The sequence below is a fragment of the Neovison vison genome, chromosome 12 (assembly GCF_020171115.1).
Source record: "Neovison vison isolate M4711 chromosome 12, ASM_NN_V1, whole genome shotgun sequence".
NCBI classification, from domain to species: domain Eukaryota; kingdom Metazoa; phylum Chordata; class Mammalia; order Carnivora; family Mustelidae; genus Neogale; species Neogale vison.
In genome coordinates this window covers 122,298,825-122,587,182 of record NC_058102.1, presented here as the reverse complement: position 1 = coordinate 122,587,182, position 288,358 = coordinate 122,298,825, and the positions used below count along the sequence as shown (strand labels likewise).

The 288,358-nt window shown below is 39.6% G+C and overlaps 4 protein-coding genes, 1 long non-coding RNA gene and 3 pseudogenes across 7 annotated transcripts in view; 6 read left to right on the top strand and 2 right to left on the bottom strand.

Moving 5' to 3' along the window:
* Positions 1-709, top strand: part of LOC122892025 (ankyrin repeat domain-containing protein 26-like) — a 16,765-nt gene extending 16,056 nt beyond the window's left edge. Inside the window, exon 4 of the mRNA XM_044228131.1 lies at positions 532-709. Within this exon, the coding sequence (XP_044084066.1) occupies positions 532-536 (5 nt within the window). The 3' untranslated portion in view covers positions 537-709. The remainder of the gene's footprint in view (positions 1-531) is intronic.
* A 62,359-nt stretch (positions 710-63,068) lies between these two features.
* LOC122892040 lies at positions 63,069-65,596 on the bottom strand (annotated as a pseudogene).
* Positions 65,597-68,400: 2,804 nt separating this feature from the next.
* On the bottom strand, positions 68,401-86,852 carry LOC122891035 (H/ACA ribonucleoprotein complex subunit 3-like). The gene is made up of 2 exons (XM_044226421.1): positions 86,737-86,852; positions 68,401-68,602 (listed from the first exon to the last, which is right to left on the bottom strand). Exons 1-2 carry the CDS (start codon positions 86,850-86,852, stop codon positions 68,401-68,403), a joined length of 318 nt encoding a protein of 105 aa, XP_044082356.1.
* Positions 86,853-112,143: 25,291 nt separating this feature from the next.
* On the top strand, positions 112,144-122,561 carry LOC122891739. The gene is made up of 3 exons (XR_006381318.1): positions 112,144-112,159; positions 112,720-112,851; positions 122,550-122,561. It is a non-coding gene; the product is annotated as an uncharacterized LOC122891739 (long non-coding RNA).
* On the top strand, positions 114,528-121,415 carry LOC122891738 (annotated as a pseudogene).
* An 8,452-nt stretch (positions 122,562-131,013) lies between the features above and the next one.
* On the top strand, positions 131,014-140,376 carry LOC122891034 (putative ankyrin repeat domain-containing protein 20A5). The gene is made up of 5 exons (XM_044226420.1): positions 131,014-131,290; positions 135,475-135,589; positions 135,741-135,914; positions 138,470-138,576; positions 140,235-140,376. Exons 1-5 carry the CDS (start codon positions 131,046-131,048, stop codon positions 140,374-140,376), a joined length of 783 nt encoding a protein of 260 aa, XP_044082355.1. The 5' UTR covers positions 131,014-131,045.
* An 11,084-nt stretch (positions 140,377-151,460) lies between these two features.
* Positions 151,461-278,679, top strand: LOC122891088 (ankyrin repeat domain-containing protein 26-like). Of its 3 annotated transcripts, XM_044226479.1 has the most exons (29): positions 151,461-151,482; positions 162,992-163,028; positions 167,959-168,034; positions 170,300-170,357; positions 170,464-170,663; positions 174,908-175,028; positions 175,329-175,387; positions 179,265-179,358; positions 185,105-185,133; positions 185,225-185,297; positions 191,213-191,241; positions 191,333-191,405; positions 196,907-196,935; positions 197,027-197,099; positions 202,326-202,354; positions 202,446-202,518; positions 208,105-208,187; positions 210,750-210,898; positions 226,712-226,745; positions 227,103-227,244; positions 239,957-240,170; positions 243,201-243,384; positions 244,877-244,987; positions 246,331-246,483; positions 260,692-260,862; positions 261,806-262,020; positions 263,644-263,872; positions 277,119-277,164; positions 278,459-278,679. In XM_044226479.1, the coding sequence occupies exons 3-29, from the start codon at positions 168,029-168,031 to the stop codon at positions 278,596-278,598; spliced, it is 2,817 nt and encodes a 938-aa protein (XP_044082414.1). In that variant the 5' UTR covers positions 151,461-151,482; positions 162,992-163,028; positions 167,959-168,028; the 3' UTR covers positions 278,599-278,679. The 3 variants fall into 3 exon arrangements, with proteins under 3 accessions (XP_044082414.1, XP_044082415.1, XP_044082416.1); XM_044226480.1 differs by lacking the exon at positions 277,119-277,164 and having other exon boundaries at positions 278,459-278,574; XM_044226481.1 differs by lacking the exon at positions 263,644-263,872 and having other exon boundaries at positions 278,459-278,520.
* On the top strand, positions 163,068-164,554 carry LOC122891089 (annotated as a pseudogene).
* Positions 278,680-288,358: the final 9,679 nt, after the last annotated feature.

The following is a 288,358-nucleotide window of genomic DNA, read 5'->3' as shown; positions in this document are numbered from 1 at the left end:
AAGAGATTACTGCCTATGTACTCCTCTAGGATTTTGATGGATTCCTCTCTCACATTGAGGTCTTTTATCCACGTAGAAGAGAAAAACTCGACCATTCTCTTACACCGTACACAAAGTTAAACTCAAAATGGATAAAAGGCCTCAATGTGAGACAGGAACTTCTCTTTTTAAATAGTAACTAAATTATCTTCTCTAATGGAGGAGTAATTATGAGTATGTGGGCAAAACAATAATTTTCCAATCTTTCTTGAATAGTTTCAAATTTCCTTTCCCTACAGTATCTCCCAGAGATGTCTCCCAGAGATACTAGTACTAAGCAGCACAATGCTTTTTCATTGCTTCTTTTCAATTATATACACCTTTTGGAAGAGATTGAAGTGAGAAATTAGAAACATGAGCCCTAGAAAGGAAAAAAGATGAGAACATACAAATTTCATTTGGATACTAAACCAGCATATGTGGCACCAGATCATAACATGAGCTTTTTATTGTTTATAAAACAACTTTTAAAATAAGCACATTTATTTGCAGATTAACTTTAAAACAAGAAAAACAAAAAAGAAGAAACGCTGAAATGTTATATGAAAAGATTCAGGAGCAACTAACAAAAAGAGAAGAGCAGTATAAGAAAGAAGTTGAAATAAAACAAGAACTTGATTTTAAGCTTAGAGCACTAGATGCAGAATTGAGGACTGTAAGAAATAATTTCAATCAGGTAAGTCTGATAAATATTGCATATTTCTATCACTATTATTTATAATATCCCTTTGATTTAATGTATATTACTTAGGTATAAAATAGATAAAAAATTTAGTTTTATACTAATAGGAACTATGATATTTATAGCTAAAATCATTAATTTATTGGAATTCTTGGCTTCTCATATAAACCCTATGTATATTTTCTGAATGAAGGGATGGAGGGTAAATTGACATAAATATGTATGTTGGCTATTTTTTTTCCAATTTATTTATTTTCAGAAAAAAAGTATTCATTATTTTTTCACCACACCCAGTGCTCCATGCAAGCCGTGCCCTCTATAATATCCACCACCTGGTACCCCAACCTCCCACCCCCCCGCCACTTCAGACCCCTCAGACTGTTTTTCAGAGTCCATAGTCTCTCATGGTTCACCTTCCCTTCCAATTTACCCAAATTCCCTACTCCTCTCTAACGCCCCTTGTCCTCCATGCTATTGGTTATGCTCCACAAATAAGTGAAACCTATGATAATTGACTCTCTCTGCTTGACTGATTTCACTCAGCATAATCTCTTCCAGTCCCGTCCATGTTGCTACAAAAGTTGGATATTCATCCTTTCTGATGGAGGCATAATATTCCATAGTGTATATGGACCACATCTTCCTTATCCATTCATCCGTTGAAGGGCATCTTGGTTCTTTCCATAGTTTGGCGACTGTGGCCATTGCTGCTATAAACATTGGGGTACAGATGGCCCTTCTTTTCACGACATCTGTATCTTTGGGGTAAATACCCAGGAGTACAATTGCAGGGTCGTAGGGAAGCTCTATTTTTAATTTCTTGAGGAATCTCCACACTGTTCTCCAAAGAGGCTGCACCAACTTGCATTCCCACCAACAGTGTAAGAGGGTTCCCCTTTCTCCACATCCTCTCCAACACATGTTGTTTCCTGTTTTGTTAAATTTGGCCATTCTAACTGGTGTAAGGTGATATCTCAATGTGGTTTTAATTTGGATCTCCCTGAGGGCTAATGATGATGAGCATTTTTTTCATGTGTCTGATAGCCATTTGTATGTCTTGATTGGAGAAGTGTCTGTTCATATCTTCTGCCCATTTTTTGATGTGTTTGTCTGTTTCGTGTGGGTTGAGTTTGAGGAGTTCATTATAGATCCTGGATATCAACCTTTTGTCTATACTGTCATTTGCAAATATCTTCTCCCATACCGTGGGTTGCCTCTTTTTTTTTTTTTTTGACTGTTTCCTTTGCTGTGCAGAAGCTTTTGATTTTGATGAAGTCCCAGAAGTTTATTTTCGCTTTTGTTTCCTTTGCCTTTGGAGACGTATCTTGAAAGAAGTTGCTGTGGCTGATATCAAAGAGATTACTGCCTATGTTCTCCTCTAAGATTCTGATAGATTCCTGTCTCACGTTGAGGTCTTTTATCCATTTTGAGTTGATCTTTGTGTACGGTGTAAGAGAATGGTCGAGTTTCATTCTTCTACATATAGCTGTCCAGTTTTCCCAGCACCATTTATTGAAGAGACTGTCTTTTTTCCACTGTATATTTTTTCCTGTTTTGTCGAAGATTAATTGACCATAGAGTTGAGGGTCCATATCAGGGCTCTCTATTCTGTTCCACTGGTCTATGTGTCTGTTTTTATGCCAGTACCATGCTGTCTTGGTGATCACAGCTTTGTAATAAAGCTTGAAATCAGGTAAGGTGATGCCGCCAGCTTCATTTTTGTTTTTCAACATTTCCTTAGCGATTCGGGGTCTCTTCTGATTCCATACAAATTTTAGGATTATTTGCTCCAGCTCTTTGAAGAATGCCGGTGGAATTTTGATCGGAATGGCATTAAAAGTATAGATTGCTCTAGGCAGTATAGACATTTTAACAATGTTTATTCTTCCGATCCAAGAGCATGGAATTAAAACGCTTCAAAGTATAGGGGTAGAGGGAACATTCCTGAACCTCATCAAATCTATCTATGAAAGACCTACACCAAATATCATCCTCAATGGGAAAAAGCTTGCAGCCTTCCCATTGAGATCAGGAACAAGACAAGGATGCCCACTTTCACCACTCTTGTTCAACATAGTATTAGAAGTCCTAGCAACAGCAATCAGACAACAGAGAGAAATAAAAGGTATCCAAATTGGTAATGAAGAAGTCAAACTCTCTCTCTTCGCAGATGATATGATTCTTTATATGGAAAACCCAAAAGACTCCACCCCCAAACTACTAGAACTCATACAGCAATTCAGCAACGTGGCAGGATACAAAGTCAATGTGCAGAAATCAGTGGCTTTCTTATACACTAACAATGAAAATACAGAAAGGGAAATTAGAGAATCGATTCCATTTACTATAGCACCAAGAACCATAAGATACTTGGGAATAAACCTAACTAAAGAGGTGAAGGATCTATACTTGAGGAACTATAGAACACTCATGAAAGAAATTGAAGAAGACACAAAAAGATGGAAGACCATTCCATGCTGTTGGCTATTTTTTTTTTAAATATTTATTTTTAGAGAGAGAGAGCATGAGTAGGGGAATGTGTAGAGGGGGAGTGAAAAGGAGGGATAAGAATCTCAAGCAGACTCTGAGTGCAGAGCCTGAGTCAGGGTTGGATCTTAAATCCTTGAGATCATGACCTGAGCTGAAACCAAGAGTAAGACACTTAAGCAACTGAGCTACCCAGGCACCCCGGTTTTGGATCTTTTATATTAAAATATAGGCTAAATCACCTTGAGACTCTGATGGAATTAGTTAAATGTTTTGTAAAGAAATTTTATTTCACATACTATATCTACCTGTATATCTATGACAAATTTAGCTGTCATTTAAATTAAAATTTGAATTATTCATGTAGGATAAAAATCTTTGTATTTAAAAAGGTTACTTCTTTTGAACAGTTTCTTAAGTTCTCTTAAGCTTTTGATTTTTTTCCAATTTATTTATTTTTAGAAAAACAGTATTCATTATTTTTTCACCACACCCAGGGCTCCATGCAACACGTGCCCTCTATAATACCCACCACCTGGTACCCCAACCTCCCACCCCCTTGCTACTTCAAACCCCTCAGATTGTTTTTCAGAGTCCATAGTCTCTCATGGTTCACCTCCCTATCCAATTTACCCCAACTCCCTTCTCCTAACACCCCTTGTCCTCCATGCTATTTGTTATGCTCCACAAATAAGTGAAACCATATGATAATTGGCTCTCTCTGCTTGACTTATTTCACTCAGCATAATCTCTTCCAGTCCCGTCCATGTTGCTACAAAAGTTGGGTATTCATCCTTTCTGATGGAGGCATAATACTCCACAGTGTATATGGACCACATCTTCCTTATCCATTCATCCGTTGAAGGGCATCTTTCTTCTTTCCATAGTTTGGCGACCGTGACCATTGCTGCTATAAACATTGGGGTACAGCTGGCCCTTCTTTTCACGACATCTGTATCTTTGGGACAAATACCCAGGAGTGCAATTGCAGGGTCATAGGGAAGCTCTATTTTTAATTTCTTGAGGAATCTCCACACTGTTCTCCAAAGTGGCTGCACCAACTTGCATTCCCACCAACAGTGTAAGAGGGTTCCCCTTTCTCCACATCCTCTCCAACACTAGATTCAAATTAAAACCACATTGAGATATCACCTTACACCAGTTAGAATGGCCAAAATTAACAAAACAGGAAACAGTATGTGTTTATTTTTTTTTTTATCGGTGTCATCCAAAATCCTAATGAAAATATGTCTTTAGGTTGTGGAAGAACAGTATTATACTGAAAAACAACTTTGTCGAGAACAGGATGCCAGAATATTACAAGATGGAATTCTAACGAATCACCTTTGCAAACAAGAGGAGATAGAAGTGGGTAACAAAAGGAGTTCTGGGGTATTTTCTTTTTTCTTTTTTATTTTTTTTATTTTTTTTAAAGATTTTATTTATTTATTTGAGAGAGAGAGACAGTGAGAGAGAGCACGAGCGAGGAGAAGGTCAGAGAGCGAAGCAGACTCCCCATGGAGCTGGGAGCCCGATGCGGGACTCGATCCCGGGACTCCAGGATCACGCCCTGAGCCGAAGGCAGTCGTCCAACCAACTGAGCCACCCAGGCGTCCCTGGGGTATTTTCTTTAGTTATTTTGAAGTAAACTTGTGTATGTATTTGTATGCAAATATATTTTATTTTCTGAAATTATTGTTTAATCTACATGTGTGTACATATATGTGTGTGTGTGTGTGTATATATATATATACACTTCATGTCTGTGTATATATATATGTATACATATATATTTGTATATATATATTTTCTCCATGTATGTATGTACATATATTTTAAAAGCCAACACTGCAAGTATAGAGGATTTTTAAAGCACGCATATTTTGAAATTGAGATTCAATTAAGTGGATTAACTTGACAGTTAGCTCCAGATTTCCCAAGTGAACTGAATAAAAAGTACAGTATCTCAGTACTTTTTATACATATATATAAGTATATATTTATAAGTATAAATATATATATTTATATACATATATACTTTTATATATTTATACATTTATGCAAACCATACATAGTAGCTTTATATACATTTTAGGTTGGCATAATTTTATTCTTATTTATATTAATTTGAATTTTTAGTCTGAAATCATGTATCCTTATGACCTTTTAATCTTTTGCAGGCCCTTCCTTTTCATTAAATCATAATTTGGGACAATTGTGATGAGCTTTAGCAAAACTATATTTGATTTAATCTTCCCACTGCTATTTATAATTTTTTAAGAAATTTTACAAATAATTTGCTCATTTCAAATCTCAGTTACTATCATTTGGGCCTAAGTTTATCCAACACAAAGAGAACTGTATCTCTGTTATTTATTAATTGGACATTGGATCTCCATTTTCAGATTAATGAGGGGTGGCAGGATTCTTGTGTAGCAGGAATGGAGGTCATGGAGAGAGGTGAAAGCCAGGTCATCTAGGGTCTTGAAGGCCATTAGAATGACTTCACTTACGTTCTGAGATAGTTATCTATTAAAAGGATTTGAGCAGGGGATTGAACATGTGAGGAACTCTGACATTAATTGAAGCCTCTAATAAAAAAGAGGGAAAACATTTCATACTGTAGACTTGACCAGTGCTAGTCCCACCTATATACCCATTTCTTTTTGAGACTTCAGTCGATTGGGAAGCTTTGGGAAAATTCACCCACTAGGAAAGGATAGTGGGGCTGAATTAATTATCTAAGTAACATAATACTGACTAGGCAGATAACATCTTTTTGTGTCTTTAGCCAAATTCATTAAACAGCCATAATGTATACATGTTAGGAAAAGAAGATGAATTGATGTTTGTAGTGAAATTTTCCAAGTACATAGGTCAAAGTTATATATTGTTAACATAATTTAATAGTAAGATGATTTATAAAACCAGTAACAGAAATGTCTTATTAGGTTGCTGTGAGACAACTTCAAGAAGAACTGGCCAATACCCTAAAAAAACTATCTATGTCAGAGGCTTCACTGGAGGTGACATCACGTTGTCCTATGAATTTAGAAGATGAGGTAAAAGACTTAAAGGAAAAACTGGCTCAGAGTAGGAATCAGGTATGTATGAAATGTCACGTGTCAAGTTAATCTGTAGTTGGTTAAATAATATGAAGTGTTTTAAGATGCTTATTTCCATGGACCACTTCCTTCTATTTTTCATTATAATTAATTTAGTATAATTTTAGTATCTTCACAATGTACTTATCTTAAACTTTGACTTTCATTCTGTTATTTGTTTTATACATTTTTTCTTATAGTAGTTACCCTTAGGAAAGTTGAAACTTATACATCATTCTTCACAGAAATTGGGACTTTTTTCCTACTAAATAATTTTTTAAAAAGACTTATTTATTTATTTGTGGTGGAGGCAGTTGGAGAGGCAGAGGGAGATGGAAAGAATTTCAAGCAGACCCCTTCCCAGCAGAGAGCCCCATGCTGGCTTGATTCCATGACCCATAAGATCATGACCTGAGCTAAAATCCTGAGTTGGATGCTTAACCAACTGAGCCACCCAGGTGTGCTAAATAATGTTTTTTAATGATCTCTCTGTTACCATCATGAGCTAAGCTATGTAAAAGCAGAAGATAATGTTTAATAGAATGTTTAAGAAAATTGTCTTATTTCTCATCTTCACTTTTTTGAATGGATACAGAATCTGTACTGATTTCAGGATAACTTGTACAGAGAAGTGATTTCACAAACCAGTTGAACTTCGGCATTTCCTTCATTTTCTTTTCCTTTTCAATATATAATAAATGCACAGAAATATTTAGTTCATGTATACTATATACACCCAAAAGAGAGAATTAAGAAAATTATCTAGGTCTTGCCATTGGATTTTTTTAAAGCTGTATTGAGATGGAATGCACATTCCATACAATTCACCCATTTAATATTTGTAGTTCAATGTTTGGGTATATGGATGGAATTGTGCAACCATTACTGCCATCAAGTAGGACGTTTTTTTTTTCCAATTTATTTATTTTCAGAAAAACAGTATTCATTATTTTTTCACCACACCCAGTGCTCCATGCAAGCCGTGCCCTCTATAATACCCACCACCTGGTACCCCAACCTCCCACCCCCCCGCCACTTCAAACCACTCAGATTGTTTCTCAGAGTCCATAGTCTCTCATGGTTCACCTCCCCTTCCAATTTACCCAAACGCACATACCTTCCCCAATGTCCATAACCCTACCCTCCTTCTCCCAACCCCCCTCCCCCCAGCAACCCACAGTTTGTTTCGTGAGATTAAGAGTCACTTATGGTTTGTCTCCCTCCCTATCCCATCTTGTTTCATGGATTCTTCTCCTACCCACTTAAGCCCCCATGTTGCATCACCACTTCCTCATATCAGGGAGATCATATGATAGTTGTCTTTCTCTGCTTGACTTATTTCGCTAAGCGTGATACGCTCTAGTTCCATTCATGTTGTCGCAAATGGCAAGATTTCGTTTCTTTTGATGGCTGCATACCCTGAAAAGAAACCCTTAATCCTTGCCCCCAGGCTCACGCAACCACCAGTCTACTTTCTGCCTCAATAGAGTTTCCCATCCTGAATATTTCATATATGGGGAATCACACAATGTGTGGTCCTTTGTGACTAGCTTCCCTCGCTTAATGTTTTTGGGGTTTATCTGTGTCATAGCATATATCAGTGTTTCATTCCTTATTATCAAACAGTACTCTATTGTGGGCTAAAACCCTTGTTCATTCATCATTTGATGCACCTTTGGATCGTTTCCTCTTTTTAGCCATTAATAATGCTGCTGTGAACGTTCATTTAGTTATTGTCTGGACATCTATTTTTATTTTCCTGCCATCACATTTTATCCTCTCAGTTAATTGGGTTGATTTCACCATCTCTCAGTCTTTTTATTTTTAATGAACATATAATGTATTATTTGTTTCAGGGGTAAAGGTCTGTGATTCATCAGTCTTACACAATTCACAACATTCAGCTTAGCATATGCCCTCCCCAATGTTCATCACCTGGCCATCCCATTCCTTGCACCTCCCTCTTCTCCAGCAACCCTCAGTTTGTTTCCTGAGATTAAGAGTTTGTCTCCCTCCCCAGTCCCATCTTGTTTCATTTTTTCCTTTCCTATTCCCCAAACCCCCCACGTTGCTTCTCAAATTCCTCCATATCAGAGAGCTCATATCATAATTGTCTTTCTCTGATAGACTTATTTCACTCAGCATAATACCCTCCCTCTAGTTCCATCCACGTCATTGCAAATGGCAAGATTTTATTTCTTTTGATGGCTGCCTAGTAGTCCATTGTGTGTATATACCACATCTTCTTTATCCATTCATCTGTTGATGGACATCTAGGTTCTTTCCATTGTTTGGCTATTATGGACATTGCTGCTATAAACATTTGGATGCACGTGTCCCTTCGGATACCTACATTTGTATCTTTAGGGTAAATACTCTGTAGTGTGGTTGCTGGGTCATAGGGTAGCTCTATTTTCAATTTCTTGAGGAACCTCCATGCTGTTTTCCAGAGTGGGTGCACCAGCTTACATTTCCACCAACAGTGTAGGAGGGTTCCCCTTTCTTTGCCTCCTTGCCAACACCTGATGTTTCCTGACTTGTTAATTTTAACCATTCTGACTAGTATAAGATGGTATCTCAGTGTAGTTTTGATTTGTATTTCCTTGATGCCAAGTGATGTTGAGCACTTTTTCATCTGTCTGTTGGCCATTTGGGTGTCTTCTTTGCAGAAGTGTCTGTTCATGTCCTCTGCCCATTTCCTGATTGGATTATTTGTTCTTTGGGTGTTGCGTATGATGAGATCTTTATAGATTTTGGATACTAGCCCTTTATCTGATATGTCATTTGCAATTATCTTCTCCCATTCTGTCAGTTGTCTTTTGGTTGTGTTGACTATTTCCTTTGCTGTGCAAAAGCTTTTGCTCTTGATGAAGTCCCAATAGTTCATTTTTGCCCTTTCTCCCTTGCTTTTGGGGATGTTTCTAGGAAGAACTTGCTGCGGCTGAGGTCAAAGAGGTTGCCGTCTGTGTTCTCCTCAAAGATTATGATGGATTCCTGTCTCATATTGAGGTCTTTCATCCATCTGGAGTCTAGTTTTGCGTGTGGTATAGGAAGATGGTCCAGTTTCATTCTTCTGCTTGTGGCTGTTCAATTTTCCCAACACCATTTGTTGAAGAGACTGTCTTTTTTCCATTGGGCATTCTTTCCTGCTTTGTTGAAGATTAGTTGACCATAGACCTGAGGGTCCATTTCTGGGCTCTCTATTCTGTTTCATTGATCTATGTGTCTGTTTTTGTGCCAGTACTACACTGTCTTGATGATGACAGCTTTGATAGAGCTTGCAGTCTGGAGTTGTGATGCCTCTGGCATTAAGCCCTGCATTAGGCTCCCTGCTCAGCAGAGGGCCTGCTTTTCCCTCTCCCTCTGCAGCTCCCCCTGCTTGTGTTTTCTGTCTGTCAAATAATTAAGATGTTAAAAAAAACACAGAAACTTATTTATGTTGAGCATCTCATCTTTTTATCTGTGTTATTATCCATTTCTATATCTTCCTTATAGACTGAATCAATTATTTTCCCATTTCTTTATTGGGTTGTCTTTTCATTATTGTAAGAGTTATTTGCATATCTTTTTTTTAACTTTTTTTTTAACTTTTTTCCCCCAATTTATTTATTTTCAGAAAAACAGTATTCATTATTTTTTCACCACACCCAGTGCTCCATGCAAGCTGTGCCCTCTATAATACCCACCACCTGGTACCCCAACCTCCCACCCCCCCGCCACTTCAAACCCCTCAGACTGTTTTTCAGAGTCCATAGTCTCTCATGGTTCACCTCCCCTTCCAATTTACCCAAATTCCCTACTCCTCTCTAACGCCTCTTGTCCTCCATGCTATTTGTTATTTATTTGCATATCTTAAATACAGATCCCTTATCAGATATAAGATTTTCAAATCCTTTCTCTTATTCAGTAGCTTGACTTTTCATTTTATTGATGGTGACGTTTGAAGCAAAGACGTTTTTAATTTTGATGAAATATACTTAATCATTTTTTGTCTTTTGGTGTCATATCTAAGAAACTGTTGCCAAATCCAGTCACAAATGATACACCTATTTTTTTTCTATGAGTTTTATAGATTTAGCTCTTATGTTTTTTTTTAAAGATTTTATTTATTTATTTGACAGAGAGGGATCACAAGTAGGCAGAGAGGCAGGTAGAGAGAGAGAGAGGAAGCAGGCTCCCTGCTGAGCAGAGAGCCCAATGCGGGACTCGATCCCAGGACCCCGAGATCATGACCCGAGCTGAAGGCAGCGGCTCAACCTACTGAGCCACCCAGGCGCCCCTAAAAAGACTATTCTTATTCCATTTGTTTTATACCCTCGTTGTACATCAGTTCACCATAATGTAGCATTTTCTTTTTAGATGGTCAATTCTAATACAATGATCTATATGTCTATCCTTATGTCGCTCTCCAATCAAATTTTATGAGACATCTTCCCTTGTCCTCTTGCAAATTACCGCTCACTTATGTAATAATAAAAAGTTACTGTAGTAGAACTTAACCTTACTCCTGTAGACATTTTTTGCTTCTTAAAAAGGAGAGTTTTACCAACTTATGCCTTGCTGACTCCATGATCTGATGAGAAGTTAGGCTCAAAAAGCTAGAGTCTTGTTTCTTTTCTCCATTCATATCTTCAGTCTCTCACTCAGTGCTTCCCATATCCATTTTCATGAAATCTTGGTTGTAGGATCTGCTGTCTACTATTTACTTCATTATGTTTTATGAACTTGTTATAAAGTATAGCCTCGTCCATAAATTTCACCATCTAGGAAGGAAAAGATGAACTCTGGGCGTTTAACTTTCCTGTTTTGAAATCTTGCTAATCCAAAATTGCAACTCACAATTAGATACTCTTTTGACCTGGTTCTTGTGTATAACACTGGTGTTGATCCTGTTCTTGGCACAGATCCTACATTGTCAGAAAACACAGTTGTCTTTATCCATCTTCTTTTAGTTTAAATAGAAAGATATGTACTTTAATGGCTCAATACGTAGTTAATGGAATAAACATTTATTACATTATTTCAAGAACACAGCTGTAAATTATCAGGTTTTATTTAATGGAGTTCTCAGAGACAAATAGTAGATAATCAGTTTGAATTCCAAACTGATTTCCCATATCAGTTTGTATGATATGGGAAAGCTTTGTGGCACAACATAAAGACGAGATGGTCTTACTTACCTCCCCACATAAATAAGCTTGGAGTAAGATAAAGGAGAAGTTATACTCGATTTAAATAATGCCAAAGGACAGTACCTTTGGTTTTCTACTGAAAAGATTAAAAATGGTTCCATAATGTTCTCTTTATTTCCTCACTGATGAAAGCAGAATAAAGATTGAGTATTAGATTGATTAAAAAATACTCAAAGCTGTCTATTTCTTTTAGAATTTCAGTTAATGGAAATCAGGTAAAAGGTCAAATTTTGGTTATTGAACCATTTCTAGTTTTTTAGCTATTATACGTCAAATCATATTGTCTCTCTGCTTGTGAGTTTTTCTTTTCCCCTAACTTGAGGGGAAAATCTGAAAATGCGTTCCTGCAAGTTGTAATAATTTGTAATTGAAGGGAAACTTAGAAAGATATCTCAAGAGAAAAGAAGATGGTGGCAGAGTAAGAGGAGCCTAGGTTTACCTAATCCCTGAAGACTAACAGAACAAAGTCCACTATTTGAGAGAAGAGGCCACACCAAAGAAGGTAGGAAGTACAGAGATGTGGTTTAGGAGAGAAACAGATCCTGGCTGCTGCAGAGGAGAGGGAGTCATGGTCATGGAGAAGGGCAGGAGCGAGACACAGGACTGTGCAAAAAGAACATTTCCCTGTAGCCACTGTCTACACTGGAAAGTGAGAGCTTAATTTCATGAGTTCTTACAACTAGGGGGGCTTAAAACCTGGAATTCTAAAGGTGATTGGGCTTGGCTGGGATAGAGCTTGTAGTGCACTGTGCTGCTCTTGGAGAAGAGGCAGGCAAACAACCCGGGAGCATACAGCATGGAAACAGTGATCTGGACAGTGTCTGGGCATACAGTAGGGAAATTACTCACTCTTTTTAGAGCATTTCCCTGAGAGGCAGTGTTCACAGAGACCACCCTCTAGGAACAAAGGCACCAGCTGGTACCATTTCCCTCCAGTGCCCCTCAGCACAAGCACAGAGCCATCTGTGGGAAGCAGTGCAGCTCTGACACTGGCTGCCTAAACTGCTTACACCGAGCACCATCCCCTCGTACTCCAGTGGAACTGCCCTGCTCAATCATTCTTGCCTCAGTTCCACCACAGCAGGCCTTTCCCCCAGAAAATCAGCACAAGCCCCTGCCCACACCTCATTGGACCAGATTCAGGAAGGCCTCAGTTCCAGTGGAGTTGGTGACAGGTCTCATTTCACAAGCACACCAGGGCACACCTAGTTAAAAGTTGCTACATTCAGGCCAGGTACCAAACACTGCCCACAGCAGTGAGGGAGTGCCTCTGCAGATATCTGGCCTGAAGGATAGAGCAGCCAGAACACAACAGCAGAGTGCATGCTGCACACACTAGACATACTCCCCTAAGCACGAGACCCTGGGTGCTACATGACGTCTTTTTGCATAAGTCCATTACTTTTGGGAGCAGATGACATAACTGGCTTTTATAACACAGAGAAGCTGGCAGAGACTTAGATAAAATGAGAAAACAGAGGAATTTATCTCAAATGAAAGAACAGGATAAAGCCACGGGTCCAGAGATTGAAGTGAGACAGATGTAAATATCATGGCTGATGGAGGATTTAAAGCAGTGATCATAGGGACACTCACTGGACTTGAGAAAAGAATGACAACATCAGTGAGACCCTTACAACAGAGATAAAAGAGTTAAAAAAGAGTCAGAGTTGAAGAGTGGAATAAATGAGTTAAGAAACACACGTAATGCAATGAACAGCAGGCTGGAAAAAACAGAGGAACAAATTAACAACTAAGAAGTCAAAGTAATGGAAAGCAATGAAGCCAAAGAAGGGGGAGAAAGAAGAATTATGCAAAATGAGACCAGACCTAGGGAACTCAGTGACTCCATCAAATGTAATAACATTCATGTTACAGGAGTCCCAGTAGAAGAAGAGAGAAAAAAGGTGTAAGGAAACTTGTTTCTAGAAATATAGCTGAAAATGTCCCTAATCTAGGGAAGGCAACAGACATCAAGATCCAGGAGACACAGAAAACTATCCAAATCAACAATAGTAGGCTAACACCAAGACCTATTGTAACTGAATTGCAAAATATACTGATAAAGGAAACATCTTAAAATCAGGAGAACAAGTCAGTAACTTTCAGGGGAAACCCCTTAAGGCTAGCAGGAACTTTTTCAGCAGAAACTGTGCAAGCCAGAAGGGAGTGGTATTATCTATTCAACGTGGTGAATGAGAAAAATCTGTAGCCAAGAATACTCTATCCAGAAAGCCTATTACTCAGAATAGGAGAGATAGAGTTTCCCAGATAAAAACTAAAGGAGTTTGTGACTACTAAATTAGCCCCACAAGAAATATTAAAGGGGACTCTTTGAGTGGAAAGAAGAGACAAAATGTGACAGTATAAAGGCAGGAAACACAAAAGTAGCAAAAATGAACATTTATATAAAAAATAAGGAACTCAGGAAAAAAGGATATAAAATATAATACTTTACCTAAAGCATGGGGAGAAGAAGAGAAAAGAATGGGCTCAAACTTAAAGACCAGCAGCTTAATATAGACTGCTATATGAAGAAGAGGTTATATACAAATTATATATCAAACCCCCCTAATAGTGGTGTCTGTGTGGCTTAGTTGGTTAAGCATCTGACTTGATTTCAGCTCAGGTCATAATCTCAGGGTTGTGAGATTGAGCCCTGCACTGCACTCTATTCCGGCCATGGAGTCTGCTTAAGATTCTCTTTCCCTCTCCCCACTCCACTCATGCCCTCTCTAAAAAGAAAACAAAAGCACTGATAAACACTCAAAGAGGAGAAAGAAATCCAAATATATCACTAAAGAAAACCAGTAAAACATCAAAGACACAAAAAATGATCAGAGAAAATCTCTAGAAACAGCCACAAAGCAAGTAGTAAAATGACAAATACATATCTATCAATAATTACTTTGGATATAAATGGGGTAAGTGCTCCAATCAAAATACATAGGATGTCAGAGTGGATAAAAAAGAAGAAGAAGAATAAGAAAAAATCAAGACCCATGTATAAGCCACTTGCAAGAGTTTTATTTTTGTCCTAAGGACACCTGCAGATTGGAAGTCAGGGGATGGAAAAAACATGTATCCTGCAAATGGATATAAAAAGAAAGCCAGAATAGTAATACTTACATTGGACAAAACAGAGTCTAAAAGAACGACTTCAGTAAGAGACAAGAGCACTATATCATAATGAAGAGGACAATCTGACAGGAAAAAGAACTATCTATTGTAAATATTTATGCACCCAACATGGGATCACCCAAGTATATAAAACAATTAATGACTAACATAAAAGAACTAATTGATAATAATACAGTAATACTAGGGTCCTTTAATTTTATTATATATGTTTTAAATGAAATTCATTTCTTTTATTCCCAATTGCAAAAGTATCCATGAAGACAATGTACAATTCAGATATTTTAGGAAGGAATAGAAATAATCAATAGTTGGGTACTTTAACTCACCACTTACATCAATAGACAGGTCAGAAAGTCAACAAAGAGACAGTGGCTTTATATGATGCACTGGACTAGATGGACTAAGGAGATATATTCAAAATATTCCATTCTTAAACAACAGAATACACATTCTGGAACATTCTGTAGAATAGATCACATATTAGGCAACAAAACAAGTCTTTCTTTAAAATTTAATTTTTTTCAGTGTTCCCAAATTCATTGTTTATGCACCACACCCAGTGCTCCATGCAATACGTGCCCTCCATAATACCCACAAAACCGGTCTTAATAAATACAAGAAGATTGAAGTCATACCATGCACCTTTTCTGATCACAATACTATTAAATTAGAAGTCAGCTACAGGAAACAATCTGAAAGACCACAAATACATGTTGGCTAAGTAACATTCTACTAAACAATGAATGGACCAATGAGGAAATAAGAGAATAAATTTTTAAAAATACATGGAAGCAAATGAAAATGAAAACACAATTGACCAAACTTTTGAGATACAGTAAATATGGTTCTAAGAGGGAAGTATATAGCAATGCAGGCCTATCTCAAGAAATAAGAAAAATCTACAACAACCTAACCATCACCTAAAGAAGCTAGAAAAAGAACAACAAATGAAGCCGAAAGGCAGCAGAAGGAAGGAGATAATAAAAATTAGAGCAGTAGTAGTAGTAGGTAGCTCAGTTGGTTAAGCAGCAGACTCTTGATTTCAGCTCAGGTCATGATCTCAGAGTCCTGGGATTGAGCCCTGCTTCTGGCTCTGTGCTCAGCAGGGAGTCTACTTGAGGATTCTCTACTCCCTCTCCATTTGACCCTCTCCCCACTTTCTCTCTCTCTCTCAAATATTTTTTTTAAAGTTAGAGCAGAAGTAAACACTATAGAAAATTTAAAAAGACAAAAATAGGAGAGATCAATGAAACCAGGAGCTGGTTCTTTGAAAAAATTAATAAAACCGATAAGGTTTTAGCCAGAGTTATCAGAAGAGAAAAAGCACCCCAATAAAATCACAGATGAGAGGGGAGAAATAACAATCAACACCACAGTTATAAAAGAATATTATGAATGACTATATGCCAACAATATGGACGATGTAGAAGAAATGGATAAATTCCTAGAAACTTATAAATTACCAGAACTGAAACAAGAATAGAAAATTTGAAGAGACTGAAAACCAGCAAAGAAATGGAATCATTAATCCAAAAACCATGAACAAACACAAGTCCAGGACCAGAGGCAAATTCTACCGAGCATTTTAAAGGAAGAGTTAGTACCTATTCTCAAACTATTCCAAAAAACAGAAAAGGAAGGAAAAACTCCAAATTCACTCTATGAGGCCAGTATTACCCTGATAGCAAAACGAGACAGAGACACCACAAAAAGAACTCTAAGCCAGTATCTTTGGTGAACATGGTTGCAAAAATCCTCAACAAAATACTCCAAACTGAATCCAATAATACATTAAAAAAATCATCACCATGATCAAATGGGATTTATTCCTAGGTTATGGGGGTGTTTTAATATCTGCAAATCAATCATTGGGATACACCAAATTAATAAAAGGAGAAGAATCATCTGATTATTTCAAAAGATGTAGAAAAAGCATTTGAGGGGCACCTGGGTGGCTCAGTGGGTTAAATCCTCTGCCTTAGGCTCAGGTCATGATTCTGGCATCCTGGGATCTAGCCCCGTATCAAGCTCCCTGCTAGGTGGGGAGCCTGCTTCCCACCCTCTCTCTCTGCCTGCCTCTCTGTCTACTTGTGATCTCTGTCTGTCAAATAAATAAATAAAATCTTTTATAAAAAGCATTTGACAAAGTGCAACATCCATTCATGATAAGAGAGTAAAAAATCCATTCATGATAAAAAGCTTCAAAAAGTAGGTTTAGAAGGAATATACTTCAACTTAATAAAGGTCATATATAAAAATTGCTCAGGTAATGACACTCTAAATGGGGGAAAACAGAAAGAAAAACTTCTTAGGTCTTGCTTCTAGTTATGGGCTTCTTCTCATTAGCACTGTTTGTCATTATTAAATTAATCTTAGGGGCACCTGGGTGACTCAGATGGTTAAGTGTCTGCCTTCGGCTCAGGTCATGATCTCCAGGTCCTGTCGAGTCCCATGTCAGGCTCCCAGCTCATCAGGGAGTCTGCTTCTCCCTCTCCTCTGCCTCTCCCCTTGCTTGTTCTCTGACTCTCTGTACCTCTCCCAAATGAATAAATATTTCAAAATTAAAAAAAAAATAATCTTAACCTTTTTTACTTCCCACTTTAATGGAGACCAATTTCTAATATATAGATTATGTATCTTATTAACTCTTTTTGTCATCCATTTTTCTATCTGTTTTTTCTTAACAAACTCCCCAAAGTTTAGTGGCTTAAATAAATAACATTTATTTTGTTCACAAATCTACTGTTAGGAAAAGTCTGGCTAGGGCAGCTTGTTCTCTTCGCCTAGCTTCAGGTGGGGCAGATGAAAGGCTTGGGGATGGAAATGTTTGAAGATTTGTTCACTCACATCTGGTGGTGTTGATGCTGGCTATTGTCTAGGACTATAGTTGGGGCAGGCAGCCGAAACACTTACACTGGCACACCTAGACTCTTTGTGGCCTGAATTTTCTTACAAGATGAGGGGCTAAATTCCAATCCAAAAAAAGCTGCCTGATCTGCAGAGCAAGGCAGGAGCTCTATTGTCTTTTTTTAAAATTTTTTATTTATTTTCAGCATAACAGTATTCATTGTTTTTGCACCACACCCAGTGCTCCATGCAATCCGTGCCCTCCCCAGTACCCACCACCTGGTTCCCCCAATCTCCCACCCCCCTGCCCCCTTAAAACCCTCAGATTGTTTTTCAGAGTCCATAGTCTTTCATGGTTCACCTCTCCTTCCGATTTCCCCCAATTCCCTTCTCCTCTCCATCTCCCCATGTCCTCCATGTTATTTGTTATGCTCCACAAATAAGTGAAAACATATGATAATTGACTCTCTCTGCTTGACTTATTTCACTCAGCATAATCTCTTCCAGTCCCGTCCATGTTGCTACAAAAGATGGGTATTCATCCTTTCTGATGGAGGCATAATACTCCATAGTGTATATGGACCACATCTTCCTTATCCATTCGTCCATTGAAGGGCATCTTGGTTCTTTCCACAGTTTGGTGACTGTGGCCATTGCAAGCAGACTCTGCCTTAAGCAGGGACCCCCATGTGGAGTTTGATCCCAAAGCCCTGAGATCAGGACCCAGGCCTCCAACACTTAACTAACTGAGCCACCCAGGTGCCCACCACTTAGAGTACTTTAAAATTTAAAACAAATGAACAGGTGCCACCTGGGTGGCTCAGTTGGTTAAGCAACTGCCTTTTGCTCAGGTTGTGATCCCAGAGTTCAGGGATCAAGTCCCACGTGGGGCTCCTAGCTCCATGGGGAGTCTTCTCCCTCTCACCTTCTCCCCTCTCATTCTCTTTCTCACTCTCTCAGTCTCTCTCTCAAATAAATAAATAAAATCTTTAAAAACATTTTTAAAAAATAAAACAAATGAACAGAGAAATGGATATTAGAATTATTACACAAAAATTGGTTGTTGCTTTTATAGCCAAAAGTGATTACATTAACAGTGATGAATTTGAACAGCATATCTCTACCCTAAGAGGATAAAATAATCCTAATTAATTGAAGTCAGTTTTTAAAATTCATCATATTAAATTGTAGTTTGCTTTGTGGGATCTGATACAACACAAGAGTAAATGTAGGTGAAAATTGTATCTGTCTTTTGTAAGGTGGAAAGAATGGCAAACCTTTCATTCCCTGGAACCCTGTTGAACAGCTATGTAGATGTGCCTGGGCTAGCCTACTGGTTGATGCGAATCCCATAGACCTATTGTGTCAGCCAATACCCAGCCCAAACATCAGAAACAGCTACCCAGTTCATTGGCATCTGATTACAGACCCATGAGAGAACTCAATTCAAATTGTTGAACCACAAAATTGTAAGCTAAACAAATGGTTGCCACTAAATTTTGGAATGATTCATTATACAGCAAAAGTTATTTCATTTGGAATGATTTTGTCTGGGATTCTGGCTACAAAATTCTTTTCCCCAACCCTGGTGTTCATCTTCTTAAATAAGTTCCTTTTTTGCTTAAATCAAGTAGAAATGGTTTCTGTTGTTTATACCTAAGAACTCTGACCTATACATTAGGAATAGTTTGGGATTTTGATATTATAATACATTTTTTTCATCTCCAGTAATTTACATAATCCCATGACCCTTTCTTTTATTCCAAATATCCAATATATTATACCCTAACTTATTTGGAGAACAAATAAAATATATGGCAGTGAACCAAAAAGGCAGGTCTTAATATAAAAAAAGAAATTTAGAATAAGTAAGAAAAGCTTATCATTTTCCCTGTCTTCTCTACCACCTCTGGCACCCCTACCAAGCTCAGAGAGGGAAGTTGAGAAAAATTTAGAGAAAGAGAAAAAAATTAGAAGTAGAGCAAAGTGAATTTATTTATTGGTAAATCTTAATAAAGAGGCTGAGGTCTGACCCTTCACCCCTAGACTGACATTCATGAGGTTGTAGATTAATAAAAACTCAACATGGTTTAGTGATCTGGGAGCAGAAGGTACCTGCAAAGCTCAGAGTGGTATTAAAATTTCAGCATTCTGGGGCACCTGCGTGGCTCAGTGGGTTAAGCTTCTGCCTTCGGCTCAGGCCATGATCCCAGGATCCTGGGATTGAGTCCCGCATTGGGCTCTCTGCTCAGCGGGGAGCTTGCTCCCCTTCTCTCTCTGCCTGCCTCTCTGCCTACTTGTGATCTCCTTCTGTCAAATAAATAAAAAATTCTTTAAAAAAATTTCAGCATTCTAATTGTCAGCCCAGGAGCATGAAAAGCCTGCATGAGATGAGTCTAAAGTCACCCAGCAACCACCAGTCTGTCATGTCACCCAGGCACATGGGTAACCTTGTATACCAGGGAGGGCACAAGATTGTAGTTTCTTAGTCTATGAATCACAGGAGAAGTCCATGGTTTTCACTTGTCCGGGAGAGCTCAGAGGTCCCATATTGTTATACAAAAGCAATCTCAGCCATGACCAGTATGGCTTCTCCAACCAAGAGTAAAGTGAAAGGTCTAACTCTGTGGGGGGGCTGAGTAATGTAGTTTTTTATTTTCCCAATTTATTTATTTTCAGAAAAACAGTATTCATTATTTTTTCACCACACCCAGTGCTCCATGCAAGCTGTGCCCTCTATAATACCCACCACCTGGTACCCCAACCTCCCACCCCCCCGCCACTTCAAACCCCTCAGACTGTTTTTCAGAGTCCATAGTCTCTCATGGTTCACCTCCCCTTCCAATTTACCCAAATTCCCTACTCCTCTCTTACGCCCCTTGTCCTCCATGCTATTGGTTATGCTCCACAAATAATGAAACCATATGATAATTGACTCTCTCTGCTTGACTTATTTCACTCAGCATAATCTCTTCCAGTCCCGTCCATGTTGCTACAAAAGTTGGATATTCATCCTTTCTGATGGAGGCATAATACTCCATAGTGTATATGGACCACATCTTCCTTATCCATTCATCCGTTGAAGGGCATCTTGGTTCTTTCCATAGTTTGGCGACTGTGGCCATTGCTGCTATAAACATTGGGGTACAGATGGCCCTTCTTTTCACGACATCTGTATCTTTGGGGTAAATACCCAGGAGTGCAATTGCAGGGTCGTAGGGAAGCTCTATTTTTAATTTCTTGAGGAATCTCCACACTGTTCTCCAAAGAGGCTGCACCAACTTGCATTCCCACCAACAGTGTAAGAGTGTTCCCCTTTCTCCACATCCTCTCCAACACATGTTGTTTCCTGTTTTGTTAATTTTGGCCATTCTAACTGGTGTAAGGTGATATCTCAATGTGGTTTTAATTTGAATCTCCCTGAGGGCTAATGATGATGAGCATTTTTTCATGTGTCTGATAGCCATTTGTGTTTCTTGATTGGAGAAGTGTCTGTTCATATCTTCTGCCCATTTTTTGATGTGTTTGTCTGTTTCGTGTGGGTTGAGTTTGAGGAGTTCATTATAGTTCCTGGATATCAACCTTTTGTCCGTACTGTCATTTGCAAATATCTTCTCCCATACCATGGGTTGCCTCTTTTTTTTTGACTGTTTCCTTTGCTGTGCAGAAGCTTTTGATTTTGATGAAGTCCCAGAAGTTTATTTTCGCTTTTGTTTCCTTTGCCTTTGGAGACGTATCTTGAAAGAAGTTGCTGTGGCTGATATCGAAGAGATTACTGCCTATGTTCTCCTCTAAGATTCTGATAGATTCCTGTCTCACGTTGAGGTCTTTTATCCATTTTGAGTTGATCTTTGTGTACGGTGTAAGAGAATGGTCGAGTTTCATTCTTCTACATATAGCTGTCCAGTTTTCCCAGCACCATTTATTGAAGAGACTTTTTTCCACTGTATATTTTTTCCTGTTTTGTCGAAGATTAATTGACCATAGAGTTGAGGGTCCATATCAGGGCTCTCTATTCTGTTCCACTGGTCTATGTGTCTGTTTTTATGCCAGTACCATGCTGTCTTGGTGATCACAGCTTTGTAATAAAGCTTGAAATCAGGTAAGGTGATGCCGCCAGCTTTATTTTTGTTTTTCAACATTTCCTTAGCGATTCGGGGTATCTTCTGATTCCATACAAATTTTAGGATTATTTGCTCCAGCTCTTTGAAGAATGCCGGTGGAATTTTGATCGGAATGTCATTAAAAGTATAGATTGCTCTAGGCAGTATAGACATTTTAACGATGTTTATTCTTCCGATCCAAGAGCATGGAATGTTCTTCCATCTTTTTGTGTCTTCTTCAATTTCTTTCATGAGTGGTCTATAGTTCCTCAAGTATAGATCCTTTACCTCTTTAGTTAGGTTTATTCCCAGGTATCTTATGGTTCTTGGTGCTATAGTAAATGGAATCGATTCTCTAATTTCCCTTTCTGTATTTTCATTGTTAGTGTATAAGAAAGCCACTGATTTCTGCACATTGACTTTGTATCCTGCCACGCTGCTGAATTGCTGTATGAGTTCTAGTAGTTTGGGGGTGGAGTCTTTTGGGTTTTCCATATAAAGAATCATATCATCTGCAAAGAGAGAGAGTTTGACTTCTTCATTACCAATTTGGAACATTTTATTTCTCTCTGTTGTCTGATTGCTGTTGCTAGGACTTCTAATACTATGTTGAACAAGAGTGGTGAAAGTGGGCATCCTTGTCTTGTTCCTGATCTCAATGGGAAGGCTGCAAGCTTTTTCCCATTGAGGATGATATTTGCTGTGGGTCTTTCATAGATAGATTTGATGAGGTTCAGGAATGTTCCCTCTATCCCTATACTTTGAAGCGTTTTAATCAGGAATGGATGTTGGATTTTTGTCAAATGCTTTTTCTGCATCAATTGAGAGGACCATGTGGTTCTTCTCTCTTCTCATATTAATTTGTTGTATCACATTGATTGATTTACGAATGTTGAACCATCCTTGTAGCCCAGGGATGAATCCCACCTGATCATGGTGGATAATCTTTTAATGTGTTGTTGGATCCTGTTGGCTAGGATCTTGTTGAGAATCTTAGCATCCATATTCATCAGTGATATTGGTCTGAAATTCTCCTTTTTGGTAGGGTCCTTGCCTGGTTTGGGGATCAGGGTAATGCTGGCTTCATAGAAAGAGTCTGGAAGTTTTCCTTCTGCTTCAATTTTTTGAAACAGCTTCAGGAGAATAGGTGTTATTTCTTCTTTGAAAGTTTGGTAGAATTCCCCAGGGAATCCGTCAGGTCCTGGGCTCTTGTTTTTTGGGAGATTTTTGATCACTGCTTCAATCTCGTTATTATATATCGGTCTATTCAGGTTGTCGATTTCTTCCTGGTTCAATTTTGGTAGTTTATATTTTTCCAGGAATGCATCCATTTCATCTAGGTTGCTAAGCTTATTGGCATATAACTGTTCATAATAACTTCTGATGATTGTTTCTACTTCCTTGGTGTTAGTTGTGATCTCTCCCTTTTCCTTCATAATTTTATGAATTTGGGATTTCTCTCTTTTCTTTTGGATTAGTGTAGCCAGTGGCTTATCGATCTTATTGATTCTTTCAAAAAACCATCTTCTAGTTTCATTGATACGTTCTACTGTATCTCTGGTTTCTCCCTCATTGATCTCAGCTCTAATCTTGATGATTTCCCTTCTTATGTGTGGAGTTGGTTTGATTTGTTGTTGATCCTCCAGTTCTTTAAAGTGTAGAGACAGCTGGTGTGTTCTGGATTTTTCAATTTTTTTGAGCAAGGCTTGGATGGCTATATATTTTCCCCTTAGGACCGCCTTTGCTGTATCCCATAGGTTTTGGACCGAAGTGTCTTCATTCTCATTGGTTTCCATGAATTGTTTCAGTTCTTCTTTGATCTCCTGGTTGATCCAAGCATTCTTAAGCAAGGTGGTCTTTAGCTTCCAGGTGTTTGAGTTCCTTCGGAACTTTTCCTTGTGATTGAGCTCCAGTTTCAAAGCATTGTGATCTGAGAATATGCAGGGAATAATCTCAGTCTTTTGGTATCGGCTGAGTCCTGATTTGTGACCCAGTATGTGGTCTATTCTGGAGAAGGTTCCGTGTGCACTTGAGAAGAATGAGTATTCTGCTGTTTTAGGGTGGAATGTTCTGTATATATCTATGAGGTCCATCTGGTCCAATGTGTCGTTCAATGCTCTTGTTTCTTTATTGATTTTCTGCTTCGATGATCTGTCTAATTCTGAAAGAGGCGTGTTAAGATCACCTACGATTAGTGTATTCATATCAATATGACTCTTTATCTTGATTAACAGTTTTCTTAAGTAATTGGCTGCTCCCATATTGGGAGCATAGATATTTACAATTGTTAGATCATCTTGGTGGATAGTCCCTTTAAGGATTATGTAGTGTCCTTCTGTATCTCTGACTACAGTCTTTAGTTTGAAGTCTAATTTATCTGATATGAGAATCGCTACCCCAGCCTTCTTTTGAGTCCCATTGGCATGAAAGATGCTTCTCCACCCCTTCACTTTCAGTCTGCGTGTATCTTTAGGTTCAAAATGGGTCTCTTGTAGACAGCATATGGATGGGTCCTGTCGTTTTATCCAATCTGCAACCCTGTGCCATTTTATGGGTGCATTTAGGCCATTCACATTGAGAGTGATTATTGATAGATACGTTTTTATTGACATCGAGTTACATTTGAAGTCTTTCTTTCTGTAGACTGTCTCTATATTTCTGTTCAATGCTATTCTTGGGATTTTTCCTCTTTTATAGAACCCCCCTTAATATTTCCTGCAGTATCGGCTTGGTGGTTGCATAGTCTTTTAAGTCTTGCTGGTCTTGGAAACTCTTTATCTCTCCATCCATTTTGAATGTCAGTCTTGCTGGATAAAGTATTCTTGGCTGCATGTTCTTCTCATTTAGTGCCCTGAATATATCTTGCCAGCCTCTTCTGGCTTGCCAGGTCTCTGTGGACAGGTCTGACGTTATTCTGATGGGCTTCCCTCTGTAAGTAAGGAGCCTCTTTGCCCTGGCAGCTTTCAAGAGATTATACCTACAATTATAATTTCTCAATTTGACTATCAGGTGTCGTGATGTTTTTTTTGGAGTGTATAATCTTGGGTGGAGACCGTTCAGCCTCTAGTACATGAACGCTGGTTTCATTCGCGAGATTCGGAAAGTTTTCATGAAGGACTTGTTCCACGACATCTTCTAGACTTCTTTCTTTCTCCTCCCCTTCAGGAATTCCAATAATTCTGACGTTGGAACGCTTCATGGCATCACTTATTTCCCTAATTCTGCTTTCGTGGGATCTAAGCTGTTTGTTCCAGGCTTCCTCCTGATCCTTTCTCTCTATCTGTTTGTCTTCCAGATCACTAATTCTATCTTCTGTCTCAGTTACCCTAGCTTTGAGAGAGTTTAGATTGGATTGGAACTCATTGAGAGCATTGTGGACCTCCTCCCTGGTAGCTTTAAGCTCCGCCCTAACATTGTGAACATCCTGTCTGGTCGCTTTCAGTTCGGCTCTAATCAATTCTGTTTGGTCATCCATGGCTTTCTCCAACCTAGCTATTGCCTGGATAATTGTTAGCCTGAATTCTCTTTCCGACATATTGTCTATGTTGATAGCCGTTAGCTCTATTGCGGAAGGTCCATCCTCTGTATTTTTCTTCTGTTGGGCATTCCTCCTCCTAGTCATTTTGGTGGGAGAAGACTGCACAGATGTAGCTGGATGTATCAACTCTGGTGCAGTCAAGGTGCACCCTGGAACACTTCCTGATCTCCGTCTCAGAGAGAAGCCTCAGTCTGGGTGCAGAAGCTGAATAAATTCCCCCTTGGACACTGGCAGTGCAGGTTCCAAGTTAAAGACCCTGGGGGCGCAGGATCTTTTGCTCGTCCCCAAAGCCAAGGCAGTGGCGGCTGTCTGGGAGCTCCTGACCGCCAGAGAGGTTCCAAGCAGCGATCGCACACTGAGATTTTGCCGCCGGCCGGGGCTGGGAGTGCCCGGCTTGCGTGCACCTCTTTTCAGAGGCGGCTGTGGGTCGGGCTCGCGTCTGGGGCACTGAGAACGGGGCGCTGGTCGGTAAGCCGCAGGCTGGGCTTTTGCGCGCCTCTGTCCAGGGAAGAGTTTCGCGCGCGCGCGGCTTAGACTTTGAAACAATGGCCCGGGTCAAGAAGCGCCCCCGGGCTTTAGAAACCCAGGAGAGCTGGAGCGACGTGCGCGCATCACAAGCTTTGTGGTAGGGCTAGTGCGCGTTCTGCAGACCGGCACGGCTCCCATCCCCTCACAGGAGCTGGAACCCCCGCGCTCTGGGGCACGCTGGCGGCTTAGGGACCAGGAGCCGGTTTCTCCACCGCACTTTCTCTGCCTCCGCGCCGGGGAGGCCATCTGGGACCGGGGACTTAAGCCCCTGTCCCTAGCCGCCCCGATTCCCACAATTTCTCCCCGCGATCCTTTGCTCTTTTGGAGTGCTTTCAACCAGTCTCCGAGTTAATGCTGGTCCCCAAACGCAGGGCACTCTCTCTCGTATCGGGGTATTACTTTTGCACCGGTCGCCTCTGGTGGCTCCCTCCCCCTTTTGTTTATCTTCCGATATCAGTCTGCTTTTCCCATTCCGCTTTACCTGCTCACTGGCGTCTTCTGCCCCTGTAGAGATCCAGACGTGTATAATTCTGATCTCAGGCTGATTTCATGGGTGATCAGAGTTCTTTGGTAGGTAATCAGCTCACTTTGGGGTACCAGCTGAAAAGACGCCTCTTCCTAGTACCCCGCCATCTTGTCCCCCCCTTACATAGTATTTATTAATGCTTTATAAAATTGCTTCAGTAAAAGTTTCTCCCATCAAGTGGTATTGAGTTATTAATTTTACAAGGCTGTCTAGTAATGTTGTCATATTACTAATTTTATAAGGCCTGAATATAATGTTATTGTCCAAAAGAGGTATGATTCCTCAAAAAATTAAAAATAGAAATGCAGTACCATTCAGCAATTCCACTACTGGGTATTTACCCAAAGAAAATGAAAACACTAATTTGAAAAGTTATGTGCACCCCTATGTTTTTTGAAACATTATTTACAATAACCAAAGTATGGAAGCAACCTCAGTGTCCATCAATAGATGAACAGATAAAGAAGATGTGTGATACATATACAATGAAATATTTATTCAGCTATAAAAAAGAATGGGATCTTGCCATTTGTGCCAACATTGGTAGACCTAGTATTTTGCTAAGTGAAATAATGCAGAGAAAGGCATATACCATATGATTTCACTTCTGCATGGTATCTAAAAAACCAAACTACTAATAGCCTACTAGTGACTGGAAGCCTTACTGATAACATAAATAGTTCATTAACACAGTTTTTTTTACATTACATGTATTATATACTATATTCTCATAATAAAGCTATAGAAAAAATGTTATTGAGAAAAACACAAGAGAAACTACACTAAAATACTGTATCAAAAAAAGTCCATGTGTAAGTAGAGTAGACCTGCACCCTTCAAACCCATGTTGGTCAACGGTCAGCTGTATATTACAAGCATTCCCATCTAGAATTTTCTTACTTAGACCTTTCTTATAAAAGGTACCCTCTCATTGAATGCCCCAAATGGGGTCTAATGTAGGGTACTGAGGGGTGCCTGGGTGGCTTAGTTGGTTAAGTGACTGCCTTCAGCTTAGCTCATGATTCCTTGGTCCTGGGATAGAGCCCCACTGCAGGTTGTCTGCTAAGTGGGGAGTCTGCTGTTTCCTCCCCCTCTGCCTCTTCCCCCACTCGTGCTCTCTATCTCTCATTCTGTCTCAAATAAATAAATCAATAAAATTGCTGATATAAACATTGGGGTGCAGATGCCTCTTTGGATCAATATATTTATATCTTTGGGGTAAATCCATAGTAGTGCAATTGCTGGGTCATTGGGTAACTCTATTTTCAGCTCTTTGAGGAACCACCATATTTCCCAGAGTGCCTGAACCAGTTTACATTCCCACCAATAGTGTAAGAGGCTTCTGCTTTCTCTGCATGCCTGACAACATCTGTTGTTTCCGGACTTGTTCATTTTAGCCATTCTGACAGGTGTGAGGTGATATCTCATTGTGCTTTTGATTTATATTTATTTCCCTGATGCCAAGTGATGCTGAGCATTTTTTCAAATCTGTTGCCCATTTGTGTGTCTTCTTTGAGAAATGTCTGTTCATTTCTTCTACCCATTTCTTGACTGGATTGTTCTTTGGGTGTTGAGTTTGATAAGTCTTTATAGATTTTGGATACTAGCCCCTTCTCTGATATGTCAATTACAAATACCATTTTCCATTCTGTAGGTCATCTTTTAGTGTTGTCAGTTGTTTCCTTTGGTATGCAAAACCTTTTTATCTTGATGAAGTCTTTGTTTCCTTGCCTTTGGAGACTTGTCTAGCAAGAAGTTGCTTTGGCCAAAGCCAGAGAGAATACAACCTGGGTTCTCTTCTAGGATTTTGATGGGTTCCTGTCTCACATTTAGGTCTTACATCCATTTTGAATCTTATTTTTATGCCCCAAATGGGGTCTAATGTAGGGTGACAAGATGGTCCAGTTTCATTCTTCTGCTTGTGGCTGTCCAGATTTCCCAACACCATTTGTTGGAATGACTTTCTTTTGTTCCATTGGACATTCTTTTCTGCTTTGTCACAGATTAGTTGACCATAAAGTTGAGGGTCCATTTCTGGGCTCTTTAATCTATGCATGTGTTTTTGTGGCAATACCATACTGTCTTGATGATGACAGCTTGGTCATAGAGCTTGAAGTCTGGAATTGTGATGCCACCAGCTTTGGTTATCTTTTTCAACATTCCTTTGGCCATTTGGGATCTTTTCTGGTTCCATACAAATTTTAGGAATATTTGTACCAGCTCTGAAAAAATGTTGATGGTATTTTGATAGGGATTGCGTTGAATGTATAGATTGCTCTGGGAAGCATAGACATTTTAACAGTATTTTTTCTTCCAATCTATGATCATGAAAGGTTTTTGCAATTTCTTTGGGTCTTCCTCAGTTTCTCTCATGAGTGTTCTATGGTTTTCAGAGTACCAATCCCTTGCCTCTTTGTTTGGGTTTATTCCTAGGTATCTTAATGTTTTTCGGTGCAATTGTAAGTGGGTTTGACTCCTTAATTTCTCTTTCTTCTATCTCATTGTTGGTGTATAGAAATGCAACTGATTTCTGTGCATTGATTTTATATCCTGCCACGTTGCTGAATTCCTGTAGGACTTCTAACAATTTTTGGAGGGAGTCTTTTGAGTTTTCCACGTAGTGTGTCACATCATCTGCGAGAAGTGAGAGTTTGACTTCTTGCTGATTCAGATGCCTTTATTTCATTTGTTGTCTGATTGCTGAGGCTAGGACTTCCAGTACTAGTTGAACGACAGTGGTGAGAGTGGTCATCCCTGCCGTGTTCCTGACTTTAGGGGTAAAGCTCTCAGTTTTTCCCCATTGAAAATGATACTCACTGTGGACTCTTTGTAGATGGCTTTTATGATATTGAAGTATGTTCCCTCTATCCCTGCACCATGAAGAGTTTCAATCAAGAAGGGATGCTGTACTTTGTCAGGTGGTTTTTCTGCATCTATTGAGAGTATCATATGGTTCTTGTCCTTTCTTTTATTAATGTATTGTGTCACACTGATTGATTTGCAGATGTTGAACCACCCTTGCAGACCAGGAATAAATCCTACTTGGTCACGGTGAATAATCCTTTCAATGTACTGTTGGATCCTGTTGGCTAGTATCTTGGTGAGAATTTTTGCATCCGTGTTCATCAGCAATATTGGTCTGTAATTCTCCTTTTTGTTGGGGTCTTTGTCTGGTTTTGGGATCAAGGTAATGCTGGCCTCATACAAAGAGTTTGGAAGTTTTCCGTCGTTTTTATTTTTTGAGATAGCTTCAGAAGAATAGGTATTAATGCCTCTTTAAATGTTTGGTTGAACTGTCCAGGGAAGCCATCGGGTCCTGGAGTTTTGTTTTTTGGGAGATTTTTGATGACTGTTTCCGTTTCCTTGCTGATTATGGGTCTGTTCAGGTTTTTCTCTTACCATTTCTTCCAGATTGCCTAATTTGTTGGCAAATAGTTGTTTATTATACGTTCTTAAAATTGTTTGTGTTTCCTTGGTGTTGGTTGTGATCTCTCTTCTTTCATTCATGATTTTATTAATTTCGGTCCTTTTTCTTTTCTTTTTGCAAAGTCTGGTCAGGGTTTTATCGATCTTATTACTTCTTTCAAAGAGGTAGCTCCTAGGTTTGTTGCTATATTCTACTGTACTTTCAGTTTCTATTTCTTTTATTTCTGCTCTGGTCATTATTAATTCTCTTCTCCTGCTGGATTTTGGCTTTCTTTGCTGTTGTTTCTCCAGCTCCTGTAGGTGGAAGGTTAGGTTGTGTATTTAGGACCTTTCTTGTTTCTTGAGAAAGGCTTGTATCGCTCTATACTTCCCTCTTCAGGACTGCCTTGGCTGCATCCCAAAGATTTTGAGCAGTTGTGTATTCATTTTCCTTTGTTTCCATGAATTCTTTTACTTGTTTGTTAATTTCTTGGTTGACCCATGCATTCTTTAATAGGATGCTCTTTAGAGTCCATGTTTTTTAGTTTTTCCCAAATTTCCTCTTGTGATTGAGTTCAAGTTTCAAGGGACTGTGGTCTGGAAATATGCAGGGAATGATCACAGACTTTTGGTACCGGTTGAAACCTGATTTGTGACCCAGTATGTGATCTCTTTTGGAGAAAGCTCCATGTGCACTGGAGAAGAATGTGTATTCTGTGGCTTTAAGATGGAATGCTCTGAATATATCTGTGAAGTCCATCTGGTCCAGTGTGTCATTCAAAGCCCTTGTATCCTTGTTGATCTGCTTAGATGACTGGTCCATTGCAGTGAGTGAGGTGTAAAAGTCCCCTACTATTTATTGTATCATGTTCGATGTGTTTCTTTAATTTTGTTATTAGTTGGCTTATGTAATTGACTGCTCCCATGTTAGGGCATAAATCTTGACAATTGTTAGATCTTCTTTTTGGAGAGACCCTTTAATTATGATAGCGTCCTTCCACATCTCTTATGATGGCCTTTGGCTTAAAATCTAATTTGATACAGACACTTCTCCAATCAAGACATACAAATGGCTATCAGACACATGAAAAAATGTTCATCATCATTAGCCCTCAGGGAGATTCAAATTAAAACCACATTGAGATATCACCTTACACCAGTTAGAATGGCCAAAATTAACAAAACAGGAAACAACATGTGTTGGAGAGGATGTGGAGAAAGGGGAACCCTCTTCCACTGTTGGTGGGAATGCAAGTTGGTGCAGCCTCTTTGGAGAACAGTGTGGAGATTCCTCAAGAAATTAAAAATAGAGCTTCCCTATGACCCTGCCATTGCACTCCTGGGTATTTACCCCAAAGATACAGATGTCGTGAAAAGAAGGGCCATCTGTACCCCAATGTTTATAGCAGCAATGGCCACAGTCGCCAAACTATGGAAAGAACCAAGATGCCCTTCAACGGAAGAATGGATAAGGAAGATGTGGTCCATATACACTATGGAATATTATGCCTCCATCAGAAAGGATGAATACCCAACTTTTGTAGCCACATGGATGGGACTGGAAGAGATTATGCTGAGTGAAATAAGTCAAGCAGAGAGAGTCAATTATCATATGGTTTCACTTATTTGTGGAGCATAACAAATAGCATGGAGGACAAGGGGCGTAAGAGAGGAGTAGGGAATTTGGGTAAATTGGAAGGGGAGGTGAAGCATGAGAGACTATGGACTGTGAAAAAACAATCTGAGGGGTTTGAAGTGGCGGGGGGGTGGGAGGTTGGGGTACCAGGTGGTGGGTACTATAGAGGGCACGGCTTGCATGGAGCACTGGGTGTGGTGAAAAAATAATGAATAATGTTTTTCTGAAAATAAATAAATTGAAAAAAAAATCTAATTTGATAAAAGGATTGCCAGCCCAGCTTTCTTTTGATGTCCATTAGCACAGTAAATGGTTTTCCATCCCCTCACTTTCAATCTGGAGATGTTATTGGGTCTAAAATGAGTCTCTTGCAGACAGCATATTGATGGGTCTTGCTTTTTTATCCAATCTGATACCTTGTGTCTTTGGATTGGGGAATGTGGCCCATTTACTTTCAGGCTAACTATCGAAAGATATGAATTGAGTGCCATTGTATTACCTGTAATATCATTGTTTCTGTACATTGTCTCTATTCCTTTCTGGTCTATGACACTTTGTGGCTCTCTCTTTGCTTGCAGGATTCCCTTTAGTATTTCTTGCAGGGCTGGTGTGGAGGTCACAAATTTTTTAATTTCTTTCTGTCCTGGGAACTCTTTATCTCTCCTTCTATTTTGAATGACAGCCTTGCTGGTAACATATTCTTGGCTGCATATTTTTCTGGTTTAGCACCCTGACTATACCATGCCAGTCCTTCTGGCATGTCCTGAGCTGCTTTCTGGATTTTCTCTTTGTCTCTGAAATTTGCAAGCTTCACTACTATATATCAAGTTGTTGGCCTATTCTTATTGAAATTGAAGGAGTTTCTCTGTGCCTCCTGGATTTGAATGACTTTTTTCTTCCACGGATTATAGATGTTCTCTGCTGTAATTTCTCAGATATACCTTCTTCCACACACCCTTTCCTCCTCTTCTGGGATCCCAGTTATTCTAATATTGTTTTGCTTTATGGTATCACTTATCTCTTGAATTCTCCCCTCCCCTTGAATTACTGATCCAGTAATTGTTTATCTCTCTTTTTTTCTCAACTTCTTTATTCTCCATCATTTTGTCTTCTTTGTCACTACTTCTCCTTTCTGTGTCATTTATCCTAGCAGTTAGAGCCTCCAATTTTTAAAATTTGAAATAGTTAATATTTATTAGTTAATTATAGCTCAGTAAGTGTGTAAAAGATAAGTAGGGTTTTATTTCTCCATTACCCATTATGTACGTGATGAATTTTTTAAAATTTCTATTCAATTAGCTGATATATGATATATCAGTTTCAGATATAGTGTTTAGTTAACCATCAGTTGTATGTAATACCCAGTGCTCTACACATCACATGCCCTCCTTCATGCCCATCACCCAATTACCCCTACCCCCATCCCACCTCCCCTTCAGCAAATGTCTGTTTCCAATAGTTAAGAGTCTCTCATCATGATTTGTCTCCCTCTTTGATTTCTTCCATTTAGTTTCCCTACCTTCCCCTATGATTCTATGCACTTTTTCTTATATTCCCCATATGTATGAAACAATATGATAATTGCCTTTCTGTGATTGACTTATTTCTCTCAGTATAGTACGCTCCGTTTCCATCCACATCAATGTAAATTGTTAAGAGTTCATCCTTTTTGATGGCTTTGTAATATTTCATTTGTAATACACCACATCTTTTTAAAATTTTTTTTGATTTATTTATTTTCAGAAAAACATTATTCATTATTTTTTCACCACACCCAGTGCTCCATGCAAGCTGTGCCCTCTATAATACCCACCACCTGGTACCCCAACCTCCCACCCTCCCCGCCACTTCAAACCCCTCAGATTGTTTTTCAGAGTCCATAGTCTCTCATGGTTCACCTCCCCTTCCAATTTACCCCAATTCCCTACTCCTCTCTAATGCCTCTTGTCCTCCATGCTATTTGTTATGCTCCACAAATAAGTGAAACCATATGATAATTGACTCTCTCTGCTTGACTTATTTCATTCAGCATAATCTCTTCCAGTCCCGTCCATGTTGCTACAAAAGTTGGGTATTCATCCTTTCTGATGGAGACATCTTCTTTTTTTAATTAAATTTTTAAATTTTTTATAAACATATATTTTTATCCCCAGGGGTACAGGTCTGTGAATCGCCAGGTTTACACACTTCACAGCACTCACCAAAGCACATACCCTCCCCAATGTCCATAACCCCACCCTCCCTTCTCCCAACCCCCCTGCCCCAAGCAACCCTCAGTTTGTTTTGTGAGATTAAGAGTCACTTATGGTTTTTCTCCCTCCCTATCCCATCTTGTTTCATTTATTCTTCTCCTACCCACTTAAGCCCCCACGTTGCATCACCACTTCCTCATATCAGGGAGATCATATGATAGTTGTCTTTCTCTGCTTGACTTATTTCACTGAGCATGATACGCTCTAGTTCCATCCATGTTGTCGCAAATGGCAAGATTTCATTTCTTTTGATGGCTGCATAGTATTCCATTGTGTATATATACCACTTCTTCTTCTTCTTTTTTTTTAAAGATTTTATGTATTTATTTGACAGAGAGAAATCACAAGTAGATGGAGAGGCGGGCAGAGAGAGAGAGAGGGAAGCAGGCTCCCTGCTGAGCAGAGAGCCTGATGCGGGACTCGATCCCAGGACCCTGAGACCATGACCTGAGCCGAAGGCAGCGGCTTAACCCACTGAGCCACCCAGGCACCCCATACCACATCTTCTTTATCCATTCATCTGTTGATGCACATCTAGGTTCTTTCCAAAGTTTGGCTATTGTGGACATTGCTGCTATAAACATTCGGGTGCACGTGCCCCTTTGGATCACTACGTTTGTATTTTTAGGGTAAATACCCAGTAGTGCAATTGGTGGGTCTTAGGGCAGTTCTATTTTCAACATTTTGAGGAACCTCCATGCTGTTTTCCAGAGTGGTTGCACCAGCTTGCATTCCCACCAACAGTGTAGGAGGGTTCCCCTTTCTCCGCATTCTCGCCAGCATCTGTCGTTTCCTGACTTGTTGATTTTAGCCATTCTGACTGGTGTGAGGTGATATCTCATTGTGGTTTTGATTTGTATTTCCCTGATGCCGAGTGATATGGAGCACTTTTTCATGTGTCTGTTGGCCATATGGATGTCTTCTTTGCAGAAATGTCTGTTCATGTCATCTGCCCATTTCTTGATTGGATTATTTGTTCTTTGGGTGTTGAGTTTGCTAAGCTCTTTATAGATTTTGGACACTAGTCCTTTATCTGATATGTCGTTTGCAAATATCTTCTCCCATTTTGTCAGTTGTCTTTTGATTTTGTTAACTCTTTCCTTTGCTGTGCAAAAGCTTTTTATTTTGATGAAATCGCAATAGTTCATTTTGCCCTTGCTTCCCTTGCCTTTGGCGATGTTCCTAGGAAGATGTTGCTGCGGCTGAGGTCGAAGAGGTTGCTGCCTGTGTTCTCCTCAAGGATTTTGATAGATTCCTTTCTCACATTGAGGTCCTTCATCCATTTTGAATCTATTTTCATGTGTGGTGTAAGGAAATGGTCCAATTTCATTTTTCTGCACCTGGCTGTCCAATTTTCCCAGCACCATTTATTGAAGAGGCTGTCTTTTTTCCATTGGACATTCTTTCCTGCTTTGTCAAAGATTAGTTGACCATAGAGTTGAGGGTCTATTTCTGGGCTCTCTATTCTTTTCCATTGATCTACGTGTCTGTTTTTGGGCCAATACCATGCTGTCTTGATGATGACAGCTTTGTAATAGAGCTTGAAGTCCGGAATTGTGATGCCACCAACTTTGGCTTTCTTTTTCAATATTCCTTTGGCTATTCGAGGTCTTTCCTGGTTCCATATAAATATTAGGGTTATTTGTTCCATTTCTTTGAAAAAGATGGATGGTACTTTGATAGGAATTGCATTAAATGTGTAGATTGCTTTAGGTAGCATAGACATTTTCACAATATTTATTCTTCCAATCCAGGAGCATGGAACATTTTTCCATTTCTTTGTGTCATCCTCAATTTCTTTCATGAGTACTTTATAGTTTTCTGAGTATAGATTCTTAGCCTCTTTGGTTAGGTTTATTCCTAGGTATCTTATGGTTTGGGGTGCAATTGTAAATGGGATTGACTCCTTAATTTCTCTTTCTTCTATCTTGTTGTTGGTGTAGAGAAATGCAACTGATTTCTGTGCATTGATTTTATATCCTGACAATTTACTGAATTCCTGTACAAGTTCTAGCAGTTTTGGAGTGGAGTCTTTTGGGTTTTCCACATATAGTATCATATCATCTGTGAAGAGTGATAGTTTGACTTCTTCTTTACCGATTTGGATGACTTTAATTTCCTTTTGTTGTCTGATTGCTGAGGCTAGGGCTTCTAGTACTGTGTTGAATAGCAGTGGTGATAATGGACATCCCTTCCATGTTCCTGACCTTAGCGGAAAAGCTTTCAGTTTTTCTCCATTGAGAATGATATTTGCAGTGGGTTTTTCATAGATGGCTTTGATGATATTGAGGTGTGTGCTCTCTATCCCTACACTTTGAAGAGTTTTGATCAGGAAGGGATGCTGTACTTTGTCAAATGCTTTTTCAGCATCTATTGAGAGTATCATATGGTTCTTGTTCTTTCTTTTCTTGATGTGTTGTATCACATTGACTGATTTGCAGATGTTGAACCAACCTTACAGCCCTGGAATAAATCCCACTGGGTCGTGGTGAATAATCCTTTTAATGTACTGTTGAATCCTATTGGCTAGTATTTTGGTGAGAATTTTCGCATCTGTGTTCATCAAGGATATTGGTCTATAGCTCTCTTTTTTGATGGGATCCTTGTCTGGTTTTGGCATCAAGGTGATGTTGGCCTCATAAAATGAGTTTGGAAGTTTTCCTTCCATTTCTATTTTTTGGAACCGTTTCAGGAGAATAGGAATTAATTCTTCTTTAAATGTTTGGTAGAATTCCCCCGGGAAGCTGTCTGGCCCTGGGCTTTTGTTTGGAGATTTTTAATGACTGTTTCAATCTCTTTACTGGTTATGGGTCTGTTCAGGCTTTCTATTTCTTCCTGGTTCAGTTGTGGTAGTTTATATGTTTCTAGGAATGCATCCATTTCTTCCAAATTGTCAAATTTGTTGGCATAGAGTGCTCATAGTATGTTCTTATAATCGTTTGTGTTTCTTTGGTGTTAGTTGTGATCTCTACTCTTTCATTCATGATTTTATTTATTTGGGTCCTTTCTCTCTTCTTTTTGATAAGTCTGGCCAGGGGTTTATCAATCTTATTAATTCTTTCAAAGAACCAGCTCCTAGTTTCATTGATTTGTTCTATTGTTTTTTAGTTTCTATTTCATTGATTTCTGCCCTGATCTTTATGATTTCTCTTCTCCTGCGGGGTTTAGGCTTTCTTTGTTGTTCTTTCTCCAGCTCCTTTAGGTGTAAGGTTAGGTTGTATATTTGTGAACTTTCTTGTTTCTTGAGAAAGGCTTGTATTGCTATACATTTTCCTCTTAGGACTGCCTTTGCTGTGTCCCACAGGTTATAAACCATTGTGTTTTCATTATCATTTGTTTCCATGAATTTTATCAATTCTACTTCAGTTTCCTGTTAGACTCATTCATTCTTTAGAAGGATGCTGTTTAGTCTCCATGTATTTGGGTTCTTTCCAAATTTCCTCTTGTGATTGAGTTCTAGCTTCAGGGCATTGTGGTCTGAAAATATGCAGGGAATGATCCCAATCTTTTGATACTGGTTGAGTCCTGATTTAGGACCGAGGATGTGATCTGTTCTGGAGAATGTTCCATGTGCACTAGAGAAGAATGTATATTCTGTTGCTTTGGGGTGAAATGTTCTGGATATATTTGTGATGTCCATCTGGTCCAGTGTGTCATTTAAGGCCTTTATTTCCTTGTTGATCTTTTGCTTGGATGATCTGTCCATTTCAGTGAGGGGAGTGTTAAGGTCCCCTACTATTATTATATTATTCTTGATGTGTTTCTTTGATTTTGTTATTAATTGGTTTATATAGTTGGCTGCTCCCATGTTGGGGGCATAGATATTTAAAATTGTAGATCTTCTCTTTGGACAGACCCTTTGAGTATGATATAGTGTCTTTCCTCATCTCTTACTATAGTCTTTGGCTTAAAATCTAATTGATCTGATATAAGGATTGCCACTCCTGCTTTCTTCTGATGTCCATTAGCATGGTAAATTCTTTTCCATCCCCTCACTTTAAATCTGGAGGTGTCTTAGGGCTTAAAATGAGTTTCTTGGAGGCACGTATAGATGGGTTTTGTTTTTTTATCCATTCTAATACCCTGTGTCTTTTGATTGGGGCATTTAGCCCATTAACATTCAGGGTAACTATTGAGAGATTTGAATTTAGTGCCATTGTATTGCCATTGTATGTTACAGACTTCTTTTCCCGGGCTGCTTTCAGGATTTTCTCTTTGTCACTAAGAGTTGTAAATTTTACTATCAGGTGACGTGGTGTGGGCCTCTTCTTATTAATTTTGAGGGGCATTCTCTGAACCTCCTGAATTTTGATGCTCGTTCCCTTTGCCAATAATTGTCTCCAGTATACCTTCTGCTCCCCTCTCTCTTTCTTTTTCTGGAATCCCAATTATTCTAATGTTGTTTCATCTTCTGGTGTCACTTATCTCTCGAATCTCCCCTCGTGGTCCAGTAGCTGTTTGTCCCTCTTTTGCTCAGCTTCTTTATTCTCTGTCATTTGGTCTTCTATTTCGCTAATTCTTTCTTCTGCCTCATTTATCCTAGCAGTGAGAGCCTCCATTTTTTATTGAACCTCATTAATAGCTTTTTTGATTTCAACTTGGTTAGATTTTAGTTCTTTTATTTCTCCAGAAAGGGCTTTTATATCTCCCGAGAGGGTTTCTCTGATATCTTCCATGTCTTGTTTGAGCCCGGCTAGAACCTTGAGAATTGTCATTCTGAATTCTAGATCTGACATATTACCAATGTCTGTATTGATTAGGTCCCTAGCCTTTGGTACTGCCTCTTGTTCTTTTTTTTGTGGTAAATTTTTCTGCCTTGTCATTTTGTTCAGATAAGAGTATATGAAGGAGCAAGTAAAATACTAAAAGGGTGGCAACAACCCCAGGAAAATATGCTTTAACCAAATCAGAAGAGATCCCAAATCGTGAGTGGGGAGAAGGGATAAAAAGAGGTTCAAAAAAAAGAAAGGAAAAATAAAAAGGAATTAAAAAAAGAAAACGAATAAAGAAAAGTATGAAAAAGAAAAAAAATATATATTAGATAAACTAGTTAAAAAACGAAAAGGGCCAAAGTTAAGAAAAATTAAGAAAAGAAGAGAAAAAAATGAAAAAGAAAAAAATTACTTTAACTGCAAGACTAATAAATCACAGGGAGAAAGCCATGAGTTCCGTGCTTTGCTTTCTCCTCCTCTGGAATTCTGCTGCTCTCCTTGGTATTGAAACTGCACTCCTTGTTAGGTGAGCTTGGTCTTGGCTGGATTTCTTGTTGATCTTCTGGGGGAGGGGCCTGGTGTAGTGATTCTCAAGTGTCTTTGCCCCAGGCGGAATTACACCGCCCTTACCAGGGGCCGGACTGAGTAATCCGTTCGGGTTTGCTTTCAGGAGCTTTTGTTCCCTGAGCACTTTCTGTAGAGTTCCGGAAGACGGGAATACAAATGGCGGCCTCCTGGTCTCTGGCCTGGAGGAGCGGAGAGCCCGGGGCCTCACTCCTCAGTGCGCCCTCAGAGAACAGCACCCAGTAACTCCCGTCTGCCTGACCTCTGTCTGCACTCCGAGCTCACCGAGCCTGCGACCGGTTCAAGGTAACCCCAAACTGTGAGCTTACTGTTGGCTCTGTCTCTGTAGCCGGCTTTCCCGCTCCAATACCCGCAAGCTCTGTGACACTCGGACACCCACGATCCTTCTGTGACCCTGTGAGACCTGAGGTCATGCTAAACCCGCGTGGGCTTCGCCCCGGTTTAGCCTCTGGAGCGATGTCCCTCAGCGGAACAGACTTTTAAATGTCCCGATTTTGTGCTCCGTCACTCCGCCGCTTGCCGGGAGCCGGCCCCTCCCCCCAGGGTCTATCTTCCCGTCGCTTTGGATTCACTTCTCTGCCAGTCCTACCTTTCAGAAAGTGGTGGTTTTTCTCTTTCTAGAATTGCTGTTCTTCTTCTCTTCGATCTGCCAATGGATTTGCAGGTGTTTGCACTCTTTAGGTAAGCTCTCTAGCTGATCTCCTGCTAGCTGAAGTAGTCTGAGCCTGCTACTTCTCCGCCATCTTGACTCCTCCCAGACCACATCTTCTTTATCCATGCATCTGTTGATGGACATTCGGGCTGTTTCCACAGTTAGTCTATTTTGGAGATTGCTTCTATAAACATTGGTGTCCAGGTGCCCCTTCAGATCAGTATGTTTGCATCTTTGGGGAAAATACCTTGCAGTACAATTACTAGATCATATATTTAACTCTTGGAGAACCTCCATACTGTTTCCAGAAGTAAAGCCTCCATTTTTTTTTTTTATTGCATCCCCTTAATAACCTTTTGATTTCAACTTGGTAATATTTTTGTTCTTTTATTTCTCCAGAAAGGGATTCTCCAGTGTCTTTTGTGCTTCGTTCAAGCCCAGCTAGTATTTTCATACTTGTTATCCTAAACTCTAATTCTGCCATTTAGTTATATCCATACTGATTAGGTAACTGACAGTCGTACCTCCTGTTCTCTTATTTCAGGTGAGTTTTTCCATCTAGTCATTCTGTCTAGAGAAGAATAGAAAATGAGAGGGACGCCTGGGTGGCGCAGTTGGTTAAACGACTGCCTCTGGCTCAGGGCGTGATCCTGGAGTCCCGGGATCGAGTCCCACATCGGGCTCCCAGCTCCATGGGGAGTCTGCTTCTCCCTCTGACCTTCTCCTCGCTCATGCTCTCTCTCACTGTCTCTCTCTCTCAAATAAATAAAATAAAATCTTAAAAAAAAAAAAAAAATTAAAAAAAAATAAAAAAAAAAAAAAAAAAAAAAAAAGAATAGAAAATGAGAGAACAAAATACTAAAATAACAACAACAACCCCAGAGAAATATAATCTCTATAAACCAAATCTCTATAATCTCTATAAACCAAAATAAATAAATAAATAAATAAATAAATAAAATAAAAATTTAAAAAGCGAGAATATAATCAGACAGGTGATGAGAACAGAGCAATACACTAGATTCTGGGTATATTCTGGTCTGTTTCTTAGAGGAAACTACATCCCAAAATTGTAAAGAAAGAAAAAAATATATATATGCAAAAATAAATTTAAGCACTATGAAAGGATAGGATGTAACTATAAAAATTAAAAGTAAAAATGTTTAAAAAACCTGAGTTGATAAAATGAGAAATTGGTTGTAATGGAAAAAGAAAAAGAAAATTAAACTTGAAAGTTTAAGGAGCCACGGATTCTATATAGTATTTTCCCCCAGCACTAGCGTTTTGCAGTTGTCTGTGATTCCTTAAACTTGACCCTAGCAGGAAGTTCTTGCTGATTTTCTGGGGGAGGGGCCTGTTGCGCTAATTCTCAGAGGTCTTTGCCCTGATGGTATTGCACTGCCCTTGCCAGGGGTCCAGGCTAATTTAGGGCCTCCAGATTCCTCTCTGTGGCTTTCGTTCCCTGCTGGTTTTTGCACTGCTTGAGAGGATTAGAATAAAAATGTGAGCCTCCCAGTGTCCAGCCCTAGAGCTGAAAGCAGGCACCCTCCACTCTTCAGTGTGCCCTCACAGAAGAGCTGTCAAACACTCTCGTCTCCCTGGTTTCTGTATGCACTCTGTGTACACCCAGTCTTTGAGCATTTTTATCTCAGCCATGCAACCCCCTTTGGAGTTTCTAAACTTTGCAGTGTTCTGTGGCTGCATTCATGCCAGTCCTCTAGGGGGAGGGAGGAGGTCTTGTCCTGGTTCTTCTGCATGTTTGGCCCTGCTCTGAGAGTGGTTACCCAATGGTCTGGGGTTTGTGGTTAATGGCAACACTGAGCTGAAAGCCCCCTCCTCTGCTTTTTGATTGCAGCTGGTTTCCCTGCTGAATCTCCTGGGAACTCTCCCATACTCAGGCACCCCATTTTGTGTGACCCCGGGGATCCTGAGATCAGGCAGTTCTACCTAGGATTCTACCCCACTTCTCCACCTGAGTGCTTTTCAAGCAGGGATGTCCCTCACCAGATTATACGTATAAAAGTTCCTGTTTGTGCTCTTGGCTCAGGTTATGGTCTGGGATCAAGCCCCACCACTGGGCTCCCTGCTCGGTGGAGAGTCAGCTTCTCCCTTTGTGCCCGTGGTCTCTCTCTCTCTCTCAAATAAATAAAATCTCTTAACAAAAAAACAAAAACAAAAAAGTTCCTGTTTGCACACCACTACTATATCACTTTCTGATAAGCAGTCTATGCATCCCCCCAACAATTTATCTTCCCATGTATCACCTTGGATTCATTTCTCCACTCCACACCTCCTACCTTGCAGAATGTGGTCACTTTTCTATTTGTAGAATTATCACAGTTCTTTTCTTAGATCTCAGATTGAGTTCACAGGTGTTCAGAATGATTTGAAAGCTATCTAGCTGAATTCCAGGGACTGGACAAAACTATGGCCCCCTATGCCTCTGCCATATTCCTCTTCTCCCAGAAATTATGTATATTTAATAGACCAATATTAATTGTACTTTTTATCAGATTTATCTAAATAGTGTTATATCTCTTTCTTCTGTTACTTAAGATTAAAATAAGTAGGGATTTATTTTATTTATGTGATTATCTTTCTATTTAAGCAATCCCTAACTTAGTTTTAATCTCTAATAGTGTTATTTTAAGTTCACATTTCATAAGCTATATATAATTCCTACAATTATGTGTCTTGTTTAACTTGAACATTATAAATATTTGACTTATTTCAGAAGCAGCAAGAGTTGGAAAAAAATATAACTAGAGAACTAGAAGAAGGTATGTTGCCAAATTTCTGAATTAAGATGGTCATTGATTTCTGAAATAAACTATGAATGGTAAATCCATTGCTTTCTATTGTTTGGATAATAGGTACTATGTTAATTTTTTTAATATATATATCTAATAAAAATGTAAAACATAAACATAATGAGGAACATACTTATTCCTCATTTAGTCATCATTTTTCAGACTTAAAAAAAATCTCCAAATGTCTATTTGTATGTTATTTCAAGCTGTAATCTTCCTTCACTTCTGCCATCCCTCTGGAACTGTCAGCCTGAATATGAGGACTTTTTTTTTTTTTTTTAAGATTTTGTTTATTTGACAGAGAGATCACAAGTAGGCAGAGGCAGGCAGAGAGAGAGGGGGAAGCAGGCTCCCCACTAAGCAGAGAGCCCAACGTGGGGCTCTATCCCAGGACCCTGGGATCATGACCCGAGCCCAAGGCAGAGGCTTTAACCCACTGAGCCACCCAGGTGCCCCTATGAGGACTTTCTTAAATCCTTATTTCTGCTAATGATATAAAACCAAATTTAAAAAAAAAAAGAAAAAAAGCAGTCTTGTCTTAGGTGATACTTACTTAAGCAATTATAGTTCAAATAGCCGTCACTTGACAGGTGACATTTAAACCTCCAGTCGTTGATTTTGTCATTGATTTACCTTTTGCCATTGGATAAAATTCCAAGCTCCATACATGGAATAAAAACACCCAAATCAGTTTGGTTCTTGTCAGATTTTTCAGCCTTCTCTATCACTAACATTTACCCTACTCTGCTGCTTTGCTCTTGCACCTCTTCAGCATTGACTACTTGCAATTCCACAAGTGTTCTTCCTCACTCTCTGTGTATGTTCTTTGTATATGCGTCTTCCCTCCACCTGGCATGCTTCTTCCCTGTCCTTCAGATATCAGCTTACATATCCCCTCCACCAAAAAGCAGACAATATTCATAGAAAACTAGGGTTTTCCTTCTGTATGTTCTTATGTTCAACTCTGAAAATTGCCTGTTTGATTTTTTCAGTCTGTCGTACATGATTGTTCACGGGTGGGCTCTGTTATCATCTTGTAATGAGAAAAACAGAAGCTCTGATATTAATCCACAAAGGCAATTACCTCAGTGGGCAACTGTGAGCAAAATAGATTTAAAAGTAATCTTGTATTTTATATTGTAGTTGTATTAGATGTTTTTCATTCTTCATAACACTCATAAAGCTTCAACTTTGTTTTTTTAATAACTTTTAGTTAAGAATGAAGTATTTTAGATAAAGACTGTAATTCTTTTTCTTTTCAGGTGCTGCTGAATTTGAATCAGGCTCATGTGGTGGGACCACCTTTTTAGAATCTACTTTTGAAAGTCCTATAAATTGTGATGACGAACTGAAATCACACAGAGAATACTCAGAGTTTCTGAAGAAAAAGTATAGCATCTGAAACATAAATAGTAGAAATTTATTTACTGGATGTTTATACAACATTTTAATAGTTTCCTATTAAATGTAAGATATGCAAAAATCTTTCTTAAAGGAAAATATTTTTGGATCATGTGTGTAATGAAAGTTTATATAATATTTTAGCTATGTTTCTTGGTAGCTAATTAACTTTTAAGCAGATTTTTTTTAATGTGGAAATCAGCATTATTGGGTTTTACATGCTTCAGGCTGCCCAAATACCAGCTTTCTAAATAGCACCCAACCAACCAAGTTTTCATGAATACTTCAGTCATGTTAATTGAGAACTTTTTGGTATTTTCCAATTTTTATTACTACATATGGACCTAGAGATTTAGACAGACATTAATTTTAAGACAAAGAGTCTTAAAATTAGAAGAAGAAAAAAAGAACTTTTACCCCAAAACCATTTGCAAGACAATTGTTAAATTATGCCTGATTCCCATAGCATTTATATCCTACAAGTCAGTACATTCCACATAACTACTGTACAACCTTGACAATCAGACAATTCTAATACAGTTGACCCTTGAATAATTGCAGGGGTTAAGGGCACTGACCATTTGCAGTCAGAAATATGTGAATAACTTTTGACTCCCCAGGCACTTGAGTACTAATCTGCTATTGACCAGAAAACTAACTTTTACAAAAACAGTTAATTAGCCTGAGTTTTGTTTGTTATATGTATCCCATATTATATTTTTATAATAAGCTAGAAAAGAAAGTGTTATTAAAATCATAAGGAAGGGGGTACAAGATGGCGGGGAAGTAGGAAGAGGCGTCTTTTCAGCCTATACCCCAAAGTGAGCTGATTACCTACCAAAGAACTCTGATCACCCATGAAATCAGCCTGAGATTACACGTCTGGATCTCTACAGGGGCAGAAGATGCCAGTGGGCAGGTAAAGCTGAGTGGGAACGGTAGACTGATATCAGAAGATAAACAAAAGGGGGAGGGAGCCACCAGAGGTGACTGGTTGGAAAGTAATACCCCAATCAAGCGAGAGTGCCCTGCGTCTGGGGACCAGCATTAACTTAGAGACTGGTTGAAAGCACTCCAAAAGAGCAAAGGATTGCAGGGGGAAATTGTGGGAATCAGGGTGGCTAGGGATAGGGGCTTAAGTCCCCAGTCCCAGGACAGCCTCCCCTGGTGCTGAGGCAGAGAGAGTGCGGTGGAGAAACCAGCTCTTGGTCCCTAAGCCGCCAGCACACCCGAGAATGCGAGGGGTCCATTTCCTGTGAGGGGATGGGAGCCACGCTGGGCGACAGAACATGTGAGCCCTGCTATAGAGTCTGAGATACTCCCCTGAGAGAGATACAAAGGCCCAGCCGGTGCCCTTTGATACGCGCCATTGTTTCAGACCAAACTCTCCCCCCAGAGAGGTTCGCGGAGGGCCTAGCCTGGTGCTTTAGGACCTGCACCCCATTCTCAGAGCCTGAGACCCGCGCGCAACCCACAGTCTCCCCTGAAATTGGTGCGCACAAGCCGGGCGTTCTTAGACCCAGAAAGACCAGGCACTCCCAGCCCTGGCCAGCGGGAAAATCTCAGTGTGCTATTGCTGCTTGGAACCTCTCTGGTGGTCTGGAGCTGCCCAGACAGCTGCCACGGCCTTGGCTTAAGGTATAAGCAAAAGATCCTACATCCCCAGGGACCGCGACTCGGAACCTGCTCTGCCAGCAGCCAAGGGGAAACTTATTTAGGCTCTGCACCCAGACTGAGGCTTCTCTCTGAGAGGGAGATCAGGGTGTGGTTTGCTTTCCTCTAAAACTACAAAAACCATCAAAAGCAGTCAAAGTGCGAGAGAGAGAAAAAAAAGTGAACAAACATAAAAACCGCCAAAGAACAAAAGCCTGAAAAAAAAAAAGTTTCCTCAGAGCCCACCCCCTTGAGGTGGGTGGGAGGACTTAACACAGGGAACATCATTGACTGAAAACCCACGTGGCAGACCCTTCCCCCAGAAAACATACCAAGAAAGAAAAAACAGAGGGGGCAAAAAAAAGGACTACAAGAGAACAACCACTAACTCATAGGAAAACTTTTATTTTTCACTCGTTGCCACTATTCTGGTTCATTTTTTTTTAATACATAGGTAATTTTTTTAACCTATTTACCATCATAGCGAGCTGTACAGTACATCAAATTTCATAATCGCCTTCTAAGCTGAACTTTTTGATACATACACCTGTTTTCCTTTTGCATTTCTATTTTTTGAATTCTTTTTTTAATTTTAGTTTAGCTTAGCCTAGTTTATTCCTTTTTATTTTTATCTTCTAATATTCATACAGAGTTAAACTCCAAAGTAAGTTTGAATCAATACTACCTTTCCCCAATCAATACTACCCCTATAGGTAAACCAATTTTTAATCCCCCTTTATCTTAGGAAAGTTGAATCCTTTAACAAAGATATCAAGATACATCCAGGAAGAATCAAAACAACCTTCCTCATGCACACTGAGAATTTATAACCACTCTCCCATCTTTTTCTTCCACCAGTGTTTCTGTGTTTTTGTGTTTGTCCTGATAGCATATAAATCTTACACTTGGGGTTCCTTTTGATGAGGTTCTTCCTTTATTTGCATATATTTTTTTCTCTTGTCATATACTTGTATCAGTCTTTTTGTTTGTCTGTTTTTGTTTGTCTACTTCATAAATCTTACCTTGGGGACCATTTTTGTTGAACCTTCTCTTTCATCTTCCCTTTCTTCTCTCTCTCTCTCTCTCTCTCTCTTTCTTTTCTTTTGTCTCTAGTTTGGGTGGGGAATCCTGATTGCTCAGAAGTGTTCCAGGGTGCACCTTGACTGCACCAGAGTTGATACATCCAGCTACATCTGTTCAGTCTTCTCCCACCAAAATGACTAGGAGGAGGAATGCCCAACAGAAGAAAAATACAGAGGATGGACCTTCTGCAACAGAGCTAACGGCTATCAACATAGACAATATGTCAAAAAGAGAATTTAGGCTAACAATTATCCAGGCAATAGCTAGGTTGGAGAAATCTATGGATGACCAAACGGAATTGATTAGGGCTGAGCTGAAAGCGATGAGAGATGATGTTCACAATGTTAGGGCAGAGCTTAAAGCTACCAGGGAGGAGGTTCACAATGCTCTCAATGAGTTCCAATCTAAACTCTCTCAAAGCTAGGGTAACTGAGACAGAAGATAAAATAGGTGATCTGGAGGACAAACATATAGAAAGGATCAGAAGGAAGCCTGGAACAAACAGCTTAGAAACCACGAAAACAGAATCAGGGAAATAAATGATGCCATGAAGCATTCCAACATCAGAATTATATGTTCCACTAGAAGATATAGTGGAACAAGTCCTTCGTGAAAATTTTCCCAATCTCACGAATGGAACCAGCGTTCATGTACTAGAGGCTGAACGGTCTCCACCCAAGGTTATACATTCCAAAAAAGCATCACGACACCTGATAGTCAAATTGAGGCATTATAATTGTAGGTATAATCTCTGGAAAGCCACTAGGGCAAAGAGGCTCCCTTACTTACAGAGTGAAACCCATCAGAATAACGTCAGACCTGTCCACAGAGACCTGGCAAGCCAGAAAAGGCTGGCAAGATATATTGAGGGCACTAAATGAGAAGAACATGCAGCCAAGAATACTTTATCCAGCAAGACTGACATTCAAAATGGATGGAAAGATAAAGAGTTTCCAAGACCGGCAATGCTTAAAAGACTATGCAACCACCAAGCTGACACTGCAGGAAATATTAAGGGGGGTTCTATAAAAGAGGAAAGATACTAAGAATAGCATTGAACAGAAATATAGAGACAGTCTACAGAAAGAAAGACTTCAAAGGTAACACAATGTCGATAAAAACATATCTATCAATAATCACTCTCAATGTGAATGGCCTAAATGCACCCATAAAATGGCACAGGGTTGCAGATTGGATAAAATGACAGGATCCATCCATATGTTGTCTACAAGAGACCCATTTTGAACTTAAAGTTACACCCAGACTGAAAGTGAAAGGATGGAGAAGCAGTTTTCATGCCAATGGGCCTCAAAAGAAGGCTGGGGTAGCGATTCTCACATCAGAGAAATTAGACTTTAAACTAAAGACTGTAATCAGAGATAAAGAAGGACACCACATAATGCTTAAAGGGACTATCCACCAAGATGATCTAACAATTGTAAATATCTATGCTCCCAATATGGGAGCAGCCAATTACTTAAGAAAACTGTTAATCAAGATAAAGAGTCCTATTGATATGAATACACTAATCGTAGGAGATCTTATCACACCTCTCTCAGAAATAGATCATCAAAGCAGAAAATCAATAAAGAAACAAGAGCATTGAATGACACATTGGACCAGATGGACCTCAAAGATATATGCAGAACATTCCACCCTAAAACAACAGAATACTCATTATTCTCAAGTGCACATGAAACCTCCTCCAGAATAGACCACATACTGGGTCACAAATCAGGACTCAACTGATACCAAAAGATTGAGATGATTCCCTGCATATTCTCAGATTACAATGCTTTGAAACTGAAGCTCAATCACAAGGAAAAGTTCAGAAGGAACTCAAACAACTGGAAGCTAAAGGCCGGCCACCTTGCTTAAGAATGCTTGGATCAATCAGGAGATCAAAGAAGAACTGAAACAATTCATGGAAACCAATGAGAATGAAGACACTTCAGTCCAAAACCTATGGGATACAGCAAAGGCAGTCCTAAGGGTGAAATACATAGCCACCCAAGCCTCCCTCAAAAAAATTGAAAAAATCCAGAATAACCAGCTGTCTCTATACCTAAAAGAATTGGAGAATCAACAACAAATCAAACCAACTCCACACATGAGAGGGGAAATCATCAAGATTAGAGCTGAGATCGATGAGGTAGAAACCAGAGATACAGTAGAATGAATCAATGAAACTAGAAGCTGGTTTTTTGAAAGAATCAATAAGATCGATAAAACATTGGCCACACTAATCCAAAAGAAAAGAGAGAAAGCCCAATTCATAAAATTATGAATGAAAAGGGGGGAGGTGAACCATGAGAGACTATGGACTCTGAAAAACAATCTGAGGGGTTTGAAGTGGCGGGGGGGGGTGGGAGGTTGGGGTACCAGGTGGTGGGTATTATAGAGGGCACAGCTTGCATGGAGCACTCAAACACCTGGAAGCTGGGTGTGGTGAAAAAATAATGAATAATGTTTTTCTTGAAAATAAATAAATTGAAAAAAAAAACAACCACTTAACCTCTTTTAAGTAAAGTGCCCAAGGCACAGTTTCATTGATGTATATCATTTTATCTATTTTGAGAAAAATTATGTTCTAAGGGTAATGAGCTTGTTGATTTCATATAGGAAGATAACTCAATGAATAAAGTTTAAAAACCAAAAAAAAAAAAAGGAAAAGGGAGAGATCACTACTAACCAAGGAAGTAGAAACAACCATCAGAAGTTATTATCAACAGTTATATGCCAATAAGCTTAGCAACCTTGATGAAATGGATGCATCCTGGAAAACTATAAACTAACAAAATTGAACCAGGAAGAAATCGATAACCTGAATAGACCAATATCTAGTAACGAGTTTGAAGCAGTGATCAAAAACCTCCCCAAAAAACAAGAGCCCAGGACCTGACGGATTCCCTGGGGAATTCTACCAAACTTTCAAAGAAGAAATAACACCTATTCTCCTAAAGCTGTTTCAAAAAAATGAAGCAGAAGGAAAACTTCCAGACTCTTTCTATTAATCCAGCATTACCTTGATCCCCAAACCAGGCAAAGACCCTACCAAAAAGGAGAATTTCAGACCAATATCACTGATGAATATGGATGCTACAATTCTCAACAAGATCCTACCAAACAGGATCCAACAACACATTAAAAAGATTATCCACCATGACCAGGTGGGATTCATCCCTGGGCTACAAGGATGGTTCAACATTCGCAAATCAATCAATGTGATACAACAAATTAATATGAGAAGAGAGAAGAACCACATGGTCCTCTCAATTGATGCAGAAAAAGCATTTGACAAAATCCAGCATCCGTTCCTGATTAAAACGCTTCAAAGTACAGGGATAGGGGGAACATTCCTGAACCTCATTGAATCTATCTATGAAAGACCCACAGAAAATATCATCCTCAATGGGAAAAAGCTTGCAGCCTTCCCATTGAGATCAGGAACAAGACAAGGATGCCCACTTTCACCACTCTTGTTCAACATAGTATTAGAAGTCCTAGCAACAGCAATCAGACAACAAAGAGAAATAAAAGGTATCCAAATTTGTAATGAAGAAGTCAAACTCTCTCTCTTTGCAGATGACATGATTCTTTATATGGAAAACCCAAAAGACTCCACCCCCAAACTACTAGAACTCATACAGCAATTCAGCAACGTGGCAGGATACAAAGTCAGTGTACAGAAATCAGTGGCTTTCTTATACACTAACAATGAAAATACAGAAAGAGAAATTAGAGAATCGATTCCATTTACTATAGCACCAAGAACCATAAGATACCTGTGAATAAACCTAACCAAAGAGGTAAAGGATCTGTACTTGAAGAACTACAGAACACTCATGAAGGAAATTGAAGAAGACACAAAAATATGGAAGACCATTCCATGCTCTTGGTTCGGAAGAATAAACATTGTTAAAATGTCTATAGTGCCTAGAGCAATCTATACTTTTAATGCCATTCAGATCAAAATTCCACCGGTATTCTTCAAAGAGCTGGAGCAAATAATCCTAAAAATTTGTATGGAATCAGAAGAGACCCGAATCGCTAAGAAAATGTTGAAAAACAAAAATGAAGCTGGGGGCATCATGGTACCTGATTTCAAGCTTTACCACAAAGCTGTGATCACCAATACAGCATGGTACTGGCATAAAAACAGACACATAGACCAGTGGAACAGAGTAGAGAGCCCAGCTATGGACTCTCAACTCTGTGGTCATTTAATCTTTTACAAAGCAGGAAAAAATATACCATGGAAAAAAGACAGTCTCTTCAATAAATGGTGCTGGGGAAATGGGACAGCTATATGTAGAAAAATGAAACTCAACCATTCTCTTACACCGTACACAAAGATAAACTCAAAATGGATAAAAGACCTCAGTGTGAGACAGGAATCCATCAGAATCCTAGAGGAGAGCATAGGCAGTAATCTTTTCGATATCAGCCACAGCAACTTCTTTCAAGATATGTCTCCGAAGGCAAAGAAAACAAAAGCGAAAATAAACTTTTGGGACTTCATCAAAATCAAAACCTTCTGCACAGCAAAGGAAACAGTCAAAAAAACAAAGAGGCGACCCACGGAATGGGAGAAGATATTTGCAAATGACAGTACAGACAAAAGGTTGATATCCAGGATCTATAATGAACTCCTCAAACTCAACACACACGAAACAGGCAAACATATCAAAAAATGGGCAGAAGATATGAGCAGACACTTCTCCAATCAAGACCTACAAATGGCTATCAGACACATGAAAAAATGTTCATCATCACCAGCCCTCAGGGAGATCCAAATTAAAACCATATTGAGATTTCACCTTATACCAGTTAGAATGGCCAAAATTAGCAAGACAGGAAACAACATATGTTGGAGAGGATGTGGAGAAAAGGGAACCCTCTTCCACAGTTGGTGGGAATGCAAGTTGGTGCAGCCTCTTTGGAGAACAGTGTGGAGATTCCTCAAGAAATTAAAAATAGAACTTCCCTATGACCCTGCAATTGCACTCCTGGGTATTTACCCCAAAGATCAGATGTCGTGAAAAGAAGGGCCATCTGTGCCCCAATGTTTATAGCAGCAATGGCCACAGTCGCCAAACTATGGAAAGAACCAAGATGCCCTTCAACGGACGAATGGATAAGGAAGATGTAGTCCATATACACTATGGAGTATTATGCCTCCATCAGAAAGGATGAATACCCAACTTTTGTAGCAACATGGACGGGACTGGAAGAGATTACGCTGAGTGAAATAAGTCAAGCAGAGAGAGTCAATTATCATATGGTTTCACTTATTTGTGGAGCATAACAAATAGCATGGAGGACAAGGTGTGTTAGAGAGAAGGTAGTTGGGATAAATTGGAAGGGGAGGTGAATCATGAGAGACTATGGACTCTGAAAAGCAATCTGAGGTCTTTGAAGTGGCAGGGGCGAGGGTGGGAGGTTGGGGTACCAGGTGGTGGGTATTATAGAGGGCACGGATTGCATGGAGCACTGGGTGTGGTGAAAAAATAGTGAATACTGTTTTTCTTAAAGTAAATAAATTAAATTAATAAAAGAAAGAAAAAATTCTTAAGGAAGGGAAAATACACTGACAGTACTGTCATGTATTTATTGAAAAAATACGCATATAGCTGCACCCATTCAAACTGTATTAACTATACATTTTTTTAAGATTTTATTTATTTATTTGACAGAGAGAAAGAGCACAAGTAGGCAGAGTGGCAGGCAAAGGGAGATGGAGAAGCGAGCTCCCTGCTGAAAACAGAGACTGATATAGAACACCATCCCAGGACCCTGGGATCATGACGTGAGCCCAAGGAAGTTGCTTAACCGACTGATCCACCTAAGCACTCTATACATTCTATCATTTAATTATTTAATTCTCATGCTCTTTTAAGTTTTGTCACTTGTCTGTAATATCCTTTACAGCAAGGAAGGTCCTGTTCAGAGCCATGTATTTAATTCCCATGTTGTGTCTCTTAGTCTCTTTGAGTTTTGAACAGTTCCATAGTCAGTCTTTCCCGGATTTTCATGACGTTTAATTTTTTGAAGAGTTAATTCCAGTAATGTAGAATGTCTTTCAGTGCAGGTTTTTCTTATGTTTCCTTCTGATAAAATTGAGATCAGGGATGCCTGGGTGGTTCAGGTCATGATCCCAGGGTTCTGAGATTGAGTCTTGCATCGAGCTCCGAGCTCACTGGGGAGCCTGCTTCTCCCTCTGCCTGCTGCTCTCCCTGCTTGAGTTTTCTCTCTAATAATACTGAGTTTTCCAAATACTATTTTAATTGATTAACTCTCAATGTTTAAAAAATTTCCTACAAGGATCTTGCAGATATTTTTTAGTTTTATTCCCAGGTATTTGATACTTTTGATCCTATTATAAATATTATTTTAAAAAGTCAATTTCGTTTCCTGTTGCTAGGTTATAGAAATAAAATTATTTTGCATATTGAGCTTAGATTCACCTATCTTGCTAAACTATCTTATTATATTGTTTCTTACAGTTCTGGAGGCTGGGAATTCCTAATTCAAGGCAGTAGCAGATTCAGTGTCCAGTGAGGGCCTGTTTCCTGGTTCATGGATGGTGGTCTTCCTCCTGTTTCTTCGTACTGCACAGGGCCAAGGGAGCTCTCTCAGGACTCCTTTATGAGGGCACTAATCCCATTCATGAGGGTTCCACCTTCACGAGTAATCATTTCCCAAAGTCTCTACCTCTAAATACAATTACATTGAACACTAAGATTTAACACACTAATTTGGGAGCTGGGAGGACAGAAATATTCAGTCTGTAGCAAGGCTGTTCCTTGTTTGTTGCCAGGTAGACCTCTCCAATATGGCTTTTTACTTCGTGAGGCCAGTAAGGAGAATTTCCCTGCAAAGAGGGCTCAGTGGTCTTTTAAGGATTTCACCTGCTTCAATCAGGCTTATGTAGAATAACCCTTTTTGATTAACTCGAAATTAACAATTAATTATATCTGCAAGATTTCTTTACAGTTGCCATGTTCTGATGGCTAGAGTCAAGTCACAGATCTTGGCTACACTTCAGGGAAAAGGATTATAAAAGGTGAGAACACCAAAGAGCATTTATTATGGGGTCACCGAGGGTCTTTATTTTACAATTATATTAACAGATCCATTATACTACTAGTTTTCTAAGTTTTATCATGGATGAATGTTGAATGAATGTTTCTTTTGCATATATTGAGAATTTTTTTTAATTTGTCAGTGTGTTGAATTACATTATGTGTTCATGTTAAACCAACCTTGCATTTCTTAGGGAAACTGAATTTCATTCATTTCGTTGTGATTTCATTCATTTGTTTCATATATTGCTACTATTGATATGCTAATATCCTAGTGAGGAATTTCTCCTGTCCATGGATAATGTTAATACAAGGAATTTTGAATACATTTAACTCAATTTACTTGGCTTCAAACTTATGTGTATTGTTGCTTTGTGTTTTCTGTCTTGTATCTTTAAAAAATAATCGACCATTTTTATAACTTTTATATGATACTCTCAATGTTCATTTAAATTGAACTATGTATTTAAGTTTTTTTTCTTTTTTCTTACATCTCAGAATTTCTATTTGGGATTATATACATACTTTATGTACATACTTTAGGTACATACATCATATACATACTTTAAAATTTTCATAAGTGAGAACTGCCAGGTAATGAACCTCTATTTAAAAATGTCTTTATTGGGCACCTGGATGGCTCAGTTGATTAAATGTCTGGCTTTGGCTCAAGTCATGATCCCAGTGTCCTGGGATCGAGCCCCACTTCAGGCTCACTGCTCAGCCTGGAGTCTTCTTCCTCTCTGTCTACCCCTCCCCACCACTTGTGCTCCCTCTTTCTCTTTTCTTCTCTCACTCTCTTCCAAATGAATAACAAAATTTTTAAAAATAAGTAAATGTCTTTATTTCCTCTTACCTTCGATATACATTTTCACTGCATAGAAAATCCTAGGTGAATAGTTATTTTCTTTAATCATACAGAAAAGGTCATTCCACTGCTCTTTGTCTTTCATAATTGCTCTTTAGAAATCAGGTGTCTACCTGTTTTTCCTTTGAACATAATCTATTCCCTACTCTGTTCCCTTTTCCCACAATTTTTGGTTACTTTAAAGATTTTACTTACGGGGAAAATTTTTGTTTGTTTGTTTACTGCAGGTATGCTCTTATGTATCTAGATTTGGATGTCTTATTATTTATCTTAATAATGTTCCATAATTAGAATTGCATTTACAACAGCTCCAAAAACCACGATATACCTAGGAATGAGCCTAACCAAAGAGGCAAATGATCTATACTCTAGAAACTACAGAGCATTTTTGAAGGGAATTGAGGAGATGAAATCACATCCTACACTCATGGATTGGAAGAACAAACATCCTTAAAATGTTTATGCTGCCCAGAGCACAATTTATACTTTCAATGCAATCCCTATCAAAATATCATACACATTTTTCATAGAGCTAAAGAAAATAATTCTAAAATCTGTGTGGAACCAGAAAAAAACCCAAATAGTCAAAGGAATGTTGAAAAAGGAAACCAAAACTGACGCATCACAATGCCTGACTTCAAGCTATATTACAAAGCCATTGTCATCAAGACAGTATGGTATTTGCACAACATCAGACACACAGATCAAAAGAACAGAATAGAGAGCCCAGAAATGGACTCTATGATCAACTAATCTTCGACAAAGCAAGAAAGAACATCCAATGGAAAAAAGATATTTTTTTCAATAAATGGTGCTGGGAAAACTCTACAACCACGTGCAGAAGAATGAAACTAGACCATTCTCTTACACCATACACAAGGATAAAATGGATGAAAGACCTCAACATGAGACAGGAATCCACCAAAATTCTAGAGGAGAACATAGGCAGTAACCTCTTTGACACTGGCCACAACTTCTTTCAAGATGCCTCTCTAAAGGTAGGGGAAACAGAAGCAAAATGAACTTTTGGGACTTACACCAAGATAAGTTTTTGCACAGCAAAGGAAACAGTCAACAAAACTAAGAGGCAGAAGCTTTTGATTTTGATGAAGTCCCAGAAGTTTATTTTCGCTTTTGTTTCCTTTGCCTTTGGAGACGTATCTTGAAAGAAGTTGCTGTGGCTGATATCAAAGAGATTACTGCCTATGTTCTCCTCTAAGATTCTGATAGATTCCTGTCTCACGTTGAGGTCTTTTATCCATTTTGAGTTGATCTTTGTGTACGGTGTAAGAGAATGGTCGAGTTTCATTCTTCTACATATAGCTGTCCAGTTTTCCCAGCACCATTTATTGAAGAGACCGTCTTTTTTCCACTGTATATTTTTTCCTGTTTTGTCGAAGATTAATTGAACATAGAATTGAGGGTCCATATCAGGGCTCTCTACTCTGTTCCACTGGTCTATGTGTCTGTTTTTATGCCAGTACCATGCTGTCTTGGTGATCACAGCTTTGTAATAAAGCTTGAAATCAGGTAAGGAGATGCCGCCAGCTTTATTTTTGTTTTTCAACATTTCCTTAGCGATTCGGGTCTCTTCTGATTCCATACAAATTTTAGGATTATTTCCTCCATCAAAATCAAAAGCTTCTGGGGCGCCTGGGTGGCTCAGTGGTTTAAGCCTCTGCCTTTGGCTCAGGTCATGATCTCAGGGTCCTGGGATCGAGCCCCACATCGGGCTCTCTGCTCAGCGGGGACCCTGCTTCTCCCCCTCTCTCTCTGCCTGCCTTCTGCCTACTTGTGATCTCTGTCTATCAAATAAATAAATAAAAATTTTTAAAAAAAAATCAAAAGCTTCTGCACAGCAAAGGAAACAGTCAAAAAAACAAAGAGGCAACCCACGGAATGGGAGAAGATATTTGCAAATGACAGTACAGACAAAAGGTTGATATCCAGGATCTATAATGAACTCCTCAAACTCAACCCACACGAAACAGACAAACACATCAAAAAATGGGCAGAAGATAGGAACAGACACTTCTCCAATCAAGACCTACAAATGGCTATCAGACACATGAAAAAATGCTCATCATCATTAGCCTTCAGGGAGAGTCAAATTAAAACCACATTGAGATATCACCTTACACCAGTTAGAATGGCCAAAATTAACAAAACAGGAAACAACATGTGTTGGAGAGGATGTGGAGAAAGGGGAACCCTCTTCCACTGTTGGTGGGAATGCAAGTTGGTGCAGCCTCTTTGGAGAACAGTGTGGAGATTCCTCAAGAAATTAAAAATAGAGCTTCCCTACGACCCTGCAATTGCACTCCTGGGTATTTACCCCAAAGATACAGATGTCGTGAAAAGAAGGGCCATCTGTACCCCAATGTTTATAGCAGCAATGGCCACAGTCGCCAAACTATGGAAAGAACCAAGATGCCCTTCAACGGATGAATGGATAAGGAAGATATGGTCCATATACACTATGGAGTATTATGCCTCCATCAGAAAGGACGAATATCCAACTTTTGTAGCAACATGGACGGGACTGGGAGAGATTATGCTGAGTGAAGTAAGTCAAGCAGAGAGAGTCAATTATCATATGGTTTCACTCATTTGTGGAGCATAACCAATAGCATGGAGGACAAGGGGCGTTCGAGAGGAGTAGGGAATTTGGGTAAATTGGAAGGGGAGGTGAACCATGAGAGACTATGGACTCTGAAAAACAGTCTGAGGGGTTTGAAGTGGCGGGGGGGTGGGAGGTTGGGGGTTGGGGTACCAGGTGGTGGGTATTATAGAGGGCACAGCTTGCATGGAGCACTGGGTGTGGTGAAAAAATAATGAATACTGTTTTTCTGAAAATAAATAAATTGGGAAAAAAAAACTAAGAGGCAATCCACAGAATGGGAGTAGATCTCTGCAAATGATATTTTGGATTAAGGGCTGATATCCTAGATCTATAAAGAACTTCTCAAATTCAACACCCAAAAACCAAACAATCCAGTCAAGAAATGAGCAGAAGACATGAACAGACACTTCTGCAAAGAAGACATCCAAATGGCTAACAGACACATGAAAAAATATTCAACTTCACTAGGCATCAGGGAAATTCAAATCAAAACCACAATGAGATGCCACCTTACACCGGTTAGAATGACCAGAATTTACAAGATAGGAAACAAGTGTTGGTGAGTTTATGGAGAAAGGGGAGTCCTCTTGTGCTGTTGGTGGAAATGCAAGCTGGTACAGCTACTCTGGAAAACAGTGTGGATGTTTCTCAAGATGTTCAAAGTAGAGCTACCCTGTGACCCACCAATTGTACCACCAGGTCTTTACCCCAAAGATAAGGATGTAGTAAAAAGAAGGGGCACAGCACCCCAATGTTCATAACTGCAATGTCCATAAGAGCCAAACAGTGGAAAGAACCATGATGCCCTTCAACAGATGAATGGATAAAGATGTGGTTTATATATACAATGGAATATTACTCAGCCATCAGAAAAGATGAATACCCACTATTGCATTGACATGGAACTGGAGGGGATTGTGCTAAGTGAAATCAGTCATTCAGAGAAAGACAATTACCATATGCTTTCACTCATATGTGGAAGATAAAGAATAGAGTTGAGGACCACAGGGAAGGGAGGGAAAATGGAATGGGATGAAATCAGAGAGGGAGACAAACCATGAGAGACTCTGGACTCTGGGAAACAAACGAGGGAGTAACTGGGTGATGGGTATTAAAGCGGGCATGTGTTGGGATGAGCACTGGCTGTTATGTGCAACTAATAAATCATTGAACAGTACAACAAAAACTTATGATGTACTATATCCTGTCTAACAATATAATAAATTTCATTTGGCTTTTTGAATCTATGATTTGGTGTCTCAAAAGATATTTAGACTTAATCTAAACTTCATATCTCTTAACCTCTTTTTCATGTTTCCATGGTTGTTTTTTGGTCTTTCTCCTTATATTCTCAATTATTTCTTCTATTTTCCTAGTTGTCACCTCTGATGTATCCAGGCTACTGTCTGACCTATCCATAGGAATTTAAATTGGGGTAATTGTATTTTTAAATACATTTTCTTTGGGTCTTTAAATAAATCTATTAAAATAATTAGTTTTTCATTATTTGAGAATATGTTTTTTTTAATTCATTAGCTGAGGGTTTTTTTTAAGATTTTATATATTTATTTGACAGAGACACAGTGAGAGAGGGAACACAAGCAGGGGGATTGGGAGAAGGAGAAGTGGGCTTCCCGCAGAGTGCAGAGCCTGTTGTGGGACTTGATCCCAGGATCCTGGGATCATGACCTGAGCTGAAGGCAGATGCTCAAGACTGAGCCACCCAGGTGCCTGAAGATCTGCTTTTAAAAAGAAATAAAGGTTAAGGGTAGGGACCACTAAACAGACAATAGGGATGACTACATTTTTCTCTTTTTTAAAAATTTTTTAGCTTTAAAATGTACAATGTGAAAGCCAAACACCCCACTAAAAAGGAGAACTACAGGCCAGTGTCTCTGATGAACATGACTAGCAAATCAAATTGAATAATACATTAAAAGAAGTGTTCACCATAATCAAGTGGGTTTATTCCTGTGTTGCAGGAATGGTTCAATATTCACAAATCAATATAATACACCACATTAATAAAAGGATAAGAACCACATGATTCTCTAAATGGAGGCAGAAAAAAAAAACACTTGACAAAATACAGCATCTGTTCTTGATAAAAGCCCTCAATGAAGTAGAGATAGATGGATCATACCACAATATCATAAAAGTCATATAAGAAGGACCCTCAGCTAATATCATCCTGAACTGGGAAAAACTGAGAGCTTTCCCCCTATGGTCAGGAACAAGATGGATATCCACTCTCACCATTACTATTTAACATAGTACTGGCAGTCTTAGCCTCAGCAATAAGACAACAAAAAGAAATAAAATGCATCCAAATTGTCAAGGAAGAAATAAGGCTTTCACTATTTGCAGATGACATGATACCCTATGTAGAAAACCTGAAAGAGGGGTGCCTGGGTGGCTCAGTGGGTTAAAGCCTCTGCCTTTGGCTCATGTCACGATCCCAGAGTCCTGGGATCGAGCCCCACATCAGGCTCTCTGCTCAGCAGGGTGCTTGCTTCCTCCTCTCTCTCTGCCTGCTTCTCTGTCTACTTGTGATCTCTGTCTGTCAAATAAATACATAAAATCTTTAAAAAAAAGAAAACTTGAAAGACTCCACCAAAAAAAATTGCCATAACTAATACATGAATTCAGCAAAGTCACAGGACATAAAATCAATATACAGAAATCTGTTGTATTTCTATACACCAATAAAGCAGCAGAAAAAGAAATTAAGGAATTGATACCATTTGCAATTGCATAAAAAATAGATACTTAGAAATAAACCTAAACAAAGAGGTAAAAGGTCTGTATTCAGAAAACTACAGACTGTATACAGAAAACTAGAGACTGTACACAGAAAACTACAGAACACTTATGAATGAAATTGAAGAAGAAAAAAATAATTGGAAAAACATTCCATGCTCATGGATTGGAACCAATGTTGTTAAAATGTCTATGCTGCCAAAAGAAATCTACACATTTAACACAGTCCCTATCAAAATACCACATGTGTTTTTCATAGAACTAGAACAAATAATCCTAAAATTCATATGAAACCACAAAAGACCTTGAGTAGCCAAAGCACTCCTGAACAAGGAAAAGCAAAGCTGAAGGCATCGTGATTCTAGATATCAAGCTATATTACAGAGCTGTAGTCATCAAGACCATATACTACTGGCACAAAACCAGATATGTAGATCAATAGAACAGAAGAGATAACCTGGAAATGGATCCACAACTACATGGTGAACTAATCTTAAATAATGCCAGAAAGAATATCCAATGGATATTCAACAAATGGTTTGGAAAAACTGGATAACAACATGCAGAAGAATGAAACTGGAGCACTTTCTTACACCATACATAAAAGTTAATTCAAAATGGTTGAAGGACTGAAATGTGAAATAGGAAACCATCAAACTCCTGGAGGAGAACATAGGCAGGAACCTCTTTGACCTTGGCACCAGAGGCAAGGTAAACAAAACCAAAAATGAACTATTGGGACTTCATCAAGATAAAAAGCTTGTGCACAGTGAAGGAAACAATGAAACTAAAAGGCAGCCTATGGAATGGGAGAAGATATTTGCAAATGGCATATCTGATACAAGGGTAATATCTAAAATCAATAAGGAACTTAACAAACTCAACACCCAGAAAACAAATAATCCAGCTAAGAAATGGGAGGAAGATATGAATAGACACCTTTACAAAGAAGACATCTGGATGACTAACAGACACATGAAAAGATATTCAAGATCATTCTCCATCAGGGAATTGTGAATCAAAACCATACTGAGATACCACCTCATGCCTTCCAGAATGGCTAAAACTAACAATGGACAATATAACAGGTGTTGGCAAGGATGTGGAGAATGGGGAAACCCCTTGCACTTTTGGTGGGAATGAAAACGGGTGCAGCTACTCTGGAAAACAGTATGGAGTTTCTTCAGTAAGTTAAAAATAGAGCTACCCTATGATCTAGCAATTGTACTACTTGTTATTTACCCAAGGATACAAAACTAAAGATTCAAAGAGGTATAGTTCTCCTGATGTTTAAAGAAGCTTTATCAACAATAGTCAAACTATGGAAAGAACCCAAATGTCCATTGCCTAATGAATGGTTAGAGAAGATGTAGTATATATGTATAATGGAATATTACTCAGCCATCAAATAGAATAAAATCTTACCATTTGCACAGATGTGGTTGGAACTAGAGTGTATTATGCTAAGCAAAATAAGTCAGTCAGAAAAAGACATACCATATGATTTCACTCATATGTGGAATTTAGGAAACAAAACAGATGAACATATGGGAGGGGAAAGAAGAGAGGGAACCAAACCATAAGAGACTCTATTTTTTTTAAAGATTTTATTTATTTCTTTGAGAGAGAGAGACAGAGCATGAGCAAGGGGGGAGGAGGCAAGGGGACAAGGAGAAGCAGGCTCCCCACTGGGCAGGGAGCCCAATGTGGGGCTCCATCCCGGGACCCTGAGATCATGACTGGAGCTAAAGGCAGGTGCTTAACCAACTGAGCCACCCAGGTGTGCCTCAAAACATAAGAGACTCTTAACTATAGAAAGCAAACACAGTGGTGATGGAGGGAGTTGCATAGAGGATGAGCTAGATGGATGGTGGGTGTTAAAGAGAGCACTTGTTGTGATGAGGACTGGGTGTTTTATGTAAGTGATAAATCACTGTATTCTACTCCTGAAATCAATATTGCACTGCATGTTAACTAACTAGAATTCAAACAAAACTCTAAAAAAATAAAATGTGCAGTGTGACAGGTTGATATATGTATACATTTTGAAAGGATTCTCACAATCTAATTAATGCATTCTGCCCCCCCCACATATTTACTTATTTATTTAGTGAGAGCAGTTGTTTTAGTTTCTTAGCAAATTTCAATTATACAACACAGAATTATCAACTATAGTCACCATGTTACACATTAGATCTTCAAAACGCATTCATGTTATAACTAAAAGCTTATGTCCTTCTCTCAAACCTCTACACATTTTCCCCACTCTCCAGCCCCTTCAACCACCATTCTGCTCTTTTTATATGAGCTCAATTAAAAAAAAAAACTTTTGTAGGTTCCATATATACATGGTATCACGCAGTATTTGTCTTTCTCTCACTTGCTTTATTTAGCATAATGACTTCGAGTCTATTCATGTTCTTGCAAATGGTAGGATTTTCTTACTTCATATATATATGGAATATTAGCCTTTGAAGTAAGGAAATGCATATATATATATTTATTTTATCCATTCATCTATTAATGAAAACAGGCTTTTTCCTGTACCTTGGCTGTTGTGAATACTGCTGTTGTGAATACTGCTGTGAACATAGGAGAATAGATATCTTTTGAGATAATTGAATTTTCTTTGGGTACATATACCAGAAGTGGGACTCACGGATCCTATGGTAGTTCTGTTTTTATTTTCTTGAGAAGCCTCCGTACGGTTTTCAGTGGTAACTGTAACAGTTTACATTCCCACCAACAATGAATTAGGGTTCCTTTCCTCCACATTCTCAGCAGCATTTGGTATCTCTTGGGGGTTGTTTTTTGGTTTTGTTTTTTGGTTTTGTTTTGGTACTAGACATTCTAGCAAGTATAAAGTTATTTCTCACTATAGTTTTGATTTCATTGCCCTGGTGATTAGTGGTGTTGAACACGTTTTCATGTATGTGTTTTTATCTTGGAAAAATGTTCAGGTCTTTTGACCAGATTTCAGTTAGGTTATCTAGTTATCTATTGAATTGCATGAGTTCCTTGTATATTTTAGATATTAACAACTTACTGATTATGGTTTGGAAATATTTTCTCCCCATTTCATAGGTTGCCTTTTTTTTTGTATTCACAATGCTTGTATGTTTATTGGAAGATGGAAAAAAAATCCATGGTTCTGTACAATAAGCTTATTATTAACACAGTTTGTTCATTTTCCTTTAATATTTTTTGGCTTTCATGAATACTCAGAGCATTGAACATTTTGCAAGTAAGAATTATAACAGTACCTCTGTCACCTTGCTGAATTCATCACCACAAGAAAAACACAAATAATTAGTTTAATGCTTTTGCAATAAACTGATTAGTTAGTATTTCCAAAGTTATATTAAACTGAAGCGTTCATTATGATCGATTGCTTGAATCAGTTTAGAGCGTAGAGTTTCTTTATCTTTGTACTTTGGAAGATCCAGAAGATTAAAACAGGTATCAGAAACTGGGAGATATTCCTCGCCACCTCCTGTTGACTGGATGACTAGTTTTAGACTCTTCATACCAAGAAAAGGAATGCGATCATTACCTGTCAAAAATAACAGAAATTGTTTTTTCTTTTCCAGTGGTAATTCATGAAATACTTCCCAAAAAATTTTTTCATTGGATGTTCTGCCCTTTGTATTCTGTATTCTTTTCCAGTTCCTTCCAATCATAATTTGTATTTCCAATAACCATTGCTTGTAGTTCATTTGGCTGGAAGAGTTGAAGAACTTTTCCTCCACAGACCTTATGAAAGCCCGCATGAAAAGCATCAAACAAGGAAGCCACTGATTTATTGAATATGTAATCCACATAAGCATCAACAAACTCCTGCCGATTTTGTTTGTTAACAGCTGTGTCTGCACCATTTAGAACCAGCTCTTTCACTTCTGTTGCACCAAAGTTTTCAACTGTGATCGTAAAATTAAGACAAAATGTTTCCTCAACATAACATCTTCTGGGTAATCCAGTAACTGCTGCATGCTTCTTCCAACATCAGGTACTAGTTCCTTCAAATCATCCAAGGATGGCTTCTTTTTTAGCAGTTTCTTATACAAAGCCAAAGGAAAATGGAGGTCCACAATAGTAAAATTATAAATTGCTAATCCACAGATAACACCAATCAAGTGGAACAAATCACTGTCTTCAAATGTCTTATCAGAAAACCAAATGAGCCTGGAATCTTTGTAATACCTAAACATGACATACTTAGGATCCAACAATTTTCTCATGATGAGCAAGAAAAATTCTTTGCATACTCCTCCTGCATCAACAGCATCTTCTCCAACAAATATAACCTTGAGTGGCTTTTTGTAGTCTATATTCTTTGTTTTCCCAAGGACTTCCATCCTACAATATTTTCTCTATGCATGACCAGAATTAAGCAGGGATTCACAGATTCAATCACTGGGAGAAAAAGAGAGGAGACATTCTGTCTGTGGGCCTGGTCAATAGCCATCTGCATCTGTAACACTGCATCTGTTTGTAACAGAGTAGTTTTTGCTTGGGCATCAAATACAAATGGGTATGTGCAGATTGTAACAGGGATATCTACCAACATTCCATAGGCCTGCTGTTGGACCCAGTTGATATAATCATCCCTTATGTCTATTAATTCTTGTACTTCATGTATGTAAAATTTATCATACTGTATAATCTGTCCCAATTTCTCATTTACCCTATGCAATATTTCTAAAACCTTTAATGCAGTATGAAGAAAACTGTTGAAAATTCTTCTTTCAGAAGGGAGGATGCCGATCTTGTAGAGTTTCAAAAGATGTACCACGACTTCCTTAAAAAGTTCTATGATCTTGAGGAATAGCGGAGGTTCAAGTACTGACCACCAGTTTTCAAGTACTTTCAGTGGTGCCTTTTCTAGGTTCACAAGAGCTATACCAAAGGGAATTGCTATTGTTGTGAAATTGTTGGAATCACTCATCAGGGGCATTCTGGTAGAGTAAGATAAAACCTCAATGCTTCAACATCAGGTAAGGAGCTAGTCAGTTTAGGAATAAGATTCTTCTCCAAACTAGCTGCCACCTGCTGAGATATCTGAGGATGATCAGGTTGTATAAGTTTGTGGAATAAAAGCCTAGCAGCATTCATATCAACCCCTGAAAATTTGGTACCTGTTCTATAGTGATCATCATTGCTATAAAAGAGAAACAAAAAAAAAAAAAAAGGGAGAGAAAAAAATAATACACCCTAACAGCTAGAAAACTTCCATTTAGACAACCAGAGGAAGAAAATGTTATCAATTTCATTGGCTATCTCCACAGGCAACCTTCCAGAGGGGTAGCTCAGCCATTTTTGAATAAGAGCTTCATTCACAGTCCAGATCTGTTTTGAAGGATCAGGACATCTAAAGTCATCTGGTGGCCCACAGTTCTGGCGATTAGAGTAATGTGAAAAGCTTTGATCGCCCCCTGAGAAAATTCTTTTTACACAGAAATATTCTTCAGAATCAGTATCTGGTGGACACTGCACATTATAAGGGAACCAATTTCCTTTCACAGTGAAAGGACTTTTCCTGTTGCTTGTTGAACCAGTTCCTAGCTGCCCACTACCACCAAGTCCAAAAGAATAAATTCGTCCTGATGAAGGAACAAAAGCAGAAGTGTGCTGCCTTCCACAAGCAATCTGAGTGACAATGCTTCCCATAAGTTCAAAAACTTTCCTTGGGTTTATTTCATGACTGGTAGAGTTATGACCCAATTGACCATACCCTCCAGCTCCAAAAGTAAACACTCCACCTTCCTTGGTTAGTGCAGCAGTATGATCTTCTCCACAACAAACATAAACTATTTTCTGAGTTCTTAGTGACTTTAGTAAATTAGGAACATACCTATCATTTTCATCATTAAGACCTAGTTGACCAAATTTGCTGCATCCCCATTCAAAAATAGCTCCAGAAAGGGTGAGTACAAAACTATGGGCTCCTCCTGCTGCAACTTGCATGAAAGGGATTCCAAGCAAAGACTTAATCAGCTGTGGCAAAGCTTGCTTTTTACAGTCAATGCCTAAACCCAACTGGCCATATTTATTTTATCCCCAACTGAAGACTTCACTTGCTTTAGAAAGTGCAAGTGAATGATAGTAACCGCTAGCAACCTGTACTACCTGGATATCTGATAAACTTTTAATATTTCTGGGTACTCTGATACATTCCTCTGATCCTAGCAGGCCAAGCTGTCCATCAGAATCGAAAACCCACGCAAACACCTGGCCCTTGTCATTTAGTGCTAATGTATCAGCTTCTCCACATGAAACAGCTACGATATTTTGGGCATCCAGGGCAACAACTTGCTCTGGTTTCTTTCTGGATTTTTCATGACCTAGCTGTCCTAGATCATTACATCCACATGTATACACTGTTCCATCGTCCAGAACAAATACAGTATGTCTGAGTCCACATCCCACATCTCGGACCTTTTTATTTATAAAAAAGTCACTTTTTGGGGGCTCTAGCACAATTTCTTCATCAATTCCATCAATTCATCCAATTCCATCCAATCCATCAATTTCATTGCATTTGTAAATGGGATTTTTAAAATATTTCTCTTTCTGTTGCTTCTTTTTTGGTATATAGAGATACAACAGATTATTGTGCATTAATTTTGTATCCTGCAACTTTACTGAATTTGTTTATCAGTGCTAGCAGCTTTGTGGGGAGTCTTTTTGGTTTTCTACATACAGTATCATGTCATCTCCCAAATAGTGAATGTTTTACTTTTCCCTTACCAATTTGGATACCTTTTATATGTTTTTTGTTGTCTGATTGCTGTGGGTAGAACTTCCAGGAATATGAAGACTAAAGGTGGTGACTGGACATCCTTGTCTTGTTTCATCGCTTGCCTTTTGCTTTTGTTGTGGTTTTCTCTGCTGCAGAGAGCTTTTTCTTTTTTAATTTTTAAGAAAAGATTTTTTAAAGTAATCTCTATACCCAAAATGGGGCTCAAACCTACAACCCCAAGATCAAGAGTTGCATGCTCTACTGACCAAGACAGCAAGGCACCCTTACACAGAGTTTTTTAGTGTGATGCCGTCCCATACATGTATTTTTCATTCATTGCCTTTGTTTTTGGAATCAAAAAAAAAAAGTCATTGCCAAGACATTAAAGAGCTTACTTCTTATATTTTCTTCCACAAATTTTGTTGTTTAAGGTCTTACCTTCAAGTCCTCAATATATTTTGAATTGATTTTTGTGTATGATGAAAGGAGTCTAGTTTCATTCTTTTGCATATGGATATGTAGTTTCCCCAGTATCATTTTTTGAAGAGACCATTTTTCCCTATTTTATATTCTTGATGTTTTGTCAAAAGTTAGTTGACTTTAACTGTATGGGTTTATTTCTAGGATCTCTTTTCTGTTCATTTAAATGCCTGTTTTTATGAACAATACTACACTGTGTGATTACTATAGCTTTATTACTACATATAGTTTAAAATCAGAAAGTATGATGTCTCCAGCTTTGTTCTTTCTCAGGATTGCTTTGGCTATTCACAATCTTTTCACCTCCTTAGTTAAATATATTTCTAAGAATTTTATTGTGTTTGATTTTATTGTTAATGGATTTTTCAGGTAATTTGTTGTTATTGTATAGAAACACTACTGATATCAGTATGTTGATATTGTATCCTGCAATTTTCCTGAATTTGTTAATTACATCTAACAGTTTTTTGGTGGAATGTTTAGGATTTTCCATATATAAAATCATGTCATCTGCAAATAGACAGAACTTACTTTTTCCTTTCTGATTTAGAAAACTTTTAGTTTTTTTTTTTCCTTACCTGATTGCACTGAGTCGGTGTGGTAAGATTGGGCATCCTTGTCTTGTTCCTGATATTAGAGGAAAAGCTGTTAAGCTTTTGTCATTCAGTATGAAATATGGGTGCTTATCCATTATGGCTTTTATTATTATGTTGAGGTATGTTTCTTTATCTAGTTTGTTGAGGGTGTTTATCGTGAATGGATGTTGAAATCTGTCAATTGCTTTTCATGAATCTACTGAGATTATCATATGATTTTTATCTTTTATTCTATTAAGGATGTTATTATTATGATGATGAAGATGATGTTCTTCTTCTTATGATTGTTCTTCTTATTATTATGTTTTTTATTGATTTGTATATACTGAACCATCCCTGTATCACAAGGATGAATCCTGCCTGATCATAGTGTATGGTACTTTTATTGTGATTTGAATTTTGTTTGCTAATATTTATTGTGAATTTTTCATCTATGTTCAGAGAAGATATTGGTCTGTGGTTTTTTTTTTTGTTTGTTTGTTTTGTTTTGTTTTTCCTTGTAGTGTCTTTATCCTGCTTTGGTATCAGGACAATACTGGCCATGTAAAATGAATTTGGGAGTGTTCCTTCCTCTTCAGTTTTTTGGAAGAGTTTGATAAGGATTGATGTTAATGCTTCTTTAATTTTTTTTTAGCTTTTTCAAATCATTTTAATAACCTAGCAGTGATTCAAAATAGGGAAAGAAAATTCAAACTTGTTCCCTTAAGAGGGAGGCTACCATGACTGCTCTGCACAAGCACGATCAAGGGAAACGATGAAACCGGATTCCAAACAGCAAGGGTGGTAAGAAGGCTTACAGGCTCACAGTTTGAAGAGCTTGGTTTCGGAAAGTCTCTGAGGGGTAGCAGAAGAAACGTGAAGCTTAAGGGACCCTCAGAGGACAGGGCATGGTTGCTGGGTCATGAGCACCTTGAAGCATTTCTTGAGAGTGATTCGATGTCCAGAGTATTTGTCATCCGGGGAGAACCGAGCAGGATGCGCGGAGCAGGTCTGTTGTCCCATAGGGTCAAGCTTCTTCAGAGTATAGACTTGGTCTCCCTGCTCATTGAGACAATACTGGAGAAACACGACAATGCTGAAAGGAGATGTTCCCAATGCTTCTTTAATATTTGGTAGAATTCAACCAATATAATTATCTGGTGCTGGTCTTCTTGTCATTGAGAGGTTTTTGATTAATGATTCAGTGTCTTTACTCATTCTTGGTCTGTTCATATTTTCTATTTTTTCATGATTCAGTCTTTATAGGTTATATGTTTCTACGAATTTATATATTTCTTTTTGGTTTCCAATTATTGCCATATAATGGTTCACAGTAATCTTTTATGATATTTGTATAGTTGTGGTGTCAGTTATGTCTCCTTTTACATTTCTGATTTTATTTAATTGTTTTTTTTTCCTGTTTGAGTAGAGTTAACACAATGTTCCATTAGTTTCAGGTGTACAACATTGTCATTCAATTTCTCTATATATTATGCTATGCTCACCACAAATGTCGCTACCCTGTTTTTTTTTAAACCACTTAAAAAAGAAAAGATTATTTATTTATTTGAGAGAGAGAGAGAGGGCACAAGCCAAGAGGGAGGGGCAGAGGGAGAGGGAGGGAGACTCCCTGCTGGGAAGGGACCCAATGCAGGTCTCAGTCCCAGGACCCTGAGATCATGATCTGAGGCGAAGACAGATGCTTAACTGATCAAGTCACTTTGGTGCCCCTGTAGTTTTCATGTTTAACTATACAATGCATAAAATTCCATTTTCCCTATGCTGTGGCTTTTATTACCATGACTTATTTGTTCCATAGCTAGAAGTCTATATCTTCCACTCCCCTTCATACGTTTTCGCCCATCCCTTCACTCCTACTCCCCTGGCAGCCATCAGGTTATTCTCTGTATTTATAGGTCTAATTCTGCATTTTTTCTGTTTATTCATTTGAGTTTTTTAGATCCCATATTTGTCTTTCTCAGTATGACTTAATTCACTGGGCATATTACCATCCAGGTCCATCCATTTTGTTGTATATGGCAGGATCTCATCCTTTTTAAGGCTGCATAGAATTCCATTTTCTTTCTTTCTTCCTCCCTCCCTTCCTTCCTCTCTTCTTTCCTCCCTCCCTCCCTCTCTTTCTTTCTTCCTTCCCTCCTTTCTCCCTTTCTTTCTTTTATGTTGTGTTAGTCACCATACAGTACATCATTAGTTTTTGATGTAGTGTTCCATGATTCACTATTTGTGTATAACACCCATTGTCCTCCTTAATACCCATCACCATCCCCTCACCCTCCTCTCCTCTAAAGCCCTCAGTTTGTTCCATTTTCTTTTTTTCTCCAATTTATTTATTTTAAGAAAAACAGTACTCATTATTTTTTCACCACACCCAGTGCTCCATGCAAGCCGTGGCCTCTATAATACCCACCACCTGGTACCCCAACCTCCCACCCCCCGCCACTTCAAACCCCTCAGACTGTTTTTTTCAGTTTGTTCCATTTTCTATTTCTTCCTTATCCGTTTGTCTACTGATAGAAATGTAGGTTGCTTTCATATCTTGGCTATTGTCAATAGTGCTGCAATAAATACAGGGATGTATATGTCTGTTCAAAATTATCATTTTCATTTTCTTGGGTGAATAGTCGTGAAATTACTGAGTCATGTGGTATTTCTATTTTTAATTTTTTGTGGAACCTCCATATTGTTTTCCACAGTGTCTGTAGCAGTGTGCACTCTCACCAATACCGCACAAGAATTCCTTTTTCTTTTTTTTCACATCCTTGCCAACACTTGGTATTTCTTGTGGTTTTGATTGTATTGTAGCAATTCTGACAAGTATAAGATGGTATGTCATTGTTATTTTGATTTGCATTTCCCTGATGATGAGTGATGTTGAGCATCTTTTCATGATCTTTGGTCATCTGTATGTCTTCTTTGAAAAACTTCTTTTCAAGTCTTTTGCCCATTTTGAAACTGGAATTTTTTTAAGTGTTGAGTTATAGAAGTTCAATATGTATTTTAGATATTAACCCTTTATTGGATATGTCTCTTGGAAATATCTTCTCTTATTCTGAGGGTTGTCCTTTTGTTTTGTTTATGGTTTACTTTGCTGTGCAAAAGCTCTTTATTTTGATGTAGTCCCAATAGTTCATTTTTGCTTTTGTTTCCCTTGCCCTAGGGAACATATCTAAAACATATCTAAAAAATGTTGATATGGCTGATATCAGAGAAGTTACTGCCTGTGTTCTTTTCTAGGATTTTTATGGTTTCAGATCTCATATCTAGGTCTTTAAGCCATTCTGAGTTTATTTTTGTGTATGGCTTTGGAAGGTGGTCCATTTTATTCTTTTATATAGCTGTCCTGTTTCCCTATACCATTTATTAAAGAGACTATCTTTACCCCATTTTGTAGTCTTGCCTCCTTTGTCATAGATTAATTGAGCTAATGAGTATAGGTCTATTTCTGAGCTCTCTTCTGTTCCACTGATCTTTTTGTGACAGTACCATAATGTTTTGATTATGGAAATCTGGAATGGTGATATCTCCAGCTTTGTTTTTCTTTCTCAAGATTGCTATGTCTATTTGAGATATTTTGTGACCAAGAAAAAAAGAGAAAGGACCCAAATAAACAAAAACAGAAATGGATTTTTTTTACTATAAAATAATCAATCATTTAAACTTGCTTTAATTAAGAAAGTTTGCAGCCTTTCTTCCAATAATATTGGCATAGCAAATTAAGAAATTAAAGAACAGGGGTGCCTGGGTGGGTCAGTGGGTTAATAGCCTTTGCCTTCAACTTAGGTTATGATCCCAGGGTCCTGGGATGGAGCCCCACATTCAGGATGCCTGCTCAGCAGGGAGCCTGCTTTCTCCTCTCTCTCCTGCCTCTCTGCCTACTTGTGATCTCTGTCAAATAAATAAACAAAATCTCAAAAAAAAAAAACAGAAATGGAAGAGGAGAAGTAACAACTGATACCACAGAAATACAAAGTATTATAAGAGAATACTGTGAAAAATAACATGCCAACAAACTGGACAACCTAGAAGAAATGGATAAAATCCTAGGAACATATAATCTTCCAAAACTGGATCAGGAAGGAATAGAAGATCATTTCTGATTTTATTTATTTGAGTCTTCTCTTTTCTTCTTAGTGTAGCCGAAGTTTTGTTTAGATTTTTTTGTTCTTGTTTTTGTTTTTTTTTAAAGATTTTATTTATTTTACAGAGAGAGAGTACAAGTAGACAGAGAGGCAGGCAGAGAGAGAGAGGGAAGCAGGCTCCCTGCTGAGCAGAGAGCCTGATGCGGGACTCGATGCCAGGACCCTGAGATCATGACCTGAGCCGAAGGCAGTGGCCCAACCCACTGAGCCACCCAGGCACCCTGGTTTTTTTGTTTTTGTTTTTTTGTTTTTTGACAGAGAAAGATCACAAGCAGGCAGAGAGGCAGGCAGAGAGCAGGGGTGGGGGCAGTGGGGACAGGAGCAGGCTCCCTGCTGAGCAGAGGGCTGGATGCAGGGCTTGATCCCAGGACCTTAGGATCATGACCTGAGTGGAAGGCAGACGCTTTACCCACTGAGCCACTGAGGTGCCCCTTGTTTAGTTTTGTTAAGCTTCTTTATTATATTTCTTGTCTCTGTTTTATTTATTTCTGCTCTGGTATTTATTATTGCCCATTTTACCCCAACATTTATTCATTTGTTGGTTTTCTGTCTGGATGGTTTATCTACTATTGAAAATAGGGTATTAAAGTCTTCCACTCTTATGGTATTGTCTGTTTCTCTCTTCAGACTTTTAAAAAAATATTTACTTATTTTATTTTATTTTTTTAAGATTTTATTTACTTATTTATTTCACAGACAGAGAGTACAAGTAGGCAGAGAGGCAGGCAGAGAGAGGAGGAAGCAGGCTCCCTGCTGAGCAGACAGCCTGATGCGGGGCTCTATCCCAGGACCTGAGATCATGACCTGAGCTGAAGGCAGAGGCTTTAACCCACGGAGCCACCCAGGTACCCCAAGATTTATTTATTTTAGAGAGAGAGCATGGGGTAGGGGCAAAGGCAGAGGGGACGGGGGTCTTAAGCAGGCTCTGCATTGAGTACAGAACCTGATGCGGGGCTCCATCTCATGACCCTGATCATGACCTAAGCCAAAACCCAAATCTGGATGCTCTACCAACTGTGCCAGCCAGGCGCCCCTCTCTTCAGATCTAGTAGTATTTGCTTAATATATTTCGGTGCTCTCGTGTTGGATGCATATATGTATTTATGATTGTTGTATCTTCTTGATCAGTAGATTCTTGCATCATTCTATGATGGCCTTCTTTGTCTTTTGTTACTATTTTTGGCTTAAAGTCTCTTTTGTCTAATGTAAGTAAAGCTACTCCTGCTCTCTTTTGGTTTCCACTTGCATGGAATATCTTTTTCCATCCACTCACCTTTAGCCTATATGTATTAAAGCTGAGGGGAGTCTTTTGTAGGAAGCATATATGTGGGTCTTATATATTTTATCTGTTCAGCCACTCTGTGTTTTTTTCCTGGAAGAATTCAGTGCATTTTCATTTACAGTAATTATTGATAGGTGAAGACTTACGTATGCCATCTCATTGTTTCCTAGCTGTTTTATAGTTTCCTTATACCTTTCTTTCTCTTTGACTTCCTTCCTTTCTGAATTGATAATTTTCTATAGTGGAATGCTTTGATTCTCTTTTTTGTATCATTTGTGAATGTATCATAGGTTTCTGCTTTTTGGTTACCATGAGGCTTACAAGAAACTTCTATATGTATAGCAGTCTATTTCATACTGATAACAATTAAACTTCAATCACATGTGAAAACTCTACACTTTTACTCCCCTTTTGTATTTTTAATGTCACACTTTACTTCTTTTTATATTGTGTATCCATTAATAAATCATTGAAGCTGTAGTTTTTAATTTCATTTTATTTTTTTTCAGTGTTCCAAAATTCATGGTTTATGCACCATACCCAGTGCTCCAGGCAATACGTAGCTGTAGTTATTTTTAAAAACTTTTGTCCTTTAACTGTTAAACCAGAGTTAAATGGTTAACATACCAGTGTTGCGTATTTATGTGCTTTCATGTTACTAATTATCATACATTCACTTCAGTTTCAAGTGCTCCTTTCAGCATTTCTTCTAAGGCAGTTCTAGTGGTAGTGAGCTCCATCAGCTTTCGTTTTTTAGGCTACGTCTTCATTTTGCCTTCCTTTCTGAAGGGAACTTTGCCAGGTTAAGTATTCTTGGCTGGAAGTTTCTTTCTCACAGGATTTTGAATATATCATCCCATTCTCTCCTGGCCTGCAAGGTCCCTGCTCAGAAACCTGCTGTAGCCTCATGCGACTTACCTTGTAAGATAGAGTTTTTTTCTCTTGTTGCTTTTGAAATTTCTTTCTTTGTCTTTGATTTAGTGAGTTACATTATAATGCATCTTGTAGATCATTTTGGGTTGAAATTTTGTGGTGACTTATTATTACCTTCATTAACTTGGATCTCCAAATCTCTCCCCCAGGTTTGGGAAGTTCTCAGCCATTATTTCTTTAACTAAGCTCTTTACCACATTTTTCTCTCCTCCTTCTGGGACTCCAGTGATCTTTATGTTGTTTTTTGTTTTGTTTTGTTTTGTTTTGATGGTGCCCCATAATTTTCATAGGTTTTCTTTATTCTTTTTCATTCTTTTTCCTTTTTGCTCCCCTATTTGGATAATTTCAGTTAATCTCTCTTTTATGTCACTGATTCCTTATGCTGCTTTGTCAAGTCTGATATTGTAGCTCTCTATTGAACTATTCAGTTACTGTATTCTTCAGGTCCAAAACTTCTGTTTGGTGTTTTTAAAAAATGTTTTCTCTTTTCTGAGCTTTCCTTTTTTTTCTTGTATTGTCTTCCAAATTTTGTTGTTTATATGTGTTTTTTTAATAGTTTCCTGAACATCTTTAGAATGACTGTTTTGAATTATTTGTTGTGCAATTCTTGGATCTCCATTTCTTTGGGACCAGTTACAGGAGATTTACTCTATTCCTTTGGTGGAGTCATGTTTTCCTTTTTTTTTTTTTTTTTTGTGATTCCAATAGCCTTTTGAAGTAGTCACCTGAACTTTATGGCCTGACTTGGGTAATATAAGACTTTTACCTCAGAGGGGGGCATGCTGATGCAGGGCACCAAGTGTGGGGTGTGGGTGGCATGGTTTTCTTTGGCTAAGGCCACTAGGGTCCACAGCATTGACAACACTGTTGTCCTTGGTAAGCACTGAAGGGATCCATAGTGGTTTCAAGGGCAGCTGGGGTCCTCAGGGACACTTCCTGGTACAATGGTTAGGGACTAGGCATGTAGTGGTGGTGGCCAGACCTTGTGATGGCATACTTGGCTGCAGAGTCCAACTGCAGGTGCCTGTGTCATGTCATGTGTCAGTTGGGCACGTCATGCAGTGGTGAGGTCATGGAAGGCAGCAAAGGACAGGCCCAGCTACAGGCTCACTGGCTTGCATTACTATGGCTGTTGGATATTTCCATGGGTGTACAGCAATGTAGACTCTTAACAGGATTCAAACCTGGGATGTGTGGGTGCACAGCTGGTGGGGCTAGTGACAGAAGAGAGGGCCTAGTCCAGGCCCACAAGCAATTACAGAATCCCTGGCTGTTGGTGTGCTCCCCTATGCCTCCACAGTCTTACTCCAAGGCCTGAAAACTTCAGCAGAGGCCAGTGACAATTATCAGGATTGTCAGGGTTGCAGTGTGCAAGTGCACAGATAGATGGGCTGGCCCTAAGTGCACACATGTTGGTGGGGTCAGTGTCGGGGCTCTAGACTGGCATCTTACACTTGTGCAACAACAGAGGCCTGGGCTGCCTGCTGGTGCAGTTTCCAGGCTCTTTTCACAGCCAGAGAGGGGAATTAATGGGAAGAGACTTTACTTCCATGGAAGCTAAGCTGGCAATTGATTTTTTTACTGGCTAAACCTGCCTGGCTTCACTGCAGTGGGTCCTGCTATGTGGCTGCTATTAGTAGCTACTGTGTTTCTTCTTGTTCCTAGTCATCTCTGTATATCTTACTTTTGTTGGTCTCTGGGTGGGGTAAAACTGAATTGGGACCTTTGTGTAGTACCCTGAAAGCCTGGAGAAGCTGGTCATTCACTCTGCTTTTCCTTTTTTGGTAAGTGGAACTTTCTCTGACTGGGGCCCTTGGCACTGAGCAGTTCCAACTTGAGGGGTGAGATGATGCAGGCAAAATGAAACATTCTTTTTTTCTTGTGTAATTATTCTCAAGTGTTTTTGCTTTACTGTGTTGCTAAAATTTCTTAAGAGGACTCCTGAGCTCTCTCAGAGCCATTTTTATTCACGGATAGCTTTCTGATTAATGATCTTTGTGAAGGGATGGAGGTCTCCCACATTGATATTTTGGTGATGTCGCTCACAACTTTCCCAGATTTTTAAATTCACTCCAAAATTTGTGAATCATTGTGCTATATAGTAACAGAGGGAGAAGTCAAGAACCATGTTTTATTGATCCTGAGTTAGCACAGTTCCTTATATTGACAGTCATTAAAAATTTACATTATTTACTTATTATCACTGTTACCCTTATAATTAATTTTGGAAATAAAAGTAATAAAATAATGTTTTTATTACTTCCTTTATCAAGCTCTAGAAGGTCATACCACAGTCTGGGGAGTCATCAGTGACATTGCTGTCCATCAAAGTCAGCTATCTTATCACCAGACCATCTCAGAAGAGCAGGAGAGGCCCCTGCAGAGCATCTATTTGACTCATGTTGACCCATTAAGAGTACAGTACAAGAGTCATAGCATGGGATGTCTGCTGGAGATCCCACTAAAGTGGAGACCTTGGCAAACACCATTGGAAGAAATAAGTGTCAGGGGACTCCTGTTCTGAAGGTTGGTCAGTGAAAGGCAGCAGTGGCCACACCGAATCTGCATTGGGAATAGTGGGCCTCATTAAGCTGCACTATGTAAAGATCCTTCCATATTTGTACTATTTAGACAGTGCAAGCAGCATAAACACTAAGAGTTTGAATCCGTCCATTCCAGCAAGACTGGAGGCTTGCAAGGAGTCCCAAGAATTTATCAGGGGAGCTAGGGTTAACAATTTAAGATTTGAGGGGAACCAATGTTCGTGTTGTCATTAGATGGTTGAAGCAGTAATCTTAGGAGGCTAAATGAAACATTTCTACAGTCTATAGGTTCAAGGAAGTCCCTATAGCTCCCAATGGAAGACATGGCCAAAGAATTTGGATATATCCTTAATTGGCCATACTTTTATGAAGGTTTGAAAACAACTCCCATAGGTTATCTAAAGTATTGGTTTGGTCAAAAGAATCTCAAGACTTATTTAAAAATTCTTCAGTTGTAGCACAAAAGTAAAAGGGGAAAGTGCAAAGATCTGAGGCAACAAAGAAATATATTAAAAAATCAAATATATGGATATATAGTAGAAAATGAAATTGTAAACTAGATCATACAGGGTGCTTTGTAGACTATCTTTAAAAATTTGTGTTTTAAGTATGATAGGACATCACTCAAAGATTTTTTTAAGATTTTATTTATTTATTTGAGAGAGAGAGAGAGATAGTGAGAGCACAAGCAGAGAGGAGAGGGAGAAGCAGGAAGCCAGATGTGTGGCTCCATCCCAGGACCCTGGATCATGACTTGAGCTGAAGTTACACACTTAATTGACTAAGCCACCCAGTCACCTGTCATTGAAAGATTTTAAGCAATAGAGTGACATTATCTGAATTTATGTTTTCAAACTTTGCCTTTTGGAACATAAGGAAGCCAGAAAGTAAATTGAAAGATCTTTTAGAAGACAATTGGAATTTTCCAGGTAAGGTATGTTGATAGCTTGGACTAGGGTAGAGATAAGATATCTTTTCAGGTCTGAGTCAACTAGACAGTGCTAGATTGGACTGGGAGGTCCAGGAAAGGGGGAATCAAAGATGACTCCTAGGTTTTGGCTTGAATAGCTGAATATGTAATGGTATCATTTGCTGAGGTGGTGATGAATAGAAAGGAACATATTGAAATGGGAAAGGGAAAGAGAAAGGGAGTGTTCCATTAGGGACATAGGAAATTTGAAATGCTTGATAGACAGCCAGTTGGGGGTGTTGAGTAGTTTGGTCCATGAGACTGGAACTTGGATCAAAGTCTGACCCAGAAATATAAGTCAGTGTCTGTATATGGTCTTCCAAGCTATGCAACTAGATGAAGTCACTTGCAGAGAATTTGTATAGGGAAGAGGACCAGAACTGAGCCCTGAATCCCTGAAGCCCTGAAACATTCATTGTTTCAGCAGTAGGGAAGCCAGCCAAGGAGCCAGGAAGAAATTGTCCAAAAGGGAGGAGGAAACCAGGACTATGTGGTGGCAGAAAGACAGTGGGGTCAACATTGAATACAGTTGAGGGCAAGAAAGTCCCCATTGAATCCGGTAACCAGGAGGGCAAAAGCAGTTTCAGTGGCTTGTTGGGGAAAGCTAAGGAGGGACAAGGGAGATGAAGAAGAGACAGTGGGGTTGGAGGAAGGCCCGTGCCACTCTCCTCTCCTTCAGGACTCTTGCAGAAGAGGGAGGGCTGGTTTACCCATCAGTGGAGGGAAGGGAATTTCAAATTATTACTTCAACTGTTTTTCTTACTAGGTGATGGGGAGATGACTCAATTTTTTAAAATCCATATTGATAAACATTGAATGGGGCTGTGTATGCGCATATATGGCATGTTGTTCATCATGCTGAGTTCGATTTAGTTTGATCAAATATCCTTTTAACTTTAAAATGTATCTTTATAGACTTCACCGTGACAGTAAACATCTATTTAGTGCCTGCTGAGATTTCTTCTAGTTCAGCTAATGCTCTAAATTGAAATTGATCATAGCCCCATCTTGTGAACTTGTTTAGCGAGTGAAGGTACAACTGTGTCCTGTTCTCTATTCTCTACGACTCTCTCTGGAAGACAGTCAAGGCTTTAGTGAGCTTACTGGCTATCTGGTAAATGAAGTCAAATCCAAACATTTGGCCACTTTGCTTTATTTTTGTTTGGCTTATAATTTCAGAGATTCTATGTTAAACCCCATAACTTCATGGGAGATATAGAGGCTCCTGAGCTAGCGGTGATACAGTGTGGAATCCAGACTCATTCCAATGTCAGGAGGCTGTAGCAGTTTCTAGGAAGTGTCAGAATCCTAATCATCCCTGGGCTTCTGAAGGTAGAAGCAGGAGGTGTGGCCCTTCCATGACACAGAGTCAATTAGGGAATTTTCTGATTGTGTAAGTGATTGAAACTTTTATAGAAAAATTTTAGAGATTAAAATTAGAAAATAGAAATCATTCACCATCCAATCACTTGAAGACAGTTATTATCATTTTTATATATTCTATTTTGGAGCATAGGATTTTGGTGCTTATTTTTAAAGCCATTGAGATCATTATATAGAGCTATGTGTTTGATTAAGGTTTGAGGGCTTTGAGGTTATGTAGGAAGTTACAGATAGATAATCTATCCATTTCTGTTTGTGAATCAGGAACACAATGATATTCAGACTGGTTTCTCTACAGCCAGGCCATGAGGATTCATATCCTTAGGAGTTTGCAGTGGCCTATTTTGTGCAGTGAGATTATAATAATTTTATGCTTTCTAACTTCTCATGGCCCCTGGCAAACACTTCAAGTCTTAGGCAACCTGAGATTTTGACTTTGATGAGTCACTGTAATTTATGGCCACTCTGACCACAGGGAAGTGGTTGTTTTAGATGTTGGTCTTGAACTAACTGGTGGGTGGTCATGGTGCCTAGCAGGGGCTGGCTTTAGAATTTGAATTACAACAGCTTTATTTTGAATTTAATAGCTTTACATGGTCTCACTGCCTGCAGACAGGGGGCCATCAGAACCTTAGTAACAAGTGCATCTGAGGCAAGGATTCACTCGAAAGGACAAGGGCATCTTGACTGGGGGTAATTATTTGCTGCTTTTACAATCTGATCTTCAACCAGGACCACAGGCCAAGAATTTAATGCAGCTAAATCACGTGTATGAGCTTGATAACTAGCACGCAAGCAAAGGGCTTATGCAGGTGTGGGTTGGCTGCTCTCCTTTTGTGCTTTTTTTCCCCTTTAGATTGTATTTGCTAAGATTTTATTTATTTGACAGAGGGAGAGCACAAGCAGGTGGAGCTGCAGGCAGAGGGGAAGGGAGGGGGAGAAGCTGGCCCTCAGCTGAGCAGGGACTCAATTTCAGGACCCTGGGATCCCGACCTGAGCCAAAGGCAAATGCATAACCAACTGAGCCACCCAGGTGCCCCAGTTAATAGTATTTGAACTGAATTCAGAGCCAAGGGAGGAATCTATGGAGGGACTAAGCCATGGATATGCATGGTTTATAAAAGCCTTTAAGATCATTCCCCACTTTGACATCCAGAGCCTGTAACATCTCAATTCCTAGGATGCGTGGTCTCCAGTAGAAATGACATGGGGATTTGTCCCACAAGGCCTCTAGAGGCGCACTTCACCAAAAGCCCCTTTATTTCAGGAACTTGCTGAAAGTGGTTCTCCTGCTGAAATAGTTCTGGGGATGAACATTCCCTGGGAAGCTGGGTTCACAGACCTAAGATGTTCCATACCAAGGGGCAGTCTCCTTTGTGGCTTGGGACCAAAAACACCTGTTCCTGGGAGAGAGTTTAGACCCTGTCACCATGTGGGAGCCCACTCTGATGCAGAAAGATGGCCGTCAAGGGGAAGTAGAAACTGAACGGGAAAAACTGCTTCTCAGGGTCTGATGCCAACTGCTTCCCTTGCCAGTTTAAAGGAAAAAGAGAGAGAGAGAGGATTATCTCAAATGACAATCCCTGAGAAAAGAAATGAGTGACTCCCAGCCCCTACCACATCCTTGTCCCACAAAAGTGGTAAATCTCATAGTATCAAATTTAACCTCTTTTGAGATATTCTCCCAAGGGTTTTAAAAATTGAGATATAAAAGGACTTGTTTACAAAAACCAGGCTCTGAACTGTAGAGAGCAATTAGATGGTTACCAGAGGGGGGATGGGTGGGGGGATGGATGAAATAGATGAAGGGGATTATGAGTACATTTATAAAATTAAAACAAAAAAAGAAAAGAAAGAGTGCACTTATGATGAGCACTGAGTAATGTATAGAAGTGTTGAATCATTATCTTATACACCTGAAACTAATTTAACACTATGTTAATTACACTGGAATTAAAATTAAAAAAACAAAATGATTGAAATTAAAAATGACTGAGCCACCCAGGCACCCCAATTAAAAATGAATGAATGAATGAATAAATAAATATAAAGAAAATTCCTGGTTTAAAAATGTACATATGCTCCACTTATTTGTGGAGCATAACAAATAGCATGGAGGACAAGGGGCGTTAGAGAGGAGTAGGGAATTTGGGTAAATTAGAAGGGGAGGTGAACCATGAGAGACTATGGACTCTGAAAAACAATCTGAGGGGTTTGAAGTGGCGGGGGGGTGGGAGGTTGGGGTACCAGGTGGTGGGTATTCTAGAGGGCTCGGCTTGCATGGAGCACTGGGTGTGGTGAAAAAATAATGAATACTGTTTTTCTGAAAATAAATAAATTGAAAAAAATGTACATATCAGTAATTTTTAGTATATTAACTATCACTATTGCCAGTTTACCATTAACTAAAACCAGTAACAAATTCCAGAATATTTCCATCACACCAAAAAGAAACCCCACATCTATTAGCAGTCAGTCACATTTCTCTCTACCTCCACCACCTGGTAATCACTAATCTACTTTTTATCTCTACAGATTTGCCAATTCTGGATAGTTCATATAAATGGAATCATACAGTGTGTAGCCTTTGTGACTGACTTCTTTCACTTCAGCATAATGTTTTCAAAGTTCATCCATATTGTCACATGTAGCAACTCCCATTATTTTTTAGCAGAATAATTTTTCATTGCATAGATGAGCCACATTTGTTCATCCATTCATCAGTTGATAGCATTGGAATGTTTACATTTATTTTTAGACATTTATTTATTTATTTATTTGAGAAAGAGAGAGACTGCAGTGGGGAGGGACAGAGGGCGAAGGGGAAGGAGAGAAGCAGACTCCCTGCTGAGCACTTAGCCTAGCTGAGCTCAGTGTAGTGACCCTGAGACCACGACCTTAGCTGAAAGCAAGAGTTGAGTACTCAACTGAGGACCCAGGCACCCCTGGATTGTTTGCATTTTTTTTTGCTGTTATGCATAATGTTATGAACATTCTTTTTTTTTCAAAGATTTCATTTATTTATTTGAGAGAGAGAGATACAGAATGAATGAAAGAGAGAGAGAGAGCATGAGAGGAAAGAGGTCAGCAGGAGAAGCAGACTCCCCACCAAGCTGTGAGCCCAATGTGGGACTCAATTCTGGTGTTCCAGGATCATGACCTGAACCGAATGCAGTCGCCCAACAAACTGAGCTACCCAGGGGCCCTGCTATGGACATTCTTGTGCAATCCTAATTGGTTTTTAGGGTCATAATCATGGGCCTCAGACAAGCAACATAGGTTGACTAGTAAAGTTGAAAGAAATATTTTCCAGCTAATTTTGAGTTTCTATTATGACTTTCGATGACACTAAGTGCTGAGATTTGGAGCATAATTATGTTTGGGTTAACTATCCTAAGATTTGGGGATTGTTTTATTTTTGTTAATGTGTAGGTATGAAAAACAATTGCTGTGTAATTTTATATGCTTTAGATCCTTCATAGTGAGGCTGCTGAGCTGTGTGGCAAGCAAACAGACACAAAATCTGAGTTCCTGAAGTGCAGCCAGTCTAGAGAAGGACAGTCCAGGCTGCGGCTGCCTAAAGAAGGAAGACATGGAAAATTCATCTAACTGAAATTGAGCAAATGAGCAGTTGAAGAGAATGATTACTTAGACTTTAAACTGAAATTGGGGACTTTAATTTCTTGGATTCGTAATGCACACAGACAGCAGAATTTTTTCACACTTTACCCCTTTGGGTCTTCAACTAAAAGATTTTGGATTTTAATTTTTTAAGATTTATATCTTTAAATGATATCACTGGGAAATTAACAATGGGAGGTTTTTTAAAAATTGAATTTAGGAGTATCACCATGGTATGTTGATATATGATTTTTGGAATATTTTAATTTAATTTGGAATATTTGATTTCATTTTAATGTTTTAGTGCTGTTATCTGACCTCATTGCAGAAACTCTGAGAAGCTACATTGGACCATATAGCTGGGCAAAATTTGGAATAGGAAATAGAAAAGAAGTGAACATTCATCTTTAAATTCAGAACAGCCACTGAGATCATTCAATTAATACACAATTCTGTCCCATTTCAGAGCCTAGAGAAAAATCCAATTCTATTAGCAGTAAGAAAGGTCCTAGAAAGTCCCAGAGAGATCCACAAATGAGTATGGAAGGGGAGTTATTTTCTTATAACAAATATTTTCTTCACTATGGTAAATGCGTATTAGTTCTATGCTAATAATGCCTCATTGACTAATTTTTAGAAGAAATCTAAAAAAAAATCAGAGACCTACATTTAGAATACAATTTTTAAAAAACACAGCAAAGTTAACTCTTCTATTCAAAGGTAAAGGAAAAATACAAGGAATGATGATTGTATTATCACTTACTCTTCCATCTGGGAGATGGAAAATTTCTTTTGCTGTAGTTTTTTAAGAAGTTAGATTACAGAGACATTCAAATGTGAAAAAAATAGTTCTGGATTTTCCTCTCCTACTGAATCACTGCTACTTCCACTGCCAGGAGTATAAAAATGGTGATTGGACTTTGGCCCTTCAGTTTTTTCTCCTTGGGCCAAAGTGGAAGGTAAATTTGGCCATTCTTACAAGCATAGGCCTTGAGCCCTTTCCGGCCAGCATGGGAAAGAGGATGGAAACCAGCTATGCTCTTTCTGCCCCTGAGCTGTTAGCACTGTGGGTTTTCCAGAATTTTCCCATTTACTGCTACTTTGCATACTCTTCTCTGGAAAGGAAGTCAGTTTTCCATTCCAGACATTATATCTTAATTTGGTGCAAGGTTGTGGTATAAGATTGGACCTTTTGTTTGTTTGTTTGTTTCATCATAAAAGACCTGTTCTTTACTGTTTTTATTTCTTAAGTTCATGTCATTCACTTTTGAGAGTGATTTCGAAAGGGATTTCAAGAAGGGCGCCTGGGTGGCTCAGCTGGTTAAGCATCTGACTCTTGATTTCGGCTCAGGTGGTCATCACATGGGTCGTGATCTCATGGGTTGTGGAATGGGACCCCATGTCAGGCTCCACACTCAGTGGGAAGTCTTCTTGAGATCCTCTCTCTTCTTCCCTCTCCTTCTGCCCCCCTCTTGCATGCCTGCTTGCTCTCTCTCTCTATTTATTATTAAATAAATAAATTTTAAAGAAAGAGAGAGATTTCAAAAATTTGTGCATATATGGCCATTTTATCCTGACTTTAGGACACTTAAAAATGTTTCAAATCTCCTTTAAAAAAAAGTCTGGAATATTTGTTTAGTTAATGTATGGACACCATGCAAGGTTATGAAGCAGAATGTCATATACATTAAAAGCCATCTCTGGAATTTTGAAGTTAGAGAAAAATTCTGCGAAATATCCCACCTAGCTGTCTAATTCTAGTAGTGTTAGGAAGCTCACCTACTTTTTTTTTTCTTTTTCAAAGATGATTAAATATTACACAGTCAGAATTTCACATTCTACCTGGCATATGGTGAATGTTCAACAAATGTTGGCTTTTATTGTTACTACTCTTTCATTTGCTCAGACACATGTGATCATCACACAACAATTTTACCCTATGCTTATGTAATACTTTTTTGCTTTCCTTCTCTCTCCCCGACCTGGCATTCTTCACTTTTTTTCTATTCTTCTTGCTCTGGTCAGTTCCACAATTATCCTCTAAATCTGCTACTATTTCTATTCTCATTGTTCCTGTCAATAACTCCCATCAGGCAAAGAGTGCAGATTTGTGTGTTTACTTAAAAAAAAGATTCTATTTATTTATTTGAGAGAGAGAAAGAGAGCACATGAGTGGTGGGGGTTGGGCCAAGGGAGAGGGAGAAGTAGGCTCCTGGTTGAGCAGGGAGCCCAACATGGGGCTAGATCCTAGGACCCTGAGATCATGACCTGAGCTAAAGGCAGATGCTTAACTAACTGAGCCATGCAGGCTCTCCTGTATATTTACTTTCTAGTCCTATAAAGTACAAATGTGTTTCTTCTTTCCTTTTTTTTTTAAAGATTTTATTTATTTATTTATTTGACTGAGAGAGACAGCAAGAGCAGGAACACAAGCAGGCAAAGTGGGAGAGGGAGAAGCAGGCGTCCCAAAGAGCAGGGAGCCCAAAGAGGGACTCCATCCCAGGACCCTGGATTCATGACCCGAGCCAAAGGCAGATGCTTAATGACTGAGCCACCCAGGCACCCACGAACATGTTGCTTATTGAGGTATATTATTAAATTTAAACATGAACTATTTAAATTACTGTATCAACTTATACTAGGAGGTCCTATAAGTTTAAATGCAGACCACCCAAATATTATTGCTTATGGGGATATCCCTTTAGTCTTCATGGACAGATGTGAAGTACCAGAATGCCTTTACAATGCAGAAGGTCTGCTTCTGCTTTCCATGGCACATTTTGTATTCAAAGTAAGGATGCTTGTTAGTTAGCTCATGGCATTTTCCTTTAGTCTGTAAGATGGGCAGCATTTGGGAGGACGTCTTAGCTCATGCTCATCTTGTTTTTTGGTCAACCCAGACATTTCTGGGAAGAAGGATTTTAACACTTTTTATAGCATTACGTTTTCTGGAAGTTAACCTATACTTTCATGGACTCTTAAAAAATCCAGTCATGTGTTGTTTCCAGTGCTTGGAATCATCTCTCAAAGACATTTGCTGATTACCATGTTAATGCCTAAAAAATGTCTTAGAGCTCTTTTCCATGAATGCATTACCTTAGCATTCAGAATTAAGATCTGTCTCTGTTTCAAAAGTCAAAGTATAATGGAAACTATTTCTTTCAGGAAATTAGATTTTCCTGGCTGAGATAGCAATGAGTGTGGTTGAGAAGGAAAACTCTCCACATGAACAATATTCTAAAGGAGGAATAAGAAGTTTTATCTGGGAATTTCAGAACACTGAGAGAAATGATTGTTTAAGGTGGGCCTGATTTTGGCAGTGATTCTTTAATATATTGAAAAAGTGAGATAAAATTTTTATTTTTACTTCTTTGTAACCACAAGATGGCACCAGTTTCCTATTTTTAAACGTTTGGCATTGCTATTTTTCTTTTTTTTTTTTTACGTTTTTTTAAAGATTACAAGCTGTTTAGGGACATTTGGTTATAACTTTCCCTCAAATACGGGCTCATAGACTATAAGGCTAGAGTTACGGTATTAAATAAGAATTTGTAGGTGGAATAAGGTTTATAATATGCATCGCATATGCATGGGATTAATTGGTTGAAATGGTTGAAATCTCAGCCCAAGGGAAAGGAGTTTCTCTGGGGGTTTTGTAAGTGAAAGGGCATTGGGCAACTTAAACTGGGTTACCACGAGAAGTCAGATGTAAAGTGGTCTTGGCCAGGAGTTTCCTGTCTGGTCCAAGGGTATGAGCTGGTAGAGAATATAGGCAGGAGGAGAAGGAGGGTAAGAAGGTCAGCTGTGCTGTGAGTTGAACTCTCCTAGAAATGATATTTTGAAGTGAGGGGAGTACTGAGGTTGTGTTTGAGGGAGGAGAAGGAAGAGATCAGTGTGCCTAAGCGTGCCTAAAGCAGAAGCAAAAAATAGAAGGCAATTCCACCCACTTCTCAGCTCTGGCCTAACTCTGTTACCATATTCTGGTTTAGCAATCTTTCTTTGGCCTACAAAAGACAAATGAAGGGAACCAATGGGGAACCAGCTACCTTCCTGTCATAAATGCTGTTGTAAGGCTGTTGTCTAGCTATAGTTCTAAGACCTTCCTGTCCTCACCATCCCTTCATTCCCTGTTCTCCTTCTTTTCATCAGTCCAATTCCTTTTGGTTATAAGTAGTAGAAATGCAGTGCAAAGTACCTTAAACACAAGGGAATTTATCCACACATGAGACTTAAAAGTTCAGGGTTTGAATAACTTCAAACAGCTGCATATAGATGTTCCACTGTTGGTTCTGTTGTTGCTGTTGTTGTTTTTCCCCGGTTGTCTTCATTCTTCCTCACATCTGTCCAGGTTGCAGGATAGACTGCCCCAGCTGCACTAGACGTTCACGATTTTCATAGCCATCGATCTCAGAAGCCATTAGTTTCTCTCCCAGTATTCCTACAAAGACCCTCATTGATGGGTCTGGGTTGTGTGTCAACTTGGCACAAGAATTATATGGACCACACAAGGTGCAATACTCAAAAGAAGAGGTTTATGGGCAGATTTTAAATGTAACCCATGTGCATTATATCTTCCTAAGAAAGTATCTGGATAGTAACATGGCCCCAGGCCAATGTTCCCAATGTAGTGAGAACTAATCTACTAAATGCAGGGAAAATGCACAGCTTATAATTATGGATAAGGACTAGATCTAAGTTTGGAGATCTTCAACCTAGGAGGAAAGTCTCTTAGAGAGAATTAAAGGTTTGATCTGTTGTTATCCTCTAGTATTTCCTGTTCTTTTTAGTCATTTACTTCTATGGTAAGCATAATGGTGGGCAGGTGGACTCGAGAAGAATTTCTGGTCTCAGAGTCTCCTGAACTAAAATCAGTGTTTTTCCCTCTCCCTCCTTCTATCCCTCCCTCTGTACCTTCCCACCCCATCATCAAATGTGACTAGATTTCCTTTGACCCATTGTATGTAGGACTCATTCGGAATCCTGGAATGAGACATCCAACAGAAATCTTGGGACTAAAATTTTTGTGTTCAAAGCAGGGAATTGGAGATGTTTCCTTATACTGATGTGTGGCCATGTAATTGTGCCAATAATGAAAGCTCTAGGTGTAGTTACTTTCATTAATTTCCATCTCACAAAGGTAATAAGTGTTCTGTAGTGAGTGTCTGGGAAGATGGCTCTTGCCAAATCTGGAGAATATAAGAAAAGAAGTGTTCTTCTGGGTAAACATTCTTAGTGCCGGTATTAGAAGCTTTTGTAGAGCTCAACAGAATACTGAGAAGTTTAATTATATACTCATATATTTTAGGTTAAGTTTATTTTATAATGGGTTGACCCATTATATTAACATGATGACTGTGTTTTCTTGTGGAAAACTTGGAAACAGACTTATAATAAAATGTCCCCCTGCCTCCCCCTCACTATGAAAACTAGATTGCTTAGTTTGAAAGAATTGATCATAGTCTTACAATGATAGTTTCTACACTATTTTACACAAAATTCTCAGAGTATTTAACATTTACTCTGACAGCAAAGCTGTGGAAAGAAAGGTTCTATCTGAGTGGTATGAACCAAAAACCAGGTAAGAAGCCTGACTTTAAGGAATAATTTCTACCCTGTTAATTGTCCTATTGGCCTTAAGGAAATGAGATAGACAATCATCCATTCTTAGTGGACTAAGAAGGCACAATGTCTGAAAAGTTGGCATGTATATTAGAAATTCCTTCATTAGGAATGATGTCCAACATCTTTTCAAGTACCTGTTGGCCATCTGTATGTCTTCTTTGGAAAAATGTCTATTCAGAGCCTCTACTCATTGCAAAATCAGACTGTGTTTTGTTTTGTTTGGCTATTGAATTGTATGAGATCTTCATGTATTTTTGATATCCGCTCTACTCCAAGTCCTATTTCTATGTTCCCTTTTCATTGACTGGCACCACCATTCATTTGGACAGGCTAGTTTTCCACTCATCCGATCGACCACTTCATTCTGTAATTTTTACTTTCGAAACATCTTTTGAATTCTTCTGTCAGTTTCTACCATAGTCTGAATGATATTTTTTTTTAATGTGGAATACTGCATTATTAGCCTAAAAAATGTCTTTCTTGGATGCAATCTGACCTTCATCCTGGCAGAGTAACCCTTTCAAATATGAATCTGTTGATACCACCGCTTAGAATTTCCCCTTCACATTGAAGATAAAGACTCAGTTTCTAAACGTAAGTCACCAGTGCCTATATGATCTGGCCCCTCCCTTACACTCTGGGTTTCTCCGGCACCACCTCCCTCACTCCTCTATGCTCCGACCTCTCTGGCCATGCTCTCTCTTGCCACAGAGTCTTCTCACATGAGGCTCTTTCTGTCTGGATCACTCTTCTACCTCTCCACTACTTACCGGGTGGACTCCTATCTTTCCGCGATATAAGCTCAAGCTTTAGCTCCTCAAGTCTGCCTTTGTGGACCTGCCTTGCAGCTCTTTCTTGGTGCTTATCACTGGTAATTTTACATTTGCTTCTATTATTATTGTTGGCCAATAATGCCTGTCTTCCCTACTCAATTCAGGCTCTACAAGGTCATGACTTATGTCTGCCAATCATTAATTCCATAGTCCCAGGCAAGAGAATGTAATAGGAGCTCAAAAAATAGGAGTTAGATGAAAGATTTCTTATATTGCTTTACAACTTACTTTTCTATCTAAAAGAAAGCAGTGTGTGATGACTGTTAGGTTTGGGCTGTCTTGAGCATTGTTGTGAAATGGCCAGCAGAACCTTCAATGGCATACATGAAAGGGATGTAGCGGGCTACTGTGTATGTTCTTCCAGAGGAGGTTGTGGATAGAGTAGCCCAATTTCTCAGAAGAAATAGATGTTGCTCCCACCTTGTTTCCTCTCTAGCCACGTAAAAAGCAGACTAAATGGAGCAAGTTAATTTAGCACAGTTTCAGATGAAGTCTCATACTATTCCTGGGATGGGATAGCATTATAGGATAGTCAAGGTGGTCTGAGATTGGATGTGGACAGTTGCAATTAGTGTTCTTCCATACACGTTAGGAAGCATGTCGAAGTTTCCAGAAGTGTTACCTAAAATACAAATCTTGTTTGCCTACTTAAAAGCTGTTCCCGCCTTTTCTGGGGATGTAGAGCCTTTATTGCATTCCACTGTGTAACCCTAACTCATGTGCCTTGAGAAAGATACAGTATCCAGACCCCAGCAAGAAATTCTAATGGATCTAAGCCAGTCACTGTGACCCGGTTTCCTTGTCATTTATTGAATCTGATGCGGGCATGCCACTGCCTGTGAGAGGCCTTCGTGTTCTTGGAGAAAAGGCTCTTCTCTTGTTATCAGAGGCACCTGGATAAGCAGTCCCCCTCCTTCTGCTCAATGCTGTTGTGTCTGAATGGGGTCCTGAGAAGGCTACAGCCAGCTTGTGACGTGGGAACTAGTCTGCAGATGAGAGACATGCTGAGCATGGCAGAGAGGCAAGGTAGAAAGCTCTGAGCTGCAGCCTAGTTCTCCAGAATCCAGCCTCCAGACTGCCACCAACCCACCATCTGTCTAAAGTGTTTTAATGTAATAATTGTATTCCCCTGCTTTCTTTTTATTTTTTATAAACATAATATATTTTTATCCCCAGGGGTACAGGTCTGTGAATCGCCAGGTTTACACACTTCACAGCACTCACCATAGCACATACCTCCCCCATATTCATAACCCCACTCCCCTTCTCCCAACTCCCCTCCCCCCAGCAACCCTTAGTTTGTTTTGTGAGATTATGAGTCACTTATGGTTGATCTCCCTCCCAATCCCATCTTGTTTCATTTATTCTTCTCCTAGCCCCTTCCCTGCTTTCTTGTCAGTTTCCTGCTGTAGTATCAATTTGGCCTCTGCCAACCATTTTTCTGTTCTCATCTTTAAATATGGCACCCCCTCTGATCCTCTGCTCTGCTTGTCTCTTGGCATTTAAAGTCCTGTCATACAAGATCGCTTGCCATTCCTGACTGCTTAGGCCTGTTATTTCATGGCTCTGTCACAGTGTTTATGCTTTGTGTTCTCTGTGGTTTAGAAATCCTATTCTCTGTGATGCCTCTCTTGACTTCTTTTTTTTTTCCAATTTATTTATTTTCAGAAAAACAGTATTCATTATTTTTTCACCACACCCAGTGCTCCATGCAAGCTGTGCCCTCTATAATACCCACCACCTGGTACTCTAACCTCCCACCCCCCCGCCACTTCAAACCCCTCAGATTGTTTCTCAGAGTCCATAGTCTCTCATGGTTCACCTCCCCTTCCAATTTACCCAAAAGCACATACCCTCCCCAATGTCCATAACCCTACCCCCCTTCTCCCAACCCGCCTCCCCCCAGCAACCCACAGTTTGTTTTGTGAGATTAAGAGTCACTTATGGTTTGTCTCCCTCCCTATCCCGTCTTGTTTCATGGATTCTTCTCCTACCCACTTAAGCCCCCATGTTGCAACACCACTTCCTCATATCAGGGAGATCATATGATAGTTGTCTTTCTCCGCTTGACTTATTTCGCTAAGCATGATACGCTCTAGTTCCATCCATGTTGTCGCAAATGGCAAGATTTCGTTTCTTTTGATGGCTGCATAGTATTCCATTGTGTATATATACCACATCTTCTTGATCCATTCATCTGTTGATGGACATCTAGATTCTTTCCATAGTTTGGCTATTGTGGACATTGCTGCTATAAACATTCGGGTGCACGTGCCCCTTTGGATCACTACGTTTGTATCCTTAGGGTAAATTCCCAGTAGTGCAATTGCTGGGTCATAGGGCAGTTCTATTTTCAACATTTTGAGGAACCTCCATGCTGTTTTCCAGAGTGGTTGCACCAGCTTGCATTCCCACCAACAGTGTAGGAGGGTTCCCCTTTCTCCGCATCCTCGCCAGCATCTGTCGTTTCCTGACTTGTTGATTTTAGCCATTCTGACTGGTGTGAGGTGATATCTCATTGTGGTTTTGATTTGTATTTCCCTGATGCCGAGTGATATGGAGCACTTTTTCATGTGTCTGTTGGCCATCTGGATGTCTTCTTTGGAGAAACGTCTGTTCATGTCCTCTGCCCATTTCTTGATTGGATTATTTGTTCTTTGGGTGTTGAGTTTGTTAAGTTCTTTATAGATTTTGGACACTAGTCCTTTATCTGATATGTCGTTTGCAAATATCTTCTCCCATTCTGTCAGTTGTCTTTTGGTTTTGTTAACTGTTTCCTTTGCTGTGCAAAAGCTTTTGATCTTGATGAAATCCCAAAAGTTCATTTTTGCCTTTGCTTCCCTTGCCTTTGGCGATGTTCCTAGGAAGATGTTGCTGCGGCTGAGGTCGAAGAGGTTGCTGCCTGTGTTCTCCTCAAGGATTTTGATGGATTCCTTTCTCACATTGAGGTCCTTAATCCATTTTGAGTCTATTTTCGTGTGTGGTGTAAGGAAATGGTCCAGTTTCATTTTTCTGCACTGGCTGTCCAATTTTCCCAATACCATTTATTAAAGAGGCTGTCTTTTTTCCATTGGACATTCTTTCCTGCTTTGTCAAAGATTAGTTGACCATAGAGTTGAGGGTCTATTTCTGGGCTCTCTATTCTGTTCCATTGGTCTATGTGTCTGTTTTTGTGCCAGTACCATGCTGTCTTGATGACGACAGCTTTGTAATAAAGCTTGAAGTCCGGAATTGTGATGCCACCTACTTTGGCTTTCTTTTTCAATATCCCTTTGGAAAGTACAGCATCCCTTCCTGATCAAAACCCTTCAAAGTGTAGGGATCGAGGGCACATACCTCAATATCATCAAAGCCATCTATGAAAAACCCACTGCAAATATCATTCTCAATGGAGAAAAACTGAAAGCTTTTCCACTAAGGTCAGGAACACGGCAGGGATGTCCATTATCACCACTGCTATTCAACATAGTACTAGAAGTCCTAGCCTCAGCAATCAGACAACAAAAGGAAATTAAAGGCATCCAAATCGGCAAAGAAGAAGTCAAATTATCACTCTTCGCAGATGATATGATACTCTATGTGGAAAACCCAAAAGACTCCACGCCAAAACTGCTAGAACTTGTACAGTTCAGAATTCATTAAAGTGTCAGGATATAAGATCAATGCACAGAAATCAGTTGCATTTCTCTACACCAACAACAAGACAGAAGAAAGAGAAATTAAGGAGTCAATCCCATTTACAATTGTACCCCAAACCATTAATCTCACGGAAACAAACTGTGGGTTGCTGGGGGGAGGGGGGTTGGGAGAAGGGGGGTAGGGTTATGGACATTGGGGAGGGTATGTGCTTTTGGGTAAATTGGAAGGGGAGATGAACCATGAGAGACTATGGACTCTGAGAAACAATCTGAGGGGTTTGAAGTGGCGGGGGGGTGGGAGGTTGGGGTACCAGGTGGTGGGTATTATAGAGGGCACAGCTTGCATGGAGCACTGGGTGTGGTGAAAAAATAATGAATAATGTTTTTCTGAAAATAAATAAATTGGGAAAAAAAAACAATTGTACCCCAAACCATAAGATACCTAGGAATAAACCTAACCAAAGAGGCTAAGAATCTATACTCAGAAAACTATAAAGTACTCATGAAAGAAATTGAGGATGACACAAAGAAATGGAAAAATGTTCCATGCTCCTGGATTGGAAGAATAAATATTGTGAAAATGTCTATGCTACCTAAAGCAATCTACACATTTAATGCAATTCCTATCAAAGTACCATCCATCTCTCTTGACTTCTGAGGTAGCATTTATTTCACCACCAGACCTAGAACCTCTTTTTTTTTTCTTTTTAAGATCTTCTTTACTTGAAAGAGGGAATGCATGCAATCATACGAGGAGTAAAGTGGGGGAGGGAAAGAGAGGGGAAAGAATCTTCAGCAGACTCCTTGCTGAGAGCTCAGAGCCTAATGTTGGGCTTGACCCCATGACTCTGGGATGATGACCTGACCTAAAACCAAAAGTCGAATACTTAACTGACTGAGCCACCCAGGTGCTCCCAGACCTTGAATTTCTTTTCTTTCTTTTTTTTTTTAGACCTAGTATTTCTAACATAATATCAAAATGATTTCAAAAAATTAGTTATTTGTTTATCTCTCCCCAGTAGACTGAAAACATTCTGATAATTGGTTATTTATCTTTACATTTTCACAACCTATACAAGTCCAAGTTTGTAAAAGGTACTCAATAAACATTTAATAAATTAATGAGGTTTTTCCTCTAGTAGAGATAAAGGCGTGTGAACATTAAACCATTGGAACCCTGAGTCCACAGGTGACCTATTGTTTTCAATATTGTGTTCTTACAGAGTTTCTTTCTTAATCGACTGATGGAAGGGTAAGTTCCAGGGTTAGTTTCCTTGATGTTGATTAAGTAATTTATTTTTAAGTCTTAGTGTAATTCTTCTGATGGTCAACAAAAACTAGAAATTCTAGAATTTTTGAAAGGATTTTTCTTGTAAGTGATCATTATATTATTGGGTTATTTATATAGTAAGTCAGTACTGATGCCTTGTTTGTGTATTTAGGGATTCCTGTTGTTGGACAGGGGATCAGATGTTGAGAGTTTGGACAAACTCATGACAACCAAAAATATACCTGAAGCTCACCAAGATGCACTTAAAACTGGTTTTGCAGAAACCAGTCTGAAAGCTCAAGCCCTAACACAAAAAACCAATGGTAAGTTGATTAGACACTATCCATATTTGGGAAGCATACCTAAAAGGAAGTCAGAGTCCTACCTTTAAGTGATTACACATACTTTTCTAACACATATGCACCTTTTCATTGGTTATATTCCATTATATTTGTCACTTAAGCTGTGTCAAAGTGGAAATACCTGTTGACACTCTCCCTTTTCTCAAATGAGAACCAGAGTCAAGGACAGAAGCATGACTTCCTTCATGAGGTTTTTGATAACAGGGTGCTGAAAGGAAATCATGGCAACTATACAAAAGAATGTCAGGTTCCAAAATTGCATATGATGGAATATGATTACCATCAATAACCTAATTCTTGCTTTTCATCAAGGTGTCATTTGTCATTGTTGTTATTTGACTTAAGGATTGTTTTTTTCTTTTCCTCTTCCATATTCTCTGAGACAAACTTGTCTGATTCTCTTCGTTCTGCTGCTGTTTGGCATTTATGGACTCTTAAAAAATCCATTTTTATCTGGTAAAGGTTCTTTTTATTTATCTGACTTTTATTTTTAATCTTTTAAATACTCGACTTTTTTTTTCATAGTCTACCTTAGACAGGAGAAAAGAAGTATTTCCTGTTTTGTTTTTGTTTTTTAAAGATTTTATTTATTTATTTGACAGAGAGAGAGAAAGATCACAAGTAGGCAGAGGGGCAGGCAGAGAGAGCGGGGAAAGCAGTCTCCTTGCTAAGCGGAGAGCCTGATGGCCTTGATCTCAGGGCCCTGATACCATGACTTGAACCTGATGTGGGGCTTGACCCCAGGACCCTGAGAGCATGACTTGAGCTGAAGGCAAAGGCTTAATCCACTGAGCCACCCGGGCACCCCAGCATTTACTGTTCTGGTGTCTAGGCCTTTCTTTCCTAAGTCAACAGTTCACAGATTGGGTCAATTTGAGGTGTTTTTTTTTTTTTTTTTTGCATTGAAGTAGAAAAGTTTTAATCAGTTATGGTTACATGCCAACTGCATTATCAGGGCTCATTATATTTACATTGCTTTGTGGGTTACAAGAAAAGTTCCTTCAGACACTGTATGAATTTCAAGTTTTATTTTGAGAAAATAATTAATATTTTGTTAATGTTCCAAGGATTATGTTAGAGCAAAAATGTTAGCTTAGCTTCTGTTAGTGGTTGGTTTCCCAGACTTCTAGAAAGTTACACCTGTCCAATTATAAAACTTAAAAACATGTAGAATAATTGTATAATAAGAATACAAAGACATACTAATAAATTTATGAAAAATTTATATATAATACAAAAGTATATAAAAATTTGGGGCTCCTCGGTGGCTCTGTTGGTTAAGCATCTGCCTTCAGTCCAGGTCATGATCTCAGGGTCCTTGGATCGAAACGTCTGCACCTTCCCCCACTTGTGTGCTTTCTCTCTCCCCATCTCAAATAAAATCTTAAAAAAAATATATGAGCACTGGGTGTGGTGAAAAAATAATGAATAATGTTTTTCTGAAAATAAATAAATTGAAAAAAATATATGTATCTATACACACACACATATATAAATTTAGTATATAATTAAGAATTGCCTCAAGTGATTCTCATAGTTCTCAGTTGACCAGTCTAAAATGAAGTAATAATGCCCATCCTAAGTAGTTCCTGTTGCTTTCTCAGCCATTCAGTTTTTGTTTTTTTTTTTTTTACAAAAGAATAGATCTTTACTCTGCTAAACACAGCTTTCACAGAAAGCTGTTAAAGCTTCTTCTTTTTTTTTTCCAATTTACTTAATTTCAGAAAAACATTATTCATTATTTTTTCACCACACCCAGTGCTCCATTCAAGCCGTGCCCTCTATAATACCCACCACCTGGTACCCCTACCTCCCACCCCACCCCGGCCACTTCAAACCCCTCAGACTGTTTTTCAGAGTCCATAGTCTCTCATGGTTCACCTCCCCTTCCAATTTACCCAAATTCCCTACTCCTCTCTAACGCCCCTTGTCCTCCATGCTATTGGTTATGCTCCACAAATAAGTGAAACCATATGATAATTGACTCTCTCTGCTTGACTTATTTCACTCAGCATAATCTCTTCCAGTCCCGTCCATGTTGCTACAAAAGTTGGGTATTCATCCTTTCTGATGGAGGCATAATACTCCATAGTGTATATGGACCACATCTTCCTTATCCATTCCTCCATTGAAGGGCATCTTGGTTCTTTCCATAGTTTGGCGACTGTGGCCATTGCTGCTATAAACATTGGGGTACAGATGGCCCTTCTTTTCATGACATCTGTATCTTTGGGGTAAATACCCAGGAGTGCAATTGCAGGGTCATAGGGAAGCTCTATTTTTAATTTCTTGAGGAATCTCCACACTGTTCTCCAAAGAGGCTGCACCAACTTGCATGCCCACCAACAGTGTAAGAGGGTTCCCCTTTCTCCACATCCTCTCCAACACATGTTGTTTCCTGTTTTGTTAATTTTGGCCATTCTAACTGGTGTAAGGTGATATCTCAATGTGGTTTTAATTTGAATCTCCCTGAGGGCTAATGATGATGAGCATTTTTTCATGTGTCTGATAGCCATTTGTATGTCTTGATTGGAGAAGTGTCTGTTCATATCTTCTGCCCATTTTTTGATGTGTTTGTCTGTTTCGTGTGGGTTGAGTTTGAGGAGTTCATTATAGATCCTGGATATCAACCTTTTGTCTGTACTGTCATTTGCAAATATCTTCTCCCATTCCGTGGGTTGCCACTTTGTTTTTTGACTGTTTCCTTTGCTGTGCAGAAGCTTTTGATTTTGATGAAGTCCCAGAAGTTTATTTTCGCTTTTGTTTCCTTTGCCTTTGGAGACGTATCTTGAAAGACGTTGCTGTGGCTGATATCAAAGAGATGACTGCCTATGTTCTCCTCTGAGATTCTGATAGATTCCTGTCTCACGTTGAGGTCTTTTCTCCATTTTGAGTTGATCTTTGTGTACGGTGTAAGAGAATGGTCGAGTTTCATTCTTCTACATATAGCTGTCCAGTTTTCCCAGCACCATTTATTGAAGAGACTGTCTTTTTTCCACTGTATATTTTTTCCTGTTTTGTCGAAGATTAATTGACCATAGAGCCAATAAGCTTAGCAACCTTGATGAAATGGATGCATTCCTGGAAAAATATAAACTCCCAAAATTGAACCAGGAAGAAATCGACAACCTGAATAAACCGATATCTAATAACGAGATTGAAGCAGTGATCAAAAATCTCCCAAAAAACAAGAGCCCAGGACCTGACGGATTCCCTGGGGAATTCTACCAACCCTTCCAAGAAGAAATAACACCTATTCTCCTGAAGCTGTTTCAAAAAATTGAAGCAGAAGGAAAACTTCCAGACTCTTTCTATGAAGCCAGCATTACCCTGATCCCCAAACCAGGCAAGGACCCTACCAAAAAGGAGAATTTCAGACCAATATCACTGATGAATATGGATGCTAAGATTCTCAACAAGATCCTAGCAAACAGGATCCAACAGCACATTAAAAAGATTATCCACCATGATCAGGTGGGATTCATCCCTGGGCTACAAGGATGGCTCAACATTCGCAAATCAATCAATGTGATACAACAAATTAATATGAGAAGAGAGAAGAATCACATGGTCCTCTCAATTGATGCAGAAAAAGCATTTGACAAAATCCAATATCCGTTCCTGATTAAAACGCTTCAAAGTATAGGGATAGAGGGAACATTCCTGAACCTCATCAAATCTATCTATGAAAGACCCACAGCAAATATCATCCTCAATGGGAAAAAGCTTGCAGCCTTCCCATTGAGATCAGGAACAAGACAAGGATGCCCACTTTCACCACTCTTGTTCAACATAGTATTAGAAGTCCTAGCAACAGCAGTCAGACAACAGAGAGAAATAAAAGGTATCCAAATTGGTAATGAAGAAGTCAAACTCTCTCTCTTTGCAGATGACATGATTCTTTATATGGAAAACCCAAAAGACTCCACCCCCAAACTACTAGAACTCATACAGCAATTCAGCAACGTGGCAGGATACAAAGTCAATGTGCAGAAATCAGTGGCTTTCTTATACACTAACAATGAAAATACAGAAAGGTTAATTAGAGAATCGATTCCATTTACTATAGCACCAAGAACCATAAGATACCTGGGAATAAACCTAACCAAAGAGGTAAAGGATCTGTACTCGAGGAACTACAGAACACTCATGAAATAAATTGAATAAGACACAAATAGATGGAAGACCATTCCATGCTCTTGGATCGGAAGAATAAACATTGTTAAAATGTCTATACTGCCTAGAGCAATCTATACTTTTAATGCCATTCCGATCAAAATTCCACCGGCATTCTTCAAAGAGCTTGAGCAAATAATCCTAAAATTTGTATGGAATCAGAAGAGACCCCGAATCGCTAAGGAGATGTTGAAAAACAAAAATAATGCTGGCGGCATCACGTTACCTGATTTCAAGCTTTATTACAAAGCTGTGATCACCAAGACAGCATGGTACTGGCATAAAAACAGACACATAGACCAGTGGAACAGAGTAGAGAGCTATTCAGTTTTTACCTCGTGTTTTCTATGTTCTTTATGATTGGTTACCTTGAGAGAAAAAACTAATAACAATTAAAGAATAACAGTTGGTCTGGATCAGGACTTCATGCCAGAACTTGCATGTTACCCCAGATATTTTAAGTTTTTTGTGGCATCAAATCTTAGATGAGATTTTAACATCCAGGAATATTCTTTTTTTTTTTCTTGAGATTCTATTTATTTGACAGAGAGTGAGTGCAAACTTGGGGAGCACCAGGCACAGGGATAAGCAGGATCCCCGTTGAGCAGGGAGTCGGATGTGGGGCTCAGTTTCAGGATCCTGAGGTCATGCTTAACCAACTGAGTCATCCAGGCACCCCCAGGATATTCTTTTTATAGCTAGTCACCTTCTTTTGTCTCCTTATTTTCAAAACACAACTAGTGTAGGGACACCATATGATCGATATTGGAGGGGTGGGATTAGTTCTGGCTATTGTTTTATGTTTCTTAATTTCTTATATGAAACCAAAATATATATCAAAATATGAAGTGCATTGCCTTATAATTTCTTATAAGGTTCACGTGGTTTGGCTATAAATTTAATTTGCATAACTTATAAAGTCTCACTGTGTAGATCCTTAAATAAACAATGTAGTGGGCTAAAACTGTTAGTGTCCAGTGTACATTTGCTCTGCCAACTTGTGTATTCTTGGTATGTTAAGTGTTTTCAGCAAAACTCTAGTTTTGCTTACTGATCTTTTTTTTGCATCTAAATTTCTGTCTTAAAGACAATATTTTTGTCTTTTTCTGAGGAAATTAGAAATTGCTCTATTTACTCACTTACATCTGTTCAGTAGGGAAGTTTAACCAAAGGGGAGAGGTTTTAAGAAAGTTTTGTAATAGTCCCCTGTAGTTGATCTGAAGTGTTTTACTGTCTTTCCAAGTTTTCAATGTCATTCTTAATGATGTCATTACTGATATAGATCATCTGAGGGCAAGTAATAACAGTCGCTAGAGGAGGAGGCTGCATGAAAAGTGAAATAATCCCTTTTAAGCTATACACTTTAAAAAAAATGCTAGTGCCAGCTTTTATATTGGGTTTAAGGCAGTGTATCTCGTGGTGTGCATCCCTGACCAGTTGTATCAGGATAATTTAGGGTGATGGTTAAAAATGCAAACTGTCCTGGGCCTTTTTCTAGAACTACAAACCAGAATTCTGGGCCATGGCCTGGGAACTTGCATTTACACATTTCTCAAGTGATTTTTATGCAGAGTTGAGTTTGAGAATGATTGGTTTAAATTTCTCTTGTTAGATATGATAAGGGAAGAGGGAAATAATTTTTAATTTTAAAATATTTATTTATTTGACAGAGAGAGAGAGAGAGAGATCACAAGTAGGCAGAGAGGCAGGCAGAGGGGGAGGGGGAAGAAGACTCCCTTTCTGAGCAGAGAGCCTGATGCAGGGCTGGATCCCAGGACCCTGAGATCATGACCTGAGCAAAAGGCAGAGGCTTAACCCACTGAGCCACACAGGTGCCCCCATTATTTATTTATTTTTATTTATTTTTTATTTTTTTATTTTTTTTAAAGATTTTACTTATTTATTTGACAGAGAGAGATCACAAGTAGGCAGAGAGGCAGGCAGAGAGAGAGAGGAGAAAGCAGGCTCCCCGCCGAGCAGAGAGCCCGACATGGGACTAGACCCCAGGACCCTGAGATCATGACCTGAGCCGAAGGCAGCGGCCCAACCCACTGAGCCACCCAGTCGCCCCCAATTTTTTATTTTAATTGGAAGGTGTAAATATGTTATTGAAGGGGCCCCTGGGTGGCTCAGTTGTTAAGTGTCTGCCTTCAGCTCAGGTCATGATCCCAGAGTCCTGGGATGGAGCCCGCATCAGATGCCCTGCTTGGCGGAAGCCTGTTCCTCCTCTCCCACTCCCCCTACTTGTGTTCTCTCTCTCGCTGTGTCTCTCTCTGTCAAATAAATAAAATCTTAAAAAAAAAGATGTCACTTTAATGTGAGTCATTTATTCCTTGAACATGGTCTAGAAATCTGGAAGATGTAGTTTCTTTACTTCACTATGAATTAATGTATGTAAACTTAGATATAATTTTCTGTGCTTTCTTACATCTGAATAATAGGGTGGTTGAAATTTTAGGAAACTAACAAATATATAAACAATTATTTTTGTTCTCTTTAGTCTGCTTCCGGACAACAGGGCTTGACTCTGCAGTAGATCCCGTCCAGATGAAAAATGTCACCTTTGAACATATTAAAGGAGTAAGTTAAAAAGTTTACCCTGCACTCTTCAAATATTATCTAATTATATAAGACCAATATTTGATTTTAAAAGTATAAAATATATATATATATATTGGTCTCTACCTCCAGTTCGAGGCACTAAAACTCTTGTAATTCCCTAAATGACAAGAGTACTAAGTGCATCTTTGCTTCTGCAGTTTGGTCTTTGATGCTGATGTCTGACACAGGGCTTCTAAATCCCTTGGAATTTCCTGGGCGATGGCACTGTCATTTGTATGAAGCCATTCTGGTGGGCTCCTGGGTGGGGCTGGACCCTAGGAAAAATGAAGCCGTGATTAGAACCTTGGAAGTTTTAGCTTCACTGCATATTCTCCAGCCCTCTTTTAGGTATTGGGACAGAAGAAATAAATCTCTGCTGTCATTTCTAGCAGAAACTAAACCATGATATTGCATATGAGGAAATAATAGAGTATGCTCAAATGTGATGAAGCATTATAGGAAAAATATGGAGCGGCATGAAGAAGACTGGGAGTTTTGAGTGAAAGATCACAATTTTATCTTTATTTATTTATTTTTAAATATTTTATTTATTTATTTGACAGACAAGATCACAAGTAGGCAGAGAGGCAGGCAGAGAAAGAGGAGGAAGCAGGCTCCCTGATGAGCAAAGAGTCTGATGCGGGGCTCAATCCCAGGACCCTGAGATCATGACCTGAGCCAAAGGCAGATGCTTAACCCACTGAGCCACAGAGGTGCCCCTAACGATCACAATTTTAAATGGGGATATTCAGTGTCTGATTGAGAATGTGACGCTGAGTGATGATTTGAAGATGATGGAGTAAACCATGCATGTTTTTTTTAAGTGATCTCTACACCCAACACAGGGCTCAACTTGAAACCCTCTACGCCCAACCCGGGGCTCAGATGTGCAACCCTGAGATCAAGAATCACATGCTCTATTGACTGAGACAGTCAGGTGTGCCTAAACCATGTATGTATTTGAGCAAAGGACACTTCTAGCCAGAGGAAGAGAGAGAGCAAAGATCTTGATAATTAATGCGCCTGACTTGTTTGATCAGTCAAAAAGGCTACTTTAATATGGAGTAGAATGAGAGCACCTACTCTTTCCACACTCTGTTCCCTATCTATGCATAAATATTTTTCATAGCCTCGACTATTAGGGAATAAATTATCTGGAGTCACTATGATAATTTTATACCAAGTAGTCCTTCCCTTCCCTTGGCAATTTTTTAAAAAGATACTATTTATTTATTTGACAGAGAGAGAGATCACAGTAGGCAGAGAGGCAGGCAGAGAGAGAGGGGAAGCAGGCTCCGTGCTGAGCAGAGAGCCGGATGCGGGGCTCAATCCCAGGACCCAGGGATCATGACCTGCGCCAAAGGCAGAGGCTTTAACCCACTGAGCCACCCAGGCTCCCCTCCCTTGGCAATTTAAACAGCTGTGAACCCTGTCGGAATGTGATAAGAGAATAATTGAGGAAGAGGTTGGTGCGGTGAGTATTTGAAAACTGATGAGTGCAAAGGGTCCTGCCCATGTTAAGATGCGCCTTGAACCTGTGCTGAGATTATGGTCAGCGAGGCGTTCTTCCTTTCTCCCTGCAGTGTATACACTTCAGTACTCAATAGACTACACTTCTTTTGGAATGTGTCCAATTCTGATTATGAAGCTAAAGAAGACGTATAGATAATCTTAGAAAGGGCTCATCCCAAAGTTTGTAGATTATCACAAAATTTTCTGTGCTAATCTAAACTGATATTATAATTAATGTTATAATTTTATATTGCCACCATCGCTATCGAATCTAAATTTATATAGACCAATGTAATTTATAGCATTTACCAAAATAGGTGGGTCAGTAGGTGGTACCTGTGATCAGTTTTACTGACCCTTAAAGAGCTAGTATAGGAATTTCATTTCCTTACCTAGAATTTCTGGTTATGTAGGAATAATTTTACATATAGTTGCCATAAAAATACTAATAAGGGCTTTTATAACTTCATTCATTGTCTTGATCCCTAAACTCCATTCTAAAAAGATTTTATATACCTCAGTTGGGAATTTTCTTGACAGAAAGTTTGGGCAGAGAAAATGTAGCTTTAGTAGTAGATGACATCTAATCTGTTTCCCTTTTCCTACAGTTTAAAGTTATTGATTACCTTGACCAAATGTCTTTTGGCCTTCATTCAGTATATGGATATCTTTGAATATTTTAAAAATGTATTTTAATGGATAAAGGGCTAGATTTCTTTTTATATACATTTTTTTTATTTTGGGGGGATGCTATTTTTTTAATTTTTTAAATTAAATTTATTTATTTTCAGCATAACAGTATTCATTATTTTTTCACCACACCCAGTGCTCCATGCAATCTGTGCCCTTTAAGATTTTATTTATTTATTCAAGAGAGAGCCTGTGCCAAAGAGCACAAGCAGAGGGAGTGGCAGAGGGAGAGGGAGGAGCAGGCTCCCTGCTGAGAGCCTGAAGTAGGGCTTGATCCCAGGATCCTGAGATCATGACTGAACCCCCCAGATTTCTTTATAAACATAAATTTTGAAGCTTAGCATTCACACAAAACTGTACAAATCACAAGTCTGTACCTCAGTAAGTTTTCACACAGTGAACTCAGTATATTATTGGCGCCCAGCTCAAGAAGTGAAATGTTACCAGAAACTTCCTAGTGTCCCTTTCTTCCCACCACAAGCGTATCGTTGTTCTGACTCATAACATACATTAATTGGCCTGCATTTGAACTTTACATAAACATAATACATGTAGTGTATATGGCTTCTTTCATTCAACGTGATGTTTATGAGATCCATCCATGTTTTTACATGAAGTTTTACTTCATTCATCCCCATTGCACAGCATTCTGTGAATCACAATATTGTGTATTCTCCCTTAGGTAGACATTGGGTTGTTTCTAGTTTTGGCCTAAAGAGTGGTCTTGTGAATATTTCTTATGTTTCTTGGTGAACATATGTATGCATTTCTCCTTAGGGATGGACCGAGCTTTAAATACAACTGTTAACTTTGCAAACATTTTATTAAGTTTTAATAATTTAATCAGTAACTTTCAAAGACCATTCTAAGCATAATAAAAAACATTCGTTTACTCTGTAACGATTGTATTCTTCCTAGAGAAAGTCCTAGAAAATGATCTAGGAATCTAAGAGAGTCATGAGTTTAATTCTAGATTTTCATAATGCCCTTCAGCCCAGAGATATTTTATGTTTTGCTATATTTCGTATCAGGTAGTTTCTTTTTAACCCTGACCAGTGTACTTGAGTTCTTTTTTTCCCCACTGAGAACTCTTTAAAGTTGTCTAATACAGGGTTGCAAATTGGCTGCAAATATATTATTAAACCAGAGTAATTTAAAATAAATACATAAAAGTACACACATAAATGTGCTTTTAATTTCAATCGATAGCTAACATTCTTAATGATGTCTGTTGAATTCTTGACAAACCCACAAAAATTTACTGTAGTTGGAGGTAAACTTCCATGGGTAAGGTACCTTCCCTTTACCATGACTTGACATTAAAAAAATACAATAATCCATTGCTGATTTAATTTTTACTGATTTAAATGCTTAAGGTTTAGTTCTTAATGGCTATTTTACAAATAAGTCTTCATTCTGAACATACCATTTATAACCTTTTTTTGAGAGGAAGGGGATTTTGAATTTTATTACAATTTCAGATTTTAAATTGTGAGCATAGTGCAGAGAACTTTCTGTACTCTTAACTAAACTAGTAGATTTTTAGCACTTTGTCATTTGCTCACTTGCTTTACATAAATGTATTTTTAAACTGTTTTTTGCCCAATTTATTTATTTTCAGAAAAACAGTATTCATTATTTTTTCACCACACCCAGTGCTCCATGCAAGCTGTGCCCTCTATAATACCCACCACCTGGTACCCCAACCTCCCACACCCCCGCCACTTCAAACCCCTCAGACTGTTTTTCAGAGTCCATAGTCTCTCATGGTTCACCTCCCCTTCCAATTTAACCAAATTCCCTACTCCTCTCTAACGCCCCTTGTCCTCCATGCTATTGGTTATGCTCCACAAATGAGTGAAACCATATGATAATTGACTCTCTCTGCTTGACTGATTTCACTCAGCATAATCTCTTCCAGTCCTGTCCATGTTGCTACAAAAGTTGGATATTTGTCCTTTCTGATGGAGGCATAATACTCCATAGTGTATATGGACCACATCTTCCTTATCCATTCATCCGTTGAAGGGCATCTTAGTTCTTTCTATAGTTTGGCGACTGTGGCCATTGCTGCTATAAACATTGGGGTACAGATGGCCTTTCACGACATCTGTATCTTTGGGGTAAATACCCAGGAGTGCAATTGCAGGGTTGTAGGGAAGCTCTATTTTTAATTTCTTGAGGAATCTCCACACTGTTCTCCAAAGAGGCTGCACCAACTTGCATTCCCACCAACAGTGTAAGAGGGTACCCCTTTCTCCACATCCTCTCCAACACATGTTGTTTCCTGTTTTATTAATTTTGGCCATTCTAACTGGTGTAAGGTGATATCTCAATGTGGTTTTAATTTGAATCTCCCTGAGGGCTAATGATGATGAGCATTTTTTCATGTGTCTGATAGCCATTTGTATGTCTTGATTGGAGAAGTGTCTGTTCATATCTTCTGCCCATTTTTTGATGTGTTTGTCTGTTTCGTGTGGGTTGAGTTTGAGGAGTTCATTATAGATCCTGGATATCAACCTTTTGTCTGTACTGTCATTTGCAAATATCTTCTCCCATTCCGTGGGTTGCCTCTTTGTTTTTTTGACTGTTTCCTTTGCTGTGCAGAAGCTTTTGATTTTGATGAAGTCCCAGAAGTTTATTTTCGCTTTTGTTTCCTTTGCCTTTGGAGACGTATCTTGAAAGACGTTGCTGTGGCTGATATCAAAGAGATGACTGCCTATGTTCTCCTCTAAGATTCTGATAGATTCCTGTCTCACGTTGAGGTCTTTTCTCCATTTTGAGTTGATCTTTGTGTACGGTGTAAGAGAATGGTCGAGTTTCATTCTTCTACATATAGCTGTCCAGTTTTCCCAGCACCATTTATTGAAGAGACTGTCTTTTTTCCACTGTATATTTTTTCCTGTTTTGTCAAAGATTAATTGACCATAGAGTTGAGGGTCCATAGCTGGGCTCTCTACTCTGTTCCACTGGTCTATGTGTCTGTTTTTATGCCAGTACCGTGCTGTCTTGGTGATCACAGCTTTGTAATAAAGCTTGAAATCAGGTAAGGTAAGCTTTATTTTTGTTTTTCAACATTTCCTTAGCGATCCGGGGTCTCTTCTGATTCCATACAAATTTTAGGATTATTTGCTCCAGCTCTTTGAAGAATGCCGGTGGAATTTTGATCGGAATGGCATTAAAAGTATAGATTGCTCTAGGCAGTATAGACATTGTAACAATGTTTATTCTTCCGATCCAAGAGCATGGAATGGTCTTCCATCTTTTTGTGTCATCTTCAATTTCTTTCATGAGTGTTCTATAGTTCCTCAAGTACAGATCCTTTACCTCTTTAGTTAGGTTTATTCCCAGGTATCTTATGGTTCTTGGTGCTATAGTAAATGGAATCGATTCTCTAATTTCCCTTTCTGTATTTTCATTGTTAGTGTATTAGAAAGCCACTGATTTCTGCACATTGACTTTGTATCCTGCCACGCTGCTGAATTGCTGTATGAGTTCTAGTAGTTTGGGGGTGGAGTCTTTTGGGTTTTCCATATAAAGAATCATGTCATCTGCGAAGAGAGAGAGTTTGACTTCTTCATTACCAATTTGGATACCTTTTATTTCTCTCTTTTGTCTGATTGCTGTTGCTAGGACTTCTAATACTATGTTGAACAAGAGTGGTGAAAGTGGGCATCCTTGTCTTGTTCCTGATCTCAATGGGAAGGCTGCAAGCTTTTTCCCATTGAGGATGATATTTGCTGTGGGTCTTTCATAGATAGATTTGATGAGGTTCAGGAATGTTCCCTCTATCCCTATACTTTGAAGCGTTTTAATCAGGAACGGATATTGGATTTTGTCAAATGCTTTTTCTGCATCAATTGAGAGGACCATGTGTTTCTTCTCTCTTCTCATATTAACATCACGACACCTGATAGTCAGATTGAGAAATTATAATTGTAGGTATAATCTCTTGAAAGCTGCCAGGGCAAAGAGGCTCCTTACTTACAGAGGAAAGCCCATCAGAATAACGTCAGACCTGTCCACAGAGACCTGGCAAGCCAGAAGAGGCTGGCAAGATATATTCAGGGCACTAAATGAGAAGAACATGCAGCCAAGAATACTTTATCCAGCAAGACTGACATTCAAAATGGATGGAGAGATAAAGAGTTTCCAAGACCGGCAAGGCTTAAAAGACTATGCAACCACCAAGCCGACACTGCAGGAAATATTAAGGGGGGTTCTATAAAAGAGGAAAAATCCCAAGAATAGCATTGAACAGAAATATAGAGACATTCTCCAGAAAGAAAGACTTCAAAGGTAACTCGATGTCAATAAAAACGTATCTATCAATAATCACTCTCAATGTGAATGGCCTAAATGCACCCATAAAATGGCACAGGGTTGCAGATTGGATAAAACGACAGGATCCATCCATATGCTGTCTACAAGAGACCCATTTTGAACCTAAAGATACACGCAGACTGAAAGTGAAGGGGTGGAGAAGCATCTTTCATGCCAATGGGACTCAAAAGAAGGCTGGGGTAGCGATTCTCATATCAGATAAATTGGACTTCAAACTAAAGACTGTAGTCAGAGATACAGAAGGACACTACATAATCCTTAAAGGGACTATCCACCAAGATGATCTAACAATTGTAAATATCTATGCTCCCAATATGGGAGCAGCCAATTACTTAAGAAAACTGTTAATCAAGATAAAGAGTCATATTGATATGAATACACTAATCGTAGGAGATCTTAACACGCCTCTTTCAGAATTAGACAGATCATCGAAGCAGAAAATCAATAAAGAAACAAGAGCATTGAATGACACATTGGACCAGATGGACCTCATAGTTATATACAGAACATTCCACCCTAAAACAAGAGAATACTCATTCTTCTCAAGTGCACACGGAACCTTCTCCAGAATAGACCACATCCTGGGTCACAAATCAGGACTCAGCCGATACCAAAAGCCTGAGATGATTCCCTGCATATTCTCAGATCACAATGCTTTGAAACTGGAGCTCAATCAGAAGGAAAAGTTCCGAAGGAACTCAAACACCTGGAAGCTAAAGACCACCTTGCTTAAGAATGCTTGGATCAACCAGGAGATCAAAGAAGAACTGAAACAACTCATGGAAACCAATGAGAATGAAGACACTTCGGTCCAAAACCTATGGGATACAGCAAAGGCGGTCCTAAGGGGAAAATATATAGCCATCCAAGCCTTGCTCAAAAAAATTGAAAAATCTAGAATATACCAGCTGTCTCTATACCTTAAAGAACTGGAGGATCAACAACAAATCAAACCAACTCCACACATAAGAAGGGAATACATCAAGATTAGAGCTGAGATCAATGAGGGAGAAACCAGAGATACAGTAGAACGTATCAATGAAACTAGAAGCTGGTTTTTTGAAAGAATCAATAAGATCGATAAGCCACTGGCTACACTAATCCGAAAGAAAAGAGAGAAATCCCAAATTCATAAAATTATGAATGAAAAGGGAGAGATCACAACTAACGCCAAGGAAGTAGAAACAATCATCAGAAGTTATTACGAACAGTTATATGCCAATAAGCTTAGCAACCTAGATGAAATGGATGCATTCCTGGAAAAATATAAACTACCAAAATTGAACCAGGAAGAAATCGACAACCTGAATAGACCGATATATAATAACGAGATTGAAGCAGTGATCAAAAATCTCCCAAAAAACAAGAGCCCAGGACCTGACGGATTCCCTGGGGAATTCTACCAAACCTTCCAAGAAGAAATAACACCTGTTCTCCTGAAGCTGTTTCAAAAAATTGAAGCAGAAGGAAAACTTCCAGACTCTTTCTATGAAGCCAGCATTACCCTGATCCCCAAACCAGGCAAGGACCCTACCAAAAAGGAGAATTTCAGACCAATATCACTGATGAATATGGATGCTAAGATTCTCAACAAGATCCTAGCCAACAGGATCCAACAGCACATTAAAAAGATTATCCACCATGATCAGGTGGGATTCATCCCTGGGCTACAAGGATGGTTCAACATTCGTAAATTTTAAACTGTTTAAGCATAACTCACAGATATCCTGCTCCTTTAACCCAAATACATTGTTATGTATATCCTAAAGTATAAGAATATTCTATTACATAACTCCAGTATAGTCATTAAAGTCAGGAAATTTCACACGGTTCCAGAATTAATGATGAAATTTAATTATATTCAAATTTCTGCATTTCTCTTGTTAATACCTTTTGTAGTGAGGTCTTCCCATCCCCCACCCCAAATCCATGTTTAAGACTCAATCCAGGTTTACACATTTAGTTTTTCTTTAATCTTTTTTTAAAAACTATTTTAGAGAGAGAGAGAGAGAGAGAGCAGGCAGTGGGGAGGGGCAGAGGGAGAGAGAGAATGAGAATCTTCAATCAGACGGATCATGACCTGAATCAGAATCGAGAGTTGCTGCCTAACTACCTAAGCCACCCAGGCACCCCTTGATTTTTCTTCAATCTGAAAAAGTTGTTTAGCCTATTTATTTATTTGAGAGAGAGTGAGTGAGCACACATGCAAGTGCAGGAGCCGGTGAGGGGGAGGGCAGAGAGAGAGAATCTGAAGCAAACTGTGCACTGAGTGTAGAGCCCCATGCTGGGATCAGTCTCACGACCCTATCATGAGGTGAGCCGAAGTCTAATGTTTAAGTGATTCAGTCACCCAGTCTCCTCTCCCCTCTCTATTATTATGGGAGTGGGTGTGGATCTTTCATGACCTTAAAATTTGTGCAATATACATACTAATTTGTGGAATAGTCCTGTTTGTTTTTGATGTTTTCTCTTTTAATTACTGTTGTGATTTATAATTAGAAATACATATTTAGGGGTGCCTGGGTGGCTCAGTGGGTTAAAGCCTCTGCCTTCAGCTCAGTTCATGATCCCAGGGTCCCAGGATCAAGTCCCGCATCGGGCTCTCTGCTCAGCGGGGAGCCTGCTTCCCTTCCTCTCTCTCTCTGCCTGCCTCTCTGCCTACTTGTGATCTCTGTCTGTCAAATAAATAAATAAATAAATAAATAAAATATATATGTGGTCTTAGTCCCATTTCTTGTAGTTTTATAGTGATGATAGGAATAGATTTGTCTTCTGTTAATGAGTCGACTCTTACAGCACACCTAACGTTAGCATCTGGTTGCCAGGACAATCAACCATGTGATAAGAGGGCTGGAACTTTCCACAAGTTAGTATGTATTCTGCAGTCTTTTGGGATGAAGTCCTTAACTTACGGTATTTGATGCTATCTCCAGGTAGGTAGCATCAGAATTGATTGGAAAGTTAGGGTGCCCAACTGGTGTTGGAGAATTGTTTCTTGGTGTGAGGGAAAACCATATGCTAGAATTGGGTCCAAGATTGTAATGACTTTGTGGTGTCCCTGGACCAAATGATCATGCTATGCTGTAATCACTTACATTAAGCCTTTGTGGTTTCCAGTGTTTTGTGGTTAAAATTAGCAGTGTGAGGGCTGGGCAAAATGTATGAAGAAGAATGAGAGAAACATGCTTTCAGTTGTCAAATGAGTGAGTCAGAGGAGTAAAAGGCATAGGAAATACCGTCAGTGATACTGTAATAGTGTTGTATGGTGACAGAGGGTAGCTACACTTGTGAGCACAGCATAATGTTTAAACTTGTCAAATCACTATGTTGTACACCTGAAACTAATGTAACTGTGTGTCAACTCTACTCAGACATTTTTAATTAAAACGATAAAATCAGCACTGTGATGATCATCTTATTATCTCAAGGTTTTGCCTACATCCTTAATTATCTCTTCAGAATAAAGTCTAGATTTGCTCATTTATTTATTCATTATTCTGGATTCTAATTCTAGAAACAGAATTGGTAAGTTAAAGGCGGCACTCATATTTAAGGTTTGTTTCTATACCACCCACTATCTCTACTGACAGTGTTCAGCAGTGTATAAAAGTGTTGGTATGAATCTCTGCAAATTTAGAATTCATTTATTAGAATCAGTACTATAACATCAGAAAGTTTAAAGTTTAAAGTCATAGAATAGTTAAACACTTTTCTTTCTAATCACAAGAGATCTTTTACAAAATTATGGGAAAATTCTCAGTTACAAAAATACATTCTACCACTTAAACCAGTTAAGAATGACGATAACATGGCAATGCAAGGGGTAGTCTTAGGGGTATTTTTCAACAACTTTCCTTTAAAGATAGTTTTTATGTTAAAATATAGCATTAACTAATAAAGGGTTTTTTACCTTTTTAAATGAAACATGAAAAGTTGTGGAAAACAGAGAAATCTGTTATTCCAACTTATGAAAAAGTACTGCTGTTATAAAAATTTTCAAACATAGGAAAAGTTACAAAGCTACAGGAGTGAACTACTTTACTTCTACATACTTTGTTATGTGTCACCTAAGACTAAGGACATTATCCTGAAGAGAATAATTTATCCTACCAAATAAAATTGAATATTATTTCCTTAATATCTTGTACTCCGGAATTTTTTCAAAATTTCCTCAGATGTCCACATCAAATTTTCATCAGAGTTTCTGAAATATGTGTTTTATGGAAGAACATCAAGTCAAGGGTTCATGTGTCACATTTGGTTGCTTAATCTCTTAATCTGTGTTTATGTGAATTTTATCTTACTTGTTTAATGACAGATAAATTTATTATGTTCCATTCTCTCAAGACTTAAATGGTGGAGGGAAATTAGTTTTTAAAGAAGTTCCTGAAGAGAATCATTACTAGAGACATATGTTTTGCTTTGTTTCAAAATAATAGTCATGTGCTTTCAACCTCAAAACTATGTATGCATTAATTAATAACTGTTTGTTTCATAGGTTCACATCAGGTTTTATTTTTATTTTTTAAGTTGAATCAGTGTATTTGTTTTCTCTTTCAGGAATACTTTTAGTTGGACCACCAGGGACAGGAAAGATGCTTCTTGCTCGAGCTGTAGCTGGAGAAGCTGATGTTCCTTTTTATTATTCTTCTGGATCAGAATTTGATGAAATGTTTGTGAGTGTGGGAGCCAGCCATATCAGAAATCTATTTAGTATGTTTTAATGTACCTTTCATACAATACGAAATTTTGTTAATTTTAGGGGAAGAGGGATTCTTACCTATTTGTTATTCGATTATGATTGATAGCTGACCTCGCCATTGTGGGGTTTTGGTTTTAGGTAATTTAATGTGTGACCTAAAACAGAACTGTACTTTCCCAAATAGAGGAGCTAGAGGTGTTATGTGAGCTTGGGGCCTGTTGAAAAGCTGGGTTTTCTGTTGTTGTTGTCCTTTTTATCTTATTCATTAATTCAGTAGTATGTAATTAAGGAATAGTTAGCCTCAAATCTGACTGTGGCTTGTACAGTCAGAAGAATGAATACTCGGCTGTTTTTATTATATATCATTTTGTATGGTACAGTTTTTTTCCCCGAGGCTACCATTCTTAAATCACTTTTAAAAGAAAGAAAGAGATCTCATCTTTATGGACTTTCTCCTTAATGAATGTCTTTTGTTGCCTTTGACAGTTTTACAGGTTTTTAATACTTACATGATTTTGTTCAAAAAACATTGACTTCATTAAGCTTATTTGTATCTCTTCTCTTTTCCTAGGGGAAGCAAAAGCAAATGCTCCCTGTGTTATATTTATTGAAGAATTAGATCTGTTGGTGGGAAGCGAATTGAGTCTCCAATGCATCCATATTCAAGGCAGACTGTAAATCAGCTTCTTGCTGAAATGGATGGGTAATTGAATCTTCATCTGTCTTTGGGATATGGTAATATATTTGGGAACATTGGAGAAATAGCGGGGCATCTGGCTAAGTCAGTGGAGCATGCAGCTCTTCCTCTCGGAGTTGTACATTTGAGCCCCACGTGGGGTATAGAAATTACTTTAAAATAAAATCTTAAAAAAAAAAATAGAAAGAAAGAGGAAAAAATGTAGGCAACAGAGTAGTCCCTGTGCATGAAGTCAAGACAAGCTGGATTCTCTGCATTGTGTTCTTTCCATTACTCGTGGGGTGACTGAAGTATCAACCTTTTTTTTTTTAAATTTATATTTATTTATTTTCAGCATAACAGTATTCATTATTTTTGCTCCACACCCAGTGTTCCATGCAATCCGTGCCCCCTATAATACCTACCACCTGGTACCCCGACCTCCCATCCCCCGCCCCTTCAAAACCCTCAGATTTTTTTCAGAGTCCATAGTCTCTCATGGTTCACCTCCCCTTCCAATTTCCCCCAACTCCCTTCTCCTCTCTAATTCCCCATATCCTCCATGCTATTTGTTATGCTCCACAAATAAGTGAACCTTTCTTAATTGGTGACTCTCTACCTTTTCTCATTGATTGTATCATGACAGGAAAGTGATGATTCCCATTGAGAATTCTAGTCTGTTTGGAGACTTAAAGAGTGTTTGCTGGTTCCTACAAAATTCGTGACTCGCTTTTAGTGTTGTGGTAGATTAAAAGTTTGCATCAGTTTTTATAATATAAAGAGCAAGAAGGAGGGTTGCTTTGGAAGAAGGAAAGACATCTTTTTTATTTTTTTAAAGATTTTATTTATTTGACAGAGAGAGATCACAAGTAGAGAGGCAGGCAGAGAGAGGGAGGAAGCAGGCTCCCTGCTGAGCAGAGAGAACCAATGTGGGGCTCAATCCCAGGACCCTGAGACCATGACCTGAGCCAAAGGCAGAGGCTTTAACCCACTGAGCCACCCAGGTATCCCAGAAGGAAAGGCTTCTTAAAACCATGTATGACCTTTTGGAACCAAACAGGAAGTCTAGGAGCAAAGGATTTGAATTCGTAAGCTTGAGGATAATTTTTCACAAATTAAGTTCCCTAGCTTCTGTCAGGTCATGTCTTCCTAAGTAGAACAAATACCAAATACCGTGAAGCCATGTAATCATAGATGACTTTGTGATTTATTGCTAGCAGTTTTATTGAGTACTGGCCTAGTAACATTTGTTCTTTTAAAAAAATAATAGGGGCCGGGACCCCCGCACCCCCCACCGCTCCTTCTCCCGTGCCCTTCCCCCCAGCCTCCCGGGGATCCCTCCCCCCCAGCCTCCCCGGGATCCTTCCCCCTCCCCCGCCCTTGCTCGGCCCCCTCAGGCCGGGCGGCGCGGCAGGGGGCGCTGCGCGGGCCGAGGCGCGGCTGCGGGCAGCGGCCGGAGGCGGAGGCCGGAGGAGGCGGGGGCGGCGGCAGGCGGGGGGCGGGGAGCCGAGTGCTAGAGGGAGGCGACCGGCCAGACGCAGGCTCCGAGGCTCCAGCGAGGGAGCCAGCGACGAGCGAGCCCGGGAGGGAGGGAGCGAGCGAGCGAGCAGCCGCGCCGCGGCCTCGCAATCCGCCGCCATCCCGCCGCCTCCGCGCCCGACCGCCGCCCCACCGCCATCCGCCGGCCCCGTCGCGCCCGCGGAACCAGACCAGGCAGATCGGGAGTGGTGCCGAGAAAATTTCCTTCCTAGATGACATTTCATCGCAATGTCCGATCGTTTGGGGCAAATAACCAAGGGCAAGGATGGGAAAAGCAAGTATTGGACTCTCAGCCTGTTTGATAATTATAAAGGAAAATCAGTAGACGCGGTCAGATCCTCAGTTATTCCTAGACGTGGCTTACAGAGTCTCGGGAAAGTGGCCACAGCCCGACGCATGCCCCCACCTGCAAACCTGCCGAGCTTGAAGTCTGAAAACAGAGGAAAGGACCCCAACATCGTGATAGTTCCCAAGGACGGGACGGGATGGGCAAACAAGCAGGATCAGCAAGACCCAAAGAGTTCCAGTGCGACGGGCTCTCCGCAGCCGGAGTCGCTGCCGCAGCCGGGTTTGCAGAGGCCTGTCTCCAGCTTACAGAAGCCGACACAGTCGAGCAGCCAGGAGAACACAAATTCCGTGCCAGGTGGACCAAAGTCATGGGCACAGCTGAATGGAAAGCCAGCAGGACACGAAGGTGGTTTAAGGGGCTCAAGCCGACTGTTATCCTTCTCTCCGGAGGAGTTTCGGACGCTGAAAGCAGCTGGAGGGCAGGACAAGGCTGGCAAGGAAAGGGGCGTCTTCGATCTGTCGTATGGGCCAGGACCAAGCCTCCGCCCTCAGAATGTGACAAGCTGGAGGGAGGGCGGTGGGCGAAACATAATTTCTGCCACGTCTCTGAGTGCCTCCCCAACTGAGCTGGGCAGCAGGAACTCGAGTGCAGGAGACGGAGCCCCCTCCTCGGCATGCACCAGCGATTCTAAGGACCCCTGTCTCCGCCCGGCTCAGCCTGTCCGCAAAGGGGCTTCACAGTTCGTGGGAAATGTATACCACCCACCTACATACCATGACATGCTTCCTGCTTTTATGTGTTCACCGCAGTCATCAGAGAACCAGGGTACAGTGGAACGAGGATCTTTTCCCTTCCCCAGCTCCGTCTTGAGCCCCGTGTTCCTTTTAGACAGTTCCAGATGAATGACCAAGATGGGAAGGAAAGCAGGCTGGGCACGACTCGCCCCATCCGCCCGCTGAGGCAGCTGGTGGGCCGGGCCCCACGGCCCACCATCATCAACCCCGAAAACCTGAAGGGCCTGGATGACCTGGACGCCGACGCCGATGACGGCTGGGCAGGCCTGCACGAGGAAGTGGACTACTCCGAGAAGCTGAAGTTCAGTGATGACGAAGAGGAGGAGGACGTTGGGAAGGACGGCAGGCCCAAGTGGAGCAGTTGGGACCCCAGACGGCAGCGGCAGTTGTCCATGAGCTCCGCGGACAGTGCTGATGCCAAGCGTCCCCAGGAGGAAGGAAAAGACTGGGGCGAAGCAGTGACCCCTGTTGTCCGGAAAGTGCCAGAACCTCAGCCAACTTCTAGGAAACTTCACAGCTGGGCATCCGGCCCTGACTACCAGAAGTCCTCGCTGGGCAGCATGTTCGGATAACAGTCTCTTGAGGACAAAGAGGACAAGCCAGCCCCACGGCAGAAGTTTGTGCAGTCAGAGATGTCCGAGGCTGTGGAGCGAGCCCGAAAGCGCCGGGAGGAAGAGGAGCGCCGAGCCCGGGAAGAGAGGCTGGCTGCCTGTGCCGCCAAGCTTAAGCAGCTGGATCAGAAGTGCAAGCAGGCTCAGAAGGCGGGCGAGGCCCAGAAGCAGGCAGAGAAGGAGGTGCCCTGATCTCCAGGCACTGAGAAGCCGCCCCCACAGGAGAATGGCCCTGCTGTGCGCAAAGGCTCTCCTGACTTCTCTGCCCAGGGAGCCCCCAGCACGTTTTCAGAAGAAGCCCCCAGGGCTCCTCCAGCCGTGGCCCAGAGCGGCGGCAGTGAGGAGGGGGCCAGGGAGGCCGGGTCCCCCGCGCAGGAGTTCAGCAAGTACCAGAAGTCACTTCCTCCCAGATTCCAGCGCCAGCAGCAGCAGGAGCAGCTGTACAAAATGCAGCACTGGCAGCCTGTGTACCCGCCGCCATCGCACCCACAGCGCACCTTCTACCCCCACCATCCCCAGATGCTGGGCTTCGATCCCAGGTGGATGATGATGCCTTCCTACGTGGACCCACGAATCCCGCCCACTCGCGCCCCCATGGATTTCTACCCGTCTGCCCTCCACCCCTCGGGACTGATGAAGCCCATGATGCCCCAGGATGCCTTGGGGGGACTGGCTGTCACTCTGAGGACCAGAGCTGCGTGCCCCCACTGCAAGAAAGGAAAGTGGCCACCCTCGACCCAGCCCCCGTGTGGAGCCCCGAGGGTTACATGGCTTTGCAGAGCAAGGGCTACTCGCTTCCCCAGGCAAAATCCAACGACACTTTGGCCATGGACATGCACGTCAGGAATGAAAGCTCTTACTCTGCCTCACCCGGAAGGTCAGGGGGCTAGGCGCCCAGCGCGATCTCCTTGAGGAGAGAGGGGAGGAGTTCTTGAGTGCTTTTGACAAGAAGGCCCAAGCAGACTTTGACAGCTGTGTCTCTTCTCAAAGAATAGGCCAGGAGCTTTTGTTTCCACCCCAAGACCATGTTCAGGAAGCAGGTGCACCTGGGGGTCACACCCCAGACCTCAGGTGTTCCCCGCTGGAGCCCCACTTTGCCCCAGCCGAGAAAAAGCCAGAGTATAACAGTTGGGACGTTAGCCACCCACCAGAGGCCACCGACACAGCCAACAGCATCGAGAAGGGGGCGCCCCGGGAGGAGCCATCATTTAATGTCTCCTCCTGGGAGAAGGAAGGGAGCCCCAACAATCAGCCGCCCCTGCAGCCTGAGTGGACGCCTGAGCCCCGGGGCCCCAGCAGCCAGCACCCAGAGCAGACCGGCAGGACGCGGAGGTCCGGGCCCATCAAGAAGCCCGTGCTGAAAGCCCTCAAGGTAGAGGACAAGGAGAAGGAACTCGAGAAGGTGAAGCAGGAGCTGGGGGAGGAGGGTGCCCGCATGGCCAAGGAGAAGGGGCCGGTTCGCACCACGGACAAGGATGAGGATGAAGAGAACAACCCTGCGCTGGCCAATTCCTCCCCCTCCCCGTTGGAGGACCAGGGCTCCGCCCGCGCTGGCTTGGGCCGTGAGGCCGGCAGGTGCGAAGAGGACGAGAAGCCCGACCGGGCCTGGGAGAGCAGACCGCCCCAGGAGTCCAGCGACACTCCCCCGACAAAGAGGAACAACTGGATCTTTATTTTTTTTAAAAATTTTTTTTAAGAATTTATTTATTTATTTGACAGAGAGAGATCACAAGTAGACAGAAAGGCAGGCAGAGAGTGAGAGAGAGGGGAGCAGTCTCCCCGCTGAGCAGAGAGCCCGACGCGGGACTCGATTCCAGGACCCCGAGATCATGACCTGAGCCGAAGGCAGCGGCTTAACCCACTGAGCCACCCAGGCGCCCCAACAACTGGATCTTTATTGACGAGGAGCAAGCCTCTGGGGACCCAGGGCAGGCCCGGGGCCGCGGCCGCGGCTTCCGAGAGTTCACATTCCGAGGGCGGCCTGTGGGCGGCGGTCCTGGCCTCTGCAGTGGGGGGTACTCGGGGCGCCGGGCATCTATGGCGGCGGCCCGAGGAGCGGCCGTGGCTGGAGGCTGCGGGACCTCGGCCAGCCGGAAGACTTCCCCAGGGCCAAGCCGCGGCGGCGAATCGCCAGCGAGACCCACAGTGAGGGCTCTGAGTAGGAAGAGCTTCCCAAGCGGCGGCGGCAGCGAGGCCCAGAGAACGGGAACGAAGCCTCCCTCCTGGAGCGGGAGAGCAGTTCCCTGAGGAAGGGGGACTCAGGGACTCCTGGCGCTCTAGCAAGGTGTGCTCCGAGGACCACAGAAGCCTGGAGGCTAAGAGCCGAGGCCCTCGTGCCTTTGGCCGGGCGCTCCCTCCCTGGCTGAGCAGCTGCGGCTAGGCACGGAGAACCTTCGTGTCCAAAGAGGCCGCCCACTGGCAGAGCAAGAGCCTGGGCGCCTCCTGGCAGGAGTACAGCTCCCCAGATGCGTGCGGGTCCCGGCGACCCGCAGACAGGGACTGTGTCCCCAATGCCTACAGACATTCTGACTCTTTTGGTGCCAGGGCCTTCGAGGACAGCCGCCTGGAGGACAAGAGGCCCTTCTTCCCTGACGACCACATGGCCGACTCAGAAGGCGCAGAGAACCGGCCGTTCCGGAGAAGGCGCCCCCCTCGCCAGGACAAGCCACCACGCTTTCGGCACCTGCGGCAGGAGCGAGAGTCCCTGGGCCTCTGGGGGCCCGAGGAGGAGCCCCACCTGCCGGCAGGGCCATGGCCAGGCCGGCCCAAGCTCTGCCCCGGGGATAAGAGTGGGTCCCCCGAGCTCTCATACCAGAACTCATCTGATCACGCCAATGAGGAGTGGGAGACGGCCTCCGAGAGCAGCGGCTTCATCGAGAGGGGGGAGCGGCGCGAGGGCCCAGGGGCTGAACCCGACCCCCAGGCGGACGGCAGCCTGCCCGGGGCTGCTGTGGGAGAGAAGAAGGAGCTGGCCAAGAGGAGCTTCTCCAGCCAGAGGCCCCTGGCTGACAGGCAGAGCGGAAAGCTGGAGCCGGGGGTTTTGGGGAGAAGTCGGTTAGGCCAGGTGGTGGAGACGCTTCTCCCCGTTATGAGAGCCAACAGAGTGGGACGCCTTTGAAAGCCAAAAGGTCCCCAGACGAGGCCTTGCCTGGAGGTCTTGGTGGAGGCGGTGGTGGGAGCGACCACTACGCGCTGGAGCGACCAGCCCATGCCACTTCTGACGCCCCTGATGTCCCCTGTGAGAAGGCAGAGAAGGAGGCCAAGCTGGCTGTTCAGAGGGCGGGTGAACAGGGAGAGACCATGAAACAGTTTGACCTGAGCTACGGAAATTCCATCATTGAAAACTGCGGGTCCAGCCCTGGGGAGGAGAGTGAAGTGGGCCCCATGGCGGGTGAAGGCTGCATCGAGGTCCTTACCAAGAAGCAGCGCCGCCTGCTGGAAGAAGAGAGGAGGAGGAAGGAGCAGGCCGTGCAGATGCCTGTCAAGGGGCAAGGTCTTCCTCCCGTATTCCTCCCCGGTTTGCTAAAAAGCAAAACTGCTTGTGCCTGGAGCAGAGTGACATGACCGTGCCCGGCAGTAGCCTGGGCACCGAGATTTGGGAGAGCAGCAGCCAGGCCCTCCCCGTTCAGGCCCCGACCAACGACTCCTGGACAAAAGCCGCCACTGCCTTCAGCAGCGCCGAGCCCGGCTCCGCCGAGGGTTTTAAGAGCAGCCAGGGGGACAGCGGCGTTGACCTGAGCGCTGAGTCTCGGGAGTCGTCTGCGACCTCCTCCCAGCGCAGCTCCCCGTAGGGCACCCTGAAACCGGAGGACATGAGCGGACCTGGCCTGGAGCCCAAGGCTGACGGCCACAAGGAGCAGGCTCAGAAGCAGTCCCAGCCGAAGGATGCAGAACAAGGGTCAGGACAGAGCAAGGAGCACAGACCAGGACCCACCGGCAATGAGCGGTCTCTGAAGAACAGAAAGGGCTCGGAGGGGGCCGACCGGCTGCAGGGGGCCGTCGTCCCGCCTGTTTCACGTGGATTCCGTGTTGCCGGTGCCGCCCATTGAATTTGGAGTCAATCCAGAAGACTCTGATTTCAGCTTGCCGCCTGGCTCGGCCTCTGGTCCTGCGGGGAATCCGGTCGTCAAACTTCAGGATGCCTTGGCCAGTAACGCGGGCTTGGCCCCGAGTATTCCCATCCTCCGGCGCGACCATCACATCCAGAGGGCCATCGGCCTCTCCCAGATGTCCTTCCCCACCGCGGACCTCACCCTGAAGATGGAGTCTGCACGCAAGGCTTGGGAAAACTCCCCCAGTGTGCCGGTGCAGAGCTCTCCGAGTGGGACGGGCTCAGGCATCCAACCCCCATCGTCTGTGGGAGCCTCCAATGGGGTCAGCTACAGCTCCTTCCGTGGGGTGTCCATGCCGCCCATGCCTGTGGCCTCTGTCGCGCCTTCAGCTTCTCTTCCAGGCAGTCACCTGCCGCCTCTCTACCTGGAAGGCCACATGTTCGCAAGTCAGCCCCGGCTGGTTCCCCAGACCATACCTCAGCAGCAGAGTTACCAGCAGGCTGCCGCTGCCGGGCAGATCCCGCTTTCCCTTCACACGTCTCTGCAGGCTCCAGCCCAGCTGGGACTGAGGGGCGGGCTGCCTGCCTCCCAGGCTCAGGAGATCTTCAGCTCCTTGCAGCCCTTCAGATCTCAGGTGTACATGCATCCCAGCCTGTCACCGCCCAGCACCATGATTCTCTCTGGAGGCACAGCCTTGAAGCCTCCGTACTCGGCGTTCCCAGGCATGCAGCCCTTAGAGATGGTGAAGCCCCAGTCCGGCTCCCCCTACCAGCCCATGAGTGGAAACCAAGCTCTGGTGTACGAGGGCCAGCTGGGTCAGGCTGCTGGCCTGGGCGCCTCCCAGTTGTTGGACTCCCAGCTCCCACAGCTGACGATGCCGCTGCCGGGCTCCCAGCTCCCCCTGCCACGGCACGGCTCTGGGCAGCAGCCCCTGATTCTGCCGCAGTCCATCCAGCTGCCCCAGGGGCAGAGCCTCTCTGTCGGGACCCCCGAAGAATCCTTCCACCTGGCTCCCAGCCTTCGGTCCTTGACACCAGCACAGAGTCCTCTCAGATGGAGATGAAGGGCTTCCACTTTGCCGACAGTAAACAGAATGTTCCTTCCGGAGGCTCCGTGGCGTCACCGCAGACTTACAGGCCAAACAAGGAGTGGACGAAAAACCCAGCCTGGGAAGCGTGAAACTGCAGGAGGCCCCCTCAGCCACCTCCCAGATGAAGCGAACCGGAGCAATCAAGCCTGGGCCGGTCAAAGTGGAGGAGAGCAAGGCCTGAAGGTGCTTGGCCACGCCTCGCCCCCACCTCGAGGACAGGGCGGCCGCTCGGCCTGGACACAGCCAGACTCGCAGACATCTCGGACACCTCGCCAGATCCACCGTCCAACCACCCGGCCCAGACAGAGAGACCTCCCTTCCCTTCTCCACTCCCGAAAGCTCTGTGTCCAGCCAGCTTGCCCCTGTGGATGTGTGGCATTGACCTGCTCGCTTTACTATGAAGCAAACAAGCAAGCAAACGACCCCGTCCCCATGTCGTCCCCGCCTCCTGTCCACAGTGACCGTGGAGTGACTCGAGCCTTTGTGCAGTGCAGATGACCCCATCCCTCTCCCTCCCTCCCTGCCCCCCGCCCCCCGCACCCCCAGCCCCAGGCGTAGTGGTTTGGAAGCAGGGCCATTTTAGTTCGAGGCTTTTTGTTTTAAAAAGCAGCTAAGTTTTTACGAAGGAGAAAGGAAAAGAAACCAGAAACCGAAGCTATGTGTGCATAGCTGAACTTTTATACGCTCGCCATCCTTTCCCCTCCTCCGGCCCAGTACCGCACTCCCCCTCTCCCCGGGGCTGCCGCGGGGCTGTGCCTGGGATTCCTTAACACAGGACTTTCGGGCAGACGTGCCCCCGCCCCCCCGCACTCCCTCAGCGGGTTAACCGGTACCGGTGCTCGCAGCAACCGTGGGGGGCACACCGGCGGGCAGCTCCGTGTTCGGGGCAGCGAGGGAGAGGGGCGGGTTAGGCTGGTGTTTTGTGGCGGGGGGTGTCCGGCCCCTGGCCCGATGGTCGGTCACTGGAGCTTCGGGGCAGCCCAGTGAAGCCGGTCGCATTTTTGGTGTAATCGTGACACGCGGTTTCTGTCCCGGACTCTTCTAAAGCCAGTGGACATGTGAGCACGGGGCAGCTGAGGTAAATCCCGGAGATGCAGAGTCACTGGTGTTTCCCGGGGCGGTCATCGGACCGCACGCCCTTCCTGGAAGCCTTCCATAACACGCCCTCCTCCTTTCCTCCTGAAAAAAAAAAAAAAAAGAAAAAGGGATGTCTTATCACTTTGGGTATAAAAAGGATCAGTCCCTTTTCTTTACTGTTACTAAATTTAATTATAGTTTTGTGCAGAGCAGTTCTATATGTATATTGTTTTAATTTTCAGTGAAATGTTACTTTCCTTCTTTTTTTACTAGCTTTAAACCCAGTGAAGGAGTTATAATAGGAGCCACAAGCTTCCCAGAAGCATTCGATAAGTACATATTAAAAGGCCATTTTTATAAGTACTGATACATACTGAAACGTGGATGAACTTTAAAAGAGAAGGAAGCCCATCACCAAACATCACATATGATTCTGTTTATGTGAAATGTCCAGAATCAGCCAATCGGTGGCAACAGAGAGTAGGTAAGTGGCTTCCAGAAGGAGGAAAGAATGAAGAGTGACTGTTGGTGGCTACGGGATTTCTTTTGGAGTAAAAATATTCTTAAGTTAGATTGTTGGTAATTGCACAAATCTGACTATATTAAAAACCACTGGATTATCTACTTTGAATTCTGTGATGTGTGAATTAAATTTCAGTCAAGTTGTTAAAAGAATCTTCTGACAACTTTATATCACAAAAGTCTGGGGGTGGTGGAGAGCATTTTTAAAATAAAATTTATTGCAGTTTTAAATTTTTTATTTTATCAAAGAAGTTATTCATATTTTAATTTGATCTAATAGTTTTTTGTAATCTTTGCCTAAGTCTGTGGTTTAACATTCTGTACTTACAGCAGTTGTGATAGGAAGCGATCACAGTGTAGCTCTCATAATAGACTGCTGTAGAATTATTGTTCCTAGAGCGACTAGCTTGCATGCTTTTGTTTATGAGGGTTGCCTGTTATCTATCTCTATCAACCCTTGTTCTGCCTTCTGGTTATTGAAACTGTTACTTGAGCCATGTTTTACAAGGAGTTCTCTGAATATTTATATTCAGAATGCCCGTCTAGGCTGGAATAGGTGATGGGGATGAAGGAGCGCACTTGTGATGAGCAGTGGGTGACGTGTGGAATTGTCGAATCGCTGTACTGTGCACCTGAAACCAACATAGCACTGTATGTTGGCTGTCCTGGAATTGAAATAAGAAACAAAACTTCTTCCAAGATAATAGTCCTTCACAAATCTTTAATGTTAATGGATATGAGAGGCATTAACTTACAAGACTGAATCATATTTACTCTTCCAAACATGAAAATATCTATCAAATGATACTAGAATTTTAATTTTTTTATTTTTTTAAAGATTTTTTATTTTTTAAATTACCTTTCAGTGTACTAGAGTTCATTGTGTATGCACCCTACCCAGTGCTCTATGCAATACGTGCCCTACAAGATACCCACCACCAGTCTGGCCCAACTTCCCACCCCCCCGCCCCTTCAAAACCCTCAGAATGTTTGTGTGTGCCGTTGACTGAGAAACCACGGATGATGGCCTAAGGTGGGGAAGTGTGTAGATTATAAGCTGAGTTTTATACATATTGAATTTGAAGTGTTTTCTTTTTTTAAGGTTTTACTTGTTTATTTGAGAGACAGCGAGAGAGCCTGAGCATAAAGTGGGGTGGGTGAGGGGCAGAGGGAGAAGCAGATATCCCTGTTGAGCAGGGAGCCTGATGTGGGGCATGATCCCTGGACTCTGGGATCATGACCTGAGCTGAAGGCAGACACATAACCAGCTCAGCCCCTGAATTTGAGGTGTCTTAGTGAAGATTTCACGTGGGGAGGGATACGCGGGTCTGGTGCTTAGTGCAGAGGTTGGATATGTGCATTCCATTTGGTTGTACATGAAGGCAGGTCTTAGAATGGAAACGACTGAGCTAAATGGCAGAAAGTCTAGTGAACGAGAACTGGAATTAGGGTTGTAGATGGCCGAATGAAGGATGTTGAAGTCAGATGGTGTAAACTTCAAAGGAATCATGCTTTATGGAAGAGGATGGTAAAATAATCGTCTGTCAGTGGTGAGGGGAGCAATGGTCTCACCTCTTTACTCTGAAAGATCTGGGATAGGAGGGAATCAGTAGCTGTCAGTCGAGGGATTCGGAGTGTCCCCAGGAGGGCCAGGTTTTGATTAACTCAAGGAGGTAAAAGCTTTAAAGTCATTAAGTTTATGAAAAGTTTATATGATGGAAAGGTTTAGAAGGTGTTTCAGAAGAGGAATTCTCTCTCCCTTGCCTGAATCTTCATTCTTTTTTTTTTTTTACTATTTATGTTATCTTGAGTAAATTATCTCTTCTAGTATTAGAGCATTGGAAATACTCTTTCTTTGCTCTTAATCCTTTTCTGAAATGTTAAGTTTGCGAGGGCGGTAGGTACTCATTCCACTAGATGGCACACTTACATTGTTATTAAGGAAAATGATGCTTAGCTAGTATACATTTTTGGTTCAAATGTATATGAAACTTAAAGATATAAAAACCTGAGCATAGTCTTACATGCTACAGTGTACGGGTTTCATTCCAGTGGAGTTTTTAAAGTTAATACTAATTCATCCTAGGTTATTAGTTTCAATATTCCATGACATATTTATAATACTTTATATGTTCTCTTTAATTTGATATTTCGCTTGACCATAACAGTTTTGTTCAGAATGTCTAAGGATGTTTATTTTTAATACTTGTGTTATTTTTATATGACGTATGCTTCTTGCTGTTGGTAAACTCATTTTGCAGTGGTATAGTGGTCACTGACTGACAGGTAAGTTGTTACCAAATAAGAATAGAAAAGTAGATCTTTTCTCACCCTTTAAAGTGAATAAATTGGTGAAATCCCACAAGGCAAATGGAGCAAACCTGCCTTTCCTTTTAACATGTATATTGAATAGAGAAATCGATTTCTTTGTTTGCAGACCTTATCTAAAAAGCAGATAAGTTTAGTATATGTTTATGTATCTTTAAGTATAGCTGCCTAAGTAGTCCTCACTTATCCCTGTGATACATTTTGAGGTTAAAATAGAACGTTTGCAAGTATGAAACTAATATTTGAGAACCAAGGTTGCCTTATCTATCAATCAGTTAATCAAGTAGGCTTCATGCTGGGTGTTTAAAAGCTCCATGCCTTAAGAGACTCAATCTCACAAAACAAACTGAGGGTTGCTAGGGGGAGGTGGGGAGAGGGATGGGGTGGCTGGGTTCTGGACAATGGGGAGGGTATATGCTATGGTGAGTGCTGTGAAATGTGTAAGCCTGATGATTCACAAACCTGTACCCCTGGGGCAAATAATACATTCTATATTAATTTTAAAAAAGAGATTCATGCTTTTATCTTTTATAAATAGAAATGAATAGAGTTCACATTTTTAAGGGATATACTTTTTTTTCTCATTTATGATTTTATCTTCTACTAAGTTTTCTGCCTCTTAGATACCTCCTTTTTTTCATTTCAGGACTCATAAGAACGAGCGAAATGTCTCTTGAAGACTCATGCAAAAGAGCGTAAGAATCTAGCAGAAGCTTTACTAACCTATGAGACTTTGGATGCCAAAGAGATTCAAATTGTTCTTGAGGGAAAGAAATTGGAAGTGAGATGAGAACTCTTACCATGGATGCATTGCCGGTTTTGCTGCAGGAATTTATAAGTAGCATTTCCGTAGTCTCCTTTTGCGATGCTTTTCTCCCATTCTTGCCTTGGTATCACTCAAGAGTGTGAAACACTTTGTCTCTCTTTTGTCACATTTAATCTAATTCTGGTTATTCTCATGATGACACCTATGGCAAATTATCAACCTAGCAAATATGTTAAGAAAAATAACTATTAGGCCTGGAAGAAGCTTATTTGAGAAATGTTAATCAGTTATTCAGTTGAAAATAAGTAATGATTTTATGGTTGGTTCCTCTACTAGATGTAAATAAAAATTGTGCCTTTAGCTCTTGGGAAGTACTTTTACTTGGCAACGTAAAACTATCGAAGGATTATCTTTGTTTTTAGATAGTACCATTTATCTTTGATGAAGAAATGCTGCCGTTTGGCTCAAGTGAAGCATATTTCTATACAGGTCAGTGGAAACTTCATTAAAATGCACTTAATTATTGTGCTCCCAATTGTCCACATATAAAATAGTTCTGTTTTTGTCTATCTAATAGAGAATTGTAAATGTACAGATTTAATCAGAATTTTTAAAATGATGACAACCTTTTAGAAATGCAGCTTCATTTTCATGGTCTTTTTTTTTTTTTTTTTGCTTTGCTTTAAACATCATCATTCTTACTAATGACATTTATTTCAGAGCAGCAAATATTTTGTTAAATAAAAAGTGAGTCACTTCAAAATCTGAATAACTATATAATTATGCTTGGTATTAAAAGAAAGATTAACCCCAAATCTCAGTCCTTTCAAGGTGAACTTTGAATTACCCTCCTGGTTATGGAAAGTCATATTTGCTTTTCATTCAGATTTTGTGAATATGAACATGTTGTTACAGGATTTACAGATGGCTTTATTTAACTGAATAGAGAATTATTTTAGAGCTCATTGTATTGGCTTTACAACCAGATTATATTCTTGAAGTGATTCTATTAAAATTACCTACAGTTTTCTAATAACTTTTCAGCTGTATATGGTCTTCATTGAAGAAGTTGATAGAGCGAGTTTGCTCTACAGTATCTTGCCTCTTTTTTTTTTTTTTTTGTAGCTTTAAATCTTGATCTAATTTCAAACTTGATCTAAATTCCAAACTTTGGTCCAGATTCATTATCCCATTTTCTGATTGGCCGCTTCCCTTTCCCCTTTCTCTCCTCTTTCATCCTTTCCTGTCCCTCTCTCCTTCCTTCCTTCTCCCCATGTGTATACATGTCTTCGTGTGGATGCATGTTTTTATTTTTCCTAGATAGACTTCTGGGGTAGAAATTGCTGGGTCATGTAGTAAGTTTCTGTTTACCTTTTTATGGACCTGATGAAATGCATCATTCTCCGTATCTTCTACAGCATATTCTTAGAGTCTTTTTGATAAAAAAAAAAGTCATTCTTAGAGTCATTCTGGTGTGAATGAAATAATATCTCATGGATTAACATACGGTTATCTACACTAGTGATATCCTCTCCTGTTTTATTGGCCATGTGTATATTTTCTTTGGAGAAACATCCATTCAGAGCACCCTCACTGTCCCTTTTGGGTTGTCTTATTATGTGGTGTGAGAGATCATATATTCTGAACACAAGTTCTTTATCAATCTTGCTTTTTAAAAATCCAATTGACAATCTCTGTTCAGAGTGGAGTGTTTAGTTAATTGAGATTTAGTTTTGATATATTTGTTTCTACACTTCCCATTTTGCTTTTTCTTTCCTATTTTTCTCATATCTCAAGAGATCCTTCTGTTCCTCCTTTTTTGAGTTACATCTTAGTGATTGATCTAGGTATGACTGTGTGCATCTTGTCAGTCTACTCTAATTCTGGTCAAATGTAGGAACTTTGTTTCAGTAGATCTCATTTTCTTCTCTGTGCTCCTAGTGTCATATGTTATATCTGTGCATGTTACAGCAGCTCAACAATACAGTGACGTAACTAGTGCTTTATAGAATCTTATTTCCACATTCTTTCTCTGGGAATGTCATTTATTTTTGCCTTTGTTTTTTTAAGAATAGTTTTACTGGATATAGAATACATGGTTGCCTTTTTGAAAATCTTTAATCATTTAGATTATGTTATCCCATAGACTCCTAGCTCCCCTTATTTTTTTGTAAGAAGTCAGCTGTTAATCATAATTTTGGTCTCCTTTTGTGATAGGTTGGTTTTTTTCTCTTGCAGATTTCAAGGTTTGGTTTTTTTTGCTTATCCTTGATTTTAGCAGTTTGACCCCATGATGACATGTTTAGGTGTGGATGTGCTTGTCTATTTCCTAGTTAGGATTTCCTGGGCTTCAAGGATCTGCAGATTAGATTTTCATCAAATTTAAGCAATTTTTGGTGATTACTTCTTCAAATATATTTATTGATCCTTTTCTGTCTTCCTTCTGGGGGTCTCCTTACATATGTGTTGGTACACTTATCGTTGATCTGGTCTCAGGCTTTGTTCATTTTCTTCATTGTTTTTTTTCTCCCTCTCTGCTTAAGATTAATTTCTGATTCTTCGAGTTCACTGATTCTTCTGTCATCTCGAATCAGTTGAATTTTCCATTGCAGGTGCTGTATTTTTCAGCTATAAGTTCCCATTCAATTCTTTAATTTACTTTGTATCTTTTTATTTTTATTTTTTAAAGATTTTTTTATTTGACAGAGAGATCATAAGTAGGCATATAGACAGGCAGAGAGAGAGGGGGAAGCAGGCTCCCTGCGGAGCAGAGGGCCCAACGTGGGCCTAGATCCCAGGATCCTGAGATCATGACCTGAGCTGAAGGCAGAGGCTTAACCCACTGAGCCACCCAGGCACCCCTGTCTATCTTTTTATTGAGACTCTTCATGTGTTGTGTCATTTTCATCATGGTTTTCAACACTATTTCCATTAGTCTTTGACCATGTCCATGTAGCTGCTTTTAAATCTTTGCTGAATCTACCATCTGGAAATACTTAGATGGTTTCTCCTTAATGCTTTTTGTAGTAAGGGTCACCTTTCTTGTCTCTGTTTTATAATCTTGTTTAATTTCAGGTAATGTAGCAATTAGGGGTTCTGATTTCTACCCCAGGGGGTTGTCTTGTTTTGCTTAATAACTTGCCTCCAGTAAATTTATGAAGTCTGTCTCTCCTGCAGTGTGCAGCCATTGATGTCTCTGTTCATTTCTTAAATTTTTAAGTCTTGCTTCCTACATGTTGCTGCTGTGCCTGCATTCTTTAACATTTAGCCAAAGATTGGGCAGATGTTGTGTGCAGACCCCATTATTCATGCTTTCTCCTCTACTGATGGATCTGTGTGGGCTTCCAAGTCCATTCAACATTTGGGTCATTTTCAAGGCTGCCTGGTTTTTGCTTGCTAACAAGCTTTTTGCTTCTTTGCGTGTATGCGCATGGCTTGGCAACCACAGGTATGTGGGTGGCTTGAACCAGCTTCAGTTTGGACTGCATGCCCCGGGTAAACCTGGAGCTTCTGTGGAGTGCTTATCACATTCAGATGGCTCCCTGACCTCTCAGAGCCTACAGGTAAGTACCTTGCTACTCTTACCTTGTTTCCCCCAAACAGCATTGCAACCTCAGGCTAGAGAACCCGGTCTGCTTAGCATGGAGGCCACCTCTTTGACTTACTCTGCTTCACGTCAGGCAAGTCTCTTGTCTAAGTGACAGGTTTCTGGCACGGGAAGTAAGAACACAGCACAGACTCACACAACTCTAATCTAACTTGAGTAATTTTCATGAATAAACACTTCTTAGTTTGTTGTAGGTCTTCAGAGTCTTTAAAATATTATTATCCAGATCTCCCCTCGGAGCGGCGAGCCGAGTATAGGCCCTGCCGTCCCGCCAAGCGGAGCGGAGGCCCCGCCGCCCTGAGCCCTGAGCTGAGTGGAGGCCCTGCCGCCCGGAGCCTCGAGCGGAGTGGAGGCCCCGCGGCCCCCAGCCGCGAGCCGAGTGGAGGCCCCGACGCCCCGAGCCGCCCGGAGCCGAGCGGAGACCCCGCCGCCCCGAGCCGCGAGCCGAGTGGAGGCCCCGCCTCCCCCAGCCGCGAGCGGAGCGGAGGCCCCGCCGCCCCGAGCCGCCCCCAGCCGTGTGCCGAGAGGAGGCCCCGCCGCCCCAAGCCGAGCGGAGGCCGGGCCACCCCCAGCCGCCCCGAGCCGCGTGCTGAGCGGAGGCCCCGCCGCCCCAAGCCGCGAGCCGAGTGGAGGCCCCGCCGCCCCGAGCCGCGCGCTGAGCGGAGGCCCCGCCGCCCGGAGCGGCGAGCCGAGTGGAGGCCCCGCCGCCCCGAGCTAGCGAGCTGAGCGGAGGCCCCGCCGTCCCGAGCCGCCCCGAGCCGAGCGGAGGACCCGCCGCCCAGAGCCGCGAGCTGAGCGGAGGCCCCGCCGCCCCGAGCCGCCCCAAGCAGCGTGCCGAGCGGAGGCCCCGCACCCCAAGCCGCGAGCCGAGTGGAGGCCCCGCCACCCCGAGCCGCGAGCCGAGCGGAGGCCCCGCCGCCCCGAGCCGAGAGCCGAGTGGAGGCCGAGAGCCGAGTGGAGGCGCCGCCGCCCCCAGCCGCGAGCTGAGCGGAGGCCCCACCGCCCCAAGCCGCCCCGAGCCGCGTGCCGCGCGGAGGCCCCGCCGCTCGGAGCGGCGAGCCGAGTGGAGTCCCCGCCGCCCGGAGCGGCGAGCCGAGTGGAGGCCCCGCCGCCCCAAGCCAGCGAGCCGAGCGGAGGCCCCGCCGTCCCGAGCCGCCCCGAGCCGAGCGGAGGCCCCGCCGCCCGGAGCCGCGTGCCGAGCAGAGGCCCCGCCGCCCCGAGCCGCCCCGAGCTGAACGGAGGCCCCGCCGCCCCGAGCCGCCCCGAGGCGCGAGCCGAGCGGAGGCCCTGCCACACTGAGCTCTTGGGCCTCGCACATGCGCTTTGGGCACCTTTAGTCGCTGCCCGTTATGCGCAGGCGCAGCCACGCGGGATTCAGAGGTGCGCAAGCGCATTTGTGCTTGGCATCATGGTTACGGTTGTTAGGTGCTCCAAGATTCCTAACTGTTGCTCATTACGTTTGGCTTATCTCTAGCACTGGTGCTACTGTCTAGAAGCGGCGAAGAGCCGAGCGGAAAGTGGAGTGTTGGTTAAGCCAGGCTTTACAATGAAGAAGTTTTTTGGTTTCAGGACTGCGAAGGTGCAGTCATCCTCGACCTTTGACATCGAGCTGATGAATGACTTGAGGGCTTCCGTTCACAAGGAGGAAGTCACGGAGACCCAGCCCCGGTATAACATCCGTGTGAAAGAGCTCAAAAAGATCCACAAAGTTGCTGTCATGGACAACATAGTCAAAATGCAGCGGTTGCTACTGCGTGGGCAAGACCTGAATAAAAGAGACAAGAGGAAACGGTAATAGGCATTAAGGGCCTGCTTAGCCAGAGGGAGTCATTTTGTGTTTATGCAGTGAACTTAGATTGACCCCGCCCCTCCCAGAGGAAAACTTGCAAAGGCTAGATACAAGGGCAGGTCAGGCCAGGTGAAGACATCCAATCAGTAGGGTGGGCATATATCTACTAGGGTAAATTGAAATTCAGTTGGCCATCCGTATATTTACTAGGGTAAATTGAAATTCAATTGGCCACACATAGAAAGCACATATCTACTAGGGTAAATTGAAATTCAGTTGGCCATCCGTATGTTTACTAGGGTAAATTGAAATTCAGTTGGCCACACATAGAAAGCCCAGGCAGTTTTCTCTGTGTTTTGCAGACCTAGCATGATTGTGCAGTTTTCTCTGTGTATCGCAATCTCATTGGCCACCTTTGTATAGCCCGGCTAAACGACCTCTAGAAAAGTCTGTGAGGCTGGGAGGGGGTCATCTCTTTGCAAGAGATGGCCCTGAGCAGTCAGTTTGATTCTCGATGCTTGGCGCGAAATAAAGCTTTGCTTGACCTTCGCTTTGTATCAGTCTCGTTCCTTTGATTACGGGATTGTCCGGGAACAAACGACGAACACTGAGCCAGCATCAGAATTTCTGGGAAAAGCCTCTGGAGGTAAGATCACGGGATCCTGTCTGTCTGGGTGTGGAGCTCCAGGGTATGGCCCACCGGGGAGAAGCTGGAGCAGCCATGCTCCCCAGGGCTAGAGTGGATGCGGGGACGCCCCTTCCCTCCACTGGTAGGTCACCAGGGGGTTTGAGTCCCCATAGGCAGCCAGGGGGTTTGAGTCCCCCTAGGTGTCCAGGGGGTTCAAGTCCCCCTAGAAAATCCCCACCTGTGGCAGGACCACAGGCCTGCAGTTGTCTTTGTCTTGTTTTTTTTTTTTTTTTTTTTTTTTTTGTTGTTGTTGTCTGTTGTGTTGTTTGCTGTGTTTGAAGAAATGGGGCAAGCAGAAAGTAAGGGGACTCTGACTTTTAATGGCTATAAGTGGAGCCAACTGTGGCTAATCTAACGCGAGACAGAGACGTTAAGGAATATTCCCAAGCAGCTGCTGAAACTCTCTTTGTTTTGGGGCAGTTCCTGTCTTCTGTGGCCCGATGTGGACTGCCTAGCCCCTCCCCCTTGCTGGCAGGAGAGCATGGCATTTGAAGTGGAGTGGGCCCAGGTGGAACATGAAATCTGTTAGCAAAGTGGTGACTAAACTGATGGTTAATTGTCTGTCTCAGGGTCTTAATGGGTAAATGTTAAGGAGCTCTCAAAGTCTTTGGTAACCTGAAACTGGGAAAGTTTGAAGGTTTGCTTGAATGACAAATGGAATTAAATTTGTTGTACATCTAGGTCTTAACCAAATGGGATAAAATGCTAGAGCCTTTGTTGCTGGAACTGTGTTTGTGCTTTTGAAATCTGCTGGTGAACATGTTTTGTACTTAACTGATTCATAAATTTGCCTTCTAAGAATTCTCTTGTAAAATGACTTCCGCCTTAAAGGAAATTCATATGGGAAGACTTTCAGAACAAATACAGGTCTTTGATATGTTAAAATCCTGGAACTAAAATGGGTAAGAATTGCCAGAAGTAAAAGCTGCATTCAGACTAAACCAGAATTAGTAACATGGGACTAGATGAGCTGAAAGATTGTCATGTTGTATCTCTTGATGTTTTGTCTTATTTTAAACATTACTGGTTCTGTAGTGTTAGCTCTTCCAGGCTCGTTAAACTTTATCTTAAGTTATCTATAACTTATAGAGATGTAAAAGTAGTCATTTGTAAACAAATCAAGGTATTCGACTCTTTCTATCTGAACCCTCTGAAACCGAAAGGTCTCAGCAAGTATTCTTTCTTCCATGGCAATCGGTCATTTGCATAAGTTCCATAAGAATCTGTTCTCCTTGTAACAAGACACCATTGGAAACACTGGTTAGTTTACCAAGGCTTTGACTGGAATGTCATATTTGAAAAGACTCAGCTATGACTAGACAGCTTAAAGGAACTAAGGTTGACTTTATAAAACCTGGAGCCTGAAAGCCCTTTGGTACTGTTGGCCTGATACCTTGCTTACAGAGTTCCCAGCAGCCTCACCAGGCGAGTAAAGGATATCACTTCCTGGCAGCTGCAGGAACCTCAGGATACTTTGTGGACCTCAGGAAGAGGAATTCGCCCAAATCGAGAGGTATTGCAGGCATGTCTGATGGCAAGTACGTGGCTTGGCTTCTGGCCTGGAGAGGCTACTATAAGTTCAACCTAGAGATTCCATATGAGAAGTTCCAGCAAAGGAGACGCTAAAGGATTGATATGATCACTCACTGTTCTTGCGGAGCTTATGTAAATAATTAGGCCAAGTATGTTAAAACTGGACTTGTTTTTCAAATAAATTAGTCCTGATTTGGGTATCTCTGGAAATGAGGGTTATTTTAGAGAGAAAATTATGTTTTAATAACACACCTTTATGGATGTTAAATTCTCCATTTGATTGTTTTTAAATGCTTGTTTACCTAAGCTAGACAACTTGAGGTAAACTTCAGGGAAGTTGCATGATAGCGCGTTTAGATGATCTTGCTTTTGCCAGTCAGTTAGCCCCTGATATAGGGAGGAAACTTCAGAAAATTGAAGAATTTGAAGGGAAGAATCTGACTGAGTGAGTGGGAATAGCAGAAAAGGTGTTTAACAACAGGGATGCACAGGAGGAATTTTTTGGCATTACAATGAGGCAGGTAGGGGATGGTAAATGGAAGGAAATGCCTAAGCACAGAGAAGGCAGGCAGGAAGATGTAGATTCAGATCAGTGCACTTACCATAAGGAAAAAGGGCATTGGGCCAGGGAGTGCCCCAAAAGGAAGATGGCCATGCTGGCCTCCAGAGACTGAAGGGGCTGTGGTTCGGAGCCCCTCCGTGAACCTCAGGTAAAAACTGAAGTGGAGGGAAAAGCAGTTGAAACCTATGGAAAACTATCTGGAGAAGAAGTCTTGGTACTAATATTGATAATTGGTAATTCTTGATTTTCATATGATCTATAAATCTAAATATCTAATAAAATGAAAAAAATAATTTCATTTATTATTTAATATAATGTATATGAAAATATATCATATATAAATATATATTTATGTATAAGATATATAAAATATACATTATTTCATATATAAAATATATATAAAATACATAGTATACAAAAATAAAACTGTTCCTGTTTATTTGAATCCTGAGCTTCCTTTGGCTTGAAAATCAGAGTGTAGACTTACTTAAAAAGAATTCTTTGTTATTTTAGTCCTCTTTTCCCATAGTGCTTTCAAGAACTAAAATTTATTTAAATGCCAACCATGTGACTAGAACTGCAGTAGAGCTGTTGTATGTATATACCATTATTTCATTTAACGTAAGGCACATTGATTGTGTGATGCCCCACCATTTTGTATACCAAGAAGAAATCTTTAAAAATTCTGCCAATTATAGTTGTAAGACATTTTGAATTATAAATCACATTCCAATGTCAGAGATACTAAAAGGTGACAAAATGAGCCTCCTAGAATCATTGATATATAGTATTCTTGTGAATATTTAAAACATATCTGAGAAGTAGGCATAATTGTATCACTTTGCCTAATGGGAGTGTTGTCTTTGTTCAATAGTGGCAATAGTAATAGTCATAATAATAATATGAAACAAACTTTGCATAGATCCTCATTTAAGCATGGTGACGAGGTCTTGGGAGATAACTATTCTTTATTTTTATTAGTTTTTAGTAATCTCTGTAGTCAACATGAGGCTTGAATTCATGACCCTTGAGATCAAGAGTCACATGACCTTCAAACTGAGCAAGGCAGGGAACATGAGATAACTGTTTTTATCTCCATTATTTTGATGAGGAAATTGAAGATAAGGCTGAACCATAACTATTAAGTTTAAATCCTATTAAGTAGGATTTAAACCCAGGTTGAGCTGAATCCTGAGGTCACGCTCTACCTAGTCAGATAGCCTGCTCTTTTATTAGTATGGTGAATGATCACTAATAAATATTGTACTTTCTTCGAAAGTAAATGAAATCTTTGTTTTTGAGTCAAAGGAATAAGATGCTATTTAAAGTTTACAGTTATATGAATTAATTGCATGTTTTGAAAGTGCACTATAATTTCCTAAAACGTTCTTTCACTTTTATAGGACGCCTCTCCATCTGGCCTGTACCATCGGCCATGCCGACATGGTAGATTTTCTTGTAGGGAGGAAATGCAAGCTTGACCTCTATGATGGAGACTGTAGGACTCCTCTAATGAAGGTGTGTGGTGGCAGCTGTGTCTGCCTGAGATGGATTTGATTTAATTACTTAGAATGAAAATCTATTGCAATTAAATGTAACTAATTGGTTGTAGCATGCTTGCTTTAAATTCCCAGAATTTACACTCTGTTTCTTGGGATACTACTGACAGGCTGTACAATACCAGGAAGAGGCATGTGTAACTACTCTTTTAGAACATGGTGCTAATCCACATCTTACGGATAAGTTTGGCAATACTGCCCTCCACTATGCTGTTGCTGGTGAGAGCATGTCAATAGTAGAGAAGCTGATTTTATATCATGCAAATATTGAAGCAAGAAACAAGGTACGTCAACATTATGTATAAAGTATTTGACATTTTAAAACATATATATATATATAAATTTTTTTAGCTACAAAACATTTATTTACATATTTATTCATATATGTAATAAATAATAAATACTGAATTCTATACATCAAGTCCTGTACCATGGAAACAACTCCAAAGCCACGGCAGGGAGGATTAGAGAACGATGAAGCGCACGGAAAGGGCAGAGTTCTGTTTCCCAGCCTCCCTTCCACCCCAGAAGGAGAATCTTTCCATTAGTGCTTGGGAGTGGATGGTGGGCTCAGAGCCCACAAAGGCTTGAAGGCCTGAGGGGAGTGAGGTGATGATGGAGGCTGGGTGCTGTGCAGGGGCTTAGGAAACGGGTGCTTCTGGGAAGGGGTGGGAGACCTTGACCCAGTGGGGTAACTTGGGTGAGTGCGAGTGGGAGGAGAAAGCAGCAGGTTGCAGTCTTCGGGCACTCCAGGCCCCAAGGTTCTGAAGATGAGAGCAAGGGGATCGGGTCATGGCATCCTCCAGGGGCATCTACTTGTGCTCATAGCCACTCTGCCTGCCATGTCCCGCATTGGGATCTCCCATTTCACAGAGCAGTTCCTGCTCAGCATTGTGTAGGTCCTCAGGGGGTAGTAGCTGTGCATGGGGATTCATGGGGGAACGCACTCACTCTTCCATTTGTTATTTCTTTGGCATGCCTTACCTCCTACCACTGCCCTTAAGGAAGCACTGTTGGTTCACATAGATAGGGTCAATTTTTCATATATAGAAGCTCGAGCATTCCCTGAATGAAAATATTTTGAAATAACTTCATTGCCTAAGATTTCACTTTATTTTTATTTTTAATTTTTTTTCTTGAGCGTACTTTTAGGAAATACATTTTTGTAGGGGCTGTAAAGAAAGAAAGCAGGAAGAAAGCACATATACAGACTTATAAGAAGAAAAGCATGTTCTTCACATAGCAAGAATTTTATGCCTTGACTTCTAACCCAAGTAGTAATTTTGAGTAATTTTACATGGAATATGCCTTATTCTGCTCTAAGACCATGATCTAATTATAGGGATAGAGAAGTGATCTATGTCTCTATGATTCAGTTGATATTAATACTAGTCTTTGATACATTTTCATTCTTAAATGCAGCAATTATCTACAATTGATTATAGTTATTAAGTTTTCGTGGACCCAAGTGTTGGTTTTCTTCAAGTTTTGAAAGAGGCCGGCTTTGGCTAACAGTGCTGTAAACTGTCAAGTCAGTTATTTGAAGTTTTAAGATTTCACTTTAATGAACTTTTTTTTAAAGAAAGATTTTATGTATTTGAGAGAGAACGTGAGAGTGAACACACATGAGTAGGGAGGAAGGGCATAGGGAGAGGGAAAAGTAGGGGAGCCTGATGCAGGGCTGGATCCCAGGACCCCAAGAACATGACCTGAGCCAAAGGCACACGCTTAACTGACTGATCCACCCAGATGCCCCAGAGCTGCTCTTTTAATTCAGAGTCTATCTCCTTAGTGACCCATTTGGAGCAAGAGTGCTTTATGTTGACATCTGGGATCCTGATACCATTGATAGAAGAGAATCAAGCATGTTGATATAGCCTGGAGAAAAGCTTCACCTTTACTGGAAAGCTCTCGACACTGTATCCCTGAAACTAATTTCTGAAATGTTAATGTTTGCCATGAAAGTATTGTCAAATGGGGATAAGCAAATTTAAACCGATTTCTTTTGCGCTAGAGATAATGTTCAGTTCTGTAATATTTCTCAAACATAGAGGATCATTGAATCTTTATATTGAGGCACAATCCTCCCCTTCCAGCAAAGTATATGTTCTTTGGAATATAATTTATGAAATACTACTCCAGAGATAATCATTTAGGCTGTTAACTCAGTAAAAATACTTTAGGCTTTTACAGCTATGTTTTAGAGTTTGGAGATATAGAGATAAAATATAGTCCCTTCCCTCAAGAAGCTCTTGGTTTCAATGGGTGCAATCAAATAAGTGGAGTATACAGTGGTAAATGCTGTGATAGAAGCCGAGATTCTTGGGACTGGTCAATGTTTGAAGTAAGATTTGGAGAATGAGTACAGTTAATCTGTTGAAGAGGTGGAGGAGGGCTATTTAACTTAATTTAATTTATTTTTTTCAAAAATATTTATTTATTTGAGAGAGTGAGAGTGGGAGAGAGACGTGAGCAGAGGGCTGGGGCAGAGGGAGAAGGAGAAGCTGACTCCCCACTGAGTAGGGAGCCTGACGTGAGGCTGGATCCCAGAACGCTGGGCTCATGACCTGAGCTGAAGGCAGAAGCTCAGACTGAGCCTTCCAGGTTCCCTGAGGAGGGCTGTTGCCAAGAGAAGGAGCAATTGCGAAAGAGCGGGGTGAGGGGGTCAGGGGGAGGGTAAGGGTGGTGGGAGGTGGTGGGGAGGATGGAGGGCTGGGGAAGGTGGGGTGTTGAGAGTACTTATGTATGTGTTTAAGGTTAGGGGATCCTTTATCGGTTTTAAAATTCAGTATGGAAATATGTAATTTTGTAAATTATAAATGTTTTTACACTTTTACAGTTTGAATTCACACCGTTTTTACTTGCTGTAAATGAAAACAATCACGAAATGGTGGAATTGTTAATTAGAAAAAAAGCAGATGTACATGTGGTTGATAAGTTTAAAAGGTACAGTAGTTGTTTTTTTAAACCGTATATTGTTCTAGTGTGGTAATAATTAAGTCAGAAAGAGTAACTTAATAAGAAGAGGATTAATTTATAATTATATAGTGAAAAATGTCGACATGTCATCAGTTAGAAAGCAATTATTCTGATGGGGCAACATGAAGAACAGTATACACAGAATTTATATTCCTTCCTATTATTGACTGATGTGATCTGCATTCTTTTTTTTTCTGCCATATGATTTTATGTTAGCTAAAAGGGTTTCATATTAGTTTTATTATAAAGTGTGGACTCCTTTTATTTTATGACACAATATTAAACTTCTTAACCCTTTAATAGTATTTTTTAGAAACTTCTACTTCATATACATTTTCCTTAAAAGATGCATATTAAACATAAATAGGAGTTGTTTTATCTTTTGGATGACTCCTTGCTTTAAATTTTTTATAAAAGAATACTGATATTAGATGATCCCTAAGTGATTATTAATTACTATTCCAGATAGGGTGGGCTTATCATCCTTTTTCATGTGTTATATATACATATATATTTTTTCATTGGTAAGGGTAGAAGGATGAAAGATAACTTTAATCGAATAGATTTTCCTTTTTGTGAGGACAAATCATAGGTTGATGATAAAGAGAAAAGAGATGGACTTTAAATAGACACAAGACTAGGTTTAATTCCTTTCCTACTTGCTGGGTATGTGACTCTGGAAACATTACTTATCATCATCAGATATGTTCTCTGATATGAAAAGAAGGATAATATATCCTTCAAGGGTTGTTGTGTGTAAATAATATCTTATAGTATTTAATTTAGGGCCTAACCATGCTTATTTTAGTACCATTAACTGCAACTATAGTCTTTTATTACTGTTAGTATGAATGCTGTTATTTTAAGCCTGCAAGTAGATTTTTTAATTTTTTTTTATTTTTAAAGATTTAGTTTTTTGAAAGAGAGAGAGAGAATGAGCAGGGGAAGGGGTTAGAGCAGGGAGCCAGATGTGGGGCTCACTTCTAGAACCCCAAGTTCATGACTGAGCTGAAGGCAGACATTTAAAAGACTGAACCACCCAAGCACCCCTGCAAATAACTTTTTTAAAAAAAAGATTTTATTTATTTATTTGACAGGCAGAGATCACAAGTAGCCAGAGAGGCAGGCAGAGAAGGAGGGAAAGCAGGCTCCACACTGAGCAGAGAGGCCAATGTGGGGCTCGATCCCAGGACCCTAAGATCATGACCTGAGCTGAAGGCAGAGGCTTAACCCACTGAGCCACCCAGGCACTCCTGCAAATAACTTTTTATACAGACCTGTCCTCTAGAAGACTTGGAAATACACTGAATCAGCTTAAGGAAAAAAAAAATGGGAATTCTTTTTTAAAATCTTCACTCGTTCAGTTAAGTGACCTCAGCATAGTTTCTTGTTCATCAAATGACTTTAAACTAGCAACTTCTATTATCATACCCAGGTGGGACAAGAGGCTTCTTTTTTGTCTTTTAATTTTAGCCATGGAGGTAATTTACAAAGATAAACACTTGAAGTTGTTAATGGTCAATTCTGTACCGACAGGCAAGATATTAACCTGGTAAAGTGTATGAAATTTGCTGTTTAGATAACCCTAAGTTCCTAAGGGTGAAGTTATGTCTCTGTTATTTTAGAACAGCCCTCATGCTTGCTGCACCTTCTAAATCTCCAGATATAGTCAGGCTTCTCCTTCAGCAAGGTGTTAATACCTCTTCTCGGGATGAACGTGGATGGACGGCAGGAGACTATGCTCTTTTTAGTGGATTTGATGGGTAAGTGTTTACATTAAAATGTTAGTTATTACTAAAGTGAAGTTTAAAATAATTGAACTCTTAGTTCTTACGTAACAGATGAGTGTTCGTAGTTTGATTCTGGCAATTTGGGGACCAAAGTGAGTTAGCCCATGTCACTTGCCAGAAACCAAGACAAAGGCTAGACTAGTCAGCATTAGAAATGAGTGCAGGATTTTTTTGATCTCAGGACTATTGAGACCTTTATCTTTAGGGATCCTAACTGTATCTGTTTCATTCCAAGGATAACTGTTATGCATGGGGTACAAAGAATGTTATATTTGTGAGTTTATTCCTTCCTGACTCCCTCCCTCCCTCTCCTCATTTCCTTTCTTTGTAGATTTCATTTATAATTATTTCAGAGAGGGGCAGAGTAGGGACAGAGGAAGAAGCAGATTCTCTGCTGAGCAGGGAGCCTGATGTGGGTCTCAATCCCAGGACCCCAAGACTGTGACCCAAGCTGAATTCAGATGCTTAACCAAGTGCCAAGTGAGCCACCTAGGTGCCCCAACATCACCTCCCCCGCCTCCAACTAGTTACTTGGGTCCTGAGATGCTCAGTTTAGTAGAAAACCCTATCCTTTCCCTTGAGGGTTCTCTCCTATTCTTTCCCCTTTGAATTTTCCAAGAACCTAAAGAGTTCCCAAAGACCAAAGAGACCATCCTCTTTCTCAAGTCATTTGGAAGGAAAAAATGACATTCTTATAATTCCCTTGTTTCCTTTGATTCTATTGCTGCAGTATTGCTGTGTGGTGCCTTGGTGACTCAGTTGGTTAAGCGACTGTCTTTGGCTCAGGTCATGATCCTGAAGTCCCAGGATTGAGTCCCCCCAGGTGGGCTCCCTGCTCAGAGGGGAGTCTGCTTCTCCTTCTGACCCTCCCCTCTCTCATGTTCTCTCTCTCCCTCTCTCATTTTCTCTCTCAAATAAATAAATAAATATCTTAAGAAAAGAAAGAAAAATAAAGAATTAATTTTTGAGAGAGAGAGCAAGAGCATGAGCAGGGGGAGGGGTTGAGTAGGGAGCCAGAGTGGGGCTCAATTCCAGAGTAGGAATTGAGTCGGGCTCAATTCCAGGACCCCAAGATCATGACTGAGCTGAAGGCAGACACTTAAATGACTGAGCCGCTCAGGCATCCCTGCAAATAACTTTTTATACAGACCTGTCCTCTAGAAGGCAAGTAGTCTGTTTATGATTGACCTTTGCTCCCAGGAAGCCCTTGCCGATCTGCATTCCCCAGTCTTCATGGTGACCCACAATGAGACTTCAAAGTTACAACATTTTTTAGTTTACGACATATGCTTATATGCTCAGCTGCTATTCCGAGGCACCAGCACCCTGTTCTGGCTGCTGGCCCCCCTGGCTTTAGCCACACACACCCTTCCCTTCACACTCACAAGTCTTACGTGAAGCCCATATGTTCGTGCAGACCTTCATAATGAAGTACCACTTGAGGATTTTCCTTGTCTATCTTGCTAGCAGATGATAGTTGGGACCTTCTAAGCTCTTAAAGAGGTTCAAATAATGCTTCAGGAAGAGCCTGGACTTTCCTTTCTCCTTTGTTATTAGGCCTGTATCTCAAGCCTGATTTAAGTCCTGCAGAGTGCCTTTTCTTATGAGGTGATGAAAGGTCTCCTACTGACCTTCCCAGAGTGGTGGGCATCACCTTTCCTGAGAGGCCATGTTTTGGATAAAATATTTCATTAAATCCTCTTAACAACCTTGTGAAATAAAGCAGTAAATGCCTGTTTTATAGAGGAAGACTTGGAGACAGAGAGAAGTGGCTCCTCCAAGAGCAAATAGCTGTGATAATAGAGTTAGGACCACTGAATTCAAAACACGTTCCATTATGGCAAGCGAACACTACTAATTGCTAAATTACTACTTCATGACTAGTTCACCTTACTTTGAAGTATATGGGGTAATTTAAGTTTTGATATTAGCTCTGATATTATTTCAAATACACTTATGAGTTTGATATATTTGGTAAATGTTTTTCATATCAGTATTAAAATAGTAACATTGTTTATCACCCTTTTTATATGTAGCAATCACCAAATAATTGACAAACATACAGAAGAAAGACTTAAAAATTTTTCGCAAAATAACAATCCAGGTAAGACTTTTCAGAGTGAAGTACTTTTGGTGGTCACATAGATGAGGTCAGAGTAAAAAAGTTTTGATAATGAAAGAACAGTGGGGAAAAAAAACTGAATGTGTAAATTGTGTAAGTTCACTGTCTTGTTTTCTTTCTCTTTCTCTCCCCCACCTCTCGATTTTACTTATTTGACAGAGAGAGAGAAAGTGAGAGAGCACAGGCAGAGGGACAGGGAGAAGCAGGTTTCCCACTGAGCAGGGAGCCCAATGTGGGACTCAATCCCAGGGTCCAGGGATCTTGACCTGAGCTGAAGGCAGATGCTTACCCAACTGAGCCACCCAGGGGCCCCTAATATCTTTCTATTATTTTTAAAATTTCTTTTCAGTGTAACAGAATTCATTGTGTATGCGCCCTACCCAGTGCTCCATGCAATATGTGCCTTCCATAATACCCACCACCTGGATCTCCCAACCTCCCACCTCCCGCCCCTTCAAAACCCTCAGCTTGTTTTTCAGAGTCCATAGTCTCTCATGGTTCATCTCCCCCTCCAATTTCCCTCAACTCCCTTCTCCTCTTCATCTCCCCATGTCTTCCATGTTATTTGTTATGCTCCAGAAATAAGTGAAAGCATATGATAATTGACTCTCTCTGCTTGACTTATTTCACTTAGCATAATCTCTTCTAGTCCCGTCCATGTTGCTACAAAAGGTGGGTGTTCATCCTTTCTGTTGGAGGCATAATACTCCATAGTGAATATGGACCACTTCTTCTTTATCCATTCATCCATTGAAGGGCATCTTGGTTCTTTCCATAGTTTGGCGACCGTGGCCATTTCTGCTATGAACATTGGGGTACAGATGGCCCTTCTTTTCACGACATCTGTGTCTTTTGGGTAAATACCCAGGAGTGCAATGGCAGGGTCATAGGGAAGCTCTATTTTTAATTTCTTGAGGAATCTCCACACTGTTCTCCAAAGAGGCTGCACCAACTTGCATTCCCACCAACAGTGTAAGAAGGTTCCCCTTCCTCCACATGCTCTCCAACACATGTTGTTTCTTGTCTTGCTAATTTTGGCCATTCTAACTGGTGTCAGGTGGTATCTCAATGTGGTTTTAATTTAAATCTCCCTGATGGCTAGTGATGATGAACATTTTTTCATGTGCCTGATAGCCATCTGTATGTCTTCATTGGAGAAGTGTCTGTTCATGTCTTCTGCCCATTTTTTGACATGGTTATCTGTTTTGTGTGTGCTAAGTTTGAGAAGTTCTTTCTAGATCTTGGATACTGTCATTTGCAAATATCTTCCCCATTCCGTGGGTTGCGTCTCTGTTTTGTTGACTGTTTTCTTTGTTGTGCAGAAGCTTTTGATCTTCATGACGTCCCAGTTCATTTTCACTTTTGTTTCCTTTGCCTTTGGAGACATAGCTTGAAAGAAGTTGTTGTGGCCAATGTCGAATAGGTTACTGCCTATGTTCTCCTCTAGGATTCTGATGGATTCCTGTCTCATGTTGAGGTCTTTGATCCACTTCGAGTTTACCTTTGTGTACGATGTAAGAGAATGGTTGAGTTTCATTCTTCATATATAGCTGTCCAGTTTTCCAAACACCATTTATTGAAGAGACTGTCTTTAAGCCGGCATTAACCTGATCCCCAAAGCCGGCAAAGACCCCACCAAAAAGGAGAATTTCAGACCGATATCACTGATGATTATGGATGCTAAGATTCTCAACAAGATCCTAGCAAATGGGATCCAACAGCACATTAAATAGATCATCCACCATGATCAGGTGGGATTCATCCCTGGGTTGCAAGGATGGTTTAACATTTGCAAATCAATCAATGTGATAGAGCAAATCAATAATAGAAGAGAGAAGAACCACATGGTCCTCGCAATTGATGCAGGAAAAAGCATTTGACAAAATCCAGCATCCATTCCTGATTCAGATGCTTCAAAGTACAGGGAGAGAGGGAACATTCCTCAAATTCATAAAATCTATCTATGGAAAACCCACAGAGAATATCATCCTCAATGGGAAAAAGCTCGCAGCCATCCCGTTGTGATCAGGAACACGACAAGGAGGCCCACTCTCACCACTCGTGTTCAACATAGTATTAGAAGTCCTAGCAATAGCAATCAGACAACAAAGAGAAATAAAAGGTATCCACATTGGCAATGAAGAAGTCAAACTCTCTCTCTTTGCAGATGACATGATACTTTATGTGGAAAACCCAAAAGACCCCATCCCCAAACTACTAGAACTCATACGGCAATTCAGTAACGTGGCAGGATACAAAGTCAATGTGCAGAAATCAGTGGCTTTCTTATACACTAACAATGAAAGCACAGAAAGGGAAATTAGAGAATCGATTCCATTTACTATAGCACCAAGAAACCTAAGCTACCTGGGAATAAACCTAACCAACGAGGTAAAGGATCTGTACTAAAGGGACTACAGAACACTCATGAAAGAACTCGAAGAAGACAGTAAAAGATGGAAGATCATTGCATGCTCTTGGATCAGAAGAACAAACATTGTTAAAATGTCTATACTGCCTAGAGCAATCTATACTTTTAATGCCATTCCAATTAAAATTCCACCAGTATTTTTCAAAGAGCTGAAGCAAATAATTTTAAAAATTTGTATGGAATCAGAAGAGACTCGAAATTGCTGAGGAAATGTTGAAAAGCAAAAGTAAAACTGGCTGCATCACATTACCTGATTTCAAGCTTTACTACAAAGCTGTGGTCATCAAGACAGCATGGTACTGGCATAAAAACAGACACATAGACCAGTGGAACAGAGTAGAGAGCCCAGATATGGACCCTCAACTCTATGGGCAAATAATCTTCGACAAAGCAGGAAAAAATACAGTGTGGAAAAAAGACAGTCTCTTAATATCTTTCTTAATAGTCCCATATTCAGAATTATTTAAGAATTTAAATACTGTCATGAACAATAGGAACAAATTTATTAGAGAGACCAGACTCCATGAAATAAACTGAAGGTTATGGAAGGGAGGGGGTTGGGGTATGGGGGAACTGGGTGATGAGTATTAGGAGGGCACATGTTGTGATGAGCACACGGTGTTATACGCAGCTAATTAATCATTGAACACTACATCCAGAACTTATGATGTAGTATATGCTGGCTACTGAACATAATTTTAAAAAAAGTACCTCAGTGTGATAACAACAAAAAGGAAGTTAATGGTAGGCAATTTAAAATATAAGACATTATTGTCTGAAAAGAAATTCATTATTATAGTCATGACCCCCCAAAATCCCTTATATCTTTGTGTAAATAAGAGAAAGATTTTTTAAAAATGTATATAATTAATTAATTAATTTATTTATTTTTAATTTTTTTTTATTTTTTATAAACATATATTTTTATCCCCAGTGGTACAGGTCTGTGAATCGCCAGGTTTACACACTTCACAGCACTCACCAAAGCACATACCCTCCCCAATGTCCATAACCTCACCCTCCTTCTCCCAACCCCCGTCCCCCCAGCAACCCTCAGTTTGTTTTGTGAGATTAAGAGTCACTTATGGTTTGTCTCCCTCCCAATCCCATCTGGTTTCATTTATTCTTCTCCTACCCACTTAATCCCCCATGTTGCATCACCACTTCCTCATATCAGGGAGATCATATGATAGTTGTCTTTCTCCACTTATTTTGCTGAGCATGATACGCTCTAGTTCCATCCATGTTGTCGCAAATGACAAGATTTCATTTCTTTTGATGGCTGCATAGTATTCCATTGTGTATATATACCACATCTTCTTTATGCATTCATCTGTTGATGGACATCTAGGTTCTTTCCATAGTTTGGCTATTGTGGACATTGCTGCTATAAACATTCGGGTGCACGTGCCCCTTTGGATCACTACGTTTGTATCTTTAGGGTAAATACCCAGTAGTGCACTTGCTGGGTCATAGGGCAGTTCTATTTTCAACATTTTGAGGAACCTCCATGCTGTTTTCCAGAGTGGTTGCACCAGCTTGCATTCCCACCAACAGTGTAGGAGGGTTCCTCTTTCTCCGCATTCTCGCCAGCATCTGTCATTTCCTGACCTGTTGATTTTAGCCATTCTGACTGGTGTGAGGTGGTATCTCATTGTGGTTTTGATTTGTATTTCCCTGATGCCGATTGATATGGAGCACTTTTTCATGTGTCTGTTGGCCATCTGGATGTCTTCTTTGCAGAAATGTCTGTTCGTGTCCTCTGCCCATTTCTTGATTGGATTATTTGTTCTTTGGGTGTTGAGTTTGCTAAGTTCTTTATAGATTTTGGACACTAGTCCTTTATCTGATATGTCGTTTGCAAATATCTTCTCCCATTCTGTCAGTTGTCTTTTGGTTTTGTTAACTGTTTCCTTTGCTGTGCAAAAGCTTTTGATCTTGATGAAATCCCAATAGTTCATTTTTGCCCTTGCTTCCCTTGCCTTTGGCGATGTTCCTAGGAAGATGCTGCTGCGGCTGAGGTCGAAGAGGTTGCTGCCTGTGTTCTCCTCAAGGACTTGGATGGATTCCTTTCTCACATTGAGGTCCTTCATCCCTTTTGAGTCTATTTTCGTGTGTGGTGTAAGGAAATGGTCCAATTACATTTTTCTGCATGTGGCTGTCCAATTTTCCCAACACCATTTATTGAAGAGGCTGTCTTTTTTCCATTGGACATTCTTTCCTACTTTGTCGAAGATTAGTTGACCATAGAGTTGAGGGTCTATTTCTGGGCTCTCTATTCTGTTCCATTGATCGATGTGTCTGTTTTTGTGCCAGTACCATGCTGTCTTGATGATGACAGCTTTGTAATAGAGCTTGAAGTCCGGAATTGTGATGCCACCAACTTTGGCTTTCTTTTTCAATATTCCTTTGGCTATTCGAGGTCTTTTCTGGTTCCATATAAATTTTTGGATTATTTGTTCCATTTCTTTGAAAAAGATGGATGTTGCTTTGATAGGAATTGCATTAAATGTGTAGATTGCTTTAGGTAGCATAGACATTTTCACAATATTTATTCTTCCAATCCAGGAGCATGGAACATTTTTCCATTTCTTTGTGTCTTCCTTAATTTCTTTCATGAGTACTTTATAGTTTTCTGAGTATAGATTCTTAGCCTCTTTGGTTAGGTTTATTCCTAGGTATCTTATGGTTTGGGGTGCAATTGTAAATGGGATTGACTCCTTAATTTCTCTTTCTTCTGTCTTGTTGTTGATGTAGAGAAATGCAACTGATTTCTGTGCATTGATTTTATATCCTGACACTTTACTGAATTCCTGTACAAGTTCTAGCAGTTTTGGAGTGGAGTCTTTTGGGTTTTCCACATATAGTATCATATCATCTGCGAAGAGTGATAGTTTGAATTCTTCTTTGCCGATTTGGATGCCTTTAATTTCCTTTTGTTGTCTGATTGCTGAGGCTAGGACTTCTAGTACTATGTTGAATAGCAGTGGTGATAATGGACATCCCTTCCATGTTCCTGACCTTAGCGGAAAAGCTTTCAGTTTTTCTCCATTGAGAATGATATTTGCGGTGGTTTTTTCATAGATGGCTCTGATGATATTGAGGTATGTGCCCTCTATCCCTACACTTTGAAGGGTTTTGATCAGGAAGGGATGCTGTACTTTGTCAAATGCTTTTTCAGCATCTATTGAGAGTATCATATCGTTCTTGTTCTTTCTTTTCTTGATGTGTTGTATCACATTGACTGATTTGCAGATGTTGAACCAACCTTGCAGCCCTGGAATAAATCCCACTTGGTCGTGGTGAATAATCCTTTTAATGTACTGTTGAATCCTACTGGCTAGTATTTTGGTGAGAATTTTCGCATCTGTGTTCATCAAGGATATTGGTCTATAGCTCTCTTTTTTGATGGGATCCTTGTCTGGTTTTGGCATCAAGGTGATGTTGGCCTCATAAAATGAGTTTGGAAGTTTTCCTTCCATTTCTATTTTTTGGAACCATTTCAGGAGAATAGGAATTAGTTTTTCTTTAAATGTTTGGTAGAATTGCCCCGGGAAGCCGCCTGGCCCTGGGTTTTTGTTTGTTGGGAGATTTTTAATGACTGTTTCAATCTCCTTACTGGTTATGGGTCTGTTCAGGCTCTCTATTTCTTCCCGGTTCAGTTGTGGTCGTTTATATGTTTCTAGGAATGCATCCATTTCTTCCAAATTGTCAAATTTGTTGGCGTAGAGTTGCTCATAGTATGTTCTTATAATAGTTTGTATTTCTTTGGTGTTAGTTGTGATCTCTCCTCTTTCATTCATGATTTTATTTATTTGGGTCCTTTCTCTTTTCTTTTTGATAAGTCTGGCCAGGGGTTTATCAATCTTATTAATTCTTTCAAAGAACCATCTCCTAGTTTCGTTGATTTGTTCTATTGTTTTTTTAGTTTCTATTTCATTGATTTCTGCTCTGATCTTTATGATTTCTCTTCTCCTGCTGGGCTTAGGGTCTCTTTCTTGTTCTTTCTCCAGCTCCTTTAGGTGTAGGGTTAGGTTGTGTACCTGAGACCTTTCTTGTTTCTTGAGAAAGGCTTGTACCACTATATTTTCCTCTCAGGACTGCCTTTGTTGTGTCCCACAGATTTTGAACCGTTGTGTTTTCATTATCATTTGTTTCCATGATTTTTTTCAATTCTTCTTTAATTTCCCGGTTGACCCATTCATTCTTTAGAAGGATGCTGTTTAGTCTCCATGTATTTGGGTTTTTTCCAAATTTCCTCTTGTGATTGAGTTCTAGCTTCAGGGCATTGTGGTCTGAAAATATGCAGGGAATGATCCCAATCTGTTGATACCGGTTGAGTCCTGATTTAGGAACGAGGATGTGATCTATTCTGGAGAATGTTCCATGTGCACTAGAGAAGAATGTATATTCTGGTGCTTTGGGATGAAATGTTCTGAATATATCTGTGATGTCCATCTGGTCCAGTGTGTCGTTTAAGGCCTTTATTTCCTTGTTGATCTTTTGCTTGGATGATCTGTCCATTTCAGTGAGGGGAGTGTTAAAGTCCCCTACTATTATTTTATTATTGTTGATGTGTTTCTTTGATTTTGTTATTAATTGGTTTATATAGTTGGCTGCTCCCACGTTGGGGGCATCGATATTTAAAATTGTTAGATCTTCTTGTTGGACAGACCCTTTGAGTATGATATAGTGTCCTTCCTCATCTCTTATTATAGTCTTTGGCTTAAAATCTAATTGATCTGATATAAGGATTGCCACTCCTGCTTTCTTCTGATGTCCATTAGCATGGTAAATTCTTTTCCATCCCCTCACTTTAAATCTGGAGGTGTCTTAGGGCTTAAAATGAGTTTCTTGGAGGCAACATATAGATGGGTTTTGTTTTTTTGTCCTTTCTGATAACCTATGTCTTTGATTGGGGCATTTAGCCCATTAACATTCAGGGTAACTCTTGAGAGATATGAATTTAGTGCCATTGTATTGCCTGTAAGGTGACTGTTACTGTATATTGTCTCTGTTCCTTTCTGATCTACCACTTGTAGGCTCTCTCTTTGCTTAGAGGACCCCTTTCAATATTTCCTGTAGAGCTGGTTTGGTGTTTGCAAATTCTTTCAGTTTTTGTTTGTCCTGGAAGCTTTTAATCTCTCCTTCTATTTTCAATGATAGCCTAGCTGGATATAGTATTCTTGGCTGCATGTTTTTCTCGTTTAGTGCTCTGAAAATATCATGCCAGCTCTTTCTGGCCTGCCAGGTCTATGTGGATAAGTCAGCTGCCAATCTAATATTTTTACCATTTTATGTTACAGACTTCTTTTCCCGGGCTGCTTTCAGGATTTTCTCTGTGTCACTAAGACTTGTAAATTTTACTATCAGTGACGTGGTGTGGTCCTCTTCTTATTGATTTTGAGGGGCATTCTCTGAACCTCCTGAAGCAGTGAGAGCCTCCATTTTTTATTGAACCTCATTAATAGCTTTTTTGATTTCAACTTGGTTAGATTTTAGTTCTTTTATTTCTCCAGAAAGGGCTTTTATATCTCCCGAGAGGGTTTCTCTGATATCTTCCATGTCTTGTTTGAGCCCGGCTAGAACCTTGAGAATTGTCATTCTGAATTCTAGATCTGACATATTACCAATGTCTGTATTGATTAGGTCCCTAGCCTTCGGTACTGCCTCTTGTTCTTTTTTTTGTGGTAAATTTTTCTGCCTTGTCATTTTGTCCAGATAAGAGTATCTGAAGGAGCAAGTAAAATACTGAAAGGGTGGCAACAACCCCAGGAAAATATGCTTTAACCAAATCAGAAGAGATCCCAAATCGTGAGGGGGGGAGAAAGGGGATAAAAAGAGGTTCTAAAAAAAGAAAGAAAAAAAAAGGAAAAAAAAGGAACTAAAAAAAAGAAAACGAATAAAGAAAAATATGAAAGAAAAAAATATATAAATTAGATAAACTAGTTAAAAAATGTTAAATAGGAAAAGGGTAAAAATTTAAAAAAAATTAAAAAAAAATTAAAAAATTTTTAAAACATTAAAAAATTTAGCAAAAGAAGAAAAAAAAATGAAAAAGAAAAAAATTACTTTAACTGCAAGACTAAAAAATCACAGGGAGAAAGCCATGAGTTCCGTGCTTTGCTTTCTCCTCCTCTGGAATTCTGCTGCTCTCCTTGGTATTGAAACTGCACTCCTTGGTAGGTGAACTTGGTCTTGGCTGGATTTCTTGTTGATCTTCTCGGGGAGGGGCCTGGTGTAGTGAATCTCAAGTGTCTTTGCCCCAGGCAGAACTGCACCGCCCTTACCAGGGGCCGGGCTGAGTAATCCGCTCGGGTTTGCTTTCAGGAGCTTTTGTTCCCTGAGCGCTTTCCGTAGAGTTCCGGAGGACGGGAATACAAATGGCGGCCTCCTGGTCTCCGGCCTGGAGGAGCCGAGAGCCCGGGGCCCCACTCCTCAGTGCGCCCTCAGAGAACAGCACCCAGTAACTCCCGTCTGCCTGACCTCCGTCTGCACTCCGAGCTCACTGAGCCTGTGACCGGTTCAAGGTAACCCCAAACTGTGAGCTTACTGTTGGCTCTGTCTCTGTAGCCAGCTTTCCCGCTCCAATACCCGCAAGCTCTGTGACACTCAGACACCCACCATCCTTCTGTGACCCTGCGAGGCCTGAGGTCACGCTGAACCCGCGTGGGCTTCGCCCTGGTTTAGCCTCTGGAGCGATGTCCCTCAGCGGAACAGACTTTTAAATGTCCCGATTTTGTGCTCCATTGCTCCGCCGCTTGCCGGGAGCCGGCCCCTCCCCCCAGGGTCTATCTTCCCATTGCTTTGGATTCACTTCTCTGCCAGTCGTACCTTTCAGAAAGTGGTGGTTTTTCTGTGTCTAGAATTGCTGTTCTTCTTCTCTTCGATCTGCCAATGGATTTGCAGGTGTTTGCACTCTTTAGATAAGCTATCTAGCTGATCTCTTGCTAGTTGAAGTAGTCTCAGCCTGCTACTTCTCTTCCATCTTGACTCCTTCCCGTTAGAGAGAAAGATTTTTAAGTTAGTATGTTTTATACTTCCTCTTTAATCATATTAAAACAAATTGAACTTGTTACGAAAATGGATCTTTAAATTTTTACAAGTGGATTACATTTAATAAATATTATTACATACTGATTTGTCTCATTAAAAAAGGAGCTATCCTTAAAACTGGGAACTCTACAATACTTTCCTGGTACCAGAAACAAATGGCAAAAAATACGAACTGGAAAACTTAGCTAGTATGCAGCAATACCAGTGAGACTGTTTTTTTTTTTCTTTAAAGGTGACCGTCTATGGTACGGGAATCAGAAAAGAAAAGCCTTGAGAAGCATAGGTTGTTTTACATATTGTTGTATCAACAAGATCTCACCATTAACAACTATTTACTAATTTCTCATTAGTAAAAGAGAATGAGATATGTTGACTTTATTAGAACAATCTTTTCTTCCTTTTGTTGCATAATTGTCATGATAGTGTAATTTTTAAAAAATATTTTATTTATTTTACAGAGAGAAATCACAGGTAGGCAGAGAGACAGGCAGAGAGTGGAAGGGAAACAGGCTCCCTGCTGAGCAGAGAGCCCAATGCAGGGCTGTATCCCAGGACCCTGGGATCATGATGAGCCGAAAGCAGAGGCTTTAACGCACTGAGCCACCAAGGCGCCCCGGGATAGTGTAATTTTGTTAGAACATGATACTCAGTTGCCATTAGTAAAGAGATTATCATAATAAAAATTCAGATGGGCAACTGAGGCTCAAGAGATTATAATAAAAGAAGAAAAATGGTTCACAATAACAAAAATGCTACCATTCTCCCTAGGTGTGGCATCTAGTACATTGTACAATCTAAAATGCATGAAGAAACATTTAATTTAGTAGACTTTTATCAAAGAATATCTTTGGGTTGGTTTGGCAATTTACTCGTTTTCATTTGTTCACTTAGCAAATAACTATCAAGTGTCTTTTAGCTACTGTCACTCTGATGGAGAATACAAACATTCAAAAAACACAATCCTTGCCCTCTAGGAATTTGTTAGTATCATTGTCATTTTTATTATTTATTCTATTTTTACTACTTTATTTTTATTATTTAGTTTATTCCGTGCTTACTATGTGCCAGAGTGCCCTAGTGTTTATAATTCTCATTGTTATGTTTTTATTGGTATTTAATATTGAGTCGATAGTATGCAGACTGAGTAGTAAGTTTGCCAGGTATATAAGCAGAAGAACCATGTTTGGCAAAAGGAACGTCCATCAAGATTACATGTTTTGCAGAGGGAACAGCAGTGCGGATGCTCAGATGTATGAGTGAACTTTGGAGCACTTACGAGCAGTTCAGTTTTGCTGGTGCCAAAAGTGTGCTATGGGAATGGTTGGAATGAGTGAATACTTAGCTAAGGCAAGCTAATGAAAGTTTTTCAGTACCATGGAAAGGTGTAGATCTTACCCTGTAGACCTTGGGAAATTTATCAGTTTGAATGCTTTTAGCTGCAAATAACAGGTGACTTATAATAGTGACTAAAACGGGGCCACCTGGGTGGCTTAGTCATTATGCGTTGACTCTTAGTTTTAGCTCAGGTCACAGTCTCATCAGTCATGATACCAAGCCCCACATCCCACAGGGCTCCGTGCTCAGCATGGAGTCTGCTTGACGATTCTCTTCCTCTGCCATTCTCCCATTCATGCACTCTCTCTAGCACGCATTCACTCTCTCTCAAATAAATAAATCTAAAAAAGCAAACCAAACCAAACAGAGACTTAAACAGTAGGAACCAGAATTGTTTTGATGGTTCAGTGATGTCTCCAGGATCCCAGTTGTCTCTTTTTGGCTTTGAGGTTGGCAATATTTTGTATGCCCTTTCCTGATTGGCTAATTAGCAACAGTTTGAGGCATATTCTCACATGACAATATCCAGTGAATGGAAGGACTGTTTTTCTTTATATGCTTCTTTTATTTTTTTTAAAGATTTTATTTATTTATTTGACAGAGAGAGACAGACAGAGAGGGAATACAAGCTGGGGGAAGCGGCAGAGGGAGAAGCAGGCCTCTTGCTGAGCAGGGAGCCTGATGTGGGGCTGGATCCCAGGACCCTGGAATCATGACCCGAGCTGAAGGCTGACACTTAACAACTGAGCCATCCAGGCACCCCTATATGTTTCTTTTAAATAAGAAGAAAACTCAGAGGCTTGCAGCAATTTTCCTCTAACATCTTATAAGCTAGGTTATATAACATGCTTGTTCCTAAACCAGCCACTGGTAAACCAGGTACTGTAATTAGCTTATAATAATCCTTTATTCTTTTGAAGTTGGGGTAAGGCAACCTTCTCCGTGTTTGGGACAATAAATATCCAAATAAAGTTGTGGTTTTCCAGCAAGAATGAAGACTATGACATGGTTATTGGGGAGGGAGCCAGCAGTACTTGATGCAGAGACTCACTGGAGAATATGAAGAAGGGTAACAAGATTAGATTTGAATTAGGGCCTTCTGGTTGTGGCACAAAATAGTGATCACCAAGCTTTTTCTCTAAAGGGCCAGATAGTGAATATTTTAGGCCCTGTGGTTTTTCAACTACAACTACCACTATAGTGTGAAAGCAGCTGTAGCAATACGTAGGTGAATAGCAAGAACCAACCATCTGGTTCTGTAAATAAAGTTTTATGGGGGCACAGGCACATGTGACTGGTCCGACTTGGCCTGTGGCCATAGTTTGGTCACCCCTCATGTGGAGGATAGATTGGGGAAAAACCATGTAAAGAGACTGGAAGATAAAGGACGCAGATATTTCCTTAGTCTAGTATCAGCCCATTATGGAATGTTCACTCCTCTATACTGAAAAAGTCAGGAGGCTCAATTTAATCAATTTACAATGTTGTTCTTTTACTAGGCCTCATGTCTTTCTCATTTCTTAAAAATTTAAAACTTTTAAAAGATTTTATTTATTTGAGAGAGAGCACAAGTGGGGCAGAGGGGCAGAGGGAGAGGGAGAAGCAGACTCCCCATTGAGCAGGGAGCCTAGTATGGGGCTTGATCCAGGACCCTGAGACCATGACTTGAGGTGAAGGCAGACGCTTAACTGAGTCACCCAGGTGCCCCCTTTCTCATTTGTTTTGCGTAAAATATTTTTATTCAATTAAGAAATAACAAAACTAGTTGGTGGCTTTTTTTTCCTTCTGGAAGTCATCAGTTAAGAGCTCATGTTTGTGTAGGGCAGTGGCAGGGGAAATATAAAGCAATGATAGAAAAGAAGTATAGTTAATACAGTTTCATGATTATTGGATGTAGAAAGAGGAAGGGAGGCAGATGCCTGGGTGGCTCAGTCATTTAATAGCTGCCTTCACTCAGGTCATGATCCCAAGGTCCTGGGATAAAGCACCACATTGGGGTCCCTGCTCCATGGGAAGCCTGCTTCTGCCTCTCCCCCTCCCCCTGCTTGTGTTCCCCCTCTCGCTGTGTTTCTCTGTCAAATAAATAAATAAAATATTTATTTATTTATTTATTTATTTTCAGAAAAACATTATTCATTATTTTCTCACCACACCCAGTGCTCCATGCAAGCCGTGACCTCTATAATACCCACCACCTGGTACTCCAACCTCCCACCCCCCCGCCACTTCAAACCCCTCAGATTGTTTTTCAGAGTCCATAGTCTCTCATGGTTCTCCTCCCCTTCCAATTTACCCAAATTCCCTACTCCTCTCTAACGCCCCTTGTCCTCCATGCTATTTGTTATGCTCCACAAATAACTGAAACCATATGATAATTGACTCTCTCTGCTTGACTTATTTCACTCAGCATAATCTCTCCCAGTCCCGTCCATGTTGCTACAAAAGTTGGGTATTCATTCTTTCTGATGGAGGCATAATACTCCATAGTGTATATGGACGCATCTTCCTTATCCATTCATCCGTTGAAGGGCATCTTGGTTCTTTCCATAGTTTGGTGACTGTGGCCATTGCTGCTATAAACATTGGGGTACAGATGGCCCTTCTTTTCACAACATCTGTGTCTTTGGGGTAAATACCCAGGAGTGAAATTGCAGGGTCATAGGGAAGCTCTATTTTTAATTTCTTGAGGAATCTCCACACTGTTCTCCAAAGAGGCTGCACCAACTTGCATTCCCACCAACAGTGGAAGAGGGTTCCCCTTTCTCCACATCCTCTCCAACACATGTTGTTTCCTGTTTTGTTAATTTTGGCCATTCTAACTGGTGTAAGGTGATATCTCAATGTAGTTTTAATTTGAATCTCCCTAAGGGCTAATGATGATGAGCATTTTTTCATGTGTCTGATAGCCATTTGTATGTCTTGATTGGAGAAGTGTCTGTTCATATCTTCTGCCCATTTTTTGATGTGTTTGCCTGTTTCGTGTGGGTTGAGTTTGAGGAGTTCATTATAGATCCTGGATATCAACCTTTTGTCTGTACTGTCACTTGCAAATATCTTCTCCCATTCCGTGGGTTGCCTCTTTGTTTTTTTGACTGTTTCCTTTGCTGTGCAGAAGCTTTTGATTTTGATGAAGTCCCAGAAGTTTATTTTCGCTTTTGTTTCCTTTGCCTTTGGAGATGTATCTTGAAAGAAGTTGCTGTGGCTGATATCAAAGAGATTACTGCCTATATTCTCCTCTAGGATTCTGATGGATTTCTGTCTCACATTGAGGTCTTTTTTCCATTTTGAGTTGATCTTTGAGTACGGCGCAAGAGAATGGTCGAGTTTCATTCTTCTACATATAGCTGTCCAGTTTTCCCAGCACCATTTAATTGAAGAGACTGTCTTTTTTCCACTGTATATTTTTTCCTGTTTTATCAAAGATTAATTGACCATAGAGATGCGGGTCCATATCTGGGCTCTCTACTCTGTTCCACTGGTCTATGTGTCTGTTTTTATGCCAGTACCATGCTGTCTTGGTGATCACAGCTTTGTAATAAAGCTTGAAATTAGGTAACGTGATGCCACCAGCATTATTTTTGTTTTTCAACATTTCCTTAGCGATTCGGGGTCTCTTCTGATTCCATCCATATAAAATTTTTAGGATTATTTGCTCCAGGTCTTTGAAGAATGCCGGTGGAATTTTGATCGGAATGGCATTAAAAGTATAGATTGCTCTAGGCAGTATAGACATTTTAACAATGTTTATTCTTCCGATCCAAGAGCATGGAATGGTTTCCATCTTTTTGTGTCTTCTTCAATTTCTTTCATGAGTGTTCTATAGTTCCTCAAGTACAGATCCTTTGCCTCTTTAGTTAGGTTTATTCCCAGGCATCTTATGGTTCTTGGTGGTATAATAAATGGAATCTATTCTCTAATTTCCCTCTGTATTTTCATTGTTAGTGTATAAGAAAGCCACTGATTTCTGCACATTGACTTTGTATCCTGTCACGTTGCTGAATTGCTGTATGAGTTCTAGTAGTTTGGGGGTGGAGTCTTTTGGGTTTTCCATATAAAGAATCATGTCATCTGCAAAGAGAGAGAGTTTGACTTCTTCATTACCAATTTGGATACCTTTTATTTCTCTCTGTTGTCTGATTGCTGTTGCTAGGATTTCTAATACTATGTTGAATAAGAGTGGTGAAAGTGGGCATCCTTGTCTTGTTCCTGATCTCAATGGGAAGGCTGCAAGCTTTTTCCCATTGAGGATGATATTTGCTGTGGGTCTTTCATAGATAGATTTGATGAGGTTCAGGAATGTTCCCTCTATCCCTATACTTTGAAGCGTTTTAATCAGGAACGGATGTTGGATTTTGTCAAATGCTTTTTCTGCATCATTTGAGAGGACCATGTGGTTCTTCTCTCTTCTCATATTAATTTGTTGTATCACATTGATTGATTTGCGAATGTTGAACCATCCTTGTAGCCCAGGGATGAATCCCACCTGATCATGGTGGATAATCTTTTTAATGTGCTGTTGGATCCTGTTGGCTAGGATCTTTTTGAGAATCTTAGCATCCATATTCATCAGTGATATTGGTCTGAAATTCTCCTTTTTGGTAGGGTCCTTGCCTGGTTTGGGGATCAGGGTAATGCTGGCTTCATAGAAAGAGTCTGGAAGTTTTCCTTCTGCTTCAATTTTTTGAAACAGCTTCAGGAGAATAGGTGTTATTTCTTCTTGGAAGGTTTGGTAGAATTCCCCATGGAATCCATCAGGTCCTGGGCTCTTGTTTTCTGGGAGGTTTTTGATCACTGCTTCAATCTCGTATTAGATATCGGTCTATTCAGGTTGTCGATTTCTTCCTGGTTCAATTTTGGGAGTTTATATTTTTCCAGGAATGCATCCATTTCATCTAGGTTGCTAAGCTTATTGACATATAACTGTTCGTAATAACTTCTGATGATTGTTTCTACTTCCTTGGCGTTAGTTGTGATCTCTCCCTTTTCATTCATAATTTTATGAATTTGGGATTTCTCTCTTTTCTTTTGGATTAGTGTAGCCAGTGGCTTATCGATCTTATTGATTCTTTCAAAAAACCAGCTTCTAGTTTCATTGATACGTTCTACTGTATCTCTGGTTTCTCCCTCATTGATCTCAGCTCTAATCTTGATGATTTCCCTTCTTATGTGTGGAGTTGGTTTGATTTGTTGTTGATCCTCCAGTTCTTTAAGGTGTAGAGACAGCTGGTGTGTTCTGGATTTTTCAATTTTTTTGAGCGAGGCTTGGATGGCTATATATTTTCCCCTTAGGACTGCCTCAAATAAATAAATAAAATCTTAAAAAAGGGAGAGGGAAGAAGAAATCTTAGAAGAGTCATATATTTCCAGGTTGTGCACTAACATTTAACCTGGCCATGAAGAATGAGTAGGACTTTATCGGAGAGCAGTGGGAATAGGGAAGACCAGGTATTTTCTGTATATGTTGAATTTGATGGAATATCCATGTAGTATATTTTCAGTAATTGGATAATTGAATACTAGGAGTTTCTAGCTGGAGATAGAGCATCAAGTTTGGAGGTGCTGATTTGAAATAAACTGATTAGAATTATTAGGCAAAGTCACAGCTTGGACAAAGATTGAGCTTGTCCATGATGGAAAACATATAGAAATAGACGAAGGCCAGTGAATAAAGCCTGGGAATACCAGTATATAAAGTGTGGATGGAGGTGTAAGACTTGGTACAGAAGACTGAGAAGTGGCTGGGGAAACTAAGGAGAGGAATTAGAGGAAATGTTGTTGAAAATTTTGAAAAAAAAATTTCATGGAGTATTAATTGTATCAAATAAAATCACTAAAAAATGTTGGATTTAACTTTTAAAAGTTCTTTGGTGGTAACCTTTTCAAAAGAACCATTTTTGAGTTGTAAGGTCTGTTATTTATGTGACTGGTACATTTTGTGTCCAAATACGGAAAAATAACACATCAAGTAAGGTCCTTCCTAACTTTTTCTAACTGCAGTATCTACCTGGACAGGGTCAAGGGGAAATGGTCTAGCCTTGTGAGTAGACTGGCCAACATTTTTCCATAATTGTCAAAACCTAGGGGTCAAGTGTGAGGAAAAGTGTTGTCTTTCTTACCTGTTTTTTGTAGAGATACTTGAGCTTTTCTTCAAGTCCCTGGTACATTCTCCTGGATGAATACTAGGACAAAAATCTGGAAGCAATAAGCAGGAAGCCACTGTCAGTCCCTTTCTCTGAAATGGAATCATGATGCAGCTGTATTTTGACAGTTTTAAATTTTGATCAGAAATATTTTATACAGACCAGCGGTTTGGGAGAAACTGACCTCTTTTTAAGTATTTTATTGCAGAAAACTAGTATAATATCCAGGAGGAAATATAAGGTGATATGCTGAATATACTAGTTCTCACTTGCTAGGGATTCGGTGTCAGTAAAAAACGTCAGTACTGGAGTATTTTTGTTAGTGCTGTCTCTCTCCATCCTCTTTCATTTGCCTTCTTCTGATATCTCTACTTTTACTGCTCCCTTCTGAATTTCATCTGTAAAGAAAGCAGTAAGGAAAATTGTCTTGGAATCTATCACTATTGGAACACATTTCTACCATATGTATATTTCCTTCTAAGGTAACAGGCTACCCCATCTAAAATGTATTTCATATTTTGTTGTTTCTTATGCTAAACTTCTTTGTACCTGTACCACAGTGACAGAGTTAGTGATGATGTTTAGCCAAGATTGAAAGCATTTTCTGGATTATCAGAAATTTTTACCTGATAACAGTTTTAATGTGACATGATTTTGTATTTTTTCAGAAATTGGTAAACTGTGGCTTAACAAGAATATGTGGCCAATTAGATTGACAAGTTTTTAACCATCTATGTATATAAGATAACTCACTTTGTTTTCCCCCAAATGAGTTCTCTTGATCTCTAAAGATCAAATCCACTATTTTCAGGCTGGAGTGGATAACTCATCCTACATTTTGAATGTAGTATTTCTGAGTTTTTGAGCAGTTTGTCAACAACTGCCATTAATAGGTGAACTGTTTCTAATTCTATAAGAAATTAAGAAAATGAGTGGAAACAAAAAACTCTATAACCAATAGTGTGTTATTGTACTGTGTATGATAGTTATATATTTTTCTATAATTATCCCTTACCTTATCGATTCTTAACTACAATAGAAGTGAAGAAGCCCTATTTAGTTGTAGAAAATTTATGTGACCTTTTAGTTTTCTTATAGGAACTTTTATACTGTAGGACATATTGGTAATCATCAGAATTCTCTTTTTTTCCCAATTAAAATAAAATTGTTGATTGTTTCACATTATTTTCTGACATTATTTCATCTATTCCTTTTATGCCTTTATTCAAATGGATATAGAAATACAGCAGTCTCCCAGGCAAATACTAAGAAAAACAGATTCAAGGAAAGGTGTTCTGTGAAATAACCTTCTAACTGTAATCGTGTCTTAAAACATCAACCTTAATCATAAAAATTGCATATGATGCATTGGTATTAGAGGCTCCCAAAATGACACCCAGATGTGGTTATTCACTGGAAGAACTCACATGTCTCAGCATATTTGGATGCATGCCTGTGGTTTATTATGGTGAAATGATACAAAGCAAAATCAGCAGAGAAAAGGTGCATGGAGTAAAGTCTAGAGGAAGTCAAGTGCAGGCTTCTAAGAATCCTCTGCCTATGGGTGTGCTAAATTCCTCCAGCATTAAATCACAACAGCTCATGTGAGATGTTGTCTGCCAATACAGGAATCTTATAGATACTCAGTGCCTGAAGTTTTCTTTCTTTTATTTTTTTTAAAGATTTTATTTATTTATTTGACAGAGAGAAATCACAAGTAGGCAGAGAGGCAGGCAGAGAGAGAGAGAGAGAGGGAAGCAGGCTCCCTGATGAGCAGAGAGCCTGATGCGGGACTCGATCCCAGGACTCTGAGATCATGACCTGAGCCAAAGGCAGCGGCTTAACCCACTGAGCCACCCAGGCGCCCTGCCTGAAGTTTTCTTTAAGTGATAATCATGTAGGCATCTTCTCCCTAGCATATATCAAAATTTTGGTTCCCAGAAGCAAATCAAGTAATAAGTACTTGATAAATCACCTGGTTTGTACCAACACTTAGCAGTCTCAATGGATACCTTTTGTTTTTTTCCTTCACAGTAAATAGACCTTATTTTTTACAGCATTTTCAAGTTCATTGCAAAATATAGCAGAAAGTACAGGGAGTTTCCATTTACCGCATGTTCCTCTTCACGCGTAGCCTTTCTTGTTGTTAACATCCTGAACCACAGTGGTACATTGTTATATTTATATTAGCTCATCTTTATCATCCACAGTCCATAATTTACATCAGGGTTCATTCTTGGTGTTATACATTCTATGGGTTTTAACAAATGTGTGATGACATGTATCTATCATGTGGTATCACATAGAATAGTTTCACTGCCTTAAAAGTTCTCTGTGCTGCGCCTGTTCCCCTTGTCACAACCCTTATCTCTTAACTTAAAAAGTTTTACTTTTACCAGAATGTCATATAGTTGCACTCATACAGTGGATATCTTTTTGAATGTTTAAAAAATTAAAATTCCGAGGTAATTGAATATAGTGATTCAAGATAATCTTTGTCCTTTGTTATGTTCATCAGTGTAGGATCTGATGACATATGCCTTACAGACTGAAAAAGTGTGATTTCTACAGACGTTTGTCACATAGTGGGGAAGGTTGAGAACAATGACGTCATATCCTGCTACCTAGCACTAGTCTTTGGTACCATTCTGGTCTAAGATGTGGATCCAGATAGACTCTCCAGCAATGAAAGTAGGTTGTCTCAAGAGGTTATACTTTATAGAACCAGAATCACTAAAATCGCTAAAAGCTTTTATATTTACCTTGCAATTGGAAATAAGACCAGAGAGAGTCTGTTTACTATATTTTTAAAAAATTTATTTATTTGACAGACAGAAATCACAAGTAGGCAGAGAGGCAGGCAGAGAGAGAGGGGGATGCAGGCCCCCGCTGAGCAGAGAGCCCAATGCAGGGCTCGATCCCAGGACCCTGAGATCATGACCTGAGCTGAAGGCAGAGGCTTTAACCCACTGAGCCACCCAGGTGCCCCTGTTTACTATGTTTTGCCATGCTGCAAAGTAGCGTGGCTGTAGACCAAACTTTGTGATGAGGTGTTTCACCCCAAACTTAAGAGCCCCTGCTGGAGATCTGGAGAAGTTCTGTTGTGTTACAGCAAAATAAGTATAGTCTCTTTTAACTGCGCCTCATAGTGAAAGTCCTGAAGAATCCAGAAGAATCCTGACATTGTCAGTCTATGATGATGATTGTGCTAATGACACGATTTTCTGTCAGTCTCAAGGGTTTGGTTAAAATTGTGGTCATTATAAACATCCACTTGTAGGTATCAAATTCTGATGGATACCATTCTTTTCTTCCATTTGGTAAATGTAGAGGAGAAAGTAAGATTTCTTAGTGAGTTAACTGCCTACCAATAGTATAATTAATATTCACTCCAGTGTGGTTGCCAGGTATGGTCCCGAAGAATACTTTTTAACACATCAGTCTTACACTTTGAATATTCTGTATTTTTCTGTTGTTGATTTAAAATGTACTTTGCTTTTTTCTCTAGTGGCGAATAAGACTTTTGAAGAAGACTCTTTAAGCAGGTAGGATTTTTGTGGGTTTTTTTTTTTTTTTTACAAATTCTGTGTTAACAAGGGAATGCAGAGCAAAGCATTTGTTGAGAGTTCTACTGTGTGCTAGGCACTATATTATATGCTTGACATTTACTTTACTTATATAGTCATTACAATAGCATCACAAAGTAGATGTGCTGTTACAGCCTATTTTTTTTATGAATTAGTCTTCTGTGGTTCAGCAATGTTGATTAATTGACCTATGATCCTATAGTTAAAGAGTAGCAGACCCAGAAACTGCCACTGCTGGTAACAAGAGCTTGAACGCTGTGAATTTTCAGTCTTAGAGGGGGCCACGGTGCCCCCCATGAGGCATAAGAAACTAGTCAGTTACTCACAGTTTGAAAATTCTTGCAGTGATGATGACTTTTTTTCTGCAACCACACCTTTGAATAAGAAGCCCAGAACAGCACCAAAGGAGTTAATACTAGAAACAAGGAAACTGAAACTGAAGAATCTCCAGAAAGAAGATATCCCACTGCAAGAGAAAACCCCTAAAAAAGGATGGCTTTAGGTGAGGAACTCTACCAGCGAGACTTAGAAGTGGCGCCAGCTTTATCAGTGAAGGAACTTCCAGCCGTCACCATTAATGTGGGAGAGGCTCGAGACAGAAAAATGTGCCAAAAATGCCAAAAAAAATGTGGCAGCAGCGAAATTGGGACAATGACTAATCCATCTCTCCGATTGCAGTGTAGCCAGTGATGATTTAGATTGGGATAAGCTTACCGAGGGAGATGATGTGTGCGGTGCTCAAGGGAAAAGAAAAGCAGCATCAAAAGCTGTGGTACAGCAGAGGAAGAGTCTTTCGGAAGGCAGTCATGGCGGTAGTGCTGACAACTCTGAACCAAGCCACTGGTGGAGAGTCTGAGGATGAGTCTGATTTTAGGGAGAGTGAAGATGATGATGCGAACTTCACTCTGGGAGAAAATAAAGTGGAAGAAATTAAAAGGAAAGAAGTGAAGGTAGAAATCCCCAGTTGAAAAAAAGGAGAAGAAACCTACATCCAAACGTGATCCAAAGTCACTTTGGAAGTGACTTCAGGAGACTGTGCTCCAACTGCCCTGAAATCAGAATCTCAGCCTTCACCAAAAAAGGCTTTATCAGTGAAGAGGCCATTCGGAAACCATTACAAATATGCAAACCTTCAGCTGGAAGCAGAATACCTAAGTAGATGCCACCAGCGCTGTCTGGAAGCAGCAGCAGCAGCAGCAGCAACAGCAGCAGGAGCCCACTGGCAGGGGTGTCTGTTACGTCTTCAAATCAGAGTCTCTGCCTGGCTTGCCCAGATTAGCACAAGTGAAACCTTTGCATCCAAATGCTGCTAGTAGCTGAGTGTGGTTGTCAACAAAGGTTTGATTAAGAGAATAAGAGTTTTACAAGTGTGTTTATATTTGAATTGTGTTTCTGTTTAAGGAGGGTATCATAATATAAAGGAATCCTTTAACGTAAAAAAAAAAAATGAGTAGTAGACCCATGATTTGACTGTCAGCCTGCGTGACTCCCACATTGATTCTTTTGTCCCTTAGCAGCACTGGGGTTAAGCTACAGATCCTAGTCAGATCAACTCAGAGAGTCAAATTTAGTTATGTGTTTATTGATTTAGAGTTTTCCTCAGAAACCAGGTTAGTCCAAGCATTTGTCCTAATATATTTGACAACTAGTGATAACTAGGGGTAATTAGTGCAGTGGCAACTAGTCTCTTGTTTTTACTGTCAAAGATTTTAGGATGGCTCTCATTATCTATGGCCATAGTACATAGCTTTTACATAAGCAAGACCTAATCAGGCAAGTTCTTAGATATAGAGATGTCTGCTCTCCTTGAGATGAATGCTTTTTCCAGAAGTGATGGATATGTAATCTAGGTGTAGGCCATGATACGTTAATTAATTTTATCATCTATTTAGAGGATATTTCTAAATGATTCCTGTTTACTGACTTCCCCGTCTAGTTTTCCCTTTAGGCTAGTTCCTTTGACCAGTTCCCTGAAGTTTTTTCTTTTTTTGTAGATTTTTTTTCCTTTTCTCCATTGACTTTTCTTGTTCTTTTTTTTTTTTCTTTCTTCTCTGCTTTTCTTGGTGTTTTCTTTTATTCCATTAACTTTTTCCCTTTCTGCCAGCTAAGTATTTTCTGCTTTTCTATAGACAAAATCAAAAGCACATAGAATTTCAGGATTTTAGGGCATCTTAGAGATGAATTAATCAAAATGCCCTCTGGTACTACAACCTGTGTTTAACATCCTCACCAAGTGATTATTTAAATGGAGAATTTGAAATGCAAAAGAGATTAAAGTGACTTACTTGGATATGATAAGTGACAGAAATGAGATTTACATTCAGGTTTTTTCCTTTTTTTCTCATCTTAATAGGTGAATATTTTAATAATAGAAAGATGGGGAGTGGGTCTAGTGAGCACAGTGAAGGTACGTAAGGAAGGAATTGGCAGGAGAGGTCGAGTTTCAAGAATAACAACACTGGGTTGGATAGGAATAAGCATTTTAGAAAGGATGTCAGAATATTTGGGCTTATGATAAGTTAGATCACGATGTATTACAGAAATGAAGGATACACACACACAGAAAGGAATGAAGGACACAGGATATTGGGAGTTGTTTAGAAAAGCATATTAAAATAGAGGTTTCAGGAGAATCATGAGCAGTTTTTTTTTGTTGGTTGGTTGAATTGAATGAACTAGCATAGTTGAGAGGTATTAAAATCATTTGAGCCACGGGGAAGGCTTTTTACAGCATATAGGAATGTGATACCATCTACTTCCAGCCCAATCTTGGCTTAGATCCTCTCGAGTAATGGGGGAATGGAGATTCGGAACTACACAGATATATGGCCCAAGGTAGGGGTCTCCTCACTCCACCTCTTTTTCTAATTCTCTGATGTCCTTCCCATGTACATGTAGGGTTTGGTGGGCTAGGACTGGCTGTCAAATCAGTAACAGAGCTTCATTTGGGTAGTTGGTAACATGTCTACATTGAGATGATTACATGGATGACTGAAAGTCTGTTTAGCTTGTCCTCCAGGAGCAGGAAATGGCTCCTACTCTTGGCCATTTGATGCTATGCTTGTTTTGGGAATCTGCTTTCATAGGCTAAAGAGGGTACCACTGAGCCCTACAATAGAATGATCTAAGAGCTCACAGAAAGAAAATATTAGGCCGTGTATAGGGAAATAGAGGTACAGCTACCAGGACTCTATTTTTATAGCAGTCTCTCTTCTTGGGTATCTCAGTGCTTATGAAGGCTATTAAGGTCTTGCTAGTTCATATAGACCTAAATAAGGCAGGACCTGTGTAGGGAAAAAGCTGGACCCTATAGTTTTTAATCTCTCTGGGAACAGTATTCCCACTAATAACATAAATTTGTTCTTTAACATGTGTATATTTGTTTGTTTATTTATTTAAATTGAAGCATAGTTGATCCATAATGTTACATTGTGTTTCAGGTGATTTAAGAACTCTGAATGTTACACCATGCCTACCACAAGCGTAGCTACTATCTCTTACTGCATGATGCTATTACAGTACCCTTGACTGTATTCTGTATGCTGTACTTGTATCCCTGTGACTTACTATAACTGGAATCCTGAACCTCCCATTCCCCTTTACCCACTTTGTCCATCTTCCCATCCTGTTCTCTTTTGGCGATACAGAATTCTCTGTATTTCTGGATCTGTTTCTGTTTATTTTTGCTTTTACTCTCTTGCCTCAGGAGCAGTAAAAGCAAAAACAAACTGTTGGGACTGCATCAAAATCAAAAGCTCTACACAGTGAAGGGATCAATCCACACAATGAAAAGGCAACCTATGGAATAGGAGCAGATATTTGCAAATGACATAGCCAATAAAGGGTTAGTATACAAATAAAAAGAATCGATAGAGCTCAGCACCCAAAACACAACCCAATTTAAAAATTATCAGAAGACACGAACAGACATTTTTCCAAAGAAAACACACAATGAACAACAGGCACCTAAGAAGATACTCAGCATCACTCATTATCAGGGAAATGGAAATCAAAACTACAATGAGATACCACTGCCTACCTGTCAGAATGGCTAAAATAAAAAAACATAAATAACAGTGTTGGCAATTATGTGGAGAAAAAGGAATCCTCTTGGATTATCGGTGGGAATGCAAACTAATGCAGCCACTGTGGAAACAGTATGGAGTTTCCTCCAAAAGGTAAAAACTGAACTACCCTACAATCCAGGAATCACACTATTGGGTATTTATCCCCCAAAATATGAAAATACCAATTTGAATGGATACATGTACCCCTATGGTTACTACAGCATTAGTTACAATAGTCAGCCCGAGTGTCCATTGAGAGATGGATGAATAAAGAAGAAGTGGCACATATATATACAATGGAATATTCAGCCATAGAAAAGAATGAAATTTTGCCATTTGCAGTGAAATAGAGGGAACTAGAGAGTATTATGCTAAGTGGAGTTAAGTCAGAGAAAGACAAATACCATATGACTTCACTCATATGTAGAATTTAAGAAACAATAGAAATGAGCAAAGAAAAAAAACAACAAAAAACGAGAGACAGACAACCAAGAAACTGACTCTTAACCATAGAGAACAAGTTGATGGTTACCAGAGGGGAGATGGGTGGGGGAACAGGTGAAATAGGAGCTAGGGGTTAAGGAATGCACTTGTCGTGATGAGCACTTGGTGATGGAATTACCAAATCATTATATTGTATACATGAAATAATGCAGCACTGTGTGTTAATGATACTGGAATTAAAATAAAAACTTAATAACAAAAACAGAGGCTAAAGTTCAATTACATCAAGAAACTTCATTCAATAAATAAATAGATGACTTTTCACTTGATTCTTCTTTTTCATTAACTTGTTTTTGTTGTATATTTTTGCTCTAAAGTATTTCCGTTAAACCTGGTGATGATAATGCTTCATGGCCTACATCAGATGATGAAGATTTAAGTTTGAATATGAAGGTAATGTACTCTCTTGTGAAATTAATTTTTCTGCTCTGAATGTAGTTTTGTGTATTATTTACTCTTAAAATTTAGCAGTGGCCTGCCTATCATCATTTTATGTTTGAAGTGGAAAGTTGGTCAGAACAAACCATTTTATAGAAATATGACAAGTTGAATTTTTTTTAACTCTGTTAAATATCAAAGGTAGAAAGAATGGGCTGGAAATATATAATGACGGGAAAATTATATTGGGAAAAGCTTTCCCATGATGGAGGAAATATGACATTTGGTCAAGGATAAGGATTCTTACTCTGAGTTTTAAATGATCTTATCATGACTTTTCTTTTCCTTTCTCTTTTTCTCTTTATCTCTCTCTTTCTTTTCTTCTAACATGACTTTTATAATACTCATGCCTAAATGAATCTTTAGTGGACCCAGTTATTTATTACAGATTGTTTTTTCTTGGACATTTTTTATTTTGGTAGCATACAGTTTTATGAAAGAAGTTTTTTTTTTTTTCGCTATTTCTATCCCTTGTTCTACATTTAGACCAAAATAAGATTGGAAATTGAGGAAATTTAGAAATTTAAATTTCCTAAATTTATATTGCAAAGGCATTCTACTGTGTTTTCAAAATAATTCCATAAAGAGTATAGTTAAAACTCTTTATCTAAGTGAAGAATACATGTTTTGCCTAAAATAATAATTAACACTAGAAGCAGAGGCTTTTCATACCCATATGGTAAAATGTCTAATTTCAGAAATCTTTTATATTAGTTTTTTTTTAAATATCTACTCATAATCTTTGTATCAGATTCTAAGATTCAAACTTCTAGTCACTTTATATTTATTTAAATATTCATGTTAAAGCTCCTGCATCATTATAAGCTATTGGGTGTTAGGAAACATAATTGTGCATCTCCTGGAACACCTAGAATAAAATCTTGCTTGAAGAAGCAATTTTAATATTTTTTGAATGTGAATTAATGAGCAGACAGATGGAATTCTGTATAATGGAATGTTATAAGTAATGTAATGTGCATAATGTGTCATAATTAAATATAAAAATTTTTTTAAATACATAATTTAAAAATTTATATTCCCTTTCATGTTTAGGATTTATAAGTGCAAATGAATTATGTTGAGGAAATAAATAAATGAGAAAGAAGCTTACAATCTATTTTTTACTATCCTTTAATTGTGAGCTTAGAATTTTAGATAGAGAGTCTATCTTTTTTCTCCTGTATTTTTTTCCTGCTTTGTTGAAGATTATTTGACCATAGAGTTGAGGGTCCATATATGGACTCTATTCTGTTCCACTGGTCTATGTGTCTGTTTTTGTGCCAGTTCCATGTGTTCATCATCATTAGCCATCAGAGAGATTCAAAGCAAAAACACATTGAGATACCACCTTACACCAGTTAGAATGGCCAAAATCAACAAGACAGTAAACAACAAGTGTTGGAGAAGATGTGGAGAAAGGGGAACCTTCTTACAGTGTTGGTGGGAATGCAAGTTGGTGCAGCCACTTTGGAAAACTGTGCTACCCGATGACCCTGCAGTTGCACTGCTGGGTATTTACCCCAAAGATACAGATGTAGTGAAAAGAAGGGCCATCTGTACCCCAACGTTCATAGCAGCAATGGCCACAGTCGACAAACTGTGGAAAGAACCAGGATGCCGTTCAGCGGAATGGATAAAGAAGATGTGGTCCATATACATTATGGAGTATTATGCCTCCATCAGAAAGGATGAGAACCCAACTTTTGTATCAACATGGACGGGACTGGAGGAGATTATGCTGTGTGAAATAAATCAAGCAGAGAGAGTCAATTATCATATGGTTTCACTTACTTGTGGAGCATAAGAAATAACATGGAGGACATAGAGAGATGGAGAGGAGAAGGGAGTTGAGAGAAATTGGAAGGGGAGAAGAACCATGAGAGACTATGGACTCTGAAAAACAATCTGAGGGTTTTGAGGGGGCGGGGCATGGGAGGTTGGTTGAGCCTGGTGGTGGGTATTAAGGAGGGCACGTATTGCATGGAGCACTGGGTGTGGTGCATAAACAATGAGTTTTGGAACACAGACATCTCTCATAATCCTCACCCCATGAGAAAATGTAGGCTAGTAAATGGCAGAACTGAGATTTGAATCTACATTTGAATGATTCCAAAACCCATGTTCTTTGTGTAATGGTTCTCATTTGACAATGGTGAATATTATAGTTATTTTACCAAATGTGTTATTTGTAATCCTTAATACTATTAATTTTTTTTCCAGAATACCTCAAAACCAAACTTAAGAAAACTAATGAATGCTTCTCAGCTTTTCAAGAACTGTAAGCTGTTTGAAGACTTGTTATGCACTGATTTTTGTCCATTCTTGTGCTGTCACTTGAAATTACAGATATTTTCATATACTCTTTATTTTGTTTTTTTACTAAGTGGAAATAGAACTTGGACTTGTATCACCGGGAGATAAAACTTTATTTGAGGATGATCATTCTGAAAACAAATGTGAAGATACAGTTGGTGTTCCTTCCAAACCATCTGTTGACATCTGTGACTCTTCTCCTCCTGCTTTGCCATCACCTGATTCTATTCTAAAACCTCCTTTCACATTGTTAGGCCTTGGTCCTTCAAAGGTAAGTTGTTTCATTTTAAACTTTTCCCCTATGTTTTTTTCATATTTTATCCTCTTGATCCTTCTAATGAAAAGAATCTTAGGAAGAAATGGAAGTCCTCAAGATCATAAGAGAAAACAGTGTCATACTGGTAGAGAGGTAATTGGATTGAGATTTATAAAGGTTGGTGGGAGTGAACAGTTCTTAGGTATGCCATTATGGAAGGAAAGAATTACAGAGCAACTGGAAAGAACAGCTATAGATGGAATATGAAGATGAGGGAGGAGGTGAAGGGAAAGAATTCATTTAAGAAGGGCTAGATGACTGTAAAGCTTGCAGAGTTGAGAGAGATTATTATAAAAACACAATAGCAGTTGTGGGGCTACGGGAGAGCAGATACTCTACATTATAAAATATGGTAGAAATTATTTTAAGTGCAAATTAAGAAAATGAAGTCAGGTAATAAAAAAAATGCTCACTCCTCTGAATGACTTACAGTTTATTTCTATGAAGAAGTGGAAGAAAATTTTATTCTTTCTTTTCAGTTGATAAGGTGTGATATTGTATATTTAATTTAGCAAAACCTGTGTTTATAGATAATGCAAAGTGAAATCTGTTTTAGGCCTTAATCAGATTTATTATGAATTTTGAATTTTGGCCATTATCCTTTTTTTAAAAAGATTTTATTTATTTTTCTGTGTGTGTGAGAGAGAGTATAAGAGCAGGGGGAGGGGCAGTGGAGAAGCAGACACCCTACTGAGTAGGGAGCCTGATGCAGGACTCTATCCCATGACCCTGGGATAATGACCTGAGCTGAAGGCAGATGCTTAACCAATTGAGCCAACCAGGTGCTCTTTCTTGTGGTTTCTAATTTATTTACTGTGTGGTATAATCTTGGAAAGTTTTAGATCTTTTTGAGAATAAAGAGAGGAGATAAGTAAACACCTTATGTAGTCTTTTCATTACTTAAAACTGAAATTTATGACTATGTAAGTGAGGTTCTTAATCTTTATCCATTAATTGAAATAAATTTTAAGCTGCAATACTCTTAAAGAAAAAATATAAAAAATTTTTAAAAGATTTTATTTATTTATTTGACAGACAGAGATCACAAGTAGGCAGAGAGGCAGGCAGAGAGAGGAGTGGGGGGAAGCAGGCCCCCTGCTCAGCAAAGAGCCTGATGTGGGGCTCAATCCCAGGACCCTGGGATCATGAGCTTAGCTGAGGGCATAGGCTTTAACCCACTAAGCCACCCAGGTGCCCCTAACATCTTGTTTTTTGATTCTGATTTATTTTTAATTGTATCTGCAATAGACACATCCACACACATCAAATGAATGAACTCACAATTTATAGTCTTTTTCCTAATATGAACTAGTTATCATTATAGAATCATAAGGAAGGAAAGTTTGCTAACAGAGTATACAGAATTATTTCTGGAAGATGATTTTTACTTTTTCAAATATCTCCAACAGTGGATACATTTTATATTATCAGGAACTTTAGTATTCATAGCTATTAGTTTTGGGGGGTTCTTTTTAAATTTAAAAAATTTTAAGTAATCTCTATACCCAGCATGGGGCTTGAACTCACAACCCTGAGATCAAGAGTCACACTCTCTTCCCACTAAACCAGCCAGGAGCTCCCATAGTTGTTAAATTTAACACGTGAATTCTTTCATATCTGAAATTCAGAAATACTGGTGATTTTATTTATTTATTTATTTATTTATGTCCCTTTCTTCTTTCCTCATGTGAATATTGGGTCCTGCTTGTAATGACACATGTATTTGGAGACTTTAAAATCTTCAACTTGGATGATCATGATTATTTTTTAATACTAGATTCTTTCTCTGGTCATTAACTACTGGTAAAATAGGCTGTTCACAGTGGAATAAGAAAACAATGTGAATTTTAAAATAGAGTTTTGTATTTTCTCATATATCATAGTAGTACTTAAAAATGCCTCAGAATTTTAAAATCCCATATTTCTTTTATATAATACATCTTTTAAGATTAATTTTTAAAAATGAGTATTCTTACAAAAATCTTGGTGTTTTGCAGTCAAATCTTTATTAATCTTTTTTTTAAATTTTTATTTATTTATTTGACAAGCAGAGATCACAAGTAGGCAGAGAGGCGGACAGAGAGAGAGGTGGAGGCAGGCTCCCTGCTGAGCAGAGAGCCCGATGCTGGGCTTGATCCCAGAACCCTGGGATCAAGACCTGAGCTGAAGGCAGAGGCTCAACCCACTGAGGCACCCAGGCACCCGATATTTATTTTTTTAACATCATGAGTAATGTCATTTTTCCTACTCCAAATGTATTTGTCTAGAACTTTCTTCATAAGTCTTCTGGGTGCTTTGGGATATCTGGGTGGCTCAGTCAGTTAAGCATCTATCTTTGGTTCAAGTTGTGATCCCAGGGTGCTGGGATTGAGTCCTGCATTGGGCTTCTTGTTCAGCGGGGAGCCTGCTTCTCTTTCTGCCTGCCCCTCCCTCTCCTTGTACTCCCTGTCTCTGACAAACAAATAAATAAAATCTTAAAAAAAGAAAAAGGCTCCAGGGTGCTTCAAATTTGGTAAGTCCCAGATTGAAGACATTGTTTCTGACGCTTTCTTCTTCCCTGACTTTTTGTAATCTGCTCTGTCATTTGTTTTCCCCATCCTAGTAGATAGCACCACTGAAATACTGAAGTAGGAAAAATCCTGGACTCCAAACTTCCCTGAAATTACTACCTCCAGGGGCACTTCGGTGGCTTGCTCAGTTAAGCATCTGACTGTTGGTGTTGCTCAGGTCATGATCTCAGGGTCCTGGTATGAAGCCCCTGGTCAGGCCCCATACTGAGCAGGGAGTCTATTTGAGGATTCTCTCTCTTCCTCTTCCTCTGCCCCTCCACCTGCATGCACACCCTCTCCTTCTAAATATAAATAAATTAAATCTTTTAGAAAAAAATCATCATATCTCTACCTCTGAAACCAATAATACATTATATGTTAATTAATTGAATTTAAATTAGAAAAAGGGGCACCTGGGTGGCTCAGTCGATTACGGGTTTGCCTTCAGCTCGGGTCAGGATCTCAGGGTTCTGGGCTTGAGTCCCTCGTTGGGCTCCTTGCTCAGCGAGGAGTCCTGCTTCTCTCTCTGCCTGCTGCTCTTCTTGCTTGTGCTCTCTCTGAAAAATAAATATAAAAACTTTAAAAAATATTAAAAAGCAAAAAAAAGAAAAAACCACATTCAGTTACTCTCTCCATTCACTATTTTGTATCTGCTGCCCATTTTTCATATCTTAATATAATTCCCTCTCTCCCTCTCTCCTATAATTTTGAAATCCTCTTCTGGCTTGGGTTCATTTTTTTTATTCAAAGATTTTATTTATTTACTTGACAGACAGATCACAAGTAGGCAGAGAGGAGATGAGAAAGCAGGCTCCTCACTGAGCAGAAAACCTGATGCAGGGCTCGATCACCCACATCATGGATCATGACCTGATGATCCCTGAGCCAAAGGCAGAGGCTTTAACCCACTGAGCTACCCAGGTGCCCCTTGGGTTCCTTTTGTTCATCTCTACATTGCTGTCATATTGACCTTTCTAGAATATATTTGTGGGGTTCCTTTATGTTCATTTCTACATTGCTGTCAGAGTGATCTTTCTAGAATATATTTGTGGTGATGTAACTCCTCTGCTTCTTTAGTGGATGCCCATTACCTGAAGGAGAAAGTTTATATTCCAGCCTCACACTTGCCTTTTTTGTTTCAGTCCTGGTTTTCCAATTCTATCTCTCTATCCCACTCCCCAAAATTGTGTTCCACTCTCTATCCCACTCCCCCAAATTGTGTTCCAGTTTTGCCACCTTCTGTAGCTATCGTCACTTACTGTGTTATTCCATACGTCATCCTTTTGCTCATTCTACCTTTTCTAGAATACCCTTTACACTGTCTTTGTGTAGTCTCTCTCTCAAGATACAGCCCTACCTTTGCAGCATTTCCTGAGCTTCCCATATACAACTGTTTTCCCCTTTGTGCCTTCACTGTGCTTTATTCACTTCACCTGTAGAACTAGTAAATGATACACTTCTGTTCTTATTTTTGTCCATCTCTACCCCTACAAGTATACATGGCAGTCTCTTTTATTTATATTTCCAGCTTCTCCCTGGATAGTGCCTATGACTTGACGGACGCATTTGTCTTTCTGAGTGAGTGGGTGAGCACATGAATTGATGTGATGTTTTCTGAAGTCGAGTTTTTGTTTTGTGTTGTTTTTATAGGAAGGAGAGGAGCGGCCAGAGATTGGAACAAAGGACGATGGTATCACTGAAAGTGTTCCACAAGCACCAACAGCTAATGACTGTTTGACTTCTGCTGACAGGGCAGAAGATGATAGACATGGTAAGTTAGTGAACATCTCCACATTTTTTTCTAGGCTTAAATGCTAGTATAAAAAATATCACAGTATGTAGATCCAGTTATGTTCCCCATTTCATTAAGATATTTTTCTTTTTCTTTTTGCTGTCTTTCTTTTTAAGTATACCAGCTTTTTCTTCCTGAAAATTCTTCAACCCTCTGAAAATCTTTACTGCTTTTACTTTTATTTTATTGAAGTATTCATGAAGGGGGGATAGGCTTGTATATACGTTTAAAATTCATAATACAAGTTCTCATTAATGTATCTGTGACTGTATTTTATAGTTATGCTGTCAGCATTAGGGTTCTCAGAACAAAATGAAGAATCACCTTGGGATTCTGAGGTACCGTTTTATTATTATTTTAAAATAAAAGCAAGGAGTGATTTTAAAACGTAAAAGGGATGCTTAGACTTTACTCACTCATCTCTACATTTGCCCATAAAAACTATTTCCTTATACTTTTTATCTGTAATTGATAAAATATTTATGTGCTAAATATAATAATCCAGCATAATACAGTTCTATTAATTTACAAACTAAACCTAATAAAACTGTGTAGTATTAATGCAGAAAACGGAGGCTTAGACGTGATAAGGAATTAGTTTGTGTTTTGAAATTAAGTTATCTAAATAACCAAGAATTACTGCAGGCCAGCTTATGGCCAGATATATGATTCTGTGGTGTATATGGATGTGCAAAACTCCTAATGAGATCTAGAAAGAGTTTGGATTTTAGTTTTTCACAAGTTGGAATTGGAAAAGATGATGCCTGGGACTTGAAAGTGTATCTATCTGTCTGTCTATCTATCTATCTGTATGTATGTATATGTATATTTTAAAAATATTTTGTGTATCTATGTAGTTGAGAGAGAGAGTTAGTGAGTGGGAGGGAGAGGGAGAATCTGAAGCCGACTCCAGTCTGAGCACAGAGCTCAACTGAACCATGGGGGGCCCCTGAAACTATTATATTTGGATTGTTAAGTAGATTTACAAGGAGCATTGTGATTATAATAAAAATTATAATAATATAATGGTATTAGTGGTATTATTACCACTGGTTTAGTGGTGTTTTATTTATTTTTAAAAAGATTTTATTTATTTATTTGAGAGAGAGAGAAAGGGAGCATGAGCCGGGGGAGGGACAGAGGGCGAGGGAGAAGCAGGCTCCCCACTGTCATATGGGGCTAGATCCCAGAAATGCCCAGGCATCCCTTGTTTAGTGGTGCTTTCAATAGGTAAAAACTATTTCGGATAGTTAAAATAGTATGCCTTGAGTATCTTTGTGGCAGCCTTACTTACAGAAACGTAAGTGTAAGGTAATGATGACCTTTTCTAAGGTGACGGACTATGGAGGGAGGTAAAAAGGGCCTGATCTCTTAGCACAAGTACGTGCTACACAGCGTGGCAAGCACTGTGTTTGAAGTCAAAAGATACAGTGGCATCCAGGTTCTGTCACTTGGTAGCTGTGGGATCCCAGTAAAACTTATTTAACCTGTTTGAATGTCACAGACATCATTCATAAAAATGGTTCTAATACCTACCTCTCAGGTATGTGTAATGAACAAATATGAAAACACTTTGTAAACTGTAAAGGGCACTTTAGAAACACAAGACAAAAATGATCACAGCAGTATTAGTGATTTACTAAATATCGAGGACACTTTTTTGAAATGTGAAGATTTCTGAAGGGCAATAAAATAAATGGCAGTAGTGTCAAGAAAAGAAGGGGAAAGTTAGAATGGGCAGGTGGATTTCTAATTTGGGCTATGTTAAATTTCAGTGACATTGTGTAGGTATACAGTTGACCCTTGAACAAGATGGGTTTGAATTGTTTGTCCACTTACACTCGAGATTTTTTTGATACAGTACAGTACTGTTAATGTATTTTCCTCTTCCTTATGATTTTCTTCATAACCTCTTCTTTAGTTTATATTGTAGGAGTATAGTATATAATATACAGGACATACAAAATGTGTTAATTGACTTTACGTTATTGGTAAGGTCAGCATTAGGTTATAATTTACTCTGACCTTCCATGATCAGTTTACAGAGTCAATATTCAAATGAGGATTAAGAAGTAGATTAGATCTACAGATCTAATGATCTCTAGTCTAGAGATCTAAGGTCTTCTATTTAAATATTTTGGTTTTTAATATACACTTTTGCTATTTTTAAGTCTAATTGCTTTTGAAGTAGGAAGTTTAATAGGAGATGAGTAAAGTTTTTGGGCAATCCAAAGTTATATGTGGAGTTTGGACTGCACGGCTATCAATGCCCTTAACCCTTGCATTGTGCAAGGGTCGATACCGAGTATAGTGACTTGGTACTTGAGACCTTCTCAGTGAGCTTCTTGTTGTTATTTTTTAGAGAAAAAGAAAGAGAGAGCATGTGAGAGGGGTGGGGAGGGGCAGAAGAAGAGGGACAGAAAGATTCCCAAGTAGGCTTTGTGCTCAGCATGGAGCCCAACATGGGGCTTAATCTCCCAACCCAGAGATCATGAACTGAACTGAAATCAACAGTCAGTTGCTTAACTGCCTGAGCCATGTAGGCGCCCCCTCAGTGAGATTATTTTAAGTGTTTTGACCTTAAATACATTTGTTATTGAATACCAGCTATGTACCAGGCTGTACAAGTTGAGGGGTTAGGCTGTAGTGGTTGAAGCAGAAAAATGAGGAAACAACAACCCACTGTAAGTCACTGTTAGTGGTTCATATAAAGAAAATGGGAATGTTAGGTTAGGGAACAGTGAGGGAGTTTGCAGTTAGGATGGGGATGAGAATGTGTATGGAATTTTGTTGGTCAGAAACAATCTCTCTGAGTATGGCAAGAGCTGCCAAGTAAAGGATGAGAAGGACCAGTTGTGTGAAGGTCTTGGGGACCTTTTAGACATTCTAGACAGACAGAACCGTGGATCACACCTGTTCATCATTTTGCTCTAATGTCTTGGAATGACCAGGAAGCAGGAAGATCCACCCCATTGACATAACCATTGGTAGTATTGTTGTTTGTAGAAAAGAAAATGGGTATACTAAAATAAGTGCCTGGTACCTTTTAGGTAATTAATAAATAAATGCTCTTATTATTCCCTTATGAAAGCTTATTATACTTTTTGGAGAGTTTCATACCTATATCGAAAATCTTTTGCTATTATTTAAACATAATTTCAAGAAAAGTTTTTCTTCCTACTTTTTCATTGCATTTAACCATTATCCTGTCAACAAAGTTTCCAAGCCTTTGTTTATACAAATGAAGCAGCAGTTACCACACTGTATTCTTTGTACTCAACATGATCTACTCCAAGGTTTCTTATGTCAAGTGTCCTATTTTTTTTCCAATTTATTTTCAGAAAAACAGTATTCATTATTTTTTCACCACACCCAGTGCTCCATGCAAGCCGTGCCCTCTATAATACCCACCACCTGGTACCCCAACCTCCCACCCCCCCCGCCACTTCAAACCCCTCAGATTGTTTTTCAGTGTCCATAGTCTCTCATGGTTCACTCGGTTCTTCTCCCATTCCGTGGGTTGCCTCTTTGTTTTTTTGACTGTTTCCTTTGCTGTGCAGAAGCTTTTGATTTTGATGAAGTCCCAGAAGTTTATTTTCGCTTTTGTTTCCTTTGCCTTTGGAGACGTATCTTGAAAGAAGTTGCTGTGGCTGATATCAAAGAGATGACTGCCTATGTTCTCCTCTAAGATTCTGATGGATTCCTGTCTCACATTGAGTTCTTTTATCCATTTTGAGTTGATCTTTGTGTACGGTGTAAGAGAATGGTCGAGTTTCATTCTTCTACATATAGCTGTCCTATTTTAACATGGAAAAAGGTTCTGCTGTTAGGAACAGTTTAAATTTGTAGCAAATATACTTACTAAAGAATTTATTTAAATACATATTTTTAATATCCTTTTATTTTGGTGGGGAATGCAAAGGAGAGTTAGGTGTTTTGTTACTTCCTGTTGAAATGTACATATAAGTCAGTGTTCTGTCCAAGAAAATATTTACTCTGGCATTTGATGTTCAGTTTATAGCCAGTGGCCAAATGAATATTAAACATTATATTTAATTTAGAAAGCATATATGAGTTTTTAAAATGTTTTGGTTTTCAGTATATGCTTTTCTTATTTGTGAGTCTGATTACTATGAAAGTAGGAAATTCAGATATTTTCTTAGAAAAGGATTAGGAAATCTTTATGCAACTCATTTTTGTTGTTCATTTTAACAGAGTGATTTGGAGAGTCTCCCAGAGACCTACCTTGATCATTTATCTGGGAATGCAGATCAGAAAGGGGCAAGTACATTAAATGAGAAAGTAGAAGGTAAGAATTGTATTTTATTAAAAAGTCATTGGATAAAATATTGGTGTAAATTGGGAGCACTGATATTTTTCAATATCCAAAGAAAATCACCTATTGAATTAAAGATAAAGAGAAAGATTGAAAAGGAGATAAGTTGAAGTCTTATCAGGTGTCAGTGTCAGGAGCAGATGAAATGGAGGGTGCCACCAAGGAGCTTAATTAGTGGTTCCATTTCAAGATACTCTAAGACCCAAGGAACGTCAGGAAATAAATGGAAAGGATAAAAAGAGTGACTGATGAGAAAGTCAAGAATACAGGGAGTAAATGAAGGACAATAAGCAGCTCTTAGAGTGGAAGGTGGTAAAGTAAAACAATTATTTTTTATTTTCTTTTTAAAATCTTTTATTTTTTTCCCCCAATTTATTTATTTTCAGAAAAACAGTATTCATTATTTTTTCACCACACCCAGTGCTCCATGCAAGCTGTGCCCTCTATAATACCCACCACCTGGTACTCCAACCTCCCACCCCCCCGCCACTTCAAACCCCTCAGACTGTTTTTCAGAGTCCATAGTCTCTCATGGTTCACCTCCCCTTCCAATTTACCCAAATTCCCTACTACTCTCTAACGCCCCTTGTCCTCCATGCTATTGGTTATGCTCCACAAATGAGTGAATAAAATCTTATTTTTTTATTAACATATAATGTGTTCTTAGCTGCAGGGGTACAGGTCTGTGAATCTCCAGGTTTACACACTGCACAGCATTGACCATAGCACATACCCTCCCCAGTGTCCATAACCCCACCAAAATAAGTCTTTTAAATGAGGAGCAGACTATTTGAAATGCAGGAATAATATCAGGTGAGCTTCCAGTACCAAAACCTGTCAGAGTAGGATACCAAAAGTTTCCTGCCCTTACTGCTTTCCTCATGGTTGGGAAGACATTCAGGACTGCCCTGGTTGATGATGCAGAGCTATGTTCTAGTCACCAATAAGTGTGTGTATCTTAATGGCGTAACAATGGTGGTACTTCATAAATAGTATCATTGAGTGCAAAGTAAGAGTCTTGGAAGGAAGAAGGGAGGAGGGTCAGTGTGGGGGAAATCAAGGAAACTTTAGCCGTGATAAAAAGTCCATTAGAAAGCTTACAACTTTTTTTTACTTTTTTTTCCAATTTATTTATTTTCAGAAAAACATTATGCATTATTTTTTCACCACACCCAGTTTTCCATGCAAGCCGTGCCCTCCACAATACTCACCACCTGGTACCCCAACCTCCCACCCTCCTGCCACTTCAACCCCCCCCAGATTGTTTTTCAGAGTCCATAGTCTCTCATGGTTCACCTCCCCTTCCAATTTACCCAAATTCCCTACTCCTCTCTAACGCCCCTTGTCCTCCATGCTATTTGTTATGCTCCACAAATAACTGAAACCATATGATAATTGACTCTCTCTGCTTGACTTATTTCACTCAGCATAATCTCTTCCAGTCCCGTCCATGTTGCTACAAAAGTTGGGTATTCATCCTTTCTGATGGAGGCATAATACTCCATAGTGTATATGGACCACATCTTCCTTATCCATTCATCCGTTGAAGGGCATCTTGGTTCTTTCCATAGTTTGGCGACTGTGGCCATTGCTGCTATAAACATTGGGGTACAGATGGCCCTTCTTTTCACGACATCTGTGTCTTTGGGGTAAATACCCAGGAGTGCAATTGCAGGGTCGTAGGGAAGCTCTATTTTTAATTTCTTGAGGAATCTCCACACTGTTCTCCAAAGAGGCTGCACCAACTTGCATTCCCACCAACAGTGGAAGAGGGTTCCCCTTTCTCCACATCCTCTCCAACACATGTTGTTTCCTGTTTTGTTAATTTTGGCCATTCTAACTGGTGTAAGGTGATATCTCAATGTGGTTTTAATTTGAATCTCCCTGAGGGCTAATGATGATGAGCATTTTTTCATGTGTCTGATAGCCATTTGTATGTCTTGATTGGAGAAGTGTCTGTTCATATCTTCTGCCCATTTTTTGATGTGTTTGTCTGTTTCGTGTGGGTTGAGTTTGAGGAGTTCATTATAGATCCTGGATATCAACCTTTTGTCTGTACTGTCATTTGCAAATATCTTCTCCCATTCCGTGGGTTGCCACTTTGTTTTTTTGACTGTTTCCTTTGCTGTGCAGAAGCTTTTGATTTTGATGAAGTCCCAGAAGTTTATTTTCGCTTTTGTTTCCCTTGCCTTTGGAGACGTATCTTGAAAGAAGTTGCTGTGGCTGATATCAAAGAGATGACTGCCTATGTTCTCCTCTAAGATTCTGATGGATTCCTGTCTCACGTTGAGGTCTTTTATCCATTTTGCGTTGATCTTTGTGTACGGTGTAAGAGAATGGTCGAGTTTCATTCTTCTACATATAGCTGTCCAGTTTTTCCAGCACCATTTATTGAAGAGACTGTCTTTTTTCCACTGTATATTTTTTCCTGTTTTGTCAATGATTAATTGACCATAGAGTTGAGGGTCCATATCAGGGCTCTCTACTCTGTTCCACTGGTCTATGTGTCTTTTTTTATGCCAGTACCATGCTGTCTTGGTGATCACAGCTTTGTAATAAAGCTTGAAATCAGGTAAGGTGATGCCACCAGCTTTGTTTTTGTTTTTCTACATTTCCTTAGCGATTCGGGTCTCTTCTGATTCCATACAAATTTTAGGATTATTTGCTCCAGCTCTTTGAAGAATGCCGGTGGAATTTTGATCGGAATGGCATTAAAAGTATAGATTGCTCTAGGCAGTATAGACATTTTAACAATGTTTATTCTTCCGATCCAAGAGCATGGAATGGTCTTCCATCTTTTTGTGTCATCTTCAATTTCTTTCATGAGTGTTCTATAGTTCCTCAAGTACAGATCCTTTACCTCTTTAGTTAGGTTTATTCTAAGGTATCTTATGGTTCTTGGTGCTATAGTAAATGGAATCGATTCTCTAATTTCCCTTTCTGTATTTTCATTGTTAGTGTATAAGAAAGCCACTGATTTCTGCACATTGACTTTGTATCCTGCCATGTTGCTGAATTGCTGTATGAGTTCTAGTAGTTTGGGGGTGGAGTCTTTTGGGTTTTCCATATAAAGAATCATGTCATCTGCGAAGAGAGAGAGTTTGACTTCTTCATTACCAATTTGGATACCTTTTATTTCTCTCTGTTGTCTGATTGCTGTTGCTAGGACTTCTAATACTATGTTGAACAAGAGTGGTGAAAGTGGGCATCCTTGTCTTGTTCCTGATCTCAATGGGAAGGCTGCAAGCTTTTTCCCATTGAGGATGATATTTGCTGTGGGTCTTTCATAGATAGATTTGATGAGGTTCAGGAATGTTCCCTCTATCCCTATACTTTGAAGCGTTTTAATCAGGAACGGATGTTGAATTTTGTCAAATGCTTTTTCTGCATCAATTGAGAGGACCATGTGGTTCTTCTCTCTTCTCATATTAATTTGTTGTATCACATTGATTGATTTGCGAATGTTGAACCATCCTTGTAGCCCAGGGATGAATCCCACCTGATCATGGTGGATAATCTTTTTAATGTGCTGTTGGATCCTGTTGGCTAGGATCTTGTACCAGGAAGAAATCGACAACCTGAATAGACCGATATCTAATAACGAGATTGAATCAGTGATCAAAAACCTCCCAAAACACAAGAGCCCAGGACCTGACGGATTCCCTGGGGAATTCTACCAAACCTTCAAAGAAGAAATAACACCTATTCTCCTGAAGCTGTTTCAAAAAATTGAAGCAGAAGGAAAACTTCCAGACTCTTTCTATGAAGCCAGCATTACCCTGATCCCCAAACCAGGCAAGGACCCTACCAAAAAGGAGAATTTCAGACCAATATCACTGATGAATATGGATGCTAAGATTCTCAAAATCTTTCAAAAAATAATGAACAGTATGACCACAGGTCTGGGATCCTGCATTCTGACCTGTCAGTTGATGCGAATGCCAGTGGTCCTTGGGTCATGTGCTCCATCGCAAGGGTGTAGACTTCCACCTACAGACACCTGGAAAGGCCACTGGATACCTCGAGACACCACAGGATGAAGGAAAACATTATTTTATTTTTATTTGTAAGCATGTTTTCAGCTAGAGGGGAGCAAGGAGATGCAGAAAGAGAGGTTATAGATGTAAGGTACTAGTGCTAAATAAAGAGAAAAGAAGTGGTGGAGATAGTCCCTAATAAAGAGGGTGTAAAGGCAGATTAATCAAGGCCATAGACCCACAAATAAGTCTTTTATTAGGATTTATTTTCTTTAATTGTATTAGGGAGCCAGAAAGAGAGAGACAGAGAAAGATCTGGGGAGGGGCAAAGGCAGATGGAGAGAGATTCCTCAAACAGGCTCACTTCTGAGCCTGGAGCTCGATGCCGGGTTCAGTCTGAGGACCCTGCCCTCGTGACCTAAGTCGAAATCAAGAGCCAGATGCTCAATCCGCTATTCCATCCGGGCACTCCCAGAAATTACTTTTGAAGGGCATAGTGAAGGGTCCCTTCTGACCTGGAGCCGGATGCGAGGCTTTTTGTGAGGACTGTGCCATTGCCACGTGAGCCGAACTCAAGAGCTGGATGCCCAATCCGTTGCTCCACCCAGGCGCCCCCAGGAATTCCTCTGAAGAAGGGGGATAGTGATGGGAACAAGGGGAAAGGGACAGGCACGCTAGCTGTGGAGTTTTGGAGTTGAGGAGGAAACTGCAGAGAATTCACTTTAGATGGTTCGAGGGTATTTGCAGTAGAGCAGATTAAATCACAGCTGCTCCACAAAGAATACTGAAAGCAGATGGAGTGCTAGACATGGGGTAGATCATAGCCACGTATTCCTCCTCCTCAGGTCTATTGGACATCAAAGGTACGGGCTACGTCGCTCTTCATTACTCAAGTGAGATAAGCAATCTGTGACTTTATTTTTTTTTAAGATAGGTAATTTTTTGATATGATAGCTGTTTCCAAAAACCCTTGAAAGACTGACATGATCTACCAAATCAAACTACGTTTGGAATCAAGAGAAATTATAGGGTTGGTTCCCTGAATGCTAAAATTGTTTTTATCAATAAGTATGACAGTGACAAAAGATTTTCAGTACCTAAGATTTCTGTGGCCATTAAATAGATTTTGTTCCATAGACATGGTCATATTTCCATACTTACAGCTATTGTACCTTATTTCTTGGATGTGTTTTATACACCTTCTTGCATAAGTGTATGAAGAAACTTTAAGGTGGCTACACTACTGGATACAGGGAATGTAGGTATACCGGTAGCCCACGTGGGTATGGACAAAAATGAGTACTTTTAGTAACTGTGATCCCAGAAGTGTGTATCCAAGCTGATCATTTCCTAAGGCTTTGCTTGATGAAAAGTCCAATTACGCATTCAGTGGACCTATCATCAGCACTCTGTACTCCTACATTACAGGACAAATTGAAGAAGGTCATACATACTTAGAGTCCAATGGTGTAAGTGATTCTGCTGTGCTGCCTTAAGGATGTGGTGTAGCATTCTACCACTGGCTTTCACGTTTGTCCGCTCAGGGTCACGATTTGTTCCTCTCCTTAGAAATTGTTCTTCTGCCCAACCCACCTTCCTGTTTCTTCCTGTCTGCAGAAACACCCCCAAACCCATTTGTAATCTGAGCCAGGCACGAGGATTCAGCTTAGTACTAAGTGCATGAATGTTTGTTGGCTTCTATATGTACAGAGAGTTAACTATATGACCCTTTTGCTTTTTAGCTTCTCCAGGAAAATATTCCTACATGAAGGTAAAACTTACATTTTTATTTTGAGGTTTTAACTACAGGTTGCATGAAATGTCCATTATGTCTTAATCATATTGTTTCAATGCCCATTCAGCCTGCTGTGGAGGGGAAATACTGTATTCCTAATCGGCCCAGAGAAATGGAGGAAATTAAAGCATCCCAATCAGGTAAATTTTACAATACAAATGTAACGGTGTAAAGAAGACCACTAAAATATTTGAAATGCTCACAGCATTCTTCTTCTGAAGTCTATTTATTTATTTATTTAATTTCTTTGGGGAACCTTCAGTGACTGTTCTGACATAAAGAAGGTAGATGTTATTGCTGATATCTATGTTTGAACAAAAGATATTTACAAGCCTAAGAAAAAGAGCTTAAGAAACATGTAAGCTTTAGCTCAAATCTTTTATTTATTTATTTATTTATTTATTTATTTTAAAAGATTTTATTTATTTGACAGAGAGAGAAATCACAAGTAGGCAGAGAGAGAGAGGGGGAGGAAGCAGGCTCCCTGCGGAGCAGAGAGCCTGTCGTGGGGCTCGATCCCAGGACCCTGGGATCATGACCTGAGCTGAAGGCAGATGCTTTAACCCACTGAGCCACCCAGGCACCCCAGCTCAATTCTTTTAAAAGGAAGAGCAAATCTTGAAGAAGTCCCAAAAGTTCATTTTTGCATTTGTCTCCTTTGTCTTTGGAGACATATCATTTTTTTTAAATTTTTATATTTTTTATAATCGTATAATATGATATTTTTATGCACAGGGGTACAGGTCTGTGAATCGCCAGGTTTATACACTTCACAGCACTCAGCATAGCACATACCCTCCCCAATGTCCATAACCCCACCCACCTTCTCCCAACCCCCCTCCCCCCAGCAACCCTCAGTTTGTTTTGTGAGATTAAGAGGCATTTATGGTTTGTCTCCCTCCCAATCCCATCTTGTTTCATTTATTCTTCTCCTACCCCCTTAACCCCCCTTGTTGCATCTCCAGGAGACATATCTTGAAAGACGTTGCTGTGGCTGATATCGAAGAGGTTACTGCCTATCTTCTCCTCTAGGATTGTGATGGATTTCTGTCTCACCTTGAGGTTCTTTTATCCATTTTGAGTTTATCTTTGTGTATGGTGTAAGAGAATGGTCGAGTTTCATTTTTCTACATATAGCTGTCCAGTTTTCCCAGCACCATTTATGGAAGAGACTGTCTTTTTTCCACGGTATATTTTCCCCTGTTTTTTCAAAGATTTTTTGACCATAGAGTTGAGGGTCCATAGCTGGGCTCTCTACTCTGTTCCACTGGTCTTTGTGTCTGTTTCTATGCGAGTACCATGCTGTCTTGGTGATCACAGCTTTGTAGTAAAGCTTGGAATCCGGTAACTTGATGCCCCCAGTATTGGTTTTGTTTTTCAACATTTCCTTAGCGATTCAGGGTCTCTTCTGATTCCATCCATACAAATTTTTAGGATTATTTGCTCCAGGTCTTTGAAAAATACTGGTGGGATTTAGATCGGAATGGCATTCCAAGTATAGATTGCTCTAGGCAGTATAGACGTTTTAACAATGTTTATTCTTCTGATCCAAGAGCATGGAATGGTCTTCCATCTTTTTGTGTCTTCTTCGATTTCTTTCATGAGTGTTCTGTAGTCCCTTGAGGACAGATCCTTTACCTCGTTGGTTAGGTTTATTCCCAGGTATCTTATGTTTCTTGGTGCTATATTAAATGGAATCGATTCTCTAATTTCCCTCTCTGTATTTTCATTGTCAGTGTATAAGAAAGCAGTGTACTGTTTTCTGTACATTGTCTTTGTATCCTGCCACGTTACTGAATTGCCGTATGAGTTCTAGTAGTTTGATGATGGAGCCTTTTTGGTTTTCCATATAGTGTATCATGTCATCTGCGAAGAGAGAGGTTTTGACTCCTTCACTGCCAATTTGGATACCATTTCTTTCTCTTTGTTGTCTGATTGCTGTTGCTAGGACTTCTTTTTTTGTGTGTGTGTGTCTTTTTTTTTCCAATTTATTTATTTTCAGAAAAACAGTATTCATTCTTTTTTCACCACACCCAGTGCTCCATGCAAGCCGTGCCCTCTGTAATACCCACCACCTGGTACCCCAACCTCCCACCCCCCCGCCACTTCAAACCCCTCAGATTGTTTTTCAGAGTCCATAGTCGCTCATGGTTCACCTCCCCTTCCAATTTACCCAAAAGCACATACCCTCCCCAATGTCCATAACCCTATCCCCCTTCTCCCAACCTCCCTCCCCCCAGCAACCCACAGTTTGTTTCATGAGATTAAGAGTCACTTATGGTTTGTCTCCCTCCCTATCCCATCTTGTTTCATGGATTCTTCTCCTACCCACTTAAGCCCCCATGCTTACGACTTTTAAGATATTTCCAGTTTCAAAGAATTGATAGTGATGCACATAAGGCTTGCTTCTAGAAGGTGAAGTTAAGGTAAAGGAATGTGGTAGCCGACACAGTATGGACTAGAATTTCTCCAACTTTAGTAACCAGAGACCTTGCTAAAAATGCAGATTGTGAGCAGCAGGTTTGGGATTCTGCATTCTGACCTCTCGGGTGATGCCAATGTCTGTGGTCCCTGTGTCATGTGCTCTGTAGCAAGGGGTTTCTGTAGAGAAGTCTGGAAGGGCCAGTGGATAGTTCAAGACACCATGGGATCAAGGAAAAGCATTATTTTGTTTTTATTTGTGAGCATGCTTTTAGCTAGAGGGGAGCAAGGAGATGCAGAGAGGTTATAGATGTGAGATACTAGGGCTAAATAAAGAGGAAAGAAGCGGTGAAGATAAACCCTAGTAAAATGGGTGTAAAAGCAGAACGATCAAGACCATAGATCCAGAAATAACTCTGTTTTAAAGATTTCTTTATTTCTTTATTTTAGGGAGAGAGAATGAGAGAGACAGTGAGTGATTAGGGGGACAGGCAAAGGGAGAGGGAGAGAGATGCCTCAAACAGGTTCACTTCTGAGACTAGAGCCCGATGCGGGGTTCAATCCCAAGACGGTGCCATCATGACTTGAGCCGAAATCAACAGCTGGATGGCCAATCCGCTGTTCCACCCAGGTGCCCCCAGAATTACTTTTGAAGAAGAGGGATAGTGACAGGAATGAGGGAAAAAAGAAGGACACATTAGCTGGGAAATTTTGGAGTTGATGAGGAAACTCCAGAGAATTCACTTGAGATGGCTTGAGGCTATTTGCACTAAACAGATTAAATCATAGCAGCTCTACAGAGAATACTGAAAGCAGATGGAGTGCTAGACATGGGGTAAATCATAGCCACGTATTCATCCTCCTCCAGTCTACTGGACACCAAAGATATATGTTTGATTAATATTTGTTATTTAAATGAGATACGGAAGCTATAGCTTTTTATTTTATTAACATAGGTAATTTATTGATATTATTGCTGATTGAAAAACCCTTTAAAAACTGACATTGTCTGTTCATATCTTCTACCCATTTTTTTATATGATTGTCTGTTTGTGTGGGTTGAGTTTGAGGAGTTATATAGATCCTGGATATCGACCTTTTGTCTGTACGGTCATTTGCAAATATCTTCTCCCATTCCGTGGTTGCCTCTCTGTTTTGTTGACTGTTTACTTTGCGTGCAAAAGCTTTTGATCTTGATGAAGTCCCAAAAGTTCATTTTCACTTTTGTTTCCTTTGCCCTTGGAAACATATCTTGAAAGAAATTGCTGTGGCTGATATCGAAGAGGTTACTGCCTATGTTCTCTAGGATTCTGATGGATTCCTGTCTCATGTTGAGGGCTTTTATCCATTTTGAGTTTATCTTTGTGTACGGTGTAAGAGAATGGTCAAGTTTCATTATTCTACTTGTAGCTGTCCAGATTTCCCAGCACCATTTATTTAAGAGACTGTCTTTATTTCAATGTATATTTTTACCTGTTTTGTGGAAGATTATTTGACCATATTGTTGAGGGTACATATAAGGGCTCTCTACTCTGTTCCACTGGTCTATGTGTCTGTTATTATGCCAGTACCATGGTGTAATATAAAAAATGGGCAGAAAATATGAACAGACCCTTTTCCAATGAAGACATACAAATGGCTATCAGACACATGCAAAAATGTTCATCATCACTAGCCATCAGGGAGATGCAAATTAAAACCACATCGAGATACCAACTTACACAAGTTAGAATGGCCAAAATTAGCAAGATAGGAAACAACGTATGTTGGAGAGGAGGTGGAGAAAGGGGGACCCTCTTCCACTGTTGGTGGGAATGCAAGTGGGTGCAGCCACTTTGGAGAACAGTGCGGAGATTCCTCAAGAAATTAAAAATAGAGCTTCCCTATGGCCCTGCAGTTGCGCTACTGGGTATTTACCCCAAAGATACAGATGTAGTGAACAGAAGGGCCATGTGTACCCCAGTGTTTATAGCGGCAATGTCCACGGTCGCCAAACTGTGGAAAGAACCAAGATGCCCTTCAACGGACGAATGGATAAGGAAGATGTGGTCCATATACACTATGGAGTATTATGCCTCCATCAGAAAGGATGAATACCCACCTTTTGCAGCAACATGGACGGGACTGGAAGAGATTATGCTGAGTGAAATAAGTCAAGCAGAGAGAGTCAATTATCGTATGGTTTCACTTAGTTGTTGAGCATAACAAATAACGTGGAGGACAAGGGGAGATGGAGTGGAGAAGAGAGATGAGGGAAATAGGAAGGGGAGGTGAACCGTGAGAGACGATGAATAACAAACTCTCTGAAAATCAATCTGAGGGTTTTGAAGGGGCAGGGGGTGGGTGGTTGGGGGAACCAGGAGGTGGGTATTAGGGCACGGATTGCATGGAGCACTGGGTGTGGTGCAAAAACAATGAATACTGTTACTCTGAAAAGAAATAAAAAATTAAGAAAAAAAAAACCCTGACATTGTCTACCAAATCAAAGTACTTTTGCAAGCAAAAGTACTTATAGGGTTGGTTCCTTACATGCTAAAATTGTTAGTATCAGTAAGTATGACACTGATTCTGAAATACAAAAGATTTTCAGTGCCTAAGTATTCTGTGGCAACTAAATAGAGTTCTTCCATTTTGATAGTCATATTTCCCTACTGAAAGCTTATTGTACATTATTTCTTAGATGTGTTTTATATACCTTCTTGCATGAGTGGATCAAGAAACTTTAAGATGGGGACACCTGGGTGGCTCAGTGGGTTAAAGCCTCTGCGTTCAGCTCGGGTCATGGTCTCGGGGTCCTGGGATCGAGCCCCGCATCGGGCTCTCTGCTCAGCAGGGAGCCTGCTTCCCCCTCCCTCTCTGTCTGCCTGTTTGCCTACTTGTGCTCTCTCTCTCTATGTTTCAAAGAAATAAATAAAATTAAACAAACCAACAAACCAACAAACCAAAAAACAGAAACTTTAAGTTGGCTAAACTAGAGGATACAGGAAATGTAGACATACCAGTAGCCCACATGGGGATGGACAAAATGAGTACTTTTAGTAACCCTTATCTCACAAGTGTATATCCAAGCCAATCAATTCATAATGCTCTCTCTGATGAAAGCTCAATCATGCCTTCAGTTGAGCTATCCTTGCAAACATGGACTGCCTAAATTACAGGGCAAACGGAAGAATGTGGTTAATGCTTGTCGTATAATGATAAAAAGGATTCTGCTGTACTGCACTAAGGATGTGATGTAGCATTCTACCATTGGCCTTCATATTTGTCCTCTCAGGGTTATTATTTATTCCTCTCATTAAAAGTTGCTTTTCTCCCCATCAGTCAGCATGTTCACATTGGTACACGTGCAGTCTTCTCCATTAGTTATGCTCCTTTGAAACATCATCTGACTTTCGAAATCCTAACTGCATGTTTTTTGGGGCATATATTCTGTTATTTTGTTCAATACTTATAATGGGTTCATATTTCTGTCTTGTCACTGTCCTAAGTCTCCTTCCTATCTCTAGAAAGAGAAAATGAAAACCTAATGTGTCCACAGCCAGGCATGAGGATTCATCTTAGTACTAACTGCATGTTAATGTAGTTGTTTTTCATAGGTGCATATAATTAACTATATGTCCCTTTTGCGTTTCAGAGTCTCCGGGAGAATATTCTTTGTTGAAGGTAAAACTTATATTTTTATTTTGAATCGTTAACTACAGATTGTATGAAATGTACACTACGTACTAATCCTATTGTTTCAATACCTCTGCAGCCTCCTGTCGAGGAGAAACATTCTGGTCCTAAGAAAGGAGGAGAAATGGAGGAAACACAAACATCCAAATCAGGTAAATTTTACCATAGGAATATAACAACGGAAAGAAGTACATTTCAATATTTAAAATGCTCACAGTCTTCTTCTTCTGGATTATGATTAATTTTCTTGACCAAGTTTAAGTGAAGGATTGGACATATATAAGGGAGAGGTTATTGCTGATATCCATGTGAGAACAAAAGATATTTACAAGCCTAAGAAAAAGAGCTGTTAAAACATGTAAGCTTTAGGTCAGTTCTTTAAAGAGGAGGAGCAGACTATTTGATATGCAGGAATAATATCAAGTGAGTTTCCGCTACCAAAACCTGTCAGAGTAGTGTACCCAGATTTTCCCCCGCTTCCTGCTTTCCTCACAGGTGGGCAAACATTAAGGACTGACGTGGCAGATTATGCAGAGCTATGTCCTGGTCAGCAGTAAGTGTGTGTGTCTTAATGGCTTATAAAACGGTGATACTTCCTAAGTAGTATCATTGAGTGCAAAGTAAGAGAATTGGAAGGAGAAAGGGAGCAGGGTCCGTTCGCGAGAATCAGGGAAGCTTAGAAAGTTAATGACTTTTAAGACATTTCCAGTTTTGAAGAATTGATAGTGACGAACGAGAGGCTTGCTCTAGAAGGTGAAGTTAAGGTAACAGAATGCGGCAGTGGCTCAGTATGGGCCAGAATTTCTCCAATTTTACTGTATCATCGGAGACCTTGTTAGAAATGCACATGGTGAGGGGCGCGTGTGTGGCTCAGTGGGTTAAGCCTCTGCCTTGGGCTCAGGTCATGATCTCAGGATGTTGGGATTGAGCCCCGCATCTGACTCTCTGCTCCGGAGGGAGCCTGCTTCCACCTCTCTCTCTGCCTGCCTCTCTGACTACTTGAGATCTCTGTCTGTCAAATAAATAAGTAAAATCTTTCTTTTTTTTATATATTTTTCCAATTTATTTATTTTCACAAAAACAGTATTCATTATTTTTTCACCACACCCAGTGCTCCATGCAAGCCGTGCCCTCTATAATACCCACCACCTGGTACCCCTACCTCCCACCACCCTGCCTCTTCAAACCCCTGAGACTGTTTTTCAGAGTCCATAGTCTCTCATGGTTCACCTCCCCTTCCAATTTACCCAAATTCCCTACTCCTCTCTAACGCCCCTTGTCCTCCATGCTATTTGTTATGCTCCACAAATAACTGAAACCATATGATAATTGACTCTCTCTGCTTGACTTATTTCACTCAGCATAATCTCTTCCAGTCCCGTCCATGTTGCTACAAAAGTTGGGTATTCATCCTTTCTGATGGAGGCATAATACTCCATAGTGTATATGGACCACATCTTCCTTATCCATTCATCCGTTGAAGGGCATCTTGGTTCTTTCCATAGTTTGGCGACTGTGGCCATTGCTGCTATAAACATTGGGGTACAGATGGCCCTTCTTTTCACGACATCTGTGTCTTTGGGGTAAATACCCAGGAGTGCAATTGCAGGGTCGTAGGGAAGCTCTATTTTTAATTTCTTGAGGAATCTCCACACTGTTCTCCAAAGAGGCTGCACCCACTTGCATTCCCACCAACAGTGGAAGAGGGTTCCCCTTTCTCCACATCCTCTCCAACACATGTTGTTTCCTGTTTTGTTAATTTTGGCCATTCTAACTGGTGTAAGGTGATATCTCAATGTGGTTTTAATTTGAATCTCCCTGAGGGCTAATGATGATGAGCATTTTTTCATGTGTCTGATAGCCATTTGTATGTCTTGACTGGAGAAGTGTCTGTTCATATCTTCTGCCCATTTTTTGATGTGTTTGTCTGTTTCGTGTGGGTTGAGTTTGAGGAGTTCATTATAGATCCTGGATATCAACCTTTTGTCTGTACTGTCATTTGCAAATATCTTCTCCCATTCCGTGGGTTGCCACTTTGTTTTTTTGACTGTTTCCTTTGCTGTGCAGAAGCTTTTGATTTTGATGAAGTCCCAGAAGTTTATTTTCGCTTTTGTTTCCCTTGCCTTTGGAGACGTATCTTGAAAGAAGTTGCTGTGGCTGATATCAAAGAGATGACTGCCTATGTTCTCCTCTAAGATTCTGATGGATTCCTGTCTCACGTTGAGGTCTTTTATCCATTTTGCGTTGATCTTTGTGTACGGTGTAAGAGAATGGTCGAGTTTCATTCTTCTACATATAGCTGTCCAGTTTTTCCAGCACCATTTATTGAAGAGACTGTCTTTTTTCCACTGTATATTTTTTCCTGTTTTGTCAATGATTAATTGACCATAGAGTTGAGGGTCCATATCAGGGCTCTCTACTCTGTTCCACTGGTCTATGTGTCTTTTTTTATGCCAGTACCATGCTGTCTTGGTGATCACAGCTTTGTAATAAAGCTTGAAATCAGGTAAGGTGATGCCACCAGCTTTGTTTTTGTTTTTCTACATTTCCTTAGCGATTCGGGTCTCTTTTGATTCCATACAAGTTTTAGGATTATTTGCTCCAGCTCTTTGAAGAATGCCGGTGGAATTTTGATCGGAATGGCATTAAAAGTATAGATTGCTCTAGGCAGTATAGACATTTTAACAATGTTTATTCTTCCGATCCAAGAGCATGGAATGGTCTTCCATCTTTTTGTGTCATCTTCAATTTCTTTCATGAGTGTTCTATAGTTCCTCAAGTACAGATCCTTTACCTCTTTAGTTAGGTTTATTCTAAGGTATCTTATGGTTCTTGGTGCTATAGTAAATGGAATCGATTCTCTAATTTCCCTTTCTGTATTTTCATTGTTAGTGTATAAGAAAGCCACTGATTTCTGCACATTGACTTTGTATCCTGCCATGTTACTGAATTGCTGTATGAGTTCTAGTAGTTTGGGGGTGGAGTCTTTTGGGTTTTCCATATAAAGAATCATGTCATCTGCGAAGAGAGAGAGTTTGACTTCTTCATTACCAATTTGGATACCTTTTATTTCTCTCTGTTGTCTGATTGCTGTTGCTAGGACTTCTAATACTATGTTGAACAAGAGTGGTGAAAGTGGGCATCCTTGTCTTGTTCCTGATCTCAATGGGAAGGCTGCAAGCTTTTTCCCATTGAGGATGATATTTGCTGTGGGTCTTTCATAGATAGATTTGATGAGGTTCAGGAATGTTCCCTCTATCCCTATACTTTGAAGCGTTTTAATCAGGAACGGATGTTGAATTTTGTCAAATGCTTTTTCTGCATCAATTGAGAGGACCATGTGGTTCTTCTCTCTTCTCATATTAATTTGTTGTATCACATTGATTGATTTGCGAATGTTGAACCATCCTTGTAGCCCAGGGATGAATCCCACCTGATCATGGTGGATAATCTTTTTAATGTGCTGTTGGATCCTGTTGGCTAGGATCTTGTACCAGGAAGAAATCGACAACCTGAATAGACCGATATCTAATAACGAGATTGAATCAGTGATCAAAAACCTCCCAAAACACAAGAGCCCAGGACCTGACGGATTCCCTGGGGAATTCTACCAAACCTTCAAAGAAGAAATAACACCTATTCTCCTGAAGCTGTTTCAAAAAATTGAAGCAGAAGGAAAACTTCCAGACTCTTTCTATGAAGCCAGCATTACCCTGATCCCCAAACCAGGCAAGGACCCTACCAAAAAGGAGAATTTCAGACCAATATCACTGATGAATATGGATGCTAAGATTCTCAAAATCTTTCAAAAAATAATGAACAGTATGACCACAGGTCTGGGATCCTGCATTCTGACCTGTCAGTTGATGCGAATGCCAGTGGTCCTTGGGTCATGTGCTCCATCGCAAGGGTGTAGACTTCCACCTACAGACACCTGGAAAGGCCACTGGATACCTCGAGACACCACAGGATGAAGGAAAACATTATTTTATTTTTATTTGTAAGCATGTTTTCAGCTAGAGGGGAGCAAGGAGATGCAGAAAGAGAGGTTATAGATGTAAGGTACTAGTGCTAAATAAAGAGAAAAGAAGTGGTGGAGATAGTCCCTAATAAAGAGGGTGTAAAGGCAGATTAATCAAGGCCATAGACCCACAAATAAGTCTTTTATTAGGATTTATTTTCTTTAATTGTATTAGGGAGCCAGAAAGAGAGAGACAGAGAAAGATCTGGGGAGGGGCAAAGGCAGATGGAGAGAGATTCCTCAAACAGGCTCACTTCTGAGCCTGGAGCTCGATGCCGGGTTCAGTCTGAGGACCCTGCCCTCGTGACCTAAGTCGAAATCAAGAGCCAGATGCTCAATCCGCTATTCCATCCGGGCACTCCCAGAAATTACTTTTGAAGGGCATAGTGAAGGGTCCCTTCTGACCTGGAGCCGGATGCGAGGCTTTTTGTGAGGACCGTGCCATTGCCACGTGAGCCGAACTCAAGAGCTGGATGCCCAATCCGTTGCTCCACCCAGGCGCCCCCAGGAATTCCTCTGAAGAAGGGGGATAGTGATGGGAACAAGGGGAAAGGGACAGGCACGCTAGCTGTGGAGTTTTGGAGTTGAGGAGGAAACTGCAGAGAATTCACTTTAGATGGTTCGAGGGTATTTGCAGTAGAGCAGATTAAATCACAGCTGCTCCACAAAGAATACTGAAAGCAGATGGAGTGCTAGACATGGGGTAGATCATAGCCACGTATTCCTCCTCCTCAGGTCTATTGGACATCAAAGGTACGGGCTACGTCGCTCTTCATTACTCAAGTGAGATAAGCAATCTGTGACTTTATTTTTTTTTAAGATAGGTAATTTTTTGATATGATAGCTGTTTCCAAAAACCCTTGAAAGACTGACATGATCTACCAAATCAAACTACGTTTGGAATCAAGAGAAATTATAGGGTTGGTTCCCTGAATGCTAAAATTGTTTTTATCAATAAGTATGACAGTGACAAAAGATTTTCAGTACCTAAGATTTCTGTGGCCATTAAATAGATTTTGTTCCATAGACATGGTCATATTTCCATACTTACAGCTATTGTACCTTATTTCTTGGATGTGTTTTATACACCTTCTTGCATAAGTGTATGAAGAAACTTTAAGGTGGCTACACTACTGGATACAGGGAATGTAGGTATACCGGTAGCCCACGTGGGTATGGACAAAAATGAGTACTTTTAGTAACTGTGATCCCAGAAGTGTGTATCCAAGCTGATCATTTCCTAAGGCTTTGCTTGATGAAAAGTCCAATTACGCATTCAGTGGACCTATCATCAGCACTCTGTACTCCTACATTACAGGACAAATTGAAGAAGGTCATACATACTTAGAGTCCAATGGTGTAAGTGATTCTGCTGTGCTGCCTTAAGGATGTGGTGTAGCATTCTACCACTGGCTTTCACGTTTGTCCGCTCAGGGTCACGATTTGTTCCTCTCCTTAGAAATTGTTCTTCTGCCCAACCCACCTTCCTGTTTCTTCCTGTCTGCAGAAACACCCCCAAACCCATTTGTAATCTGAGCCAGGCACGAGGATTCAGCTTAGTACTAAGTGCATGAATGTTTGTTGGCTTCTATATGTACAGAGAGTTAACTATATGACCCTTTTGCTTTTTAGCTTCTCCAGGAAAATATTCCTACATGAAGGTAAAACTTACATTTTTATTTTGAGGTTTTAACTACAGGTTGCATGAAATGTCCATTATGTCTTAATCATATTGTTTCAATGCCCATTCAGCCTGCTGTGGAGGGGAAATACTGTATTCCTAATCGGCCCAGAGAAATGGAGGAAATTAAAGCATCCCAATCAGGTAAATTTTACAATACAAATGTAACGGTGTAAAGAAGACCACTAAAATATTTGAAATGCTCACAGCATTCTTCTTCTGAAGTCTATTTATTTATTTATTTAATTTCTTTGGGGAACCTTCAGTGACTGTTCTGACATAAAGAAGGTAGATGTTATTGCTGATATCTATGTTTGAACAAAAGATATTTACAAGCCTAAGAAAAAGAGCTTAAGAAACATGTAAGCTTTAGCTCAAATCTTTTATTTATTTATTTATTTATTTATTTATTTTAAAAGATTTTATTTATTTGACAGAGAGAGAAATCACAAGTAGGCAGAGAGAGAGAGGGGGAGGAAGCAGGCTCCCTGCGGAGCAGAGAGCCTGTCGTGGGGCTCGATCCCAGGACCCTGGGATCATGACCTGAGCTGAAGGCAGATGCTTTAACCCACTGAGCCACCCAGGCACCCCAGCTCAATTCTTTTAAAAGGAAGAGCAAATCTTGAAGAAGTCCCAAAAGTTCATTTTTGCATTTGTCTCCTTTGTCTTTGGAGACATATCATTTTTTTTAAATTTTTATATTTTTTATAATCGTATAATATGATATTTTTATGCACAGGGGTACAGGTCTGTGAATCGCCAGGTTTATACACTTCACAGCACTCAGCATAGCACATACCCTCCCCAATGTCCATAACCCCACCCACCTTCTCCCAACCCCCCTCCCCCCAGCAACCCTCAGTTTGTTTTGTGAGATTAAGAGGCATTTATGGTTTGTCTCCCTCCCAATCCCATCTTGTTTCATTTATTCTTCTCCTACCCCCTTAACCCCCCTTGTTGCATCTCCAGGAGACATATCTTGAAAGACGTTGCTGTGGCTGATATCGAAGAGGTTACTGCCTATCTTCTCCTCTAGGATTGTGATGGATTTCTGTCTCACCTTGAGGTTCTTTTATCCATTTTGAGTTTATCTTTGTGTATGGTGTAAGAGAATGGTCGAGTTTCATTTTTCTACATATAGCTGTCCAGTTTTCCCAGCACCATTTATGGAAGAGACTGTCTTTTTTCCACGGTATATTTTCCCCTGTTTTTTCAAAGATTATTTGACCATAGAGTTGAGGGTCCATAGCTGGGCTCTCTACTCTGTTCCACTGGTCTTTGTGTCTGTTTCTATGCGAGTACCATGCTGTCTTGGTGATCACAGCTTTGTAGTAAAGCTTGGAATCCGGTAACTTGATGCCCCCAGTATTGGTTTTGTTTTTCAACATTTCCTTAGCGATTCAGGGTCTCTTCTGATTCCATCCATACAAATTTTTAGGATTATTTGCTCCAGGTCTTTGAAAAATACTGGTGGGATTTAGATCGGAATGGCATTCCAAGTATAGATTGCTCTAGGCAGTATAGACGTCTTAACAATGTTTATTCTTCTGATCCAAGAGCATGGAATGGTCTTCCATCTTTTTGTGTCTTCTTCGATTTCTTTCATGAGTGTTCTGTAGTCCCTTGAGGACAGATCCTTTACCTCGTTGGTTAGGTTTATTCCCAGGTATCTTATGTTTCTTGGTGCTATATTAAATGGAATCGATTCTCTAATTTCCCTCTCTGTATTTTCATTGTCAGTGTATAAGAAAGCAGTGTACTGTTTTCTGTACATTGTCTTTGTATCCTGCCACGTTACTGAATTGCCGTATGAGTTCTAGTAGTTTGATGATGGAGCCTTTTTGGTTTTCCATATAGTGTATCATGTCATCTGCGAAGAGAGAGGTTTTGACTCCTTCACTGCCAATTTGGATACCATTTCTTTCTCTTTGTTGTCTGATTGCTGTTGCTAGGACTTCTTTTTTTGTGTGTGTGTGTCTTTTTTTTTCAATTTATTTATTTTCAGAAAAACAGTATTCATTATTTTTTCACCACACCCAGTGCTCCATGCAAGCTGTGCCCTCTGTAATACCCACCACCTGGTACCCCCAACCTCCCACCCCCCCCACTTCAAACCTCTCAGATTGTTTTTCAGATTCCATAGTCGCTCATGGTTCACCTCCCCTTCCAATTTACGCTAAAGCACATACTCTCGCCAATGTCCATAACCCTACCCCCCTTCTCCCAACCCCCCTCCCCCCAGCAACCCACAGTTTGTTTCGTGAGATTAAGAGTCACTTATATTTTGTCTCCCTCCCTATCCCGTCTTGTTTCATGGATTCTTCTCCTACCCACTTAAGCCCCCATGTTGCATCACCACTTCCTCATATCAGGGAGATCATATGATAGTTGTCTTTCTCTGCTTGACTTATTTCACTAAGCATGATATGCTCTAGTTCCATCCTAGGACTTCTAATACTATGTTGAACACGAGTGGTGAGAGTGCGCCTCCTTGTCTTGTTCCTGATCAGTGGGAAGGCTGCTAGCTTTTTACCACTGAGGATGATATTTGCTGTGGGTCTTTCATAGATAGGTTTTATGAAGTTGAGGCATGTTCCCTCTCTCCTGGTACTTTGAAGAATCTGAATCAGGAATGGATGCTGGATTTTGTCAAATGCTTTTTCCTGCATCAATTGCGAGGACCATGTGGTTCTTCTCTCCTCTATTATTGATTTGCTCTATCACATTGATTGATTTGCGAATGTTAAACCATCCTTGCAACCCAGGGATGAATCCCACCTGGTCATGGTGGATAATCTTTTTAATGTGCTTTTGGATCCCATTTGCTAGGATCTTGTTGAGAACCTTAGCACCCATACTCATCAGCGATATCGGTCTGAAATTCTCCTTTTTGGTGGGGTCTTTGCCGGCTTTGGGGATCAGGTTAATGCCGGCTTAAAGACAGTCTCTTCAATAAATGGTGCTTGGAAAACTGGACAGCTATATATGAAGAATGAAACTCAACCATTCTCTTACATCGTACACAAAGGTAAACTCGAAGTGGATCAAAGACCTCAACATGAGACAGGAATCCATCAGAATCCTAGAGGAGGACATAGGCAGTAACGTCTTTGACATTGGCCAGAGAAACTTCTTTCAAGCTATGTCTCCAAAGGCAAAGGAAACAAAATTGAAAATGAACTGTTGGGACGTCATGAAGATCAAGAGCTTCTGCACAGCAAAGGAAAGAGTTTGCAAAACAGAGAGGCAACCACGGAATGGGAGACAATACTTGCAAATGACAGTACAGACAAAAGGTGTTGTCTAGGAGAAGAATAAATGAAACAAGATGGGATTGTGAGGGAAACAAACCATAAGTGACTCTTGATCTCACAAAACAAACAGAGGGTTGCTGGGGGGAGAGGGGTTGGAGAAGGGGGGTGGGGTTATGGACATTGTGGAGGGTATGTGCTTTGGTGAGAGCTGTGAAGTGTGTAAACCTGGCGATTCACAGGCCTGTACCCCTGGGTATAAAAATATACATTTATAAAAAATAAAAAAATTTAAAAAAAGGTTGATATCTAGCATCTATAAAGAACTCCTGAAACTCAACACACACAAAACAGACAATCATGTAAAGAAATGGGCAGAAGATATGAGCAGACCCTTCTCCAATGAAGATATACAAATGGTTATCGGACACATGAAAAAACGTTCATCATCACTAGCCAATAGGGAGATGCAAATTATTATGCCTCCATCAGAAAGAATGAATACCCAACTTTCGTAGCAACATGGACGGGACTGGAAGAGATTATGCTGAGTGAAATAAGTCAAGCAGAGAGAGTCAATTATCGTATGGTTTCACTTAGTTGTGCAGCATAACAAATAATGTGGAGGACAAGGGGAGATGGAGTGGAGAAGGGAGATGAGGGAAATTGGAAGGGGAGGTGAACCGTGAGAAACAATGTATAACAAACTCTCTGAAAAACAATCTGAGGGTTTTGAAGGGGCAGGGGGTGGGAGGTTGGGGGAACCAGGTGGTGGGTATTAGAGAGGACACGGATTGCATGGAGCACTGGGTGTGGTGCAAAAACAATGAATACTGTTACTCTGAAAAGAAATAAAAAATTAAGAAAAAAACCCTGACATTGTCTACCAAATCAAAGTACTTTTGCAAGCAAAAGTACTTATAGGGTTGGTTCCTTACATGCTAAAATTGTTAGTATCAGTAAGTATGACACTGATTCTGAAATACAAAAGATTTTCAGTGCCTAAGTATTCTGTGGCAACTAAATAGAGTTCTTCCACTTTGATAGTCATATTTCCCTATTGAAAGCTTATTGTACATTATTTCTTAGATGTGTTTTATATACCTTCTTGCATGAGTGGATCAAGAAACTTTAAGATGGGGACACCTGGGTGGCTCAGTGGGTTTAAGCCTCTGCGTCCAGCTCGGGTCATGGTCTCGGGGTCCTTGGATTGAACCCCGCATCGGGCTCTCTGCTCATCAGGTAGCCTACTTCCCCCTCCCTCTCTGTCTGCCTGTTTGCCTACTTGTGCTCTCTCTCTCTGTGTGACAAATAAATAAATGAATAAATAAAATTATAAAATTTTATTAATAAAGAATAAAATAATAAAAATAAATAAAAAATAAATAAATAAATAAATAAAATTAAACAAACAAACGAACCATGAAACCAACAAACCAGAAACTTTAAGTTGGCTAAACTAGAGGATACAGGAAATGTAGGCATACCAGTAGCTCACATGGGGATGGACAAAATGAGTACTAGTAACCCTTATCCCACAAGTGTATATCCAAGGCAATCAATTCATAATGGTCTCTCTGATGAAAACTCAATCATGCCTTCAGTTGAGCTATCCTTGCAAACGTGGACTGCCTAAATTACAGGGCAAACGGAAGAACATGGTTAATGCTTGTCGTATAATCTTAAAAAGGATTCTGCTGTACTGCACTAAGGATATGATGTGGCATTCTACCATTGGCTTTCATATTTGTCCTCTCAGGGTCATTATTTATTCCTCTCATTAAAAGTTGCTTTTCTCCCCATCAGTCAGCATGTTCACATTGGTACACGTGCAGTCTTCTCCATTAGTTATGCTCCTTTGAAACATCATCTGACTTTCGAAATCCTAACTGCATGTTTTTTGGGGCATATATTCTGTTATTTTGTTCAATACTTATAATGGGTTCATATTTCTGTCTTGTCACTGTCCTAAGCCTCCTTCCTATCTCTAGAAAGAGAAAATGAAAACCTAATGTAACCACAGCCAGGCATGAGGATTCATCTTAGTACTAACTGCATGTTAATGTAGTTGTTTTTCATAGGTGCATATAATTAACTATATGTCCCTTTTGTGTTTCAGGTTCTCCGGGAGAATATACTTTGTTGAAGGTAAAACTTATATTTTTATTTTGAATCATTAACTACAGATTGTATGAAATGTACACTACGTACTAATCCTATTGTTTCAATACCTCTGCAGCCTCCTGTCGAGGAGAAATGTTCTGGTCCTAAGAAAGGAGGAGAAATGGAGGAAACGCAAACATCCAAGTCAGGTAAATTTTACCATAGGAATATAAGAATGGAAAGAAGTACATTTCAATATTTAAAATGCTCACAGTCTTCTTCTTCTGGATTATGATTAATTTTCTTGACCAGGTTCATGTGAAGGATTGGACATAAATAAGGGAGAGGGTATTGCTGATATCCATGTTAGAACAAAAGATATTTACAAGCCTATGAAAAAGAGCCTTTTTTTGCATTTTAAATTTTTTATTTTTTATTCCCAGGTATACAGGTCCGTGAATCACCAGGTTTACACACTTGACATCACTCACTAAAGCACATACCCTCCCTAAAGTCCATAACCCCTCCCCCTTAGAAAAAGAGCTTTTAATATTTATAAGTTTTAGGTCAGTTATTTTAAAATGAGAAACAGACTATTTGATATGCAGGAATAATATCAAGTGAGTTTCCACTACCAAAACCTGTCAGAGTAGTGGACCCCAATTTTCCCCCCCTTCCTGCTTTCCTCACAGTTTGGCAAACATTAAGGACTGATGTGGCAGATTATGCAGAGCTATATCTTGGTTAGCAGTAAGTGTGTGTGTCTTAATGGCTATAACATGGTGGTACTTCCTAAGTAGTATCATCGAGTGCAAAGTAAGAGAATTGGAAGGGGAAAGAAAGCAGGGTCAGTTTGCTAGAATCAGGGAAGCTTTAGCCATGATTCAAAGTCCATTAGAAAGTTAATGACTTTTAAGACATTTCCAGTTTTGAAGAATTGATAGTGACAAACGTGAGGCTTGCTCTGGAAGGTGAAGTTAAGGTAACAGAATGTGGCAGCGACTCAGTATGGGCTAGAATTTCTCCAATTTTACTGAATCATCGGAGACCTTGTTAGAAATGCACATGGTGAGGGGCGCGTGTGTGGCTCAGGGGTTAAGCCTCTGGCTTGGGCTCAGGTCATGATCTTAGTTAGGATCCTAGGATTGAGCCCCGCATCTGGCTCTCTGCTCCGCAGGGAGCCTGCTTCCACCTCTCTCTCTGCCTGACTCTCTGACTACTTGAGATCTCTGTCTGTCAAATAAATAAGTAAAATCTTTCAAAAAGTAATGAACAGTATGACCACAGGTCTGGGCTCCTGCCTTCTGACCTGTCAGGTGATGTGAATGCCAGTGATCCTTGAGTCATGCGCTCCATTGCAAGGGTGTAGACTTCCACCTATGCCCACTTGGAAAGGCCACTGGATACTTCAAGACACCACAGGATGAAGGAAAACATTATTTTCTTTTTATTTGTAAGCATGTTTTCAGCTTGAGGTGAGCAAGGAGATGCAGAAAGGGTTGTCATAAATGTAGGATATCAGTGCTAAATAAAGAGGAGAGAAATCTTGGAATAATCCATAATAAAAGGGATGTCAAAGCAGAACAATCAATACCATAGTTCCAGCAATAACTCTGTCGTAAGGATTTCTGTATTTATTCTATGGAGAGAGAATGAGAATGACAGAGAGTGTTCGGGGGAGGGGCAACGGGAGAGGGGAGGGATTCCTCAAGGAGACTGGCTTCCAAGCCTGGAGGCAGATGTCCGACTCTATCCCGGGACATTTCGATCATGATGGGAGCTGAAATCAAGAGCCAGATGTGCAATCTGAGGCTCCGTTCACATGTCCCCAGAAATTACTTTTTTTTTCTTTTTTTCAGAAATTACTTTTGAGGAAGGGGACAGTGATGGGAACAAGGGAAAAAAAAAGCATGTTAGCTGAGAAGTTTTGGAGTTGAGCAAGAAACTCCAGAGAATTCACTTAAGATCGTTCAAGGGTATTTGCACTAGAACGTATTTAATCATAGCAGCGCCACAAAGAATACTGAAAGCAGGGACGCCTGGGTGGCTCAGTTGGTTAAGCAGCTGCCTTCGGCTCAGGTCATGATCCCAGCGTCCTGGGATCGAGTCCCACATCGGGCTCCTTGCTTGGCGGGGAGCCTGCTTCTCCCTCTGCCTCTGCCTGCCATTCTGTCTGCCTGTGCTCGCTCTCTCTCCCTCTCTCTCTCTGACAAATAAAATATTAAAAAAAAAAAAGAATACTGAAAGCAGATGGAGTGCTAGACATGGGGTAAATCATAGCCACATATTCATCCTCCTCAGGTCTATTGGACATCAAAGATACAGGTTATTATGGTATTTATTATTCAAATGAGATACTGAAGCTATGGCTTTTTTTTGGTAAAGATATTTAATTTTTTGATATGATAGTTGTTTCCAAAAACCCTTGAAAGACTGATATGATCTACCAAATCAAACTCCTTTTGGAAACTATAGAATTACAGGATTAGTTCCCTAAATGTTAAAATTTTTATTATTAGTAAGTGTGACACTAATTCTGAAATACTTATTTTTAAAATATTAATAAATAGAATCTTTTTAAAAAAATGAATTAGGAGAAAATAATTTCTTTAGGCTTTTTTTAGCATTCACTTGAGAGTGGGTGGCAGGATTATATTTAGATGTTTGTGCCCTGCTGGGAATACTAGGTAGAGGTCTAAAGATTGCTTATTGAAAACAAAGTTTCTTAGCCTTATTTTTATAGCTTTAAATTTACAAGTATTGGTCAAATTATATTCAATGTAACTAGAAAAAGCAGCTTCCCAAGCCAAATATTAAAATATTTCCTCATTCTCTATGACTTTATTTTAGAGTTGGCTTTCCCAGCAATAATGGGAATCACTGAGAATTTACTATATAGTACCATCTTCTCAACTATGTATGCATTGTCTATCTCCTTGTTTTATTATTTTTATTTTTTTTAGAGAGCAAGAAAGTGGGGAGGGAGAGAGGGAAGGCAGAAAGGGAGTGAGGGAGAGAACCCTAAGCAGCAGGCTTCATGCTTAGCATGAGGTCTGATGTGGGGCTCGATCTCATGACCTGAGATCATGACCTGAGCTGACATCCAGAGTCAGACACCTAACTCACTGAGCCACCCAGATGCCCCTTTATTATTATTATTATTGTTATTATTACTTAATGATTTTATTTATTTGAGAGAGATTGAGAGAAAATTGGGAGGAGGGGCAGAGGGAGAAGCAGACTCCCCACTGACCTGGGAGCCTGATGCAGGACTCCATCCCAGGACCCAGTCATGACCTGAGCTGAAAGCAGCCGTTTAACTGACTGAGCCACCCAGGTGCCCCCCTTCATTAATTTTGATGAATAGGTGGAATATTGGTTTTCAGGAGTACTATATCATTTAAATATAATATTCTCCTGATACTCAGTCTATTGATTAACCATATCTAATTTGTGCTCTACTTAATATACCAGTTAACTCAGGGCCTTTCATCAGCCATATGATCAGATTGGTACTAATAAATTGTACAGTATTTTTTTCACCTTTGTAGTTTTATGTTCTTTCTTTACTTGTATACTAACACTGTATTTTCAAAAGATTTTCAATTATCTCCTAGAGTAGTGAATACAGACAATAAATTCAAAGTTATTTACCTCTACAAGGGACTTGCTCCTGTTACTTCCTCATGAGCTTGGTGGATCCAAGAAGCAGGACTTTTAAAACAAAGCACCTACAGGAAGATATGGGACAGAAAAATTATAAAATAAATACATGCAACTTAAAACAGTTCATGTAGAATAATTCCCACTTGATGCCTTTTGTAAAGTAATGAGCAGAGTTGGTTGCTCGGGACCCAAGATTGTGTGTTTATTCATTTAATATAGATTTATTCTGTACTGGCCCTGATAATTTTATATCCTCAATATTTCTAGAACGATTCTGTCAGTTCAGGTGTGCTTCATCTTTATTTTACATCAGTGCCTTCTCATTCATCTCCCATCTTTTATTACAATGCCTCTCAAATTCATCCCTCCCCACAGCATTTAGAGTGATCTGCCTCAAATGCAAATATGACTGTGAACCATTGCTGAAAATATGTTTGTGTCCAGGTATCTTAAAATTACATATAAAGCTTTCATAATTTTGAGTTCTGCTAAACTCTCTAACCCTTTCTACTGCCTGCCCTTTTCTCTGCCATTCTGAACTGCTGGTGATGTCTTCCTCTTTCATTCCTGTATTTTAGACAGATATTTACCCTGTTGCTTCTCTCCCTTGTCTTATTACAGGCTTGTATACCCCGCCCATTTTCCGCCCTCTAGCCCCTTTGCATCTGTCTGACCTCAGTGTTGCTGTCTCAGTTCAGGCATTATCTCTACAAAATCCATTCCTGACACCTTTTATCTACATTCTTCTTTAAACCTGGGTACCTAGCACTTACTGGGTACTCAGTAAATAATTACTGAGTAAAATAAAGAGTGTTTACACAGAGATGATTTATGAGATTATCCCATACAGGGACTCCTGGGGGGCTCAGTCAGTTGAGTGTCCAACTCTTGATTTTGGCTCAGGACATGATTTCAGAGTTGTGAGATCAAGCCCCATGTGGGGTTCAGTGCTGGGTGTGGAGCCTGGTCAAAATTCTCTCTCCCTCTTCTCTTCCCCCCCCCTTAAAAAAGAGAAAGAGAGAGATTGTCCCATACAGTCAAGTAACAAAAGGAATATATATATACATAAAGAAGTATCTTACAGTTCATGTGGTGAAGATGCACTAGAAAAATCTGTGTAGTACTAATGTAGCCCCAAGGAAAAAAATCTATTTATCTAAGGAAGGGTAGCCTTAATCAAGGATGACTTTATGTAGCAGTCTGTGTCCTATAAGATGTGAAGAAATTTGTCAAGTAGTAGAGGAAAACATTTTAGGAATGTTTACATTCGTCAGGGAAATACACCCCTAGGAAGGTTGTACACTGATACAGGCATAAAAAATACTATTGATTTTGGAAACCATGAATAATGTTGCAGTTGAAGCTTAGGGTGTTTTTTAAGAGATACTACAACAAGGTAAAGAATAGTCTGTTGTGATTTTATATCTTTCTGCTGCATTTTTAAAAAATTTATTTATTTGACAGAGAGAAAGTGCGATCACAAGTAGACAGAGAGGCAGGCAGAGAGAGGAAGGGAAGCAGGGAAGCAGGCTCCCTGCTGAGCAGAGAGCCTGATGCGGGGCTTGATCCCAGAACCCTGGGATCATGACCTGAGCCAAAGGCAGAGGCTTAACCCACTGAGCTACCCAGGGGCCCCTCTTTCTGCTGCATTTTAAAATTTGTTTCTGGGGACGCCTGGGTGGCTCAGTTGGTTGGACGACTGCCTTCGGCTCAGGGCACGATCCTGGAGTCCCGGGATCGAGTCCCACATCGGGCTCCCAGCTCCATGGGGAGTCTGCTTCGCTCTCTGACCTTATCCTCGCTCATGCTCTCTCTCACTGTCTCTCTCTCAAATAAATAAATAAAATCTTTAAAAAAAAATTTGTTTCTGATTGTTTTGTTCCTTGATATTAGGTGGGCAAATTTGTGAATGATTCTTTGAGATGTTTGTATGCCTTTAACCTAGTGACATTTAGTATTTCCCAAATGGTTTGCTGAAATTTTTGATAATTAAAAGTATTTCTTAAATATTCAGCTAAAGATTAAGTTTAATTTAAACTCTTAATTGATAAGATGTTGTTTTCTATCTTTATGAAAGTCATAGTTTTTATCTAACCATTCTAATTTGTCCATTTTAATAAAATATATAGATTTTTCAGCAGAACTAGACTTAGGAATGACAACAGAAAAAGAGGAAGAAAGTTTTAATGAAAGTGAAAATAAACACCTTCAGGTATATACAAATTTAAATTTAAATTTCCAATTTTATATTGTTTTCCCTGCTTTAAGAATGTAACATAGTTCAATTGAAATTATCTTCTGAACAGAACGTATTGAATTTGATAGATTATAACTTAATATTTAGTTTTTGTAAAATTTTACAAGTTACCAAATTTAAAATATTGTTAGAATTTATAGTAGCTTATAGTTAAACTTTATCCTTGGATTTGGACCAAAAAAATTCCTGAATATTGTTTGCTTCTTCCATTTTTGTAAGTTTTTACATGCTATAAAGGTAACATCAAATACTGAACCGTATGTTTAAGCAGTTGCAATTATGAGCAGTATAACAATGATGACTACTGACTTAGACTCATGTAGAAGGAGTGGTTCTTGGTGGTTCTTAATGTGCAGTTCTCAGTGGTTCAAAATGTGCAGTTCTATATTGCCTGTCACTAATGCCAAGATTAAAGATTTATTTTGCCTTGTGATCTCTGTGTAGTTGACTTCAGAGAGTAGGGTCATAAAATCAACACAATTGCCTATTGTAGAATCACATCTTCCAGGATGGGACCTTTGTAGTTGGGTAATAAACAGGCACATTTTCAGTTATTTCATTTCAGTATAGGGAATCTGTAAATATTATTAACATTTTTTCTTATCTACTCTCAGTGGACATTACAATAGCTGGATACAGGCAGATAATTTATAGTGATGTATAATACTATCATAGTATATAATTTGAATTAAAATTTAGGAATTTATTTTTCTTTTCTTTTGATTGATGTTTATTGATTTTGGCTCCATAGTAAGTTTGCCTATTCTCTAGTTATTAATCTTTAAAAAACATCCTCAAATGCCGTATTGGGGCTCACTGTTTAAGGTATGGCAAGATAAAATGTTTTTAAGTTTGTAACATTGAAAATCATGTAATTCATTTTTTGGTAGATGTAACATGTAATGAATTGTTTAGTTTAAAAAACTGACAAGGTTAAGTTTATGGATTTGTGTTTTTCTTCTGTTTCAGGCTAGGGCAAGTTATTTTTCACTTCTTAGTTACAATCCAGTGACTTGGGAGCAGCTTAACATAGATTAAGAAATTTAACAGTTAAATTTTAATTATTTTCTAGTTTTTACTTTGTCCATACTTGATTACTTAAAGATAAATTTATTTTACAAACATGTATGCTGACAGAGAGGACATCTGAAAATCAAATACAGCACTTTCACTTTCCAGTTTTGTATCTGTCAAAAATGGCCCAGGAACCAGGAATGAATAAGGAATGTGTTAGAGAGGATGATATATTGTTATATTCAGAACATCCCTCTGTTCAAAAGTGTGAGGACATGTGGACCAAACAGGACACATTAGAGTGGAAAAATAAGTTAAAACTCATCAACAGAGAGTTAAAGCAGAACTCATCAACAGAGAGTTAAAGCAGAAGTTTGGTGAAGTTTGTGAAAAAAACAACAACAACAACAAAAAAACCCCAAACCAAACCAAAACAAAACAAAACAAAAAACAACAAAAAACAAAAACAACATTACTGCTTATCCTAAGGAAGAGTCACTACATGGTCCCTTTACAGAAGGAGCAAACTTAATGAAAATACCTTCTAATTTGACAAATGATAGATTTTATTGTGAGAAAAAAGATGCATTTGCAGTGCCTGTCTTTGTCACACTTCGGGCATTACCTGAACAGAAAGAGTCTAGACTCAAAAATGTCGTTCTTTCTCATTCATTCTAGGATTGTAGTTGCCGGTCATCTTCTGATCTTTCCTTAAGTGAAAATAAATCAGACTCTGAAAATGATAACAAATCAGACTTTGAGCAGATTTTTAACAAAAATGAGTTTTGATAGTGACAGAGAACATAAAAAAGTAAGGAATCCACGGGTTACATTTGAAGTGAAAGAAGACCAAGAGTTTGACATGCAAATGGCAAAAAAGTATAAACCAAACTAGTTATTTTAAAGATTTTATTTATTTGTCAGAGAGAGAGTGAGAGAGAGAGAGCAAGACAGCGTGTGCACACAAGCAGGGGGAAGTACTGGCAGGAGGAGCAGGCCTGAACTCTGTCCCAGGACTCTGGGATCATGACCTGAACCCAAGGCAGATACTTAACGAACGAGGTACCCATGCGTCCCAATTCCTCTCTTTTTATTGAAACAGAAATGAAGTAGAATTTATAAAAATTGCAGTTACTTGTAATGATAAACATAAAATATTTTTATCAATTAAAATTATGACAAACTAAGAGTCAAATGATATAATTAATGAAAAAAGTTCTGGGATGCCTGGGTGGTGCAGTTAGTTAAGAGCCTGCCTTTGGCTCGGGTCATGATCCCAGGATCCTGGGATGGGGTCCTGCATTAGGCTCCCTGCTCAGTAGGGAGCCTGCTTCTCCCACTGCTGGCACCTCCTCCTGCTTGTGCTCTCTCTCTCTCTCTCTCTCTCTCTCTCTCTGATGAATAAATAAATAAAATCTTTAAAACATGTATAATTAATGAAAAAAGTTCATTTTAATGAATAAACTAGTAACAATTATCCTTCGTATCAAACTTCTATTAAAGATTGAAGAAACGGAGAAGCACCAAAATGATGAAGTGGCAGTATTAGAAAGCATATATTCTTCTTCTGCTGCTGGACTAATGCATCCAAAAGGGAGTGGAAAAACTGGTAACAACCTAGGTCCTATTACAGAAAATGAGGAATCTAATGGGTAAGCCTGTAGCAATATTTAAATAGTAGGTAATTATTAATGTCCTATAAAACAAATTCTAGTTGGAGCTACACTCATGATTAACAAATTTTATGTTTTTTAATAAGGCATTTCATCTTGGGTACTAATCAGAAAAATTTAAAATTTAATGAGATACCATTTTTTGCAATCATAATGATAAATATTTTATTAAAAAATTAACAACCAAATTTATCAAATGTGAAGAAAAGGGCATTCTTTTTTTTTCAATTCATTTATTTTCAGAAAAACATTATTCATTATTTTTTCACCACACCCAGTGCTCCATGCAAGCCGAGCCCTCTAGAATACCCACCACCTGGTACCCCAACCTCCCACCCCCCCGCCACTTCAAACCCCTCAGACTGTTTTTCAGAGTCCATAGTCTCTCATGGTTCACCTCCCCTTCCAATTTACCCAAATTCCCTACTCCTCTCTAACGCCCCTTGTCCTCCATGCTATTTGTTATGCTACACAAATAAGTGAAACCATATGATAATTGACTCTCTCTGCTTGACTTATTTCACTCAGCATAATCTCTTCCAGTCCCGTCCATTGTTGCTACAAAAGTTGGGTATTCATCCTTTCTGATGGAGGCATAATACTCCATAGTGTATATGGACCACATCTTCCTTATCCATTCCGTTGGATCCTATCCGTTGAAGGGCATCTTGGTTCTTTCCATAGTTTGGCGACCATGACCATTGCTGCTATAAACATTGGGGTACAGATGGCCCTTCTTTTCACGACATCTGTATCTTTGGGGCAAATACCCAGGAGTGCAATTGCAGGGTCATAGGGAAGCTCTATTTTTAATTTCTTGAGGAATCTCCACACTGTTCTCCAAAGAGGCTGCACCAACTTGCATTCCCACCAACATTGAGATATCACCTTACACCAGTTAGAATGGCCAAAATTAACAAAACAGGAAACAACATGTGTTGGAGAGGATGTGGAGAAAGGGGAACCCTCTTACACTGTTGGTGGGAATTCAAGTTGGTGCAGCCTCTTTGGAGGAAAGGGCATTCTTATACACTGTTGTTAAATAAAATTGGTAAACCCTTTCTGAAGGTGATTTAGCAGTGTGTTTCAAAAATTTTAAATATTCTGACCCCTATCCCAAGAACTTCATTGCCAGAACTAGATCCTATAGGAAAATGTGACTTGTGTAAACACACACACACACACATTATAAGGACATTTATTATACATTATATATATATATATATATATATATATAATGACATACATTAAGGATATTTATTATAGCATTATTTTCATATAAAAAAGTTGGAGATAGTCTTAAGTATCTGTCAATAGGGAAGTAAATTTTCACCCCTGTAAAACAATGTAGTATGCAACTGTTGGAAAAAATGAGTTTAGGTCTACAAGGTACTGATTGTTTAACAAAGTATATTTAAAGTTTTTGGTTTGATGTCGTTTTATGCAAATTTTAGAATACTTTTATTTACTTATTTATTTTTCTATCCCAGCATTTCTTTTTCTTTCTTTCTTTTTTTCTTTTTTATTACGGTATGGTAGTCACCATACAGTACATCATAAGTTTTTGTTGTAGTGTTCTGTGATTTGTTGTTTGTGTATAACACCCAGGGCTCCATGCAACACATGCCCTACTTAATACCCATCATTGGGCTCACTCAACTCCCCCACCTCATTCCCCTTTAAAATCCTCAGTTTGATTCCCAGAGTCCATAGTCTCTCATGGTTCATCTCCCCCTCTGATTTTCCCCCCTTCATTTTCCCCTTCCTTCTAATTCCTCCATGCTATTCCTTATGTTCCACAAATAAGTGAAACCATGTCATAATTGTCTTTCTCTGTTTGACTTATTTCACTCAGCATAATCTCCTTCAGTTCCATTACGTTGATGCAGATGTTGGTATTCACCCTTTTTGATGGCTGAGGGATATTCCATTGTATATATGGACCATATCTTCTTTATCCAACAGACGACCATATCGTCTGTTGAAGGGTACCTCTGCTCCTTCCACAGTTTGGCTATTGTAGACATGGCTGCTATGAACATTGGGATGCATATGGACCTTCTTTTTATTACATCTGTATCTTTGGGGTAAATACCTAGGAATGCAATTGCTGGGTCTTAGGGTAGCTCTGTTATATATATAATATATCTAATATGTATATTAGACTATACCCAACTTTTTTATATGAAAAAATATATATGATTAGATATTAATATATATTTATATATATTTATATAAGGTTTTTATTTATTTATTTGACAGAGAGAGATCACAAGTAGGCAGAGAGGCAGGCAGAGAGAGAGGAGGAGGCAGGCTCCCTGCTGAGCAGGGAGCCCCATGCAGGACTCAATCCCAGGACCCTGAGATCATGACCTGAGCTGAAGGCAGAGGCCCAACACACTGAGCCACCCCCGCACCCTGTTTTTAACTTTTTGAGGAACCTCTGCACTATTTTCCAAAGCGGCTGCACCAACTTACATTCCCAACAGTGCAACAGGGTTCCCCTTTCTCCACATTCTCTCCAATACTTGTTTCCTGTCCTGTTAATTTGGGTCTTTCTAACTGGTATAAGGTGGTATCTCAATGTGGTTTTGATTTGAATTTCTCTGATGGCTAATGACAATGAACATTTTTTCATGTGTCTGTTAGCCATTTGTATGTCTTCTTTGGAGAAGTGTCTGTTCATGTCTTCTGCCCATTTTTTAAATATAATTTTTTATTTTTTTAATATATAATGTATTATTAGCCCCAGGGGTACAGGTCTGTGAGTCGCCAGGTTTACACATTTCACAGCACTCACTATAGCATATACCTTGCCCAATGTCCATAACCCAACCACCCTCTCCCTACCCCCCCTCCCTCCAGCAACCCTCAGTTTGTTTTGTGATATTAAGAGTCTCCTATGGTTTGTCTCCCTCCCGATCCCATCTTGTTTCATTTATTTCTTTCCTACCCCCCAAGTCCCCCATGTTGCCTTTCAACTTTCTCATCTCAGGGAGATCATATGATCATTGTCTTTCTCTGATTGACTTATTTTGCTCAGCACAATACCCTCTAGTTCTATCCATGTCATCGCAAATGGCAGGATTTCATTTCTTTTGATGGCTGCATAGTTGTCCATTGTATGTATGTGTGTGTATGTGTGTGTGTGTATACCACATCTTCTTTATCCATTCATCTGTTGATATCCATTCATTCATCTTGAAAGAATATCTAGGTTCTTTCCATCGTTTGGCTATTGTGGACATTGATGCTATACACATTCGGGTGCCTGTGCCCCTCCGATCACTACATTTGTATCTTTAGGGTAAATACCCTGTAGTGCGATTGCTGGGTCATAGGGTGGCTCTATTTTTCACTTTTTGAAGAATCTCCATGCTATTTTCCAGAGTGGTTGCACCAGCTTGCATTCCCACCAACAGTGTAGGAGGGTTCCCCTTTCTTCGCATGCTCACCAGGATTTGTCATTTCCTGACTTGTTAATTTTAGCCATTCTGACTGGTGTGAGGTGGTATCTCATTGTGGTATTGATTTGTATTTCCCTGATATGGAGTGATGTGGAGCACTTTTTCATGGGTCTGTTGTTCTGCACATTTTTTGACTTGATTATTTGTTTTTTGGGTGTGGAGTTTGGGAAGTACTTTATAGATCTTGTATACCAGCCCTTTATCTGTAGTGTCAGTTGTGAATATCTTCACCCATTCTGTGGGTTGTCTCTTTGTTTTGTTGACTGTGTCCTTTGCTGTGCAGAAGCCTTTTATCTTGAGGAAGTCCCAAAAGTTCATTTTCACTTTTGTTTCCTTTGCCTTTGGAGACATGTTCTGAAAGAATTTGCTGTGGCTGATGTTGAAGAGGTTACTACCTATGGGCTGCTCTAGGATTTTTTTTTAAAATTATTATTTATTTATTTATTTTCAGAAAAACAGTATTCATTATTTTTTCACCACACCCAGTGCTCCATGCAAGCCGTGCCCTCTATAATACCCACCACCTGGTACCCCAACCTCCCACCCCCCGCCAGCTCTAGGATTTTGATGGATTCCTGTCTCACATTGAGGTCTTTCATCCATTTAGAATTTATCTTTGTTTATGGTGTAGGAGAATGGTCGAGTTTTTTTGAAAAATTTAAAATCTGATGTGTTGCAAAAGGAAGTTACCTGCTATACTGGCACACTTATTACCAACAAAATTGCTAGTCACTAGGTTTTGGTTTTGGTTCCTAATGCATGAGTGCTCAAATGTTGGACCCTCAAATTGATCTGAATTTACCAAGAGATTTCATATGGCAACTTGTCCCATGTTCTATACAAACTTTCATTTGACCCCTGTGCTATAAACTAAGATGTTGCTAATGTGTTGAATCATCTTCTTAAGGTACCATGCATGCGTGCTATTATCCTTCCTTTTTAAAGAGAATCTATTTCTATATGCACCCCACCGAAATTTTCAATAGTAACTTCAAATTATAGAATTTATGAGAATTCAATTTACAAAATAGGAATATTTTCTACATTCTAAACCCCTTGTACTTTCCTTACAGAATTTTAATCTGACTAATGATTTTGGATAGTAGAAGATATCCTAGAGTTAGATGATTTTTATCAAGCATGAAATACTGCTGTTGGAACTTAGAGTTTTTCTGTGGTCTTTCTAAGCATGAGAAAAATGATATTCAGGTTATATAATATTATATATCTAGAAAATGTTTAAGGAGTCTTTTGCTTGTATAATTTCATGAATTATTTAATTCCTTGGTCTGGCTTTTTAAAAAGATTTTTTTTCTTTATATTAGAAAGAGAGTGGGGGGGTGAGGTGTGGTGGTGGGGAGAGGGACAAGCCGGCTTGGCACTGAGAGAAGAGCCCTGTGCAGGGCTTGATCTCACAACCCTGAGATCATGGCCTGAGCCAAACCAAGAATCAGAGACTTAACCGACTAAGCCACTCAGGCATCCCCTTGGTCAGGCACTTAAAAAAAAATAGTGCTACATATATGCAATTTAAAAAATTTCAAGATATTACAAAAATACTACATCATCATTGTGTAAGGATTGAACTAAACAAGAAAATTAAGTCACCTATGATCATTCCACTTAGCTATGAAATCCTTAAAAGAACCATGTAAACTCAGTGATCCTTATTTCCCGCCCATTCACTATTGAATTCTCACTAGTAATTTTCACTCCCATTACTCCAGAATTGACTTTTCAAAGGTTACCACCGATTTTCATTTTAATAAATCTAGACATAATTTCTTAGATCTCGTTTTATTTAACCTATCAGAAATCTTTGACCCATTGGAAAACTCTCTTCTCCAAAATTCTGTCTTCGTTTAGCTTTCAGAATATCACTCACTCACCTGGTTTCCCCACTGCCTTTCTAGTCTGTACATCTCAGCCCGATTTGCTTCTTTCTCTTCATTCTCCACCTCTTCCACATTGAAGTCTTCCAGGAATCAGTCCTTGATCTTCCTTCTCTTGACTTTTACTATCTTGAATATTCTAATGATCCTCAAGGTTGTATCGCCAGCCCACATCTCTCTGTGGGATTCCAGACCTACATACAAAACCACCTATTTGATATTTCTTTGGGATAGTTATTGGGTATTGCAAACTGAACATGTCCAAAATTGAACTACTGATATGCTTTCTTATACCTGCCCTTCTTGTCTTTCCCAATTAAGTTAATGACAATTCTTCTAGTTGCTCTGCCAAAAAACTTGGTATCATCTTTAACTCCTGTCTTTTTCTTTTTCATACATGTCCCATCTATTCTGTCAGCAAATCTTGTCAGGTCTTCTTTCAAAATATATCCAGAAGCCAAACACATCCTCCATGACCAAGCCACCGTCATCTGTTGTCTATATAAGTGTAATAATTAACTAATTGGTCTTCTTGTTTGTTTGTTCTTTTGCCTTTTCTTTTTCCATTAATTCTAAACACAGTGGATCTTTTAAAACACAAGTCAGATTATGTCTTCCTCTGCTCAAACCCCAATTGTCTCCGATTTCACTCAGAGTATGTGCCGAAGTTTTTTCTAACACCTACAAAGCCTTGTATGATCTATTCAACTCGGGTCTCTCCATATTGCTTACCACCTCTCCTTGATTTGAACTCCTATTTTCTGTCCTTTTCACTCTGTTGAGGCACACTGAATGTTTTTCTTTTCTTTTCTTTCTTTCTTTCTTTTTTTTTTTTTGCTCACTATAAACACTTTGAGCATACCTCTCTACTTGCTGTTGACTCTGTCTGGAGTGCTTTTCCCAACAATACTCTTACGGCTTGCTTGCTCCTTGTTCCTTACTTTTTTTTTTTTTTTAAAGCTTTGCTTAAAAATTAAGGCCTTTCAGGGTGCCGGGATGGCTCAGTGGGTTGAATCTCTGCCTTCAGCTCAGGTCATGATGCGGGGGTCCTGGGATGGAGCTCTGTATAGTACTCTCTGCTCAGCAGAGGGCCTGCTTCCCCCTCTCTCTCTGCCTGCATCTCTGCCTACTTATGATCTCTTTCTCTGTCAAATAAATAAATAAAATCTTAAAAAAAATTAAGGCCTTTCTTGGTTATCCCGATTTCTTGGTTATTCTATATTTCAGGAAATACCCTGATTTCTTGGCTATCCTATAGCACATCAAAATTTGATTTCTCTGCTTTAGTTTTTCTCCTCTACTACTGGCTATTTTGCCTGGGTAGTTTATTGTTTATTGTATTTACTTCACTCATGAGTAGGATTTTTATCTGTTCATTGCCATGTTCTCAGTGCCTAGAAAATGTTCTAGCATATATAGTTCTATTCAATATATGTTTATTGAGTGAATGGGATTTAAACTGCATATACTGTTTTTAACATACTAATCCTCACTTAAACAAAAGGAAAGTTTGACATGGGTCCCTTCTGACAATTTAACTTGTCAGTTGTATGCATTTTTTTTAAATTTTTTGGGGGCCCAATATTGTGGTTACTTTCTACTTATTCTTTTACTGGTATTCATGTTAGTTTTAATTATAGTAAAATGGATCAAAGGAATCACAAACTTCATTTATATTTTATTAAGGAAAATGAAATATGATTTTTTTTTTTTACCAATTAAAGTCTGTTTATTTGTAATGAGACAAAACACTACAATCTGTTCAACACTGGGCTGGACACTGCAGTGATTGGGGGCAGGGAGGGAGGGGCAGGGCAAGGCCTCTGAGCTGGATTATGAATGTCCAAGGCAAAACCTTCCAGAAGACTCTTCCTGACCCCTCGGGGCAGAAATAAAAAGCACATGTCACCATTGATTCAGATGAGAGGGAACACCAAGCTGGGCCTCAGCATATCGCCAAGGTCAGTGCAGAGGTGAGGACAGGTCAGCGAGCTGGGGATCTGTCCCTGAGGGGGGCACTGCCAGTCAGGAGGTGGTTGGAGGAGGAAAAGTGCTTCTCCGGTCCAGGGCTCGCCCTCCTCTTGAGAACACCTTTCTCCCACCCCGAGAGTGGAGGCAGCGCCAGGCTGGGCAGTTCTGGGGGAGGGGAGCATGGCAGTCGCTGGGCCTCGGCCCCCCTGCCTGGTTGCTCTCCCTTCTCCTGCCCTAAGGCTGGCACACCACAGCAATGGCTCCATGATGCTGCAGCTAATTGTTTTCAGGAAGATCCTACTTTTTTGGATGTTAAATTTTAACTAGAATTGTTATCTGTTTAACAGTTTTAAGACAATAATTGCTAGCTTTGTTTTTGTTTTCAGTGCTCTTAGGGGCTCATGTTCAATTCCTAAATTAATAATCTCTTATGGGAAATGTAGTCTTTTTGTGAGTTTATGTAGCTATATGCTAATAATATTCTCTTGCATGCATTTAGTCCATGAAAAAATAATTATAATTTTGTATTAGTAAATCTAGCTTTTTATATTAGGATTAAATAGTAAGCTAAAAGTATACAAAAGTTACCAAATCATTTTCTTTAAGAAAATTAAAAAGAAATTATTTGTGAGAGAGAGAGTATGAGCAGGAGGGAGGGGCAAAGGGAGAGGGAGAAGCTCAGTGGGGAGCCTGATTTGGGGTTCGATCCCAGGACCTGGAGATCATGACCTGAGCTGAAGGCAGACCTTATCTGACTGAGCCACCCACGCACCCCCAATAATTTTATTTTCAAACAAAATTAATCACATTATTGCTATTTTTGACATGTGAGTATTGTTGGATTTTGTCCAGATATTTTGACGTATAATTGACAGATAACTGTGTAAGTGTAAGGTATACCTGTATTACTTTCATACACTTTTATATTGTAAAATGATAATAGAGTTAATAGCTCTATCACCTCACATAATTATCATTTCTTTTTTAGCAACTCTTTTAGCAACTTTCAAATATATAACAGTATTATTAACTGTAATCACCATTCTGTACTTTAGATCCTCAGATCTTACTAATCTTGTAACAGGAAGTTTGTACCCTTTAGCCAATATCTACCCATTTCCCTCAGCTTCCTACTCCTGGCAACCACAAATCTATAAATGTGTTTTTTTTCACGATTCCATGTGTAAGTCAGATCATAGAGTATTTATCTTTTTGCGTGACTTCCTTCACTTAGCTTAATTCCCTCAGGGTTCATTCATGTTGTTGCAGATGGCAGGGTTTCCCCTCTTTTTTTGTGGCTAAAAATATTCCATTGTAAATGTATACCACATTTTAAAATCAGTGGATCCACTGATGGGCACATAGGTTGTTTCCGTGTCTTGGCTGTTGTAAATAATGCTGCAGTAAATGTAGAGGCACAGATACCTCTTTGAGATACTGATTCATTTCTGTCAGAATGTTCCCAGAAATGGGATTACTGGATATTCTGATAGTTCTATTTTTTCGTTTGTTGAGGAACCTCCACACTGTTTTGCACAGTGACTGTACCAGTTTACAGTCCTGTAACAGTGTGTAAGGATTCCCTTTTCTGTACATCTTTGCCAGTGGTATCTCTTCCCGTTTTGATGTAAGCCATTTTAACAGGTGTGAGGTGATAGGTATATCTTTATGGTTTTGATATGCATTTCCCTGAAGAATAGTGATGTTGAGCCCATTTTTGGTCCTGTTGGCCATTTGAATATCTTCTGAGGAAAGCTGTCTATTGAGATGCCTTGCCCAGATTTTAATTGAATTGTTTTTATGCTGTTGAATTGTATGAATTTTTTATATACTTTACATATTAATCTTCTTTTAGATAGTGTGGTTTACATATATTTTCATCCATTCTGTAGGTTGCTTTTTCATTATGTTACTTGTTTCTGCTTTGCTTTTTAGATTTTATTTAAATTCAACTTAGTTAACATACATTGTATTATTAGTTTCAGGGGTAGACTTTAGTGATTCATCACTTGAATGTAAACCCAGTGCTCATCATAAGTGCCCTCCCTAATGCCCACCACACAGTTAGACCATTTTCCCGCCCACCTCCCCACCAGGAGCCCTGTTTCTTTCCTCTAGTTAAGAGTCCCTTACGGTTTGCTTCCATCTCTGTTTTTACCTTATTTTTTCCTTAAGCCCCTGTCCCTAGCCACCCCGATTCCTACACTTTCTCCCCTGTGATCCTTTGCTCTTTTTGAGTGCTTTCAGCCAGTCTCCCAAGTTAATGCTGGTCCCCAGACACAGGGCACTCTCGGACTGGGGTATTACTTTCCAACTGGTCACCTCTGGTGGCTCCCTTCCCTTTTGTTTATCTTCCAATACCAGTCCGCTGTTCCCACTCTGCTTTACCTGCCCACTGGCGTCTTCTGCCCCTGTAGAGATCCAGACGTGTATAATTCTGATCTCAGGCTGATTTCATGGGTGATTAGAGTTCCTTGGTAGGTAATCAGCTCACTATGGGGTACAGGTTAAAAAGGCGCCTCCTCCTACTTCCCCGCCATCTTGTCTCCTTCATTCTGTTAATGTGTATCAAACTTACTGATTTGGTTTGATTGATTTCTATAGGATAATTTTGCTCAGTAAAGTATTCTTGGTTGGCAGTTCTTTTCTCTCAGCATTTTTTTAAAAGATTTTATTTATCTGACACAGAGAGAGGGATCACAAGTAGGCAGAACAGCAGGCTGGAGAGAGGGGGAAGCAGGCTCCCCCCTGAGCAGACAGCCTGATGTGGGGCTCAATCCCAAGACCCAGAGATCATGACCTGAGCTGAAGGTGGAGGCCCAGCCCATTAAGCCACCCAGGAGCCCCTCTCTCAGCATTTTGAATATACAATCCCACTCTTCTCCTGGCATATAAGGTTTCTGCTGAGAAACTGCTAATAGCCTTATGAGGATTCACTCGTAGGTGACAAGCTGCTTTTCTCCTGCTGCTTTTATGATTCTCTCTTTGATTTTGATTTTTGATGGTTTTATTATAATGTGTTTTGGAGAAAATCTCTTTAATTAGTTTTTTGATGACTGAACTTCATAAACTTGGATTCCAAATGTTTCCCCAGGTTTGAGAGTTCTCACCCATGACTTCTTTAAGCTTTATGTCTTTTTCTCCCTTTTCCTCCTTCCAGAACTGCAGTAATTTACACATTGTTTCTTTTAGTGGTATCCCGTAATCACATAGGCTTTTCTCATTCTTTTCTTTCTTTTTTCTTTGTTCTCCACTGATTGGATAATTTGAAAGTTCTAAAATTTGAAAATTTTAAATTCACAGGATTTTTTTGATCCATTTTCCTCTCAGTGATTTCTTTTCTTTTCTCTCTCTTTTTAAAAAGATTTTATTTTTATTTATCTGACAGAGAAAGAAAGATCACAAGTAGGCAGAGAAGCAGGAAGATAGAGAGGGGGAAGCAGGCTCCCTGCAGGGAGCCTGATGCTAGGCTGGATCCAAGGACCCTGAAATCATGACGGGAGCTGAAGGCAGACGCTTAACCAACTGAGCCACTCAGGCACCCCTGTCAGTGATTTCTATTACTTTTTTTCATTTCATTTACTATATTATTCAGCTCCAGAATTTTTTAGTTATTTTTTAACTATTTCCAGCTCTTTTAAAAAATATATATTTTATTTATTTACTTAAGAGAGAAAGTGAAAGAGATCAGGTTGGGAGTGGGACAGAGAGAGGGAGAGAGAATGTCAAGCAGACCTGGGGCTCAATCCCACAATCCTGAGGTCATGACCTTAGCTAAAACCAAGATTCAGACACCTAAACGACTGAGCCACCCAGGTGCCCTTCCAACTCTTTATTAAACTTCTCATTTTGTTCTTCTAGTATTTTTCTCATCTTATTGAACTGGCTTTTTTTTTTAAGATTTTATTTGTTTGTTTATTTATTTATTTTAGAGAGAGCATGTGTGTGAGCCGGGTGAGTAGCAGAGGGAGAGGGACATGCAGACTACACTGAGCATAAGACCGATGCAGGGGTGGATCTCATGACCTTGCTATCATAACCTGAAACAAAATCAAAGGTCAGGCGCTTAACAGACTGAGCCACCCAGGCACCTCTGAATTGGCTTTTTGTGTTTTCTTGTAGCTCACTGAGTTTACTTAAAACTTCTCTTTTGAATTCTTTTTTGGATAAACTACTGATCTTCATGTGTTTGAGATCAATTATTGGAAGATTATTGTGATCATTTTGTGGTATCATATTTCCTTGACTTTTTATATTCTTTGAAGTTTTACACTGCTGTCTTTGCATTTGAAGTAGTCTTTAATGACTACCTTTCCAGTGCATCCAAACCTGTTTTGCTTTGTTTTGTTTTGTTTTTGCTCTAGTGGTGTGCTGGAACTTTACTGTAGGAAATCTAGTTTTCCAAAAAGGCTCTCTCTTCAATGGGTGATTATCTAGGTGTGTTCCAAGGGCTCCCAGATGTGGTTGAGAGGAAGGGGCTGGAGCCAGTCTGTGGGCTATTGCTGCCTCTATAGCTGGGACTGTAGTGAGTGTGTCTGTTATCTGATGCATGGGTAGGCAAGAGTTTTCCTAGGTCCCTTGGTTTATGATGCTTGGTTCCACAGCTCCTACAAAGAGGTCCACAGCTGTTTTGTTGCCACAAAGACATTGTATTGTAATTGTATATTTATCAATCTTTGAAGCAAGGGATGTGTATTTGCTTATATATGATTGGACTTCATAACTGTTCTGTGAACTAATAAATGAATTGAGATGGCTATCAGAATTTTACAAAAAATTGTTTTTTATTCTTTACCAGTAAAATTATTAGAAAACATTGGTTTTTTAAATCTTTTAAAAAATTTTTAAAGGATTTTTAAAAAATTTAGTTTTTTCCCAGTGCTCCAATGTTCATTGTTTATGGACCACACCCAGCACTCCACGCAATATGTACCCTCCTTAATACCCACCACCAGGCTCAACCAACCCCCCACCCCAACCCCTCCAAAACCCTCAGTTTGTTTCTCAGAGTCCACCACTCTCATGGTTTGTCTCCCCCTCCGATTTCCTCCAACTCACTTTTCCTCTCTATCTCCCAATGTGCTCCATGTTATTACTTGCTCCACAAGTAAGTGAAACCATATGATAATTGACTCTCTCTGCTTGACTTATTTCACTCAGCATGACCTCCTCCAGTTCCGTCCATGTTGATAAAAAATTTGGGTATTCACCCTTTCTGATGGAGGCATAATATTCCATTGTACATATGGACCATATCTTCTTTATCCATTCATCTGTTGAAGGGCATCTTGGCTCTTTCCACAGTTTGGGGATTGTGACCATTGCTGCTATGAACATTGGTGTAAAGATGGCTCTTCTTTTTACTACATCTGTATCTTTGGGGTAAAATCCCAGTAGTGCAATTGCAGGGTCATAGGGAAGTTCTATTTTTAATTTCTTAAGGAATCTCTGCACCGTTCTCCAAAGTGGCTGCACCAACTTGCATTCCCACCAATAGTGTAAGAGGGTTCCCCTTTCTCCACATCTTCTCCAACACTTGTTGTTTACTGTCTTATTGATTTTGGCCATTCTAACTGGTGTAAGGTGGCATCTCAATGTGGTTTTGGTTTGAATCTCCCTGATGGCTAGTGAAGATGACCATTTTTTCATGTGTCCATTAGCCATTTGTATGTCTTCTTTGAAGAAGTGTCTGTTCATGTTTCTGCCCATTTTTTGATGTGATTTTCTGTTTTGTGTGTGTTAAGTTTGAGGAGTTCTTTATTAGATCTTGGATATCAGCCTTCTGTCTGTAGTGTCATTTGCAAATATTTTCTCCTATTCCATGGGTTGTCTTTTTGTTTGTTGATTGTTTCATTTGTTGTGCAAAAGCTTTTTTTCTTGAGGAGGTCCCAAAAAGTTCATTTTCACTTTTGTTTCCTTTGCCTTTGGAGACATGTCTTGAAAGAAGCTGCTGTGGCCTATGTCGAAGAGATTACTGCCTATGTTCTCCTCTAGGATTTTGATAGATTCCTGCCTCACATTGAGGTCTTTTATCCACTTCGAGTTTATCTTTGTGTATGGTATAAGAGAAATGTCGAGCATTTATTTAAGAGAGAGGGATAGAGAGTAAGAGAGAGCATAAGAGGGGAGAAGGCCACTGAGCCAAAGGCAGTGGCTTAACCAACTGAGCCACCCAGGCTCCCGAAAACATTAGCTTTTTAATGGATATTTTAAATGGATTTTTAAAAATAGTGATCCTGCTTTGGATATAAAAAAGGAAGGGCCAAGGATAAAGGAAAACAAACATCAAAAGAATCTGTGATTACATCAAGGTTTGAGAAAGCCCCTTGTCTAACTTCTTGTCCTCTGCAAATGAATAATGACAGCACTTCAAGTGGAACAGATCAGGATGAAGGAAGGTAAAATCTATAAATTCTTTATTTCCCTCTGAAGGAATTTTAACAGTGATTACTTTTTATGGAAATAAAATGCTGCAGTGTAGGTACAGGCAAAGACAAGAAATACTCAAGTATATCTGACACACTGCCTGAAAGGTTAAGATGAGGACAAGTGACTTTGAGAAGGAGCAGTTTCAACAGTCACCATGGAAGCTGGACTGTAATGAATAAGTATAAAGAACTTCTTAGAGAATTTTTATGGGGAAAGGTAATAGAGAAATGGATGATAACTGAAAAAGAATGTGGAGTTCAAAAGAATTTTTTTTATTTTTTAATTTTAAGATGGGAGCTTTTAGAATACCTTTGTATGCTCCCGGAAATGATCCAATAGAGATAGGCATGGTTATTTAATTAAATTTTGTTCACATTTCCAAATGTTAGAAAGCTTATTGATTGTATTACATTCTTTTAAAGATGATATAGTAATTGTCCTTAGTACTCCTATTCATGTAGTTTTTTTCCCCCAATTTATTTATTTTCAGAAAAACAGTATTCATTATTTTTTCACCACACCCAGTGCTCCATGCAAGCTGTGCCCTCTATAATACCCACCACCTGGTACCCCAACCTCCCACCCCCCCTGCCACTTCAAACCCCTCAGACTGTTTTTCAGAGTCCATAGTCTCTCATGGTTCACCTCCCCTTCCAATTAGTTTTGTGTCAAGAAATTGTTTATTCAGAATTGGTTCCACAGTGGAGTATTCTCGTAAAATTGAATATGAAGATACTATCATTCGTGGATTTAAAACTATACATATAATAGTAAATATACAAACCTTAGGCCATTCTGAATAGAACAAATCATTCCTTGATAATTTTATTTTAAAAATTTTTTTTAGATTTTATTTATTTATTTGACAGACAGAGATCATAAGTAGGCAGAGAGGCAGGCAGAGTGAGAGAGAGGAAGGGAAGCAGGCTCCCTGCTGAGCAGAGAGCCCAATGCGGGGCCTGATCCCAGGACCCTGGGGTCATGACCTGAGCAGAAGGCAGAGGCTTTAACTCACTGAGCCACCCAGGCACACCCATTCCTTGATAATTTTAGATATTCAGTGCCTTTGACAGTATCATGAATGGTTATGGATTTATTAGGGACTTTGAATTATCTGGTTATATTTACTTAATATTTGTTTAGATTCTGGGGGAAGGGGAAAGACTTTATCTATCATATTTATCAATCTATCATAGATTATTACTTTTGATTTATAAAGTTCTAAATTACAAAAGCCGAAGATTCCTGTACCAACAGTGTCATTGACACATATATAGTATACTCAATAAGTGTCTGTTTGGGAATAAACAAATGCCCATTGGTCAGCTTCTGTAGAAGAACCAAATCTTGAGTTGTTTGAAAGTAGATTTTCAATATTGTCTACTTATGAAGTCTTTTTATTTAAAAAATGGTTAAAATTTATGAATTATTATTACAATTATAGAATACTAATACATTCAATTGCTATCAGATTACTTAAAAACACTTAAATATTACTTTCACCATATACTGTAAAACACGTGTTTTGAAGGCACATTTCCTGGATTTGAATCCTGGGTCTACTCCTGACCACCTGTACCAGCTTTGGGAAGTTACTTTTTTCTGTGCCTCATTTTCTTCCTGTGTAAAATACCAAATATAATTACCTATGTTTTGTAAAATTGTTGTGAGGCTTAAAATAGCTTTAAAACATGTGAAGTTTTCATAATAACGCATAGTATTTACACAATAGATCCTCAAAACACTAATATCATGATTATTAAAAAAGGGTTTCTTCCATATAAGAACTTAACTTGCACTTTCCAAATAGTTTTCAGAACCAGTAAAAGCTTGTTTTTATTGAAAATGACAACAAAAAATGTGGTATATTTCATCATATCAAATAATGCAAGTAACGTTATGATTTTCCTTTGCTCAGTTTGATTTAAATTTAATGCTTTTTTACATTATTAATAATATAGTTTAGATATGATTTAGAAATTCCTTATATTTGAAGTATTTAATATTTGCCTGAAAAGAATTTTTTTTTTTAGATCTTCAAAGAAAACATCTAGTGACAAGGAAGAGGTAAATACATATATAGGAATTTTTTTTTCATTTATTAATTTTTAAATTTTTATTTTATTATGTTATTTTGATAAATAATGTTTATCGGAAATATTATTCCATGATAAAAAATTAGTTTAGAAAAGGTATAGAGAAAAAAGAGAAAATCTGCCTTTGTTGTACAGACATATACTTTGAAAAAGTTGTTCAGAAATACTAGTTATTGATAAAGGTTGTTTTGATAAAAATCAGTCCTTTTGAAAGTACCTTTTTTTTTTTTGCTCTTATAAAGAGATATGGGTATTTATCATCTCTCTACACTCAGTATATTTTATCAATATTTAGGGGACATTTTGAAGTAGTATTATTTATTTGTAGGTCAAAAAACAAATTGATTCTATGGATGACTTCGGTGTCTTAACTCTGTCATCTGAAATAATTTTGGAGGATTTCCACATGCCTGACTCTAATCATATGATTTGCATGTCGCTAATTGAACAGCATGCCATGGATTGTAAAGGTAAGACCATTGTGTAAATATGAAGCCTTTGTATGTACATTAGTATAGTAATATGTGCACTTCTTGTCTAGTGCTGTACCATACAACACTGATGTGTTATAGAGCTACACATCTCAGAAATACGTTTTATATGAAAATAGAGAAATGTTGAATACTCTTAGCAAAGAGCCATAATTTCCACTATACTTTTCATCATGGGAATGGCACACCTGATGTGTGTTAACTCTCCTCTTCTGTGCCTTCACCCAAGGTCAGGTTACCACTGTTTTTGTCCTAGAATACTGAAACAACCTTGGGACTGTTTTCCTTGTCATTCCACCTCCCAGAATCTTGGTCTACTCTGCAACCATAGTTACCATATATTTAAAAAAAATTTATATTTCATCACGTGACCCCCTTGTTTAAAGCTTAGCTATTACTTCTCATCATTCTGGGGTGAAAGACCACAGTTCTCAGCCTCATCTTGGATTGTTTCATATCCTTCTGTCCCTATCTCAGCCACTGTTTTAGATATTTTTCCCTACAATAGAGCTTTTTTCCCCTCAACAGCTTAACTTAGGACAACTGCACATGTATAAAGTGTATAATTTGATAGTTTTGACATATGTATATGCATATGAAACCATAACTGTAATTCAGGCAGGTAATAACCCTTAAGTCTCGTGTCTCTTTGTATTCCCTCATTACGAGACTGCTGAATGGTTTTCTAAAGTAGTTGTACCATTTTCAATTCCCACCAGCAATGTCTGAGAGTTCTGATTTCTCCCTATATATTCATGAACACTTAGTATTGTCAGTTTTTTAAATCTTAGATGTTCCGATGGGTCTGTAGTGTATGTATCATTATGGTTTTATATACATTTCCCCAATAACTTATAATGTTGAGCATATCTTTGTGGGCTTATTTTCCATCTGTATATCTTCTTTGAACTGTCCAAATCCTTTGTCATTTTAAAAATTGGGTTTTCTTACCTGTTGAGTTTTGAGAATTCTTTGTATATTCTAGATATAGTTCCTTTATTACCTGTATTTTTTTTTTGCAAAGATTTTCTCCCAGACTGTGACTTTTTATTCTCTCAGCAGTATCTTTTGAAGAGCAGTTTTTTTTTATGAAGTCCAGTTTATATCTTTGTTCTTTTATGAATTTTTCTTTTGGTGTTCCTATATGAGAAATCTTTGCCTAGCACAAGGTCAGAGGTTTTCTCTCTGCTTTCTTTTAGAAGTTTTGCAGTTGAATAACCAAATTTTATAGTTTTAGGTCTTACATTTCTATCTGTGACCAATGAGATCCAGTTTGTATTCTTTTTTTTAAAGATTCTATTTGTTTATTTATTTATTTGACAGAGAAGGAGAGCATGAGCAGGGGGAATGGCAGGCTGAGGGAGAGGGAGAAATAGTCCCCCTGCTGAGCAGAGAGCTGGACATGGGGCTTGATCCCAGGACCCATGGATCATGACCTGAGCTGAAGGCAGCCACTTAACTGACTGAGCCATGCAAGCGCCCCCATTTTGAATTCTTTTTTAGTTATGATACAGGGTATGGTCCAGGTTTATTCTTGAACTTAGTAAATTTACTTATTAGTTTTAGTAGCTTTTTAAAAAATTCTTTCAGATTTTTCTACATAACCAAAGTTTATCAAACTTTTTTTTTAACTACTATTTTACTAATTCCTTAAGGTGGAGCCAAAGGTCATCAGTTTGAGGCTTTTCTTCTTTTTTAGTACATACATTCAGTGCTATAAATGTTCATGTGAGTGCTGCTACTGCAGGATTCCAGAAATTCATATGTGTTCTATGTTCATTTCCATTCAGTTCAGAATATTTTCTAATTTCTTTTTTCTTTACTTCTTTGACCCAGGGGTTATTTAAAGATTTTATTTATTTGAGAGAGAGAGAGAGAGAGAAAGAGCATGAGCTGGGGGGGGAAAGACTCCCCTCTAAGCAAGGAGCCCAGTGTGGGGCTTGATCCCAGGACCCTGAGATCATGACCTGAGCCGAAGGCAGACACTTAACTGACTGAGCCACCCAGGCGCCCTGACCCAGGGTTTATTTAGATGTGTGTTAATTAGTTTGCAAATATTTGAGTATTCTCCAGAGATATTTTTATTCTTGATTTCTAATTTGATTTCTTTGTGGTCATAAAATACACTCTTATGACTTCAGTTCTTTTGACTTACTCCTCCTATTATAATTTATTTTATGATCCAGAATATCATCTCTTTTGGTAAGTGTTCCATGGATGCTTGAGAAGAACAGTGGCATTCAAGTCTACTATGTCCTTGCTGATTTTCTGCTTACTGAAATCTCTGACTATAATTGTGAATTTGCTTGTTCCTCTGAAGTTCTGTCAATTTTACTTTATGTATTTTGAACCTGTTAATAGATGCATAAACATTTAGGCTTATTATGTTTCCTTTAGTTGACTGGTTTATCATTATTAAATGAACTTATTTATTGCTGCTAATGTTTTTTGTTTTGAAATCTATTTTGTGTGCTATTAATGTAACCACTCAGGCTCAGCCTTCTTTTGCCCAGTGTTAGTGTGGTCTGTCATATTTCTGACCTCCTAACACATTTGTAGTTTTTACATTTAAAATGCATTTTTTTTGTTTTTCCAATATATTTATTTTCAGAAAAACAGTATTCATTATTTTTTCACCACACCCAGTGCTCCATGCAAGCCGTACCCTCTATAATACCCACCACCTGATATCCCAACCTCCCACCCCCCGCCACTTCAAACCCCTCAGACTGTTTTTCAGAGTCCATAGTCTCTCATGGATCACCCCCCCTTCCAATTTACCCAAAATCCCTACTCCTCTCTAACGCCCCTTGTCCTCCATGCTATTGGTTATGCTCCACAAATAAGTGAAACCATATGATAATTGACTCTTTCCGCTTGACTTATTTCACTCAGCATAATCACTTCCAGTCCCGTCCATGTTGCTACAAATGTTGGGTATTCATCCTATCTGATGGAGGCATAATACTCCATAGTGTATATGGACCACATCTTCCTTATCCATTCATCCGTTGAAGGGCATCTTGGTTCTTTCCATAGTTTGGCGACCGTGGCCATTGCTGCTATAAACATTGGGGTACAGATGGCCCTTCTTTTCACGACATCTGTGTCTTTGGGGTAAATACCCAGGAGTGCAATTGCAGGGTCTTAGGGAAGCTCTATTTTTAATTTCTTGAGGAATCTCCACACTGTTCTCCAAAGAGGCTGCACCAACTTGCATTCCCACCAACAGTGGAAGAGGGTTCCCTTTTCTCCACCTCCTCTCCAACACATGTTGTTTCCTGTTTTGTTAATTTTGGCTATTCTAACTGGTGTAAGGTGATATCTCAATGTGGTTTTAATTTGAATCTCCCTGAGGGCTAATGATGATGAACATTTTTTCATGTGTCTGATAGCCATTTGTATGTCTTGATTGGAGAAGTGTCTGTTCATATCTTCTGCCCATTTTTTGATGTGTTTGTCTGTTTCGTGTGGGTTGAGTTTGAGGAGTTCATTATAGATCCTGGATATCAACCTTTTGTCTGTACTGTCATTTGCAAATATCTTCTCCCATTCCGTGGGTTGCCTCTTTGTTTTTTTGACTGTTTCCTTTGCTGTGCAGAAGCTTTTGATTTTGATGAAGTCCCAGAAGTTTATTTTCGCTTTTGTTTCCTTTGCCTTTGGAGACGTATCTTGAAAGAAGTTGCTGTGGCTGATATCAAAGAGATGACTGCCTATGTTCTCCTCTAAGATTCTGATGGATTCCTGTCTCACGTTGAGGTCTTTTATCCATTTTGCGTTGATCTTTGTGTACGGTGTAAGAGAATGGTCGAGTTTCATTCTTCTACATATAGCTGTCCAGTTTTCCCAGCACCATTTATTGAAGAGACTGTCTTTTTTCCACTGTAAATTTTTTCCCGTTTTGTCAAAGATTAATTGACCATAGAGTTGAGGGTCCATATCAGGACTCTCTACTCTGTTCCACTGGTCTATGTGTCTGTTTTTATGCCAGTACCATGCTGTCTTGGTGATCACAGCTTTGTAATAAAGCTTGAAATCAGGTAAGGTGATGCCGCCAGCTTTATTTTTGTTTTTCAACATTTCCTTAGCGATTCGGGGTCTCTTCTGATTCCATACAAATTTTAGGATTATTTGCTCCAGCTCTTTGAAGAATGCCGGTGGAATTTTGATCGGAATGGCATTAAAAGTATAGATTGCTCTAGGCAGTATAGACATTTTAACAATGTTTATTCTTCCGATCCAAGAGCATGGAATGGTCTTCCATCTTTTTGTGTTATCTTCAATTTCTTTCATGAGTGTTCTATAGTTCCTCAAGTACAGATCCTTTACCTCTTTAGTTAGGTTTATTCCCAGGTATCTTATGGTTCTTGGTGCTATAGTAAATGGAATCGATTCTCTAATTTCCCTTTCTGTATTTTCATTGTTAGTGTATAAGAAAGCCACTGATTTCTGCACATTGACTTTGTATCCTGCCACGTTGCTGAATTGCTGTATGAGTTCTAGTAGTTTGGGGGTGGAGTCTTTTGGGTTTTCCATATAAAGAATCATGTCATCTGCGAAGAGAGAGAGTTTGACTTCTTCATTACCAATTTGGATACCTTTTATTTCTCTCTGTTGTCTGATTGCTGTTGCTAGGACTTCTAATACTATGTTGAACAAGAGTGGTGAAAGTGGGCATCCTTGTCTTGTTCCTGATCTCAATGGGAAGGCTGCAAGCTTTTTCCCATTGAGGATGATATTTGCTGTGGGTCTTTCATAGATAGATTTGATGAGGTTCAGGAATGTTCCCTCTATCCCTATACTTTGAAGCGTTTTAATCAGGCACGGATGTTGGATTTTGTCAAATGCTTTTTCTGCATCAATTGAGAGGACCATGTGGTTCTTCTCTCTTCTCATATTAATTTGTTGTATCACATTGATTGATTTGCGAATGTTGAACCATCCTTGTAGCCCAGGGATGAATCCCACCTGATCATGCATTTTTTAATAGGTGGCAGATAGCTGGGTCTTCCATTTTTATCCATTTTGACATCTGCCTTTTCATTGAGGTTTTTAGACCATTTTTATTTAATGTGATTATTGATGTAGTTGATTTGAATCTGTCATCATGTTGTTTGACTTCAATTTGTCCTTTCTGCTCTTCATTCCATTCTCTTCTTTTCTGATTTCTTTCAGATTGAGCAAGTAATTTTTATGATTTAGTTTTATTTACGTGTGTATGTGTATGTATGTATTTTGCTTACTAGCTATAACTCTTTAGTTTTGCTATTTTGGTGATTAGAGTCTAAAGTATATGACCTGAGCATCTAGTCCTCCTCCATCTAGTAATGTTATAACACATCATATGTCGTTTAAGAAAATTATAAAGGTTTACTTCCTTTTCTTCACTCCTAGCCAGATCCTTCTGGATCTGTGGTTTTATAGTTTTCATTAACTTTAGAAAGGTTTTGGTCATTTTTTCTTTTCTTTTTTTAAAAAGATTGTATTCATTTATTTGAGAGAGAGAAGGAGAAAGAGAAAGAGTGCACGAGCCAGGGAGGAGTGGCAGAAGGAGGGGGAGAAGCAGACTCCCCTCTAATCGGGGGAGTCTAATCCCGGGCTTGATCCTAGGACCCTGAGATCATGAGATCATGACCTGAGCTGATGGTGGACATGCACTGACGAATCCACTCAGGTGACCCCGTTGTTTTTTTCTTCGAATATTTTTTCTAGTTCCTTTCCTCTGCCTCTTTGGGGAATTGTATATTAGTTACCTGAAGTTTTCTCACAGTTTTCCGATGTCAAATTTCAGTCTTTTATTTTGAGCTGTCTAATATGTGTTTATTCCAATCCAGTGTGTTTTTCATGTCTGACATAATTTACATCTCTGTCAGTGCTATTTGCTTTTTTAAAAATTAGCTTCTACGCCTCCACTTACCTTTTTATGCTTTCTTTGGAATTCTAGCTAAGTTAATGACAAACAGTTTGATCCTTTCCCATCCTGCTCTTATGAATTGTTAGGTGAATTCAGAGTAGTGTTCAGCCTAGAGCTCATAATTCCCCACTGCTGAGGCACGACCTACATAACTCTATTCATTGTGCTGCGGGTTATGAGTTTTTCCAGCATGGCTAATGGGGATAGATACTGCCCCTGGTGCCATGTGAGCTCCAGGAAGGGTTTCCTCTGCTCTTTCTAGACAGATCTTTCCCCTGGTCGCAGGAGATTTCTTTACGGGCATGCATTGGTTATTACTCTTCTGATCTCCAGGGTTCGTTCGTTCTTCTGCTTTCTCCTCACCAGTGCTTTGACCGCTGATCTCATCTGTCTTGGTTTCACCAGACTCAGTTTCATCACCTCAACTAAGGGAGTCTGGTGGAGTCTATCTCAGTTTTTTCACCTGTGTCATGGCCTGGAAATTGTCCCAAGGCAGTGAGCTCAGGTATGTGTTAGGCTAACTTCCTGTGTTTTCAGGGATCATTGTCCTTCATTGCCTGGATTCCTTTTTCTTGAAAATGATTTTAAAGTGTATTTTACCTGTTTTTGTTTGGCTTTTTTTCAGGTAGGAAGATAAATCAGTACCTGTTACTCTATCTTGGCCAGAAGCAGATTGCAATAGAACTTTGTCACATGCTGTAGACTGTCTTTAATGCTCTCCTTCCTCGTTTGCTCACATGCTTCCCGCTCCTCCTTCATTTCTCAGAATAGTTCCTCAGGGAAATCTTCCCTTCTTACCATAGATCAAGTTATGTTATGTGATCATAGAACTCTTTTATTATAGGAACTATCTGAATTCATAATTGTGTTCTCCTTCACTAGACTTTAAGCTAAATAAAAGCCAGAGATCTGCAGAGCTTAGTGTAATAGCTTTTGCTTTTTAAAAAATTTTATTTATTTAAGAGACAGAATGCAGAATTGGGTGGAAAGGTCGGGATGCCGGGCTGCTACCTTGCAGCATATCGACTAAGGGAGTACTGCACTTTCTGGTGGCGCCCGGGACTGGGGGATGAATTCTCAACTGAAACCTGAGCACCCAAACTCCACCAGGCAGGATCATGGGGCGGACTGAATAGCCCGGGTCCAGGAGGACTCCTAATTCATGGTGTAGCCGGGAGTCGTCCCCCCTGATCCCGCTCTCAGAGCGCGGTTCCTGGCGGAGAGAACTCTGAACCGTCTGCTTCCCGGCTTTTAACTTCCCGCCTCTGTGCGCTGCGCAGTCTGCAGCGAGGACTGTTGCTCACGGGTTAACTTTGAGGACTCGGGTTGTGCTGGTGGCCGACCAGCCCACCCTTTCCTCCGCTGTGGGCTACATTTCCCAGAAGTCTCCAGGTCCACAACTTTTTTTCTCCCCCCCCCCCTCAGCAGATGACTCCTACTGCTTGGACCTGTCGGTTCGCCCAGGTCCTCAGGATGCTCAGGCTAGCGTGGGCCGTCAGTACTGGCCTGAAGGCTAAGTACGCGGCGCGCACTGGGCGGTGAAACCTTGTACCCGCCAGGCTCTGGCTGGATTTTTCCTCCTCGGGACTACCTTTTCCTGAGGGCTCTGCGGCATTTGCCAGTTCCGGCGGAAGTTGGCTGGCGGTTAGTGAGTTGGCGGGAGTTTGGCGACGAGGGTTTGGGGCGTAGCAGTCCGCCTGCGGATTCGACCAGACTGGTGTGTGAGGACCCGGGAGAAGTTCAAGAAGAATCCAGAAGAGGAGAGAAAAGCCACTGTACGTCAAAAGTCATGGCAGAGGGCTTCACGTTTAAAGATGTGGCCATTTACTTCTCTCAAAAGGAGTGGGAATGCTTGCACTCTGCCCAGAAGGGTTTGTACTGCGATGTAATGTTGGAGAATTATAACAACCTGATCTCACTGGGACTTTCTGATTCTAAGCCAGATGTGAGCTCCTTATTGGAGCAGGGGAAGGAGCCCTGGGTGGTTAAAAATCAGGATAAAAAAGAATGGTCCCCTGATTGGGAGTCCAGAAGAGAAACCAAGAATTTATGTCCAAAGGAGCACAGTTATGAAATTAAATCATTGCCCCTGGAGATAAAAAGACTCACAAGCTCCGGCCTTGAGTGCACTAGGTTTGGAAATAGCAGAGAAATCAAATGCCACTTGGAGAAACAACAGGAGGGACATTTCAGACAACCTGTTATAACCTCTGAGGAAAGGTTCACTTCCACTCAGAACACAGTTCAGAGAGTGCCTCAGACAGTTCACACCAGAGTGAAAACCTACGAATGCAAGAGATGTAAGGAAACTTCCAGGTGCCAGTCACACCATTTTCAACATGAAAGAAATCGTAATAAGGAAAAAGACTCTAAATGTGGAGAATGTGGGAAAGCCTTTAGTAGTAAGTCAGACTTGATTAAGCATCAGAGAATTCATGAAAGCAAAAAAAGTAAAGAAAATAAGAAATGTGCTGTTATCCATGGCTCTGAAACAACTAAACCTCAGAGCATTAATACTAGTGAGAAACCTTATAAATGTAAGGAATGTGGGAAAGCCTTTCATTCTAACTCACAACTTAGGAAACATCAAAAGATCCACATAGGTGAGAAACCCTATAAATGTAAGGAGTGTGGGAAGGCCTTTCCGTCTACTTCACAACTTAGTTTACATCAGAGAATTCATACTGATGAGAAATACTATGAATGTAAGGAATGTGGGAAAGCCTTTATTCGAAAGTCAGAACTTACTCATCACGAGAGAAGTCATAGTGGTGAAAAGCCCTATAAGTGTAAGGAATGTGAAAAAGCCTTTGGTCGTGGCTCAGAACTTAATCGACACCTGAAAATTCATATTGGAGAAACCTTACAAATGCATGCAATGTGGGAAGGCCTTTATTCGTGGTTCACACCTTAGTAAACATCAAAGAATTCACACAGGAAAGAGGAGTGAATGAAGTGGAGTGGGAAGGCTCAAAATTTTATGGACCTCTGCAAAGTCAAACTAGTAAAACACGAAAACCCCTGTGATTTTAAGGAATGTGGGATAGCCTTTGAAAATAACTTAATATCGGAGCTTACACTGTGGATACAGGGCCTTTATTTGAGGGCCATAATTTATTTGACATGTGTTAATGTTGATATACTTTATAAATGTTAGGGATTGAGAGGGTTCTATTTATGTTTCAAAATTTATTAGATATCAAGGTTCAATTGATATAACAGTGAAAAAACTCCTTGAATGTAAGGAAAGTGGGAAGGCTTTGGAAGGCAGTTAATGTGTCAGAGACTGTCATACCAACAATTTGCAACATCAAGGTCATTTGGCCTGGGGGAAATCAAGAGGATTTATAATATAAATATCATAAATATAGGAGACCAATTTGCTTTAGCCAACAAATTACTCATCTCACTTCATACTTGAGGAAGACTGCAGTAATGTTAAAAATGCAGCTGATTCTTCCATCCCACTCAGATCATAAATATTTGCAAGCTTTTCCTCTAAAATTAACTTAAACTGAGGCAGCGTGGTAAAGGATTTAAGCAATGCTCAGTCTTACTTGCCTTTTAGGGCAAATTACTTAACTAGATCTAAACTTTCTCAGTTATAAATTAATGTTAGCACCATCTTACTAGCATTATAAGATTAAATAATTACATTAAATCCCAAAGAATATTGTATGGCTCATATTGAAAGTGAGTTAAATAGCTGCTTCTATTTATTTTCATATTTGTGGATAGAGATCATATGAGAGGAAGGCTTTTATGTGTACCATGACTATGGGAGCATCTTCTGTCATCTTTTGAATGTCAGGTAATTCCTTCCGGAGAATAATTGAAAACCGAACTTTTTGTTCACCTTGCCCTCTTGCCTCACTAGGGGAAAGAAAATCAAGGCAAGTTACAATTTGGAGTGAATGACAAACAACTCCATGTTGAAAGTTGTAGGATGCAATAGAGCTATCCTTAGGAAAATTAACTTCTTTTAATATGTGTAGAAAATATGGACAGTTAATGGCCACGGTTCATTGTAAGTGCACTGTACTTGGTGCACAGCCTGTTCTAATAGGTTCCCTGGAAACACTTGTTGAAATTGGAGGAATGAGAGAGGGAATGAATAAGCAGTCAGCTCTAGTGTGTAGAAAAGCTCTAACTAACCAGTTAAGAGCAAAGCCATAAACAAAGCAACAACAACAACAATCCTTGAAAACTTCCTGAGGTGGGAGGAAAAAACCCTCAAGCATCATGAATGAGAAGAAATGTAACTTAAAAAAGGAGTTTTAAAGAAAAAAGGCAATATTGTTGTGACAGACACTGTTGGTTGCCTATCTGTTGGTGTTAGCCATTCTCCCTTTGCCAGGACTGTCCGCTGCTCATCGAAAGTCTAGGTCTTGCTCTCCTAGTTTGCTTTGCATCTGGGCATGTATGTCCAGTCCTAGCCATACAAGATCTGAGCAAAATTCTGCAAGTAGGCTTCAGGTTAAATTTTCTTGCCCAACAAAATAGGAGGAAATAGTCCTCTTATATACAGGATGCATGTCTGTATGTCTGTGTGATACCGGAATTGTGGCCATTTTGCTACCGGAGGGGTGAAAGGCTGAGATTGATATGCAGGATAGATTGGAATTACCTGTATCCTTGACGTTGTTGAACTGAGGAAACGATGCAGAGCTGCCCTGCCCCTGAATTTTGAGTAAAATAACAAACTTCATGCATATCTCTTTTAAGTTTATACTCAATTTTTTATGATAGACCTGAGTCCTGGGGAAAAAATGTATATGTGTGTGTGTGTGTGTGTGTGTGTGTGTGTGTACATTTTTAATTTAGTAAGATGAGGGAATGTGTATATTCAGCTTTTTATACTATATCTGAAAATGTGGAAGAGCATTATTAAATATCTTTTAAATGGGTACACATATATTCTACTTTAGTAAGACATGGGAAATGGTTTTTATATGCTTTTTATATTCAGCACTGTATTGTGTGTGTGTATATTCAGCTCTTTAAAGCATGGCTGAAATCTTGAAAGAGTATTTTCTGAATAAAGTAAGAACCAATTAAAAAAAACTGATTAAATAGGTATACATGATTCCTCTAGTATCAGCATATCTAACATAAAATCTTCTAAGTTTCCAAGATACAGTCACAGCTATGAGGCTAGCATAACCCTATAAAGAAACTTGGAAAAGGACAACATCCAAATCAAATCAGCTCTAAAAATAATCTACTGTACTTATGGTATATGAATATTCCAATTAAAATAGCAAATCAAATCTAGCCTATTGAAGAAAAGAAAGCCTATTGAAGAAAGTAGTGTTTTTGTTTGTTTGTTTTTGTCTTGTTTGGAATAAAATGGTTCATGACCTGAAAAAAAAAAAAAGACAGAGTGCATAAGTGGGGGAAGGGGCTGGGCAGGGGGAGAAGCAGACTCTCCAGTGAGTAGGGAGCCCAATGTAGAGCTTGAACCCAGGACCCTGGGATCATGACCTGAGCTGAAGGCAGATGCTTAACCAACTGAGACACCCAGGCATCCCAGTAATATATTTGATATTGAAATCATTCAATATATATTTGATTAATGTATGAATGAGTGAATGTGAACGCATACAGTCTTTGATATGCAAAAAGTACTCATATACTCCTCAAACTTAACACACACAAAACAGGCAAACATATCAAAAAATGGGCAGAAGATATAAACAGACACTTCTCCAATGAAGACATACAAATAGTTATCAGAAGCATGAAAAAATGTTCATCATCATTAGCCCTCAGGGAGATTCAAATTAAAACCACATTGAGATATCATCTTACACCAGTTAGAATGGCCAAAATTAACAAAAGAGGAAACAACATGTGTTGGAGAGGATGTGGAGAAAGGGGAACCCTCTTCCACTGTTGGTGGGAATGCAAGTTGGTGCAGCCTCTTTGGAGAACTGTGTGGAGATTCCTCAAGAAATTAAAAATAGAGATTCCCTACGACCCTGCAATTGCACTCCTGGGTGAAAAGAAGGGCCATCTGTGCCCCAATGTTTATAGCAGCAATGGCCACGATCGCCAAACTATGGAAAGAACCAAGATGCCCTTCAACGGACGAATGGATAAGGAAGATGTGGTCCATATACACTATGGAGTATTATGCCTCCATCAGAAAGGATGTATACCCACTTTTGTAGCAACATGGACGGGACTGGAAGAGATTATGCTGAGTGAAATAAGTCAAGCAGAGAGAGTCAATTATCATATGGTTTCACTTATTTGTGGAGCATAACAAATAGCATGGAGGACAAGGGGTATTAGAGAGGAGAAGGGAGTTGGGGTAAATTGGATAGGGAGGTGAACCACAAGAGACTATGGACTCTGAAAATCAATCTGAGGGGTTTGAAGTGGCGGGGGGGTGGGAGGTTGGGGTACCAGGTGGTGGGTATTCTAGAGGGCACGGATTGCATGGAGCACTGGGGGTGGTGAAAAAATAATGAATACTGTTTTTCTAAAAATAAGTAAATTGAAAAAAAAGTACTCATATATTTTTTCTTTTTTATATTAATTTATTTGAGAACGAACATGACTGGGGCTGTGGGAAAGAACAGAGCAGGAGGTAGGAAGGGTGGAAAGAATCTCAAGAAGACTCTGTGCTGAGTGGAGCCCAATGCAGGGCTCGATCTGACGAATCTGGGATTATGTATGACCTGAGCTGAAACCAAAGGTCAGATGCTTAACCAGCTGAGCCACCCAGGTGCCCTATATATTTTATTTGTTTTTATTTTTTCTCTGATGTAGATTCTGTCAGTTTATTGAAAATCCAGCATGCGGTTCTTTCATATGAAAGATTAATAGAACTTATAAAATATCACTGTGGACAACTTAAAAGAAAAAATAAAAAAATGGAAAATATGGCTAAGGGACTACAAAAGGAGCTATCAGAAACAAAAGAAATGATATCTAAGTTGGAGCTTCAAAAAGTAGAATGGGAGCATGAACTCTGCAGTTTGAGGTATGATATCTTGGTTTAAGGAAATACTTGGCCTATTTACCTTGTGTGTGTTTTTTTTTAAATAGGGCTTGAAGTCAAGAGTGAGTTCAAGAGTCGCATGCTCTACCAGTTGAGCCAGCAAGGCACCCTTTGAATTATTTACTTTTATCTACAGATGCATAGAAGTTTTGAAATTGCTAACTTACCTTCTGGGATTTTATAGGGAAGAAAACTTCTTTAGTATTGTGAAGTATGAGATTCTTCAAAATAATACATCAATGGATGATAGGGGAAACCAATAATACATTATATGTTATGCTGAGTGAAATAAGTCAAGCAGAGAGAGTCAATTATCATATGGTTTTACTTATTTGTGGAGCATAACAAATAGCATGGAGTACATGGGGAGATAGAGAGGAGAAGGGAGTTGGGGGAAATTGGAAGGGGAGGTGAGCCATGAGAGACTATGGACTCTGAAAAACAATCTGAGGGTTTTGAAGGGGTGGGGGGTGGGAGGTTGGGGTACCAGGTGGTGGGTATTATAGAGGGCACGGATTGCATGGAGCACTGGGTGTGGTGCAAAAATAATGAATACTGTAATGCTGAAAATAAATAAAAAATAAATTAAAAACAAGATGTATAAATGTGTAATTTGAATGTCACCTGCAATGAGAATTGACAAGCTCTATATCTGAGTATTCTGTTATCAAAAACTGAAAATTTGCTATAGACCATTTTCACCAAAATAATCCATGTTTCTATTATAGAGTTACAGTCCAAATTTGCATGTATAATCTTCAACAGAAGGCTTTTAAGATACTTTTTAAAAAACCTCCACTGAAGAGATGAAAATAAACACATTGTGTTCTGTGAAAATGTTGTCTCACAATTACCAAATTCTCCCAGTGTTCCTTGTACTTCTTTACCTGAATTAAAATCTGTGTATAATTGGGGAAAAATGGAGCAGGGGCACCTGGATGGCTCAGTTGGTTAAGTGTCTGCCTTTTGCAGGTCATGATCCCGGGGTGCTGGGATTGAGTCTCCCATTGGGCTTCTTGCTCAGTGGGGAGCCTGCTTTTCCCTCTCCCTCTGCCTGCTACTCCACCTTTTTGTGTTCTCTCTATCAAATATATAAAATCTATAAAAAATGAAATGAATAATAATCAACAAGGTAAATTGAGAGTATTGCAGAAGAAGAAACATAAAAATCATAGGGCAACAGATATTCGACTCCCTAGCCTAGTCCTAGATCACAGTAATCTGTGGGTGTACATTGTGTAAATGCATCTGCAGATGCTGTCGTACACTGCCTTACTTGTGATGTTTCATGAAGTAGCAATTTATTTGTAGTGAATTATAACTTCTTTATAAACAGGAACTTCTTTTTTTTTGATTTTTTAAAAAGTTATTTAACTTATTTTTTATTTATTTTCAGCAATCCAATATTCATTATTTTTGCACCACACCCAGTGCTCCATGCAATCCGTGCCCTCTCTAACACCCACCACCTGGTACCCCAACCTCCCACCCCCCACCCCTTCAAAACCCTCAGATTGTTTTTCAGAGTCCATAGTCTCTCATGGTTCACCTCCCCTTCCAATTTCCCCCAACTCCCTTCTCCTCTCTATCTCCCCATGTACTCCATGCTATTTGTTATGCTCCACAAATAAGTAAAACCATATGATAATTGACTCTCTCTGCTTGACTTATTTCACTCAGCACAATCTCTTCCAGTCCCGTCCATGTAGCTACAAAAGTTGGGTATTTGTCCTTTCTGATGGAGGCATAATACCCCATAGTGTATATGGACCACATCTTCCTTATCCATTCGTCTGTTGAAGGTTATCTTGGTTCTTTCCATAGTTTGGCAACCATGGCCATTGCTGCTATAAACACTGGGGTACACATGGCCCTTCTTTTCACTACATCTGTATCTTTGGGGTAAATAGCCAGGAGTGCAATGGCAGGGTCATAGGGAAGCTCTATTTTTAATTTCTTGTGGAATCTCCACACTCTTCTCCAAAGTGGCTGCACCAACTTGCATTCCCACCAACAGTGGAAGAGGGTTCCTCTTTCTCCACATCCTCTCCAACACATGTTGTTTCCTGTCTTGCTAATTTTGGCCATTCTAACTGGTGTAAGGCGATATCTCAATGTGTTTTTAATTTGAATCTCCCTGATGGCTAGTGATGATGAATAGTTTTTCATGTGTCTGATAGCCATTTGTATGTCTTCATTGGAGAAGGGTCTGTTCATATCTTCTTCCCATTTCTTTATATGATTGTCTCTTTTGTGTGTGAGTTTGAGGAGTTCTTATAGATCCTGGATATCAACCTTTTGTCTGTACTATCATTTGCAAATATCTTCTCCCATTCCGTGGGTTGCCTCTTTGTTTTTTTGACTGTTTCTTTGGCTGTGCAGAAGCTTTTGATTTTGATGAAGTCCCAAAAGTTCATCTTCGCTTTTGTTTCCTTTGCCTTTGGAGACATATCTTGAAAGAAGTTGCTGTGGCTGATATCGAAGAGATTACTGCCTATGTACTCCTCTAGGATTCTGATGGATTCCTGTCTCGCATTGAGGTCTTTTATCCATGTAGAAGAGAAAAACTCGACCATTCTCTTACACCGTACACAAAGTTAAACTCAAAATGGATAAAAGGCCTCAATGTGAGACAGGAACTTCTCTTTTTAAATAGTAACTAAATTATCTTCTCTAATGGAGGCGTAATTATGAGTATGTGGACAAAACAATAATTTTCCAATCTTTCTTGAATAATTTCAAATTTCCTTTCCCTACAGTATCTCCCAGAGATGTCTCCCAGAGATACTAGTACTAAGCAGCGTAATGCTTTTTCATTGCTTCTTTTCAATTATATACACCTTTTGGAAGAGATTGAAGTGAGAAATTACAAACATGAGTCCTAGAAAGGAAAAAAAATGAGAACATACAAATTTCATTTGGATAATAAACCAGCATATGTGGCACCAGATCATAACATGAGCTTTTTATTGTTTACAAAACAACTTTTAAAATAAGAACATTTATTTGCAGATTAACTTTAAAACAAGAAAAACAAAAAAGAAGAAACGCTGAAATGTTATATGAAAAGATTCAGGAGCAACTAACAAAAAGAGAAGAGCAGTATAAGAAAGAAGTTGAAATAAAACAAGAACTTGATTTTAAGCTTAGAGCACTAGATGCAGAATTAAGGAATGTAAGAAATAATTTCAATCAGGTAAGTCTGATAAATATTGCATATTTCTATCACTATTATTTATAATATCCCTTTGATTTAATGTATATTACTTAGGTATAAAATAGATTAAAAATTTAGTTTTATACTAATAGGAACTATGATATTTATAGCTAAAATCATTAATTTATTGGAATTCTTGGCTTCTCAAAAAAACCCTATGTATATTTTCTGAATGAAGGGATGGAGGGTAAATTGACATAAATATGCATGTTGGCTATTTTTTTAAATATTTATTTATAGAGAGAGATTGCATGAGTAGGGGAATGTGTAGAGGGAGAGGGAAAAGGAGGGATAAGAATCTCAAGCAGACTCTGAGTGCAGAGCCTGACTCAGGGTTGGATCTTAAATCCTTGAGATCATGACCTGAGCTGAAACCAAGAGTAAGACACTTAAGCAACTGAGCTACCCAGGCACCCTGGTTTTGGATCTTTTATATTAAAATATAGGCTAAATCACCTTGAGACTCTGATGGAATTAGGTAAATGTTTTGTAAAGAAATTTTATTTCACATACTATATCTACCTGTATATCTATGACAAATTTAGCTGTCATTTAAATTAAAATTTGAATTATTCATGTAGGATAAAAATCTTTGTATTTAAAAAGGTTACTTCTTTTGAACAGTTTTTTAAGTTCTCTTAAGCTTTTGCTTTTTTTTCCAATTTATTTATTTTTAGAAAAACAGTATTCATTATTTTTCAACACACCCAGGGCTCCATGCAATCCGTGACCTCTATAATACCCACCACCTGGTACCCCAACCTCCCACCCCCCTGCCACTTCAAACCCCTCAGATTGATTTTCAGAGTCCATAGTCTCTCGTGGTTCACCTCCCTATCCAATTTACCCCAACTCCCTTCTCTCTAACACCCCTTGTCCTCCATGCTATTTGTTATGCTCCACAAATAAGTGAAACCATATGATAATTGGCTCTCTCTGCTTGACTTATTTCACTCAGCATAATCTCTTCCAGTCCCGTCCATGTTGTTACAAAAGTTGGGTATTCATCCTTTCTGATGGAGGCATAATAATCCATAGTGTATATGGACCACATCTTCCTTATCCATTCATCCGTTGAAGGGCATCTTGGTTCTTTCCATAGTTTGGCGACCGTGACCATTGCTGCTATAAACATTGGGGTACAGATGGCCCTTCTTTTCACGACATCTGTATCTTTGGGGCAAATACCCAGGAGTGCAATTGCAGGGTCATAGGGAAGCTCTATTTTTAATTTCTTGTGGAATCTCCACACAGTTCTCCAAAGTGGCTGCACCAACTTGCATTCCCACCAACAGTGGAAGAGGGTTCCCCTTTCTCCACATCCTCTCCAACACTAGATTCAAATTAAAACCACATTGAGATATCACCTTACACCAGTTAGAATGGCCAAAATTAACAAAACAGGAAACAGTATGTGTTGATTTTTTTTTTAACGGTGTCATCAAAAATCCTAATGAAAATATGTCTTTAGGTTGTGGAAGAACGGTATTATACTGAAAAACAACTTTGTCGAGAACAGGATGCCAGAATATTACAAGATGGAATTCTAAAGAATCACCTTTGCAAACAAGAGGAGATAGAAGTGGGTAACAAAAGGAGTTCTGGGGTATTTTCTTTAGTTATTTTGAAGTACACTTGTGTATGTATTTGTATGCATATATATTTTATTTTCTGAAATTATTGTTTTATCTACATGTGTGTACATATATGTGTGTGTGTATATATATATACACTTCATGTCTGTGTATATATATGTATACATATATATTTGTATATATATATTTTCTCCATGTATGTATGTACATATATTTTAAAAGCCAACACTGCAAGTATAGAGGATTTTTAAAGCATGCATATTTTGAAATTGAGATTCAATTAAGTGGATTAACTTGACAGTTAGCTCCAGATTTCCCAAGTGAACTGAATAAAAAGTACAGTATCTCAGTACTTTTTATACATATATATAAGTATATATTTATAAGTATAAATATATATATTTATATACATATATAATTTTATATATTTATACATTTATGCAAACTATACATAGTAGCTTTATATACATTTTAGGTTGACATAATTTTATTCTTATTTATATGAATTTGAATTTTTAGTCTGAAATCATGTATCCTTATGACCTTTTAATCCTTTGCAGGCCCTTCCTTTTCAGTAAATCATAATTTGGGACAATTGTGATGAGCTTTAGCAAAACTATATTTGATTTAATCTTCCCACTGCTATTTATAATTTTTTAAGCAATTTTACAAATAATTTGCTCATTTCAAATCTCAGTTACTATCATTTGGGCCTAAGTTTATCCAACACAAAGAGAACTGTATCTCTGTTATTTATTAATTGGGCATTGGATCTCCATTTTCAGATTAATGAGGGGTGGCAGGATTCTTGTGTAGCAGGAATGGAGGTCATGGAGAGATGTGAAAGCCAGGTCATCTAGGGTCTTGAAGGCCATTAGAATGACTTCACTTACGTTCTGAGATAGTTATCTATTAAAAGGATTTGAGCAGGGGATTGAACATGTGAGGAACTCTGACATTAATTGAAGCCTCTAATAAAAAAGAGGGAAAACATTTCATACTGAGACTTGACCAATGCTAGTCCCACCTATATACCCATTTCTTTTTGAGACTTCAGTCAATTGGGAAGCTTTGGGAAAATTCACCCACTAGGAAAGGATAGTGGGGCTGAATTAATTATCTAAGTAACATAATACTGACTAGGCAGATAACATCTTTTTGTGTCTTTAGCCAAATTCATTAAACAGCCATAATGTATACATGTTAGGAAAAGAAGATGAATTGATGTTTGTAGTGAAATTTTCCAAGTACATAGGTCAAAGTTATATATTGTTAACATAATTTAATAGTAAGATGATTTATAAAACCAGTAACAGAAATGTCTTATTAGGTTGCTGTGAGACAACTTCAAGAAGAACTGGCCAATACCCTAAAAAAACTATCTATGTCAGAGGCTTCACTGGAGGTGACATCACGTTGTCCTATGAATTTAGAAGATGAGGTAAAAGACTTAAAGGAAAAACTGGCTCAGAGTAGGAATCAGGTATGTATGAAATGTCACGTGTCAAGTTAATCTGTAGTTGGTTAAATAATATGAAGTGTTTTAGGATGCTTATTTCCATGGACCACTTCCTTCTATTTTTCATTATAATTAATTTAGTATAATTTTAGTATCTTCACAATGTACTTATCTTAAACTTTGACTTTCATTCTGTTATTTGTTTTATACATTTTTTCTTATAGTAGTTACCCTTAGGAAAGTTGAAACTTATACATCATTCTTCACAGAAATTGGGACTTTTTTCCTACTAAATAATTTTTTTAAAAGACTTATTTATTTATTTGTGGTGGAGGCAGTTGGAGAGGCAGAGGGAGATGGAAAGAATTTCAAGCAGACCCCTGCCCAGCAGAGAGCCCCATGCTGGCTTGATTCCATGACCCATAAGATCATGACCTGAGCTAAAATCCCGAGTTGGATGCTTAACCAACTGAGCCACCCAGGTGTGCTAAATAATGTTTTTTAATGATCTCTCTGTTACCATCATGAGCTAAGCTATGTAAAAGCAGAAGATAATGTTTAATAGAATGTTTAAGAAAATTGTCTTATTTCTCATCTTCACTTTTTTGAATGGATACAGAATCTGTACTGATTTCAGGATAACTTGTACAGAGAAGTGATTTCACAAACCAGTTGAACTTCGGCATTTCCTTCATTTTATTTTCCTTTTCAATATATAATAAATGCACAGAAATATTTAGTTCATGTATACTATATACACCCAAAAGAGAGAACTAAGAAAATTATCTAGGTCTTGCCATTGGATTTTTTTAAAGCTGTATTGAGATGGAATGCACATTCCATACAATTCACCCATTTAATATTTGTAGTTCAATGTTTGGGTATATTGATGGAATTGTGCAACCATTACTGCCATCAAGTAGGACTTTTTTTTCCAATTTATTTATTTTCAGAAAAACAGTATTCATTATTTTTTTCACCACACCCAGTGCTCCATGCAAGCCGTGCCCTCTATAATACCCACCACCTGGTACCCCAACCTCCCACCCCGCCCCGCCACTTCAAACCACTCAGATTGTTTCTCAGAGTCCATAGTCTCTCATGGTTCACCTCCCCTTCCAATTTACCCAAACGCACATACCTTCCCCAATGTCCATAACCCTACCCTCCTTCTCCCAACCCCCCTCCCCCCAGCAACCCACAGTTTGTTTCGTGAGATTAAGAGTCACTTATGGTTTGTCTCTATCCCTATCCCATCTTGTTTCATGGATTCTTCTCCTACCCACTTAAGCCCCCATGTTGCATCACCACTTCCTCATATCAGGGAGATCATATGATAGTTGTCTTTCTCTGCTTGACTTATTTCGCTAAGCGTGATACGCTCTAGTTCCATTCATGTTGTCGCAAATGGCAAGATTTCGTTTCTTTTGATGGCTGCATACCCTGAAAAGAAACCCTTAATCCTTGCCCCTAGGCTCACGCAACCACCAGTCTACTTTCTGCCTCAATAGAGTTTCCCATCCTGAATATTTCATATATGGGGAATCACACAATGTGTGGTCCTTTGTGACTAGCTTCCCTCACTTAATGTTTTTGGGGTTTATCTGTGTCATAGCATATATCAGTGTTTCATTCCTTATTATCAAACAGTACTCTATTGTGGGCTAAAATCCTTGTTCATTCATCATTTGATGCACCTTTGGGTCGTTTCCTCTTTTTAGCCATTAATAATGCTGCTGTGAACGTTCATTTAGTTATTGTCTGCACATCTATTTTTATTTTCCTGCCATCACATTTTATCCTCTCAGTTAATTGGGTTGATTTCACCATCTCTCAGTCTTTTTATTTTTAATGAACATATAATGTATTATTTGTTTCAGGGGTAAAGGTCTGTGATTCATCAGTCTTACACAATTCACAACATTCAGCTTAGCATATGCCCTCCCCAATGTTCATCACCTGGCCATCCCATTCCTTGCACCTCCCTCTTCTCCAGCAACCCTCAGTTTTTTTCCCGAGATTAAGAGTTTGTCTCCCTCCCCAGTCCCATCTTGTTTCATTTTTTCCTTTCCTACTCCCCAAACCCCCCACGTTGCTTCTCAAATTCCTCCATATCAGAGAGCTCATATCATAATTGTCTTTCTCTGATAGACTTATTTCACTCAGCATAATACCCTCCCTCTAGTTCCATCCACGTCATTGCAAATGGCAAGATTTTATTTCTTTTGATGGCTGCCTAGTAGTCCATTGTGTGTATATACCACATCTTCTTTATCCATTCATCTGTTGATGGACATCTAGGTTCTTTCCATTGTTTGGCTATTATGGACATTGCTGCTATAAACATTTGGATGCACGTGTCCCTTCGGATACCTACATTTGTATCTTTAGGGTAAATACTCTGTAGTGTGGTTGCTGGGTCATAGGGTAGCTCTATTTTCAATTTCTTGAGGAACCTCCATGCTGTTTTCCAGAGTGGGTGCACCAGCTTACATTTCCACCAACAGTGTAGGAGGGTTCCCCTTTCTTTGCCTCCTTGCCAACACCTGATGTTTCCTGACTTGTTAATTTTAACCATTCTGACTAGTATAAGATGGTATCTCAGTGTAGCTTTGATTTGTATTTCCTTGATGCCAAGTGATGTTGAGCACTTTTTCATCTGTCTGTTGGCCATTTGGGTGTCTTCTTTGCAGAAGTGTCTGTTCATGTCCTCTGCCCATTTCCTGATAGGATTATTTGTTCTTTGGGTGTTGCGTATGATGAGATCTTTATAGATTTTGGATACTAGCCCTTTATCTGATATGTCATTTGCAATTATCTTCTCCCATTCTGTCAGTTGTCTTTTGGTTGTGTTGACTATTTCCTTTGCTGTGCATAAATTTTTGCTCTTGATGAAGTCCCAATAGTTCATTTTTGCCCTTTCTCCCTTGCTTTTGGGGATGTTTCTAGGAAGAACTTGCTGCGGCTGAGGTCAAAGAGGTTGCCGTCTGTGTTCTCCTCAAAGATTATGATGGATTCCTGTCTCATATTGAGGTCTTTCATCCATCTGGAGTCTAGTTTTGCGTGTGGTATAGGAAGATGGTCCAGTTTCATTCTTCTGCTTGTGTCTGTTCAATTTTCCCAACACCATTTGTTGAAGAGACTGTCTTTTTTCCATTGGGCATTCTTTCCTGCTTTGTTGAAGATTAGTTGACCATAGACCTGAGGGTCCATTTCTGGGCTCTCTATTCTGTTTCATTGATCTATGTGTCTGTTTTTGTGCCAGTACTACACTGTCTTGATAATGACAGCTTTGTCATAGAGCTTGCAGTCTGGAGTTGTGATGCCTCCGGCATTAAGCCCTGCATTAGGCTCCCTGCTCAGCAGAGGGCCTGCTTTTCCCTCTCCCTCTGCAGCTCCCCCTGCTTGTGTTCTCTGTCTGTCAAATAATTAAGATGTTAAAGAAACACAGAAACTTAATTATGTTGAGCATCTCATCTTTTTATGTGTGTTATTATCCATTTCTATATCTTCCTTATAGACTGAATCAATTATTTTCCCATTTCTTTATTGGGTTGTCTTTTCATTATTTTAAGAGTTATTTGCATATCTTAAATACAGATCCCTTATCAGATATAAGATTTTCAAATCTTTTCTCTTATTCAGTAGCTTGACTTTTCACTTTATTGATGGTGACGTTTGAAGCAAAGACATTTTTAATTTTGATGAAATATACTTAATCATTTTTTGTCTTTTGGTGTCATATCTAAGAAACTGTTGCCAAATGCAGTCACAAATGATACACCTATTTTTTTTCTATGAGTTTTATAGTTTTAGCTCTTATGTTTTTTTTTTAAAGATTTTATTTATTTATTTGACAGAGAGAGATCACAAGTAGGCAGAGAGGCAGGCAGAGAGAGAGAGAGGAAGCAGGCTCCCCGCTGAGCAGAGAGCCCAATGCAGGACTCGATCCCAGGACCCCGAGATCATGACCCGAGCCGAAGGCAGCGGCTCAACCTACTGAGCCACCCAGGCGCCCCTAAAAAGACTATTCTTATTCCATTTGTTTTATACCCTCGTTGTACATCAGTTCACCATAATGTAGCATTTTCTTTTTAGATGGTCAATTCTAATACAATGATCTATATGTCTATCCTTATGTCACTCTCCAATCAAATTTTATGAGACATCTTCCCTTGTCCTCTTGCAAATTACCGCTCACTTATGTAATAATAAAAAGTTACTGTAGTAGAACTTAACCTTACTCCTGTAGACATTTTTTGCTTCTTAAAAAGGAGAGTTTTACCAACTTATGCCTTGCTGACTCCATGATCTGATGAGAAGTTAGGCTCAAAAAGCTAGAGTCTTGTTTCTTTTCTCCATTCATATCTTCAGTCTCTCACTCAGTGCTTCCCATATCCATTTTCATGAAATCTTGGTTGTAGGATCTGCTGTCTACTATTTCATTATGTTTTATGAACTTGTTATAAAGTGTAGCCTCATCCATAAATTTCACCATCTAGGAAGGAAAAGATGAACTCTGGGCGTTTAACTTTCCTGTTTTGAAATCTTGCTAATCCAAAATTGCAACTCACAATTAGATACTCTTTTGACCTGGTTCTTGTGTATAACACTGGTGTTGATCCTGTTCTTGGCACAGATCCTACATTGTCAGAAAACACAGTTGTCTTTATCCATCTTCTTTTAGTTTAAATAGAAAGATATGTACTTTAATGGCTCAATACGTAGTTAATGGAATAAACATTTATTACATTATTTCAAGAACACAGCTGTAAATTATCAGGTTTTATTTAATGGAGTTCTCAGAGACAAATAGTAGATAATCAGTTTGAATTCCAAACTGATTTCCCATATCAATTTGTATGATATGGGAAAGCTTTGTGGCACAACATAAAGACGAGATGGTCTTACTTACCTCCCCACATAAATAAGCTTGGAGTAAGATAAAGGAGAAGTTATACTCGATTTAAATAATGCCAAAGGACAGTACCTTTGGTTTCCTACTGAAAAGATTAAAAATGGTTCCATAATGTTCTCTTTATTTCCTCACTGATGAAAGCAGAATAAAGATTGAGAATTAGATTGATTAAAAAATACTCAAAGCTGTCTATTTCTTTTAGAATTTCAGTTAATGGAAATCAGGTAAAAGGTCAAATTTTGGTTATTGAACCATTTCTAGTTTTTTAGCTATTATACTTCAAATCATATTGTCTCTCTGCTTGTGAGTTTTTCTTTTCCCCTCACTTGAGGGGAAAATCTGAAAATGCGTTCCTGCCAGTTGTAATAATTTGTAATTGAAGGGAAACTTAGAAAGATATCTCAAGAGAAAAGAAGATGGTGGCAGAGTAAGAGGAGCCTAGGTTTACCTAATCCCTGAAGACTAACAGAACAAAGTCCACTATTTGAGAGAAGAGGCCACACCAAAGAAGGTAGGAAGTACAGAGATGTGGTTTAGGAGAGAAACAGATCCTGGCTGCTGCAGAGGAGAGGGAGTCATGGTCATGGAGAAGGGCAGGAGCGAGACACGGGACTGTGCAAAAAGAACATTTCCCTGTAGCCACTGTCTACACTGGAAAGTGAGAGCTTAATTTCATGAGTTCTTACAACTAGGGGGGCTTAAAACCTGGAATTCTAAAGGTGATTGGGCTTGGCTGGGATAGAGCTTGTAGTGCACTGTGCTGCTCTTGGAGAAGAGGCAGGCAAACAACCCGGGAGCATACAGCATGGAAACAGTGATCTGGACAGTGTCTGGGGCATACAGTAGGGAAATTACTCACTCTTTTTAGAGCATTTCCCTGAGAGGCAGTGTTCACAGAGACCACCCTCTAGGAACAAAGGAACCAGCTGGTACCATTTCCCTCCAGTGCCCCTCAGCACAAGCACAGAGCCATCTGTGGGAAGCAGTGCAGCTCTGACACTGGCTGCCTAAACTGCTTACACCGAGCACCATCCCCTCGTACTCCAGTGGAACTGCCCTGCTTAATCATTCTTGCCTCAGTTCCACCACAGCAGGCCTTTCCCCCAGAAAATCAGCACAAGCCCCTGCCCACACCTCATTGGACCAGATTCAGGAAGGCCTCAGTTCCAGTGGAGTTGGTGACAGGTCTCATTTCACAAGCACACCAGGGCACACCTAGTTAAAAGTTGCTACATTCAGGCCAGGTACCAAACACTGCCCACAGCAGTGAGGGAGTGCCTCTTCAGATGTCTGGCCTGAAGGATAGAGCAGCCAGAACACAACAGCAGAGTGCATGCTGCACACACTAGACATACTCCCCTAAGCACGAGACCCTGGGTGCTACATGACGTCTTTTTGCATAAGTCCATTACTTTTGGGAGCAGATGACATAACTGGCTTTTATAACACAGAGAAGCTGGCAGAGACTTAGATAAAATGAGAAAACAGAGGAATTTATCTCAAATGAAAGAACAGGATAAAGCCACGGGTCCAGAGATTGAAGTGAGACAGATGTAAATATCATGGCTGATGGAGGATTTAAAGCAGTGATCATAGGGACACTCACTGGACTTGAGAAAAGAATGACAACATCAGTGAGACCCTTACAACAGAGATAAAAGAGTTAAAAAAGAGTCAGAGTTGAAGAGTGGAATAAATGAGTTAAGAAACACACGTAATGCAATGAACAGCAGGCTGGAAAAAACAGAGGAACAAATTAACAACTAAGAAGTCAAAGTAATGGAAAGCAATGAAGCCAAAGAAGGGGGAGAAAGAAGAATTATGCAAAATGAGACCAGACCTAGGGAACTCAGTGACTCCATCAAATGTAATAACATTCATGTTACAGGAGTCCCAGTAGAAGAAGAGAGAAAAAGGGTGTAAGAAAACTTGTTTCTAGAAATATAGCTGAAAATGTCCCTAATCTAGGGACGGCAACAGACATCAAGATCCAGGAGACACAGAAAACTATCCAAATCAACAATAGTAGGCTAACACCAAGACCTATTGTAACTGAATTTGCAAAATATACTGATAAAGGAAACATCTTAAAATCAGGAGAACAAGTCAGTAACTTTCAGGGGAAACCCCTTAAGGCTAGCAGGAACTTTTTCAGCAGAAACTGTGCAAGCCAGAAGGGAGTGGTATTATCTATTCAACGTGGTGAATGAGAAAAATCTGTAGCCAAGAATACTCTATCCAGAAAGCCTATTACTCAGAATAGGAGAGATAGAGTTTCCCAGATAAAAACTAAAGGAGTTTGTGACTACTAAATTAGCCCCACAAGAAATATTAAAGGGGACTCTTTGAGTGGAAAGAAGAGACAAAATGTGACAGTATAAAGGCAGGAAACACAAAAGTAGCAAAAATGAACATTTATATAAAAAATTAGTTAAGGAACTCAGGAAAAAAGGATATAAAATATAATACTTTACCTAAAGCATGGGGAGAAGAAGAGAAAAGAATGGGCTCAAACTTAAAGACCAGCAGCTTAATATAGACTGCTATATGCAGAAGAGGTTATATACAAATTATATATCAAACCCCCCTAATAGTGGTGTCTGTGTGGCTTAGTTGGTTAAGCATCTGACTTGATTTCAGCTCAGGTCATAATCTCAGGGTTGTGAGATTGAGCCCTGCACTGCACTCTATTCCGGCCATGGAGTCTGCTTAAGATTCTCTTTCCCTCTCCCCACTCCACTCATGCCCTCTCTAAAAAGAAAACAAAACCACTGATAAACACTCAAAGAGGAGAAAGAAATCCAAATATATCACTAAAGAAAACCAGTAAAACATCAAAGACACAAAAAATGATCAGAGAAAATCTCTAGAAACAACCACAAAGCAAGTAGTAAAATGACAAATACATATCTATCAATAATTACTTTGGATATAAATGGGGTAAGTGCTCCAATCAAAATACATAGGATGTCAGAGTGGATTAAAAAGAAAGAAGAAGAAGAAGAAAAAAAAATCAAGACCCATGTATAAGCCACTTGCAAGAGTTTTATTTTTGTCCTAAGGACACCTGCAGATTGGAAGTCAGGGGATGGAAAAAACATGTATCCTGCAAATGGATATAAAAAAAAAGCCAGAATAGTAATACTTACATTGGACAAAACAGAGTCTAAAAGAACGACTGCAGTAAGAGACAAGAGCACTATATCATAATGAAGAGGACAATCTGACAGGAAAAAGAACTATCTATTGTAAATATTTATGCACCCAACATGGGATCACCCAAGTATATAAAACAATTAATGACTAACATAAAAGAACTAATTGATAATAATACAGTAATACTAAGGTCCTTTAATTTTATTATATATTTTTTAAAGGAAATTCATTTCTTTTACTCCCAATTGCAAAAGTATCCATGAAGACAATGTACAATTCAGATATTTTAGGAAGGAATAGAAATAATCAATAGTTGGGTACTTTAACTCACCACTTACATCAATAGACAGGTCAGAAAGTCAACAAAGAGACAGTGGCTTTATATGATGCACTGGACTAGATGGACTAAGGAGATATATTCAAAATATTCCATTCTTAAACAACAGAATACACATTTTGGAACATTCTGTAGAATAGACCACATATTAGGCAACAAAACAAGTCTTTCTTTAAAATTTAATTTTTTTCAGTGTTCCCAAATTCATTGTTTATGCACCACACCCAGTGCTCCATGCAATACGTGCCCTCCATAGTACCCACAAAACCGGTCTTAATAAATACAAGAAGATTGAAGTCATACCATGCACCTTTTCTGATCACAATACTATTAAATTAGAAGTCATCTACAGGAAACAATCTGAAAGACCACAAATACATGTTGGCTAAGTAACATTCTACTAAACAATGAATGGACCAATGAGGAAATAAGAGAATAAATTTTTAAAAATATATGGAAGCAAATGAAAATGAAAACACAATTGACCAAACTTTTGAGATACAGTAAATATGGTTCTAAGAGGGAAGTATATAGCAATGCAGGCCTATCTCAAGAAATAAGAAAAATCTACAACAACCTAACCATCACCTAAAGAAGCTAGAAAAAGAACAACAAATGAAGCTGAAAGGCAGCAGAAGGAAGGAGATAATAAAAATTAGAGCAGTAGTAGTAGTAGGTAGCTCAGTTGGTTAAGCAGCAGACTCTTGATTTCAGCTCAGGTCATGATCTCAGAGTCCTGGGATTGAGCCCTGCTTCTGGCTCTGTGCTCAGCAGGTAGTCTACTTGAGGATTCTCTACTCCCTCTCCATTTGACCCTCTCCCCACTTTCTCTCTCTCTCAAATATTTTTTTTAAAGTTAGAGCAGAAGTAAACACTATAGAAAATTTAAAAAGACAAAAATAGGAGAGATCAATGAAACCAGGAACTGGTTCTTTGAAAAAATTAATAAAACCAATAAGGTTTTAGCCAGAGTTATCAGAAAGAAGAGAAAAAGCACCCCAATAAAATCACAGATGAGAGGGGAGAAATAACAATCAACACCACAGTTATAAAAGAATATTATGAATGACTATATGCCAACAATATGGACGATGTAGAAGAAATGGATAAATTCCTAGAAACTTATAAATTACCAGAACTGAAACAAGAATAGAAAATTTGAAGAGACTGAAAACCAGCAAAGAAATGGAATCATTAATCCAAAAACCATGAACAAACACAAGTCCAGGACCAGAGGCAAATTCTACTGAGCATTTTAAAGGAAGAGTTAGTACCTATTCTCAAACTATTCCAAAAAACAGAAAAGGAAGGAAAAACTCCAAATTCACTCTATGAGGCCAGTATTACCCTGATAGCAAAACGAGACAAAGACACCACAAAAAGAACTCTAAGCCAGTATCTTTGGTGAACATGGTTGCAAAAATCCTCAACAAAATACTCCAAACTGAATCCAATAATACATTAAAAAAATCATCACCATGATCAAATGGGATTTATTCCTAGGTTATGGGGGTGTTTTAATATCTGCAAATCAATCATTGGGATACACCAAATTAATAAAAGGAGAAGAATCATCTGATTATTTCAAAAGATGTAGAAAAAGCATTTGAGGGGCACCTGGGTGGCTCAGTGGGTTAAATCCTCTGCCTTAGGCTCAGGTCATGATTCTGGCATCCTGGGATCTAGCCCCGTATCAAGCTCCCTGCTAGGTGGGGAGCCTGCTTCCCACCCTCTCTCTCTGCCTGCCTCTCTGTCTACTTGTGATCTCTGTCTGTCAAATAAATAAAATCTTTTATAAAAAGCATTTGACAAAGTGCAACATCCATTCATGATAAGAGAGTAAAAAATCCATTCATGATAAAAAGCTTCAAAAAGTAGGTTTAGAAGGAATATACTTCAACTTAATAAAGGTCATATATAAAAATTGCACAGGTAATGACACTCTAAATGGGGGAAAACAGAAAGAAAAACTTCTTAGGTCTTGCTTCTGGTTATGGGCTTCTTCTCATTAGCACTGTTTGTCATTATTAAATTAATCTTAGGGACACCTGGGTGACTCAGATGGTTAAGTGTCTGCCTTCGGCTCAGGTCATGATCTCCAGGTCCTGTCGAGTCCCATGTCAGGCTCTCAGCTCATCAGGGAGTCTGCTTCTCCCTCTCCTCTGCCTCTCCCCTTGCTTGTTCTCTGACTCCCTGTACCTCTCCCAAATGAATAAATATTTTAAAATTAAAAAAAATAATCTTAACCTTTTTTACTTCCCACTTTAATGGAGACCAATTTCTAATATATAGATTATGTATCTTATTAACTCTTTTTGTCATCCATTTTTCTATCTGTTTTTTCTTAACAAACTCCCCAAAGTTTAGTGGCTTAAATAAATAACATTTATTTTGTTCACAAATCTACTGTTAGGAAAAGTCTGGCTAGGGCAGCTTGTTCTCTTCGCCTAGCTTCAGGTGGGGCAGATGAAAGGCTTGGGGATGGAAATGTTTGAAGATTTGTTCACTCACATCTGGTGGTGTTGATGCTGGCTATTGTCTAGGACTATAGTTGGGGCAGGCAGCCGAAACACTTACACTGGCACACCTCGACTCTTTGTGGCCTGAATTTTCTTACAAGATGAGGGGCTAAATTCCAATCCAAAAAAAGCTGCCTGATCTGCAGAGCAAGGCAGAAGCTCTATTGTCTTTTGTAACCTAGCCTTGGAATACACAGAGCATCACATTCACCATATTCTGTTAGAGGAAAGTCACAAAGGTAGGCCCATGGTCTTTTTTTTTTTTTAATGGAATGAATATTTAAAAACCTATGGACACATTTTAAAAGCAGCATGATTTACCCGCTGGCCACAATTTTTTGTATTCCTCCCACATGAAAAATACACTCACCCCCCCATACCTCCCACAAATCTCAGTTCTCCTGGCATCGGGTTTGGGCTTGAGTCCAAGATCTTACCATCTTAATCAGGTACCGCAGGGATAAGGTGCCTGAAGTATAGTCCCTTGAGTGCAAGTCCTCTCCATCTGAGCACTTGGGAATTAAGGAAGACAGTTCTCTACCACTCAAAATGGAACACTCTGGTAACCTGCTAAGGACTCTCCCATTGAAAGAAGATGGGAGGCACACTAGTCCATAGCAGTTTTGAAACACACCCTGAAGCATGCTGTCAGTTCTTCAGTGAGGACTTAGTCCTAACCATGGGAATGCTTCTCCATGGCTGTTTGCTTTACTTTTTGAGCTCTTGGTTCTGTCCTTTTCATAAGGAATGGCGCGTATTTGTAGCTGCTTTTTCAGCCTGTTTTTCAGCCTGCTTCCTCCTGGTGGGAATTCTAAGACTCAAAGACCTATTTTTAGTTTGTACTATCTTGGTCTCTTTTAGTCCAAGCTCGCAAACAGTGTTTTTGCTACTATAATTCTCTTAATTTTTTGAGTTTTCCTTGAATATGATTGGATTTCGTGCCATTAGAAAAGCCATTCTCCCAGGTCTTTTGAGGTAAGCTTTCACCTCAGGTTTCCTGTGCAGGTCTCATTTGACAATGCCTTTCAAACTCTCACACTCTTATGATCCTTAAAGAAATTTGAGGCACACCTTAAGTCCTTCTCAAGTCTTAATAAAGGGTTTATAGTTTTGGCTTCATCCATAGGCCTTGTCTTCCTGGATTTGCTTTTAACCCAGAAACATTTCTTTATTTTAGCATTATTTGACAATACAGCATGTGGAGAGGCTATAAATGAAGAACAGATAGATGAACCCAGTAAGTCCCGGTTCCTTCATATTGAATAGTCTTTCTTTAGCTTATCTCTCCTACCAGTTTTACTTTCATGTGGTTTGTGGCACGAGTTCCTTTTCCCTCTAGTGTCATTTTCTTCACTTGTCTAGAAACCTTTGCTGTAAGCCCCTTCAAGGGCCATCAGGTTTCCACTCACAGTCTCTTGGAAGCCCTTTTGGTTTTCATTCTTACTCTTCTCTACTTCTCACTCTTTTTTTTCCAATTTATTTATTTTCAGAAAAACAGTATTCCTTATTTTTTCACCACACCCAGTGCTCCATGCAAGCCGTGCCCTCTAGAATACCCACCACCTGGTACCCCAACCTCCCACCCCCCTGCCACTTCAAACCCCTCAGATTGCTTTTCTCTTTCTCACTCTTACTCTTCTTTGAGGCTCCACCCACCTCCTGGTCCAAAGAAGGTTTAGTTTCAGTTTTTTGGTTTTCTTTTTTAATGGCAGCACCCCCTTTTAATATCCGTATCTGTGCCAGTTATTTATTGCTGCGTAATAAACCATCTCAAAACCTAGTGGCTCAAAACAGCATTTATCTTGTTCACAAATCTTTGGACAAGGCTGAGTAAGGCCAACTCATTTCTTCTTCATTTGGCATCACCTGGGATGACTGGAAGCTGGGAACTAGAATCCTCTAAAACCTTGTTCATGCACATATTTGGCTGTTGAGGCTGGCTTTTGGCTAGGATGTTAGCTAGGGCAGTCTCAGCTGGAATATTTGCATGAAGACTCACTAGGTACCCTGGGCTTTCCCATAACAGCTGGATTCTAAGGGTGAGGTTTCCTAGAAGAAGAAAGTCAGATGGAAGCTATATCACATTTTCTAACCTCGCCTTAAAAATCACACAGCAGCTCTGCCATATTCTGTTCACTAGGAACCAGTTACTAAGGCCAGCACATATGAAGCGGAGGGGTTGTCATGGGAGAAGTGTCAGTGTATAAAACCACCACATCCACTTGTCTTTCCAGTCATATCTAAAGGAAAGGAGTTCTTCCCAACTCAGCATCACTGAAACTCCAGCAAGTTTTTTGGTTGTTTTCATTGCTTAGTATATCCTCTTATTTTGTGAGAAGTAACAAAAAATTGTAACACTGTCGAGTTAAAGAATTTTTTTTATCCAAAAATATATGGATCATCTCACTAAAATTTTTCCCCACTATTTTTTTTTTTACTGAGAGATGTGATTTCTTAACCTTGTGAATCATTTCTCCTCAGAATGCAATTGAAATTAGCATAAAACATTTGTAATTCAGAAAAAGGCTGATGGCAATCGAATCAGTATTTATAGATTCATTAATCAGAGTCTTATTTTCAAAGTTTTATTTTGGTAAGCATTTATTGGCTCAGACCTACATAAGTCAATACGGTATTCCGAAAACTTCTTTAAAAATTAAGGAGTATGAGGGTACTTGGGTGGCTCAGTTAAGTGCCTTTGGCTTGGGTCATGATCCTGGGATGCTGGGATTGAGCCCCATGCTTGGCTTCCTGATCAGTGGGGAGTCTGCTTCTCCCTCTCCCTGCTCTTGTGCTCTTGCTGTCTTGCTCTCTCTCCCTCTCAAATAAATAAATAAAATCTTTAAAAAAAATTATGGAGTGTTAAGATGAGGGAAGGGTTAAGAGACTTTCTACTAAGACGTGACTTACAGTTATTTTACGGAGGAAAAATCTGAAACAATCATAAAAATAAAAGTATAAATATTAAATACAAATGTGTGGCAAAGAGGATGACAGCAGAGATCAATTTTAGCAACTCCTAGTGGTTTGAATTTTGTTCTTCATTTTCTGAGTTATTTGAGGTTCCGCATTCCAAGACTGTATTACAATATAGATAACATTTTGTTGAAAATGAACTTATCTTAAAATCTGAGCACCTGCCCGGAGCAGTCAGTAATGTATGTGACTCTTGATCTTGGGGGTGTGAGTCAAGCCCCATGTTTGGTGCAGAGATTTAAAATCTTAGAAAAATATGTGGGGTCTTATTTTTGCATTAGACTCTTTTCACTCTGCCTCCAAACTGTATTATTTTATTCATGCAGGTTGATGATCTTACAGCAAAACTGGAAACTATGTCTTCAAGAAACCAGGTTCTTATTCAGGAGTTATCATCTATGAAAGAAATACAGATGAAATGTGAAAAGCTAGGGAAGAATAAAAAGAAGTTGGAACAACAAGAAGTAAACCTCAGAAATTGTGTAGAAGGCAACGTGGTAGGATATAGTAAAATAGAACAATATAAACGGGATTTTGAAGAAAGGACAAGATTAAACGTAGAAAAAAAATAAAAGAAGTCGATCTATTTTTAGAGGTTGATTTATTTGTCTATAAAATGCTTTAATTCATTTTACTGCAAATTACATTTTGGTTATATGCAGTGTAGAGTTTTCCTCTACTTCCTTTATAGCAATTTGGTAAATTTCTGAAAGCACTTGTTCCTTCCCTTTAAAAATTTCAGTTTTCATTATTATTCACACTAAATTGATCTTTCAGAATGATTCACAGTAGAAAGTCATTTTATTTTTTAAGACCAGTTAGTATAAAACAAGGCTATTGAGAGGAAAAGAAAAAACTGTGCTTTAAAAATTTTGACCATGGGGTACATGGGTGGCTCAGTCAGTTGCTTGTTTGGGCTCCATCCTGGGCATTCCTACATAAAAGAAATGGTACCATACTTGGATTATTCCTTTTCTTTATATTAAATATCTTATTTATTTATTTGGAAAGCATGAGTGGGGGATGGACAGGTAGAGAGAAAATTCCAGGCATATTTCATGCTGAGTAGGACACAGGGCTTTCTCTCAGGACACTGAGATCACTATCTGAGCAGAAAACAAGAGTCAAGCACTCAGATGACTGAGTCAGCCAGGCACCCCAGGTACCTCGATTATTCTGAAGTTGTATTGTTCACTTTTTAAAAAATTTAAATGATTTTATTATTCTTTGAATTATCAGATTGCATGAGTTCTAATGTAAGAATGAACATTATTCACATTTAATTCAATTTCACATTAATGATAAATATTTTACATTTCAGCTTTTTTTTCCACTTTAAAAATTGCTCTCTGAATCATTGACATAAAACTAAAAGAAAGAAATATACTGTAATTACCCAGGTTGTAACAATTTTAAAACTATGCTTTTAATTTGCTTTAGACGCAAGTAGCATTTCAAGAAAGCGTAGCACAGTTAAGAGAAAATAATAATGCTTCAGTAAGAAGTCAAATGGAACTCAGAATTAAAGAGCTGGAATTTGAATTATCCAAAATGAAAAGTTTTCAAGACGTTACTAAAACAGAATTGGACATATACAAGCATCTCTACCTAGAAGAAGTAACACATCGAATGTCATTGACAAATGAACTGAACAAGTAAGTTAAAACAATCATAGAAAGTAGAGTTAGCTTATTAATTTGCCTCTAAACCATAATTTTTTGGAGCCACGTTCATGAGATCAGTAGTAAGTGAAAGCCAACTAGATAGTATAATTTTGAAAAATGATGTTTGTAAATGCACTTATTGTCAAAATGCTAGTCCAAGTGAGTTTGCATTTCTCTTTTTTTTTGTTGGTTTAAATGATTTTATTTTTTTCCCTTGAATATTTTCAGTTAATATGATCTCCTAGTCTTTAAACTAATTGTTTGAAGGTTTATAATTTAGACAGCATATTATAAAACTGTCAGAATTACCCTAAATAGAAATGAGTTCATTAATATTTATTTTTTTTCCAATTTATTTATTTTCAGAAAAACATTATTCATTATTTTTTCACCACACCCAGTGCTCCATGCAAGCCGTGCCCTCTATAATACCCACCACCTGGTACCCCGACCTCCGACCCCCCCGCTATAATATTTATTTATTGTTAGTTTATTTTTGGAAGAGTACATCTTTAACCCAAAAGGTCAAGTTGGAAATGGTAGATTCCACCTCCAGTACCCTGGTATCTGTGTTATAACCTAATTGCTTCTGGAGCTGTTTCAGTTCTTTCTGAGCATGACTCTGCCATCTACTAGTTCTCTAGCCATTGTTCGTCTAAATTTTTCCTCAGTGCCAAATGCTCAATCTCTCTGAGGTAATGTGTGAAATATACAAGAGTGGTGAAAGCCAATATTTGAAAAATGTCTTTGAGGGATTTTTAAAATTTTTATTTTCCTTTTAAAGATTTTACATATTTATTTTTTAAACTTTTTTAAAAATTTATTTATTTTCAGAAAAACATCATTCATTATTTTTTTTCACCACACACAGTGCTCCATGCAAGCTGTGCCCTGTATTATACCCACCACCTGGTACCCCAACCTCCCACCCCCCCCTGCCACTTCAAACCCCTCAGATTGTTTTTAAGAGTCCATAGTCTCTCATGGTTCACCTCCCCTTCCAATTTACCCAAATTCCCTTCTCCTCTCTAACGCCCCTTGTCATATTTATTTGACAGAGAGAGAGAGAGCAAGTGGGCACAAGCAGAGGGGAGCAGCAGGCAGAGGGTGAGGGAGAAGCAGGCTTCCCGCTGAGCAGGGAGCCCAGTATGGGGCTCAATTCCAGGACTATGGGGTCCTGTCCTGAGCTGAAGGCAGATGGTTAACCGACTGAGCCACCCAGACCCCCCAGGATGGTTTATTTTTGCAGCTCTAAATTGGTTTACTAAATATAAGTATGTATCATGGCATCCCCAAGAATCTTTTAAGTACAACTATTCCAGAAGGCAGCAGGTGTAACCTGTTAGGCCATGGACATCACTGATAGCCATTTCTCTCTCTCCTTAATTTGAATTACTTGTTAGTTAGGAACCCTAGAGATACATGGACTTCTTTAGAACAGTTTTAAACCTATAATTATACATAGTAGGTCTGCTCTGTCACATTTATCATGTTAAAACACTATTTAATGGCACATTTTGTTTACTATTACGGAGACTTAAAAAAATGCAAGTAATTTAGGACTGATTTGGGGAGAAATGAAATACTAAGTATTGTGTTTTGTAATCCTAACAGGACTAGTGAGAGGCTGGCAGAGACCAGTACCAAACTTCTGGTGGAGAAACAGCAAAAGCAAACTTTGCTTGACACTATTAATATGAGGCCAGCCCTAGATCTGCCTTATGGTAGAAATGTTAATAATAGTTCACTATTCAATAGAAATGTTGCTCTAAGAGAAAACGTGGTGATTCCTACCTCAAACTCATGGCGTTCAAGTAATGACATTGAGACTTTCTTGTTCAAGGTTAGTTATATTATCTTACCTTTTTTTCCTTGGGTTTCAGATTTCTCATATAATTTTTGTTTTTCATTTGGTAAGATTCTGAGTTGCTTAGCTAACTATTACACACTAAGTAAAAGTCATAATTATTTTTGCTGATAAAGAAATGAGACATAAATTTTGATTTTTTTCTTTGTTCCTGGAGCTCTTTCAAGAGATACCTATTATTATCTTTATTCAATAATTATAACTAAACTGGCATATTTATTATTTTTTCAAGATTTTATTTATTTTAGAGAGAGAGTGTACAAGAGGGGGAGAGAGTGTGAGATTCTCAAGCAGACTTCCTGCTGAGTGTGGAACCCTACATGGGGCCCCGTCTCACAACCCTAAGATCATAACCTGAGCCAAAAACAAGAGTCAGAAACTTGACTAAGTTACCCCGGCACCTCAAAATGGACACATTGTAAATTTCTTGAAAACTTACATCTAAATTCAATTTTAGAAAGTAAATATTATTGTTCACGAATGAAATCTATACTTAGATGCTTTGACTAATTTCCTGGTTGGTAGTTGTTCATAACAATTTTAAAGTTTGCTGTTACCCATTTTTCCCACCCCTATGTATAAGTCAACAATAAGAATCCAAACACTTAATCAAATATGGATATTTATTATTTAAAAGAATCCACGATAAGTCCTTTTTATGAATTAAATAAACTTGTAATGCTAAAAAGATTAATTTTTCTTTTAAAGTTGTAATTGTTGTCATTTTCTTACCTGAGAGTACATCCTTAATTGTTGTCTTATTTGGAGCATTTTTTAAAACTTATAACACTTCTATTTCAATTTTTTTCCAATTTTTTTTGTTTTATTTATTTATTTATTTTCCAATTTATTTATTTTCAGAAACACATTATCCATTATTTTTTCACCACACCCAGTGCTCCATGCAAGCCATGCCCTCTATAATACCCACCACCTGGTACTCCAACCTTCCACCCCCCCGGCCACTTCAAACCCCTCAGACTGTTTTTCAGAGTCCATAGTCTCTCATGGTTCACCTCCCCTTCCAATTTACCCAAATTCCCTACTCCTCTCTAACGCCCCTTGTCCTCCATGCTATTTGTTATGCTCCACAAATAACTGAAACCATATGATAATTGACTCTCTCTGCTTGACTTATTTCACTCAGCATAAACTCTTCCAGTCCCGTCCATGTTGCTACAAAAGTTGGGTATTCATCCTTTCTGATGGAGGCATAATACTCCATAGTGTATATGGACGCATCTTCCTTATCCATTCATCCGTTGAAGGGCATCTTGGTTCTTTCCATAGTTTGGCGACTGTGGCCATTGCTGCTATAAACATTGGGGTACAGATGGCCCTTCTTTTCACGACATCTGTGTCTTTGGGGTAAATACCCAGGAGTGCAATTGCAGGGTCGTAGGGAAGCTCTATTTTTAATTTCTTGAGGAATCTCCACACTGTTCTCCAAAGAGGCTGCACCAACTTGCATTCCCACCAACAGTGGAAGAGGGTTCCCCTTTCTCCACATCCTCTCCAACACATGTTGTTTCCTGTTTTGTTAATTTTGGCCATTCTAACTGGTGTAAGGTGATACCTCAATGTGGTTTTAATTTGAATCTCCCTGAGGGCTAATGATGATGAGCATTTTTTCACGTGTCTGATAGCCATTTGTATGTCTTGATTGGAGAAGTGTCTGTTCATATCTTCTGCCCATTTTTTGATGTGTTTGTCTGTTTCATGTGGGTTGAGTTTGAGGAGTTCATTATAGATCCTGGATATCAACCTTTTGTCTGTACTGTCATTTGCAAATATCTTCTCCCATTCCGTGGGTTGCCTCTTTGTTTTGTTGACTGTTTCCTTTGCTGTGCAGAAGCTTTTGATTTTGATGAAGTCCCAGAAGTTTATTTTCGCTTTTGTTTCCTTTGCCTTTGGAGACGTATCTTGAAAGAAGTTGCTGTGGCTGATATCAAAGAGATGACTGCCTATGTTCTCCTCTAAGATTCTGATAGAGTCCTGTCTCACGTTGAGGTCTTTTATCCATTTTGAGTTGATCTTTGTGTACGGTGTGAGAGAATGGTCGAGTTTCATTCTTCTACATATAGCTGTCCAGTTTTCCCAGCACCATTTATTGAAGAGACTGTCTTTTTTCCACTGTATATTTTTTCCTGTTTTGTCGAAGATTAATTGACCATAGAGTTGAGGGTCCATATCAGGGCTCTCTACTCTGTTCCACTGGTCTATGTGTCTGTTTTTATGCCAGTACCATGCTGTCTTGGTGATCACAGCTTTGTAATAAAGCTTGAAATCAGGTAAGGTGATGCCGACAGCTTTATTTTTGTTTTTCAACATTTCCTTAGCGATTCAGGGTCTCTTCTGATTCCATACCTGAATATGAGGAAGTAACTAAAACACATTCCTGGCCTGCAACTAGGTGGTTTTTTGACCTCAGGGAAATTACAATCTCTCTGAGGCCTTTTTGTCTCTTACGTGAAATTAGGGACGTTGACTAAGTTAGTGACTTTTATACCTCTGGGGAAAAACTGTTTTTTCCAAAGAATAGAACTTATCTTTTTTTTTTTTGCATTAAACTGTATTATATAAAACAGAGACAAGTAGAGCTGTTTAGCTAAAGGCGAGATAAGACTACACCTGTAGACTTCCTTGTCCCTCAATCCTGCTGTGTCCCAGGGGACCCTTAGATTTCTATGAGCCATAGTTTTCAAACTAACATTTATGAGAAAATTCTTCGTTAATAATTCTTTGAATTAATATTTGCTGATACATTGCACGTTGTTTTTCTGTGTATAATTTTCTTACCCTCCTATTTTTTTGATAAATGGAAAAGTATAAATAAAATTGCAAATATGTTCTCCTTATTAGTGGACTTCAAGCTATTTCCACCATCTAAACACAGTTCTCACTTTGAAATAAAGGTCACAGAAGTAAATATTTAGGATAAGCTTTTGGGGAAAAGACAATAACATCACACTGGTAATTCCTTAAGTCATGTCATATAAAAAAGTGTCTTATATTTTACATAGTATTTATTAATGCTTTATAAAGTTGCTTCAGTAAAAGTTTCTCCCATCAAGTGGTATTGAGTTAGTAATTTTACAAGGCTGTCTAGTAATGTTGTCATATTACTAATTTTATAAGGCCTGAATATAATGTTATTGTCCAAAAGTGGTATGATTCCTCAAAAAATTAAAAATAGAAATGCAGTACCATTCAGCAATTCCACTACTGGGTATTTACCCAAAGAAAATGAAAACACTAATTTGAAAAGTTATGTGCACCCCTATGTTTTTTGAAACATTATTTACAATAACCAAAGTATGGAAGCAACCTCAGTGTCCATCAATAGATGAACAGATAAAGAAGATGTGTGATACATATACAATGAAATATTTATTCAGCTATAAAAAAGAATGGGATCTTGCCATTTGTGACAACATTGGTAGACCTAGTATTTTGCTAAGTGAAATAATGCAGAGAAAGGCATATACCATATGATTTCACTTCTGCATGGTATCTAAAAAACCAAACTACTAATAGCCTACTAGTGACTGGAAGCCTTACTGATAACATAAATAGTTCGTTAACACAGTTTTTTTTTACATTACATGTATTATATACTATATTCTCATAATAAAGCTATAGAAAAAATGTTATTGAGAAAAACACAAGAGAAACTACACTAAAATACTGTATCAAAAAAAGTCCATGTGTAAGTAGAGTAAACCTGCACCCTTCAAACCCATGTTGGTCAACGGTCAGCTGTATATTACAAGCATTCCCATCTAGAATTTTCTTACTTAGACCTTTCTTATAAAAGGTACCCTCTCATTGAATGCCCCAAATGGGGTCTAATGTAGGGTACTGAGGGGTGCCTGGGTGGCTTAGTTGGTTAAGTGACTGCCTTCAGCTTAGCTCATGATTCCTTGGTCCTGGGATAGAGCCCCACTGCAGGTTGTCTGCTAAGTGGGGAGTCTGCTGTTTCCTCCCCCTCTGCCTCTTCCCCCACTCGTGCTCTCTATCTCTCATTCTGTCTCAAATAAATAAATCAATAAAATTGCTGATATAAACATTGGGGTGCAGATGCCTCTTTGGATCAATATATTTATATCTTTGGGGTAAATCCATAGTAGTGCAATTGCTGGGTCATTGGGTAACTCTATTTTCAGCTCTTTGAGGAACCACCATACTGTTTTCCAGAGTGCCTGCACCAGTTTACATTCCCACCAATAGTGTAAGAGGCTTCTGCTTTCTCTGCATGCCTGACAACATCTGTTGTTTCCGGACTTGTTCATTTTAGCCATTCTGACAGGTGTGAGGTGATATCTCATTGTGCTTTTGATTTATATTTATTTCCCTGATGCCAAGTGATGCTGAGCATTTTTTCAAATCTGTTGCCCATTTGTGTGTCTTCTTTGAGAAATGTCTGTTCATTTCTTCTACCCATTTCTTGACTGGATTGTTCTTTGGGTGTTGAGTTTGATAAGTCTTTATAGATTTTGGATACTAGCCCCTTCTCTGATATGTCAGTTACAAATACCATTTTCCATTCTGTAGGTCATCTTTTAGTGTTGTCAGTTGTTTCCTTTGGTATGCAAAACCTTTTTATCTTGATGAAGTCTTTGTTTCCCTTGCCTTTGGAGACTTGTCTAGCAAGAAGTTGCTTTGGCCAAAGCCAGAGAGAATACAACCTGGGTTCTCTTCTAGGATTTTGATGGGTTCCTGTCTCACATTTAGGTCTTACATCCATTTTGAATCTTATTTTTATGCCCCAAATGGGGTCTAATGTAGGGTGACAAGATGGTCCAGTTTCATTCTTCTGCTTGTGGCTGTCCAGTTTTCCCAACACCATTTGTTGGAATGACTTTCTTTTGTTCCATTGGACATTCTTTTCTGCTTTGTCACAGATTAGTTGACCATAGAGTTGAGGGTCCATTTCTGGGCTCTTTAATCTATGCATGTGTTTTTGTGGCAATACCATACTGTCTTGATGATGACAGCTTGGTCATAGAGCTTGAAGTCTGGAATTGTGATGCCACCAGCTTTGGTTATCTTTTTCAACATTCCTTTGGCCATTTGGGATCTTTTCTGGTTCCATACAAATTTTAGGAATATTTGTACCAGCTCTGAAAAAATGTTGATGGTATTTTGATAGGGATTGCGTTGAATATATAGATTGCTCTGGGAAGCATAGACATTTTAACAGTATTTTTTCTTCCAATCTATGAGCATGAAAGGTTTTTGCAATTTCTTTGGGTCTTCCTCAGTTTCTCTCATGAGTGTTCTATGGTTTTCAGAGTACCAATCCCTTGCCTCTTTGTTTGGGTTTATTCCTAGGTATCTTAATGGTTTTCGGTGCAATTGTAAGTGGGTTTGACTCCTTAATTTCTCTTTCTTCTATCTCATTGTTGGTGTATAGAAATGCAACTGATTTCTGTGCATTGATTTTATATCCTGCCACGTTGCTGAATTCCTGTAGGACTTCTAACAATTTTTGGAGGGAGTCTTTTGAGTTTTCCACGTAGTGTGTCACATCATCTGCGAGAAGTGAGAGTTTGACTTCTTGCTGATTCAGATGCCTTTATTTCATTTGTTGTCTGATTGCTGAGGCTAGGACTTCCAGTACTAGTTGAACGACAGTGGTGAGAGTGGTCATCCCTGCCGTGTTCCTGACTTTAGGGGTAAAGCTCTCAGTTTTTCCCCATTGAAAATGATACTCACTGTGGACTCTTTGTAGATGGCTTTTATGATATTGAAGTATGTTCCCTCTATCCCTGCACCATGAAGAGTTTCAATCAAGAAGGGATGCTGTACTTTGTCAGGTGGTTTTTCTGCATCTATTGAGAGTATCATATGGTTCTTGTCCTTTCTTTTATTAATGTATTGTGTCACACTGATTGATTTGAAGATGTTGAACCACCCTTGCAGACCAGGAATAAATCCTACTTGGTCACGGTGAATAATCCTTTCAATGTACTGTTGGATCCTGTTGGCTAGTATCTTGGTGAGAATTTTTGCATCCGTGTTCATCAGCAATATTGGTCTGTAATTCTCCTTTTTGTTGGGGTCTTTGTCTGGTTTTGGGACCAAGGTAATGCTGGCCTCATAGAAAGAGTTTGGAAGTTTTCCGTCGTTTTTATTTTTTGAGATAGCTTCAGAAGAATAGGTATTAATGCCTCTTTAAATGTTTGGTTGAACTGTCCAGGGAAGCCATCGGGTCCTGGAGTTTTGTTTTTTGGGAGATTTTTGATGACTGTTTCCGTTTCCTTGCTGATTATGGGTCTGTTCAGGTTTTTCTCTTACCATTTCTTCCAGATTGCCTAATTTGTTGGCAAATAGTTGTTTATTATACGTTCTTAAGATTGTTTGTGTTTTCTTGGTGTTGGTTGTGATCTCTCTTCTTTCATTCATGATTTTATTAATTTCGGTCCTTTTACTTTTCTTTTTGCAAAGTCTGGTCAGGGTTTTATGGATCTTATTACTTCTTTCAAACAGGTAGCTCCTAGTTTTGTTGCTATATTCTACTGTACTTTCGGTTTCTATTTCTTTTATTTCTGCTCTGGTCATTATTAATTCTCTTCTCCTGCTGGATTTAGGCTTTCTTTGCTGTTGTTTCTCCAGCTCCTGTAGGTGGAAGGTTAGGTTGTGTATTTAGGACCTTTCTTGTTTCTTGAGAAAGGCTTGTATCGCTCTATACTTCCCTCTTCAGGACTGCCTTGGCTGCATCCCAAAGATTTTGAGCAGTTGTGTATTCATTTTCCTTTGTTTCCATGAATTCTTTTACTTGTTTGTTAATTTCCTGGTTGACCCATGCATTCTTTAATAGGATGCTCTTTAGAGTCCATGTTTTTTAGTTTTTCCCAAATTTCCTCTTGTGATTGAGTTCAAGTTTCAAGAGACTGTGGTCTGGAAATATGCAGGGAATGATCACAGACTTTTGGTACCGGTTGAAACCTGATTTGTGACCCAGTATGTGATCTCTTTTGGAGAAAGCTCCATGTGCACTGGAGAAGAATGTGTATTCTGTGGCTTTAAGATGGAATGCTCTGAATATATCTGTGAAGTCCATCTGGTCCAGTGTGTCATTCAAAGCCCTTGTGTCCTTGTTGATCTGCTTAGATGACTGGTCCATTGCAGTGAGTGAGTTGTAAAAGTCCCCTACTATTTATTGTATCATGTTCGATGTGTTTCTTTAATTTTGTTATTAGTTGGCTTATGTAATTGACTGCTCCCATGTTAGGGGCATAAATCTTGACAATTGTTAGATCTTCTTTTTGGAGAGACCCTTTAATTATGATAGCGTCCTTCCACATCTCTTATGATGGCCTTTGGCTTAAAATCTAATTTGATACAGACACTTCTCCAATTAAGACATACAAATGGATATCAGATACATGAAAAAATGTTCATCATCATTAGCCCTCAGGGAGATTCAAATTAAAACCACATTGAGATATCACCTTACACCAGTTAGAATGGCCAAAATTAACAAAACAGGAAACAACATGTGTTGGAGAGGATGTGGAGAAAGGGGAACCCTCTTCCACTGTTGGTGGGAATGCAAGTTGGTGCAGCCTCTTTGGAGAACAGTATGGAGATTCCTCAAGAAATTAAAAATAGAGCTTCCCTATGACCCTGCCATTGCACTCCTGGGTATTTACCCCAAAGATACAGATGTTGTGAAAAGAAGGGCCATCTGTACCCCAATGTTTATAGCAGCAATGGCCACAGTCGCCAGACTATGGAAAGAACCAAGATGCCCTTCAGCGGAAGAATGGATAAGGAAGATGTGGTCCATATACACTATGGAGTATTATGCCTCCATCAGAAAGGATGAATACCCAACTTTTGTAGCAACATGGACGGGACTGGAAGAGATTATGCTGAGTGAAATAAGTCAAGCAGAGAGAGTCAATTATCATATGGTTTCACTTATTTGTGGAGCATAACAAATAGCATGGAGGACAAGGGGTGTAAGAGAGGAGTAGGGAATTTGGGTAAATTGGAAGGGGAGGTGAACCATGAGAGACTATGGACTCTGAAAAACAATCTGAGGGGTTTGAAGTGGTGGGGGGGGTGGGAGGTTGGGGTACCAGGTGGTGGGTACTATAGAGGGCACGGCTTGCATGGAACACTGGGTGTGGTGAAAAAATAATGAATAATGTTTTTCTGAAAATAAATAAATTGAAAAAAAAATCTAATTTGATAAAAGGATTGCCAGCCCAGCTTTCTTTTGATGTCCATTAGCACAGTAAATGGTTTTCCACCCCCTCACTTTCAATCTGGAGGTGTTATTGGGTCTAAAATGAGTCTCTTGCAGACAGCATATTGATGGGTCTTGCTTTTTTATCCAATCTGATACCTTGTGTCTTTGGATTGGGGAATGTGGCCCATTTACTTTCAGGCTAACTATCGAAAGATATGAATTGAGTGCCATTGTATTACCTGTAATATCATTGTTTCTGTACATTGTCTCTATTCCTTTCTGGTCTATGACACTTTGGGGCTCTCTCTTTGCTTGCAGGATTCCCTTTAGTATTTCTTGCAGGGCTGGTGTGGAGGTCACAAATTTTTTAATTTCTTTCTGTCCTGGGAACTCTTTATCTCTCCTTCTATTTTGAATGACAGCCCTGCTGGTAACGTATTCTTGGCTGCATATTTTTCTGGTTTAGCACCCTGACTATACCATGCCAGTCCTTTCTGGCATGTCCCGAGCTGCTTTCTGGATTTTCTCTTTGTCTCTGAAATTTGCAAGCTTCACTACTATATATCAAGGTGTTGGCCTATTCTTATTGAAATTGAAGGGGTTTCTCTGTGCCTCCTGGATTTGAATGACTTTTTTCTTCCACGGATTATAGATGTTCTCTGCTGTAATTTCTCAGATATACCTTCTTCCACACACCCTTTCCTCCTCTTCTGGGATCCCAGTTATTCTAATATTGCTTTGCTTTATGATATCACTTATCTCTTGAATTCTCCCCTCCCCTTGAATTACTGATCCAGTAATTGTTTATCTCTCTTTTTTTCTCAACTTCTTTATTCTCCATCATTTTGTCTTCTTTGTCACTACTTCTCCTTTCTGTGTCATTTATCCTAGCAGTTAGAGCCTCCAATTTTTAAAATTTGAAATAGTTAATATTTATTAGTTAATTATAGCTCAGTAAGTGTGTAAAAGATAAGTAGGGTTTTATTTCTCCATTACCCATTATGTACGTGGTGAATTTTTTAAAATTTCTATTCAATTAGCTGATATATGATATATCAGTTTCAGATATAGTGTTCAGTTAACCATCAGTTGTATGTAATACCCAGTGCTCTACACATCACATGCCCTCCTTCATGCCCATCACCCAATTACCCCTACCCCCATCCCACCTCCCCTTCAGCAAATGTCTGTTTCCAATAGTTAAGAGTCTCTCATCATGATTTGTCTCCCTCTTTGATTTCTTCCATTTAGTTTTCCCTACCTTCCCCTATGATTCTATGCACTTTTTCTTATATTCCCCATATGTATGAAACAATATGATAATTGCCTTTCCGTGATTGACTTATTTCTCTCAGTATAGTACGCTCCGTTTCCATCCACATCAATGTAAATTGTTAAGAGTTCATCCTTTTTGATGGCTTTGTAATATTTCATTTGTAATACACCACATCTTTTTTTTATTTTTTTTATTTATTTATTTTCAGAAAAACATTATTCATTATTTTTTCACCACACCCAGTGCTCCATGCAAGCCATGCCCTCTATAATACCCACCACCTGGTACCCCAACCTCCCCCGCCACTTCAAACCCCTCAGACTGTTTTTCAGAGTCCATAGTCTCTCATGGTTCACCTCCCCTTCCAATTTACCCAAATTCCCTACTCCTCTCTAACGCCCCTTGTCCTCCATGCTATTTGTTATACTCTACAAATAAGTGAAACCATATAATTGACTCTCTCTGCTTGACTTATTTCATTCAGCATAATCTCTTCCAGTCCCATCCATGTTGCTACAAAAGTTGGGTATTCATCCTTTCTGATGGAGACATCTTCTTTTTTTATTAAATTTTTTTATTTTTTATAAACATATATTTTTATCCCCAGGGGTACAGGTCTGTGAATCGCCAGGTTTACACACTTCACAGCACTCACCAAAGCACATACCCTCCCCAATGTCCATAACCCCACCCCCCTTCTCGCAACCCCCCTCCCCCAAGCAACCCTCAGTTTGTTTTGTGAGATTAAGAGTCACTTATGGTTTGTCTCCCTCCCAATCCCATCTTGTTTCATTTATTCTTCTCCTACCCACTTAAGCCCCCATGTTGCATCACCACTTCCTCATATCAGGGAGATCATATGATAGTTGTCTTTCTCTGCTTGACCTATTTTGCTGAGCATGATACACTCTAGTTCCATCCATGTTGTCGCAAATGGCAAGATTTCATTTCTTTTGATGGCTGCATAGTATTCCATTGTGTATATATACCACTTCTTCTTCTTCATTTTTTTTAAGATTTTACGTATTTATTTGACAGAGAGAAATCACAAGTAGATGGAGAGGCGGGCAGAGAGAGAGAGGGAAGCAGGCTCCCTGCTGAGCAGAGAGCCTGATGCGGGACTCGATCCCAGGACCCTGAGACCATGACCTGAGCCGAAGGCAGCGGCTTAACCCACTGAGCCACCCAGGCACCCCATACCACATCTTCATTATCCATTCATCTGTTGATGCACATCTAGGTTCTTTCCATAGTTTGGCTATTGTGGACATTGCTACTATAGTCATTCGGGTGCAAGTGCCCCTTTGGATCACTACGTTTGTATCTTTAGGGTAAATACCCAGTAGTGCAATTGCTGGGTCATAGGGCAGTTCTATTTTCAACATTTTGAGGAACCTCCATGCTGTTTTCTAGAGTGGTTGCACTAGCTTGCATTCCCGCCAGCATTAGCCATTCTGACTGGTGTGAGGTGATATCTCATTGTGGTTTTGATTTGTATTTCCCTGATGCATCTTTGGGGAAAATACCTTGCAGTACAATTACTAGATCATATATTAAACTCTTGGAGAACCTCCATACTGTTTCCAGAAGTAAAGCCTCCATTTTTTTTTATTGCATCCCCTTAATAACCTTTTGATTTCAACTTGGTAATATTTTTGTTCTTTTATTTCTCCAGAAAGGGATTCTCCAGTGTCTTTTGTGCTTCGTTCAAGCCCACCTAGTATTTTTATACTTGTTATCCTAAACTCTAATTCTGCCATTTAGTTATATCCATACTGATTAGGTAACTGACAGTCGTACCTCCTATTCTCTTATTTCAGGTGATTTTTCCATCTAGTCATTCTGTCTAGAGAAGAATAGAAAATGAGAGAACAAAATACTAAAATAACAACAACAACCCCAGAGAAATATAATCTCTATAAACCAAATCTCTATAATCTGTATAAACCAAAATAAATAAATAAATAAATAAATATTTAAAAAGCAAGAATATAATCAGACAGTTGATGAGAACAGAGCAATACACTAGATTCTGGGTATATTCTGGTCTGTTTCTTAGAGGAAACTACATCCCAAAATTGTAAAGAAAGAAAAATATATATATATGCAAAAATAAATTTAAGCACTATGAAAGGATAGGATGTATCTATAAAAATTAAAATAAAAAATGTTTTAAAAACCTGAGTTGATAAAATGAGAAATTGGTTGTAATGGAAAAAGAAAAAGAAAATTAAACTTGAAAGTTTAAGGAGCCACGGAGTCTATATAGTATTTTCCCCCAGCACTAGAGTTTTGCAGTTGTCTGTGAGTCCTTAAACTTGATCCTAGCAGGAAGTTCTTGCTGATTTTCTGGGGGAGGGGCCTGTTGCGCTAATTCTCAGAGGTCTTTGCCCTGATGGTATTGCACTGCCCTTGCCAGGGGTCCAGGCTAATTTAGGGCCTCCAGATTCCTCTCTGTGGCTTTCGTTCCCTGCTGGTTTTCTGCACTGCTTGAGAGGATTAGAATAAAAATGTGAGCCTCCCAGTGTCCAGCCCTAGAGCTGAAAGCAGGCACCCTCCACTCTTCAGTGTGCCCTCACAGAAGAGCTGTCAAACACTCTCGTCTCCCTGGTTTCTGTATGCACTCTGTGTACACCCAGCCTTTGAGCATTTTTATCTCAGCCATGCAACCCCCTTTGGAGTTTCTAAACTTTGCAGTCTTCTGTGGCTGCATTCATGCCAGTCCTCTAGGGGGAGGGAGGAGGTCTTGTCCTGGTTCTTCTGCATGTTTGGCCCTGCTCTGAGAGTGGTTACCCAATGGTCTGGGGTTTGTGGTTAATGGCAACACTGAGCTGAAAGCCCCCTCCTCCGCTCTTTGATTGCAGCTGGTTTCCCTGCTGAAACTCCTGGGAACTCTCCCATACTCAGGCACCCCATTTTGTGTGACCCCGGGGATCCTGAGATCAGGCAGTTCTACCTAGGATTCTACCCCACTTCTCCACCTGAGTGCTTTTCAAGCAGGGATGTCCCTCACCAGATTATACGTATAAAAGTTCCTGTTTGTGCTCTTGGCTCAGGTTATGGTCTGGGATCAAGCCCCACCACTGGGCTCCCTGCTCGGTGGAGAGTCAGCTTCTCCCTTTGTGCACGTGGTCTCTCTCTCTCTCTCAAATAAATAAAATCTCTTAACAAAAAAACAAAAACAAAAAAGTTCCTGTTTGCACACCACTACTATATCACTTTCTGATAAGCAGTCTATGCATCCCCCCAACAATTTATCTTCCCATGTATCACCTTGGATTCATTTCTCCACTCCACACCTCCTACCTTGCAGAATGTGGTCACTTTTCTATTTGTAGAATTATCACAGTTCTTTTCTTAGATCTCAGATTGAGTTCACAGGTGTTCAGAATGATTTGAAAGCTATCTAGCTGAATTCCAGGGACTGGACAAAACTATGGCCCCCTATGCCTCTGCCATATTCCTCTTCTCCCAGAAATTACGTATATTTAATAGACCAATATTAATTGTACTTTTTATCAGATTTATCTAAATAGTGTTATATCTCTTTCTTCTGTTACCTAAGATTAAAATAAGTAGGGATTTATTTTATTTATGTGATTATCTTTCTATTTAAGCAATCCCTAACTTAGTTTTAATGTCTAATAGTGTTATTTTAAGTTCACATTTCATAAGCTATATATAATTCCTACAATTATGTGTCTTGTTTAACTTGAACATTATAAATATTTGACTTATTTCAGAAGCAGCAAGAGTTGGAAAAAAATATAACTAGAGAACTAGAAGAAGGTATGTTGCCAAATTTCTGAATTAAGATGGTCATTGATTTCTGAAATAAACTATGAATGGTAAATCCATTGCTTTCTATTGTTTGGATAATAGGTACTATGTTAATTTTTTTAATATATATCTAATAAAAATGTAAAACATAAACTTAATGAGGAACATACTTATTCCTCATTTAGTCATCATTTTTCAGACTTAAAAAAAAATCTCCAAATGTCTATTTATATGTTATTTCAAGCTGTAATCTTCCTTCACTTCTGCCATCCCTCTGGAACTATCAACCTGAATATGAGGACATTCTTTTTTTTTTTTAAGATTTTGTTTATTTGACAGAGAGATCACAAGTAGGCAGAGAGGCAGGCAGAGAGAGAGGGGGAAGCAGGCTCCCCACTAAGCAGAGAGCCCAACGTGGGGCTCTATCCCAGGACCCTGGGATCATGACCCGAGCCCAAGGCAGAGGCTTTAACCCACTGAGCCACCCAGGTGCCCCTATGAGGACTTTCTTAAATCCTTATTTCTGCTAATGATATAAAACCAAATTTTAAAAAAAAAAGAAAAAAAGCAGTCTTGTCTTAGGTGATACTTACTTAAGCAATTATAGTTCAAATAGCCATCACTTGACAGGTGACAATTAAACCTCCAGTCATTGATTTTGTCATTGATTTACCTTTTGCCATTGGATAAAATTCCAAGCTCCATACATGGAATAAAAACACCCAAATCAGTTTGGTTCTTGTCAGATTTTTCAGCCTTCTCTATCGCTAACATTTACCCTACTCTGCTGCTTTGCTCTTGCACCTCTTCAGCATTGACTACTTGCAATTCCACAAGTGTTCTTCCTCACTCTCTGTGTATGTTCTTTGTATATGAATCTTCCCTCCACCTGGCATGCTTCTTACCTGTCCTTCAGATATCAGCTTACATATCCCCTCCACCAAAAAGCAGACAATATTCATAGAAAACTAGGGTTTTCCTTCTGTATGTTCTTATGTTCAACTCTGAAAATTGCCTGTTTGATTTTTTCAGTCTGTCGTACATGATTGTTCACGGGTGGGCTCTGTTATCATCTTGTAATGAGAAAAACAGAATCTCTGATATTTATCCACAATAGCAATTACCTCAGTGGGCAACTGTGAGCAAAATAGATTTAAAAGTAATCTTGTATTTTATATTGTAGTTGTATTAGATGTTTTTCATTCTTCATAACACTCATAAAGCTTCAACTTTGTTTTTTTTAATAACTTTTAGTTAAGAATGAAGTATTTTAGATAAAGACTGTAATTCTTTTTCTTTTCAGGTGCTGCTGAATTTGAATCAGGCTCATCTGGTGGGACCACCTTTCTAGAATCTACTTTTGAAAGTCATATAAATTGTGATGACGTACTGAAATCACACAGAGAATACTCAGAGTTTCTGAAGAAAAAGTATAGCATCTGAAACATAAATAGTAGAAATTTATTTACTGGATGTTTATACAACATTTTAATAGTTTCCTATTAAATGGATGATATGCAAAAATCTTTCTTAAAGGAAAATATTTTTGGATCATGTGTGTAATGAAAGTTTATATAATATTTTAGCTATGTTTTGGTAGCTAATTAACTTTTAAGCAGATTTTTTTTAATGTGGAAATCAGCATTATTGTGTTTTACATGCTTCAGGCAGCCCAAATACCAGCTTTCTAAACAGCACCCAACCAACCCAGTTTTCATGAATACTTCAGTCATGTTAATTGAGAACTTTTTGGTATTTTCCAATTTTTATTACTACATATGAACCTAGAGATTTAGACAGACATTAATTTTAAGACAAAGAGTCTTAAAATTAGAAGAAAAAAAAGAACATTTGCAAGACAATTGTTAAATTATGCATTTATATCCTACAAGTCAGTACATTCCACATAACTACTGTACAACCTTGACAATCAGACAATTCTAATACAGTTGACCCTTGAATAATTGCAGGGGTTAAGGGCACTGACCATTTGCAGTCAGAAATATGTGAATAACTTTTGACTCCCCAGGCACTTGAGTACTAATCTGCTATTGACCAGAAAACTAACTTTTACAAAAACAGTTAATTAGCCTGAGTTTTGTTTGTTATATGTATCCCATATTATATTTTTATAATAAGCTAGAAAAGAAAGTGTTATTAAAATCATAAGGAAGGGGGTACAAGATGGCGGGGAAGTAGGAAGAGGCGTCTTTTCAGCCTATACCCCAAAGTGAGCTGATTACCTACCAAAGAACTCTGATCACCCATGAAATCAGCCTGAGATTACACGTCTGGATCTCTACAGGGGCAGAAGATGCCAGTGGGCAGGTAAAGCTGAGTGGGAACGGTAGACTGATGTCAGCAGATAAACAAAAGGGGGAGGGAGCCACCAGAGGTGACTGGTTGGAAAGTAATACCCCAATCAAGCGAGAGTGCCCTGCGTCTGGGGACCAGCATTAACTTAGAGACTGGTTGAAAGCACTCCAAAAGAGCAAAGGATTGCAGGGGGAAATTGTGGGAATCAGGGTGGCTAGGGATAGGGGCTTAAGTCCCCAGTCCCAGGACAGCCTCCCCTGGTGCTGAGGCAGAGAGAGTGCGGCGGAGAAACCAGCTCTTGGTCCCTAAGCCGCCAGCACACCCGAGAATGCGAGGGGTCCATTTCCTGTGAGGGGATGGGAGCCACGCTGGGCGACAGAACATGTGAGCCCTGCTATAGAGTCTGAGATACTCCCCTGAGAGAGATACAAAGGCCCAGCCGGTGCCCTTTGATACGCGCCATTGTTTCAGACCAAACTCTTCCCCCCAGAGAGGTTCGCGGAGGGCCTAGCCTGGTGCTTTAGGACCTGCACCCCATTCTCAGAGCCTGAGACCCGCGCGCAACCCACAGTCTCCCCTGAAATTGGTGCGCACAAGCCGGGCGTTCTTAGACCCAGAAAGACCAGGCACTCCCAGCCCTGGCCAGCGGGAAAATCTCAGTGTGCTATTGCTGCTTGGAACCTCTCTGGTGGTCTGGAGCTGCCCAGACAGCTGCCACGGCCTTGGCTTAAGGTATAAGCAAAAGATCCTACATCCCCAGGGACCGCGACTCGGAACCTGCTCTGCCAGCAGCCAAGGGGAAACTTATTTAGGCTCTGCAGCCAGACTGAGGCTTCTCTCTGAGAGGGAGATCAGGGTGTGGTTTGCTTTCCTCTAAAACTACAAAAACCATCAAAAGCAGTCAAAGTGCGAGAGAGAGAAAAAAAAGTGAACAAACATAAAAACCGCCAAAGAACAAAAGCCTGAAAAAAAAAAAGTTTCCTCAGAGCCCACCCCCTTGAGGTGGGTGGGAGGACTTAACACAGGGAACATCATTGACTGAAAACCCACGTGGCAGACCCTTCCCCCAGAAAACATACCAAGAAAGAAAAAACAGAGGGGGCAAAAAAAAGGACTACAAGAGAACAACCACTAACTCATAGGAAAACTTTTATTTTTCACTCGTTGCCACTATTCTGGTTCATTTTTTTTTAATACATAGGTAATTTTTTTAACCTATTTACCATCATAGCGAGTTGTACAGTACATCAAATTTCATAATCGCCTTCTAAGCTGAACTTTTTGATACATACACCTGTTTTCCTTTTGCATTTCTATTTTTTGAATTCTTTTTTTAATTTTAGTTTAGCTTAGCCTAGTTTATTCCTTTTTATTTTTATCTTCTAATATTCATACAGAGTTAAACTCCAAAGTAAGTTTGAATCAATACTACCTTTCCCCAATCAATACTACCCCTATAGGTAAACCAATTTTTAATCCCCCTTTATCTTAGGAAAGTTGAATCCTTTAACAAAGATATCAAGATACATCCAGCAAGAATCAAAACAACCTTCCTCATGCACACTGAGAATTTATAACCACTCTCCCTCTTTTTCTTCCACCAGTGTTTCTGTGTTTTTGTGTTTGTCCTGATAGCATATAAATCTTACACTTGGGGTTCCTTTTGATGAGGTTCTTCCTTTATATGTATATTTTTTTCTCTTGTCATATACTTGTATCAGTCTTTTTGTTTGTCTGTTTTTGTTTGTCTACTTCATAAATCTTACCTTGGGGACCATTTTTGTTGAACCTTCTCTTTCATCTTCCCTTTCTTCCCTCTCTCTCTCTCTCTCTCTCTCTTTCATTTTCTTTTTCTTTTCTTTTGTCTCTAGTTTGGGTGGGGAATCCTGATTGCTCAGAAGTGTTCCAGGGTGCACCTTGACTGCACCACAGTTGATACATCCAGCTACATCTGTTCAGTCTTCTCCCACCAAAATGACTAGGAGGAGGAATGCCCAACAGAAGAAAAATACAGAGGATGGACCTTCTGCAACAGAGGCAATGGCTATCAACATAGACAATATGTCAGAAAGAGAATTTAGGCTAACAATTATCCAGGCAATAGCTAGGTTGGAGAAATCTATGGATGACCAAACGGAATTGATTAGGGCTGAGCTGAAAGCGATGAGAGATGATGTTCACAATGTTAGGGCAGAGCTTAAAGCTACCAGGGAGGAGGTTCACAATGTTCTCAATGAGTTCCAATCTAAACTCTCTCAAAGCTAGGGTAACTGAGACAGAAGATAAAATAGGTGATCTGGAGGACAAACATATAGAAAGGATCAGAAGGAAGCCTGGAACAAACAGCTTAGAAACCACAAAAACAGAATCAGGGAAATAAATGATGCCATGAAGCATTCCAACATCAGAATTATATGTGCTACTAGAAGATATAGTGGAACAAGTCCTTCGTGAAAATTTTCCCAATCTCGTGAATGGAACCAGCGTTCATGTACTAGAGGCTGAATGGTCTCCACCCAAGGTTATACATTCCAAAAAAACACCACGACACCTGATAGTCAAATTGAGAAATTATAATTGTAGGTATAATCTCTGGAAAGCCACTAGGGCAAAGAGGCTCCCTTACTTACAGAGGGAAACCCATCAGAATAACGTCAGACCTGTCCACAGAGACCTGGCAAGCCAGAAAAGGCTGGCAAGATATATTGAGGGCACTAAATGAGAAGAACATGCAGCCAAGAATACTTTATCCAGCAAGACTGACATTCAAAATGGATGGAAAGATAAAGAGTTTCCAAGACCGGCAATGCTTAAAAGACTATGCAACCACCAAGCTGACACTGCAGGAAATATTAAGGGGGGTTCTATAAAAGAGGAAAAATACTAAATAGCATTGAACAGAAATATAGAGACAGTCTACAGAAAGAAAGACTTCAAAGGTAACACAATGTCGATAAAAACGTATCTATCAATAATCACTCTCAATGTGAATGGCCTAAATGCACCCATAAAATGGCACAGGGTTGCAGATTGGATAAAATGACAGGATCCATCCATATGTTGTCTACAAGAGACCCATTTTGAACTTAAAGTTACACCCAGACTGAAAGTGAAGGGGTGGAGAAGCATCTTTCATGCCAATGGGACTCAAAAGAAGGCTGGGGTAGCGATTCTCACATCAGAGAAATTAGACTTTAAACTAAAGACTGTAGTCAGAGATAAAGAAGGACACCACATAATGCTTAAAGGGACTATCCACCAAGATGATCTAACAATTGTAAATATCTATGCTCCCAATATGGGAGCAGCCAATTACTTAAGAAAACTGTTAATCAAGATAAAGAGTCCTATTGATATGAATACACTAATCGTAGGAGATCTTAACACACCTCTCTCAGAAATAGATCATCAAAGCAGAAAATCAATAAAGAAACAAGAGCATTGAATGACACATTGGACCAGATGGACCTCAAAGATATATGTAGAACATTCCACCCTAAAACAACAGAATACTCATTATTCTCAAGTGCACATGAAACCTCCTCCAGAACAGACCACATACTGGGTCACAAATCAGGACTCAACTGATACCAAAAGACTGAGATGATTCCCTGCATATTCTCAGATTACAATGCTTTGAAACTGCAGCTCAATCACAAGGAAAAGTTCAGAAGGAACTCAAACACCTGGAAGCTAAAGGTCACCTTGCCTAAGAATGCTTGGATCAACCAGGAGATCAAAGAAGAACTGAAACAATTCATGGAAACCAATGAGAATGAAGACACTTAGGTCCAAAACCTATGGGATACAGCACAGGCAGTCCTAAGGGTGAAATACATAGCCATCCAAGCCTCCCTCAAAAAAATTGAAAAAATCCAGAATAACCAGCTGTCTCTACACCTAAAAGAATTGGAGAATCAACAACAAATCAAACCAACTCCACACATAAGAGGGAAATCATCAAGATTAGAGCTGAGATCGATGAGGTAGAAACCAGAGATACAGTAGAATGTATCAATGAAATTAGAAGCTGGTTTTTTGAAAGAATAAGATCAATAAAACATTGGCCACACTAATCCAAAAGAAAAGAGAGAAAGCCCAATTCATAAAATTATGAATGAAAAGGGGGGAGGTGAACCATGAGAGACTATGGACTCTGAAAAACAATCTGAGGGGTTTGAAGTGGCGGGGGGGGTGGGAGGTTGGGGTACCAGGTGGTGGGTATTATAGAGGGCACAGCTTGCATGGAGCACTGGGTGTGGTGAAAAAATAATGAATAATGTTTTTCCTGAAAATAAATAAATTGAAAAAAAAAAAACCACTTAACCTCTTTTAAGTAAAGTGGCCAAGGCACAGTTTCATTGATGTATATCATTTTATCTATTTGGGGAAAAATTATGTTCTAAGGATAATGAGCTTGTTGATTTCATATAGATAACTCAATGAATAAAGTTTAAAAACCAAAAAAAAAAAGAAAAGAAAAGGGAGAGATCACTACTAACCAAGGAAGTAGAAACAACCATCAGAAGTTATTATCAACAGTTATATGCCAATAAGCTTAGCAACCTAGATGAAATGGATGCATTCCTGGAAAAATATAAACTCCCAACATTGAACCAGGAAAAAATCGACAACCTAAATAGACCAATATCTAGTAACGAGTTTGAAGCAGTGATCAAAAACCTCCCCAAAAAACAAGAGCCCAGGACCTGACGGATTCCCTGGGGAATTCTACCAAACTTTCAAAGAAGAAATAACACCTATTCTCCTGAAGCTGTTTCAAAAAATTGAAGCAGAAGGAAAACTTCGAGACTCTTTCTATGAATCCAGCATTACCTTGATCCCCAAACCAGGCAAAGACCCTACCAAAAAGGAAATTTTCAGACCAATATCACTGACGAATATGGATGCTACAATTCTCAACAAGATCCTAACAAACAGGATCCAACAACACATTAAAAACATTATCCACCATGACCAGGTGGGATTCATCCCTGGGCTACAAGGATGGTTCAACATTCGCAAATCAATCAATGTGATACAACAAATTAATATGAGAAGACAGAAGAACCACATGGTCCTCTCAATTGATGCAGAAAAAGCATTTGACAAAATCCAGCATCCGTTCCTGATTAAAATGCTTCAAAGTACAGGGATAGAGGGAACATTCCTGAACCTCATCAAATCTATCTATGAAAGACCCACAGCAAATATCATCCTCAATGGGAAAAAGCTTGTAGCCTTCCCGTTGAGATCAGGAACAAGACAAGGATGCCCACTCTCACCACTCTTGTTCAACATAGTATTAGAAGTCCTAGCAACAGCAATCAGACAACAGAGAGAAATAAAAGGTATCCAAATTTGTAATGAAGAAGTCAAACTCTCTCTCTTCACAGATGACATGATTCTTTATATGGAAAACCCAAAAGACTCCACCCCCAAACTACTAGAACTCATACAGCAATACAGCAACGTGGCAGGATACAAAGTCAGTGTACAGAAATCAGTGGCTTTCTTATACACTAACAATGAAAATACAGAAAGGGAAATTAGAGAATCGATTCCATTTACTAGAGCACCAAGAACCATAAGATACCTGGGAATAAACCTAACCGAAGAGGTAAAAAATCTGTACTTGAGGAACTACAGAACACTCATGAAAGAAATTGAAGAAGACACAAAAAGATGGAAGACCATTCCATGCTCTTGGATCAAAGAATAAACATTGTTAAAATGTCTATAGTGCCTAAAGCAATCTATACTTTTAATGCCATTCAGATCAAAATTCCACCGGTATTCTTCAAAGAGCTGGAGCAAATAATCCTAAAAATTTGTATGGAATCAGAAGAGACCCCGAATCGCTAAGGAAATGTTGAAAAACAAAAATGAAGCTGGGGGCATCACGTTACCTGATTTCAAGCTTTACCACAAAGCTGTGATCACCAAGACAGCATGGTACTGGCATAAAAACAGACACATAGACCAGTGGAACAGAGTAGAGATCCCTGATATGGACCCTCAACTCTGTGGTCATTTAATCTTTGACAAAGCAGGAAAAAATATACCGTGGAAAAAAGACAGTCTCTTCAATAAATGGTGCTGGGAAATGGGACAGCTATATGTAGAATGAATGAAACTCAACCATTCTCTTACACCGTACACAAAGATAAACTCAAAATGGATAAAAGACCTCAGTGTGAGACAAGAATCCATAAGAATCCTAGAGGAGAGCATAGGCAGTAATCTTTTCGATATCAGCCACAGCAACTTCTTTCAAGATATGTCTCCGAAGGCAAAGAAAACAAAAGCAAAAATAAACTTTTGGGACTTCATCAAAATCAAAAACTTCTGCACAGCAAAGGAAACAGTCAAAAAAACAAAGAGGCGACCCACGGAATGGGAGAAGATATTTGCAAATGACAGTACAGACAAAAGTTTGATATCCAGGATCTATAATGAACTCCTCAAACTCAACACACACAAAACAGGCAAACATATCAAAAAATGGGCAGAAGATATGAGCAGACACTTCTCCAATCAAGACCTACAAATGGCTATCAGACACATGAAAAAATGTTCATCATCACCAGCCCTCAGGGAGATCCAAATTAAAACCACATTGAGATTTCCCCTTACACCATTTAGAATGGCCAAAATTAACAAAACAGGAAACAACATGTGTTGGAGAGGATGTGGAGAAAAGGGAACATTCTTCCACTGTTGGTGGGAATGCAAGTCGGTGCAGCCTCTTTGGAGAACAGTGTGGAGATTCCTCAAGAAATTAAAAATAGAACTTCCCTATGACCCTGCCATTGCACTCCTGGGTATTTACCCCAAAGATACAGATGTCGTGAAAAGAAGGGCCATCTGTACCCCAATGTTTATAGCAGCAATGGCCACGATCGCCAAACTATGGAAAGAACCAAGATGCCCTTCAATGGATGAATGGATAAGGAAGATGTGGTCCATATACACTATGGAGTATTATGCCTCCATCAGAAAGGATGAATACCCAACTTTTGTAGCAACATGGACGGGACTGGAAGAGATTATGCTGAGTGAAATAAGTCAAGCAGAGAGAGTCAATTATCATATGGTTTCACTTATTTGTGGAGCATAACAAATAGCATGGAGGACAAGGTGTGTTAGAGAGGAGAAGGGAGTTGGGATAAATTGGAAGGGGAGGTGAATCATGAGAGACTATGGACTCTGAAAAGCAATCTGAGGTCTTTGAAGTGGCGGGGGCGAGGGTGGGAGGTTGGGGTACCAGGTGGTGGGTATTCTAGAGGACACGGATTGCATGGAGCACTGGGTGTGGTGAAAAAATAATGAATACTGTTTTTCTTAAAGTAAATAAATTAATTTAATAAAAGAAAGAAAAAAATCTTAAGGAAGGGAAAATACACTGACAGAACTGTCATGTAATTTTTTTAAAAATATGCATATATCTGCACCCATTCAAACTGTATTAACTATACATTTTTTTAAGATTTTATTTATTTATTTGACAGAGAGAGAGAAAGAGCACAAGTAGGCAGAGTGGCAGGCAAAGGGAGATGGAGAAGCGAGCTCCATGCTGAAAACAGAGACTGATATAGAACACCATCCCAGGACCCTGGGATCATGACGTGAGCCCAAGGAAGTTGCTTAACCGACTGAGCCACCTAAGCACTCTATACATTCTATCATTTAATCATTTAATTCTCATGCTCTTTTAAGTTTTGTCACTCTTCTGTAATATCCTTTACAGCAAGGAAGGTCCTGTTCAGAGCCATGTATTTAATTCTGATGTTGTGTCTCTTAGTCTCTTTGAGTTTTGAACAGTTCCATAGTCAGTCTTTCCCGGATTTTCATGACATTTAATTTTTTGAAGAGTTAATTCCAGTAATGTAGAATGTCTTTCAGTGCAGGTTTTTCTTATGTTTCCTTCTGATAAAATTGAGATCAGGGATGCCTGGGTGGTTCAGGTCATGATCCCAGGGTTCTGAGATTGAGTCTTGCATCGAGCTCCGAGCTCACTGGGGAGCCTGCTTCTCCCTCTGCCTGCTGCTCTCCCTCCTTGAGTTTTCTCTCTAATAATAATTGAGATCAGGGATGCCTGGGTGGTTCAGGTCATGATCCCAGGGTTCTGAGATTGAGTCTTGCATCGAGCTCCGAGCTCACTGGGGAGCCTGCTTCTCCCTCTGCCTGCTGCTCTCCCTCCTTGAGTTTTCTCTCTAATAATACTGAGTTTTCCAAATACTATTTTAATTGATTAACTCTCAATGTTTAAAAAATTTCCTACAAGGATCTTGCAGATATTTTTTAGATTTATTCCCAGGTATTTGATACTTTTGATCCTATTATAAATATTATTTTAAAAAGTCAATTTCGTTTCCTGTTGCTAGGTTATAGAAATAAAATTATTTTGCATATTGAGCTTAGATTCACCTATCTTGCTAAACTATCTTATTATATTGTTTCTTACAGTTCTGGAGGCTGGGAATTCCTAATTCAAGGCAGTAGCAGATTCAGTGTCCAGTGAGGGCCTGTTTCCTGGTTCAGGGATGGTGTTCTTCTTCCTGTTTCTTCGTACTGCACAGGGCCAAGGGAGCTCTCTCAGGACTCCTTTATGAGGGCACTAATCCCATTCATGAGGGTTCCACCTTCACGAGTAATCATTTCCCAAAGTCTCTACCTCTAAATACAATTACATTGAACACTAAGATTTAACACACTAATTTGGGAGCTGGGAGGACAGAAATATTCAGTCTGTAGCAAGGCTGTTCCTTGTTTGTTGCCAGGTAGACCTCTCCAATATGGCTTTTTACTTCGTGAGGCCAGTAAGGAGAATTTCCCTGCAAAGAGGGCTCAGTGGTCTTTTAAGGATTTCACCTGCTTCAATCAG

What these genes read in the sequence shown, in the direction of transcription:
- LOC122891088 (XM_044226479.1), top strand. An exon ending in CATCTAGTGACAAGGAAGAG is followed by an intron (nt 226,746 to 227,102) that starts GTAAATACATAT and finishes ATTTATTTGTAG; the next exon opens with GTCAAAAAACAAATTGATTC. An exon ending in TAAGAAATAATTTCAATCAG is followed by an intron (nt 243,385 to 244,876) that starts GTAAGTCTGATA and finishes ATATGTCTTTAG; the next exon opens with GTTGTGGAAGAACGGTATTA.
- LOC122891034 (XM_044226420.1), top strand. Translation starts at nt 131,046, where the DNA reads ATGAAGAAGTTTTTTGGTTTCAGGACTGCGAAGGTGCAGTCATCCTCG. An exon ending in AAAAGAGACAAGAGGAAACG is followed by an intron (nt 131,291 to 135,474) that starts GTAATAGGCATT and finishes TCACTTTTATAG; the next exon opens with GACGCCTCTCCATCTGGCCT. An exon ending in GTGGTTGATAAGTTTAAAAG is followed by an intron (nt 138,577 to 140,234) that starts GTACAGTAGTTG and finishes CTGTTATTTTAG; the next exon opens with AACAGCCCTCATGCTTGCTG.
- LOC122891035 (XM_044226421.1), bottom strand. Translation starts at nt 86,852, where the DNA reads ATGAGGGTCTTTGTAGGAATACTGGGAGAGAAACTAATGGCTTCTGAG. An exon ending in ATCCTGCAACCTGGACAGAT is followed by an intron (nt 68,603 to 86,736) that starts GTGAGGAAGAAT and finishes ATCTCCTTTCAG; the next exon opens with CATTGTCGTGTTTCTCCAGT.